At 34.0% G+C, this 205,041-nt stretch overlaps 3 protein-coding genes and 2 long non-coding RNA genes across 6 annotated transcripts; all 5 read left to right on the top strand.

Moving 5' to 3' along the window:
• Positions 1–20,748: 20,748 nt before the first annotated feature.
• LOC100367458 (transient receptor potential cation channel subfamily M member 3) lies at positions 20,749–92,849 on the top strand. The gene is made up of 23 exons (XM_085506884.1): positions 20,749–20,940; positions 50,103–50,182; positions 57,845–58,013; positions 58,401–58,614; positions 72,106–72,230; positions 72,647–72,818; positions 72,977–73,151; positions 73,496–73,619; positions 75,285–75,458; positions 76,148–76,282; positions 76,758–76,805; positions 79,139–79,279; positions 80,991–81,256; positions 82,312–82,540; positions 83,792–83,947; positions 85,401–85,571; positions 86,506–86,634; positions 86,855–87,103; positions 87,689–87,863; positions 88,615–88,741; positions 89,742–89,935; positions 90,370–90,502; positions 90,906–92,849. Exons 1-23 carry the CDS (start codon positions 20,938–20,940, stop codon positions 92,269–92,271), a joined length of 4,755 nt encoding a protein of 1,584 aa, XP_085363010.1. The 5' UTR covers positions 20,749–20,937; the 3' UTR covers positions 92,272–92,849.
• LOC146734948 (uncharacterized) lies at positions 40,471–41,336 on the top strand. Its single transcript, XR_014931299.1, has 2 exons — positions 40,471–40,665; positions 41,164–41,336. It is a non-coding gene; the product is annotated as an uncharacterized LOC146734948 (long non-coding RNA).
• A 4,828-nt stretch (positions 92,850–97,677) lies between the features above and the next one.
• LOC100367305 (putative ATP-dependent RNA helicase DDX59) lies at positions 97,678–128,944 on the top strand. Its single transcript, XM_085506838.1, has 13 exons — positions 97,678–97,782; positions 98,648–99,360; positions 99,939–100,014; positions 101,448–101,567; positions 103,407–103,553; positions 120,251–120,333; positions 122,148–122,196; positions 122,920–122,996; positions 123,648–123,776; positions 124,248–124,351; positions 125,126–125,192; positions 125,641–125,838; positions 128,828–128,944. Exons 2-13 carry the CDS (start codon positions 98,734–98,736, stop codon positions 128,942–128,944), a joined length of 1,794 nt encoding a protein of 597 aa, XP_085362964.1. The 5' UTR covers positions 97,678–97,782; positions 98,648–98,733.
• A 23,303-nt stretch (positions 128,945–152,247) lies between these two features.
• Positions 152,248–159,705, top strand: LOC144348046 (uncharacterized). Its single transcript, XR_013419765.2, has 3 exons — positions 152,248–152,501; positions 158,730–158,916; positions 159,475–159,705. It is a non-coding gene; the product is annotated as an uncharacterized LOC144348046 (long non-coding RNA).
• A 3,840-nt stretch (positions 159,706–163,545) lies between these two features.
• Positions 163,546–186,663, top strand: LOC100367160 (semaphorin-2A-like). 2 transcript variants are annotated; one of them, XM_085506883.1, is made up of 17 exons: positions 163,546–163,763; positions 164,322–164,441; positions 165,160–165,455; positions 166,801–166,891; positions 168,461–168,586; positions 173,282–173,370; positions 174,168–174,312; positions 174,439–174,514; positions 176,203–176,350; positions 176,932–177,130; positions 177,563–177,776; positions 178,109–178,168; positions 178,941–178,996; positions 179,274–179,306; positions 181,367–181,540; positions 181,749–181,910; positions 184,404–186,663. In XM_085506883.1, the coding sequence occupies exons 2-17, from the start codon at positions 164,330–164,332 to the stop codon at positions 184,730–184,732; spliced, it is 2,310 nt and encodes a 769-aa protein (XP_085363009.1). In that variant the 5' UTR covers positions 163,546–163,763; positions 164,322–164,329; the 3' UTR covers positions 184,733–186,663. The 2 variants fall into 2 exon arrangements, with proteins under 2 accessions (XP_085363009.1, XP_085363008.1); XM_085506882.1 differs by lacking the exons at positions 163,546–163,763; positions 165,160–165,455 and having other exon boundaries at positions 164,328–164,441.
• The last annotated feature ends 18,378 nt before the right edge of the window (positions 186,664–205,041 follow it).

The raw sequence follows: 205,041 nt of genomic DNA, 5'->3' as shown, positions 1-205,041 counted from the left end.
GACATTCTCTAGACAAAACAAATTCTTCATTACGTATTCCCACTTTTAGCATCACCGACTCCAGCCAGACTACCTATTCTGCAGTTCTAAAAACAGATTTGAACTGCGGGTGGCAGCCAATGATGATCCAATGCAACCCCCTGTAGACATGCGTATTACAAACAACTGAATAAACAAGCCATTGTTAATGACACAGTCCCCGTTGAAGTTACAGAAAATGTTATTCATGCCTAAGAATGAATTTGTAGTGTATGGCGAGAAGTTAAGAGTGAATAATAGAGTGTTCTGAATTCAACAGAAATCAGATTTATTAAATTAACAATCTAATATATGGTTGAAAACTATTCAATTATTGTATCAAAAGTAAAATGTGTGCCAGCGTAACTTACCCATTACACTATTTCTAACAATGTTTATAAACGTGTAACAAAGTGACTAGCATACATTGTATCTTTGAGATTATATTATTTGAAGTGTCAGCTAAGGATTATTCACACAAGTATAGTCATGTTTAATGTACGAGCTATTATACCTCCTAGGCGAAAATCTTGATATTCAAGATTTCATTTGCAACCAGACTCACTAATGTTATATTTAATATTATCTCTCCCTATGACATATAATACATTCTTTCCAACAAATAAACGTAATGCTATAACATTATAAGACTGTCCATTGATGTCTTGCATGTTTTATAGTCAAAAGGGAAGAATGTCAGAAGCAGACGATCTTTGATCAAAAAATAAAACAAATCGTCGTATGCATGTATCCCTACAAGCAAGACGGCTAGATCATTTATTCATTTATGACACATGTGCTAACTATCAATACAAATGGAACATAAATAAATGAGATATAGTAGTGTGACCAAAACAGTAACTACTGCAAGTCGGCCATCTTTGATCCGATTGTGTTACTAATTGCCATTGATATGTATCCTAACATGTAGAATTTGAATGAAAAAAACATGTCAACAATAAATTAACAAAGGACAATATGGCTGCCAGTCGGCCGTTTTGAATGCGATCGTAAAACAAAATTTTTACGAACATGTGTATCAACATGGTATGTACCAAAAGCAAACAATTGATCAATTGTAAAACAAATTGTCATAGACATATATCCTAATATCTATAATGCACGAATGAAATTTGGCCAAGCATGTCTAAGATACAATACTTTCAAATAAACAAAATGGCTGTCGGTCGGCCATCTTGGAGCGAATCGCTAGCAAGTTTTATCTCTGTGTCTAGCTATATTGTTTGCAAACCTGGCCACCACCAATGATTTCAAGTGGTCGACCCCAAATACTCAGACAACGTTTAGCCCACTTCCACCAATTAAATTGGAACCAGAGTCCTGTATGGTATTGCTTAGTTTTCTCACAGGATCTCGTTACTATGCGGCCCACCTGCTGACAAAAAACCTGCTGACAAAAAAAACTGGCACTACATGTATGACAGTTGAGGTTGCACTCTAATTAACCGTAAATCACTCCTTCCGAGACTTATCGTGACCACAGTAAAATACTCATCAACAATTAATGAATATGTTGAATAGACTATCAGTTCGATCCAAAGTACCAATATATAAAGGAACGGTATACTAGTGTGTTGTTGCATTATAATAATTTTCTGTTTGAGATAACTATGCAAACAGGAAATTACGAGATGGTGAGATACAAAAAACTATACACTGGCAAGCAATACAGTAATAAATAAAAATACGATAATACGTTAAGATGTTTAAACAAATTTTGAAGATGAATAGGTTTTGCTACAGTTGCCTACTTTGCGTTTCAGGGGATTTGCCGGTATTCATCATCATGTAGTTTTGTTTACACATATTTTGTCATTCAAGGAGATTTTACTGTGGCACCCAACTTTTATTTTAAGAGTGTGATCAGTCAGACGAATTGTGATGAGTTATAATTACCCATAATTCAATATGTTCAAGTTTAGTAAGATACGTTTCATAGTATTTATAAAATTGTTAATCTTTTATTTAAAAATTCAGATTCATTTTGAGGTTTTCGTAGGTTTTTGAGCAAGTTCTATTTGTGCGATTTAATTAAATGGCCTATATTTTTTTCATTGAACATCTAAGCTTCCTTTGACAGCAAACTGGCAGAAATCTGAAGTAATCTTACATGTTTCATTTACCAGATTTGTTAAGAATACCCACCATGCCGTTTTGTGAAAAGCTAACGTAGAAATATCAAAAGAATTTACAATGATATAAATAACCAAACCTGGACTGAGTAGTATAGTACTTTACCCGATGAGAAATTTCCCTGTCTGAACGACATTATGTTACATTATGTGGGGCGGTGTAAATACACTTTCTGTAACCTGGGTAGTCTTATATAAACAAACAGTCAATGAAAATTAGCGTTGTCAGAGTTTATGTATACCTTGTAAACTAAGCGCAGACCATTCAAGTTTCATTTCCCATGATGCATTAGGGGCAATCCTAGATCCGTGCTTCAATAACGTATCAAATGATTTATGTTTGTTAAAAAGAAACTATTATTCGTGGCCAGTCGAAAAAAACAACAACATTATAAACAACACTGCATCACTTAAGCATGAGGGAAAGAACGATCAAGTATCGGTTAACAAATCAAGATTAATTTTAATACATATTCAACTTGAATTAATGGTGGCTTTATATTTATACAAGCTCAAATAGGTAACAAATACATGAAGATTGCCTCCATCCACAGATATGGGCCCCATTACCCCCTTTGTGGTAGTTTGATATCGGCGTGAAGATGTACAGTCAGGCAGTAACAGGTTATCTCGTTCAGAGACAAACTGTGATTATTACTTGTATAAATAATTGCGATTTCATTAAAAGTTTAATCACCGCTGCGTAACTGGAAAAATGTAATACAAATATTATGATTGTTCAATCCCTACTTGGATGTTGCAATTTAAAATCTTAATCATTCCATATAATTGACAATATGATATATGCCCTGAAGCATATCCATTTGATTGTCAGTGGATGGGTGCATCAGCAATCAGTTATACAAGTTTAATGAGTCATGAACGTATACATAAAGCTGTCAACTGGCTGGTGAGTAGAGACAGTGTGTGCGGTGCAATTGATGTTTTTGTTATTGCATACGCGACAATACGGGTAACGCCAGCGGACGTGTTTGGTGATGAAATGTTTTGTGTGTGTTTGGTAAATATATGATGTACATCCTTTTCTGTTTTTGTTTCTGAACTTAGTTTATAAATATTAAGTACAAGTACATATCTGTATTAAAAAACGTGAAAACGTGACTGATACTGATTATTTTACATTCAGGTAGTTCTAATAATTTTCCTCATAAAAACCTAAACTTTAAGTTTGAAAAAATAGATGCAAAACTAGTGTCCTCTAGCGGTTCTTTAGAGCAATTAATTAGAATAAATATAAAGAGTAATGTGCATTTTATTGGCTGATATAATATTTCCCGTAGTTTTAATTCAAAGGCCACAACACACATTATAGGCAAACTAATTATTACTGTGTATTATTACCGTGCGCTGCCTGTTATTAAAACGCCGCATTACCATACAATAACAGGACAGTGCTTAGGGTACATATCTGATATCAATTCAATATAGTACACACTCACATGACATATTTGACACCAATTCAATATAGTACACACTCACATGACATATTTGACACCAATTCAATATAGTACACACTCACATGACATATTTGACACCAATTCAATATAGTACACACTCACATGACATATTGGACACCAGTTCAATATAGTACACACTCACATGACATATTTGACACCAATTCAATATAGTACACACTCACATGACATATTTGACACCAATTCAATATAGTACACACTCACATGACATATTTGACACCAATTCAATATAGTACACACTCACATGACATATTTGACACCAATGCAATATAGTACACACTCACATGACATAGTTGACACCAATTCAATATAGTACACACTCACATGACATATTTGACACTAGACCAATATATTGTACACTCACATGACATATTTGACACCAATTCAATGTAGTACACACTCACATTACATATTTGACACTAGACCAATATATTGTACACTCACATGACATATTTGACACCAATTCAATGTAGTACACACTCACATGACATATTTGACACCAATTCAATATAGTACACACACACATGACATATTTGACACCAATGCAATATAGTACACACTCACATGACATAGTTGACACCAATTCAATATAGTACACACTCACATGACATATTTGACACTAGACCAATATATTGTACACTCACATGACATATTTGACACCAATTCAATGTAGTACACACTCACATGACATATTTGACACTAGACCAATATATTGTACACTCACATGACATATTTGACACCAATTCAATGTAGTACACACTCACATGACATATTTGACACTAGACCAATATATTGTGGACGCTTGACATAGTTCATACCATTCTAATATATTGTACGCGCACATGACATATTTGACACAATTCAATATATTGTACGCGCATATGACATATTTGACACAATTCAATATAGTGTACGCGCACATGACATATACACATGTCTGAATCCTTCGAGGAGGATGTAACTGGTTAATCTGTTTGTCTACATTGCACTGTTATTTAGTATCACACTTCATGTCTTACGTCTGACTGGCATGACACCGTCTATTATAAATGTATTCGGTCCGACATGCTAACCACGCTCACCTAACTAAATGACCGTGCTCCGTCAGTACGATTACATGTCTCGTATACAGGACTAATCTTCTACCACCATTGTCTTGAATGGTGCTAATGGGTAATCTCGAGTGAGTATAGCCAGCCATAATCTAGTTATGGTATGGTATAATATAATGATATTTTATAAAGCCCGAATATGCCAGACTCTTCTGGGATATAAATTCCGACACGAGCTAAAACTTCGTGTACTGTAAACTATTTCGTACGAAATTCTTCATGGGAAAGGTGATCATGTCGCTATTTCGGGCGTAATGTTCTCTAAAGATCCTAAGACAATTTATGAGAACAAAGATGAAGTTCTCGGACATTTGTGGTATAAAAGGCCAAGTACAATTTATGAGAACCAAAAAATTTGTCTCAAGAAAACGGGCCAAACTCGTAAACAAAGTCCCGCACTCTCTGTTTGATCGGAAAGAACTTAGTGTGTTTTAATTGGTCTCATATAAAACAGAATGTTCACAAAAGCAAAAACAAAATGATCATGCCATCTCAGTCAACGTTGAATATAATATTGTTTCTCAATTTAAAACCTTATAATATATATATATACAGACACTAGATAGAGTACTGTAGATAAGGACAAAAGAATAAGAGGATTATGAGAGTTCAAAAGTGAAATAAATGTTATAATTGGTAGGTATTTGTAAAAGCAAGCAGGGACTTTTTCTCTCGAATCATTGGATATGGGATATTCATCTCCTGTAAAACACATCTACATCACACATGCGGTATCTTTTGCCTGGGAATATGGAGTACGACATCAAAATAACGACAACTTTGAATATACGACAGATTAATATATGCAAATTAAGCTGCGCGTATTCAAAACGACAGTGACGTCATTTGAAACGGAACAATATTTACTTCAATTGATGTACGTATTCGTCTAGCACGGTGTTATGTAGGTATGTTACTAATCATCACGTACAATTCCAAGTATGTAGCCATGCTAAAGATAATTATTAAAGTGGCCGTACTGTGAACCAAAAATGTCATGTTCAAGTCAGATCACTAGTAAAAGAAAACAACGCACAGTGTGTGGTAAAACATTTCGTGAACTGATATGCCTTGTCTGACAGCAAATGCCTGTGCTGCCCGGTTGATTTCAAGCATAATTGGCTTTGTAGGATATTTTAACTCGCGTTATTTTGAGCATTCGTGAGCCACAGTCATAGTCGGCTGTGTTTTGGCAGTTCTACTTTATAATACAATTGTATGTCCTGGTTTAAAACGCCGAATATACTGGCGGTGGAACGCGGACGAGATGGAAAAACATTGTAGTCACGAGCTGGATCAGAATCGTCAATTGGTGGGTACCCTATGGTAGTAATCAAATCACTAATCACAACCGAATCACTGAATCAAGTGTTTTCGATTTAACCGAGACGCCTATTACACTTGATCCGTGTTCCAGGAGTCGCGTCTCACTAATTGTGTGCAGTTGATGGAATGAATAGTTTTTCGGATGCTAGTGAACATGCCACGATCACCGATAACTCACTATAAACTAAGCCTCTCATCTGAATACACATTCCATTAAGCATTACAATCTGACGTGATCTCTTAAATAAACTAATGTGTTGTATTACGTATGTTTACAATTAAAAGGTCTGCCAGACAACTGATGTTCAATTAGAGTCTACGTGAAACCCATCAACCCTTGAACCCTGAACTTCCCATTCAGAAAACAGCCCAAATCTTTAATAATCACAATTACTGGAGTTGGAGTTGAACTTGTAACATTTTATGTGATTATTCCTGATCTCTGCTTGTTTGATCGCAGTTGACTCTCCTGAACTTGTTGAGCTAAAATACATTACATTACATTACATTCATATTTTACCAGTCACCCAACCTCAGTTACCGATCGTTACCGCGCATTAATTAATGTGGCGTTGATGGTAGGGATGGGAAATTACGCTGATGGAATTGTTTTTGTAATAAAATTAAAACCACCGGTTTGCATCACGTAGATCGAAGATATGATAACACACATATGATTTTTATGACATACAGAAGACAAGTACATTTGACACTGGGATCTTACTTACCTAGTAATAACAGTGCAGTTATCAATACCCACTTGTGTATAACCTGCATCGCTTCTAAATTATTGTAAAGCGGGGACAGAATTACCACGTGAAGCTGAACAGGCAGCCGATTGTTCGGAAATAAAATAGGGTGTCTTAAGGGGCTTCAATATTTCCCCTAGCTTGTTTCACATTTATTCTCAAGGATTATATGGATGATACTTTGGGAACAATACAGAGAACACTTTGAGCTACCCTTCTAAACTAAAATATGTTTCTCTTTAACAAATTGCATTATATTGCTACCAATTATAACCACAGTCATTGTTACGCTCAATTTTGTAACATTATTTGGTTGACGCTATAATTTATAGCTTTAACCATCTGTGCGTTCCTTTGAATAGCAGTATTTATCCCAGGTTATAAATTTATAGTATATAACCAACCTAAAATAACTATTCTAAATAAATTTATAAATTTATCATAGACTGTTATTTACCCGGGGTCATTTGTGAGGCATAGATCCACTGGCTTTTCAGAGAAAAATATAAATATAGAATTGAAACTACGTCTATAAATTGATATTACACCAGGCGTTAATGTTAATTCACTCAGGCCATCCTTTTTTCTTGGTGGGGTTCATTGACCCAGAAAATTACCTATGTGTTTGTATTATAATTCTATAATTTTGCCTTAAATGAATCAGAAATATAATTATTTGAGTTTTTTATCAACTCACTCTCTGTAATGCATTAGGCTTCTAACAAACTACCCCAAGACTTCAATATATTACGTCATGTCGCTGTAGGTTGTTAGTTTTTCAAATTGTTGACGCAGCATAATTTATGGTGTGTGTGTGTGTGTTACATATATGATGTAAAAACTTCGCAAGTTCTCGTAGACTTAGCATTTAGTGTATTAATGTAGTTTGTATCTCTTCATCAAAGTAGACGTAGATGTAGAGAAGACAAGCTAAGTGCATTATGTTGGCAGGAGACTGACTGTTACTATGAGAAATAAATCACACTAGATGAGACTAAGCTAGAATAGCGAACCGATTTGAACGTTTTCTAGTCGAACATGATGACTCGGTACTAATTCAAGTTCAATGATAAACCGTAACGAGAAAAATGAAGCAGAAATACCATCTTTAAATATGTGAATATTTAGCGTTCCAAATTATATGCAATTGAAGCCTACTTTCTCAAATATAGAAATTACAATAATATACACGTGAATATAAAGTAGATATATTTGAATTGTACTTATTTGACAACCAATCATATACTGTTAATGTACGTAATATATTAACATATTTACCGTTAAATTTACGAGCAGAATCAAACCACAAAGTGCGATCCTGTCGATATTGATTGTTGAGTCTAATCATATATAAGATGAATGATCCTGCGCGAAAAAGTCTTCCTACTTTTGACGAAGGTTGATGCGTAGGGCAAAGTTCTTGCAAGTGACTTCGACTATAGATTGTCGAAGAACAAGAAGATGTTAACGTTCAGTTTGATAGGTTTGCCCCCTGATAGGTTTGACTTACTTAACATAATCTGATACTGAAATCCAAGTTTATAGATAGGCTGTGGTATAATTAAGCCTAGTGAAAATGCTTGAGATAAATTTGAATTCAAAACATACAGAGATATATGTAAATATATTGGTTGCCTGAATCACAAAACTACCATCTTAGACTTTGATTTGAGGGTGGGGAGGGTAGTGAGATATACTTTAGCGTTGTACGCATTAAAATACTATTTTAAACAATGTTAATACAATAATGCGGTATCTTCTTTTGTGTTGTTGAGTTTGCTCTATGCTTCAAATCCAACCACTTCCGTGAAAATGTTTTTATTCAGTAATCTTGCGTTGATCGATACAGTTTCTCGAGCGTGTGTGGGTTTGGAGTGAACATGCACGTGTATTATCGTGAGAATACTATATATTGCCAACAAAATAACATATAGTAAACTGCTGTAACTGTAACGTATCTTCTCAAATAGGTCAGTAATCCCCTATTATTTTATATATAGTTATTTTATTTTATGTTATCTTATCTTTAAAAAACAACTAAAAGTAAAATAAATATATAAAATAAAATACACGCCGTACAATACATTAGATTTTAATCAGATTGATATAGTTTTTGACACAATGTTTTATTATCACGTGACGAGTTTCAAATAAATTCAAGGAACATTTTTTCTAATTTAACGGATCATGTTTTTCCCCATGAGAATCACATGTATTAACTTCGTAAACTGTGTAAATAATGTTTATCTAAGAAAATAATATTTCACCCCAATTTATTTTACATATGACCTTGCTCAATAATAAGCAAAATCTATTCGCAAAGAGGATCAACTACTTTCATAAAACTGATGAACCTTAACAGATTCCTTGATGGAAAATGAGAATATTTGCTGCTTGTTTGTTCCTAAATAGGCAGCAACGAGCTTTTTTTGGCGTGAACCTCACGTAATGAAAAAACAAACAAAATATCGCTATACATCAAGTTTTGAGAATGCAACTTAGTAATTTAAAATAACTAAGTTAATTTTACATCGTACGCGCAAGAAATGTACACTTGTGATATACCCCGTAGATCTACTATCTGAATTCCCAACGTCGAAGTAACTGCCAATTCTCGCTAGCAAACGGAATAGTAAAATCAAGGTATTGCGAATCAATGTAATTCATATTTTACCTAGTCGGAATTAAATTAATATACCATTTTACGAGAGAATAAAGTTATTAGTTGGTTGTAAATCACTCAGTCACTCGGTGATTATGTACGTGCTATCAATATTAAAGAAATACGTCGGACGTTATGTTTTTCATCCTACGTTTCCGGAGATTAGAGCCATCCAACTAGCACCGGGTATAACATACCTTTATAATTTGTCAATGCCCACATGCATTTCCCTGAATATGTGGAGTTGCACCAGTAAACTCTTTATTGAAAAGAGGGAAACAGAACGACATACAGTACAGGCCGTATATAGTATCACTGTATGCCAACCACTCTGACATATAGTACAGGCCGTATATAGTATCACTGTATGCCAACCACTCTGACATATAGTACAGGCCGTATATAGTATCACTGTATGCCAACCACTCTGACATATAGTACAGGCCGTATATAGTATCACTGTATGCCAACCACACTGACATATAGTACAGACCGTATATAGTATCACTGTATGCCAACCACTCTGACATATAGTACAGACCGTATATAGTATCACTGTATGCCAACCACTCTGACATATAGTACAGGCCGTATATAGTATCACTGTATGCCAACCACTCTGACATATAGTACAGACCGTATATAGTATCACTGTATGCCAACCACTCTGACATATAGTACAGACCGTATATAGTATCACTGTATGCCAACCACTCTGAAACAGCGGTTATAAAAATGAAATGAACAGAACATACTAATATTACTGTTCAAGGGGCTTACATCATTGCATTCAATGTTCGTACAACTCAGAATAAATATAAACTTAAAATATTAATTATACGTCTATAGTAGTGACTTGAATGGAGCGTTTCTAATAAAATTCCAATCAAAAACTGTCAAATTTGTAACCTGTCGAGTGCAATAGTTTATATTCAACATTCTGGTCTTTTACAAATTTAGCGATTTTTTATTATTTTTGTTAATTTTGAGACAAATAGACTTACTCCCTCTTTGCCTACATGTATTGATCAAAATCAATCAACAAATACAGTAAATTTCACGAGGTTATTTTGTGTGAGAACAATAATTTAATTTTGTCGCTTGAAGGGTCCTTTAGGGTATATTCCAAATTTACTCTCCATTATATTTTCAAATAAATTACCTCTTCAGAATCTATCTATACAAATATATACTTATAAGAATACTTAGTCTTTCGAAACAACAAGGCCCATGAAACTTTACTTACTGTGAAATCTGGTCAAACGAAATTATTAGAATTACCAAACTAACAAAATAAAAATAAACTCATTACACATATTTTTTAATATATAATTAAAGCCTAAAACGAAGCGTCCAGGACTAGGACCTTGCTCCGAAATACGAATTATATCTTCTATGATATAGAATAGTGGCTCAAAGTAACACAGTAACTCGTCAATAGAGCATACAGACATTGGAAAACTGTAGATTTCACTGGAACCAAAGATTGCGTTTCCAGAACACTAAACAAAAACAACACTTATTAAATAATAATACTTTAATCGCGTGTGTTTGTCTGCTTCTGTCCTAATGCCAAATATATATGCCAACATATTTTGCGGTGATATAGGGTGCAAAACGGATATATAGATTCTCACAATGAGGTTCTAGTATTTCCGTAGTTACATGCCGTAACATGTTCATGGCATGGCATAATATATCATAGTACCGATAACTACTAATAACTACTAATAACTAATTAGTCTAGGCTAAGTGATTGAATATTTGAAACAATGAACTTCAATTGCAAGCTGGATACAAAATGCGTTTACAGGTATTGCAGGAATAAATACTGACACTTTCAAAAGTGAGCTGGTCACACTCTTCCGGCCATGCCTCATTGTTTCAATTGTTTGATTTCTAAGCGTATTCATAATGCAATTTGAGTTAATGTCCCGATCATCGCAACTGCCGTTACTGTAATACAAGGTAGTTCAATTTAATAGCACGTCGACTATGGCACAATTAAATAACAATAGTTTTGTTTTAACCCTCTTAATTCCGCGAAAAAAAATGAATTAAGCTACAATGACAGTTAGTTAAATTGAATCATTTTTCTCCGCATGCTAAGTAAAGACGGACGGGTACCCGAGATGTAATGAAATATAATATGGAATGCCAGATTGATTGATTGATTGATTGATTGATTGAGTGTTTGGGGGATTGACGTCACTGAGGTGTCAATTGAGCAGGCTGTTAACAGGGCTTGTATATTTCAACTGGAGATATCTGAAGTGAGACATTAAACACAAAATCAATTTATTATTTTCGTCATAATAAAATTATATTTTTAGCAGGGTATTCTCGACAGACGAGATAATTGCATTTGCGATAGTTAGAGCACATCCGAATAACCAGCATATTCTATGGAGTGTGAAATCAGGACAAAAAGAGGTGGTTTTATTCTTTTATTATGTGACGAAATGGGGTAGTTTAAACACAGTACACTGGGTCGTTAATACAGCATCGCTTGCAATGTATTTAGAAGTCCAATATGTATTGGACTAGGTGTGCATCGTGTCAGTTTCATGTTCGACAATGATTAAAACTCCAACGTCAAGTCAAGTCAAGTATTACTGTTTTGAATATCCATACAGTCTGCGCCACAGAACTGTCTATACATATCAATACGTGTTTTGTTTTTTTAAAAAAGGTTTCTAATTGCAAAATTGTATGACATGCATATATATATATCATATTACCAAACACACCGGTATACCCTGAAACCAGGTCACACTCATAATAGAATACCCCGCATGAGAAATAAATATGATTTTTTTAGGAACATGCCCAATTTATTTTTCTAATATTAATATTCATTTCAAACATTGGCAATAAAGCTCACCACTCTCTATATTGACGATAACTGTGGTGTTCGAGACCAATCTACCTAATCGATCCCAAATAAATGATAAGCAAGGGCAAATTGTTATCCAAATTAATAATTATATGCCCATACAGATAAATCACACGTATATTCAATCAAACTACTTGCTGCAACACAATACAACCTGAAATAGTAAACATGCCCTCATTTTAATACAAAACGCCAATGGAAGCTGTTAACTAACACCAAAAAACAAACTAACAAGTAAATTCGGATATGAACACTGAGGGCAGTAGGAATCCCAGAAATCGTCTATTTTGACACAAACAAATCATATATTGTTCGCATATGTTTATTCAGTTAATGTGCAAGTTGAGTTGCCTTGGTTTATTCTCGGTATGCATGCTATCGTCTCCAAATTATTGATATACAATTGCAAAATATCACTTGTGTTGATCAAATCAATCGTTACTCACGAGGAGACCTGGTTACATCATTATGGACTTCACATATCACATTATATATGAAACCGATAACATCAGGTAGCGAATAAATCACGTTTACAGTGTTTTACTTTCTCCCTGTAAAATATAAAACAAGAATGTTTTTGTTGCAAACAGTAATGTTTATAATCAGAATTTATTTCATGAATGGAATAGATATCCAGCATTGTTTTATGCAATGAGCAATTCTTCCATGTAGTAAACATGTGAAATATACATACTACCCATATCCGATGGCCCAAGCGGCCATGGTTTTTTGGTGTCAACGACTTTTCCAAACACGCTAGTTACAATATAGTTGCATGTTATGAATCATCCGTATCAAAAGGCTAACAGGAACGAATTTATGGAAATAATGCTGGGATATGTGTATTTTAATACATATTGATTCGCTGAAAGTTTGTTAAAGATAGATCCCTCATAAATAAAAAAAGATACCGCGAATTTACTCATTTTGTAGTACATTGTTCTTCAGTGCAATATAAGGATAATAAGTTTTAACAATTAACTGGGTCACCAGCCTAATTTTCGTGAAAATGCCGGTTGTATTTATAATTGTTCTTCTGCTAGTATTATAAGGCTTTAATTCAAACTGAAGGCTGAATAAATCAAATATTGTGAATGGTTGGGAACCTTTTGTTGTCCTGAATTACTTCAAAAATGTGGGTTTTAACAAGTGATAACAAATCCATTTTTTCAATGTTCAATGGAACTGTTCAAGTTTCTCAAAAATTAACAAAAAAAAACAAAAAACAAAAACACGTCACTGTAACACAGAAGATGGTAGTGGTGGTTTGGGTCAATATATATGTGTTAAAGGGGAACCGATATTATAAAAAGGGGGCAAGATGGTCACCGTATTAGTGTGCTAATCAGAACCAAGCCGTTCACATCGTGGCGTCATTGTTATACATGTTGATGGTCGAATTTTTAATTACCGTAAACTACTAATGTTTTGCAGCATACTCCAACACTTTATTCTTTCGAACAGACATGAAAACACACAATACGCATGTGCGGAGATTGTTATTGCACCTACCAATAAACATAAGCAGTGTGCGTTCGTATTACAAAATGACATTATTTTGACGAACCTGTCGTAGTTGCAAAAACAATGTTTTTGTTTATAAATCATACTCAAATGTAATCAACAATACACTGAAGTAGTAACAGCAATATTAAAAATTCATGTTCATAATAATAACAACAAAAAACAATTCATATAAAACCCTGACAAAACGCTTCCATGGCATATGAAGGTCACACATTCTGGTACTTTTTATTTGTATGAATTTATTTTATTGATATTTAAGCACAATTACCCAGACTTAACTATTTCTTAGTTAGAATGTCTCAATTATGTTGTTATCGTACAAACGAAAGTACCAGGGTGTGTGACCATTAGGGATCATAAAAGTGGTCTATTGGGGGAGTGGATTGGATCAAGTTACTACCGTGAAATTGTCTAGATTTAAAAAAAAAAATGTTTTTGTGCCGGGCGTCAGTTCTGGACATTGAATGTCACTGTTGTTTTTCCTGACTTATTTTTTGTATGTGCAAATTGCAAGTGCAGACACAGAGTGCATTTTCGCCACAGAAGCCATATTCATGTTTGGGACTAGGTGGCAGGGATATGTGGCCAGCTCGCTATCAAATGGCAATTTATTGTGCTATCCTGGCGTCAACCAGGATCAATCAAACACAAGCACCTGCGGACTTTAACCAAGGTTCCTCAAAAATCGCATTCGTTAATGAATGAATCTCGGTCAGTGGAATTGGTCTTCCCATTGAGTTTGTGGCACACTAACCCAGGGAATGGAGCGACCCTTTTTGGTGTTCAGCCTAAGGTAAGATTTGAACTTGGGTTTTCTAATCATGAATCTGATGCAACAACTACTATGCTACCAGTCACCGGCAGTGTTCAGATTTGTTAGCGACAAAAAATGTATTAAACCGTAAATGAAAGCTTAACTAAAGTTTCGTCTTTGACTAATTCACTTCAAACAATAAAATAAAGCAAGAAATGTGATAATTTGGCTGCTATTTATATTATACTTTGAGCTTATCGACAGGAGTTTTTGATTACTTTTTGTGTGTGGAATATTGATGGTAAAACAAGCGAAAAATTCTTTCGGATATAGAGGGCGCAATTTGTATCTTCTATTGGCTATCAGCTCATTGTCAAAATTATGTGGTTTATACATACGTATATAATTTAAACATTCCCTAGACTCAAAGATTCGGTTCCAGAATCTCGCAGCTGCACGAGATTGAATCAGGCTCGCGTATAGGGAAGAAATATGATACATGTAACTCCATATCGGATTTGTAAAGTATTTAGGGTAGAAAAATTGAACACTAGAGGGCATTTGGGGGGTGAGGCTCGCATCCTCCCCATAGAGCCCCATGTTAATACCAGCTTTTTACCTCCCTTGTTTTCAAGCAAGGCGTTAGTATTTTTTAAAAAAAAGATATGGTTATATTGTTAGACTTTCCATTAATTTTACTGGAAAGATTGTTTTGAAGATTGTTTTTGGATCTTTTACTGTTTTTGACTGCAAGCTGTCTAACTATAGGCACCGTCGTGATATGTAAGTGTATCTGATTTCTACTCATTCATTCTTATTTATCTTTTATTATTTTCCGTTTCACAGTTAAAAAACACAGGCATCTATTTTGTCCACTAAAAAGATTTGATTAAATTTAAATTAGTTTTAGAAAACATTTTAAAGCGGGAGGGTCGTTATCGTGATCGTCACATCGCACCTGTGCAAACATCGATTTGCCCACAATCTAATGCGCTCTTCTAATTTAATCACAAGCACGAGTTCTGCCCATAAAAGTAAACAATCAGAAACAAATCTTCAAAGCTATCTTCTCAGTTAAATTGATAAATAGTCCAATAATATAACCATACAATTTAAAAATTTAAAAACGTGTTGCTTGAAAACAGGAGTTTATAGTTGATGCTAGCACGGGGCTGAATGGAAAAGATGCCCTCTATAGTTCAATTTTCTATCTCACAGTTCTTTGCAAAATCCAATATGAACTTCTCATTTTGGCAGACGGAATACTGAACTCGTCTGTGTGGCACAGCACAGCATTAGCAATTATTTGTGAACTGATCCAACTGTTTCACTTATGTTGAATTAGGGGGGGGGGCATTTGATATCCTGGGGGAGCAAAAAGATTTTGTAGAAAAAAAAAATCTGTGACAATGCTTGAAATAAATCCTACACTATATGCATGTAAAAATGTACTTCCATTATACAATTTAGTTAAAATGGAAAGTAATTCTTCGTCGTTTGGTGTGTCGTTTTTCACGAGTTTGTCAGTACGTAGAGTACGCAGAGAACTTGTGAGTATATCTTTCAAGTTAGTATTTCTACGAAATGCAATAAGGGGAGGATTTGGAAAAATGTTACTGAGTAACTGATCATTCCAAATTAAGTCCCAGTAATAGGGCTCTTTTGAGCTTAGACCCTTGTATATAAGGGTTGAATGTAGTTGTGAATATTGTTTGCCTTTCATTATTAGGCATTGATTCACGTAAATAGATACGATTGTCATGTTCATTAATTAAAGAGTATCTTTTCGATATCATTATCATGCAATTTTTCAATAGATTACGTTTATGTAAGAAATCGTTTAGATTATAACATGTTCGAGCATACCGAATGGTTTCACCTTTAATAAATCATTCGAGTACTGATGTAGGGTGACAAGAACTACGTTTCAAATTTTGAAACGTTTCCGTTTGTTTTGGTGTGCGTGTTCATGTCTAATATATTCAGACCATGGAAGCGTTGTCCATTATATAGGTTATATATATTATATATATATATACTTGTGTCGTGGAGTATTCAAATGTGAGCTGGTATTTGTTGTGAAGCATATCAGCTTCCTGAACAAATTTGTGAAATTCAGGTACGGTACAATGAAGATGTCATTTAAAAACGGTACCAAGTTTTAATATATTGAGCACCAAGTAGTAAAATTCGATTTTCCAGTATGTGGAATGTAATGACAGCAATCTCAGGTGACAATGGTGACCCCATGCTAACTTCACATGTTTGGGTATAATATTCATTATTAAACTCGAATGTGTTTCTTTTCAGAATGTTTTCAAGGAGATTCAAATGACTATATTTGTGATTTTTAACTCGATTGCATTGCATTAGCGGTTGCTTGGATCGCTTCTTCGTGAACAGTATTTATAGTATACATTGATACGACATCCATGGTTACTAGGACGTTATTTTCAGATACTTGTATTTTTTTTCGATTTTGTTAATAAAACGATTGGAATTGAAAAGTGGTCAATCAATTCTGACATTTTCTCTGTCGGACCAGAGCAACCACCGACGGATTATCGGTCTACCGACGAATATACTGCCCTCTGGTTGTGGTGTATGTACTTTAGACAGTAAATACCACCGGGGCGTTCTAACTTTGTACTTAAATGGGTCTGTATATTTATACGTGTCGTAATCGATTAATTCCAGATTGCACATTTCGATAACGAGCTCATGGACCAAATTAGTTGTAACTATAGTATCGTTACCACTAATTTTAGTATAGTATAGTATTTTTGAAAAAAAAATCCATATCAGATACGGGAAAAACTAGGCTTCATTTCAACCTTTCTCGGCCCCCAGGATATGCTATTGTTACTTGGTTGATGAAGGAGGGTTTGTCATTCATGCAAATTTCAGAATACTCAGTGTTCAGAGACCGTGTCTATACTGATAAGCAAAATGCCATAATACCCCGCCGCCCCTCTGAATTCGAAATAGGATTTCTTGTTCGAGGTGACTATTCCTTTATTACCAATCTGATTAAAATCTGATGTAGTGTACGGGCTTTAATTATTTTGGCTATAAACTTATTTTAATTTTATTTTTTATTACTTTTGTTATTAATGCCCTTTTATTTTATTATTTTACTTTGATTTTGTGATTTTTTTTTAATTCTGCCCTACCTACAGATGTAGGTAGGGCGGAATTAAAAAAATCACAAAATCAAAATCAAAGTAAAATAATAAAATAAAATAAAATAAAATAAAATAAAATAAAATAAAATAAAAGGGCATTAATAACAAAAGTAATAAAAATTAAAATTAAAATAAGTTTATAGCCAAAATAATTAAAGCCCGTACACTATATCAGATTTTAATCAGATTGCTTTATTACGTAACTATTGAAAACATTTACTTTGTGTAATTGCGATGTTTTGTTTGGATGGCTTCACAAAGTATTGTATTGTAACATTAGAATGTTTCTATCGGTTTATTGCAATATATCTATGAATCGTTATACGCGCCATCACATAGTCCGAATTATAGAGGTACATATGCTAAAGCGCCAAGACAGTATATACAATCCTTGACTAATCGCGGCCATCGCATAATGATAGAGAATAATTAAGATCAAATATCGCATAACGATCATTTTACACCTTTGAGCGTTTTGAACATCAGTAAAACAAATACAAGCCCATTTACCCGTTCTGTAGATGTCTCTTCTAATTAGATTATTGCAAATTTCATCTGTTATAGGAAGAAGAAGTCCGTCGTCTACAAATGATGTGCACTAAGGTGGGCATATTGATGACCAATCGTGGCCATGTATTTGTTAAAATAATCATTATTATACATACATGTATATCACAGAATATCCCATGGCCAATCGCGGCCATCGCGTAATAATCAATGATACATATACATAACATACATATAACATAACACGCTCTCTACCCGTTTGAGTCTGTGGTCCTTTCAGCATGCTTTCTGCGCCCTCAGCGACGAACCAAGACGCGACCTGGGGACCTTCACTATATGTTCAGACTAAATTTAAATAATCTTTACCGACCTGACTATCTACTTTTTTTGCTCCTATCCTAAACATGGCATGTTTCATGTCCCAGAATTTATTTCGGCTGAGTCCCCAGATCGTTGAACGTCTTTTTTCGAACGCATGTTTGGCCTCCGCGTCGTGTCGAGGTGCGAAAGTTGACAGTTGATCATGCAAAAAGGCACCAGAGGTTATGGAATTGTGAGAATGATCTGTGATGGGGTGACAAGTGGATTTTGCAGGGGAGGTAAACAACAACATTTTGGGTCGGTTGTTTTACAGTTTAATATTACAAAAGAAATATACCCTTTCGTTAGGTGGGCTAGGGGAATTTTACGTTTTTACAGGAAACAAAATGAAAAAAAGGTTTTTACACTTTACAGATAAAACATTTTTATAATATATTTGATAATTTGTCAAAATTGGAAATAGCGTAAGAATTGCAACATTTAATGTGGAAAATACGCTCATAAAAAGGATTTTTGTACAAATTACGGACGAATAAAATAGCTGATTACATTTTACGCCTTGCCCATGTCTATGCATTAGTACGAAAATAAAAACAATTGATTACAGCTTACGAAAATACCCCTTTAGTAAATACACGTATAAATTGGTCACAGTCGCATCATATGGTTGATATGACGTAAGAAATAATAACCAAGCAATGTTGAAATGATCGCAACAGAATATTTATGCATATATGTGTGTTTTGAACACAACGTCATCTACTTGACTGCCCGAATCACTGTGAAGAACACTGATCTAACAAAGAAAACCGAAAAACTTATCAACCGATATTGACTGGACACTGGTAAAATGCTGGACATTGGTATTACTGGATATAATTGCTTTAAACAGACTTGACTGGTATTGACTGGACAGTGGTTAAATTCTGCACACTAGTATTACTGGATATATACTGCTTTACACAGACTTGACCGGTATTTATTGTCGACAGACACAACATACATCTGGTTTAGCTAAAGGATCAGATTCTGACCAAGTTTTCACTAAGCATGTCGTCTCGCTTGTCATCCTGGGACACTTATATGTGCACACAGTCTCTCTATAGACTATGATAGAGGGACTGTGATGTGCATAAGCCCCCGGGAAGCCCTGGCCTTTCAGTTTGGTAGTGGTGTAAGGCCGGGGAATAACCGACCCCATTATAAACCATTTTCAGCTCAAAAACCATACCCCATTATAGACCGAATAGTGAATTTGTATATCCCACCAGAGACCAAATTGTCACTAAATTTATTCAGTTATAGGTTGAATGTACTCATCACCCGGACTCATCAACCTGAATGAATGAATGATCAATCCAACTTCAATGAAGGGAAATAAGAACAAAACGAAAGTACTTACTTTTCAACACACACAATTTATTTGATTCACAAAAAGTTGTTGTTTGACAAAGAGATCAGAGACTGAAATTGCAGGAGAACTAGGAAATCATCAGTAAACTCAAGATGTCAACAACTATTTTGTGGACATTGTTAGTATTTGGGATATTTTTTATTGTTTACTGATTATTTCTTGATTGTTCTGAAAACAGACCCCATCCTAGACGGGCAAACCTGACATTGAACCAAAAGGCAAGTAAATCTATACCCATTCTAGACCAAGCAGCTGACAATTACGACCCCAAAGGCGGCATGTCCCCATAAAGTGATTTGTTTTAAGTGACCCCCCCCCCCCTCCCCGGCAACCCCTCTCCCGGGCACAAGCCCCACTATAATTTTATTTTACACTGTGCCGGGTGTTACCGAAATGACTTACTATCAGCTGTATATTGAGAGAATAAACAACAAATATAACATTATATGTATTTTATTGATATTATTTTATTTCATGAGTCGAGCGCCCGTGACCCTCCAAGGTACATGGGCTACCGCTGTCGCGCATAGTGGCGAAGCTGCGTTGTGTCGTCACTAGGAACAAGACAGGTCAAAAGGTTAGACTACACGTCTAGGGAGTTTTGCTTTTTGACCACCTAGGTTTGTTATTCGTTTCGTCAGCCTCGACTTCATACTCAAGATGGTGGATTTGTGAATGAAGCGAACGTGTGATTTCTATTTGAATCATATCAGTTCACATAAATGATATGTCTACTGGTAAATACGAAAGAAATTCTGTCCATTTATGAAGACAGTCATACAGCCTGAAGCTTCGGTTTACGATCCCGGCTGAGAACATGGTAAGTTGAGTGAGCTACAGAACTGCAGCTACAGTTTCCCAGCCAGCGTTAACGAATGCGAATGGTCATTGACCCTGTACTGATTATTTTATGGAAAGTCTGAAAGAGTTCTTCAGAGTCCATTTATATTTAATCGAAGATAAGGATTAAGTATGGATCTGCATATTTAGCTTTATCCTAGATCTCCCCATCCTGTTAAAAACCATCGACATCGGCACTTACAAATTAAGACAGGAAGTTTAACAGTGGTATAACACAGTCCCCAAGACATAATGCCCCTGTGTATAATACGAACGTAGTTCGTTCGTAGTATTCAGTAAACCTTAACATTATTTGTAATGGAAATTTCCAAACTTCATAGGAAAGTCCTATAAACATTGCAATATAGCAAGGAGCTTTTTATTGATCAAATGATCTAGGTAATGTTATGAAAATGATTTACATTTTGTGCCAATCTCATTCCCCTGGTACAACTTGATTTTGGACTAATTAATTTTTGTCTAGGTACATACTATGTCTGAGTTGTTGTCTGTTTTCATATTTCAACATTGTTGTCACTAATGAAGTTGTAACTTATTTGCACTTAAACCGTTTGCTTCAACCGTCTGTGGAAAGTTGATAGAGTTATTGGAACTTTGATAAGGACTTTCCCAGGGAAGTTGCAAGTTATCATACAATTGTTTGTGCCTGCTGAAAATATCCATGCTCTGTAAAAAGTGCAAGACTGAACATTACGTTAACATGGCTGTTTTAGTGGTAAAACATTGTGACTGTCTGGCATCCCAACACAGTATGCGAATGGTTATTAATTAAGGTTTTCCAAAACACCATATAATCCACAGACGTGGCATGAGGAATGTAATTTTTTCTATAATCCCTACTTCTCTCCACCAATAAATTACATTGATCGTTTCTCAGACACTTGGTATATGTAGTCAGTGCATGTCTTGTCTATTTTAAGTGGAAAAATCTGTTAATTAATGAAACATGGCAGCAGTCTTGATTGTGTGCAACCAGCTATTGTTAGTGATAAGCGTTATGGTGCTGCAGCAGAGAGTGAGGAACATGTAATCATGATACTTTTGACGATTGAGGTTTGAATTAGTCTCAAAATAGATGCTTTGTATGACATGCTCAGAGTTTGTTCACAGGGCCATGTGTGGGAAGCCGACAAAGTCCCGATGAAATGTGCACATGCTTGTCACCAATGAGGAATTACTGCTCGGCAGCAGTACAAGGAAAAGAAATGATGCCTATTCTTATAAAAAGGGGGGTGTAGATGAAAAAAATGTACCACAGTTGTTACATCCCTAGATTTGAGATAATAATTTCACCCATTGAGGTTTTCTTTTAAAAACAAATCAATATATCATCAGTAAATCATTGTTTATTAAATTAATAACGCTGTTAAAAATATTTTACTTGCTATCTGAAATTATCATGGTGTTTTGTAATGTTATCTTCTTTTTGTTGCCAAGTAGCTAAAGTAGTTGGTTATTGGCTGGAAAAAAAACAATTGTGTATTAGCAACCAGTACCATGACTAGAACCATTAGCAAAAAAGCCTATCACCAAATTAATGAAAAGTCAGTCTTGTTCACAAAGTGTCCTGTAAGGCACTGTTGTTATTGCATTACATTATTAATTACTCTCTGGGTTCTAATTCCACTATTTTCGCTAATAAGTAACATTTTCTAAATTAAATCCCTGTGAATATGCAAAATAACAATAGAACAATAAAACAAGTTCACAAAATACTTCCATTTATAGTGATAGTCTGTAATTTCCTCCAGCCAATTGGAACAAAAATAACAAAATTTTTTGAGTAGAAATTGAAAACGTACTCAAATTTTTTTTGTTGGCTCCAAACTTAGTATTCATTTCAAGTAATAATGAAGAATATAGGAAAAAAGTGCAGAAAATTTTGGGCAAGAGAGTCTGGTAGTGAAAAGGTTAAAACCAAGTGAATATGCTCAAAATAGTGAAAATAAATGGTTTCACAGTAGCACAAAATAACCATGCCAACCAATAGCACATACAGTATGTAAGTCATTAGCAGATTTATCATATATACTTTGAAAGTCTTCTTTTTTTTTACCTTTCACAAAATAAAACATGTACCGAATGGTGAATTATCTCCATTTGGTCAAAAAAACAAAAACAAAATTGTAAAAAAATATGTAAAATGTGCAATATTTGCATATTGGTTGAAAACGATAAGTCATTGAATGAAGAATTAAACTCTTAAAAAACCAAAAAAAAAACCCCACTCACTACTCATTCATAATTAGTTGTAAGTGCGCCCTCTTCTGGCAGACATTATCCATTTTTTTTTTTTTTTATAGGTTTCACTAATAACAGTTACTACCTTTCTATGCTAGATATACCCATGTCTTTTGTAAGAAATCTGACTTGTAAGATATACTGACTCGTTTTCAAGGAACTTTAATGGTTTTCAAATTACCAAAAATTTAGAACAATTCATGTTGGGTATTTGTGCAACATTATATAGTGAAAATGTAATGTACCTTAGTTGACATTAAATACTCTCTTGCGAAATTATGCACGAGTAACAAACTACTCTAAAATACTTCGTTTTAGCTGAAATTCATTTTCACTGAAAAGACTTTTTTGGGTGTTTTGTATGGAATTTATTTTCACTGGTGATTCGAATGTAAACATAGGAAAAAAGGTATATTCGCCGGGAATTTATTTTCACTGAATCACTCCTTCCATGAAAATAGTAAAAATAAATTCCAAGCGAAAATTAAGTATTTTACAGTGTATGTATAAAAGGATGTAGTTAACAGGCAATTGAAAAGCACAAACAAATCAAATAAATGAAAAAGACTAAATAAAAAGCAAGGCTATCCAAACTTGATTAAAATGACAGGTGTCTGGCTAAAATGACAGGTGGCTGATTAAAATGACAGGTGTCTGGTTAAAATGACAGGTGTCTGGTTAAAATGACAGGTGTCTGGTTAAAATGACAGGTGTCTGGTTAAAATGACAGGTGGCTAATTAAAATGACAGGTGTCTGGTTAAAATGACAGGTGTCTGGTTAAAATGACAGGTGTCTGGTTAAAATGACAGGTGTCTGGTTAAAATGACAGGTGTCTGGTTAAAATGACAGGTGGCTGGTTAAAATGACAGGTGTCTGGTTAAAATGACAGGTGGCTGATTAAAATGACAGGTGTCTGGCTAAAATGACAGGTGGCTGATTAAAATGACAGGTGTCTGGTTAAAATGACAGGTGTCTGGTTAAAATGACAGGTGGCTGGTTAAAATGACAGGTGTCTGGTTAAAATGACAGGTGGCTGATTAAAATGACAGGTGTCTGGCTAAAATGACAGGTGGCTGATTAAAATGACAGGTGGCTGATTAAAATGACAGGTGGCTGATTAAAATGACAGGTGTCTGGCTAAAATGACAGGTGTCTGGCTAAAATGACAGGTGTCTGGCTAAAATAACAGGTGTCTGGCTAAAATAACAGGTGTCTGGTTAAAATCCTGGTCCAAATTGTTTGAAGTATTTTACTAATGATAATTTCCTGACTCTACAGGATTAATAAACTTCATAAATAAATAATATAGATAAAATAAACTTAAGGCAGTGAATAATAATAATATAAAATATTAAAGCATGTCTAAAGTGAAAATACATGATTAGTTTAAACTTCAAAGTCATGCAGATATTCAACTAAATTTAATTAAATTTGGGAAGAAAATTAAATTATTGATAATTTATTACAATTGAAGAAGATATATCTTTAAGATATAATATATAATGTATATAATATAACTAAAAATTTGTTTTTTCACAAATAATGATGTATTTTCACCTTAGGAACTAGTTTTGCTCAAATATTGAAATTTTCAAGTATATGTGGCATAAAAATTAGTTTGGTGGCCAGACTTGTATATTCAGATTGGAGGGTGTATAATGATTGCAAACAACAATACAACTGAAAATTTGCAGTGTCAGCATTTTCACAGCCAGACATTCTCGTTCAAATTATTCTGCACTCTTTTCTTACATTCTTCAATATTTCTGAAAATGAGTGTTAATTTTGGAGCCAGCAATTTGAGTCAATTTTCAGCTTTTACTCAATAAAATCTGCTATATTTTTTTCCAATCTTCTGAAGCAACGACTATAAACGGGACTATTTTGTGAGTTTGTGATAAAAATAGGGAACTGTTGGTGAAAAGGTTAACATCACATCAATACCATACTAACTGCATCTGTTAGCATTGTTTGTGTGTAAACTAGGAAAACAATAAAGCTAAATGTGTTTGATAAAAATGTTTGAAAACAAGTACAACATGTATGTCAGACTTTGGTCATTATACAAAACTCGAAATAATGCAGTACAAGTTGCGTCCCCAAGGCCAGCCAAGATTGTCTTTAGTTGAGACAAATTTCACTTTAAGGATAAAACATTAATGGTTAATACCAAATTTATCAACTACATTACTTTGCCAGGGTCAGAGCTTGAAGCACATTAGTAAAGGCAGAGTTCTTGATCATTTGCATAGTGACAGGTTCCATCAAGTAAGTTACAAAGAGCAAATAAAACCTGTTTCCATGGAAACAATGACTTCATATTTTCCCATAGTGTAAAGCATTTATCGACCATGTTGTATTCAATATTGGACATATTATAAACAGTAAAATTTACATTCAGAATTTAAAAACTAGCTCAAGTACTTAATTTTTTTCCCAAATATTGAGTCACAGGAAATTTAGCAACACTTCATTGCTTACTCATACATGATACAATGTATGTGCATGGATTAAAAACATCTTTGAACAGTTTCTGTATTTCATCTCAACTTTTACTCAAATTTGAGGTCTAGTGAAAATTATTCACCATAACTACACCATTCTACCCCTAGCAGAACCTACCTCAGTATTCACATTTGAAACATGTAGTGAAATAGCCCCTTCGTAACAGATTTAACAGATTCATGTAACAATGTAAAAGGCTTGAAATAAAAAATGTGTTCTTTAAAACCAATAACCACTTTCTCCCTGCCATTTCACTCTTAAGATATTTAAATGAAATAAAGGATTTGTATTCTGATTTTATGCAACTTGTACTTTAGGCTGCCTGTGTAACATTTTTGTTTTGCTGAGAGCTCTGATTTCATTAAGGAATTCAAAACAAAATGTTGATGTCAAAGATTCCTTGATAGACTTGTGCTATTTGTTGTTCAGTGTTTTAGTGGGAAATGTATTTTCCAATTGCCTTCTTGAGAATACAATATGCGTTTAACCTTTGAGTTGTCATAAAATGTGTAACAAAAAAATAGATACTTACGTGATGTAGGAGCTGAACAAATTTAAGTTAATTCTAAAACTAGATGATTAGAATGCTTTTCTCTAAGGAGACATCAATTCAGACTAGTTGCTTTTTATAAAAAAAAAATTGTTCTTGCAAGAAAGCTGTCTCACAGCATGTATATAACGAAGACAGATCACACTACAGTATTCGCAAAGGAAGATGAAAACATCTTTCCAGATCTTCTTTGGAGGGGGGGGGGGGTCTCACCTGCCCCTTTTTATTTATACCTGCTCCCCCTTCAATTATATAAAAAAGTCCAGTTTACCCTTTGAACTTTGAAACATGTGGGTTGGATAACATATTATTACACAGAGAAGCATCTTTTCTCATTCCATCACCTGTACTGGTACCCTATTGCTTAGCAACCATGTAGCTTCTCCTCATATTGCAAGTCAGATGGTGTGGTACTCCGCTGCTACTGCTATATGTATGCACTATTGGCTGTCTTGTTTATTTTCACTGATTCATTGCTATGGATGGTGTAGATCATGAGAAAAAAGAAGAAAACTGTTCGTCTGATCAGTTTGCCTCAGATCGGCGGATGTCTAGGTTCCCGAGGATACCACAAGGTAAATGTTTCAGATCTGTTGTTCTGTGGGAAATTACGGCCTTTGTGACAGGTGTGCAACAGTGCACTTATTCCTTCACATCAGCTTCATCCACCTGTGTGCAATGCATAGGAATTTTGATAAAATGTAATCATTTGTGATATACATGTATTTGAATAAATAGATTATGGTAGAAAAATATTATAAATATATAAATACTATTTAGCTGAATTGAATAGTAAAAATACTTTTTAATATAATGGAAAAAAAATGAAATTTGATTTTCCAATAATGCTGAATCAATCTGAACAAATATTTGTATTCAAAATTATTATTATAATATTCTGTTAAAGATCGTATAATTATTATTTTTATCTACAATGTATAATATTCTTCATTTGGTTTCAGCATTTTGAGTGATTTGAACATCAATGCATCTTCTGTTTGTAAACATTGTGATCAGTCATAGGGAGAATTTATTCTGAGCTACTTGTCTTTTCTTGATAAGCGTGATATCGTGGCTTTCCAACTGAGTCGGTAGATTGCAGTTGTTACTTCAAGTGAATATTCTTTCAGAGACGTCATGTCTCACATATCTCCAATCATTGTCACTTTGGTTTTGTGTTCAGTGTTTTCTTGCATCATCAAGTTTCAGTCGCTGTTTAGAACTTTTTTTATATAAGCGCTGTTCGAATGAAATTTTTTTTTTTAGCTCGTGTGTCAGTTTAGATATTTGAGCTGAAAGCGGCTGTCCTCGCTGCTACTTCTGTATTTTGCTAATTTAGTGGAAAAGCCGGTTCTAATGATGAGTTACATGTAATAGTTAAAATACAGCTAAAATGAGGATGAGGCAAAAATGCAAGTGATGCATAGACAAGTTTGAGTTTTGCAATAATTTTTTCTGTAAAAGACAGAAGCTTTTACAAAAAATAGCAGTGCTCTCTAAGCCAATATGACGCGCCACTGATGTACGAACATTTACTGTGCTGTAACTAGCTGTGCATTATGTATAATTCACTGGCGCCATTGACACAATAGTAAATCAAAAAAATGGTAAGATTTGAAAATGCAATACATAGTTCATTTCTAGGTTTTCCAATAAGCAAGTATTAAAAGTATTCTTTGTTTTGCAGACATCTATGTTTACATGTGGATAATCTGTTGAACTAAAGAAATTGAACTGTTCCTATCTCATACACATCTGTCTTTAATAATACATGACATGTTTGGCATAAATTAAATTAATTAAAACTAATTAAAATTAAATTAATAAAAATTTATTAAATTTAATTGAACTACAATGTAAGCTAACAATAGATGTACCAGTACTCTCATCGTGTAATTGTATATACATCTATAATGAATATTTGCATGTATACAATAGTATGAACTTAAATACAAATTATAATCATAAAGGTAAATCTGGTTAGTTGATACATCTATACTATATTGCCATAAATTGTAAACTTTAAGTTGTTTTTCTTATGTTGAATCTTGTGCACTCAAGATGAGTGTGTTTTTAATGTCTATCTAATTGTGGTGCTATTATTATTGGTTTGACTTTGTATCATCAAATACTTCATACATACATGTAGTTCCACATCTTACTACATTGCTCATTTAATAATACCGTATACATGTACCAAGCATGTACTGTGTCATGGACCATGGTGTACTGTAGTTCTTCTATGAGTTGGACCATTTAATTTTTTTCCAAAAAAACATTTTCAAAATCAAGGACTTGTGTGTGCATCCCTACCAGTATTTTGGACATGTTTAACCAACCATATTTGGATACATGTACATGATACAAGTCCTTTTGTTTCGCATTCCAATTCGAGAAGGCTGTATGGTGGCCACTATTGGTGCTATTAAAGATAATCATCAAAAACTGTTCTGCTGTTCTGACACTTGTTCTTGGTTGTGTGTAGATTTTGTTCATCTTGGTACATTCATTGGATATTATGGGACCTTTGTTCTTCTGATTATAAAAATTTACGACTGACAGACATTTTATATTAATGAATGCTGTTCCTGCAGAGCCATATTTCTATCACGCCTTGACTGATTACAATCAAACTTTACAACTACATTATACATCATGTCATACATATTAACATATATTCAGAGCTTGAACTTTGGAATTGTGGGGGCAAGCAATCATTTTCAATGAAAAAACTTGATCTCATTGAGCGAATATTTAAGTACTCCAAGGTACATTTTGTACCTGCAGTCAGGTAAGACAATTGACTTCATCACCTACATATACATATATTTTTAGCACTGTGCATTTGTTCATGTACATTTACTTCAACCAACTGTAGCAGTGTGATCATTACCTGTTATTGATTTTACTACTCCACTGTACAAGCCTTATGGGACTACCGATACTGTCACATGTTTATACATGTATCTTTACTAGGAGAATATGCTCCATATACAGTCAGGCAGAAGAATTACATAGGCCTTTTTATGTAGGAAAATACTCTCATCATTTTCACGGATGTGAAATATTCACTAGAAAACAATACATTTTATTTGATTTAATATTTAATAGGTTTTCAGTAGAAAAAAATACATTTTATTTTATTTAATATTCAGTAGGTTTCCAATAAAAAACAATACATATATTTGATTTAATATTTAATAGGTTTCCAATAAAAAACAATACATTTTATTTAATATTCAAATGGTTTTCAATAGAAAACAATACATTTTTCTTAATTTAATATTCAATAGGTTTTCAATAGAAAACATTACATTTATTTAATTTAATATTCAATAGGTTTTCAATAGAAAACAATACATTTTATTTGATTTAATATTCAATAGGTTTTCAGTAGAAAACAATACATTTTATTTTATTTAATATTCAGTAGGTTTCCAATAAAAAACAATACATATATTTGATTTAATATTTAATAGGTTTCCAATAAAAAACAATACATTTTATTTAATATTCAAATGATTTTCAATAGAAAACAATACATTTTTCTTAATTTAATATTCAATAGGTTTTCAATAGAAAACATTACATTTATTTAATTTAATATTCAATAGGTTTTCAATAGAAAACAATACATTTTATTTAATTTAATATTCAATAGGTTTTCAGTAGAAAACAATACATTTTATTTTATTTAATATTCAGTAGGTTTCCAATAAAAACAATACATATATTTGATTTAATATTGAATAGGTTTCCAATAAAAAACAATACATTTTATTTAATATTCAAATGGTTCTCAATAGAAAACAATACATTTTTCTTAATTTAATATTCAATAGGTTTTCAATAGAAAACATTACATTTATTCAATTTAATATTCAATAGGTTTTCAATAGAAAACAATACATTTTATTTAATTTAATATTCAATAGGTTTTCAATAGAAAACAATACATTTTATTTGATTTAATATTCAATAGGTTTTCAGTAGAAAACAATACATTTTATTTTATTTAATATTCAGTAGGTTTCCAATAAAAAACAATACATATATTTGATTTAATATTTAATAGGTTTCCAATAAAAAACAATACATTTTATTTAATATTCAAATGGTTTTCAATAGAAAACAATACATTTTTCTTAATTTAATATTCAATAGGTTTTCAATAGAAAACATTACATTTATTTAATTTAATATTCAATAGGTTTTCAATAGAAAACAATACATTTTATTTGATTTAATATTCAATAGGTTTCCAATAGAAACAATATATTTTATTTGACTTAATGTTCAATAGGTTTTCAATAGAAAACAATACATTTTATTTTATTTAATATTCAATAGGTTTCCAATAGAAATAATACATTTTATTTAATTTAATATTTAATAGGTTTCCAATAGAAACAATATGTTTTATTTAATTTAATATTCAATAGGTTTCCAATAGAAACAATACATTCTATTTAATTTAATATTCAATAGGTTTCCAATACAAACAATACATTTTATTTAATTTAATATTCAATAGGTTTCCAATAGAAACAATACATTTTATTTTATTTAATATTCAATAGGTTTCCAATAGAAACAATGTTTAATTTAATTTAATATTCAATAGGTTTCCAATAGAAACAATACATTTTATTTAATTTAATATTCAATAGGTTTCCAATAGAAACAATACATTTTATTTAATTTAATATTCAATAGGTTTCCAATAGAAACAATACATTTTATTTAATTTAATATTCAATAAGTTTCCAATAGAAACAATACATTTTATTTGATTTAATATTCAATAGGTTTCCAATAGAAACAATATATTTTATTTGACTTAATGTTCAATAGGTATTCAATAGAAAGCAATACATTTTATTTAATTAAATTTAATATTCAATAGGTTTCCAATAGAAACAATACATTTTATTTGACTTAATATTTAATAAGTTTCCAATAGAAACAATATGTTTTATTTAATTTAATATTCACTTGGTTTTCAATAGAAAACAATATATTTTATTTTATTTAATATTCAATAGGTTTCCAATAGAAATAATACATTTTATTTAATTTAATATTCAATAGGTTTCCAATAGAAACAAATACATTTTATTTAATTTAATATTCAATAGGTTTCCAATAGAAACAATACATTCTATTTAATATAATATTCAATAGGTTTCCAATACAAACAATACATTTTATTTAATTTAATATTCAATAGGTTTCCAATAGAAACAATACATTTTATTTTATTTAATATTCAATAGGTTTCCAATAGACACAATGTTTTATTTAATTTAATATTCAATAGGTTTCCAATAGAAACAATACATTTTATTTAATTTAATATTCAATAGGTTTCCAATAGAAACAATACATTTTATTTAATTTAATATTCAATAGGTTTCCAATAGAAACAATACATTTTATTTAATTTAATATTCAATAGGTTTCCAATAGAAACAATACATTTTATTTAATTTAATATTCAATAGGTTTCCAATAGAAACAATATGTTTTATTTAATTTAATATTCAATAGGTTTCCAATAGAAACAATACATTTTATTTAATTTAATATTCAATAGGTTTTCAATAGAAAACATTACATTTTATTTAATTTAATATTCAATAGGTTTTCAATAGAAAACATTACATTTTATTTGACTTTATATTTAATAGGTTTTCAATAGAAAACATTACATTTTATATGACTTAATATTTAATAGGTTTCAATAGAAACAATACATTTTATTTAATTTAATATTCAATAGGTTTTCAATAGAAAACAATACATTTATTTAATTTAATATTTAATAGGTTTTCAATAGAAAACATTACATTTTATATGACTTAATATTTAATAGGTTTTCAATAGAACAATACATTTTTCTTAATTTAATTTAATATTCAATAGGTTTTCAATAGAAAACAATACATTTATTTAATTTAATATTTAATAGGTTTTCAATAGAAAAAATTACATTTTATTTAATTTAATTTAATATTCAGTAGGTTTCCAACAGAAACAATACATTTTACTAGTCCCCGTTCGGACGCAGAGGAAATTGGAATTTTGTATCTTATAGTTGTCCATCATAATACATGTATGCAGTACAAATAATTAGGTTCACTTTACACTTTCCTCATAAACCAGGAGCTTTATTAAAATTAATGGAAAAATAATTTTTGAATGTTGCTTAATACTTATCTATTTTTACAGGTCTTTGACTTGTATCTCAGATGACTACCTACAGAGTCAGTATTTTATAGTGTGTGTGTTGCTATGCATATATTGTATACTCCATTCCCTATTAATGAAGATCCCAAAGGCATACATTCTACTTTTGCTACACCGATTTATAGTGATGCATATTGTAAAACCTGGGTAAAGTTGCAATATTTTTATTCATATTTGGCCGCCAAAGTAAAAGGTATTATGGAAGATTGCAATTTGTTCAGGGTAAGCCAAGTTTCTTGTATCAGTATTGTTGATTGTACTCCTTGTTAAAACATTATGTCTTCACCGGTAGGAATTTGTTTTGGCAAGGACTAGTGGTAAATTAGTGTGATGCCCTTTCAAACACTGTTGAAGATTGGGACGTGCATCCAATTTTATAATAAAGACATTGCACAGGAGATATGTCTGTCTTATCACATGACCAATCCTCATTAATATGCATAACTATAATATCTCAATCACTGTTCTGGTTGTCCAGTACAACCAGTGCAATAATGAAGCCATTAGGCAGGAAATGTGGCTAACATATCATTTGTTTATATTTGGTCATGCCTAATTATAATATTTAGAGAAATATTGCAGATTGGCACATGCAACAGATGCAGTAATAAAAACATTGGACAAGAGAAATGACTCATCACATGCCCATATATGGTCATATAATATAATTATGCATAACTGTAATATCCTAAACACTGTTGCATTTAAGACAATGCAAATTCAGCTATATTGAAAATATTGAACAAAAGGTATGACTAATGTTTCAAATTACCATATATATTTTCCGTTCACTGCGATATCATGCGTAATATGTGAAAGGCGTTGCCCGAATGTCTGTGGCAAAAATTTAAATTTCTTTTTTTATTGTTCAATGTCAATCACATCAGGGGGATTATTTTTTTTGAGATATTCTTACTTCATTATAATTGACCATCATCAAATGTGCATAGCACATTATTAAGTGCGGAAATACCCACAAAATACTTTTGTCTTTGTCAAATCCTATGCGGCGTTTTGACGTTACTCCGGTACTATGACCTTTGTTTGTCCTACCGTATATTAATGTTCAATGATCTATTCTCAGGGGAAAAAAGGTTAAGTAATGAAAGGTTTGTTTCTATGTAACAAAGTCGACACAGCAGAGCTGTTCATATTACTGATTGTCCGTCGTCGTCAACTTTACAATTTCAACTTCTTCTTTGAAACCGCAAGTCAAAATGTTTACAAATTTGATATGCAAGTACCTTGGATGGTTCTTTCTCATATTTGTTCATTTCATGTCAAAATCTCAAATTCTCCATTTTTGGTGAATATTTTTGTCATTTTTGTTAAAAAGTGATATTTTTGACTTCTTGTTAAAAACCACAAGTCTGATTGCTTTGATACATTTTTGTACTATACAAAAATGTACATATTGTTCATTTTAATTAAAATGTGCATTGCTTACAGCGGAGCTATCTCAGCCGACAGGCTGCTTGTCTTTCTAATAGTACTGGTTTGTGAGTAACTGCTTTAAACTGACAAGAATATCAAGTAAGCAGCACTACTAACTAGTGATTTGTTATCTTATTACATTAAGTATCCAATTTATGCAGAGAGCTGGAGGTAAATAAAAAAGGAAAACATAGATCTGACTTTCTAATCCTGAAATCTGAAAGAAATGCTTTCAGGCAGTTTCCACAGACTGTATTAAACAATTTTCTTTTCTGTTCCTGAGGCAATTACGATATTGATTCCTGTAGATGTATACTTATTACTAGCGGATAGAACACATCCTAGATTCACTCTTCGGGTCTCATCTATGCGCCGTGCTGTGTAACATACTGTTAAATATTACCAATGTAGTCAGGGTTGTTGACTGATTTAATTATTCATGCCAAGTACACTGGTATTTTTATTTTTACTTTTGTTATTTCATTTTGAATTGTTTCACTCTTTAACTTGCAATTATTGACGCATGAAAAGCTGTGGTTGTTGCGTAGCAGGCTTTTTGATTTTGCATAATTAAACTAAGTATTGTACATGTGTAATGTTACATGCATGAAACCCATATCGAGCATGTGGTGCTTTTATTTCAAACTAAACGGACAGAATTAATCATTTAATAGTAAATGGAAGATCAACGTTTTTCAATGAAAGATGATTTCATATTCAGTGTATCATATTTGCTACCATGCTGGGTGCTTATGCATCAGGTACATTGTATCATCTGTTGTGCTGGCAAATTCTTTCCAAAAATAGAATATGGTAACACCAATTTTTTCAGATTTGTTTCGAAATTGGCTGACTCGTTCTCTAAAAATACTTGTTTTTGTTCATTATTAGTCCCCGTTCGGACGGAGTCCGAAAACGGGGACTTATGTTTTGCCCTGTGTGCGTCCGTCCGTGCGTCCGTGATCACCTGTATCTCGAACATGCATGGACCGATTATGTTCAAACTTCACTCATACATCACACATTATATGGGACATATGCACATGCATTTTTTTCATGATCCGATTAACGATAGCCGAATAGCGGCCATTTTAAGGCCGAAAATGCATCAAAATGGCACATTTTCACCATTCCGGACCCGGATCTCAGTTATGCATGGACGGATTTCGTTCAAATTTGGTACATACATTAAACATAATAGGACCTTGATGCACGTCATTTTTTTTTTCGGATCAAGTTCGAAATGGCCGACTGGCGGCCATTTTGTTTTAAAGAATTCAGTTCTGGATCCGTATCAGAGACATGTCTGGATTGATCAAGTTCAAACTTCACACACACAAGGTACATCATGTCACAAATATTTATGTGCATTTGTTTCATGATCCCATTAACGATAGCCAAATGGCGGCCGCTTTAAGGCCGAAAATGCATTGAAATCGCACATTTTCACCATTCCGGACCCAGATCTCAGTTATGCATGGACGGATTTCATTCAAATTTGGTACATACATTAAACATAATAGGACCTTGATGCACGTCATTTTTTTTTTCAGATCAAGTTCGAAATGGCCGACTGGCGGCCATTTTGTTTTAAAGAATTCAGTTCTGGATCCGTATCCGAGACATGTCTGGATTGATCAAGTTCAAACTTCACACACACAAGGTACATCATGTCACAAATATGTTATGTGCATTTGTTTCATGATCCCATTAACGATAGCCAAATGGCGGCCGCTTTAAGGCCGAAAATGCATTGAAATCGCACATTTTCACCATTCCGAACCCGGATCTCAGTTATGCATGGACGGATTTTGTTCAAATTCGGTACTTACATTAAACATAATAGGACCTTGATGCACGTCATTTTTTTTTTCGGATCGAGTTCGAAATGGCCGACTGGCGGCCATTTTCTTAAAGAATTCAGTTCTGGATCCGTATCCAAGACATGTCTGGATTGATCAAGTTCAAACTTCACACACACATGGTGCATCATGTCACAAATAGATATGTGCATTTGTTTCATGATCCGCTTAGCAATAGCTGAATGATGGCCATTTTAAGGCCGAAAATGCATTAAAATCACGTATTTTCACAATTCCAGAACCGGATCTCAGTCATGCATGCATGGATTTTGTTCAGATTTAGTACAATGTGTTGTACATATGCAGGTGCATTTCGGTCATGATCTGCTTTGAATGTATATGTCACTCAAATATGAACGGAACGGGGACGTGTCATTGACAATGACTTGTTGTTTATAACTTGAAAATACATTGACTACCGGGGTAAGTTTATTCAGGTTTGTCACAGAGGCAGTATATTATTTCACAAAGATGCACGTTGATTTTTGACGAGATTCTATGCAATATGGCTGACCAGCAGCAATTTTGTTTGATGACAATCATTTTTGTCTTTTTTTTTACACAATACATGTATCTCAATTTCACACTGTCCAATTATGTCTAAACTTGGTTCACAGACAAGTGTGTTCTTAGTTATATATTTTTTATATTTATTTTCGCAACCAAGGCGATTACATCGCCACTAGTGCAACCACGTTTTGCCATTCTTGTCCATCTGCAGCAAGGGAGCAGATGTTACCAGTAAATTCAGCTGACCTCTTATCCCTCTCAACTGCTTCCTTCCATCTTGTCGGGTGCCTTTCTCTCTTCCACCGGCTGACTACGTCCTCTGAATTCCAATCCATCAGGGCCCTAGGTTGTCTCTCTGGCCCCATACAACATACATGTTCGAACCATCGGAGTCGCCTTTGCCGCAACCGTAGGGAGACTGGTGGATGTTGAGTTCTCTCCCTTATGGCTGAATTCCGTACTCGATGGAACCATCATACTCCCAGGATCTTTCTGAGGCACTGATTGTCAAAGGCATCCTGCTTGTGTTCTTGCGTGAGGGTGGTAGCCCACATCTCTGCTCCGTACAGTAGTGTGGTGATTATCACAGCATTGCATATGCAAAGTTTAGCCTTCAGGCTGGTTTTACTTCTCCACACTTTACTCGGCTGTGCATAGGTTGCTGATGCTCTATCCTTCCTCACCTGGATCTCTGTGTCCAGTTTATTGGTCATTGTGGCATAAGAACCCAGTTATATAATAGTTAGTTATATAAATAATAGTTAATTTGTTCCACATATTCAAAGAAAATCTGTAATTTTCATCTTTTATTTTTTGCGCATTTTGGCTTATACAGCTGTTTATCAAATTCAATTAGGCCCATATCGGTTCACAGACAATTGTGTTCCAGCACATAAACAAAAGTTGAATATGTCACAATCCAATCCAAGATGATCGCCTGTCGGCCATATTGTTCGTCTTTTTTTTGTACATTTCTGCTTATATCTCAAATTCAAGCTGTCCAATTCTACAAAGTAGCACATTTAACTAAAACTGATTTGTGTTGTGATCCAATCCAAGATAACAAAAAAGCAACCTTTTGCTTTTACATTTTGCCAATATACACATTAAAACAGGCTGTGACATTCTCATAAATTATAGAATGTTTCTATAGTCAAAATAAGTAATAATGTAATATACAACAAATGTGATTTTTAGATTGCACATGTACATGTATGTACTTCTATTCGAAATGTGTTTCTAATAGAGCAAATATCGTACATGTGATACAAAATTGACAATACCGGGTACCTTTAGTTGTGAAGATTGTTTGCCATGTGAAATTCAGGTACAATGTCTTTTTGGCTCGCATGTTATTTAGCTAATCTGTAATTTTGCTTAATTCAGAATGCCGTTAATTTAAATTGTTGGCACGTACGTTAGCTAATTAAAGATTCTGTAATTCATGCATTTATTTAAATTCACTAAAATGGCATGTAACATCTCGTACAATAACTTGGTCTATTAAACATGATTGTGGTAATTAACAAGTACATGTATAGTAACCATGTGATCTAAACATCCATTTACTTCTCATACATGATGGTATATATAAGCAAATTTTGATGGTTGGATTCAAATTAAACAATTTCCGAAAATAATTTTACAGGAAAGGCTGGTAGCGAAGTCTTTGTTCTACCATTTAGTGTATCTCTGCCTTCATACTGTTGTACTTGACAATGTGTAGCTGAAGCCAAGAGTATGGTAATCAAGGTCTTGTTATGAATGCCAATTCTTAGCAGTGGAGCTATGTCAAAGAATGTTCTACATTGCTAAGACGTTGCTAAGACGTGCACTACTGTACCATGTGTTTATATGGGCTCTGCATGGGCTGCTGTGAAACGCCGATAGAAAAGCTGATGAAAACATCTAAAGTCAAGGAAACATTTATATTCAAAATCAACTTTGAGACAATCCTGAGTAACTAAATTTATTTATGTTGCACTTGTAGTGGTAATCCTATTACACTCAGGAGAGTCACAACAACTAGTCTAAAGTACAATCTTTTGAGTGTTTTTATCGGCTGTGGTTGCCTGGCGTTGAAAATGCCAGGATGTTTGCTCTCAAAAATAAGTTTCATTGAGTATGAACACTGTTGATGTTGAGAACAAAATGCTCTCGTTTTCTTTAAAAAAAAATGTAACTGTCCCTGGGTATAGTAGGCGTACTGAATTACAAATCTGAGTCATTAAATGAGCTTTATTTTGATGATGTTGATAGCCATGATAATAAATATGTAACCTCACAACAGATGTAATTGAAGTCTGATACAGGTACAGTGTTCTCCCCAGGCACATTTGGCTCTGAGATTTATTGTGATAACATCTTTAAAAAGCACACTTCAAATTACATTGTAGGTGTATTTTAACACATTGTCTGTACTCACCGTTTTTTCCCCAGCAAGGCAATGTTAATGTAAAATTCATGAATTAAATGGAATTTTTTTCAGATTTTCTTCAATTTTCTTCAACTTTCCCTGAGAAACAGGCATGTATATCTTATAAAGGTTGACATTTATTCAACATGTTCAAACAAGAATGGCTGTCCATAGGCCATTTCTTAGTCTTGCAATAGATAAAATGCACTTTTACATTGCACATCTATATTTGAAAGAACATTGCATTATAGGATTGGATTCTATATCATTTTGTTTCACAATCTGGCAAGATGGCTTCCCAGAGGCCATTTTAGAGCCTTGCATGCAGGACTTGGAATCCATTTGTTCTTGAGCATCTAGAACATTGTAATTTTACAAGTATTGTGTACATCACTTTGTTTTCAAAATTAAGAGCCTTGTAGTAAATGGGATATATCTACTTGGAAAAATATGTGTACATGTACATTTTGTATACGTTAGATTCTCTAGCAGTTGTTGAAGATTCATCTTCGTTTGTTTTTAAAATTTGTATTTTCATTATGGTAGCATTTGTCTGAAGATAAATATCAGTTTTGGACTCACAGCATATAATTGTTTGAATTAGAGATCCCATGACTACACAAAAAGAAGTTGTTATTTCTTGTTCTTGTATTGATGCTTTCAGTTAATTAAATACAAGAAATTTCCCCAAAACGTTTTCTACTAAAAGGAGTCTGCAACCTTGTTTTAAATCTACCTGAGATGTAGTTACTTTTTGGCATGCGATTATAAACTTGGAACAAACTCACTGAAGAACGATCTTACAATGCTGATAATTTATTTTATCGCCTAATATAGAGGTGCAGTATGCCTCAAGGAATGTATCACTGGCTCCATACATTGAAATGTACGAGTATGTTACAGTGAGCCATAAACAAGTTTCTTGTCTGGAATGATTTAGATAGAGAGTGGAAAGTTAATGTTTTCCTGAGATACTTAGCGTCTAGAGATTTGGCTACACAGAACGTTTGTGCATATGTTAATAATTGCTACAATTAAATTGTCCGATGAATTACACATTTTGAATATACATGTAATTATAATTGTACACATGTAGAATTGTTTATAATTTTCCCATATTATATAAAGTGCATGAACATACAAGTTTTATCCCAGAAATCATTAAAGATGTGCCTGCATAATTTGTTGTGAAATTCTGTAGGAAATGCTTACCACAACCAAACCTGTTTGAGTGACCCCTTCTGTATAAAGACCACCTGCCTGCAGTGACCACTTTTTGGCAGTCCCAACATATGAGAAGCACCCTGTGTATAAAGACCACCTGCCTGCAGTGACCACTTTTTGGCAATCTCAACATATGAGAAGCACCCTGTGTATAAAGACCACTTGTCTTTATGTGACAACCCTTTCAGTAATATTTCTGTAGATTCGCTTTTGTTTATAATAATATGAAAATAATAATTGACATTCTGATTGTAAAGCAATTTTTAATTTTTTTGATCAACTCAAATAGAAGTGTTTTTTATTGCAACAATACAACTACATTTGTATGTCCTTATTATCGCGAAATGCCTAAAATACATGTATCTAGAAATCACTTACAGTACCACTTGTATCAATCTGATTAAAATCTGATGTAGTGTACGGGCTTTAATTATTTTGGCTATAGACTTATTTTAATTATATTTTTATTTTGATTTTGTGATTTTTTTAATTCCGCCCTACCTACATCTGAGCCGATGCCTATGTAACGAGATTTCAACGAGACCCACTATCGACGATTTTAGTCAACGAATCACATACCTCCTTCTATAGCGCACATGATGACGTCACCGGGCGGAGTCGGGTGGAAAACACACTCAAATAAAATGGCGGATTATACCGACGTTAGCGACCGAGAATAACACGGCTTTTCGGTAAGTTTATCATTGTCAAATGCAACAAAAGTCATTTTTATGTTAATATTGTGGCTCGAATGGTTCGACTTTAGATCGTTATTTTGCATAGTTATTCTGGGAGTGACGATTTTGTTTCCGCCGTTTCGACCGAACACCAGTGTCTTTTTCCAGTCGCCTGCCCTGGAGACGGGTGATGTTTTGTTGAAGATCGGGCCAACATCGTCTACGGTATTGAAACCGTAGCCGTAAATATTCATCAAATTGTATCATCATTTTGTACATTATACAATAACTCTTTATTAAAGTAATTGAGCTGATTTGGACTGGAATAAAATATTTTTTATTGGAACACATCGCAATTGATCAGGAAATATTTTTTTGCTCCAATTTTCTGCGTCGATGCCGTGAGCGAGCCGGTGACCGTTATACAATTTAAAATCAGTTTGCATTGTTTACTATAGTTGTTTACAGTGTTCTAATCATTACGATTTACTTATTTTTTTGCTTCCATTCTAGATAATTATGCTTAGTGATGTAAAATTGAAGCGATGACTGAATGAATGAACCTTGGCTGGCGAAGATGTATCTGGAAGTGTACACATTTGTTGGAAGTGAAAAAAATATTCAATGTAATGACAAAAATTGTAAAATGCTGTGGAATTTCTTTTGCAAATAAAATATACTAGCAATTTTCTATTAATGGTTTATTCAAGTGGGCAAAATATAATGTACAGAAAGATTGCCCGTAGAGTATCGCTACACTGAAAAGTAAGCAACCGACAGCCTGTATAAAAGGGGGGCTGTGATTGGCTGTTACTTATGCGAGATTTGAACGGGACTTACATAGGCGTCGGATCAGATGTAGGTAGGGCAGAATTAAAAAAAAATCACAAAATCAAAATCAAAGTAAAATAATAAAATAAAAGGGCATTAATAACAAAAGTAATAAAAAATAAAATTAAAATAAGTTTATAGCTACAATAATTAAAGCCCGTACACTACATCAGATTTTAATCAGATTGCACTTGTATAATAGAGACCTGTGTATTCTGTTCACATTAAACCACCTGCTATTTCTTGAATCCTAGACAACACTCAAACTATTCTACAATCATACAAATGTGCCTGTGAATAACCCTTAGGTCTGTTGCTTTGCAGTCCCTTTGCGGTATCAAAGTACACTAGAAACAACTCCTCTAGGAACTCTAATGATTCCCGATATATCATCACTATTTTGGAGTGTAAAATTACCATTACCATACACTCCTGTTCACTAGTGCCCTTACATTCATTCCAATATTTTCAGTGATTTCATTGCAGTTATAGTTGATGTCTGGGGTCACAAACCTCAGAAAGTATGGTGAAATTCTTGAATTTTGTTTGAAGAGCCAGTGTGCTTATAAAACCTCATTACCTTACTGTGGATGCTATCCTTGATCATATCCTTCGGTCCCTGTTGCCTGCTCCAAAGCTTGACTTGAGATAACTGTGTGTTGATCAGTCAGATTACCATTAGGTAACTTTTACTTGGATCCCACATGTGCAGTGTTTGTAGAAAGGGGAATACTCATAAATCATTAAGTTCAAAATTGTCTCTTAACTCAATACTAACAAGTGATTGCGAAACCTGTGAATTCACTCTCTGAATCTTTTTTTCACACCTTCCAAAACAATAATTCATCACGTATAATTAAAGTTTCTTCACTACTGACTATTCTTCATTCAAGACTGTAGGAAATAGGAGAGCTTTTATTCTATGATGTATTTATGCTTTATCCTTGGATTTATCTCAGACACATTCCTATAATAGAATGTGGGATACCCAGAGACTGGACTCTAATCACGACTACACAGTCAATTCACCCAACATCATAAAAGCTACGATGGTCAATTATAGAATGCTCCAGGGTGTTCATTTGTAAACCAAATGGCGTACCATTATAATGTCTATGTGTCATGTGCATTCAGTCGGGGTTACCATAGTATGTGGTTGTTTGCCAGAGGCTCTGTTCCCTCATTATCATTCACTATTTAATTGGATCATTGTCGTAAACAATTGAAAACTAAGAGGAGCATGTAGTAACAGCTAGTTTGCATTCAGGAAATTGAAAATTTGTTAAAAATGTTCTGGAGCAGGTTTGTTTTGTTGTTTGAATGAAAAGGCACGTGAAATGAATTCAATCGTAGATCATTTTGATGGAAGAGATTTTATGTTATAGCTAATGCTTTTACATAAATTACAGAGGTGTTTTGATGGTTAAAATAAGTAATCCAACATACAACAAAAGTGTTTTTTTTGGTTGAGAAGCGCTGTTTATGTGTTTGTGGTAGGGGAACAAAGTATCACAATTCCATTACATCTTAAGAACATTTAATATTGCCAGTGGAAATAAATCCAGAGCTTGATCTTCACACAGACACCAAAGGCAATTACCTTGATGTCAAATAACTTTGCCTTGGTGCCCTAAGATAATTTTTATATTACATGTATTTCTATACATTTGTATACATGTACTAAGACCATTTTTGAAATGAGGGTCCTTTCAATTCTGAAACTTAATCTCTATGTACAGTTGTATGTAAAACAAAAATGATATTTTAATTATAATTTAACATATTAATATATAAGATTCAACAATGTTTTAAAAATATTATATTTTTTTCTCATGTACATTTTATTTTATGTCCAAATTATACATGTATATATTCTGGCATAATTATTTGAATTTGGTTACTCATGAAAACTTATAAAACTTATAAAAATATTATACTGTTTATACATGTAGGTGAACTTATTTCTGTGAGTGTTGTGGGTCCTGACAGTATACCAAATGAAGTGATACAATAATGCACATATTTTCACAGAACTCAAACAGAATCACATGTGCGCTATTAAAAGTATTCTATCTCGGGCAATTTGTGAATTGTGACCGGAAATGTAACCATATTGGTGCATGTACATGCACATTATAGCGGAAGCATGATAAATATAAAAAATAACTTATCTATTTAATTAAAATACCATATATCCATTATACCATATGTCTTTGAAAAGTGAGGGTTAGTTAAATTTTTCAAAACATTATTTACAATTATTAATTTTCCTTTCAATATAGGATCACACCTACAGACTGTCAAAAAGTGAATGTTTTGAGTTTGAATTTCCTTTTTTATATGTAGCACATGCAATGTTGAAAAGCTGATCTTTCAGAGTGAAATGTGGCGTTGAAATACCCTTTATATACCGGTAATACTTTATCAAAATTGTCCATCAACTATGTATATCACATTATTAAGTGTGAAAATACCCCAAAATTACTCTTGTATTTGTTAATTCCCATGCTATGTTTTGACGCTACTATGGCGTTATGATCTTTTTTTGTCCTGTTTTTATGCTTATTTTCATTTATAATGCAGGATCTGTAAATTGAAAATTGTATCTTGTTCTTTACTGTATGACATAATGCATTGAATCTGTTGAAAAGAGTGATTTCTTGTTTTTGGAACTGTAGGGTTCACGAAAGTAAAGCTGAAAATGCTGCTGTAGTCACAAAATACACCTGCTAAAATGAAATAGCTTGTTTCTTATGCATGCTTATTGGGTAAATATAATAGAAGGTATATAAAAACTAGTGCTTTTGGGCTTTGATCAAAATGTTATTATAACTCTCAGATAATCACCAATGTATTCATCCTGAATTCTGGATTCTCAATGTGCAAGGTTGTACTAGTTGCACTATGTTTTATCTCTCATGCACAGACTATTTGAAGTACTTGTACTAGTACTAGTAATTCAAATCACATTGAATGAGTTTCTGCAGACAGACTTGAATTAAACTTCATATTCTTGAGGACTCTTACAAATACTTGATGACAGAAAAATACAACATATTATAAAAAAGCTTGTGGCTTTCCATGACATCTACTACATCACATGACATTTTTGTTATTGTCATCACTGACGCTGATATCACCCCACCTCAGGCACCCTACATGCTTTCCAATGAATCATCATTTGTGATTGAAATCCACAGTAATGAGTTGAAGAAATTGTGCTGGCTTTATATTTCACGTTAATACACACTGGCGTTGATGTTGTTCTTATGCTGACTTGTGACCTTTACTATATTACATTTGATTCTTTTGTGTTATATGCACGTTCTTGTATATTAATGTTGCACATAGAGTATATTGTTGACAGTACGGCAAGTCTACATTTTCCTAATATTATGTAACCTATATTTGCATCATAGGTCATAAGTCATTTAAGGTTAAAGGTCAAAAGTCAAACCGAAACTTATGGCAATAAATCATCAAGCAATCACAGCCGAGCGAATGAGCATGGAACCCAGTTGAGATAATGGCTTATGGCAACATACTAGTACTTGTCATAGAACAGTTTGTTTTCCTGCGTTTACTCCAATAGGTTTCTTGATCACATGTCTTGTCATAGAACAGTTTGTTTTCCTGCGTTTACTCCAATAGGTTTCTTGATCACATGTCTTGCCATAGAACAGTTTGTTTTCCTGCGTTTACTCCAATAGGTTTCTTGATCACATGTCTTGCCATAGAACAGTTTGTTTTCCTGCGTTTACTCCAATAGGTTTCTTGATCACATGTCTTGTCATAGAACAGTTTGTTTTCCTGCGTTTACTCCAATAGGTTTCTTGATCACATGTCTTGTCATAGAACAGTTTGTTTTCCTGCGTTTACTCCAATAGGTTTCTTGATCACATGTCTTGTCATAGAACAGTTTGTTTTCCTGCGTTTACTCCAATAGGTTTCTTGATCACATGTCTTGTCATAGAACAGTTTGTTTTCCTGCGTTTACTCCAATAGGTTTCTTGATCACATGTCTTGTCATAGAACAGTTTGTTTTCCTGCGTTTACTCCAATAGGTTTCTTGATCACATGTCTTGTCATAGAACAGTTTGTTTTCCTGTGTTTACTCCAATAGGTTTCTTGATCACATGTCTTGTCATAGAACAGTTTGTTTTCCTGCGTTTACTCCAATAGGTTTCTTGATCACATGTCTTGTCATAGAACAGTTTGTTTTCCTGCGTTTACTCCAATAGGTTTCTTGATCACATCTTGTCATAGAACAGTTTGTTTTCCTGCGTTTACTCCAATAGGTTTCTTGATCACATGTCTTGTCATAGAACAGTTTGTTTTCCTGCGTTTACTCCAATAGGTTTCTTGATCACATGTCTTGTCATAGAACAGTTTGTTTTCCTGCGTTTACTCCAATAGGTTTCTTGATCACATGTCTTGTCATAGAACAGTTTGTTTTCCTGCGTTTACTCCAATAGGTTTCTTGATCACATGTCTTGTCATAGAACAGTTTGTTTTCCTGCGTTTACTCCAATAGGTTTCTTGATCACATGTCTTGTCATAGAACAGTTTGTTTTCCTGCGTTTACTCCAATAGGTTTCTTGATCACATGTCTTGTCATAGAACAGTTTGTTTTCCTGCGTTTACTCCAATAGGTTTCTTGATCACATCTTGTCATAGAACAGTTTGTTTTCCTGCGTTTACTCCAATAGGTTTCTTGATCACATGTCTTGTCATAGAACAGTTTGTTTTCCTGCGTTTACTCCAATAGGTTTCTTGATCACATGTCTTGTCATAGAACAGTTTGTTTTCCTGCGTTTACTCCAATAGGTTTCTTGATCACATGTCTTGTCATAGAACAGTTTGTTTTCCTGTGTTTACTCCAATAGGTTTCTTGATCACATGTCTTGAAGTTTACAAAGGATTCATTGTTCAAATCAAATCAAGTGTTTTACTTGTCACTGATGAAAAACATTTCCTGTTTTTTTCTCCCATGAGCTTCCCAATTATATAATGTCCTACTGGAACACCCGGCATAATGTCAACACTCCACTAATCAAATCTATTCTTTGTGGACCATAACTGAAAAAAATTACATACCAGTTAAACCATGGTCACATGATAGTTATGGCATGTAAACCATGAGTGCGAAGTGTGATTTGATTATATGAACCATCATTTAATTCATTTTTACCATAGGCTGTCCCGAATTGGGGAGGTTTCAGCCAATCAGTTTGTTGTTGCACGTAGCTTAATTTGTATTCAATTTGCTGCATATTTAGAGTTGTTGATACTTGGATATATACCACCCCATTACCAGATTATCATATACAATCCCACAATATTTTCTCTTAGGTTGACGTCAGTAGACACGAGTGATTACCGCCAGAGTTTTATATCAATCAAAGCCACAGGTGAAGATTAATGCTACTGATATCAACCTAAGAGAAAATATTGTAGGATTATATATTTATCCCATGCTTATATCCACCAGTGTTCTCCCCAGGCCTCTGAAGCGACACGGTACCGTGACGCTTGGACACTCGGTCGTGATGCTTGCCCTTTGTCCGTGACGCTTGGTCACTCAGCCGTGATGCTTATGTCTCGTCTTGCACGTATTTAAAACAATAACATGTATTGATCGATTTAGGTAATCCCGTTTTTGTTAGCCATACAAAGACAGTGATAAAAACGGAAGTCTGCAATATGTTGCGAAGTCTTTCAAAGGTGCAGAGCCTCCAAATCAAAAAAAAAATTAACTAGAGTAGCAATAATTTGCCCATTGCACGCAACGGCAACAATGTGACAAAACAAGTCACGGCGTACGTCGGGAAGATCAACCCCGATTTGCTGCACTCTGATTTGTTATCACTCAATCGCTGGTGACATTATTTACTCCAAAATTAAAAAAAGAACAAGTGAAATTAAGTCGCATTGGAAAGAAAAGTATGAATATTTCAACAGCAGACGAGACGGGATGAGACAAAACAAACTCTGACCTCTGGAAATACCCCATTCATAGGGTACCTTAGTAATAATAACAACCTTTATTGATATCGTATCCCTTCTGGGATCTAGATTAGAATACAATAAGGATATAAGGAACAATAAAATACATAAGTAATAATAATAATAAAAAAGAAATAAATAGTAATACTGTGAAAATATTATTATATAAATATTTTTTTGGTGTTATTTTGAGGCAGCTGGTAAATTGCTTTTTCATGAAATTCTCTCTTTTATTGAAACAGTCGCTGATAAACTTGGCAATTGCTTGGACGGTTTCAGAATTTTTGTTATTGAGAAGTGCTTTCAGATTACCGGATAAGTTTACGTTTTCAAACAAAGCATCTCTTTCAAATTTGTACTGGTTACAATTGAAGAGGAAGTGTTCTTCATCTTCAATTTCATTGGAGTCACAGACAGGGCATGTTCTATTTAAGACATCTATGTTGTGATATCGCCCAACTTCAATCTGAAGTATGTGGGCACTTATCCTCAGTTTAGTCATAGATGATCTGTGGATGGGGTTTTTAATAATTTCAAGGTATTTTTCAAGTGCAAAATCAGTTTTCAGCTGTCTGTAGGTACGAAGTTTATTTTTGTGATTAGTGCCTTTATTGTCATTATGCATTGTTTCTGTGCAGTGTTTCTCAAACATATTTTTTAGTTTTTTTGTAGCTAATGGGATAATACTGGTTTTTTCGCAAACATCACTAATTTCCAAAAGGTTCAGTAATTTTTTTATGCCTGTGGTCCAATTACTGACATTTTCTTTGTCCAAATTGGTGCCAAGTTTGTAGGCCTCAGAGATCAGAGTGGTTTCATCCATATGTTTTATTTTCAGCCAGTAGTTAATCATACGTTTGATGCTTGAGATGATAAGTGGATATCTTTCTTAGTACAGAAAAACGCCGCCCTAAGGCGACATAATGCACGTTGCAACATTGTGACCGATGCATGCTGGTGTATCAGGGGTTCTGATCGAGGTAGCAAAGATGGCGGCGCAGAATGCATGATTTTCCGCGATGTTTAAAAACAACATCTCGTTGGCAATTTAGATGTAATGCTTATGATAATCATCAATGAATCGTTTTAATAAACAATTTGTGTATTTCACACCAAAAAGTCAGATACCGATGATCGCAATAGCAGCGGTGAATACCCATCCAACGCAATGCCGTCAGCTGACAATGTTACGGTGATCGTAGCGTTGTACTCACAAGGTATATTGCAATGAAAAATCGCCGAACTGCCATTGTAGAATTTTTTTTTAATTATTGATTTATTAATTTCAACATATTTCGATATCTTGCCGACTTTATATATTTAACCAAAAAATGTTTTCCCCGACGTTTATATGAACCGACAGTGACATGGGCACTAAAACTTATACACAATGATGAACCAGTTACATCCATGGATAACAGTATATTCACTGACTGGCTATAACACAAGTTTTTCAATTTTTTTTCCTTTTTATGATGTTCCATTTCAAACTTTATTTGACTTGATACAAAAACAAAAAATACAATGCAGTAAAATGATATAAAATTTATCAGATATAAAAATATCTTGTCTTTAATTAATTGTAGATTGACAATATTTGTTGGGATAAACTGATTATTATGCAAATAAAAATTATGCAAATTAGATGCATTGTTATGCAAATTGGCCGTGATGCTTGATATGAAGTCTGGGGAGAACACTGTCCACATTCCAAAAAAATGCAATGGTGAAGTGTTGAAAGTACATCGAATACAAATATATACATGTATCATTGCACATGCCTGGTACACTGTATGCTAATTTTGTTGACGTCTCGTGTTCTACTTCATGTGAACATATGTGTATGCTATGTGGTGATTCATGATATTTGCTTCATTTCACTAGAATTTATTTTAAATTTCATCCGATTTCTTTGGTAATAATTCTGAAAATACAAACATGAGCTTGCAAAAATAAATTGTTGTTATCCAAAGTTATTTACACCGTATATAAATCTGGAAGCATTGGCAGTGTATGCAATGAAAAAAATGTTTGGTAGTGGGAAGGGGGGGGGGTATGTGATGGCTAACAATATGATATGTATTTTTGGTCTGTCGTCACACTTTGGAGATATTTACGTTATGCATGCAATAACACAGAAATTATATTTGAAAATTGTACAATAATAATTCAAGCAACTGAAAAATGTTTTTGCAATAACAAACATCACAAACAAAAATGTTGGAGGCCATAATTTTCTTTGTTTTCACTTATTTTATTTATATATTATAATATAAACTTCCTTTTACTAAATTGCAAATTTTTTTGTTAATGGTATTTTTATGCGAATGACATGCATGGGGATGATTCGTTGCATCACGTATAAAAAATCTGTACATCATGAATATTGTAATTTAGTACAGAGTTATGATCACATCTGTCTGTCTCTTAGAAAAATAATATTGACAACAACAAAAATATCAAGATATTTTCTTTTAATTTCTGGTTTCCAAAATATGGTTGGAAAAATTGCTAATGCTTTGTTTTGCCTCAGATTCAGAATTTCTACGATACAATGTAGAAGTTCAAAACAGTTTTATTATTTTCAGATTTTATTTGTGTGTTTATTTTTGTAGGCCCAGAAAGCCTGGATAGAGAAAACCTTCAGTAAAAAGGAATGTGTGAAATTCATCGGGGGAGTTCGAGAACCAAGGAGGTTTGTATGCATATATATACACTGTATGATCATCTAGGATACATAATTGTGCGATTCATGTCAATTTCCTTTGGTGTGTGTGCGATTTTCACAAACTCCTTTCTGGATAGTAATTGTCAGGATTCACAAATCCCATAGTACATGTACATTGTATATGCAAATACATTGTGATTTTTGTGCAATTTCGTCTATAAATGCTGAATTTCCAATTATTATTTCTAATAACCGTCTTTGTTGTATAATCTACAAATTAAAAATGACATAGGAATTTCCCAACAGTGAGATACTTAACACTATCGGAAAGGAAGAAATAGAAGCGATTGCATTTATTGTATTAAAATGCTGTTTTTCCACGATAGAATCACTCTAAGTTTGTAATTGACATAAGCGCTTCAAATAGAAAAAATATGGTATATTCATACATGTATACGCCACATCTTTTAATGATGGATTTTCATAGTTGTTGCAGGTTGAAAATTCTTATAGCCTTAACATAGTCTTCTCTTTTGTATCAATTCATACCCACTCTACTTAATACAGTGTCATGTGACACCCATTATTCAAGGATTACTTATTCTAGATTTGTAAACGTTCTCCATTTCTGTCTGACGAGACAAACCATTTGAATGATCCCTTTTTTTCATCAAAATTTTGGTTCAGAATTTTATACATTTTAAATTTTTTCTATACCATATTTGTTCTATTAGAATCGCATATAGAAATTAAATGTATTTATTTTATGCTGGGTATGTCATTCAAATATTACTTATACATAAAATAGGTGGTTCGTTTCATCCTACAGTGAAGTATAGCTTGATATTTGACGATTCCTCAAATACGGGAAATATTTTTACTCTGTGATTTTAACTATTTGTTGTCACTATGCATGTTAAAAACTCTTTCAAGAAGTGTTTCAGTGTTGTGCTTACAGTTTATAACAAGTTATTGACAACTATATGTTTTTTTGTGCTTGGCATGCTTTAGCTGACCTTCTATGGTTGAATGAAAACAAGCAGTCTAACAGAAAGCACAGTAGTTTGTGGAGGTTGAAAACAGCACAAACTGCCACACCACATTTAGAACGTTATTTTATATGATGGGGTTATAATTGAAATTGATTCAATTTAATTGCTTGAGTGAGAATGGTTAAAAGTTACACTCAGATCATTCTTTCATTCCATTCATTGGGGTCATTGGACTAGTATGTAAAGTACAATGTATTTTGGCTTTTTATTTAGTTTTAAAAGGGTTGCAAGGCTCGTGAATTCACAAGGATTCCCTGCTATTTCTAATTACTCTCTCACTATTTCAGAACACTAGCAATTCCAATATTTCCAGCAATTTGTGCATTTTCATACCATTAAACATATACATGTACATGTGGTCTCAATAAACAAATGAAGCTTCTAGGAATGATGTCCAGACTTTTTAGTCCTCGTGCGGATACAGTCTGAAAATGGGGTTGACCTCTGTGCGTTTGTGCTAGTGTGCATCCTCGCATTCAGATCTATATCTTAGACATGCCTGGACCAATTACATTCAAACTTCATTCATACATACATAATATTATACATATGCACATCAATTTGTTTCATGATCTGATGCAAGATGGCACGGTAATTTTTGTGATGAAAAATCATCGAAATCTGGAATTCTGGAACCAGATCTTAGCCGTTTGACAGATAAATTTTGTTCAAACTTGGTACATACATTTGTACATTGAACATTATGGGACTTTAATACTTGTCACTTTGTTTTTAAGATTGGATTTAAAATAGCCAACTGGCGGCCATTTTGTTTTAATGAATGCCATATCTCTGACATGTTTAAATTTTTTATATACATTATACATGTACATCATGTCATAGATAAAGAGATGTATTCATTTTTGTTTAGAGTAATCATCATGATCAAGCATCAGCTTATGGATCCATCTGACATGTTTATGTTCCAACTATAAACAAAACTATATATCTTAAATTTGATAACTAACGGGGACTGTGCCATGCGTGGCTTAAAGCAAGCGATTTGCTTGCTCAAAATTCCACCCAGGGAAGCTAAAAAAAATCTTCCCAAAAAATGTAAATTTACAAATGTAAAATAATTTCTCACATAACACATTTAAATCACTTCCATGTTTTTAGGAGAGCTATTTCTTGACTGATCTCAAAATACAACTCTATGATGTGGTCTGCAAATTCTGCAAAAGACTAGATGTACTTGAAAAAATTCAGTAGTTCGTGTCTAGACAACACTAATAGATCATATCATGCTGAAGTGTTCTCATCAGCGAAATTGGGATGGAACCTATTTCTGTGAAATCATCATCGTAGATCAGAATCATGTGCGGCTCTCTTTCACTACCGGTACTCATAATAACTGTGTTTAGTTTTAAACTGACGACTATAAATCCAAGATTAATGTTTGGTATTGTTCCAGGTTATCACCAGCATTCATTGTCATTTGAATCTGCATAATTTCTTTGTTATGGTTTTCCTCCTCACTCTTAGCGTCTATTCTTGGGAGCGAACATCAGGACATTTTCACTGCCTAGCAACCACAACCATTGAAAGCAACTCCCAAAAAACTGTGCTTTAATTGGGCTAGTTGTTGAGACTCTCCTGAACAGTGTAACAATATTACCTCTACATGTGCAATATTTATAAATTTAGTTGTTAAGGACTGCCACATAGTTGAGTTTATTCTGTTATCTCTGCTTTAGCTGTTTTCATCGGCTCTTTAACCGGCGTTCCACATAAGCTTGCTCGGAGTCATATAAATAAAGTACAGTGGTGCATGTCTTTATTTAGAACTTTCTGTGACGTAGTTCTACCCTCTATGAAGAGTATTAATTAACAAATATAATTTCATGTAGTCTGTTGCTTTGAGCTCAGTTTGTCTAATATTGTAAATTCATTAATTATTTGCTGGTTTTTATTTTAGCCCATAAGTAAACTTTGCTAAATTAATTTCACATGAGCATGTAAAATAACAATAGAACTCATTGTTTCCCTGCCAAGTTTGTAAAACCCAGTGAAATTGCTCAAAGCATCAAAATACTGTAAAATGACCAATTTTCACTGGTTTAAATTTCACTGATTTACCATTTCAGGCATATTCAGTGGGTTTTAAATTCACGGTTTTGTCATTTAGATAATGTGTTCTATGCTAAATTTTACATATTCACTGTGTTTTAATTTAGCGCATTTTTCCAGTCAGCGAAATAAGCTAAATTAAAACACAGTGAATAATTACCCCCTTTACAGTAGTGAAATTAAATGCCAGTAAAAATAAATGTTTCTACATCAACTCTCATACCATCTACAAATTACAACATACATATCTTTTTTCTTGTTTTTCTTTTTATTATTTGCCAAAAATTCACAAAAGAATTTGGATAAAAAAAAATATGGTGTACAAATGGCCAAATTCTACTCTTTGAATGCGCGGTACTGTCAGAACATTGCACTGAAATTGGTCTGGCTATGTACAAACACTTTAAGCTAGTGGAATACATTTCTGCTTCATTCTAGTGTACGCAGTAAGGGAAAATCTGAGTCATGGGCTAATTTTTTTTTTTTTTTTATTAGTATTGCTGTGTAGCAGAGCGTATAATCTTCTGACATGGATCCTTTATATGCACACACAGTTGCATGCATACTAAATAATATTTTTTTCTGTTGATTATTTTGTCTCTTCGAAGCTGCTACGTGTACTTATACACTGATAGCTATTTTTCTGAAAATGTTCACGTTACCGTTGCCATGGTATTGTTAACTGTGAAGTCAAAAATGATATTGGATGAGGTTACAGACACGTATATTTCTGAGAGTATTGTATATTCCCTAGGTTGATTTGAAGCACAAGTACACAATAAATTTATCTATATTTGGGTTTGATTTGTCTGTGAACACCATCTGCACATCCCTGATTGCAGTGGATACCCTTACAGGAATTGGCTTTGATGACTTTATATTCCAATTTGGTGACCGATTTTGATTTCTTTTGGGTAACAAACACGGAAATTGCATCTGAATTATAAATATCTGTTGCACATGTTCCCACTGTTAAGTTGACTTCAAAGTGATAGCTGTATTATCTGATATATATGTATATTGTTTGTAACATTTGATGTATGAAGATCAGACATCAACAAGTCCATTGAATCATACACTACATATCTCTAATGTGGCCTACCTAATAATTAAAAATTTGATCGTGAATGGCATTAATGTGGATTCTAATTCATGGCTCTTTTTACTACATACATGTAAGTTTAGGCTTAAAATAAGTTTAATGCCAAAATTTATAAAATTATATAAAATAGGCTTAACATTATACTGAAGGGCACCAAGTCAACTGCCTTTGATATTCCTGTGAAGTTCAAGCACTATAAAATTGTACAGTACTACTTGTATATACATGTATGTATGTGTAATGACCAAACGTATCTGTATTGTTTATCATTATACATATACATACATTTGTACATGTAGATGTGCATTCTTTTCTATACATGTACAATGTAAACCAAAAATTGCATGGATTGGATGCTGGGTCATTAAAATATGTATTTTGTCCATAGACTTGCATGTTATTTACAAATTAAAACACATGGGCTTCTAATAGAATGAATACAGTCTCTAGTGGGTAGCTAAATAGTATGATACAGTGCCATAGACTAGTACTTGCATACATTGTACATTCACTTTTCACATAGACTATGTATTTTACATGCATTGCATGGAACCCATGTCAAACACAACACTTTTTACTGAGCACTGTCTGTTGTATTAGTAGCAGGGTATCTGAACTAATAAATCACTAACATCGTGCTTCTCAGCTTGTGAAATAATTCCTTTTCATTACAACTGTAACCATCTCCTAGGGATTAGATTGATACTTTGCACATTAAATGTGATTTAACTTTAGAGCACGAGTACCTCACACATTTTTAAAGTAATTTGTGTTCTGCTTTAACTTAAAAAAAAGCATAGATAATATATATACTTGTAGTTACATGTATATGCTGTAAGCAACTATTAAAGTTGAAAAGTTGCTGCTTTCTCTTTTCATTAGTCTTGTGAAATTCTTAACTGTGTATAGTCTACTTCACTTGATCTTTGACTTATTCCTTCTTGGATTTAACTGGTTGTCACACACTGGAGTAGATTTCTTAGAAAACTATGTTTTGATTGATTTTTGATAAATTCTATAGAATTGTATAAAAAGACAAGATTCACAAAATATATGAATACAGATACCAAAGCAAACTCAGACAGATGTCAGGTGAATTGCCTTCTTTGTTGCTAATAAATTATTCATGACAAATGATTTGTAATGATACTGATAAATTATTCATGAGAAATGATTTGTAATGATACTGATAAATTATTCATGAGAAATGATTTGTAATGATACTGATAAATTATTCATGAGAAATGATTTGTAATGAAACTGATAAATTATTCATGAGAAATGAGTTGTGATAATGCTGATAAATTATTCATGGGCAATGAGTTATGATAATTCTGATAAATTAATCATGAAAAATGAGTTATGATAATGCTGATAAATTACTCATGACAAATGATTTGTAATGTTACTGATAAATTATTCATGAGAAATGAGTTATGATAATGCTGATAAATTAATCATGAAAAATGAGTTATGATAATGCTGATAAATTACTCATGACAAATGATTTGTAATGTTACTGATAAATTATTCATGAGAAATGAGTTATGATAATTCTGATAAATTAATCATGAGAAATGAGTTATGATAATGCTGATAAATTACTCATGACAAATGATTTGTAATGATACTGATAAATTATTCATGAGAAATGAGTTATGATAATGCTGATAAATTACTCATGAGAAATGAATTATGATAATGTTGATAGATTATTCACGAGAAATGAGTTATGATAATGCTGATGAAATATTCATGAGAAATGTGTTATGGTAATACTGATAAATTACTCATGAAAAATGAATTATGATAATGTTGATAAATTATTCATGAGAAATGAGTTGTGATAATGCTGATAAATTACTCATGAGAAATGAATTATGATAATGTTGATAAATTATTCATGAGAAATGAGTTGTGATAATGCTGATAAATTATTCATGAGAAATGAGTTATGATAATGTTGATAAATTACTCATGAGAAATGAATTATGATAATGTTGATAAATTACTCATGAGAAATGAATTATGATAATGTTGATAAATTATTCATGAGAAATGAGTTATGATAATGTTGATAAATTACTCATGAGAAATGAGTTGTGATAATGTTGATAAATTATTCATGAGAAATGAGTTATGATAATGTTGATAAATTACTCATGAGAAATGAATTATGATAATGTTGATAAATTATTCACGAGAAATGAGTTATGATAATGCTGATAAATTATTCATGAGAAATGAGTTATGATAATGTTGATAAATTATTCATGAGAAATGAGTTATGATAATGTTGATAAATTATTCATGAGAAATGAGTTGTGATAATGCTGATAAATTATTCCTGAGAAATAAGTTATGATAATGTTGATAAATTATTCATGAGAAATGAGTTGTGATAATGCTGATAAATTACTCATGAGAAATGAATTATGATAATGTTGATAAATTATTCACGAGAAATGAGTTATGATAATGCTGATAAATTATTCATGAGAAATGAGTTATGATAATGTTGATAAATTATTCATGAGAAATGAATTATGATAATGTTGATAAATTATTCACGAGAAATGAGTTATGATAATACTGATAAATTATTCACGAGAAATGAGTTATGATAATGTTGATAAATTATTCATGAGAAATGAGTTATGATAATGTTGATAAATTATTCATGAGAAATGAGTTGTGATAATGTTGATAAATTATTCATGAGAAATGAGTTGTGATAATGCTGATAAATTATTCATGAGAAATGAGTTATGATAATGTTGATAAATTATTCATGAGAAATGAGTTATGATAATGTTGATAAATTATTCATGAGAAATGAGTTGTGATAATGTTGATAAATTATTCATTAGAAATGAATTATGATAATGTTGATAAATTATTCATGAGAAATGAGTTGTGATAATGCTGATAAATTATTCATGAGAAATGAGTTATGATAATGTTGATAAATTATTCATGAGAAATGAGTTATGATAATGTTGATAAATTATTCATGAGAAATGAGTTGTGATAATGCTGATAAATTATTTCCGAGAAATAAGTTATGATAATGTTGATAAATTATTCATGAGAAATGAGTTGTGATAATGCTGATAAATTACTCATGACAAATGAATTATGATAATGTTGATAAATTATTCATGAGAAATGAGTTGTGATAATGCTGATAAATTATTCATGAGAAATGAGTTATGATAATGTTGATAAATTATTCATGAGAAATGAGTTATGATAATGCTGATGAATTATTCATGAGAAATGAGTTGTGATAATGCTGATAAATTACTCATGAGAAATGAATTATGATAATGTTGATAAATTATTCATGAGAAATGAGTTATGATAATACTGATAAATTATTCATGAGAAATGAGTTATGATAATGTTGATAAATTATTCATGAGAAATGAGTTATGATAATACTGCGTACTGTTTTTTTTCCAGATGTGGATGTGGCAAGCTGTTTGCGAGTCATGCTCATCTGACACAAACGACACACCTCAAGTCATCAGCTACTGAAAAGTGGTCTCCAGAGAAACACACTGTAGTGTCACCAACTGATTCATATGGCTTACTTGAATTCAAAGGATCTGGACAAGCCAATAAGGCACAGGTAACAGCGAAGTTGTGTTCAAGATTATTGATGTCATATTGATACATTTTCTTTTGTTTACACTGGACGCAAAAGTGTTACCGATACAGTGCGTAACAAAAACATTCATCAAAATTAAACATTTCAGCCATTTCAGAGCCAGGTCTCAGCCATTATTTTTTTTGTATAAACTGAATATTGACCGAAAATTCACCATATTAATCATTTTTACCACAGTGCATATACCGGGTAAACCTGGAAGTGCTAACATTGAAAATTGTATCTTCACTGAATGATACATTGTACGTGTACCAGTAAAAACAATCGTGGCATTATGTATTATGTTTTTATTTGTATATATACACTGCATTGCGATGAAATATTTTGATATCATGTTCCATTTCTTAGTATATACGACTGTCACATGACACACCACCAGAATCTATGTTGGAACTACTTCGTGAAGAATGGAAATTGGAACTACCCAAGTTAGTAATATCAATCCATGGTGGAATTCAAGACTTTGACCTTCAACCAAAGTTGAAAAGAGTTTTCAGCAAGGGATTACAGAAAGCTGCCAAAACCACAGGTGCCTGGGTGCTTACTGGAGGAACTAACACTGGTAAGTTGTTGATTGAATGAAAATCACATAAGATGCAAATGACAAAAGCTTAATAGCTACACATACATGTAATAAAAAATTTAAAATATGTGTCAAAAACAGATAACAAAGATCAAATAAAATTTGTGGGTGCCGAGCTTGTTTCCATGGAAACAATGACTTTGTTAAACCCTATTTCGGTGGCCATTTTGGATTTGAAAATGGCATTATACAATACATTTCTAGTTCATTCAAGTCAAAACCTAGTTCAGGCTCTTAAAGTTTCTCTTCTATAAAACAAATTAATCACAAAGAATAATTCATCAAAGTTGCTTGAAATTTCAGTTCCAAAAGTGTATTAGCTGCAACTTTCCTTATTACTGAATTTCACTTATTCAAGATATTGGTTCAATAATTAGTGTTCTTATGCACAAACAACCCATATTTATTACTGGCAATGTTTTATAAGATAAGGGTGTGACTGGTGTGATGATGATAAAAAAACAAACTTTTCTAAAAATAGTAAATGCAAAGTGAAAGAGTGTAACCACGAGCATATATTACCGGTACAATGTATGTGTTTTTGATTCGGACACCCAATGGGAGTCGTTGCAGTTAGTACACCTGTATGTGTGTACATGTTTGTGTTCGTCTGTTCTACTGATATCTCAAGAACTATATGCTGGTTTTTGATGAAACTTGGTGCATAGATACTTTGGGCTAATGCGCAGACCTGATTAGTTTTGGGTAAAATCCATGCATATTAATTACCTAATTTACATAAAGATTGGTCGATTTTCTGCTTTAATTTCTACTGATATCTGAAGTACTATTCATCACATGTTTTCAGTTGTATTTTTAAATGCTGTATTTGCTGTAACAGAGGCACATGTGTACCTTCATGCCTCCAATACCTTCAGCTCACGGGAGTTCTTTCTAAGCTTTGTTGATTTCAATAGGGCAATAACAGTCCCACTGTGTATTGTGTTCATGCATTGTTTATGGTGTTCTTAATAATCAACAAATTCTCTGAAGGAATCATCTATACCCCAGCTTGATGACAGTGTCTCATTCAAAAAAACAGATATTCATGATTTGAGTCACAGCATCACAATATGTTCTTCACAGTTCCTCAGACATTCCTGGGTTATTTTTATTGAGAACGTTCTTGCAAAATTATTTCTAATCAGAAACCGGAAATGAAAAACAAATATTAGGTCACCAGACAATTGTTTGCCATGCAAGAATTTGAAATGTCATTACACTGGTTTCTATGGTGGCATGGATGAAAAATAATTGTAGCCATTTTGAATTGGTATTTACGTGTTTCATTTCTTAGATGCTTGTTGAGTGGTGGTACGAATATTTATATTTCAAATCGTGGGGCACTGTTAATTGGTATTTAGGCGTTTCATTTCTTAGATGCTTGGTGAGTTGTGGTACGAATATGTATATTTCAAATCGTAGGGCACTGTTAATTGGTATTTAGGTGTTTCATTTCTTAGATGCTTGTTGAGTGGTGGTACGAATATGTATATTTCAAATCGTAGGGCACTGTTAATTGGTATTGAGGTGTTTCATTTCTTAGATGCTTGTTGAGTGGTGGTACAAATATGTATATTTCAAATTGAAGGGCACTGTTAATTGGTATTTAGGTGTTTCATTTCTTGGATGCTTGTTGAGTGGTGGTACGAATATTTATATTTCAAATCGTGGGGCACTGTTAATTGGTATTTAGGTGTTTCATTTCTTAGATGCTTGGTGAGTGGTGGTACGAATATGTATATTTCAAATCGTAGGGCACTTTTAATTGGTATTTAGGTGTTTCATTTCTTAGATGCTTGTTGAGTGGTGGTAGGAATATGTATATTTCAAATCGTAGGGCACTTTTAATTGGTATTTAGGTGTTTCATTTCTTAGATGCTTGGTGAGTGGTGGTACGAATATGTATATTTCAAATCGTAGGGCACTGTTAATTGGTATTTAGGTGTTTCATTTCTTAGATGCTTGGTGAGTGGTGGTACGAATATGTATATTTCAAATCGTAGGGCACTTTTAATTGGTATTTAGGTGTTTCATTTCTTAGATGCTTGTTGAGTGGTGGTACGAATATGTATATTTCAAATCGTAGGGCACTGTTAATTGGTATTGAGGTGTTTCATTTCTTAGATCCTTGTTGAGTGGTGGTACAAATATGTATATTTCAAATTGAAGGGCACTGTTAATTGGTATTTAGGTGTTTCATTTCTTGGATGCTTGTTGAGTTGTGGTATGAATATGTATATTTCAAATTGAAGGGCACTGTTAATTGGTATTGAGGTGTTTCATTTCTTGGATGCTTGTTGAGTGGTGGTACAAATATGTATAATTCAAATTGAAGGGCACTGTTAATTGGTATTTAGGTGTTTCATTTCTTAGATGCTTGAGTGGTGGTACGAATATGTATATTTCAAATCGTAGGGCACTGTTAATTGGTATTGAGGTGTTTCATTTCTTAGATGCTTGTTGAGTGGTGGTAGGAATATGTATATATCAAATCGAAGGGCACTGTTAATTGGTATTTAGGCGTTTCATTTCTTAGATGCTTGTTGAGTGGTGGTAGGAATATGTATATATCAAATCGAAGGGCACTGTTAATTGGTATTTAGGTGTTTCATTTCTTAGATGCTTGTTGAGTTGTGGTACAAATATGTATATTTCAAATTGAAGGGCCTGTTAATTGGTATTTAGGTGTTTCATTTCTTGGATGCTTGTTGAGTTGTGGTACGAATATGTATATTTCAAATTGAAGGGCACTGTTAATTGGTATTTAGGTGTTTCATTTCTTAGATGCTTGTTGAGTTGTGGTACAAATATGTATATTTCAAATTGAAGGGCACTGTTAATTGGTATTTAGGTGTTTCATTTCTTAGATGCTTGTTGAGTGGTGGTAGGAATATGTATATATCAAATCGAAGGGCACTGTTAATTGGTATTTAGGTGTTTCATTTCTTAGATGCTTGTTGAGTTGTGGTACAAATATGTATATTTCAAATTGAAGGGCCTGTTAATTGGTATTTAGGTGTTTCATTTCTTGGATGCTTGTTGAGTTGTGGTACGAATATGTATATTTCAAATTGAAGGGCACTGTTAATTGGTATTTAGGTGTTTCATTTCTTAGATGCTTGTTGAGTTGTGGTACGAATATGTATATATCAAATCGAAGGATGCTGTTGCATTTCACAATGACTTCATTTCATTCAATGACTTTCTGCATTTGCAATAAACATTAAAATCATTGATATTCTAAGGCTGAGAAATAAAACTCCAAAACCTCATAGATTGAAAGTATGAAACAAATGTCTTTGTTGAGGTTTATTAAAGAAAGCGTTATTTGATCTCCAACTACACATTTAAATCTGCCAGTGATTATACATGTAACAGTGAAAATATGGGTCTCAATGTGACACTAATAGAAATGGGAGTTTCCAGTGTGATAATAATTTTTTAAGCTCCGCTGTCGACTTTATCGAAGGGAGCTTATCATATGAGTGATTATCCGTCGACGTCTGTCGTCCGTGTCAATATTTTACTTTTTTGACTTCTTCTTAAAAACTACAAGCATGAATGCTTTGATACTTGGTGTATATGTACCTTTGGTAGGCCTCTCTTAGATTTGTTCATTTCATGATGGTATTTTTTAATTCTCTAATTATAGTGAATATTTTTGGTAAAAAGTAATATTTTTGATTTCTTGTTAAATATCGCAAGTCCAATTGCTTTGATATTACATACATGTATATAGGTACTACATGTGGACCTCTCTCAGATTTTTTCATTTTGTGATGATATCTTTAATTATCTAATTTTGATGAACTATTTTTGTCATTTTTGGTGAAAAGTGATATTTTTAAATTCTTGTTGAAAACAGCAAGTTCGATTGCTTTGATACTATACACATTGTTCATTTTCTAATGATATCTTTAGTTCCGACTGGCAAGTTCTCTCTCATAATGCACAGGAGCCTGTTATTCAAACATGTATTTAAGCTCAAACTGCCTTGAAGATCAATAAAGAGTACACTGATGCAAAATTTTATAACCTAGTTTTAGGTGTACTGTTAAATCCCTTCTAAACATTTGTAATTATTCATGATATAATTCTCATGATAATCTCATCATCTTTTACTTGTTTGTAGTTCGTAATTCTACGGCAGATTTAATAAGTATCTAATGTCATCTACTTATTACAAAACTTCTTAGTCTGTAAACCTAAGCGTAATCCTGAGTGGCAGGAGCAGATCCAGATGATATCGAAACACAAGTATTGCCACTGACGAATAAAATGAATAAAACGTTCATTCCCTGGTCTGTGATTACCTTTTGGATTTAGATTAAACCTTTACGACATACTTAAATCTTCATTACTATTAAAGTCTTTAGAGGTTTATAACTGTGGACCCTTAAGGGTCTATGGTATGGGTTTGTTCATTTATTTGCATTTGTATTAAGTACAAACACACAAAACAGATTAATTATTAAGAGTTGGCATATCCTCCATTAAAATGTATGTGGTATGTTTTAGTGTTACATTATTCATGTACATGTTGTCTATGTTTAAAGTTCATATTTACAATCTGTTATTGCATCTATTAATAATTATAAAATTGTTATTGCATTCTTAGAAATATAATTTTTTCCATCGGTAAATAGCAAAATGACAGGCTGATTGGTGATCTGCTCTACTCAAAAAAAATTTTTTTTTCGGGTGTTGCTACAGTGTATGCTGATGGTAGGACAGAATTTGTTATTTTTCCAAATTTGTCCACCTAACTAGAGTACAGGTGTGACCAGCCCATCAAGTTTGAACAGACACACAGACACGAAACATGTATAGTGTTTATTAACATGACTGTTTAACCAATGACGTCAAGTGTAAACAATGATTTTGGCTAGCACGTGTCAATCAAGTAAAAGCACTGGCATCAACTCAAAAAATATTCACTTCAGGCACACACTCAAGAAAATTGAGTGTGATATGTCCAAGATTTGTAGGAGAAGATACATTTTGTGCTAAGCTACGACCAAATATATAGTTGTCGACCATTGTCATGGCAACAGTAGGACAAAACTGTTTCTTCTAATTTATCAACATTTCCAGAGTGCCGGTGTGACCTGCCTGTCAAATTTGACCAATATTCGCCTGAAAGGCTTGGACCCCTAATAAATAATTATGACTTTAATACATGGGTCTTGATGATACGTCATGTTTGTAATACTTTCATAATTATGAGTTATAGCATTGGGATACTGAAAATAAAAAAAAAATTGAAGTCACCAGACAATTTTTTAGAATACAAGAATGTCAAATGTCATGGAAATTGGACAAAATTGACATTTTGTGCAAATTTTTCCATGATAGGAATTTTTCTCTAAAATTATCTTCAAATTTTATTTTGCAACAGCAACTAAAAATTACGCAAAAACTTTACAAAATCCTATTTTTCTCTCCAGTAAGATAGTCAAATAGTGTAAACCTGGCAAACTAATCATTTCATAAATAATGCTACATATCATGTTCCCTTATTGGCGTAAATCAGATAAATTTGTGAAGAAGGTACTCTGATAGAGGTAATATGTGACACAGGAATGTGTCTACCTGGTAACTCATCTGTAATCTTCGCTTGTCTTTCATTTATTAAAATACAATTCATGGCATTTTCTGGTCATTACTAACTTGTCATGAGTAGCCAGTGCAGTGAAGAGATGTCATAATTTTTGTTTTCTCATCATAATTTGTATAGACACACCAATAAACTACAAAACTGAACCGACAATGTCCTCTCAAATTTCCAAAATCAGGCGAGCCTTGTATATTTGTGGTGTACATGTATGTGTATTTTTGTTTATTTGATTTTCTGTTGACAATATCTATGCATGTACACAATTTATATTTATATTGTAATTTTAGCATGAATTAAATCACTGTTGTAATATTCATAGTCACATGTATCCACTTTTTATGTAGTGGCCTACAAATGTAAAATTCAATGAACATGACTTGACCGGAACTCGATGGGCAGTGTATAGAACAGCTAGATTTAGGGTCTATTATATTGACTGGAATTTGTGACTTGTTTTTCCCTACTTTGAGAGAATAGGTGAATTTCTGTTACAGTTTAATTAGTTCTATGTAAACCCAAACAACTCGTTGCAATGTTTTTTGTAAGATCCTGATCTAACCTTGTTGATCTCAATTATTTTTTTCTCTACATCAGAATGATGCATATAAACTGATGTTCGGTGTCAGTTCAATGTTTGAAATTATCATTACTAGTAAATCATTCTATTTTAGTGTGACTTTTATAATGTCTATGTCAATCAGCAAGTCATTAATAGATGACAACCTATTGTTTTTTTATTAGATTTTATGTTTTGTAGTTTTTTTAAGCAATTCTTTTTCAGCAGTAAAATTTTACTCCAGATGTGAGTATTTTTCTATAATTTATTTGTTGATTTTGGAACTAATGATTATAATTTCCCCTTGCCTACACATTCTCATCAAAATTTGTTTAAAAAATATAGGAAAAATGGCGTGTTTTGTAAAAGGTGACAGCCTAATAATTCTTATTTTCAATTTTCCGTCTTTGCCGTCTCTAACATTTTCTCAGAAATTCTGCAGCAGATATCGATGAAATTTGCCAGGTTGATGAACATGTCTCTGCCGAATATGCACTTAATATGAATACATCAGTGGAAAATGTAGAGGGGTGTCAGGGCTACATTTTGATTGGAATTATAGTGGGGATAATGAAACAAACCCAGGTTTTGGTAATGTACAGAGACCTGAATATGGTACATGAAGGTTTACTCAGATTTATGAGTGCAGTTTCTTGAGCATGTATGAGACATAGTTTGGTTGCACTTTGTGTACTCTGAGATTTTGGACCTGGGTCAATGACAGTTTTCAGTTATCACTTTATGATGAGTTGTACCCACATAGAGTACATATTAATTCAATTGTTTGCAGATGTTCCATGTATTATTTTAACATGAGTATTTTATATTTAATTAACAGGGACTGTGACATTCATGTCTTGTTTCTTATGTTCTTCAATATTTCTGGAAATGAGCCAACAGACAAAATTTAAGTAAATTTTCAGTTTTTTACTCAAAAACTTGGCTATTTTTGTCTCCAATCTTCTGAAGGAAAGTGCAGACTATAAATGGGACTATGTTGTGAATTTGTGATGTGAAGGGGGATCTGGTAGTGAAAAGGTTAACAAGCAGTTCCATTATCATACATCTTCTACGGATTGTGATTGGTCAGGTTGTTTTTTAATTAATAGTCTCTCATACATGTACTTTTATTTGATATTGTTTCAAAAGTTGTAACATAAACAATGTCTCGTAAATGCACTGCTATCGTCAATATGTTGGTGTTGATGCATATTATTTGTACGCACACATAATTTACAGTAAATGTAGTTCCGATCTGCTTTTTTTTTGTTTTTTGGGTAGCATATTCTGATGATGAAAATAGAAAATATAATACAAGAATTTACTACTTTTGATCGTTTTTCATCATATATCAGCATGGGTTAGCAAAACACAAGAGATGTCAGTCCCACGACAAATTCAGCTGTAACAATTTAAAATTCGTGTTGCTAAAGGGAATAGTGAATTATTGATGTTTCTCTGTCAACTGCAGTGTGGTAAAAAACAACATGGCTTGTGGGTTAGTTTGCCAAGAGTGTTTGTAATTGAATATGCACACGTATTTTAAAACGTTAGTCCATGTACCATTTCACTTAATCAAATCTGTCTATTAAGGCAATTTTTTTGAAATCATGCTATATTCTTTAATTTTGCCATTCGCTCGTATGTAATTTTCACAATTCTGTACTGCAACGTTTTATGTATAGGTACATGTACCAAAAAGTAACATATGCATGTGGTTATTTTATTTTCACAAATCACCTTCTTATCAATTCAGTTTCCATGAATGTGAATTTCATTATCATAGATTTTATTTGTTTTAACATAAATCACTGCCTTGGAACCAATCATTGTGTAAAATGTTGATATTAACAACGATTTTTCAGTCATCAGAACCGTCAGGTTGCTATGGTGATTGCTAACTTTCCAGAGCCATCAGGTCGCTGTGATTATTTTAAGGCAACAGACAAACTGAAAAATAGAAACACCTTGTGTGAATAAACTGACAGTCAATGATAGAAATTTGAAACAAAAAAATTTCAACAAAAAAAGAAGGTAGCGTTCTGGAAAGTTAGCAATCACCAGGAATGAATATTAAAATCAATTCTCTGGATGTATGCGTGTAACCAAGGACAAGTTTTAAATCTCTCCTGTAGCATACATAGTAGTGTCTTTTCCAAGTGGGCACAGCTAAAAAGCCTGAAATAACTCACTTCAATAGCTTACAGTAACAACTTAGTACAGTTTTCAAGAGGCCTATTTGCTGAAACTTACTTTTTCCTTTAGTTTGTATTTTGTCATTATTACCTGCAATTACAGACTTTACAGAAAATGTACGGGTAGCATTTCTGTCTTATAAAGAAATAATTGATTGAACGTGACTTAAAATACAATCACTTAGACTAACTCTCATGGAATTTATTCATGCGTGCCCCACCCCCTTTAGGCAATCAAATTGTGGTGCCGCAAAAATAGACAGCAGCGAAATGTTATCTTTAGCTTTTTCCTCACTTATCCCTCTCTAATAATCCGCTTTTCTGAAATCACTGGCCTGTTGAATTTTATATTTATCATAATTGCAATCTTTGTGGCAGTGGAAAATATGCAATCACATCGCAAATGTATTACATATTTATGCAAATGTCACTTTAATTTGTTTTATTTTGATAATTTGTGGTAATTTGAAAGAAATGTTTGTATTTTCTAAAAGTACCATCTATGATTTTATGTTGCTTTTATGTAACATATTCAGCATACATGTATGTATTGATTGGTAACTCATACAACTCAATCTTGATGGTTGCTACATGTATCGGTATCTGTCTGTAATATTCACTCTCACTACATGTACTCAAATGCGCGTAATATGTGTTGAAATTGAGGTAGTGCAAATCGATTAGAAGATGTTCCATGATAGATACACACACACACACAGGAAAGTAGAAAAAGCTTTCAACGTCTCTGGTTTTATCATAATGGTTAAATTGGTTGCAGCTTGCTTGCCTTGCATCCGGGTGAACACTTATTCCATCCCTGTGTGAAATTTACAATCTGCATATGAATACAGCTGTAGCAATTTACATTCTGCATATGAATACAGCTGTAGCTGTTTACATTCTGCATATGAATACAGCTGTAGCAATTTACAATCTGCATATGAATACAACTGTAACAATTTACATTCTGCATATGAATACAGCTGTAGCAATTTACAATCTGCATATGAATACAGCTGTAGAAATTTACAATCTGCATATGAATACAGCTGTAGCAATTTACAATCTGCATATGAATACAACTGTAACAATTTACAATCTGCATATGAATACAACTGTAGCTGTTTACATTCTGCATATGAATACAGCTGTAGCAATTTACAATCTGCATATGAATACAGCTGTAGAAATTTACAATCTGCATATGAATACAACTGTAACAATTTACAATCTGCATATGAATACAACTGTAGCAATTTACACTCTGCATATGAATACAGCTGTAACAATTTACAATCTGCATATGAATACAGCTGTAGCAATTTACAATCTGCATATGAATACAACTGTAACAATTTACAATCTGCATATGAATACAGCTGTAGCAATTTACAATCTGCATATGAATACAGCTGTAGCAATTTACAATCTGCATATGAATACAACTGTAACAATTTACAATCTGCATATGAATACAGCTGTAGCAATTTACAATCTGTATATGAATACAGCTGTATCAATTTACAATCTGCATATGAATACAACTGTAACAATTTACAATCTGCATATGAATACAGCTGTAACAATTTACAATCTGCATATGAATACAGCTGTAGCAATTTACAATCTGCATATGAATACAACTGTAACAATTTACATTCTGCATATGAATACAGCTGTAGCAATTTACAATCTGCATATGAATACAACTGTAACAATTTACAATCTGCATATGAATACAGCTGTAGCAATTTACAATCTGCATATGAATACAGCTGTAACAATTTACAATCTGCATATGAATACAGACAATTTACAATCTGCATATGAATACAGCTGTAGCAATTTACAATCTGCATATGAATACAACTGTAACAATTTACACTCTGCATATGAATACATCTGTAACAATTTACAATCTGCATATGAATACAACTGTAACAATTTACAATCTGCATATGAATACAACTGTAACAATTTACATTCTGCATATGAATACAGCTGTAGAAATTTACAATCTGCATATGAATACAACTGTAGCAATTTACAATCTGCATATGAATACATCTGTAGCAATTTACAATCTGCATATGAATACATCTGTAGCAATTTACAATCTGCATATGAATACAACTGTAACAATTTACATTCTGCATATGAATACAGCTGTAGCAATTTACAATCTGCATATGAATACAGCTGTAGAAATTTACATTCTGCATATGAATACAGCTGTAGCAATTTACCATCTGCATATGAATACAGCTGTAGAAATTTACAATCTGCATATGAATACAGCTGTAGCAATTTACAATCTGCATATGAATACAGCTGTAGCAATTACAATCTGCATATGAATACAGCTGTAGTAATTACACTCTGCATATGAATACAGCTGTAGAAATTTACATTCTGCATATGAATACAGCTGTAGCAATTTACAATCTGCATATGAATACAGCTGTAGAAATTTACAATCTGCATATGAATACAGCTGTAGCAATTTACAATCTGCATATGAATACAGCTGTAGCAATTACAATCTGCATATGAATACAGCTGTAGTAATTACACTCTGCATATGAATACAGCTGTAGCAATTTACAATCTGCATATGAATACAACTGTAACAATTACAATCTGCATATGAATACAGCTGTAGTAATTACACTCTGCATATGAATACAGCTGTAGAAATTTACATTCTGCATATGAATTGGAACTATTTTCAAAAGGATATAAACCTGCTATTTGGTGTTTTGGGTTATCTGATATCAGCTTCTAATTAAGCTGTGCATATTAATTAACTACTTTACATAATTATCTGTTTTCAGTTTGTTTATTCTGTATCATAACAACAGTTTGCTTTAATTTATTGAAACTTGGTACGGTACATATAATCATCTGCAGGTTAAATACATGTAGCTAATTTGCATGCTAACTGTTACCAGATTTTTTTTCCTATCATACCAGGAAAAGAAAATATTCACAATCAAGAAACATCCCTGGACCAGAAAAATGTATTCCGTTGATTTCCATAGTTAGCAATTAATTAACAAGTGGAATCACATTCTAGTAGTACATGTTTATTTTTGTTAAAGGTGACAACAGTGAAATGGTATTCAAAGGATTAAACCAAGCTTATTTTTGACATAAACTTCTGCCTGAAAATCCTACTGACTGCCTTACAATTTGTGTTTGCCTACTGCCTATACATGTACAAGGTTTTGTGCATCATTATAGAATTACCGGTAGTTTGATTTCCTTTTCTCCACAAATGTGTTTACATTACTGATTATAACTGGCGACAAGTTCTTCTCATTGTTTAATAGTGTCTGGTGGTACGATAAAAGCTTTTAGTGGAACGAATAGAGGAAATGCACATTAACGTTTTGCAATCCATAAACTTGATTTCCTTGTGTATATAGTTGACTTTAATTCTGGTTGGTCATACGGGGCTGCAATGATATTTGTTATTATACACAGGGATACAGAAATTTGTCAGCAATGGGTTGTTCCAACCCATATTCCGGCCTGGTAATTAACAAGATTTGGGATCGCTGTTGTGTGTCACCGACCAATCACAGTTGTTTTAATTATCTCTCATCAAACAGTCAACACGTACTTGTCAAGTCGAGATTCTCAATCATCGTTGTTTTCAGTCCATAATTAACAAATCAAAGACCGTAAATTGAATTTTTATTTGTATCATGGATGGATTCATAGGATTAGAGTTCGCAATTTGTGCGATATGCAATAAAGACCTTACTTGAAGTCAGCTAGTTGTGTGATGACCATAAATTTGCAAAATAAACATCTTTAGAAACGAGAAGAAAGGCTAGGGAGGGCTCACACAACAACAAATGTCTTTATATTAATAGCGACCAATTTTTAGAGATCCAGTCGCGCATTGCAGGCAAGCTAGTAAATTATATCGGTAACAATTGGTCATACATGTAGCTAAGGATGTACATGTAGTAGAGTTTTCCAAGAAGTAAAATTATTAATTATATTCTCAGAAGAGTCAACCTATATATATTTCATGAAAACCAAGACTGTACACTAAATAAAAATCAAATGTTATATCAGGTGCAACCCATGGTTAGTCATGTGATTGTTAAGTAAATAAAACCATTATTGAGACTTTGAATCAGTATTTTGATGAAATTAAAAGAGCTATTAAAAATGTGTTCATCAATTGCAGAATAAAATACTAGAAAAATATAGGTCAAAATGATTTTGTATAATTTTTCTGGTTTGCTTTACTGGTATATGTTTGTGTATTACTAGACTGTGGTGCCTGTTTTTACATTCAGGCTGTAAAATCTGTGAATCTGAGAATGTGTATACATGTATTTATAAAGGAAACCTGAAGACATATTGTTCATTTATACTGCGTCTACTGTCACTGAAAATAAGTGAAATCCGATGAGTGCCACAGAGTAGTACTATTTTGCTGATGGAAGACAAACCATTGTAGTTGTGGTAATATCCAACACTGAGAAACCTGTAAACGTTGTATTTCATGATTTTTTGTTGTAGATAATATAGATCTATAATTTCCGCCTGTTAGCAGTGTAGCTGGTGATTCCAATGGTCAGCCATTTGAACCAAATTAAACCAAATTATAGGCTTTGATTTATGAGCTTAGAATAACACAATTATATTGTACAAACCTGATTAACGTAATCTCTGTTTGAGTGTGGTTCAGTGTTCAACATTAGCTTTGGTTTCTGTATATAGTAAAACCCACTATATTACTATATAATCGACTCTCCTAAACATGCAGTATGGTATATGCAATTTAACTTTTTTTTAAAGAAGAAAATCTTAAGTATGTGCATAACTCTTCCCTCTACCAAATGGTTTGACCCATGTTTCTAATAACAGACTAGATTGTACCATTTCTAAATAGGGAAGCAAGTGCAACTGTGAAGATGGTTATTATTACTTGTAAATGTGCGCTCTCAAAAACCACCAAAATATCAAATATGAGTTTTCTGATTTCTCCTACTCAATAATTCATTGCACGTTTTATGGTATAACCCATCTGTATTGAATAATTTTTATTAAGTTATTAATTTTTTTTTAACACATAGGTGTCACTGTTCATGTCGGGGACTCGCTCAACAATCGATCTGTAAGAATGCGTGGAAGAACCGTCACCATAGGAATCGCTCCATGGGGAGTACTTTTAAATAGAGATAACCTTCTAGGAAGAGATGTAAGTACACTCTCCATTATAACAAATAAGGATGTTTTTTATAATTAGACACAGTATGGTTGATTTAAATGAAAGCAAAATTGCCCTTGGTTATGAATGAATTGAGGCGTTTCTGATGATCACTGATTGAATCTGTCATGTGTGTTGAACAAATGGAGTGTAATATATTTAAAGATAAAGGGATGTAGAAAGATGTATTTTTTCTTCATGTGTGAATTCTGTGTTGTTGGTCTTCCGTCACACCTGTTGGAGTTTTTGCTTGAATTGATCGATAACAGCCAAGGACTCCTGATATACATGCATTTGTCTATACAGTACATTAGTGCCCTAGAGCTGCTTCAGAATTTTGAATCAACTGATCATGTGACAATGCATCATGGGAGAAAAATTAAGTTTTTCTATCTTTTTTTTTGCAGGCTGTAAAACCTTACTACACAGTACCATGTCCAACATCTAAGGGAGCAATATTGAATAGTAGTCACACTCACTTTCTACTGGTAGATAACGGTACTGCTGGATGTTATGGGGCTGAAATCAAGCTTCGTAGACACTTAGAAAAATACATATCAAAACAAAGAATTAGTTCTCGTGAGTACAGATTTCTACTTTAAAATTTTGGTCTATAGAAATAAATATTATGATCACTCATATATTCTTGAATAACAGCTGCAAAATAGTTGTCAAGTTGGTGAAAAAATATTGACAATTGGATTGTTTAAATTGTATAACCTAAAATTTTGTTATAGGTAGTCGTCGTTGTGTGCCTGTTGTATGCGTGGTAGTGGAAGGTGGTCCAAACACAATTCGTTCAATACTTACCATGGTAACTGATATGCCACCAATACCCATTGTTGTTTGTGATGGTAGTGGTAGAGCTGCAGACCTCATTGCTTTTGTACATAAATATGCAGGGGATGATGGGTAAGTGAAGAGGAATGAGTTTATGTTAAAAAAAAACAAAAAAACAAAGTTTGGTAGAGCTTGAAAACCCAATGCCTTGTACATAAATATGCATGGAAGATGGGTTGGGTGAACAAGATGAGTTTAGTTGTAAAATAAAAGGACGCTATGTTCTTGCAGATCAATGATCTAATTTGAATATTAATGAGTCAACATTTTAGCAACTGAATTTGTAAAATAGGAATGGTTTGGGGAAACAGCCATTGAACGCCAACAATATTAAAAATCTGTGAATGAAAATATATTCAACATATATACTATTTTAAATGATATTACCATCATTTTTTGTACATTTCTGTATCTAGAACAATGTTGGAAACTTTAAGAGATCAACTGTTAGTAACAATTCAGCAGACTTTTAGTTTTACTCGGGACCAAGCAGAGAAATTATTTGTGGAATTAATGCTATGCATAAGAAGAAGAGATCTGGTAAGTCTGTTGATTCAAGTTTTTTCCCAATAACTGAGTACTCTTCCTCCATTTTTCCTGGAAACTTAAGTTTTTGTAAATTGTTAGCAACTTTTCTCTCATGCTATAGTATTGTTCTTACACCAGCTCTAGTGGAATGACCTATTTCACTGGGTGGGTGTAAGGTTTTGCTTTGAATGAGTTGTTCGTGTGGGAAAAATCAAATGGTAAATTAGTTTTCCATTTTGGAATATTTCAAATTTGTTTTCTTAAAGCTTTACCGGTAGTTAGGCATTATATAGAACAATTGTTATTGTAAATATTTTACTCTGAAAATATTGGCATGTTTCTTTTTTTTTGGTTAATTCATAAGAATGTGGTATATACAGTCAAACCTGTGTATAGCGACCACCCAAGAGACGATCTTTATTTAGAGGTTTGATTATTATTTTTTATTTGTCCAGAAAATAATAAGATAGTATGGTTGCAACAATAACACATTTATTTTAATTGATAAAAATCAAATTTGTTTGACTCAAGAAAGCTACTTTAATAGTATTTTTGCCTCTAAACAAAGGCAAATCTTCAAAAGTATTTGCTGAATGAGTAGTCACATAGGACAGATGGTCTTTTTATACAGGCTGCTCATATGTGTTATGCCTTGGGACTGCATAACATTTTTCACTATAGGCAGGTGGTTTTTGTATACATGGTCACACACAGGTTTGAAATAAGTATTAAATTCACAAACTATTTTGGATTTATCTGTTGAAATTAGTAACCTTGATTCATTGGATGATTTGAATAATAATAAACAAACCAGCAAGAAATCTGATTTACCATTAGAAACTGTAGCTAGTGATTGTGGCTATTAGAAAATGCCAGTGTGCAATACTAAAGAACTGCTCTGAGCTCTAAATCCATCGCTAGAGACAAAGTAGAGCTATTTATGAAAATAATTGGCTGCATGCACCTGACTGTCTGTCTCTTCTTGTAGTAACATATTGTTTTAATGGAAGCTTATGTGGTAACATAAAACCCTGGTTTATGTCTTGTTTTGTATTACATTTGTAGAATTGAATGCGGTTATGTAAAAACTCTAGTCTACTTGAGAAGTGAGATTATGAAACCTTTGATGGTCTGAATTCATATGTTTTGACGTAGCTCTAATATTATTGAGATTTTTTGAGATTTTGAGGGGGAAGGGGTTGTCATCACTGTTTTCATTCCCTCAACTCTCTGTGATTGCATGCTTGTTGATATTGAATGTGATGTACATTTATTGGAAGCAAACCTAACATGGTCTTTTATATTGTGTAAACTCTTATTACAGGGTTCCAGTCTGTAAAGGTTAATCTTTTCACCGCCAGTTCCCTCTTTTCATCACAATTTTACAAAATAGTTTCGTTTATAGTCTGCACTTTTCTGTTAAAAGATTGGAACAAAAATAATAAAATCTTTTGAGTAAGAACTGAAGATTGACTCAAATTTTGTCTGCTTTGTCCAAAATTAGAGTTCATTTCCAAAAATATTGAAAAATACACAAGTATAAGAGAAATGTGCAGGCAATTTCTTTTGAAAATGTTAATGCGTTCCTTGCGTTTAATATCATTTGATTTACTAGATTACCACATTCTATAAATTACTGCATTCCATGATCTTTCAAATCATTGTTCCATTTGATAGATTACTGTTTTTCGCATGGATGATGATGAGTCTGAAGACATCGATCTGTCAATCTTGACTGCCTTGTTGAAATCTCAGAATGCATCTCCTTTGGACCAGCTGTCGTTGTCGTTAGCCTGGGACAGAGAAGACATTGCCAAAAAACAAGTGTTCGTCTATGGTGTAGAATGGCCTGTAAGACATTGTATATAATTATGTATGACATTATACAATACCGTATTTGCTCTTTACATCATTGTTATATTGGACCTATACTTAATTACATTATCCAAAAATTAATATTTTTGTGTAATATTTTGCCAGACTTCAATGTGTTTTTTTCAGGATGTAGGATCACACAAAAGAAATGAAAATATATGTTTCTAAATGTATATTTATATATATTTAGTATATTTATTGTAAAAGTTAAAAAAAAATTTCCAAAAAAAAATATATATAATATAATAGTGTTACTTGGATAGTTATACAACTAACCTGTGTGTGTGTGTGAGGGGGGGGGGGGGTCATAGAACCCCTGCCCATCTATTAATCTTATGTTTGACGCAATAATAAACTTATGTCAGATGTGATTTTGACGATATATATTCATAAATTACTGTAAAATCTTTAACCATTTCTACACACTTAGAAAAAAATCCAGCGTTTTTCAGTACACTTATACTGCTCATTTGAGAACTGATATTTTGCCTTGAATATCTTTTGACAGGAAATTGATTTCAAATCACCATATTTAGATGGTTATCTCACTTTAATATGCTATTATAGTAATTACAATGATAAGCCTGTAGGCCTGTAACTGGGATATACATTTCAAGTTATGTCTACCCTATTATTGAAATCAAATGAAATATTTGTCCTTGCAGGAAGGAGCCTTGGAGCAAGTGATGATGGATGCTCTTACCTACGATCGAGTGGAATTTGTTAAATTATTAATGGATAATGGAGTTAATATTCAGAAATTCCTGACATTTTCCAGATTAGAGGACCTTTATAATATCGTGAGTGTGTATTGAGACATTTTCTTCCCCCTTGATATTAAAAATTGATTAATGAAATACTGATTACAGTTGTAACTCAATATCTACATGTACATATGTGTGGATAACGTTCCAACTATTTAAGGAGCTTTAATTTTGCTGTTATTTTTTATCTCTTCAATATACAAAATTACTTACTGTATTAAGACAGTATTAAAATATTGAGTAACACTTTTCAATAAAATTGTGCTTTTGTGTGTTTTAATATGTTTTTATATATCATGGTAGCATTTATCATTTTGATGATATGGACGTATTGAATTGTTTTCTGCAAACTGTAAACAGTTTAATTTTTGTTGCTTGTGATTTGATAATTTTATATTATTTGTGAATATTATTATTGCCTTCTCTGCCACTAGAGGGTGCTGTTTTATACAAATAGATCATGGATACAAGTCTGCAAGAGTTATGCTCTTGATTTATTTTTCAATTGCAGGTTGATTTACATAGCACTTTGCATTATCTTGCTAGGGACATAAAAAAGGTAAGGCGTTTACAGCGTTGTTTGAAATTCAACTTGTGTACACCATTTAATTTCAACTGCCTGGAATGTTCATTATTTGATGATTTAATGTTGTTTATGTGGTCAAAGGTCAGTGTAACTCTTGTGTCTTTAAAACTCCAGTGATATGTTAATTGCTACACTCACATTTCCGCTGTTGTCTCTTGTGAGATTAAAGCGGTTTACGTTCTATGTTAAAAAGACAATTTGGATAATGTGGAGTGTTTTGAGTATATTTAAATTATTTTTTTCCTATGTTGCATCTTGATAAACACATTATATGATGTAATCCAAAACAGGGTATTATGTTTTGGGTTCTGTACATTTATTTAACATCATTTCTTAACACGCCAAGGGTCGATTTGGTTCAAAGTTGGACAATGACAAGTCATTAATTGGTTTTCCCTTTTTTGTTTTCATTGCTTGAACATGCCATTAACTATTTCTCAGGCAATTCTTGACCTTTAGTCCCTGTTTAGACAAGGTCATTCCAGTACTGGATTTGGATTGTGTGTAAATACATTGTACATAATGCATGTCATTTTGGTTTTTAGATCATTAAAAAGTGGCAAACTGGAGGCCATTTTGTTTTAATAAACACTATTTCATAGAGAGCCATATCTCCGACATGACTTGACAGTTTATGTTCAAACTTCACACAATGCTTCATACATCAAGTGACACGTATGCATATGTATTTATGCAAAATCGTGGCAATTATTGTGTCTGTGTGTCTGTCCGTTCCATTAATATCTTAAGAACCATATGTTGGTTTTTGATGAAACTTGATGCACAGATGCTTTGGGATAATGCACAGATTTGATTAGGTTTTGGTTAAAATCCTTGCATATTAATTACCTAATTTGCATGATAATTAGCTAATTTTTAGCTGTTGATCCTTGACTGTTCAAATGATATCTAAAGAACCACTTATTGGATTTTGATGAAACTTGATACAAAGATGCTCTAGGACAATGCACATATTGCACAATGCCTGATTAATTTTGGATTAAAATCTGTCAATATTAATTATCTAATTTGCATAATTAGCCAATTTTCGGCTTTCACTCTAATATCTCAAGTACTAATTATTAGTCTCCGTTCGGAGCCGTTTCTCAGAGATGACTAGGCCAATTTGGATCAAAGTTGGTATGATGATCATACATATTGGGTTATAGTTGCATGTCATATTTTTTCTGTGATTCAAACTAATATGGCTGACTGGTGTTTTTCATGATACCCATGCCTACTTTCCCATGAATACAATGAACATTTCTGTTTAAATTTTGTACGAAGACAGTATACCAATAGATACATCAACATGAACATTATTTTTGTAATTTGATTCAATATGACTTCCCAATGTCCAATTCTCGTGTAAAAGCACTAAATCATAACTTTTTACAAATCCATCTCCTATTAATGGTTTCAATCTAATCTCAATGACTTCATCAGCATCAAATTGATATGTCAGATCACAAAATTTTGGACGGGGACTGTGTCATTAACAATGACTTGTTTCATTTCAATGAAACTTGGTACATAGATGCTCTAAGCCAATGCACAGACCTGCTCAGTTTTGGGTTTAAATCAGTTCATATTAATTACATAATTTGCGTAATAATTCATAATTTTTTGGTTCTAATCACATTTCACTGAAACTTGGTTCATAGATGGTCTGTGGCATTGTGCAGACCTTATTAGATTTTCATTAAAATCTGTGCATGTCAAGTACCAATATCTCAAATACTTTATATCATCTTATTTCAATGAATTTTGGTACATATATACTCAAAGACAATGCAATTATCTAATTAGTTTTGGATTTATTACCTAATTTGCATAATCATTTTCTTTCCAGCTTTCCACCAATTTTTTTTTTAGGATTAATCATCACATTATAATGAAACTTGGTACATATGCACCATGGACCAATACACATACCTAAATCTATGCATAATAATTCATTTGTTGAAAAACATGCATATTGATTACCCAATTATTATTAGCCAAATTTAAATTGAACTTGTGGTAGAGGTGCTCTGGAATAAATTAGACTGAAAACCACAGTTGTAAAATCAATGTATTTTCTGTAAGTATTATGAACTTTAATAATGTGGATCATATTGTGCATCTCAAATAGCAGACAAATTTTAGTTGCCAAGCTTTTTGTTTGAAAGACTAATCTTAAATTTTGAAATTAATTTTAATGTGTCTCCAATACTCCCAGCACATCGAACTTCTTTCTAAGATTTCTTTGATTTTACTGGTTGGCCACATCCATTCTAATAACTATCTGTTTTGTTTTTCTGTAGAATAATCACAATAGCCAGCGATATACTTTGATTGATATCGGCATGGTGATGGAACAGCTTATGGGTGGTGCTTATCGATCTTTGTATACTAGAAAGAAGTTTAAAATGGTTTATCAGAATACAATACGAACACCACTCAGGGTAAGCATTTTATCACAAACATTGTAGGGAATTTCATGAAGAGTAAATTTCATGTCATCATAATTTTTGTTCCATACAGACAGTATCTGATATTGCTTTTATGTTAAGATTTGTCAATTCTTATCAACATTTCATGTGGGGAGGAACAGACTCTACCTAATGATTTTGTTGCTGGTGCCAAAAGTTGACAGTGGTGCTCAAAGGGTTACCGGAGATAATTCAGCTTTGTACATTGATCTGAGAAACATAAAAACTACAAATTATCTTAATTCAGCATGAAAATGATAACACCACTTTGGCTAAATTCACTAAAATTTTGAATTCTTTCTTTTATTTTATTTTTTGAAAAAGTCCCTCATTTTCTTTTCATAACCTACCTGTAGTTTAGTTCTTATTTTTTTTTTGTTTCCTTAGAAGATACCAAGATCAAATTTTGCTAATCTTAAGGTTTGTGTTAAGAATGTTGTGTCTTGATGTGTACATTTCAGCTCCTGAGTTTAAATAGAATAACCCAGTCTTGAATCACAGTTTGCCTAATATGTTGTTTTTATATATATGCACCAATTTTAACCAATCGTGAACAACTTTATTACTAAATATAAGGGATTGACCATTGAAATCTATGGGGGATTGATTAAAAAAAAAATCTGCACAAAAAATAGAAAAAATCAATACTTTGAAAGATCTTTAGTGGCCTGAAACTAAGTGAGAGAAAAAATATTTAGCAAAATTTTTCTACTTTCTTCCCCTTCCAGATTTTCTAATGGTCAACCCCAAAGTGCACTTTTAATCTTTAGTTTAGACTGAGAGACAGGTATTGCATGAAAGGCCATTGATGATTGGCTTATTCACAAAGCATGGCTATTAGTAGAGGTGAATCATCGAATCAGTGAGCATCTTGTAGAACTGATTCAATGATGTATGTACCGGTAGGACAGTTTGATATTGAATGCAGGTATACTGCTTAAACACTATAATAAATATCAGTTTCCATTGCCTACAGGTCTTGGCTGAAATTTATGAAAAAATGTTCAAAATTATTTGGTGAAAGATCTTCACTATAATCACCAAGAATAAAAAGATTCAAATTTAGCAACACAAATTTTTACTTCTGTTCTTATTTCAAAATGTATCGATCATATGCAAGAACAAATCTGATATTACTACATCGGTTAAAAGTAGCATACCTCCTTGGTAGAAGCAAGCAATGAGGTGGTATGTCCTGATTTGTACACCTCAATATATGTATAATATGAGGTCATTTTAAAGGATAACGAAAAATATGTACGAAGACAGTACAGCGGGAGTATGGACCGATGCGTAGCAGAGATCGATCCAACAGTGTACTGTCTGTCAGTGAGTGCATAGTTTGCGGTATCCTCGTAATAACCTTATTATTATACATCTTTTCCTCCCAATGATACATCATGAGAACGCTGAAATCCAAAAACTTTAGAACAGAATCAGCGACTTTCTTTGTATGGAGTCCGGTCAAACCTCGGTGGCAGCCATGTTTGTTTTTATTATTAGAGATTGCTTACGCGCGTAATCATTCCATATTTGGAATTCGTATTTCCTAATATGGTAGGATGCAAATACCGAGTGCAATACCGCAAAATTACGGTACGCTATAACTTATAGTGTTACAGTGACAAATGTATAATGATACTTTATATATACTCCAATTTTATTCTTATGTTTTTTTAAACAGAAAACTGTATCAGGCATCTCTATGGCTGACATGGACGATTCAACAGTAAATCGAAAAACCGAAACTTTCACCTATCCCTTCCATGAGCTGATGGTCTGGGCGGTGCTCATGAAAAGACATAAAATGGCGTTATTCATGTGGCAGCAAGGTGAAGAAGCATTAGCCAAAGCGCTTGCAGCAAGTAAACTGTACAAAGCAATGGCACGTGATGCAGAACAAATCGATATAGAATCAGACACTGCACAGGAGCTAAGAGGATACTCCAGGTATGCAAAGACGTGTTATGATAATAACAATGCACAGATCTGATAATTTCAACTTTATTGACCTTTGATCCTTCCTGTACTGTAAATAAATCATGATTGTTGGCATCACCTTAGGAAAGTTGAAAAGACTTTGTTTCATTTTAAATACAATATCTGTAAGTGATCTACTTTCATTCCATTACTCAGACTCGTTTACACAGTGTTAGTGTCGGAATTTTATTTATGTAGTTTTTTTTTTTGAATTGTCAAATTTACAGGCCTCTTTATATATAATTGAACATCAGATAAACACTTATCAGATTTTAATGAATTTTTAGGTGTACATGGTTAAACCTCAGACTTTATTGTTTATTTATTTAAATTCTTGCATTTCAAATACCTAATTTTAAGCTTTTCTGCAGATATCACAAAAGTCACATAATCCAATGATGCGTACATTCATGTATAGGTGCTCTGGGATAATCCACAGACCTTATTTTTTTCTTAGCCACAATCTGTGCAGATTAATTACTTGTGCATATTAATTACCGACTTCACATAATTAATGCATAATTTTTAGCTATTCAACAGATATCAGTCTCAAGAACCACTCAACTTGGTACTAATGAGTGCTCTTGAAGGGTAAATTGGGGTTGAAATTAGTATTTATTGATCACCTAATTTGCATAAAAATTTTAAAAAACCTTATATATAAAATCTATATAAAATCCAATTTATTCCTTCTACTATCATTTGAGTTTTCTGTAATCATTATCAACTGGCTTACTGTAACCATCTGAGAGCCTAGCTTTAACATTTATACAAGCTTCTATTGTAATTTTAAATTTGTAATTAATTTTAAATATTTCCTATCCCTATTTGATTTGATTCCTCAGCACACAGAATTTCTTTCTAAGCCTTCGTGGATACCAAACTAATTCTTGGTTTGTATTGGTAAAGCCATTAGTTTAAAATTATGCAATTAATCGTGGGCGACTAGGAAAGGGTTTGCTGAAGCCCACAAAATACAAATTCACTAGTCCCAATTATTTATTTTTTTCATCTTTCTTGATCAGTGAGTTCCAAACGCTGTCGTTGGAATTATTAGATCAATGTTACCATGTTGATACGATACAGACACAGCAATTACTGACTTATGAGTTGAAGAATTGGAGTTTGTTGACTTGTCTCAGTTTAGCCGTCTCTGCCAATCACAAAGAATTCATAGCACATCCATGTTGCCAAGCTCTGCTCAATGACATGTGGATGGGTGGACTGCAAATGAGAAAAAACACTTTCATTAAGGTAGGAGAGCTGTGACTATGCATGTCATGTACATGTAGTTTTATATTCTCGTTAATTATTTTTTTCTGCCAAGGACAATTTTTTGGTAATTATTTTTTTTGACCATTCTGTGTTTTATGGAGTAGCTTGGAAATTTGGAACAAAATAAATCGGATTCAGTTTTTTTTTTTCAGCATTTGAAATAATTAAACTTACTGTACATCACCAACATTGAACACTTTCAAATTACTGGCATCCAATTCAAACCTTTGCCTTTGTTGACATCGGAAAATCCGGTTTTGTTGCTGAGTGCAAACATTCTAACAGATTGCATCTCATGAACGCTTAGGCTGGCAGTTATCTCTCACTAAATGATACCTACTAGCAGGAACAGACTCACCACAATCCTATGCACTCAGGCACTAATACAGCAGTGCAGGATATTATTGAGCTTTTTTACACATCAGTTGATGCGATCCCATACTGCCTTTACAAATGCTGTTGCTGTATTCCTGTGGTATCCTAGTATATATAGGTCTGCTATGCAGAGAGTGAGAACTGTTAACAATATTGGCTGCCACTGCCTGTTCATGTACACTTTGCTTTTCAGAGCAAAAATTATTTGATTGAAACTGGTATATTATATATCTTTATCTAATCCAGTATTTTTATGATGGCTTGTTCTGTGGTTCTTCTATTTGTCACCTAAACTAAAAGAAAATAATGTCAAAGTATATTTAACATGTTTCTTTCAAAGTGTTTGATACTTTTGATACTACCGGGGTATATAATGTTTCTCAGAACACAAATAAGTTAGTCTATAATGATCTAGCATACAAACCCTGGAGTTGTCAGAGTGGGCGGTATTTCCATATGCTTGCCAGCTACCTACTAAAATACTGCCATAGGTTCTGCTATAGCAAAATGAGGTGGATGCCTTAATACAGGAATATGCATGTGTACATCAGCTACATGTATAACTTTGATTTTCTATATGCAAGAATTAACCAAGTTGTGCCAAAATAATCAATTACTAGTAAGTGTAAATCATGTTGGTTATCATTATTTGTGTTTGGTTTAAAACAGTGCATGTCAATTTGCTGTGTATTCACCTCATTTTGTACTAGCATGAAGATGACTGGGCAGCCAGCATGCGAATAGTAAATATTCCCAATTCTGACATTGTGGATCCAGAGCCATGTTGACTTCTATTTAGATGCTTTTCTAATAGAGCAAATACGGTTAAAATAATACTTTCTTTTGTCTATCTAGGTAATACTTGGAATACTGTTACCCCCATCCATACTAGCATTAGAGTTTAAGAGTAAAGAAGAGTTACAGTTGATGCCACAGACGATAGAGGAACATTATCAGGATTTGCAAGAAACAGCCGACAAAACATCTCTACATGATGCAATGGAGATGGATGTAAGTAAACATATTACCGGTATTGTAGTTTTGACAGTGAACATTTTTTACATCCTATAAACCATTTCAATATGATATAATTCTCGAACATTTGTCTCGTACAAAAATAAAGCGGTTTACAGTATGTGGTGAATTAACATCTTGACAGAAAATTAGAAATTGAAGACATTTGTCTGAGCATGAGCATGTAGTGAGTTCCACTGCACCCCACAATAATCTGCAACTGATTTCAGAGAGTTGGTTTAATACCGGTTTACACCGCAATCAAGTGGACTACAGCATTTATATATTTTTTTTTTTTTTATTACAAAGCAAAAGGCCATTGGCTCAAAGAGCAAATACAGTTTCACTTAACAATTGTAACAATAGAGAAAACAAAAATCATTTAAGTTCTGCTTTTCATGGCGAAATAAACATAACTCGCTAACTGATTTAAAATTACATCGTTTCTTGAACTCATGAGCGAGATAAATTTGTTGTAAGTGGGGTTGGTGCGGAACCATACAGGCAAAAATTCTGCTCTAATACGTTGATAACCATGGCAAATAACTATAAAATGATATTCGTCTTCAACATAAAGTTGTTTTCGTTCTACACAGTATTCACACAATCTATTATCGAGGGGGACATTTTCATGTCTTCCCTTTTCGATATGTAAATTGTGAGAAGAACAACGTAACCTTGACAATGCAGCTCTGAATTTGAAAACATGGATGCAAGACAAATATTTTTCAATTGTAGTCAGCAGATATACATTGTATGCATTTTAAGTAAATTTTGGTCTTAAAAATTGTGTGTCCTGAGATTACCCATGTTGATGTCCTGCATGCATTGCATGTGATTACATATACATCATACATGTACAAAGTGCTTTTAAATATCAGGATGTATATGTGATGCACACATTAGACATCACCTAGGCAGCTGAAAGATTCATTTTTTTTGCAGATTATTTCTAGCTTTTTGCATGCTAGTGTAGGTCATATTTGGTTTGAGTTATTACTTTGGTGTCACAACAGTTGTCTCTTTCTATTAAAAAATCAAAAAAAAATTCTCAAAATGCAGCTCATGTCTTTTTGGCGCCATCATTTTTGTGAAACTTTTTGCAAATTTTTCTGTTATTTTTCAATAATCTTTCGTTAATTTTAGACAAAATTTCACACTGGCTTAGTCAAAATTTTTGTGGTCAAAAATTTTAAATTCTGCAAGCTTATGTTGTGAAGGGTAACAAAAGTTGATTTTGAAGTTCAACAGGTCAGAGTTCAAAAGGTCAATAGATTTCTATTTTAACATCTTAATGATGTCACCCAATGGTTCATGGAAAATCATGTTAACTAACAAAGAGATAAAGGAGAATGTATTCACAACAGATTGGATCACTTACATAATCTGTGATGAAACAGTTCTAGTTCAGTTATAGACTATTGACTTAATATGTGTTACATGTGTTTAGGAACAAACTGGTATGATGGCCAGTGGTATTGTGAATGCAGGACAGAAAGCAGCCATGATATTGGGTGTACAAGATGATGCTGCAGATAATGGCAAAAAAAGCAAACTCAGACTAGGAAAGAAGATTTATGAATTTTACAATGCACCTGTCACTAAATTCTGGGCGCATACTGTAAGTATTTTTAGTCCTTGTTCATGTTTATCGCAGACATACATGGGTCAATCACATTCAAACTTCACGTATATGTCATACATCTTCGGCTACATGTGTATGTTCATTTGTTTCATATTCTGGTTCAAGATGGTCGAATGGCGGCCATTTTTAGTCCCTGTTTGGACGTAGTTCAAAAAACGGGGAATTATGGATTGTCCTCTGTGCGTCCATGAACCTATTACATTCAAACTTCACACATACATCATACATAATATTATAGATATGCACATCAATTTGTTTCCTGATCTGATTCAAGATGGCCGAATGGCGACCATTTTTGTACTGAAAAATCATCAAAATCAAGCATTTCTCGACTGTTTAGATGGATTTTGTTCAAACTTGGTACATACATTGGACATACATTAGCACTTGATGCAGATCAGATTCAAAATGGTCGACTGGTGGCCATTTTATGTGGTTCTAAAGCCATGTTTCTGACTGATTATGTTCAAATGTCATATATTCACTATATAATGGCCATTTTAATGTTAAAATTAATCAAAACTAAGCATTTCTGCAATTCTGGGTTGGATCTTGGTGATACATAGACAGATTCTTGTTATGTTCACTGAACTTTATGGGACCTTAATGTACATCACTTTGTTTGTCAGATCAGACTAAAAATGGCTGACTATTGGTCTTTTTGTTTTAGTGAATACAGTTTTGGAACCCTAGCTCTTAGGCTATCTTTGACTTCTCTGTTCGAGCCTTATTTATTTCTTAATCTTGAGAACTCACAGTGACTATGTAATGCAATTACTTATTATTTGTTATGCTGCTATATAGACAGGTATTCTGTTACTTCATATTCTGGCAGTATGTCCTTGAATCTATACCAGTTCTTGCATATTAAGTACATCATTTGCATATCTGTGGTTTGTTTGGTTCCCAGATGGCTTATATACTATACCTGGCCATCTTTAACTATGTGGTCCTGGTTAGAATGGAGTCAACACCACGGTGGCAGGAGTGCTACATTATCATTTACATCATAACACTAGCAATAGAGAAGACAAGGGAGGTGAGTCTGCTGTAATAGTAATTACTCGCTCAGCTAAATGTTCTTACTATTTGATCGAATTTTCAGTTTCCAGCAATTGCAAGTTTATTCATTGTTTGATTGATGATTGTGTGATACACTTCTCTTTCTACTGTCATAACAGCGACTGCTACTTCAACAAAGTGATGAGTCACATATTACCATGATATGATTTTCAGGAAATTCAAATTTTTTTTTTCAGTTATTTCAATCAGAAACCGGTAACTTAAGTACAAAAGTGAAGATTTTTTATAGCGATTACTGGAACATCATAGACACGATGGCAATTTTGCTGTTCATTGTTGGTATTTTTCTACGCTTCAACCCCCCAACCATGGCAACTGGTAGAGTAATCTACTGTATAGATATTATATTTTGGTATATAAGATTACTTGATATCATGAGTGTTAATAAATACCTCGGTCCCTACGTGACCATGATCCCAAAAATGGTAAGTTATATATAGCGTTTCTTATGATTATGACAATCAGCAGTCAAACCTGTCTAAACTGAAAACTGTTTGTTTTTACAGACGTGTTCTGTTTTGGTCTTTTGCTCAGTAAAACTGCTCTAAACTGAATACCACAGGGACTGACAATGTTGTTTGGTTTCACACAGTTCTTCTGTTTATATATAATAGGTCTTTTTTAAATGAAACCTGTCTAAACTAAATACCAAATCCACATTAATTTGTATTGCTGTAAAATGACTAATTTTTGCTGGGTTTAAATTTCACTGATTTACTATTTCGGGCATATTCAGTGGGTTTTAAATTCACAGTTTTATCATTTAGATAATGTGTTCTATGCTAAATTTTACATATTAATTTAGTGCATTTTCCAGTCAGCGAAATAAGCAAAATTAAAACCCAGTGAATAATTAACCCTTTAACAGTATGTTGTTTGTTCCTAGGCTACTAGGTACCCACATACCTTTGATTTTGACATCTGCTTTGACAGATCACTAATGCATTACATCATGATTAATTATCACCACCATCATTTTATTTTCATAAAAACTTTCTTCGTTATCACAGGTTGTAGATATGATATATATTTTATTGATATTGACTGTTATATTGATGAGTTTTGGCGTTGCTAAGCAAGCTATACTGAAACCTGATGAAGACCCTCATTGGTTGCTAGCGAGGGAAATATTTTTTCAGCCATACTTTATGCTGTACGGCGAAGTGTTCGCTCCTGAAATTGATCGTAAGTATATCCAGCGGATGTTTATCAAGTATTTTGTTTGAAATTCTATCAAATGTTGCTTTACCATAAATAAATATTGTAAAAAGATAAAGCCAAAACAACGATTTCAATATTTTTGCATAGATTGGCAGAGAGGGGAGAACACCTGAATGGACACCCCCAAATAAAGAAATGCACTTGAGAGTTACATTAAAGCCAGACTCACCAATAGTGTGAGTTGTTCATCGTCTATGTGTGCTCTACCATATTTAAATTAGATTTAAACATAGATTAATGGTAATCTATTTCTATAATAGCTAAAAATGAAAGAGTTTTATTAGAAATGAAATACATCATTGCCCCGCAACAATTGTTGGTTTTTGTCACATGGTCTCAACATACACAATTCACTCTATAAGACTGTCTTATTGCAAAAATAATAGTAAACATCAAAGTGGATTTGTCATTGCACTTTGTCAATTTCAATATGGGTCCCATGCAAAACATATGACAAATAAAATACTTTCAACGCATGATGTACGTCATCTATGACACTTACTCAAATACCTGAATATTGACACATCATTACATATGTATTAATATCATTCATTCTTCAATTAATGCACATATTTAAAAATGTATTCATGCTGATTGCTCAAATTAACTTTATTACCATAGTTACATTTGCACAATGCAATCTAGATTTTTAATATTTAATTGGAAATGTACATATATTATTTCTGATTCGTTTTCTGCTGATTTTTCCTGACAGCACCATGCGGTGATGATCCAGATCTTCCTGCCTGTATGACCGGACACTGGATTACACCAATCATCATGACACTGTTTTTACTGGTTGCAAATATATTAATTATAAATTTGATTATTGCTACATTTAAGTGAGTATCATGTTCTGATTCACTTTTTACAGAAGGGTACAAATCAGTAGACAAAAAAACCAATTGCACCATGCCCTGATATAGACAATTATCTGTTTACTATGTTATGCATAAAATTGAACATGAAAAACAAAGGTAGGATTGTAATGATCTCAAACTATTGCATGGAAATCAACAAGTGTGAATTAGGGATATTTCCATGCTTATTAATGTCTGATACACATTTGATGATAAGTGAGGGTATTTTAACGCAATTTTCTCTTCTCAAAAATTGACATTTCAACATTGAGTTATAAAAAAAGGATTCAAAATCAAATCTTTTGATTTTTGTGGCAGATGTTTAGTGTTCGCTGACCGTGCAATACGTGAGATCTTGTAGGGAACAGAAAATCTCCAATCGTTTCTATAATTTCATTGTCGATAAAATGCTCAGGTAATGACAATACCTGAATTAATCTCTTTTTACATATTTTGAGCTCTTTGAGATTTGAGTCATCATGTATTCAAGTGTAAAAACTGTTTAATTACGTACTGTTTACAGTATGTCAGCTAAATTTAGGATATCTAATTTTAATCATCACTATCAAATCATAAATCATCACTAGCAAATCATCACTAGCAAATCATATTGATTGCACCAACAACAATTAACTGACAACGTTGACCTTGGTGTTTTAATGAAAAGTTATCAGTAAATTGTATTCTCAATATCTTGAAAACCTGAGTAGTGTTGTACATTTAGTGAGATGTTACTAAAAAATAGAACTGATGTAACTAAAGGACATTGATCAGTAAATGAAACAGTTTAAATAAGAACGTGCTCAGTTGATAACGTCAATTTCAACCATGACTGCATTTATTTCACTGTGGCTTTTTGGTGATTAGTATCACAAGTTTTCGTTTTCTTTATTTGATTGTTCAAATCAAACGCCAACTTGAATAATTAGGTTATTATACATCACTAAACTATATGTATTTATTGTATATTCTTTTGTTTCAGTAACACATTTGCCGCAATCAATGCAATGTCTAGAATTATATGGAAGTTTCAGAGATATCGTCTAGTAATGGAATATGAACAAACCGCAGTGCTTGCACCACCATTAATGATCATCAGTCACATTTACACATTCTTTAGATTTTTATTTCGCCGTTGTCGGAAATTCCGCCCAACTACGCTGGATCGGGGTCTCAGTAAGTTAACTGCCAGTTATTATTTTTCAGAAAAATAATTTAGTTTAATTGATTAACTTTTTTTTTTTATTTTTTTTTTTTAAAATTGTTAAAAATTTTGTTTTAATTTAGATTTATTGAGATTGTTGCGATGTTCTTTTTACTATTTTGACAAGTGGGTGGATCATTGTCTTCTCATTAAACAGTGCATTGGGCTTGATTCATTACTATGCATAGCAACACGTTTGGGACTAATATCATGGTGATTTGCACAGAATTTAAACACTTTTGTATGGGTGTGATGATCACAACCATTTGGTAATTTGTTATCAAAAATACTTTGATATAATAGTTTGAGACAAGTTGTTGTATTTGATGAGCACTCAAATAGAAGTGCACATAATCAACGCGTACAGTCAAAAAAGTCACTGTGATTTCTCTGTTTTTCTTTGCAGAGCTTTTTTTAACTGAGGAGGATGTTGAGAAAGTGTTTGATTTTGAAGAGGAATGTATGGAGTATTATTTTCGGACGAAACAAGAGAAGATGCGATGCAGTGATGAGATCAGGATTGCGGAAACGCATGAATGGTAAGAGTGCATCAACTCCTATGTTGTTATGGAAATGCACGAATGGTAAGAGTGCATCAACTCCTATGTTGTCATGGAAATGCACGAATGGTAAGAGTGCATCAACTCCTATGTTGTCATGGCAATGCACGAATGGTAAGAGTGCATCAACTCATATGTTGTCATTTGGCAGATCTTTATAGTTCCATAAATATGCTTTCTCATACTTCAGTTGCACTTCTTGAGGCAATAGTCACAACTTTTGAACAATTGCTTCAAGCTGCCTGTGACACTTTAGGTAGTGTGTGATCATGGATGCAAAATTGAAAATGATGTAGACAAGCAGTTATTTTGCATGGTTAGTAAGTTGATGATCTATTTGAAAAATTAAATGAAACAGTTTTCTCTTTACTTTCTTCTTCAGTACTGATGCGATGTCCTTGAAGCTTGATGAGGTCAATGAAAAGAACAATAGGACAAAATTGACCATGCATATTGTGGATCAGAGGTTGACACGATTGGAACAAATTGCTATGCAAACCATAACGTCTGTGCATTCCATGGAAAAAATACTGACATCGCAATTGTGTGACATGGTGCTCTCTCCTCGCAGTGCTGCAGTTGAGGTGGCTGAGGCGGTGACGCCAAGAAAAAAAGAAGTCCTTCAATCGCATAGCGAAGAAGTCTGTAAATCAGCGAAGGATCGAGAATCAATTTCGCCGATTTCTTTATCTGTTGATAGTAGCCCTCAGCAGTTGTCAAAGATCAGCAGCAAAGAAAGTGAGGATCCAATGAAAAAGTTAATTGCTCAGGCCAGTGATGAAACGACCACAAAGGAGAAAGAAAGCACTCACAGCGAAGAGGATGCAAAGATGTCTTTCAAGAGTAAACTAGAGAGACAGCACCATGTGTATGGTACAAAGGACCAATCAGATGTAACTTCACCTTCACCAGAGAAGGAAAAACCAAAGAAAGTACTAAAAAAGAAACGAAAGAGTACATTTGAACGGTGGGCATCAATGCAGGGATCGGCCCAATCAGCAGATGAGCAGTCCGACGAGGAGTTCAAGCCACCTATAAGACAGATTTCGCAGTTTGGAAAGCAAGTTCACAGTGCGAAAGGGCTTCCCGTGTTACAGATGCCATTACCTAGTGAAGCCACGTGTGCATTCAATAGATTCGGCCCTGATATGCGAATGTCTTCACTTCTGCATGGCGGTGCTGGGAATGTTAACTTGTTACCTATGCATAACGATAGTCGCCGTAGTTCGGACAGTGCTATGTCTGCCTTCAGCTTTTCCAGCTTTACTCCTGATGATCCCTTGTCCAGAATACAGATACCAAAACCCAAACCATACACTAGCGTACCTACGTATTCAAGTATTACTGATACAATTGACACAAGCGTGTTCAACAACTCAATTCCTGTCAGTCCGCTAACCAACCATGATTACCATACCATTACCAATGTAATAGACACAACTACAGCGGCAGGTCCGCCAAGTCCCCCGACAACCCCGTTGTACAGAAATGCCAACCCTGATTATGACATAAACAGATACAGCTCACGCGCTATGATGCCTCAGTTTTCCAGTGATCCCTCGGTCAGTCTTAAGCTAGCTGAGCAAAGAGATTACGAACTGATGGAAGACGAGGTGCACTGTAAAATCCATAGCACCGTCGGTAAAACTTCCATGATGAATCGTGATAATTCAGCAGAAAAAGTAGAGTTTAGAATTGGAGGAAAGAAGATTGCGAGCTTGCAAATGAGCGACAGCGATGAACTCTAAATGACCCAAATAGTTATAGCATTTATATGTGTTCACAATAAAAGTCAAGATAAAATAAAATCACACATTTAAAACGCTAGTTCATAATTTGAAAAGCATTGCGAGGGCACAAAATTAAACTTCCTGTCTCAAGGACTTCTGAATATAGAAGGGTATGTCGGTGCAATTAATACTATTTGTACATCACTTTCTATGGGAACATGAGTGCAATAATTAAAAGTTGTACATTGTTTTCTATGGGAATTTGAGAGCAATAAAAAGTTGAACATCATTTTCTATTACAATTTGATTACAGGGTTGTGCATTACAGGGTTTTGTACATCATTCATATCATGGTACTTATACGCAAATGGCCCTGCCCTAGTTCAAACTCACAACTTCCAACTCAAAGGCCAACATCTTGTCCATTTCTATGCTGGCATTCAATGTCAGTGGCTGGTTTTTGAACCTTGTCAAAATGTAGTCATAAATATTCATAAAACGGATTATGCAAAGTAGCGTTGTCCATCTCATATATTTTTAATGTTTATATGTTATGTGAATAATAGAAACTAATGCTGAAACATTTGTATATATTATTCCACTGTGGTGTCTATTCTATGGGGTTTTTAGTCCCCGTTCGGATGTAGTCCGAAAACGGGGACTTAAGTTTTGCCCTTTGTGCGTGCGTGCGTGTGTGCGTGCGTGCGTGCGTCCGTGATCACCTGTATCTCGAACATGCATGGACCGATTAAGTTCAAACTTCACTCATACATCACACATTATATGGGACATATGCACATGCATTTTTTTCATGATCCGATTAACGATAGCCGAATAGCGGCCATTTTAAGGCTGAAAATGCATCAAAATCGCATATTTTCACCATTCCAGACCTGGATCTCAGTTATGCATGGACGGATTTTGTTCAAATTTGGTACATACATTAAACATAATAGGACCTTGATGCACGTCATTGTTTTTTTGGATCGGGTTTGAAATGGCCGACTGGCGGCCATTTTGTTTTAAAGAATTCAGTTCTGGATTCGTATCCGAGACATGTCTGGATTGATCAAGTTCAAACTTCACACACACAAGGTACATCATGTCAAAAATATGTATGTGCATTTGTTTCATGATCTCATTAACGATAGCCAAAGGTCGGCCGCTTTAAGGCCGAAAATGCATTGAAATCGCACATTTTCACCATTCCGGACCCAGATCGCAGTTATGCATGGACAGATTTCGTTCAAATTTGGTACATACATTAAACATAATAGGACCTTGATGCACGTCATTTTTTTTTTCGGATCAAGTTCGAAATGGCCGACTGGTGGCTATTTTGTTTTAAAGAATTCAGTTCTCGATCCGTATCCGAGACATGTCTGGATTGATCAAGTTCAAACTTCACACACACAAGGTACATCATGTCACAAATATGTATGTGCATTTGTTTCATGATCTCATTAACGATAGCCAAATGGAGCGCTTTAAGTCCAAAAATGCATTGAAATCGCACATTTTCACCATTCCGACCCGGATCTCAGTTATGCATGGACAGATTTTGTTCAAATTTGGTTCATACATTAAACATAATAGGACCTTGATGCACGTCTTTTTTTTTTCGGATCAAGTTCGAAATGGCCGACTGGCGGACATTTTGTTAAAGAATTCAGTTCTGGATCCGTATCCAAGACATGTCTGGATTGATCAAACTTCACACACACATGGTACATCATGCCACAAATATATATGTGCATTTGTTTCATGATCCGCTTAACAATAGCTGAATGATGGCCATTTTAAGGCCGAAAATGCATCAAAATCACGTATTTTCACAATTCTAGAACCGGATCTCAGTCATGCATGGATAGATTTTGTTCAGATTTAGTACAATGTGTTGTACATATACAGGTGCATTTCGGTCATGATCTGCTTTGAATGTATATGTCACTCAAATATGAACGGAACGGGGACGTGTCATTGACAATGACTTGTCTATCATAGAACACTTGGCTTTTACATGTAAATTACAATTTGATTCGCTTTGGTGCTAAGTATTTGTGATTTTCCCTTGTCTACAATTGTGTACAATTACAGTAATATATTTTTTAAACTGCAGTGTAAATCCTTTTAAAGTAACACAATACAAGGAAGGGCATAAAGCTGTGGTCGTTTTATATTAAAATCTAAATGGATGTTAGAGTTCAGATTGAACAATCCAGAAATTGTATTGTGACATCATTATTAGTTCTAATTAATATTAATAAGATCAATATTATCCAAACAGTTGCTATGTCACTGTGGGTGTAGATAATTACGTCATGTCACAAAATGTGTAATCCTTTGTGTTTGCAGAGGGATTACACCAGTTCCATTCATGTTAGTCAGGACCCAATTGGCATGTTCCAAAATCACGCGCCCTCATTCGTCATATGCATATGACGATAATATAATAATTTACTTTTTTGAAATCATATCTATTTGCTGTTATGGTATTTATTAGGAGTTTTCAGGCACATGAACAGCAACAAAAAAAATGTGATGAACAGTTATTTTTTTACATCAATCTAGCATTGCAAGAAGAAACTGATTGCAGCATCACATAAATATGCGTCACCAACAGTGTTCTGTTTATTTTTCATTACTCCAGTGTCCGACAGTATCATACTGGTGTAAACCTGTATATGTTCCCTTAAATTCACTACTGAGGTTGTGATTTGGGTTTGTGTCAAGCATTCACGTAGCAAATCCCTGCATGTGCCGAGTTTCAATTCTGATTTTCTATTGGGTTTGAGAAAAGACAGTAAAATATGTCACCATGCACAAATGTTTGATTTTCGTAACCATAGCAACAGATGATAACTGGGTTCCAAAATTGACAAAATGTTTGCTAATGCTGAATTTATGACAAACATTTTCTCAAAAAAATAATATATATTCTTATATTGACTCAGATTACTAGGTTATATGAGCACATTGTGAATGCTTTCATTTATGCGTAGGAATCAACTTGGTCACAGTCTAACTTCAGGATTGTATGACATTCAAGTGTCACTGACATTCCATGTAGTAGGACCGCATATAAATTTGTACTCCTACAAAATTTCATAATTTTCACATTTTTTTACATTCTGTTTTACCATATATTTTAATAATTTGTATTTTTGTTCAAATTCAATTGTACACTGCTACAAGTTGTTTAAATATGTCATAAGCAAAGATTAATTAGAATTTCCGGAAATCACAGAATTTTATTCTCTCTAAAAAAATTTTGATTTGATCAGCTTGATTTTCCCTAACTTGCAAAATTCAGTATTTTGATGTATGCACGACCCCCTCTAGAGGCAAAATGTTGGATCTTGTTTTTATATCAAGTCTTGTTTGCTTCTTGCAAAAATGGTCTTCATTGCTGTGGGCACAGATTCTCATTTTGATAGCATTCCACCACTAGAGGGGGTAGTACATACCTTGTATTCTTGAAAATTCTTTTGTAATATGTAGAAACATTTTATATTTAACTGATCAGGGATATTAATGGCCCCATGATGACATCACTGGTCACATGGTATTGATGTTACTTTTGCATATTTGATATTTTCTTTGCAACAGTTGCACTTCTCGTGCACAAATTTACCTCAAATTGTCAAGTTTAATGTAAAACTGTACAGATTCCCACAGTACTATCATATTTGTACATAATGCTGGTGAAGTCAGGGTTGCAATAATTTTACATATTTTTGTCTTAGAACAATTACAATGCAATGCTTTAAGAAATCCAACATGTTTATCCTTTTTGTTCAAGACTTTTTTTTTTCTGTCTAGCTGTCTAGCTAAACAATGCATACCTCTATTTATCTCCTAATAAGTTAAATGAATTCATGTTTCCTATGTGTCGGCACGGACTACTGTCAAATCTGTATTAAAAACCGTGGCTTCTATTAAAATGATACATTGCAAGATAGGAGATGCTGCTTCTATTGGAGCATATGTGAAATGGTGCATTTTTTGTTTTCAATTCAAAATAAAAAGGGTGCAACTTCTATTAGTGATACGTTTTCTAAGATTTTACGGTAATAGAATAGTTTCCATCTTGAAGTGAAGTTAAAAAAACAAACTTTTTTTGTATTCTCGACTTTGGCGAAAAACACTATCGATGGATAATGAACATATTTTTTTTAACTTGTTTGGAATAATTGTGTAATTTGATTTGCAAAGATCAACTAAATCAAAATTCAGTATGTTTTATTGTACTCGTGTGTGTATTATACTTGTACAGATTTATAGATAGCGCCACCAGTGTGTAGATATTGATATGGAATATACAACAGGTGACTGAGATCTTGGCCAAAGTTTTTCTGTTTATCCTCTTCTTACCTTGTGCTAAAGAAAAATGTTTTTGGAATTATAGATTTGTTTTTTGCATGTTTTTTTTTTAAATAAAAGCTAGATTGTATGTTTAGTAAGCGATTATTGAATGTTAAGTCTCTGTAAAATGAAGTGTAATTTAAGTGTATTATTATTGTAGATATGAATATATTCTTTACCAATGTAATAATATTCTATTCAACCACTGGCCCATATATGTATGTATCATAACCATCTATGGTTAGTGAACTTTGAAGTGGCGAGTCAATGTCGAACACAAGCAACTTGATGCAAATATTTTTTTTTTCTTCAATAAAGCCTGTATTTTTAAGTACACGATGTAAATGATAGATTTGAAGTAGGATTTGTTTGTGTATTTTATGGAGGATTAAACATAATTTATACTTTAGTGCTTATTTTGTGTCTTGTGCTTCATTTAGTAAGGAGTAAACCATTATAAACTCAGGGGTAGTTTTAGTTGGGGGAAGCAGAAATTGTTGAAGAAAAACGATCCTACAAATAAAATGACAAATAAATTTGATAGAGAACAGCAAAAGAAATATTCAGCAACGTCACTCTGATAAACAAAATCTAATTAAAAACTCAATGAAGAGAAAAATAATTAGCTCATCTTTTCCCTTACCCGGAGTTTCTAATGGTCAACCCCTAAAACAAGGAACTAGTATATTCTTAAGCAGTTTCACTACAATTAAAATATGTTTCAATGCACGGCTAAATGTATAAATTTCTCTCGTTGAAAATAAACTTTTGCAAAAAATGACATGCTTGTATTTCAAGCTGTTTTTGATACCGGAATACTCGTTGGTATGATTAGCAGTTTGCACCACCAGGATTGCCCTTATAATTGCTCAAAATGTTCAGAGAAATCATTGTTACTATGTGCATGGAAGTACGTCCATGCTATGTGCGATAACAAATTGATCGCACGACATTCGTTTATGATGGTGAAAAGCGCCATCTACGAGTTTATTGACGGTTGCATTTGTTTACATTTGACGGTTTGCATTTGATGGCGCTGTTGATAAAAATAACAGCTGATTTGCGGACAATAATTGCGCTGATGCCTCATGAAGGTAAAACGTTGTTCCGTGTTTAGATATTTGACGGTAAAGTGTCAATAGTGTACAACCCAACATGTGTAAGGTGGGTATGTTAGTTTTGGGGCTAACTTGACATAGAAAGTTGATTCGTTTTCCGACAAATTGATAATTAAAATTGGTGCACAACCACATCATCATGGTTTCAGGTTTGGCCATAGCCCCTATATAGGCTGTTTGGCGTTTGTTGTGTTCGCTCATGGACTTGATGAAGCAAATTTGAGAAATTTGCGTGTCACAGAGACTTCAAGATGTGTACGTGTGTAAAGAGAATAGTGGATTCTTTCAATTACTAGTACTAGTACTTGCCGCCCTTGCGAACTGCAGCTATTGCCGCCCGCCACTGCACCGGCCCGTGGCATAAAATGTGCAAGTACCATATTATACCGATTACGTGATGTGATTGGTCAATTCGTGGTCACTTTAGTCTACATTGCCATACCAAAACGAGGAAAACCAGTCAACAGTTTATAAACTGTTGCCCGAATCACGTCATTTGAAGACAGTTTGCAAAACAGCGTGATAAGCACTCTACTGCACATGTGTGCATTTGTAAACAATATATGCATATGTTCAACTCGATAGCAGACGACAACATCGAGGAGGAATTGTCACATTTTAAAATTAATTGTTTTCTTGGCAAACCATACACATAATCTAGGATGCCATGCAGCGCTTTATTGAACAGATTTGCTGCAAATGGAACTACAGTGAATGAAGTTACCAACAACACAGGAAGTTTGTATGCGTTTTAAAATGCCTATCGACTGGCTCTTTTCAAACAAGCTTTTGTTTTTGTCTCTGTGAAAAGATGTTGTATTGTTACTGATCGAACTATGACCTGATCGCATGAATATGTAGATAGTGATTTCATCAAATTATTAATAATGCAACTCTTCTGTGTTTTACAGATTTGTTACCTTGCCATAATAATGGGGATATAGATTTGTATATACAGGTACATTCATGTAGTTTCATTGCACTGTAAAAGATCAAGATGTTTGTACCACGGTCAGTGGGACATAAAAACAAACAATCGAAAAAACAGAAACCAACTTCGTTAAAAAGTTCAGTATCCATGAGCCCTCACGTAGGTACAGATTCTCCGGCACTACCCAAGGTTGAAATCAAAGATGATAAACACGAGAGGAAAGATATAAAAACTCTGATGCCGAAAGAATTGCGTGATCCATTGGACACTGATCAAGTGTTAGAAAATTCGAACGTTGTCTCTGATGATGTTGGGAGCAAAGATGACGTAATTTCTTATCGCAAAGACCAGCGATGGCCGATGCCGGGAGAGCCAGTCTGCGTTATGTGTGGACGGTATGCTGAATACATCTGTGATCAAACTGACACAGATGTGTGTAGTTTAGAATGCAAGGGAAAACACTTGGCTGATGTAGGCATGCCAATATTACCAATAGATAATGATAATAAATGCAAGGATGTGACGCAGACATCTAATAGTGATACCCATCCACCATCATTCTCGTTACACTCTACGATTGCACAAGATACGTTGTCGTCTGTTGTTACTGAACACACTTTAATCTACAGTTATAAGGAACATGATGAAATAAAGAGACTAAGTAATGAACAGGTGGATGAACTGAAAGTACAGGTAAATGAAAACTGAAGAATGCTCTGTGTTCTTGTATTTATGATCTTGTATTTTGTGTTTCCTGTTGTTGAGTCATTTTGTGTTGGTTGGTGTTTGGTCAAGGGATTCTGAAGATTTATTTCAGAGCTGAACAGAATCATTGATAGAATTATAACGTTCTCATGTTGGATTAGCCATGAATATTATTCAATTCCATCGAAAGGTTGTGAATCGCTATTGGGATGTTCTTTTGTGTTGCTCTCGTGAAGCTAGTTGCTGATTGACTAATGCACAAATCATTTAAAAACAAATTTCATCAGATTCACTGTTGTGTGTTTCGTTGGATGGTTTTCAACTGCGTTTTGATGTTGTTTGAAAATTTAGAAATTAAATGTGAACCACATCCATAAATAAGTGTGATGCTGTTTAAATTTAGATCTAGTATTTGTTTTTATTTTTTTGAGATTTTTTTTGAGATTTGTTGTGCCAGACTGTTCCTGCCTTTGAATATGTCACTGTTGTCTCTCCTGATTTTGTTTTGTATTCGGTAGATTCCAAATCATCACTAAAATAAAATGCGTTTATCTTTTTGTTCACAGTTAGGAATCAGTATTCGTGGAATTGAAGTTCCCAGACCTATTCTAGAATTCAGACATTTATCGCTTCCTGAAAAGCGTGAGTATTTTGTAGTAATCTACAAGTACTTCCTTGAATAATTTCCTTCTTCCTGCTGTTGTCAAGTTACCGGTATGTATCTTTGTGCAACGAGTTCCATCTATTTGGGCTGACAAAATACCTAATGACAACAATATGTTAGAGCAAATGAGTAGTCAGTTTTACCGCTTTATACTTGGTGTCACTGACACCAACTATTGGTGTAAGAGCAGAGTTAGGAAGATTTCCAATTAGAATAAATATAACTCTAGCAAAAATTAAATATTGGTATAGACTTAGCATGTTTGCTGAGAATAATATTCTGAAATGTGCATTAAATGAAAACAAAGCAATTAAATCAAAGTGGATAAAACATATTGAAAATATTATTGGTCATGAGGAACTGGAGGAAGCAAAAGAACAGCACAATGTAGATAATATTTGCCAGTTATCAAACATCATGAAAGTGAAATTAAGAGACCAATACAGTCTTGGAAGGAGCAGCTAAACTTGTCCACTAGTAGTAGAGACAAAAATGAAAGCATTAAACTTAGGACATATAAACAATTTAAAATAAACTATGAACTTGAAAATTATTTAAATGAAATAAATAACTTTAGCTTTCATAGAATGTTATCAAAATTCAGGCTTATAGATCACATTTTGGAAATTGAACTGGGGAGAAGGAGAAAACCAAAACTACCAGCAGCAGAAAGAGTCTGTATTAAAAAAATGTGATCAAGGCGATATTGAGGATGAAAAACATTTTCTTTTGAGCTGCTCACATTTTGAAAATCCTCCTGAAAAACTGCGAAATTACCTCAAGTGAAAAGAACAAAGACATAATATTCTTAAAAATTATGGAAAATAACATTGCTCTGTCTCTATATCTTAAAAATACCATGTACAAATCACCGCCTGTGTAAACCCCTGGGTAGGGAGAACCTTTACCTTTACTTTATTTACTGTATTTTTATTACTTTCTGATTTTTTGTAGTTATTAGAACTTTTAAATTTGTAGTTATTTTTAGTTGCTTTATTTTATACTATTTTTTACTATTTTTGTAGTTATTTTTATTTGTTTTATTTTACACTATTTTTACTTTACTGTATCCACAGCAGATTACAGTTGCGTAATAAACTATTATTATTATTATTACCGGTATAATCAGAAATTGATGAAAACCTATAGGGATTGATTGCTTGATGCGATCTCTCTAGTTCAAAATTATCCTTAAAAATAAAGAAACTTAAATATAAATGTTCGAATAAAACCAGTAATTGAATTTTGGGTCTCAGTTGTTCAAAAGAATGGGTGCGGCTTCTAATACAGATTTTACGATACTAAGAAAAGTCTGCACATGGCAATGTTTTCTGAACAACATCATGGCAAGGCTGATGTGTTTCTAATCTTGAGATTGAGATTGTCTAGTTCTATTATTGTTCATTTACAGTGTCATCCAACTTACATTCTGCGGGCTACGAGTCGCCTACTGCGGTGCAGATGCAAGTCTTACCCGTGTTCTTATGCCAACGTGATACCATGGTGTGTGCTCAAACTAGCTCTGGCAAGAGTGAGTAACCTTTGTTATTACATAATTACACAAATTTACAGGAACCGAAATGAAAGAATAGTCCACAAAATGACAAAACCACATGGCATGTTTGATACAAGTTCCATGTGCACATATACAATGTCAAATATAACATTTATTTACATAGAATATAAGGGTGTGTTGCATCATCTTTGTTGCTTAAAAATAATATTTCATGGGTAAATAAATATTTGGCCAACACATTTTGTCAGATGACATATGCCAGCCAATCAGTGGACATACAAAATATTAATATGTAACAAGGATTCATTATGTAAGGCTATGCAACTTGTGATATGTGATGAAAATCTCATGTGAAGCAACATGATTCATTTCATGACCATCGACAAGTAGCAGAACACAGTAGACACTGGGAAAGGTTTGATTCCTTAAATAAAATGAGCAGGATTTCTTGAAACTATGCAAAATGCATGTATTGTGTGTTTTGCAAATTAGCAAAGATAATTTTTTTCAGACTGTGGTTCCTCAGTGTCTAAATTTGAGTGATCATATATATATATATATATATTTCATATTCAAACTAAGTTAGGCAAAAATATACTCTGAACATGGTTCCATGTATTATGATCAAAAGCAATCAAACACCGGGCTATCACACAAAGCTTGGGTTTGAAAAGAAAGAAAATAGAAATGAGAATCACAGGTGTCAATGCAGACTTTAACTGAAACCGAATGGACACTAGATTTCATAGTGACTTACAAATTACAATTTTTAGCTATTATTGTAAAATACTTTATTTTCACTTGTAATTAATTTTCGCAGACGGAATGATTCAGTGAAAATAAAATCCAGCGAACATACCCTTTTTCCTATATTTTACATTCAACTTTCAACCGAAATCAGTGAAAATAAATTCAATACAAAACAAAACACCCAAAAAGTCTTTTCAGCAAAAATTGATTCCAGCTAAAATGAAGTATTTTACTGTATACAGGTTTGAGTATTAGAACATTTGGGAATATAATTACTGTGATTTGCAAATGTTTTTTGACGAAGCGCTCGATGCTCTTAATGTTTCAAGAAATCCAATTTTGGTGGAGGCAATTTACCATGGCTGTTTTGTTGAGCCTGCCCTCCTGGATATGTTTCAGACAAGAAGATTATTCTTGGCTCTGAATACTGCAATAGTGTACACGTATGGTGATCTATAATATGAAGCAATTGTATTGGTTTCTATGCATGTGCATTTATTATAGAGGATTATTTTGAGAACATAAAATCACTGACTTAGTACCAAGCATAGAATATATACTTATGTGTATTATAACAAATATATATAGAAGAAGCTTTTATTAAAATACGACATTCTTTTTTTTGTTTCAAAAGAAATAGATTCTTGAAATACACAAATGCAGTACATGTTTTGAATGAAAAAAATAAGTTGGTATACAGTTTGTGACACGAAACATTCTTGTAAATAAACAATAACATTATAATATGCAAATAATATTCAAATTAATGTATTGTGTAGAACACTGGTAGAATGCTTACAGCCTATAAGTTTTCCGTGAAACTAAATGTTTTTTTCTACGTATCTCAGAATCAGGTCGTTTTGGTCCTGATTATTTCAAGGCAACAGACAAACTAAAGATAGGCAATAGCTTGCCTGAATGAACTGACAGTCAATAATTAACATTTCACAATATAAACTACTGATTTAGTTTCTATTGAGAACATGCATCTAATAATGCAGATATAGCATTCATTATTAGTTTCACCAGTGTATGTCAGATTGCACATTGTTTCTTTCATGAATCTATTTTCACAATAACTACCGTAATATGAATTCTTTACAGCATTGGCATTTCTGTTGCCTATCATTATCCATATACAAAATCACATGACCTGCAATCCAGCTTGTCATGTGCCAATAGCACTGATATTGGCACCAACCAGAGAGCTTTGTATGCAGATAGAAGATCAAGCTAAAGAGCTTATGCAAGGTATGTAACTACACATTTTGATAAAACATCTGTTATGCTATGTACATAATTTGTCTGCACCTTATTGACTTTCATATACTGTTATCAGCCAGTAGGCAACCCGGCACATAAACAAATAGTGATCATAATAATGTAAACAATGTGGTGTTTTTGTTTACATTATAAAAAGTGCATTTTCTCTGTTAGTTCTCGTGGTAGCAAAATAAAAATGACATTGTTTGAAAGTAGAGATTATGGGCTACTTGTATCGTTGGTTATGTAAGATTGTAGAATTGAATATATGAATGAGCACCATTCTCCCATCTGGGAAGTAAAATGCCGCAAGCCTGGCAAACAACTACTGAGAATGAAGGAGGCCAGCAAGTGATTAGATTGCAGAGTGAATGGCAAGTGAAAAGCTTTTCCTAAGCCCAGTGAGTTAGTAGATTGCTGTGAGCCAGGCAAGTGAGTGGAATGAAGGAGGCCGGCAAGTGATTAGATTTCCACAAGCCTGACCAAGTAGAATGTATTGCATGGGGCCAGCAGGGGAGTAAATTTCCACAACTCTAGCAAAGGAGTAGATTGCCTCAAGACTGGCAACCAAGTCGAATTCAGTGAAACTTGAGGCTAGCAAGCAAATATAGTCACTACACACTAGCTAGTCTATACAATCATTGTATTGCCTTAGTACAAGTATATAATTTACAGTAGTTTTGTAATAGCCTCATAATATATTGCAGGTGTTATTAATACACATATATATCACATAGTAACAATAACACAAAGCGTATTACACCTGCTGGGCAGCTTGATTCGTTCTTACATGCAATTTCAAATTGTGACTTCAACTAGTCACATTTAGAAATAAAAAAAATAACTCATTTTATAGTGTCTATTATTTGAAATATGATCTGAATGTTCTCGCTAGATAATTTCATGCATTTTGAATTGGATTTGAAGATTTTACCATTTCTATTTCTTCCAACCTTACAGTGGTAATGAGATGCAGCTACTGCTTATTGATTTACTGTTAAGATGCATTAAAACTGCTGATAAAACTGACTCACAATTTAATTAAAATAATACCAGTATGTATAACTATAAATACATTGATGGTTTCAAATATTAATTATTTGTAAAAAAAATAGAATGTGTATGCTTTCAGTACCTCTCTCAGTACTTACTAGGGACTGTAAACAGGAGTAGCTCAATTAATAATGCCAGGCCTTACAGGTCTACCATTGCAGATGAGTTCGATGCATGGCATACAACACAGTGAAGACAAGCAGCATGTATCGATCAAATGATTTAATATTGACTACAAGTTCAGTTCAATTACACCTCATGCTTCACCTCTACAGGGTACTAGCCTTCGTACAGGGCTTGCACATTACACTGCATTAGTTTTCATACACAAATCTGTTAACACTAAAATGTGCTACTGTAATATACTTAATTTTAGCTGGAATTAATTTATTCTCACTTATTCATTTATTTTTGAGAAGTTGAATGTATAATAAAAAAAAATGTATTTGCTGGATTTTATTTTTGCTGAATTTATTTTGAGGCGAAAATAAAAGTATTTTGCAGTATATACACTAGAGGGTGCTATATAACTGACACAAGTTTCAACACTAGAGGGTGCTGTAGCACAATAAGTCACCCTGCTACAGTATATTTTACACAAGTATAAAAAGAATCACATGTAAAGGAAATATTTAACTGTGCTACTCTGCTAATAATTAACACATGTACGCCACATGAACTGTCACTAGAGGGCAAACTCACATGGAGTCATGAACTTGACTGATTAAGTTATCAAGGCGACCGGCACAAGAACGCAATGTATATGTAACCAAAGCAACAGAGTTGCAAACAAACCCTACTACAGACAGTACACCAAACGATGCCAATTCTAAATGTGCAGATTGGCAATGCTGAGTCAAGTCAATTCCAACTTACACCTCCATCTAAACAGGTGATCTGGGAACTGATTGTCCTTGGCCGATCACAGCTATAGAGCACTGATGTACATCTGGTTAACATATTACTTCAATCACATCATGAATTTGTTTGTTTATCTATGTGTCTTGATGGGTCATTGACTGTTTTATCAAGAAACAACAACTTAAATATTTCAACCGGGTAACAAACTCTGATAACACATTACTAAGAGAAGCCTAATTAGTAAATAAGAATGTAAAAAGTAAATGGTTTACAAGTGTAGAAACCCTCATGCAAGATATAGAGGTTGTCACCATTGTAAACTCAAGTGAAAAATAATTAAGAAAAATTTAGACTTTATTCATAAAAAAATAAACAAATCATTTGAGAACCAATGGATCTTAGACATGCATAATGATAATAGAAAACAAACCTTTGCTAAAAACAAACTAAGAACATACAGACTTTTCAAACAAGATTTAAAAATTGAAAATTACCTAATTAATATGCAGAACCATGGTCTTAGAAGGTTAATTGCAAAATTCAGGACAAGCAACCATGACCTTAAAATTGAGAAAGGCAGACATAATAATGTGCCGCTGGATAAAAGAACATGTGATATGTGCAGCCAAAATATAGTTGAGGATGAGCAACATTTTGTAATGAAATGTCCAGCTTACAGTCACCATAGGGACAAATTATTCCTGACTGCACAAAATAAAATTCCAAATTTTGATAAAGAAAATAGTCAGAATAAATTCATTTTGATTATGGCAAACCATACTCTAGCACCAGCCTTAGCTGTCTTCTTAAAAAACAGCTATGGAACAAAACAGCAACAACTATCAGTGTATTAGGCCACATTTTGTGTTCATTCCATATTCTGTATTCACCATTGGCTGCAAATTGTCTTTATTGTTTTTGACTTGTTTTATTTTTTTTTAGAAAAGTTTTTATTTTTTGTTTTCTTTTTTAGATTGTACCGTAAAATCTGTATTAGAAGCTGCATCCCTAATAGAAGTCGCACCCATTCTTTTTGAATAATTGAGAATCTAAAATTCACCATTTCTCATATGTGTAGATGCTCTAATAGAAGCCGCATCCCCTCTGTTGCATTGTACCATTTTAATAGAAGCCGCGGCTTCTAATACAGATTTTACAGTAGTTTTTTTTTTAATTTCTTTCTGTAAGACCCTTTTTATCCTTTCCTAAGGATTTTATGCGTCTAATAAAAAATATAATATATTACCACAGCTCAGGTCAAAAATATTATTTATTTTCCTATGATTTTCATTAATTCAAGACTCTGCTCTGTTGAAACAGTGGGGTCCATGAGGTTGCTTGTTGAGAAAATAGTGTCAAATAATATCTCTAAGTTGACAATAGCAGCTGCCTTTATAGATAAGTGAAAACTCATTTTGTCATCAAAAATCTCACTAAAAATAATGTCAATTGTTTAATACTTTTTTAAACATGAATAAGGATATTATAATACTGTAGAATACTTTATTTTCGCTTAGAATTTATTTTCGCTATTTTCGCTGAAGTGATGATTCCGTGAAAATAAAATCCAGCGAATATACTTTTTTTCCTATATTTCACATTCAATTAATCAAAAATCAGTGAAAATAAATTCCATAAAGAACGCCCAAAAAGCTTTTTCAGCGAAAATTAATTCCAACGAAAATAAAGTATTCCACAGTACATTAAATATCATTTTTTCACCAAATGTGATCTACCAAAATGTTGAGATATATTCTTGCCATAGGAAACAATTATGGATAAATGCTCTAAAACACTTAATTGTGTAGATCGATTTTCTCTGAACTGAGTTCAGTAAACCCACATTATTATTTTCATTTTCTTCATCCTTGTAACATAATATGAAATGAAATTAGTTTTACTATTGTTCTATCTTAAGTTGAAGCAACACTTACAGCATACAACATATACAAGTGTTCCGGTACTTTGAGAGGTGGAGGAATTTTGTACAGTACTATGGAACAATTTAAAATTTTTAGTTCCTGTTCGGATACAGTTCGAAAATACATCAATGTGCACATCAATTTCTTTCACAATCTGATGGCCGAATGGTAGCCATTTTTGTGCGAAAATCATCTGAGTCAAGCATTTGTGGCATTCTGGAACCGGATCTCGAATGTTTACAGATAGATTTTATTGAAACATACATTGGACATTATAGTACCTTGATGCATGTTATTTTGTTTTTCAGATGGGATTTAATATATTCGACATTATTATACATCTTGCCATAGATATACAGATGTATCAGATTCAAAATGGCCGAATAGTGTCCATTTTTGTGCTAACAAATCATCCATAAATAAATCATTTCTGACATTCCAGAACCGGTTCTCGGTCTTTTATGGATGGATTTTGTTAAAACTTTGTACACACATTAGACATTATGGGTCGCTGATGAACTTCCTTTTTCATTGTTTTAATGAATGCGGTTCTGACATGCTTTGACTGATTTTATATATTCAGTAAATCATAATCAAGCATCAGCTTCTGGATCCATATCTCTGACATATTTATGTTCCAATTGTATATTACTATTAACAAAACTATACATCTTAAATTTGATAATAAGGACTGTGCCATGCATGGCTTGTCTTTAGGGTAGCGGGAGGGAGGGGGGGGGGGTTAGCTTTGGTTTTCAAATTTAGCTGGACCATAGTACTAGTGGTAATGTCATTATTAAACTACCTCCATTGTTTTTCCAGACACCTTTTCTGTGTCCTTTCTGTATTATGTCACCTAGCCCCCTTGGTTGCAGTCAGAGATTTCAATCATATACCGTTACAGTTTATATGTTTGAAGCCATTGACAGTAACAACGTGTTTGTCTAGGTCACTTATAGGTCCATCATGCATTGCAGCCATTATTGCTTTCTCCTAGAGTGGATGCCATCGCTTGCTTGCACTGTTGCATCCTGGCTTATCGTAATAATGACAACTTGATACATCATTAATTCCAAATCCATACACGTCAACTTTGTCACATAAACCCAGCATCATAAGCAATCCTGTAGATGTATAAAAAACAAAACAAATATTTAAATATTATAAGGTTAAATATAGTGCAAGCAGCGATTAATGAGCCCTCTTTTTAATTGTTTTTCTTGGTAATTCAAACTGCTATATCTGTGTAAATTATGACTAAAAGCAGACACACATGTAATAATATAATAATAATAAGGGTAATACTACAAAGTTTTTAAATAAATAATAAACTCAATTAACCTGTGAATCCTGATGATGGTACAATCTTTCTGATTGGTTTTCCTTTATTGAAGTACATAATATCGTCCCATATGTCCCAGAGAGATGTTGGATTAATAACATAGAAATCCTGTGATGGCTGAACCATTCTCCATCTTATGTACTTGGCTAACAGTTCTTTAACTGATTCTCGTTGGTACCACTAATCAAAAATCAAAGAAAGCTTACAAAGAACTCCCATGTGCTGAGAATATTGGGGACAAATTGAAAATTAATTCAAAATTACTTGTACTTGAGATGATGGAGAAGCTGAAAACTAATTATGCAAATCAGGTAACTAATACATGTATGAACAGATTTTGTTATAAAACTAATGAGGTCTGCACAATGTAACAGACCATCTATGTACCAAGTTTCATTAAAAATGTGATTAGAACCAAAAAAATTATGAATTATTATGCTAATTAGGGAATTAATATTAACAGATTTTAACCCAAAACTAAGCAGTTTTGTACATTGTCCTAGAGCATCTATGTACCACGTTTCATTGAAATAGAATAATTTGTACTTTAGATATCACTGTAAAAGCTTAAATGTAACTAATTATGCAAATTAGATAATTAAGATGCACAAATATTACCTCAAAACGAATCAAGTCTCTTCATTATCCCTGAATATATATGAACTAAAAGTTTAATTGAAATGTAGTGTTTACTATTTGAAATATCAAAAGCTGAAAATTAATTAATTATGCAAATTAAGTAATTATTATTTACTGATATTAACCTAAAAACTATCAGGTCTGTGCAGTGTCTATGTACCAAGTTTCATTGAAATGTGATGATTAGTACTTTAGATATTACTGGGTAAGCCAAAAATTGACTAATCATTATGCAAATTAGGTAATTAATATGCACATATTTTTACCCCAAACTAATCAAATCCGTGCAGTAGTTACAAGCATCTATGTACCAAGTTTCATCTAAACCTAATGAGTGGCTCTTTAGATATCACTTGAACAGTCATGGAACAGCTACAAATTAGCTAATTATCATGGAAATTTGGTAATTAATATGCATATGTTTTTACCAAAACCTGATCAAATCTAAGCATTGGCCCAGAGCATCTATGCATAAAGTTTCATCGAAAACCAATGTATCATTCTTGAGATATCAGTAGAACAGACAGACACACACACATACACATCCCCACACAAACACACATACAGACACACTAACTGCAAAGACTCCCATTGTGTGCTTCGCACACAGGAACAAAGACCAAATAAATATGTAATGTTATAAATTATATGGCCTAGCTTATCATGTGCCCAGTGTGCTATTCACAAACATAGCCTCTATGTCATTAACACTATTCACCTTATACAAATTACCATTATATGGTCCACTTTTCCATGTGATCAGTGTGGTGTTCACAAACATGGCCTCTATGTCATTAACACTATTCACCTTATACAAATTACCATTATATGGTCCACTTTTCCATGTGACCAGTGTGGTGTTCACAAACATAGCCTCTATGTCATTAACACTATTCACCTTATACAAATTACCATTATATGGTCCACTTTTCCATGTGACCAGTGTGGTGTTCACAAACATGGCCTCTATGTCATTAACACTATTCACCTTATACAAATTACCATTATATGGTCCACTTTTCCATGTGACCAGTGTGGTGTTCACAAACATAGCCTCTATGTCATTAACATTATTCACCTTATACAAATTACCATAATATGGTCCACTTTTCCATGTGATCAGTGTGGTGTTCACAAACATAGCCTCTATGTCATTAACATTATTCACCTTATACAAATTACCATTATATGGTTCACTTTTCCATGTGACCAGTGTGGTGTTCACAAACATAGCCTCTATGTCATTAACACTATTCACCTTATACAAATTACCATTATATGGTTCACTTTTCCATGTGACCAGTGTGGTGTTCACAAACATAGCCTCTATGTCATTAACACTATTCACCTTATACAAATTACCATTATATGGTTCACTTTTCCATGTGACCAGTGTGGTGTTCACAAACATAGCCTCTATGTCATTAACACTATTCACCTTATACAAATTACCATTATATGGTCCACTTTTCCATGTGATCAGTGTGGTGTTCACAAACATGGCCTCTATGTCATTAACACTACTCACCTTATACAAATTACCATTATATGGTCCACTTTTCCATGTGATCAGTGTGGTGTTCACAAACATAGCCTCTATGTCATTAACACTACTCACCTTATACAAATTACCATTATATGGTTCACTTTTCCATGTGACCAGTGTGGTGTTCACAAACATAGCCTCTATGTCATTAACACTATTCACCTTATACAAATTACCATTATATGGTCCACTTTTCCATGTGATCAGTGTGGTGTTCACAAACATGGCCTCTATGTCATTAACACTATTCACCTTATACAAATTACCATTATATGGTCCACTTTTCCATGTGACCAGTGTGGTGTTCACAAACATAGCCTCTATGTCATTAACATTATTCACCTTATACAAATTACCATTATATGGTCCACTTTTCCATGTGATCAGTGTGGTGTTCACAAACATAGCCTCTATGTCATTAACACTACTCACCTTATACAAATTACCATTATATGGTCCACTTTTCCATGTGATCAGTGTGGTGTTCACAAACATAGCCTCTATGTCATTAACACTATTCACCTTATACAAATTACCATTATATGGTCCACTTTCCCATGTGACCAGTGTGGTGTTCACAAACATGGCCTCTGTGTCATTAACACTATTCACCTTATACAAATTACCATTATATGGTCCACTTTTCCATGTGATCAGTGTGGTGTTCACAAACATGGCCTCTATGTCATTAACACTATTCACCTTATACAAATTACCATTATATGGTCCACTTTCCCATGTGATCAGTGTGGTGTTCACAAGCATAGCCTCTATGTCATTAACACTATTCACCTTATACAAATTACTATTATATGGTCCACTTTTCCATGTTACCAGTGTGGTGTTCACAAACATGGCCTCTATGTCATTAACACTATTCACCTTATACAAATTGCCATTATATGGTTCACTTTTCCATGTGACCAGTGTGGTGTTCACAAACTTAGCCTCTATGTCATTAACACTACTCACCTTATACAAATTACCATTATATGGTTCACTTTTCCATGTGACCAGTGTGGTGTTCACAAACATGGCCTCTGTGTCATTAACACTACTCACCTTATACAAATTACCATTATATGGTTCACTTTTCCATGTGACCAGTGTGGTTTTCACAAACATGGCCTCTATGTCATTAACACTATTCACCTTATACAAATTACCATTATATGGTCCACTTTTCCATGTGACCAGTGTGGTGTTCACAAACATGGCCTCTATGTCATTAACACTATTCACCTTATACAAATTACCATTATATGGTTCACTTTTCCATGTGACCAGTGTGGTGTTCACAAACTTAGCCTCTATGTCATTAACACTACTCACCTTATACAAATTACCATTATATGGTTCACTTTTCCATGTGACCAGTGTGGTGTTCACAAACATGGCCTCTGTGTCATTAACACTACTCACCTTATACAAATTACCATTATATGGTTCACTTTTCCATGTGACCAGTGTGGTTTTCACAAACATGGCCTCTATGTCATTAACACTATTCACCTTATACAAATTACCATTATATGGTCCACTTTTCCATGTGACCAGTGTGGTGTTCACAAACATGGCCTCTATGTCATTAACACTATTCACCTTATACAAATTACCATTATATGGTTCACTTTTCCATGTGACCAGTGTGGTGTTCACAAACTTAGCCTCTATGTCATTAACACTACTCACCTTATACAAATTACCATTATATGGTTCACTTTTCCATGTGACCAGTGTGGTGTTTACAAACATAGCCTCTATGTCATTAACACTATTCACCTTATACAAATTACCATTATATGGTCCACTTTTCCATGTGACCAGTGTGGTGTTCACAAACATGGCCTCTATGTCATTAACACTATTCACCTTATACAAATTACCATTATATGGTCCACTTTCCCATGTGATTAGTGTGGTGTTCACAAGCATAGCCTCTATGTCATTAACACTATTCACCTTATACAAATTACTATTATATGGTCCACTTTTTCATGTGACCAGTGTGGTGTTCACAAACATGGCCTGTGTCATTAACACTACTCACCTTATACAAATTACCATTATATGGTCCACTTTTCCATGTGACCAGTGTGGTGTTCACAAACTTAGCCTCTATGTCATTAACACTACTCACCTTATACAAATTACCATTATATGGTTCACTTTTCCATGTGACCAGTGTGGTGTTTACAAACATAGCCTCTATGTCATTAACACTATTCACCTTATACAAATTACCATTATATGGTCCACTTTTCCATGTGACCAGTGTGGTGTTCACAAACATGGCCTCTATGTCATTAACACTATTCACCTTATACAAATTACCATTATATGGTTCACTTTTCCATGTGACCAGTGTGGTTTTCACAAACATGGCCTCTATGTCATTAACACTACTCACCTTATACAAATTACCATTATATGGTTCACTTTTCCATGTGACCAGTGTGGTGTTTACAAACATAGCCTCTATGTCATTAACACTATTCACCTTATACAAATTACCATTATATGGTTCACTTTTCCATGTGACCAGTGTGGTGTTCACAAACATAGCCTCTATGTCATTAACACTATTCACCTTATACAAATTACCATTATATGGTCCACTTTTCCATGTGACCAGTGTGGTGTTCACAAACATAGCCTCTATGTCATTAACACTATTCACCTTATACAAATTACCATTATATGGTCCACTTTCCCATGTGATTAGTGTGGTGTTCACAAGCATAGCCTCTATGTCATTAACACTATTCACCTTATACAAATTACTATTATATGGTCCACTTTTCCATGTGACCAGTGTGGTGTTCACAAACATGGCCTCTGTGTCATTAACACTATTCACCTTATACAAATTACCATTATATGGTCCACTTTTCCATGTGATCAGTGTGGTGTTCACAAACATGGCCTCTATGTCATTAAACACTACTCACCTTATACAAATTACCATTATATGGTCCACTTTCCCATGTGACCAGTGTGGTGTTCACAAACATGGCCTCTGTGTCATTAACACTATTCACCTTATACAAATTACCATTATATGGTCCACTTTCCCATGTGACCAGTGTGGTGTTCACAAACATGGCCTCTATGTCATTAACACTACTCACCTTATACAAATTACCATTATATGGTCCACTTTTCCATGTGACCAGTGTGGTGTTCACAAACATGGCCTCTGTGTCATTAATAAATGTACTGTCATTGAAGCATTTGCTATTTAGAAGACGAATTGTGGTTTTCCTACCAACTGATTTCTCATATCCCACTGTTGGGGCATCGTTTAGTCGCAAAACTGCCTCATGAGAATCTGAATATTAAAAAAAAAGATTCAAGATTTAAACCATAGAATGCCAAAATTAGTTTTGTTATCTTTCATATGTTGTGTTTTTCTTCAAAAAAATGTTGATTATAACCTTTAGCCAATGAGCATTGTGTTCATTTGTTTGAAAAGTTTAGAACAATACACAAAAGCAAAACTTGTGTCTAGTTTGGTCTAAATTTAATATAGACATTAAAAAAATATACTAAAATATCATGGTGCAAAATATAACATTTAATAGAATGTGCTTCATACGGCTTCATAACGGGAAATTAAAATTAAAAAAAAAGCATGGTTTTTACCTATTTCATCACCAAATCCTGTTTCATTCATATAAAACGAACTTAATACAACTGCACATCGACTGTACTTATATTTCTCATAAATATTTCTTCCTGGAAAATATTTTGATATCCCCATCTCCTTGAAGGGCGTTGTGTCATATGCCATCATACTCGGTAGGTTTTTTTTTACTTGACATAAAGCAGCCTGTTGTGTCAGTTTTCCATGAAATTTCCTTTTCTGATACACCACCCCCTCAGGGTTATATTTATCCACAGATTGGTTCTTGAATTGTTTGTCATAACTTTGCAGAATTTTCTTCAAATTAGGCTCGTCTTCTTCGGGCAGAATACTTTTTGTTTCCATCGCTGTTAAGATCTTGTTAGAAGATTGCATTCGGTTAATTTGGGCCGGCATTTCCATGTGTACTAAATCCTGATCGTAACCAGAGTTGTTATGTATACACTTGTGTCGTAACACTTAACAGTGAAATTTCTGCTGAGCAGTACAGGGTTTCCAACTTCTGAAGTATCCATGTCTGTCTCTGCACTTAGTCGTCTACCTTCAAAAAACCTTCCTAAGTTCTGATGTAACCAAGATTTGAGGTTGTCACTGTTGATATATAATTTTCCAGGAGTCCATGTGGACAACTTTTGAACTTCAGATCTCTCTAAAAGCAGCAGTATTACTTTTAAGCTGCATGCAGAGAGTACAATCAGAAAAAAAAAACAATTTTTTATATTCATCTTGGGTATATTACCTCTTCTCTTAACACAATATACCCATGGGAATTTATAGAGGTGCAGACCTTTTATACATTTTGTAACTATAACTCATCAACTTTATTTATTCAGTATGCAGCGCCGTCTTCAATATCACTCCCATATATTTATATATACCGATAAATTTCCAGTTCCTTAGACATTTCTGAAGCAGGAGTGAGAAAAACAGAGAGCAGTACATTATAATGTGATTACATTGACTGAAAATTATCCAAACAATATTTGTGGTGTTGGAACAAAGGAGAGGTGTTCGATTCACTCTAACAGTGAAGTTGTAAAGGGCTTAAAGCACGACTCCACAATCCCAGGGATTGCACCAGTGCACATGTCATGTGAAATGCAATTTGCATGGTCCACCCAGTTGTTTACTTGGTACACAGCTGTTATCATTTCAACCGAAGGTGTTAATTTCGTAAGCTAAAATAATCACAAAAGAATTATTATGTGAAAACACTGGAAATCACACACATAGACACACACATGCACATGGAGCGGGTCGCCAATGAAAAACATGTAAAAGTTAACACTTGAATGGATCAAAAAGTCAGCTCTTGAAAGTAACACTCACACAGTAAATGTAAATAAATACTCACTCAAAATACAAGCATCTTTACATGTCTGATTCACCATACCGCCTGATACGAAGGTCGATCCTCACACTCACTCAAAATACAAGCATCTTTACATATCTGATTCACCATACCGCCTGATACGAAGGTCGATCCTCACACTCACTCAAAATACAAGCATCTTTACATATCTGATTCACCATACCGCCTGATACGAAGGTCGATCCTCACACTCACTCAAAATACAAGCATCTTTACATGTCTGATTCACCATACCGCCTGATATGAAGGTCGATCCTCACACTCACTCAAAATACAAGCATTTTTACATGTCTGATTCACCATACCGCCTGATACGAAGGTCGATCCTCACACTCACTCAAAATACAAGCATCTTTACATATCTGATTCACCATACCGCCTGATACGAAGGTCGATCCTCACACTCACTCAAAATACAAGCATCTTTACATGTCTGATTCACCATACCGCCTGATACGAAGGTCGATCCTCACACTCACTCAAAATACAAGCATCTTTACATATCTGATTCACCATACCGCCTGATACGAAGGTCGATCCTCACACTCACTCAAAATACAAGCATCTTTACATGTCTGATTCACCATACCGCCTGATACGAAGGTCGATCCTCACACTCACTCAAAATACAAGCATCTTTACATGTCTGATTCACCATACCGCCTGATACGAAGGTCGATCCTCACACTCACTCAAAATACAAGCATCTTTACATGTCTGATTCACCATACCGCCTGATACGAAGGTCGATCCTCACACTCACTCAAAATATAAGCATCTTTACATGTCTGATTCACCATACCGCCTGATACGAAGGTCGATCCTCACACTCACTCAAAATACAAGCATCTTTACATGTCTGATTCACCATACCGCCTGATACGAAGGTCGATCCTCACTGCTGGTCTTCAAACTCCTAAAGGTAATATCGACTTAGATGAATATTCATGAGCACAGAATAAATACAGAATAATACCTGCCATGAATAAATTAGCATAATTTCATAAACAATCATAAAGTACTTGTACGTCTTCTGGAATTACGTCAACATTTGGGAACCTCAAGCACTGAAGGTGCGTTACCTTAGCAACCTTTTTCATTCGTGCTCTTCGTATAAGCAAGACTGACGAATGTTGACAAAAGTCTTGAATAAATGTGTTAATGCGGCATATCGTGGTAGTGCATTACAAAAGATTGGGGTGCTGGTGCTCAAAATGTGATATATATAGAGGGGGATTGCAAGTCAGCTTACCAGCTTGTTTTCAATACGTGTGACGACTGGTGATGGCCTATGATGTCCACGCACTGTGGCCATTCTTTTATTTATTCAATAACACACTGACATTCAAATTTGGGCCACTAACTTGATGCCCATCAGTATACAAGTTACTTATTATTTGTTTCAAAAATCACAAATACCATGAACATAACGAGTTAACTGAAAGTAAATGTGTTTGTTAAAAAAAACATGTCAAAACAAGATTATATGGGCAAGGTCAGACTTGTAAAACGTATATGACCTCTTAACTCTGTGTTTATAAATGATCATGTCTCATGTAAAATGCAGACGACAATTTAGCTCACCCGTTTTCTGGTTCTGAACTTTTCCTCTGGAGTGCAATACAGACAAAGAATGCTCATTAATTATACCTACCATTGTGGAATAAACAGGAACGTTTGGCTATATTATATGTTTGAAATTACCGGTATAATTCTTCAAGTGTAAACTTTGAAATTGTTGATAAATACATGCATAAAATACAAGCATATATCGATTTTTATGAATCAAAATTTTCATTTGCACTCTTTTTCGAGGGGGGTGCTCGGGTAAGCGCCCACCCCCACAAAATCGTGATTTTCTGAGTTGAGGCCCCTGGGCGATAACTCAGTCAAGTACGGTAACTATAATACAGAAAATGACATGCATATGCCATGAATTAACATATTAAGAGAAAGAAATGTATTACCCATGCACTACCTAAAACTATAAAACTGTTAACACAAATAGAGATTTACCTGTGGTGATGGTGTCCAGTGCTATACATGTTCATGTAGGTGGTTTCACAGCTTGTTTTTTTTAGTATGCCTGTGTGTTAACTAAACCATGAATCCTGTATACAGGGCGTGACCTTCCTCTGTCAATAGCTGTATTGTAGTAGTATTTGTGAACCCGAACTTTTAGTGGCTGGTTTTTGTTATTTTTAACTTGCCTATTATTCGTGAGTTCATGAGTTCAAATTGCTCCTTCATGAATATCTCATGAGCATTGATATGTATAGAGACACCTGAGTGGTTAGCATGTGTGTGTTATATCGCCTTTCAGAATAGTGGCAATTTTACAGTTGCTAGCAAGCACTAGGGGTCCTAAAACAAACTCTGCTATTAAACAACATTATTGCCTCACCAATTAATGCAATTAAACTATTTTGTAGTTCTGTTATGCCTATTCTACTATACGACTCGGAAATTTGGGCAGCTTTTAATTTTAAGCCTAATATGACTCCTGAATTATTTATTCAGTAATTATTCAGTGATAGCTCAAAAATTGAATCAATCCACATCAAATTCTACAAACAACTACTTGGTGTTCACAAAAGGGCAAGTAATATTGCTGTTAGAGCAGAGCTTGGTAGTTATCCCCTAATGACTGAAATTTGTACCCAAATGTACAAGTTTTGGTTAAAAGTAAAAAATAAAGAATGCAGTAATATAGTGCACTGTGCTTATCAGTCAGAGTGTACAATCAATAGTAATTAAACTACTTGAAGTAACTTGATTAAATGACACTGATGCTAAAATTTTTAGAAACAATCTTAAAAGAATTTACTATGAATAAATTTGGTTGCCAACTCTATCCAAAAAGGAACATAATAAACTACGTATTTACAATAAATACAAATCAGATTATGAATTTGAACCATATCTGAATGAAATTAATAATTTAAATCACAGAGTAAGTGTAACCAAATTTAGAATTTCAGCACATAAATTACCAATTGAAAAATTAAGATACCAAAAAATACCCTCAGAGCAAAGATTTTGCACACTGTGTTCTGATCAGTCTGTTGGTGATGAAATGCATGCTCTTTTTGACTGCAAACTGGATGAAATTGTAAAGGCACGTAGCTACTTTTGCAATACTCTATCATTATACAATGATAATATTTTAAAATTACCAACAGAAGATATGTTTGTGCATATTATGGGAATAAAAGATATCAATAATCTAGGAAAGTTTATTAACATAATTTTACAATGTAATACCCAATAGTTGTTAGTGTTATCTGTTTTAACATTTTATTTTATTTTTTTTATCGGTATTTCTTGTTATTGGGTTTTTTTGTGTGTATGATTATTGACCATGGTTAATGTATTTCCAATTCATTAATTTGAGTCAAATAAAATACACTATACTCTACTATACTATACTATCAGGGAGGTTCTGGGTTCAATTCTTGAATCCAAATGTTACTCAGCAGTATATGAAACATAATACAGTCTAACCTGCCTTTCAAACATGCAGTATTAAGTTTTGTGAGATTGGTTTGCAACTTGCAATAAATGACCCCCCCCCCTCCGACTCCCATTGTCAAGAGAGATAGCAGTGACTCCAATGGAAATGTTTTCTGGTGTAAAAGTAACCTTTCCTGGTTGACAACACTGGGATGGCACATTAATTTGCCATCTTACTATTGTGATAAAAGACGGCACACAAAATTTGTCCTACAAATTGTTTTTTGGAATCAAGATTGATATATAGGCAAATGTTTTTGTTTAATTTGTTTTCCAAAATTGATGAGGACATGCACATTTTAATGTTATATGATTGTCAAAAAATATTGAAACATAAGCTGTTCCATTTTAGATTACAGCAGTAAAGTTTTATGTTAAATGACAGCAAGTGTTGTTATATACAGAAATAGTTAGATGGTAATCACAGTCCTTAATAGGTATCTGAATATACTAATTTTATTAAACTTTTGTTGCATCTTGATAATGCAGATGAAGGATGATTGCAAGAAATGCCTGGTTATATTTAATAAGTGAATTTAAAATAGTGAAAAAATAAAATGTACTTTTACATTGACTTGACCAGATAAAGGTTAAACATGGTCACATGTTCTAGGTGAGAGCCTTATGTACAGTTCTGATTACATGTATCCTCTAGGGGGGGGGGTGTCACACAACATAGTTGCTAATAGTATGTAATTTGTATCTGCTCTAAATCTTTCCTATGGTAAGATATCTGTCAGCCTGGCACAATGCTAACACTAGAATCCTATTATTGTTTTACTCACTAACAGGTATTCCTAGAATGAAGACTTCTTTACTAGTAGGAGGTCTACCCATGCCTACACAGTTGTACAGACTAAGCAAGGGAGTTCAGGTACTTAAAAATTTACATGTAGTTAGGGGGTATGATGTGACAAACTTAGGGTCTTGGAAAGGAGTTTACATTCTATTTATGGTTATTTCTGTACCAGATCTTGAAATTTATTTTTTGAACTATTTACTTCTATTGAATAAGCACTCATAATAATAATGTTAAGGTTATCGCGAGGACTACGGAAAGGTATGCATGAATACTGTACATTGGCTATCAGGTTTGTAGTAGACGTCTATGAGACAGTGTACTGTATGAGCATGTACTTCGCAGTATCCTCGTAATAGACATATTATTATACATCTTCCTGATCCAACCATTTAGTGGAGGATGTCTAGAACTGAGTAAGTTAGTGAAAATTATTGGAACTTTCTGGCTATGAACTTTGTTTTCAAAAATTTCTCAAATCTTGGAAATAGTTCCAAAATTACGGCATCGTGTAAATTATGACGATAGGGTAACATCAGGTGGAAGGTGGAAGAATTCTAGTTCACCCACCCTGTGTTTAGGTCACTTAAATTTTGCTGCTTGTGTATTTTAATTTATCACTGTATATTATTTTTTCCTTAATATATTTCAATGATATGATACACAATTAATGCAACTGTTGGTTTTTATTATGCTTCTTGTGAAAGGTGCACTTCAGATAAAGCAAGTAAATAACTATGCTCCCTTAAAAACTTTGTTGCATGTCTTTTCAAGTTTGATTAGCTTAACTAATAAATGATTTTGAAACTTACAGCATTCTTGAGTACTGATCTGATCTGACATGACATATTGCACTATTTTACCTCCTCTGTCGACTTTATTGAGCAGAGCTTATCCCTGTATATGAGTGATTATCCGCATCATCCGTGTCAACTTTTTACTTTTTCGACCTCTTCTTGAAAACTACAATTTTTATTGCTTTGATACTTGGTGTATTTGTACCCTGGGCAGACCTCTCTTAGATTTGTTTATTTCGTGATGATATCTTTAATTCTGTAATTTTGATGAATTTTTTTGTAATTTTTAAAAAAAAGTGATATTTTCAACTTCTTGTTGAAAATCACAAGTTTGATCATTTGGATATTATACACATACTAGTAGGTAATACAGGTGGACCTCACTCAGATTTGTTCATTTTGTGATGACATCTTAAAAGTGAAATGTGCATTGCTAACAGCGGTGCTGCTGAGCTGAGAGGCAGCTTGTTGAAGTTATTTATTGTCTTCACTACAATAAATCCTGTTGTGCATTGCTGAACAAATTCTGGTTCATGTTCTTGATTAATACAATTAATCTAGGACGTATGTTAAAGCATGTGTTCGAATTTCATGTAAATAAGCAATGTATTTTACAAGCGTTGTATACGTTGCTATATCGAACAGGACGCGGCACGACGACTGCCACCCTTTAAGTTCATTCAGATGCAGTGGTAACAAATATGAAAGGAAGGGGCCTGAGGGCTGTGCAAGAATATTTTGTTATATAGGCCATCTTTGATCAATGATCTCTGAGCGGAGAATTATACTGTCTGTGATTTAGTAAATTGATGTCACCCTAAAATGCTGAAATTTCAAAAACAATCAAATCCACAGAACTGCTAGGGGATGATTAGATAGTTGCATGAAAATTCTGATGCGGATATCTTGTCAATACCAAAGTCATTCTGTTTATAACAGTACACATATTACTTGACGTGTCAAATGCTTCCAACAATATTTTGCTAAAAATAAACTTTAACCTGAAGATTGAATTGGCAACTGAGCTATTTATATATGCATACTGGTACCATTTAAAATAATAAAAGTGCTTCAATGTATTTATCTTTATAGCTAATTGTTGCTACACCTGGAAGACTTAAAGATATACTTGACAGAGGAGGTAATATTGTATAGTTTTTTATAATTTAAAATTAAGGCTTGATTGTATTGTTGTGAACAGCAGTGTTAAAACAACACATGTTGTGTTTGATGTTTTGGTTCATTGAATTTCATTCATTAATGAATGATTTTTTGGAACGTTTTAACCTTTTCACTACCAGACCTTCTCATCCAGTTGTTTTTGCAATTTTTTATTCTTCAATATTTCTTGAAAGGAACCCTACTTTTGGAGCCAACAGATAAAATTTGAGTGAATGATGCTATTCTAAACTGGTACATGTACTAACTAGTGCCATGTACATGTCCTGAGTAGGGATATTCATAAGCTGGTACTAACTGGTACCATTCTAAGCTTGTCTCTCTGCTAAAAGATGTCATTCTGAACTGGTACTTGCACTGTACACTGGTACCACCTCAATTTGCACCAATGCAAATAAACAGTACAGTAAACTGGTACAAATACAAACTGGCTCTACTATAAATTTCTACATACACTGAAATATGGAAGAAAGTTACATACATGTATTTAGTCACTCAAGATCCTGTGTGAGTGGTGTTATTTTCTGGCTTCTCCTATGCTGTTTGTACTTTATCCCTTCATTGTACTAGGAACATTTTTGTTTTTGCAAGGCCCATGAGTCATGAAATATGTATAATATTTACTGTTTTTACAATAACCAATAACAAATTAAGAAAATACTGTTTCTTGTGTCTTTACTGGCAGGAGTCATTTTGGAGTCTCTTCAAGTGGTCATCATTGATGAAATGGATTCTATGTTACACATGGGTTTTCAAGAACAGGTCAGTCGCAATGCAGATCTCTCACAGTGAAACTCTTCTACACCCCCATTAAAATGGTATAGCCTCTTTTGTTAATGCATCAGATAGATATGCTGCAATATTGTAACAGAGGAAGAACTTCCATCACCATCAAATAACTTGAATGCATTGTTGCATAAACTAATTATTTAATCATAATCATTCAAAGAATTCATGTGAAAAGTAACAGTTGTAAATAGTTTGTCTGTTTTTTTACTCTAACTCTAAACTTTGAGGATTGCACAAAATATTTCCAAATCATACCATCAGAGGGCAAATTTTAAATCAGTAGGATCAATTTCTATCAAGTTCTTGTGGGTGGATTATGTGAGACAGGGATGTGTCCACGGTTGAAATTAGTTGTAGCTTGAATACCATAAATAGAATCTTTGTTTCTAGGCCCTTTAAATAGAGTATATGCAGTTAAACATATAATTTATTTTTAATGGCAGAAATACTATATTTGCTTTCTTAGATGTCCATCCCCAATAGAAGCCATATAAATCCAAAATAACATTATTTATATTGAATCATCAAAATATTATTTTGATCATAAGAACATCTCTATAATCATATATATGTGCTAATAATAAAGCAAATACAGTAATTATTCTCATAACCTGTTATTTATAGGTACTGGACATTTTAAAGCATGCACCAGATGATGTACAGACCATGATGTGTTCGGCCACAATTCCTTCAGCTATTGAGAAAATGGCATCTTCTTTGTTGTCAAATCCTGTGTATGTCTCCTTAGGAAAGGTGGGTGCCTTTTCAATAATATTGTCTATGGATTGGTGAGCTGCCCTCTCAGTCATAACATATCCTAACATTTAACAAATACTATTTCTGAATTCACCAAAGTTGCAATGCAAACTTTTAAAAACAAAATTATTCACAGTGGAGACTCTAGGGGGTGTAGTGCTGACTCTCGTCAAGAATGAATGGGGTTGAGCACTAGAAAATCCATGATGGGAGAAAATAGAAAAAATGCACCAATTGCCTTGTACATTTTTTTCTTTCACTTAGTTTTGAGCTAAATATTTTTAGGTTGTTTTATAAATATATTTTTTTTTCGTTCATTTTCAATGTTGTCATTTTTTTTCTGTGTAGAGTTTACAAATCCACCACTATCATCAACCCAAGTTCTGATGGTAAAATGCTGCTATTCTTATCTTATTGGTTTGGTGTACATTTGAGATTTAAAAAAAACATTTGTTCAATTACTTTCAGCCTAGTATGCCAAATGAAGCAGTGAGACAAATTATACTCTGGGTGGAAGAACCATCCAAGAAGAAAAAATTGTACAGTATTTTACAAGATCCAAAATATTTCAAGTGAGTATCTGTGGGTTGAAAGGTCACATTTAATATGGTTAAAGACTTTCTTTAAATCTTTTATTTGCCACTTATTTCACAAATCAAAATTGTTTGTGAAACTCTTAAGTTTGATAAATGCAACATTTAGTAGCAGAGTATATTTCATTGGAATCTTTAAGATGAGTTGATGAATGTGGTGACATTTTGTTCCCTACAAATTCTGTAAAGTACATATTATTGTATTATAATAATTGATTACTTACTTACTTACTCTTCACTCCTGGTGGAGCATAAGGCGCTGACAAATCTCCTCCAGCCATTACGGTCCTGGGCAAGCCATCCTGTTTCATTCCAGGTCTTCCCTGCTGCCTTCATCTCCTCTTCCACAGTCCTTCTCCAGGTGCCCAGAGGCCTGCCTCACTTTCCTTTCCTAGGTGGTACCCATCTCAATCCAGTGTGAGGGTGTCTGGTTCTGCCCATTCTTAGCACATGCCCCAGCCATGATAATTGATAGTAGCAAAAATTACTGTTACAGTATTAATTTTCGCTGCCAATAATTTAATGATTTTGTGGCTTTTGTGAAGACAAAAAATTGAAATTGAAAATAATTAGTTGACACTCCATCTTGTAGAACTCCCCACCCACCCCTCCAAATTATCATTTCATCGAAATTTCACTGATTGTGAAATTAATGTAGTTTACAGTATTCTAGTCTATAGGGAGTTACAAATTGTGGCGTTTTTTTTTGGAGGGGGGGGGCATTATTTTAACAAAATCCATTGATTATTGCAGACCGCCTATGGTAGTATTTGTTGAAAGTAGAGTTGGAGCTGACTTTTTAGCAGAAGCCATTCATAAGGTGAGGTAAAAATCGTTACTATGGCTACATATTTGTTTTTTAAACCTAGCCATCTCTAGCTAACTGGTTGACAATACATCTTTGTTACAAACAATGTTGCTTCCACGTTTGTTAATGAACTACTGGCTTCTTGAGAGCAACATTGAGTGCAGTATACCTGTATTTATCAGCCAATTACCTGATGATATTGCTACATATTTAAAACCTACATATGTACTGTTTTAGTAACGATTACAAAACAATCATGAATGATGCAATAAAGATCACATTGAATGTGACTCATGATAAAATTGTCAACAAACATTCTTTTTTTTAGAAATACTGAGTGAGTCTGTGAAAGCAAGGCTTACATGTACATGTATAGTGTCCTTGCATATTAGTAGGACATGTGTTAAACAGAGTAATTATCCTCTTGAACATATTATAGTGTTGAACTTCTTTGTTTTAGATGTGTGGTGTGAACTGTTCAGCTCTACACGGCGAAAAGCAGCAGAGTGATCGGACGTTTATTTTACAACAGTTTCTAGATGGTAACATACAAGTGTTAGTATGTACTGGTTTAGTTGGTAGAGGTATTGACTTCCCCAAAGTGAAGTTGGTCATTAACTTTGACATGCCAAGTAGAATTGAACAGTATGTACACCAGGTATGTGTGATCTTTGATATTGATTGAGGGTGGGTTTTCTGGTATTATAGTGTCACATTTCAAAAGTAAAATGATAGGGGGCCGTAGTGTTTTATAAAGCATTTAAAAAAAAAGTGAAATCAACCCCACAACTCCAACTCCCAATTCTGAATACAAGTGCAATTGTGTCTAAACTATTACTTGTTCAAATTACAAATTTGGCCATGCTGAAGAACAAATTCCCGAAAGTGTGGGGTACTAGTACTTTTGCAATGGTTGTTTATTATGTAAATTATGTAGCGCATTGTTAGGGAGTTTCCAAATTTATCAATGATTACCAAAATTGCAACATAAACATACATTTCCAGAAATATGTGCCATTATGATAATGAAATATTTGCTTTTCAACTCTTATCCACACATGACCCTGGCTTATGTGGTGCTTTACTGTCACTTTGAATATGAATAATCAAAAATATGCTTGTAATGTACTTTGCCACTGTCATCTGCCCACAACCCTGGTCTATGTGGTGCTTTACTGTCACTTTGAATATGAATAATCAAAAATATGCTTGTAATGTACTTTTCTACTGTCATCTGCACACAACCCGGGCCTATGTGGTGCTTTACTGTCACTTTAAATATGAATAATCAAAAATATGCTTGTATTGTACTTTTCCACTGTCATCTGCCCACAACCCTGGTCTATGTGGTGCTTTACTGTCACTTTGAATATGAATAATCAAAAATATGCTTGTATTGTACTTTGCCACTGTCATCTGCACACAACCCTGGTCTATGTGGTGCTTTACTGTCACTTTGAATATGAATAATCAAAAATATGCTTGTAATGTACTTTTCCACTGTCATCTGCACTCAACCCTGGTCTATGTGGTGCTTTACTGTCACTTTAAATATGAATAATCAAAAATATGCTTGTAATGTACTTTTCCACTGTCATCTGCACACAACCCTGGTCTATGTGGTGCTTTACTGTTACTTTGAATATGAATAATCAAAAATATGCTTGTAATGTATTTTGCCACTGTCATCTGCACACGATCCTGGCCTATGTGGTGCTTTACTGTCACTTTGAATATGAATAATCAAAAATATGCTTGTAATGTACTTTGCCACTGTCATCTGCACATGATCCTGGCCTATGTGGTGCTTTACTGTCACTTTGAATATGAATAATCAAAAATATGCTTGTAATGTACTTTGCCACTGTCATCTGCACACAACCCGGGCCTATGTGGTGCTTTACTGTCACTTTAAATATGAATAATCAAAAATATGCTTGTATTGTACTTTTCCACTGTCATCTGCCCACAACCCTGGTCTATGTGGTGCTTTACTGTAACTTTGAATATGAATAATCAAAAATATGCTTGTATTGTACTTTGCCACTGTCATCTGCCCACAATCCTGGCCTATGTGGTGCTTTACTGTCACTTTGAATATGAATAATCAAAAATATGCTTGTAATGTACTTTGCCACTGTCATCTGCACACAACCCTGGTCTATGTGGTGCTTTACTGTCACTTTGAATATGAATAATCAAAAATATGCTTGTAATGTACTTTGCCACTGTCATCTGCACATGATTCTGGCCTATGTGGTGCTTTACTGTCACTTTGAATATGAATAATCAAAAATATGCTTGTAATGTACTTTGCCACTGTCATCTGCCCACAACCCTGGTCTATGTGGTGCTTTACTGTCACTTTGAATATGAATAATCAAAAATATGCTTGTAATGTACTTTGCTACTGTCATCTGCACACAACCCGGGCCTATGTGGTGCTTTACTGTCACTTTAAATATGAATAATCAAAAATATGCTTGTATTGTACTTTTCCACTGTCATCTGCCCACAACCCTGATCTATGTGGTGCTTTACTGTCACTTTGAATATGAATAATCAAAAATATGCTTGTAATTTACTTTGTCACTGTCATCTGCACACAACCCTGGTCTATGTGGTGCTTTACTGTCACTTTGAATATGAATAATCAAAAAATATGCTTGTAATGTACTTTGCCACTGTCATCTGCCCACAACCATGGTCTATGTGGTGCTTTACTGTCACTTTGAATATGAATAATCAAAAATATGCTTGTAATTCACTTTGCCACTGTCATATACACATGACCCGGGCCTATGTGGTGCTTTACTGTCACTTTGAATATGAATAATCAAAAATATGCTTGTATTGTACTTTGCCACTGTCATCTGCACATGACCCTGGTCTATGTGGTGATTTACTGTCACTTTGAATATGAATAATCAAAAATATGCTTGTAATGTACTTTTCCACTGTCATCTGCACACAACCCTGGCCTATGTGGTGCTTTACTGTCACTTTGAATATGAATAATCAAAAATATGCTTGTAATGTACTTTGCCACTGTCATCTGCCCACAACCATGGTCTATGTGGTGCTTTACTGTCACTTTGAATATGAATAATCAAAAATATGCTTGTATTGTACTTTGCCACTGTCATCTGCACATGACCCTGGTCTATGTGGTGCTTTACTGTCACTTTGAATATGAATAATCAAAAATATGCTTGTATTGTACTTTGCCACTGTCATCTGCACACAACCCTGGCGTATGTGGTGCTTTATTGTCACTTTGAATATGAATAATCAAAAATATGCTTGTAATGTACTTTGTCACTGTCATCTGCCCACAACCCTGGCCTATGTGGTGCTTTACTGTCACTTTGAATATAAATAATCAAAAAATATGCTTGTAATATACTTTGCCACTGCTATCTATACTTGACCCTGGCCTATGTGGTGCTTCAATTATCTCTGGATGGAGTAGGAGTGTGGATCATCAAATATAGGCTGTATCGCTATTTACACATGACCCTGGCCTACATGGTGTTTTAATTGTCACTGTAAATGATGTAAATAGAGTCTAGGAATATTTTGAGTAGCAGGTACTTAGAATCTTACAAATATATTGTGTTTGAAGTTTTTTTTCTTCTTCACATTAGGTTGGTAGAGCCAGTAGACTTGGTGAGAGAGGGACTACAATCACTTTCATCAATAATGGCTGCAAATATATCCTTTTATTATTAGTAACAAGCCGCAGTATACATATACAGCAATGAAAGATATAATATCATGTTAAAGACAGCAGTCAACCACAATAAATCAGTGACCATTGGTTTCAAGTTGGCATGGACAACATGTTGACATATTCCTTAACTTATTCACACATATGTTTGCTGATTTGGTGAAGATGCTTGAGTCTCAGCAAGTACCATTGCCAGCACAGCTACTAAATTCACCACATCTTCTGCAGCAGAGAGATAAACGTAAATCACAGCATCAAAAAAAATATACTGTTTATAAAAAACATACAAAACCAAGAGATGATTATAGTGACTCCGATTCTGACTGATCAAGTTTCTACACATTATTATATTTATATTTAACCACAAAAATGAATAAATATCTTTTTCATAAGATACATAATGGCTGACTGAACATGATTATTTTACATTTTGATTCCCACGAATAGCGTGCCTGCTTGACCTGTTATTTGGGATGTGTGCACACCAGCCCAGTTACATGCCTGTTTGCTTTTTCAAGTCTTGCCCTTGAACACATGGAATGGAATCCATACATGTACATCAGAATACAAAAAAAAAGGAATTAATTTTGCAACATTGTAAGGAGTGAATTTTACTGTCACTTTGAATATGAATAATCAAAAATATGCTTGTAATGTACTTTGCCACTGTCATCTGCCCACAACCCTGGTCTATGTGGTGCTTTACTGTCACTTTGAATATGAATAATCAAAAATATGCTTGTAATGTACTTTGCTACTGTCATCTGCACACAACCCGGGCCTATGTGGTGCTTTACTGTCACTTTAAATATGAATAATCAAAAATATGCTTGTATTGTACTTTTCCACTGTCATCTGCCCACAACCCTGATCTATGTGGTGCTTTACTGTCACTTTGAATATGAATAATCAAAAATATGCTTGTAATTTACTTTGTCACTGTCATCTGCACACAACCCTGGTCTATGTGGTGCTTTACTGTCACTTTGAATATGAATAATCAAAAAATATGCTTGTAATGTACTTTGCCACTGTCATCTGCCCACAACCATGGTCTATGTGGTGCTTTACTGTCACTTTGAATATGAATAATCAAAAATATGCTTGTAATTCACTTTGCCACTGTCATATACACATGACCCGGGCCTATGTGGTGCTTTACTGTCACTTTGAATATGAATAATCAAAAATATGCTTGTATTGTACTTTGCCACTGTCATCTGCACATGACCCTGGTCTATGTGGTGATTTACTGTCACTTTGAATATGAATAATCAAAAATATGCTTGTAATGTACTTTTCCACTGTCATCTGCACACAACCCTGGCCTATGTGGTGCTTTACTGTCACTTTGAATATGAATAATCAAAAATATGCTTGTAATGTACTTTGCCACTGTCATCTGCCCACAACCATGGTCTATGTGGTGCTTTACTGTCACTTTGAATATGAATAATCAAAAATATGCTTGTATTGTACTTTGCCACTGTCATCTGCACATGACCCTGGTCTATGTGGTGCTTTACTGTCACTTTGAATATGAATAATCAAAAATATGCTTGTATTGTACTTTGCCACTGTCATCTGCACACAACCCTGGCGTATGTGGTGCTTTATTGTCACTTTGAATATGAATAATCAAAAATATGCTTGTAATGTACTTTGTCACTGTCATCTGCCCACAACCCTGGCCTATGTGGTGCTTTACTGTCACTTTGAATATAAATAATCAAAAAATATGCTTGTAATATACTTTGCCACTGCTATCTATACTTGACCCTGGCCTATGTGGTGCTTCAATTATCTCTGGATGGAGTAGGAGTGTGGATCATCAAATATAGGCTGTATCGCTATTTACACATGACCCTGGCCTACATGGTGTTTTAATTGTCACTGTAAATGATGTAAATAGAGTCTAGGAATATTTTGAGTAGCAGGTACTTAGAATCTTACAAATATATTGTGTTTGAAGTTTTTTTTCTTCTTCACATTAGGTTGGTAGAGCCAGTAGACTTGGTGAGAGAGGGACTACAATCACTTTCATCAATAATGGCTGCAAATATATCCTTTTATTATTAGTAACAAGCCGCAGTATACATATACAGCAATGAAAGATATAATATCATGTTAAAGACAGCAGTCAACCACAATAAATCAGTGACCATTGGTTTCAAGTTGGCATGGACAACATGTTGACATATTCCTTAACTTATTCACACATATGTTTGCTGATTTGGTGAAGATGCTTGAGTCTCAGCAAGTACCATTGCCAGCACAGCTACTAAATTCACCACATCTTCTGCAGCAGAGAGATAAACGTAAATCACAGCATCAAAAAAAATATACTGTTTATAAAAAACATACAAAACCAAGAGATGATTATAGTGACTCCGATTCTGACTGATCAAGTTTCTACACATTATTATATTTATATTTAACCACAAAAATGAATAAATATCTTTTTCATAAGATACATAATGGCTGACTGAACATGATTATTTTACATTTTGATTCCCACGAATAGCGTGCCTGCTTGACCTGTTATTTGGGATGTGTGCACACCAGCCCAGTTACATGCCTGTTTGCTTTTTCAAGTCTTGCCCTTGAACACATGGAATGGAATCCATACATGTACATCAGAATACAAAAAAAAAGGAATTAATTTTGCAACATTGTAAGGAGTGAATTTCCAAGCTCTTTGTCCTATAAATGAGTAGAACAAAGATTGTTACAAGTGTGTATAACAAGACCTACTCAGTTTGGACCATTAGTGCTGTGTAATGACATCCCAATAAAAACAAATGAAAGGGGCTTATGAATGAAAATATGGTTGGTATATGACCCATTGATTAAATCTTTCACACTTTGTCTTTTATTGTGTTCATTGTAGACTACAAACATTATGTTATTATACTGTATTTCATGATGGAATAAATTTGTCTATATGCAAATTTATAAATGTATACATTTCAAATAGCATTGAAAAATAAAACGTTACCAATCACATGCCTCAGGTGGATGAATTCCACAGTGGACAATTTATTTTTAACCTCTTCTTTGACACTAGTGCACGTCCCGGAACATAGATAAAATTTGGAAGTTGATATTCTGTGCCAAGTATAGTGGTATAATTGTACTTGCATTCTTTTCTAGCATTTTAAACACATTAAATGGGTCCCATCTGTTGCTAATGTGGCAGTATCTCTGCCAATGATTGAAGGGACTCTGCAAGGACAAATGAGTGATATACAAATACATTACAAAATGGTATCTAGACAATAAATAATTAACTTGGATTTGAATGCATTGGGGGATTTTTCTGGATAAATGTTTTATGAATATTTATAAATGCCAGTGAAACAAGCTCATGTCTACATAAAAACCCTGTGTTTCGGGCCCAATTGTTTTATTAAATAAAAGTTCAATCTTGTACAAAAGTTGTTACGGTTTAAGAATGTATTCATCATGAATTTAAACTATTTATGGTATGAATAATTAATCGTCTATAAATTTTACTTGCATTTAAAATCTACACTTGAAAAGAACATGATTTACTTGGTTACAAATATTGCTAAACAGTCTTGAAACAAGGTTCATGATTGATTTTGCAATGGTTAGTATCATTCATATTTATTCCTTGTACAGTATTTTACTAGTTCAGTTATACTTACTATCCAATTTTGAATTAAACCCAATGATCTAACTGCCCAATACCGCTATTAGTACTTAGTACCTGTGATGTGGGCTGCAGATAGTATGAACTCGCATGTGGTGGTTATACCTCAGTGCAGATCAACTCCAACTATAACACTGGTCATGGAAGCCTCATAAGTTGAATGGTGACCTGATCTCATGGACTGTCGTGATAGGGGCGAGTTTCCCCCCACAAAAAGCAAAGTCCCATATAAACGTACTGAATATGTTGACCTTTGAGAGGATGCACATACACTTTCTGGATGAGGAAAGGAACCAGAAAGTTGTATGTAAGTTGCAACTATCCAAATGCTATGGCTTACGTCACAGAGCAGGGTGGAACAAAATGCCTCATGCTAATCTAGCTGAAGAATGAGATGGTGCTCTGGTACAAATGAAGAGGTAGAAGAACTGGAAGTCACGAGGTGAGGAACAGTATAGCAAATGCAATATCCAGGAGACAGATTACCTGTTTGCTCGTTGGTGAATGACGTTGATCGATTTGTTCGCCTCAGCTAGAAACTTTAAGCTTAAGCTCAAGAGGTATGTATTGTGCTTTCTGGATCCCTGCACATATGCAACAGACAGGCTGACAATACCCACTGTTGAATCAAAACATACAGAGCTAGCCTGAAGTTTGTGTTTTAATTAGCGTTGACCTTGGGAACAGCCCACAAAATGTTCTGTTTTCACTCTAAACATTAACTGACTTAGATTCCCTAGGGGGACACCAGATTGGAGCATTATTTTTGTCCTAGACACCAAATGTCTTCACTAGCCATTATTTATTCGACTTAGTATAATTGGCCTGCTTTGTTTAGAAAAGTAAAGTCTAATAGGGGATTCCGAGTCAAAGTACAGTCGCCCAAAATCAAGCGAGTCAGTTTTATTTTACTGCATTGGAGGTCAATCTTTGAAAAAAAACTATAATAATTCTGAGTTATAATTCGAATTCTATTTCACAAATGTTATAATCATAGTAAGATGTTCTTCAAGAACACTATGTCAATGTACGATTTTCTGTGATGCCAATGATGTGCCAGCGAATCAATGCAACTATATGCATCACAGCATATTATTTTGCATCATTTTGCTTATTGGCTTAGATCTTACACTGCCTGGGCCCATAATATATTTCTGATTTTCTTTCTCTTCCTCTTTTTTTGCAGTTTTTTTCGAGAGCTAGTTTGAGAGAACCAATGAATGGAATCTTTTCATACTTTATGCTAAATGGAACAAATGTGAAATGATGCACCCGACTTTCGAAATCGATCAACTGGTTTGGTAGTCAATTTGAATAAACCCAGAAATGCTATTTTACCATATTTTTATAGTTATAGTTTGGCCACCATTTTTTGAATTACTCTCAACAGGAGGTATTTCTAAACTAATTTATATGATATTTTGTCTGTTGTACATAATGCCAAACCTGTTCATGCACAAAATAATATAATTTTGGTCACTCGTGTGCTGTGGCTGTCATTTGCAAATCGCAGGCCATGATGCTCATGATGTATTTTATTTTTTTCTACTTGTAAGATCATCTTTCTCAATGAGAAGTAGGAACTGCATGAGATTGTAAACAATGTCTATAAACAGAACACAATGCTTCCAACATCTTGCAAGAAGAAAAGCACGATTTGCATTTTCTATTTTCCAAGACCTTCAAAATCATTCTTTTGTGGAGCTAATGATGGTGATGATTTAAATGACAATTCAGGAGTGGAATTGAGGTAGGTGATGATGAACACGCTGACATGTAAGTTCATAATGAAGAGAAAAAAAGTGAAAAGATAGTTCTTGGAATTGTTTGAAAAGGCTTACTGACAATCAAAATGTACATGAAAGTGTGTGATTGTTATTCTCTGTACAAGATTTTCATAGGAAATCATTCAAAAAGCAAATATTTTTAACAAAGTAACATCTGTTGTTTTGAAACGACAGCCTAATGATGTATGGTAAATCAGTATAATGCAGATCTACTCGGTTGCTGAGATGCAAATATGTATATCCAGTTTGTTGGGTGCCTTGAAGAAGCATAGCGCAGTGCTGATAAAGAGTATATAACGTTATTTTTGTCAACAGTAGAGCTGAAACCGGAAAAAGAATTTAAATCAAATTGGTGTGTCGTGGCAGGCTACACACATTTTTGCTTGTATATTGCAAAAGTATGTTGACTAGATCAACAAGTGCTTTTCTAATGTAGTGATAGATAACGTTTGTATGGTGTGAAAATAACAAATGAGTTACAAGTATAGTGGAATAATTTAAAGCCCAGAACTATTGTGTGCAGAACTATTTGGTACCTGACGTTTCCCGATGTGCGTAGATTCGTTTCAATTTGCGTCAACAATTTTGCAATCGCTTTTCACAACTTTGTAATCAGTTTGTCTTCAATTTTTCGGTTCACTTTTGTGATAATCTGCTTATATATAGGGATGTTCTATTCATTTAATTAATGTTTTCGAAATTTAGCTGCAGGTTGCCATAACACGCTGTTTTCTAACATTTTACAATCAGCTCATGTGAACAACTGCTAATATAGGCTGCTTTCAACTGGCTTTTATTAAATTTGTCGAATTTAAACCTGCGAGGTTCTATATGTCAACAACTTAGGTCATATATACAATACATTTACCAACCTTGCAATCACTTTGCACACTTTTGCAAGTACTAACCATGCCCAATTGGGTTTTACTTCAGACATTGGTCGATCACCTAATCACACACGTACAGGTACATTTGCAATTGACTCGAATTAGCGGCTATTTCAAGTTTGGAAATGTTTTAAAATTGATATCGTTTGCACAAATAATTTCTTGAATTGACCTATGACCTCTATGTGCTTTGTGTAACATTGCGCGAAGTGAAAGGCCATTTACGAAATATTTATTCACATTTTCGAACTTTTAACTATGGCACATGCTAATATAATATTACAGGTAACAATCCCAAATGAATCTACCAACTTTGCAATCGCTTTGCACAACTTTGCAAGCAGTTTGTCATTGAATTTTCAGTTTGATATTGGATAATCTACTTATATATTGGACATTTTCTGGATAGTAACTTAAGTTTTCTAAATTTAACTGCAGAGTTGTCATGCCAACATTTGAATCGCTTTTACCAACTTTGGACACCCTTTCGAACATTTTACGGTCTGCTCATATGAACATCTGATAATATAGGCTGCTGGCAACTGGCTTTTATTAAAATGTTCGACTTTTAAACTGCGTGGTTCTATATCCAAACAACAACATCTATCAACTTTGGAATCATTTTGCACAACTTTGCAATCACTTTCCACAACTTTGCACAGTGCGTTAACAACTTAAATCTCAGTACGTGCCGCCGGCATCAACAATGTGTTCTTGAAAATTATTAGGAATTTGAAAACTTTCCTTTAATATAAAAAAATTACAAAAATACTACGATTCTCTACGATAAGTGATTGACATCACAGTAAAAACGAATGCTGAGACGTTGCCTCATAACTTTACCATGTGTGATGAATCAAAATGAAAATTCCAACACCATGTTTACTCAGGTAATCTCTTATGCAACTACTAACCACGACCGATTGGGCTTTACTTTAGACATTGGTCTATCAACTAACCACACAGCTGGCTGATTTATTTGAAATTCAGTCTAATTGGCGGCTATTTCATGGTTGGGAATGTTTTAACGCTGGTGTCGCTTGCACAGGAAACGTCTAGAATTGACCTATGACCTCTACATGCTCCGAGTAACACTACGTTAATTTAAATCCAATTTGCGAAATATTTATTCACATTTTCGAACTTTTAACTATGGGACATGTTAATATCATATCACCGGTAACAATCCCAAATGAATCTACCAACTTTGCAATCGATTTTCACAACTTTGTAAGCAGTTTGTCGTCGATTTTTCGGTTCGCTGTTGTGATAATCTGCTATTATAGGGGGGATTTTCGAGATCTTTACTTAATGTTTTCGACATTTAACTACGGGGTTGTCATGACACTGACATAGGTTAAACATACAAGCTACTCCGCCAACATTTTAATCGCTTTTACCAACTTTGCACGCTCTTTCGAACATTTTACGGTCTGCTCATGTGAACATCTGATAATATAGGCCGCTTTCAACTGGCTTTTATTAAATTTATCGACTTTTAAACTGCGTGGTTCTATATGCCAACAACTTAGGTCATATGTACAAATACATCTATCAACCTTGCAATCACTTTCCACAACTTTGCAATCACTTTCCACAACTTTGCACAGTGCGTTAACAACTTAAATCTCAGTACGTGCCGCCGGCATCAACAATGTGTTTTTGAAAATTATCAGGAATTTGAAAACTTTCCTTTAATATAAAAAAATTACAAAAATTCTACGATTCTCTACGATAAGTGATTGACATCACAGTAAAAACGAATGCTGAGACGTTGCAAGACATCTTGCAAGAAGAAAAGCACGATTTGCATTTTCTATTTTCCAAGACCTTCAAAATCATTCTTTTGTGGAGCTAATGATGGTGATGATTTAAATGACAATTCAGGAGTGGAATTGAGGTAGGTGATGATGAACACGCTGACATGTAAGTTCATAATGAAGAGAAAAAAAGTGAAAAGATAGTTCTTGGAATTGTTTGAAAAGGCTTACTGACAATCAAAATGTACATGAAAGTGTGTGATTGTTATTCTCTGTACAAGATTTTCATAGGAAATCATTCAAAAAGCAAATATTTTTAACAAAGTAACATCTGTTGTTTTGAAACGACAGCCTAATGATGTATGGTAAATCAGTATAATGCAGATCTACTCGGTTGCTGAGATGCAAATATGTATATCCAGTTTGTTGGGTGCCTTGAAGAAGCATAGCGCAGTGCTGATAAAGAGTATATAACGTTATTTTTGTCAACAGTAGAGCTGAAACCGGAAAAAGAATTTAAATCAAATTGGTGTGTCGTGGCAGGCTACACACATTTTTGCTTGTATATTGCAAAAGTATGTTGACTAGATCAACAAGTGCTTTTCTAATGTAGTGATAGATAACGTTTGTATGGTGTGAAAATAACAAATGAGTTACAAGTATAGTGGAATAATTTAAAGCCCAGAACTATTGTGTGCAGAACTATTTGGTACCTGACGTTTCCCGATGTGCGTAGATTCGTTTCAATTTGCGTCAACAATTTTGCAATCGCTTTTCACAACTTTGTAATCAGTTTGTCTTCAATTTTTCGGTTCACTTTTGTGATAATCTGCTTATATATAGGGATGTTCTATTCATTTAATTAATGTTTTCGAAATTTAGCTGCAGGTTGCCATAACACGCTGTTTTCTAACATTTTACAATCAGCTCATGTGAACAACTGCTAATATAGGCTGCTTTCAACTGGCTTTTATTAAATTTGTCGAATTTAAACCTGCGAGGTTCTATATGTCAACAACTTAGGTCATATATACAATACATTTACCAACCTTGCAATCACTTTGCACACTTTTGCAAGTACTAACCATGCCCAATTGGGTTTTACTTCAGACATTGGTCGATCACCTAATCACACACGTACAGGTACATTTGCAATTGACTCGAATTAGCGGCTATTTCAAGTTTGGAAATGTTTTAAAATTGATATCGTTTGCACAAATAATTTCTTGAATTGACCTATGACCTCTATGTGCTTTGTGTAACATTGCGCGAAGTGAAAGGCCATTTACGAAATATTTATTCACATTTTCGAACTTTTAACTATGGCACATGCTAATATAATATTACAGGTAACAATCCCAAATGAATCTACCAACTTTGCAATCGCTTTGCACAACTTTGCAAGCAGTTTGTCATTGAATTTTCAGTTTGATATTGGATAATCTACTTATATATTGGACATTTTCTGGATAGTAACTTAAGTTTTCTAAATTTAACTGCAGAGTTGTCATGCCAACATTTGAATCACTTTTACCAACTTTGGACACCCTTTCGAACATTTTACGGTCTGCTCATATGAACATCTGATAATATAGGCTGCTGGCAACTGGCTTTTATTAAAATGTTCGACTTTTAAACTGCGTGGTTCTATATCCAAACAACAACATCTATCAACTTTGGAATCATTTTGCACAACTTTGCAATCACTTTCCACAACTTTGCACAGTGCGTTAACAACTTAAATCTCAGTACGTGTCGCCGGCATCAACAATGTGTTCTTGAAAATTATCAGGAATTTGAAAACTTTCCTTTAATTTAACAAAAAATACAAAAAATCCACGATTCTCTACGATAAATGATTGACATCACAGTAAACATGAATGCCGGGACGTTGCCTCATAACTTTACCATGTGTGATGAAGCAAAATAAAAATTCCAACACCTTTTTTACTTGGGTAGTCTCCCATGCAACTACTAACCACGAGCGATTGTGCTTTATTTTAGACATTGGTCTATCAACTAACTACACAGCTGCCTGATTGATTTGAAATTCACTCTATTTATCGGCTATTTCATGTTTGGGAATGTTTTAAGGTTGGTATCCCTTGCACAGGAAACTTCTAGAATTGACCTATGACCTCTACATGCTCCGAGTAACACTACGCTAATTCATATTCAATTTGCGAAATATTTATTCACATTTTCGAACTTTTAACTATGGGACATGTTAATATCATATCACAGGTAACTATCTCAAATGAATCTACCAACTTTGCAATCGATTTTCACAACTTTGTAAACAGTTTATCGTCGATTTTTCTGTTCGCTGTTGTGATAATCTGCTATTATATTGGGGGAATTTCCGGACGTTTACTTAATGTGTTCGCTATTTAATTGCGGGATTGTCATGACAATGACATAGGTTAAACATACAAGCTACTCCGCCAACATTTGAATCGCTTTTACCAACTTTGGACACCCTTTCGAGCATTTTACGGTCAGCTCATGTGAACATCTGATAATATAGGCTGCTTTCAACTGGCTTTTATTAAATTTATCGACTTTTAAAGTGCGTGGTTCTATATGCCAACAAATACATCTATCAACCTTGCAATCACTTTCCACAACTTTGCAATCACTTTCCACAACTTTGCACAGTGCGTTAACAACTTAAATCTCAGTACGTGCCGCCGGCATCAACAATGTGTTCTTGAAAATTATTAGGAATTTGAAAACTTTCCTTTAATATAAAAAAATTACAAAAATACTACGATTCTCTACGATAAGTGATTGACATCACAGTAAAAACGAATGCTGAGACGTTGCCTCATAACTTTACCATGTGCGATGAATCAAAATGAAAATTCCAACACCATGTTTACTCAGGTAATCTCTTATGCAACTACTAACCACGACCGATTGGGCTTTACTTTAGACATTGGTCTATCAACTAACCACACAGCTGGCTGATTTATTTGAAATTCAGTCTAATTGGCGGCTATTTCATGGTTGGGAATGTTTTAACGCTGGTGTCGCTTGCACAGGAAACGTCTAGAATTGACCTATGACCTCTACATGCTCCGAGTAACACTACGTTAATTTAAATCCAATTTGCGAAATATTTATTCACATTTTCGAACTTTTAACTATGGGACATGTTAATATCATATCACCGGTAACAATCCCAAATGAATCTACCAACTTTGCAATCGATTTTCACAACTTTGTAAGCAGTTTGTCGTCGATTTTTCGGTTCGCTGTTGTGATAATCTGCTATTATAGGGGGGATTTTCGAGATCTTTACTTAATGTTTTCGACATTTAACTACGGGGTTGTCATGACACTGACATAGGTTAAACATACAAGCTACTCCGCCAACATTTTAATCGCTTTTACCAACTTTGCACGCTCTTTCGAACATTTTACGGTCTGCTCATGTGAACATCTGATAATATAGGCCGCTTTCAACTGGCTTTTATTAAATTTATCGACTTTTAAACTGCGTGGTTCTATATGCCAACAACTTAGGTCATATGTACAAATACATCTATCAACCTTGCAATCACTTTCCACAACTTTGCAATCACTTTCCACAACTTTGCACAGTGCGTTAACAACTTAAATCTCAGTACGTGCCGCCGGCATCAACAATGTGTTTTTGAAAATTATCAGGAATTTGAAAACTTTCCTTTAATATAAAAAAATTACAAAAATTCTACGATTCTCTACGATAAGTGATTGACATCACAGTAAAAACGAATGCTGAGACGTTGCAAGACATCTTGCAAGAAGAAAAGCACGATTTGCATTTTCTATTTTCCAAGACCTTCAAAATCATTCTTTTGTGGAGCTAATGATGGTGATGATTTAAATGACAATTCAGGAGTGGAATTGAGGTAGGTGATGATGAACACGCTGACATGTAAGTTCATAATGAAGAGAAAAAAAGTGAAAAGATAGTTCTTGGAATTGTTTGAAAAGGCTTACTGACAATCAAAATGTACATGAAAGTGTGTGATTGTTATTCTCTGTACAAGATTTTCATAGGAAATCATTCAAAAAGCAAATATTTTTAACAAAGTAACATCTGTTGTTTTGAAACGACAGCCTAATGATGTATGGTAAATCAGTATAATGCAGATCTACTCGGTTGCTGAGATGCAAATATGTATATCCAGTTTGTTGGGTGCCTTGAAGAAGCATAGCGCAGTGCTGATAAAGAGTATATAACGTTATTTTTGTCAACAGTAGAGCTGAAACCGGAAAAAGAATTTAAATCAAATTGGTGTGTCGTGGCAGGCTACACACATTTTTGCTTGTATATTGCAAAAGTATGTTGACTAGATCAACAAGTGCTTTTCTAATGTAGTGATAGATAACGTTTGTATGGTGTGAAAATAACAAATGAGTTACAAGTATAGTGGAATAATTTAAAGCCCAGAACTATTGTGTGCAGAACTATTTGGTACCTGACGTTTCCCGATGTGCGTAGATTCGTTTCAATTTGCGTCAACAATTTTGCAATCGCTTTTCACAACTTTGTAATCAGTTTGTCTTCAATTTTTCGGTTCACTTTTGTGATAATCTGCTTATATATAGGGATGTTCTATTCATTTAATTAATGTTTTCGAAATTTAGCTGCAGGTTGCCATAACACGCTGTTTTCTAACATTTTACAATCAGCTCATGTGAACAACTGCTAATATAGGCTGCTTTCAACTGGCTTTTATTAAATTTGTCGAATTTAAACCTGCGAGGTTCTATATGTCAACAACTTAGGTCATATATACAATACATTTACCAACCTTGCAATCACTTTGCACACTTTTGCAAGTACTAACCATGCCCAATTGGGTTTTACTTCAGACATTGGTCGATCACCTAATCACACACGTACAGGTACATTTGCAATTGACTCGAATTAGCGGCTATTTCAAGTTTGGAAATGTTTTAAAATTGATATCGTTTGCACAAATAATTTCTTGAATTGACCTATGACCTCTATGTGCTTTGTGTAACATTGCGCGAAGTGAAAGGCCATTTACGAAATATTTATTCACATTTTCGAACTTTTAACTATGGCACATGCTAATATAATATTACAGGTAACAATCCCAAATGAATCTACCAACTTTGCAATCGCTTTGCACAACTTTGCAAGCAGTTTGTCATTGAATTTTCAGTTTGATATTGGATAATCTACTTATATATTGGACATTTTCTGGATAGTAACTTAAGTTTTCTAAATTTAACTGCAGAGTTGTCATGCCAACATTTGAATCGCTTTTACCAACTTTGGACACCCTTTCGAACATTTTACGGTCTGCTCATATGAACATCTGATAATATAGGCTGCTGGCAACTGGCTTTTATTAAAATGTTCGACTTTTAAACTGCGTGGTTCTATATCCAAACAACAACATCTATCAACTTTGGAATCATTTTGCACAACTTTGCAATCACTTTCCACAACTTTGCACAGTGCGTTAACAACTTAAATCTCAGTACGTGTCGCCGGCATCAACAATGTGTTCTTGAAAATTATCAGGAATTTGAAAACTTTCCTTTAATTTAACAAAAAATACAAAAAATCCACGATTCTCTACGATAAATGATTGACATCACAGTAAACATGAATGCCGGGACGTTGCCTCATAACTTTACCATGTGTGATGAAGCAAAATAAAAATTCCAACACCTTTTTTACTTGGGTAGTCTCCCATGCAACTACTAACCACGAGCGATTGTGCTTTATTTTAGACATTGGTCTATCAACTAACTACACAGCTGCCTGATTGATTTGAAATTCACTCTATTTATCGGCTATTTCATGTTTGGGAATGTTTTAAGGTTGGTATCCCTTGCACAGGAAACTTCTAGAATTGACCTATGACCTCTACATGCTCCGAGTAACACTACGCTAATTCATATTCAATTTGCGAAATATTTATTCACATTTTCGAACTTTTAACTATGGGACATGTTAATATCATATCACAGGTAACTATCTCAAATGAATCTACCAACTTTGCAATCGATTTTCACAACTTTGTAAACAGTTTATCGTCGATTTTTCTGTTCGCTGTTGTGATAATCTGCTATTATATTGGGGGAATTTCCGGACGTTTACTTAATGTGTTCGCTATTTAATTGCGGGATTGTCATGACAATGACATAGGTTAAACATACAAGCTACTCCGCCAACATTTGAATCGCTTTTACCAACTTTGGACACCCTTTCGAGCATTTTACGGTCAGCTCATGTGAACATCTGATAATATAGGCTGCTTTCAACTGGCTTTTATTAAATTTATCGACTTTTAAAGTGCGTGGTTCTATATGCCAACAAATACATCTATCAACCTTGCAATCACTTTCCACAACTTTGCAATCACTTTCCACAACTTTGCACAGTGCGTTAACAACTTAAATCTCAGTACGTGCCGCCGGCATCAACAATGTGTTCTTGAAAATTATTAGGAATTTGAAAACTTTCCTTTAATATAAAAAAATTACAAAAATACTACGATTCTCTACGATAAGTGATTGACATCACAGTAAAAACGAATGCTGAGACGTTGCCTCATAACTTTACCATGTGTGATGAATCAAAATGAAAATTCCAACACCATGTTTACTCAGGTAATCTCTTATGCAACTACTAACCACGACCGATTGGGCTTTACTTTAGACATTGGTCTATCAACTAACCACACAGCTGGCTGATTTATTTGAAATTCAGTCTAATTGGCGGCTATTTCATGGTTGGGAATGTTTTAACGCTGGTGTCGCTTGCACAGGAAACGTCTAGAATTGACCTATGACCTCTACATGCTCCGAGTAACACTACGTTAATTTAAATCCAATTTGCGAAATATTTATTCACATTTTCGAACTTTTAACTATGGGACATGTTAATATCATATCACCGGTAACAATCCCAAATGAATCTACCAACTTTGCAATCGATTTTCACAACTTTGTAAGCAGTTTGTCGTCGATTTTTCGGTTCGCTGTTGTGATAATCTGCTATTATAGGGGGGATTTTCGAGATCTTTACTTAATGTTTTCGACATTTAACTACGGGGTTGTCATGACACTGACATAGGTTAAACATACAAGCTACTCCGCCAACATTTTAATCGCTTTTACCAACTTTGCACGCTCTTTCGAACATTTTACGGTCTGCTCATGTGAACATCTGATAATATAGGCCGCTTTCAACTGGCTTTTATTAAATTTATCGACTTTTAAACTGCGTGGTTCTATATGCCAACAACTTAGGTCATATGTACAAATACATCTATCAACCTTGCAATCACTTTCCACAACTTTGCAATCACTTTCCACAACTTTGCACAGTGCGTTAACAACTTAAATCTCAGTACGTGCCGCCGGCATCAACAATGTGTTTTTGAAAATTATCAGGAATTTGAAAACTTTCCTTTAATATAAAAAAATTACAAAAATTCTACGATTCTCTACGATAAGTGATTGACATCACAGTAAAAACGAATGCTGAGACGTTGCCTCATAACTTTACCATGTGTGATGAATCAAAATGAAAATTCCAACACCATGTTTACTCAGGTAGTCTCTTATGCAACTACTAACCACGACCGATTGGGCTTTACTTTAGACATTGGTCTATCAACTAACCACACAGCTGGCTGATTTATTTGAAATTCAGTCTAATTGGCGGCTATTTCATGTTTGGGAATGTCTTAAGGCTGGTGTCGCTTGCATATGAAACTTCTAGAATTGATCTATGACCTCTACATGCTCCGAGTAACACTACGTTAATTTAAATCCAATTTGCGAAATATTTATTCACATTTTCGAACTTTTAACTATGGGACATGTTAATATCATATCACCGGTAACAATCCCAAATGAATCTACCAACTTTCCAATCGATTTTCACAACTTTGTAAGCAGTTTGTCGTCGATTTTTCGTTTCGCTGTTGTGATAATCTGCTATTATAGGGGGGATTTTCGAGATCTTTACTTAATGTTTTCGACATTTAACTGCGGGGTTGTCATGACACTGACATAGGTTAAACATACAAGCTACTCCGCCAACATTTTAATCGCTTTTACCAACTTTGCACGCTCTTTCGAATATTTTACGGTCTGCTCGTGTGAACATCTGATAATATAAGCCGCTTTCAACTGGCTTTTATTAAATTTAACGACTTTTAAACTGCGTGGTTCTATATGCCAACAACTTAGGTCATATGTACAAATACATCTATCAACTTTGGAATCACTGTGCACAACTTTGCAATCATTTTCCACAACTTTGCACAGTGCGTTAACAACTTAAACCTCAGTACATGTCGCCGGCATCAACAACATGTTCTTGAAAATTATCAGGAATTTGAAAACTTTCCTTTAATTTAACAAAAATTACAAAAATTCCACGATTGTCTACGATAAATGATTGACATCACAGTAAAAACGAATGCCGGAACGTTGCCTCATAACTTTACCATGTGTGATGAAGCAAAATAAAAATTCTAACACCTTCTTCACTTAGGTAGTCTCCCATGCAACTACTAACCACGAGCGATTGTGCTTTATTTTAGACATTGGTCTATCAACTAACCACACAGCTGCCTGATTTATTAGAAATTCACTCTAATTGTCGGCTATTTCATGTTTGGGAATGTTTTAAGGTTGGTATCGCTTGCACAGAAAACTTCTAGAATTGACCTATGACCTCTACATGCTCCGAGTAACACTACGCTAATTCATATTCAATTTGCGAAATATTTATTCACATTTTCGAACTTTTAACTATGGGACATGTTAATATCATATCACAGGTAACTATCTCAAATGAATCTACCAACTTTCCAATCGATTTTCACAACTTTGTAAGCAGTTTGTCGTCGATTTTTCGGTTCGCTGTTGTGATAATCTGCTATTATAGGGGGGATTTTCGAGATCTTTACTTAATGTTTTCGACATTTAACTACGGGGTTGTCATGACACTGACATAGGTTAAACATACAAGTTACTATCATGATTTATATTTCAGTCAGTTTGACAGTGGTTGTCATGACATATACTGATAAAGGTTAATGACAAGACCAGATGGCGAGCTGGTCGAAATCAACCAAAAACATCTTATGACTCTGCAGTTTTTAAGATACAAGACAGTAGCTGTAATTCTAAACCAATGTTGTTTGCGAGTTTAAAAAAGGTAGTATCTTGGTGGAATGTTAGTGCGAGATTATTACCCCATCAATATTAGTTAGCGTTGACAATGTATAGAAATGTTTTCTCTAGACAGCTTGACGAGTAATTAATTGATTATGATGTGTAAAACTTTCATGTGATTGGTTGTTTGTTGGAAGGCAAGGCCTTGGAGTCTCTTATACTGATTGTAATTGGTTAAGGGGTGACAAGAAATAAAGATGGATTTAATGCTGTCTCGGGTGAAAACCAGGGACTTGGCAGAGAATCGTTTTGGGAACATGAACGAAGCTTGTGTGTGTCTTTTGTCAGCCTAGCGTGGAAACGACCGAATCCCGGTTACCTAAGTGAAAGGTTTTTAACCATCAAAAATACCTATCACATTACTCCGCCAACATTTTAATCGCTTTTACCAACTTTGCACGCTCTTTCGAACATTTTACGGTCTGCTCATGTGAACATCTCATAGTATAGGCCGCTTTCAACTGGCTTTTATTAAATTTATCGACTTTTAAACTGCGTGGTTCTATATGCCAACAACTTAGGTCATATGTAAAAATACATCTATCAACCTTGCAATCACTTTCCACAACTTTGCAATCACTTTCCACAACTTTGCACAGTGCGTTAACAACTTAAATCTCAGTACGTGCCGCCGGCATCAACAATGTGTTCTTGAAAATTATCAGGAATTTGAAAACTTTCCTTTAATATAAAAAAATTACAAAAATTCTACGATTCTCTACGATAAGTGATTGACATCATAGTAAAAACGAATGCTGAGACGTTGCCTCATAACTTTACCATGTGTGATGAATCAAAATGAAAATTCCAACACCATGTTTACTCAGGTAGTCTCTTATGCAACTACTAACCACGACCGATTGGGCTTTACTTTAGACATTGGTCTATCAACTAACCACACAGCTGGCTGATTTATTAGAAATTCAGTCTAATTGTCGGCTATTTCATGTTTGGGAATGTTTTAAGGTTGGTATCGCTTGCACAGGAAACTTCTAGAGTTGACCTATGACCTCTACATGCTCCGAATAACACTACGCTAATTCATATTCAATTTGCGAAATATTTATTCACATTTTCGAACTTTTAACTATGGGACATGTTAATATCATATCACAGGTAACTATCTCAAATGAATCTACCAACTTTGCAATCGATTTTCACAACTTTGTAAACAGTTTATCGTCGATTTTTCTGTTCGCTGTTGTGATAATCTGCTATTATATTGGGGGAATTTCCGGACGTTTACTTAATGTTTTCGCTATTTAACTGCGGGGTTGTCATGACAATGACATAGGTTAAATATACAAGCTACTCCGCCAACATTTGAATCGCTTTTACCAACTTTGGACACCCTTTCGAGCATTTTACGGTCAGCTCATGTGAACATCTGATAATATAGGCTGCTTTCAACCGGCTTTTATTAAATTTGGCGACTTTTAAACTGTGTGGTTCTATATGCCAACAACTTAGGTCATATATTTCTTTTTTTATTACTTAGTTATAAAGTATACAGTACATCTATGTTTAAAAATACATCACAAATTTAGCATAAAGGTCAATATAGTGATACGAGTAATAAAGATAGATACTTACGAATATATATGTATATAGGTTTGATGAACATAATTCATTGCAAACAATCTAGATACAATAGCGGCCAGAAATAAACTGATCTCCATCGCAAAATTACCAGGGCACCCCTGGCTCTAAACATTTGTGTGTACCCAAGTATCCGTCAAATAAGATGAACGGGGTGGAGTAACCAATAGTTTTCACGTAACCAATGTTGTGTTAATGTGTCTATTGCCTCCGTTGGGGGCACCGAAAACGAGAATTAAATCTAGCATATTCGCAATTATATGAACAGGCGAACATTTCAACCGTAAAAGAATCCATTGGCGTTTAAAGCGTTACATAGATCCTCATTAATTGATCACTCATTCGAGTCGATAACTTTATTTGTATAATCTCTTTTTGCATTAGCCTCCCTCGGCATCCTGTTCATTTCGAAGAAAATTGCAAAACTAGTGTCAAAAATAGCGGTATCTTGCAAATCTGGATTCATACTCCCAATGTGTACAATGAACACGACATTCTGATTGTCTGTGAAACACTTAACAATGTCACCCGACAACAGGTATGTAATGCCGCTTAGAACTCTGCAACTTCTTCCAAGTTGAACTGCGATCTTTCTAACCTGAGTCCCACATACTATGGTTGACATAAACACCTATACTCGAAAACATAATTCCCGAATGCGACGCTTGAGGCGTCCGAATATAACAACCTTGTTGCGTGTGGTGTGTGCCACAAAAGCACGCCTAGCAAGCTACATGCATTTTATGGATAGTATGAATAGAAGCATAAATCATTTTTATCACTCACAAACATTGATAATTTTATTGCTGTAGTTAGTGTTTTTTGATGTATTGTGTCCACACTCACGATTCTGAATTTTTATGTGTAACATTATATTGTTTCTGTAGACCGCGACGACTGATTTTTGTGCTTCTATGGATCTCTCGACATGGGCAACTGACTTTTAGATTTCATTTATTACTATTCCGACATTTTCGTGGTCGCATTTTGTATATATTATTAATACTCTGACATGTAAATAAGTAAGTAAACGGGTAAAATCAGTGAAAGGGACCTAGGGATACTTTGTACCCCATTGTATAAATCAAAATACAATGTATGTAAATACAATAACAACAAACCTGCATGGAGAGGTTCACAAGCCCTAATATTACTAAACCGCCAGTTGTGAACTTTGAAACTCATTTATTAAATTAGGAATAATTAAAATATAGACATCATTACTGAGAATGAGTTATACATTTGTTACATACTATAATTTATCATCTATATTGAAAAATTGTTCTGGGGATTATTAATCTCTATAAACAATATTCAACTCTCAAATCATTACTTTTAGTATATGTCTATTTTCGCTGCCCTAGTATCGTTTATGATTACATTTGGGAAGTTACTAAAGAACCTTTTGAGAAGACTTATTTATTAGACTTATTTCGGAAGCCTAGGCGTAGTTTACATGCCGAGTTGTCGTCATTTGTGTAGTTGAGTTGATGTTCATTGATATTGTCAATCGTTGTTTCATACTGTTACATTCCACGTACGGTATGTAATCAATTGAACTGAGTTTAGATTCACATACAATTGTACCGACAATTTGAGGGTACGATAGATGCGTGTAGTCTCACCGCAAGTTGGCGCACTATATTGTAATATCATTGCCTTTTGAGGTCGTCCGACATGATTGATTGATTGCGAAGGAGATTTACTACGACAATATAATGATAATAACGGTAATAAATACCAGCATGTTAAACAGGGCGACCATATAGTCACGCACTTCGTTGCAACATGTCCGTGTGGTTGAAACTAGGTCTTAGCACGCGGGACAACAATCAAAACAAAGAATAAAACAGGGAAGTGGTCCTAAGGATGGTATTTCTAGATTAACACCGGTTGTTACGACACATAAAACATTAATTTGCAACTCTGATGAAAGGACCAGTTACTGCGGAAGTTACTCATTACGAACGCCACTCAGTTTGAATTCAGCCTCTCAAATTGTAGTAATACTCCTCTACAATGTCAATCAATCATGGCAGACTACTTCAAACATGTCCAAAGAGAAACAAGACAACAGTATCAAAATTCTAGAAAAATAACTCAGATTAATCATAGATTCTAATAACGAAGAGATAAGTAATATTTTATAAAGATTGGATAGAATTCATAAATATATTGACATATCAACTAGTAGCTTCGCGGTCAATGGCTTTCATGCCTAATGGTGGCACAATTCCAAACGACGTGATTACGCACGAATTGGTGACGTCACAAAACACTTGCCCTTCAATCGGGGTCGTTTGTTCGGTATACACATATTACAATAAATATACTATAAATAGACATTACCAATAAGGTGGAACAAAATATCTCGTTTCATATCTTCAGTCGAAGCTTTTCCTGTCTTCATAGACTTAATTACTAGCTTTTTTTCATTTTTAAGGGTAAGACCATCTAGTTAAATGTTATTCCCTATATTTTGTTTATTAAGTTGGCTGACGGTATCATTTATTTTGCTATAAGATTTATGCGGGTTACGTTTTTTGGAGTATTTTTTAATACATGAATTGGAAATCATGTCAGCATTGTTTCTGATTTTGAAATTATCATTTGTATAATTTGATGGAATTGGAACATGCTTGTTATTACTGTGATAAACAGTATTAATGAGATTTCCTGATCGTTAATTAAAATTATGTTACCGACGACGAGAACAAAGTTCTTTCCTTCACTAGAATTTGGAATAAATCAACGTTCTTATTTTTATACATTTGAGAGTTTTCCTGGGGGGTACATATGTACCTGACGTATAGATCGTTTTCTGATGTTAGTAATAATTTATTTTAAGCGAAATCATAATAAATTAAACTTGTGAGCGAGCAATTTGTTAAAACAGTTACCATAAAGACCCAAAATAAGGTATTAGGTGTTACGATGGTGTGACCTACATAACGAAAACAGGTCATGAAACAGATGAATCACCGTGGTATAGTCTAGGGAATAGTTGATTGGCGTTCGAATTCAGCTAATATCTGTTTGAAAGTTTTACCCAAGGATACCAGGTAATTTATCACATTATCCTAACAACGGAAATTAATTAAACGAGAGTTTTGTACACCAAAATAAGTCTAAAATATTTGTTGAAATATTTATTCTCTCAGGTTAACAACATGTAATGTTGAGAATTGAATAAAGAAAGTTAGTGGGTATGTCATAGCCTAGTGGAACTATCTGCTGTTTAGTGATCTTAAGGTCTTGTGTTCGAAGGCCATCTGTGTCTCCCACAAATACTAACACATAATAAATCGAAGAAACACAACATATTATCTGTTTGGATGACAACCCATATGGTTCACTTGACATGTATACTAGCTATAGAAGTTAAATAAGTGCGCGTGTTGCGCTTGTGGGGGAACATCGTTGACGTCATATCATTTGCTTCGAGCTCGTTTTAAGCACTTCTATTCTGTGTTATGTCTGCATATATTGCATGTTTTACAAGTAAAGTCGGTAAATTTTATTTAAAGTTACAAGTAGATATGTGATCATATCGGTTTTGTGAAAAGACACGTGTAATTTGAAATTCAAATTCATTATAGCTGCCATGTTCATTCAGTAACCCTGGTAAATCGCGTTACAACACCCAAAACAATCACAGTGTTATTAATTTGTGAATTGATACTTTAATTGTTCGGCAATATTTTTTTATATTTGGAATAAGTGCCGGGAAAGTGTTCATTTCAGTCGTTCATTTTGCATTTGGTTTTGCCGCGGTGTTGTGTATGAAACAAGATGGCTGGTTGGTGTCGCAAAAGAAAATATTCTGCGAAAAATTGGAACGGCTGAAACTTACAAGGGGGAATTAATTGTAGCTTTTAGATAACCAAACCGATTTTATGTTGTCATATGACCCACTCTGACCATATTAAATAACAGTATGTCACGTTCTCGGTACGTGTGCTCGGCAGAATTTTTGTTTTTAATATGGCGACACCCAACATTGTCGCCGTTATGCTAAGAGTATCCGATTGTATTGACTCTCGTGTATGCACATTTCTGTTTAATCTATCTTATAGTTAGTACTTTTTGGGAGGGGCTTAGATATTCCAAAAAATGACAAATATTATTTCCATCGCTGTTTTTCATTAGTTTATTCCCAGTTAAAAACTCAGTCTCGTTTGTGGCCAGGTGTCAACTTGAATACTGAAATCCTTCTTCCATTATGTCATCCCAATCAATATCACTGTCGCTGAAATCGAAGAAATCTTCGTGTTTTCCTTACATTTTGTTAGAATAATATGCCAGGAAGTTGACAGCAGTGAAACATGAAAATACGCCTGCGCAGAAATGAATCACGTGGTATATTGGGTGAAAATGATGTCATTCTATATGCGTGACAGTGTGGGGATTACCGATAAGCTAATTCTACGAAATTGAACCACGCATTGTGACAATAGAACCTGGCGCGTTTCCGAATAGGGTGTGGAGGAACTGTGCAAAATATATTGGTCAATCAGTGGCGTAATACATTGTCAACTTTGTTAATTATTAACATCGCAACAGTTATGCCTGGTTGCTGTTTTAACTGCTGATTTTTTTTGTCAAATTGAACACAGCTATGGTGACCGACCTCCGAGCATATCCAGCCAGAACCCAGGTGAGTACACCCCTTCACTTTGTCGCTGTGTGCGTGTCAATGAGTGAATGGCCTGGGCCAGAGTCCCTCTATCTCCGCTCTGATTTCATGAACACTATCAGTATCTTAACATAACACACTTTGAACTTTCCAAAATGAAAAATGCCGTTCTTTTTAATAGTTTCACATAGACTAACAGGGACAGATACACTGTGTATGTTCACATTGCAGACACATAAATATCACAAATTGAAACTGCGTGTTCGCGATTTCAAATGATGTCATAACATATTTAAACAATGAACTGAGTCACTAGTAACAAATGTTTACCTTGTTTAAAAGTCAATCACTACTAAACGTAATAGCCAATCAATCAGTGGCGTAGTACATTGTGACCTTTGTTAATTATTAACACAGCAACAGTTATTAATACGTCTGTTGCTGTTACTGATTATTTGTCCAAATCGAACAAAACTCTGATCAATGCTATTGAATCGACCTCTTTGCGTTTCTCCGGTTTGATTTCATGAACGCTTTCAGTAACCTAAAATACTACACTTTGAACTTTTCAAAATAAAACATTTACTGTTGTTTTAAGGTAGCGGGACTATTATTTGCATACTTGTTTTCATCTTCAAATTGTGACCAAATGACTACAAATAGACCCAGGAAAGTATATATTTTTGGAATCACCAGACTTCAAGCTTTTCAAAGGTGTGTTTGCCATGCCCGTATCTGCATTCTACGATGCGTTACTTAATCAAAAGTGAAAAATTACTTTTTCTGTAAAAAAATAATTACGCATTTATGCTGGTGATAAGAAGTTTTTTTTCCAATTTTCCTAGTTGTTCAATAGTCTGGTAAATTGAATGTGTCTGGTCAGTTTTATTCAAGCAACGTGTTTTGAAAAGTAGTGTCCTGAATTTGAATTAATGTTTTAGCCGCATTGCCCCCAACTCAAACCAGAACACATTGGTAAATAATCCATGAAATAGTTTGTCTGGACACATTCAAGTTTCTCTCATTGTCACCTTAAAGCTGTGAAAATTTGGTGTTAATCCGACTACAATAAGTATACGTTATTTTTTGTTAAAGACCTTGTATTTTGAAAAACATAAACTCCTAGAAAACGTCCATGAAGTCACAGCAAAGATTTTCAAGCTTGTTTATCTGCACAAGCGATTTGGTTTCCCATCAAGGTCTGTTTTAACATGTGCAGGGGCATCCAAATGTGTAAGGCTATTGGAAACCAAAAAATAAAGGAATGGGATAACTATAATTCGATAAAATCGGCAGATGAAAACACAAAATCAATGATTTTTTTTCAGTGGCTGTGTGACCTTGTGTCTGACACATTCATATGCAAATGACTAATCTGTGAAATAAACAGAGGCGGAGACAAACCACTCAAATGTTTGGAAACACTAATTGTGTGTCAGATAGCTACTGATAATACATCCTAACATTGCTTTGTCTTGAGTTAATCTTTGAAACTTATAGGCACACAGATTAAACCTGTGTTGTTGATTTTGGAAAACACTACTGAAGCTGCCTTGCTTCCCTTCAGAAAATCTACATTTTAACCAACTTACATGACATTCTAGGTTACGTTGACTTTATCAGATGAAAGTTTATAGTGCATTTCATCAATTAATAAATAAATGTGAAAATCGTAATTTTCGACACAAATAATAGTCTCGCTACCTTAATAGTTTCACAACAAATAACGGACGAAACATTAAGTATGTTCACATTTCGAAGACACAAACATTACATATTGGAACGAAATAGATAATTGTTCCACAGGGACTATACTGACAAAATGTGAAATTAAAGTCAAAATTTAAAACGTCTCTTAGCTTTAAAATAATAGTTGGATAGTTGCTATGTATATCTATGGAGATAGTGGAATTTCTACTGACCTCGCTTTGTGTTTGACGGCGCTCGACTTATGAAAAGGCTACATACTTTTTTAGTGCATATCTGGGTTATGTATCTGGTCGACGATTTTGGGGGGGATTATCCATATTTTTATCATACACTTTATTTTACTATATAAAAATAATATAGATAAAATAAAATAATATTCACGACGTACAATACATCAGACTTGAATTAGATTGCAACTGTTTATATTCAATTAGGTATTCAGATGCACTATGATTTACAGGAAATTTAAACAATAAATTACACTAATAACAAATACGTTAATTTTGTCATGTTATATGCAATATGAAAGCTTATTTTGCCAGCTTTTCAACAGTATAATGCATTTTTGTGGTATCGAAAACGGGTTGAAAATGTCAGTTTTTGGTTAAATTGTGTTTAAGACTAACGCACAGTTAGTCCCTCTAACATAGTGTCCGTCTTTCTTTTTATCGGACCATTCTCCTTTTAACTCCGCGTGGCATTGTTGTACATAATAAATAACTCTCGGGATATAAAATAGCTGATGTGTTGAGGAGTTAAAGGAAAACCATGGCACATGTGTTTGTTTTTAATAATTTAACCCTAATTTATAAGGTGTTCTACTCACAATAGAATTTTGAAATTTTTACTCAAGAACATGGACATATAAAAACTTCAAGAAGTGTAATTCCACCTCTAAATGCATTTTCCCCGGAACGCCAACTTAAATAAAGTTGGGGGTTACCAACCTATTTTTCAAGATTTTTCAGAATGAGTTTGTCTTTCATATTGTTTAATAGGTTTTCCAATACTTATGTTAATGATGATATTATACATCACTTCGTAATAAGAACGATTGTGTGCTTTTCATTTTGTACGTGGTCCATTGCAGTTTTCACAGCACACGCATAGGTTTCTGTCACAATTACGAGCTAATGACGTAACTCGGTCATACAAAAAGTGATTGGTGGTTAGAACAATCCATTTCGAAATTTTAATTGTATTATTAATATTAAATTCATTACTAAATCGACAAAATGCCAACTTAAGTGTTTCTTGACTTTAATTTGATGACAAATACGCAATAGTACATAATAGTACAAAGGAAACTTTGATCTCGAGGCCGACCAGTTGTTTGTAATATATCCCAATTTTATTAAGTTTAAGAAATTACACATTAAACATAGACAAAGACATAGCAAATATATCAATACATTAATGTAAAATGAAAGACCCGTTAGCAGGTGTATTTTCTGCAGCAGAATAATGGGTCATATGCAACTTAAAGAAACTTAAAGAAATGTCTTGGGAGAAATGACTCTTCACTTTAGTATGGGTACGCCAATAAAATGAAATTATCATAATACCAAATCAGCGTAATAACACATCCTGAGCTCCTAAGTCAACGAAACATGCGACAATACCCGTATTTCTGTTGCATTGAATGAAAGGTTACAATCCTTTATGAAGGATGCATTCAGATAGTAGAGCTTGTTGTGTAAGGTGATGTCCAACGCTGGAATTTGGCTTTGAATTAATGGTCTTTCTCAAATTTAAATGAACAAAGAAAAAGTGTCAGTATCTGTTTAAAAAGAAAACTTGGCATTGGGAAATAAGCTTTGTGTGAGCTTCTTGCACATTTACAGATATTTCCCCTAATTTGTTTAATGTAATAATTTGTCCCACTGTGGGTACATGGTCTACATGAAGGTACCAATACAAGGCTTATACAGCTGTTCACTGGCTTGTTCACTTGGTGTACCAGTCAGGTATGACGGCAGACATATCATGGATGGTTGTGCTATTGTTGACATCGAATGTGCACTGGCCAGATGCGGTACATGTGATGGCAATTGGGCACTTGTTGTGGTAACTGCGATGACTGGCATGTGGTTGTTGGTTGTGGAACACTAGATGGCAGATGAACTCTGTTTGGCTGGTAACTGTAATAGCAAGTAATCAGAGTAAAAATATTTTCATTTTGTTTATTTTTACATATTGGTATATTATGTTATACGCACTAAAATAATAAATAAAAATATGCGGTCACCGTACTCAATTCATAGATAATTGATCTATAAAATACAGTGAAAATATCAAGTTTCCTATGGCAAGGATATATCTCAAAATTTGGCTCGGTGACGTGTAGTGGAAAGGGTTATATAGTGTCTTACATCTCACTTAAATAAGTCGAACTGTAACTAACTATTGAGTTGTATATCTCACAAAATGACAAGTGAAAGTCATTTAAGTATGTACAACGAGTACACATATATTGTGATGTGTAATATAGAACACAGAACAACATATGTATCTTGTAACATTTTAAATATACGGACTTTATGTCACAAAACTGGAGAATGATTTTGTTCATCAATTGGTTAGTAAATCAAACTATTTCAAAACAAATAAGGTAAATGTCATGAATTTGTTTTTGCGTATCTGTTAACTGACTTAATTAGCTGATTGTTAGCGAATTGCTGTGTTATGTCTGTCATCGTGTAGGCCTATTTGAAGTTTTGGACGGAACTTGGCTCAGTGATTTGGAACTAATTACCAGATAACCGCCGCTATTCAGACTACTCATTCTGACAGTTTATATTCATAGTTATTAATGTAGTGAACGATTAATCAAAAGATGTGACGTATTCAGTACTTAGTGTGATTGGCTTTATGATTGAAAGTTACGCCCTAGAGTCTTTTTTCTGTTTTGTAATTGGTTAGAGTTTTGAAAATGAATAAAGAGAGTTTAAGTTGGTCTTGGGGAGCACAGCACGATAGACGCAGTAGAGAGAGTGCAGTCTTGGAGAGACTTGGGGCGAGCCTTGACGCAGTCTAAGAGAGTCTTGGGTCAGCCTTGCGATAGTCTTGGGGATTTTCCCCCAGGGCGCTGTGTCTTATAGAGTGCTCGATTGACCGACTAAGACGAGAGCTGAAACGTATTTCGTTGTGTGTGTCTTATTTGACTGTAAAGCGTAAGTGACTTTCCCGATCCCATACCTCAAGGGGACGAGATAGAGAGACGAGACGAGATTCCCCCTTGGCAAGTGTGGAGAACCCCGAGAGTAGAAGATTTTCCCCCTGATATAAACATGACACTAAGTATTGCACACAGTGACAGTAGTCTAAGACAGCGCATGTAACATTTGCAGGAGCATATGTGGGGTAACATTTAAACAACAAAAGAACATCAACAAGTTTTAAGTTAGAGGTCAGACAAAACAGTTCAAATTTAAAGGTGTGATAGCGAATACGGGTCACTGCTGTTTAGCAGCATGTTTATCAGACAAGATATGCAATCATCACAATGTTCATTGTTTCGAAACAAATATGTTTAAATATGAATACGAATACTTCAGGATTAAGACCGTAATATTAACAGGCATGTGCGTTTACGTGAGTGAGTGAGTGGCAACGAGTTGCATGCAAGGTGTTATAGAATTATTTTTTGTTCATTGTGAGCTGAGCTGAGTAATAGTGATATTGTGTGTTTCTTTAGCGTACATGAAGTCAGTCTTTTATGTGTTACTGACTGCAGTATAATAGTTTGCTATGAGCTAAGTTGTGTTGTGCATTCATTTGCACATTATACACTATTGGGATTTTGCACGTTTTTCGTTACTGAGATTCCGTTGTCAGTCTATTGCTTCCTATGTTGTCCTGTATCTATTTCATGTCACCATTGTAACCCATCAAGGCATTCTAGAACGCCGACTTGTGACTTGATGAGTAGCTCCTGAGGATACACATGTTATTGTATACTCTCGTCCGTTCCAGAGCAAGCTGAAGGAGGAAACATGTTCGACGCATAAATATGTTTAATGAACATTGTAACGTTCGGCCTTCCATATTAGGCTCACCCGAATTTTTAGCATGACCATGTGCCAGTACAGTATATTTTACCAAGCGTACTCACCTGTACACACTACTTTCCACAATATATGACCCATGTATTTCACCCTTTTACTAAAAAAAGTATTTTTACATACATCTGTGCACAAGATTCGCGCTCGAGTGATGACGTCATTATATTTCTGTCGGGTATATGCATGTACATTTTCTTAAATGTTGTTTTTTCTAAAAGTGTGAGAAAATAAACGTATATTATAAATGCACGAGACAAATGGCTGACAAAAACTATGGCATTTACAGTTGTAAATGCGATTAATGACTTATACCATGAAGGGAACAATAACATTGAAAGATTCAACAATTAGTTGCATTGTCATTGCTGAACGTGGACGTGCATTTACATAAATACAAAATATGTATTGTATTCTTTGTAGTTTGTTTGTGAATAATTTGTGGGCATGAACTTGCTAATACTCATTTATTTCATAGGTGTTACAAGCTCTACCTGATGTGGTAGATTGTGTGGGTTTGAACGCCTTACTTGGCCACCGTTTTCAGAAATTGAGGAAGAAGACTGTAATCTCCTTGTCAACTCCAGACATTGCACTGCTACTAAAGCTGCTCACTCCTAGCCAAGCTGCGGGATCTGATATACAATAGCGACAAAAAAAATTACGTATGTACAATTCCGGTTTACAAAATGTCCGAATTCGAAGTTTGGTTAACTGTTGATATGTTGCTCGTAACTCAAAACTCAAAAGTTAACTGATAATTGAACATCGACTTACTATTTGGGCAAGTTTTCACAAACGTGGGCGTGGTTAAAACTCGAACAATTCAGCATTTCTGTATGAATGGTATTATGGTACTGCAATACATAGTGTTGTATGAATAGTAACAATAATGTACAACTTTATAATATAAAGTACGATTCATGCGTAAATTATCATTTAGGTAGTTATAAGCTGACACATGTGTGGAGTAACCTGCCTAAATATGGTCTCATAACATTGGTGGATATTAAAACGAATTTGTATGTAAAGTCTAGGCTAACTACGTTACACCCGAACTGAACTGTATGCACGTACATTAAGAAATTATTGTCAACATTATTACTTGTGATTCATTATAGGAATGTATCAAACGTATCCCTTTTTCCATTTTGGTGGCATATATATAGTCACTTTTTATATTATTCATATTTTTGTCTTTATTTAATTTTTTTACAATCAAGGAAGATTTATGGATTTTACAAATCCAGTCGGTTCAGTTGTACTGTTTGTTTTTCTGTTTGTCTGTCTACAAGCAAGTTATTTACCAGAAGATCAAGTGCCTAAATCACATGCAACAATATGTAAGTGTAGTTTCCCTCAGTTTTCAGCCTGACCTCTCTATTTGAAAAATAAGCATGTCTGATTGATGGTGTTGTTTTGTTGTAAATACAGGCATAGTGCTGCAAATGAAATAGCAGTTTTGTGTATCACTGTGTGTGTCAGCAATATATAACAACAAGTATTACCATGATTTCATGATGTTGTGATGGAAATCAAATAAACGAATGGCCGCAAGATGGACCTCAGGGGCATTAATTTCAAGTGCGAATGTTTGTTTTGCTGTAATAAATATAACAAAACATGTGCATCGTTTTCAACATTTGGAATTCGACACTTTGCCCTAATCTCAACATTATTAATGCATTATGGGTACTATAGAATAAACGAATGACCACCATATGTCATGGATTACATACGCTTACTAGTAGTAGGATATTTTCAACACCACCAACATTTTAGAGTTTTTACCTAACATATAAATAAAATTTCCCCAAAGGCCTTTTATGCTTGTTGCAATTTCCTTTGCAAATTGAAACCAATTGCGCTAACTTGTTGACTGTATTACTTCAGTTGAATTTAGCTGGGAATTGTGGTTTTTTAAGGATGTTTCTTTTAATAATATTAGTCATTGTTTGTCAATAAAAATTCTAATAAAAAAGATCCTAGGTTTCATCTAATTCTTCGATGAACTGAGACACAGAAAAACGCTCACTGGTCTGCTTGTTCTTTTTTCATCAGATTCTAATGTAGTTCACATTGGAAATATCACTTTATCAAAAATATTAGATAATCGGTATCTTTATGTTGGTTCTGTGAATCGCTTCTTTTTACGGGACATGGAAAGTGACTTTGAACTAAAGGCAGATATCCCATGGCAACCAGATGATTCAGATCGTGACTTTTGTAAACGGATGCATGTGGACACAAAATGTCATAATTTTATTAAAGTTATTGAAAAGAATGATGAAAATGACAGATTGTTAGTCTGTGGTACAAATGCCTATGTACCACGCTGTCGATACTATGATGATTATGTGAGTATTTATAAAGTGTCTTCTTTTAGTCTTTATATTATTATGTATCAAAATGATTGTTAAAGTAAAACAGGAGAGAGGAAGGAAAGAGTCAATATCATAAGCTATAGATTTTATTTTTGTGGGTTTTTTTAGCCCAGACAGTTTTGCCTAGAAACTGTTAAAATGTTTAAGCTCACTCAACAACAACTACTCAAAATTATTAGTCTGATTGTCTGTCGTCGTCCGTGCCAACTTATTAATTTTTCGACTTCTTCTCTCTCTTAGATTTGTTCATTTCCTGGTGATATTCTTTAATTTTGATACTATCAACACGATTGCTTTAACAATTGATGTGTCCATTATTTGTTTGTGAACAATTCGATTGGAAAGTTTAGTTGATATGTTCTCAACAACCAGAACAATGAACAATGAACAGACACGCTCAGTTTGCGTTGAAATCTATGCATAAGAATTACCTAATTAGCATAATAATTACCTAATCTCAAAGGTCAATTATTGCATTTCAATAAGAGTTTGTATATCAGTGCTTAGGAACAATACATATTCAGTTTTGAATTGAAATTCAAGGATACTAACTGCCTCTATGCATATGCATAATCATCACATTTCATTTAAATTTGATTCATCGATACTTATAATCCACAGTCATTATTGATTAACTGTTTAAGAACATGTATATTGATTATTCAATTATTATAAGCCAATTTAGTATATTTAGTATATGCTCTGTAATAAATTAAAATGAAAATCACAGATGTAAGTATTATAAATTTCATTAACGTGAATCACATCTCTTACATCTCACTTAAATAAGTCGAACTGTAACTAACTATTGAGTTGTATATCTCACAAAATGACAAGTGAAAGTCATTTAAGTATGTACAACGAGTACACATATATTGTGATGTGTAATATAGAACACAGAACAACATATGTATCTTGTAACATTTTAAATATACGGACTTTATGTCACAAAACTGGAGAATGATTTTGTTCATCAATTGGTTAGTAAATCAAACTATTTCAAAACAAATAAGGTAAATGTCATGAATTTGTTTTTGCGTATCTGTTAACTGACTTAATTAGCTGATTGTTAGCGAATTGCTGTGTTATGTCTGTCATCGTGTAGGCCTATTTGAAGTTTTGGACGGAACTTGGCTCAGTGATTTGGAACTAATTACCAGATAACCGCCGCTATTCAGACTACTCATTCTGACAGTTTATATTCATAGTTATTAATGTAGTGAACGATTAATCAAAAGATGTGACGTATTCAGTACTTAGTGTGATTGGCTTTATGATTGAAAGTTACGCCCTAGAGTCTTTTTTCTGTTTTGTAATTGGTTAGAGTTTTGAAAATGAATAAAGAGAGTTTAAGTTGGTCTTGGGGAGCACAGCACGATAGACGCAGTAGAGAGAGTGCAGTCTTGGAGAGACTTGGGGCGAGCCTTGACGCAGTCTAAGAGAGTCTTGGGTCAGCCTTGCGATAGTCTTGGGGATTTTCCCCCAGGGCGCTGTGTCTTATAGAGTGCTCGATTGACCGACTAAGACGAGAGCTGAAACGTATTTCGTTGTGTGTGTCTTATTTGACTGTAAAGCGTAAGTGACTTTCCCGATCCCATACCTCAAGGGGACGAGATAGAGAGACGAGACGAGATTCCCCCTTGGCAAGTGTGGAGAACCCCGAGAGTAGAAGATTTTCCCCCTGATATAAACATGACACTAAGTATTGCACACAGTGACAGTAGTCTAAGACAGCGCATGTAACATTTGCAGGAGCATATGTGGGGTAACATTTAAACAACAAAAGAACATCAACAAGTTTTAAGTTAGAGGTCAGACAAAACAGTTCAAATTTAAAGGTGTGATAGCGAATACGGGTCACTGCTGTTTAGCAGCATGTTTATCAGACAAGATATGCAATCATCACAATGTTCATTGTTTCGAAACAAATATGTTTAAATATGAATACGAATACTTCAGGATTAAGACCGTAATATTAACAGGCATGTGCGTTTACGTGAGTGAGTGAGTGGCAACGAGTTGCATGCAAGGTGTTATAGAATTATTTTTTGTTCATTGTGAGCTGAGCTGAGTAATAGTGATATTGTGTGTTTCTTTAGCGTACATGAAGTCAGTCTTTTATGTGTTACTGACTGCAGTATAATAGTTTGCTATGAGCTAAGTTGTGTTGTGCATTCATTTGCACATTATACACTATTGGGATTTTGCACGTTTTTCGTTACTGAGATTCCGTTGTCAGTCTATTGCTTCCTATGTTGTCCTGTATCTATTTCATGTCACCATTGTAACCCATCAAGGCATTCTAGAACGCCGACTTGTGACTTGATGAGTAGCTCCTGAGGATACACATGTTATTGTATACTCTCGTCCGTTCCAGAGCAAGCTGAAGGAGGAAACATGTTCGACGCATAAATATGTTTAATGAACATTGTAACGTTCGGCCTTCCATATTAGGCTCACCCGAATTTTTAGCATGACCATGTGCCAGTACAGTATATTTTACCAAGCGTACTCACCTGTACACACTACTTTCCACAATATATGACCCATGTATTTCACCCTTTTACTAAAAAAAGTATTTTTACATACATCTGTGCACAAGATTCGCGCTCGAGTGATGACGTCATTATATTTCTGTCGGGTATATGCATGTACATTTTCTTAAATGTTGTTTTTTCTAAAAGTGTGAGAAAATAAACGTATATTATAAATGCACGAGACAAATGGCTGACAAAAACTATGGCATTTACAGTTGTAAATGCGATTAATGACTTATACCATGAAGGGAACAATAACATTGAAAGATTCAACAATTAGTTGCATTGTCATTGCTGAACGTGGACGTGCATTTACATAAATACAAAATATGTATTGTATTCTTTGTAGTTTGTTTGTGAATAATTTGTGGGCATGAACTTGCTAATACTCATTTATTTCATTGGTGTTACAAGCTCTTCCTGATGTGGTAGATTGTGTGGGTTTGAACGCCTTACTTGGCCACCGTTTTCAGAAATTGAGGAAGAAGACTGTAATCTCCTTGTCAACTCCAGACATTGCACTGCTACTAAAGCTGCTCACTCCTAGCCAAGCTGCGGGATCTGATATACAATAGCGACAAAAAAAATTACGTATGTACAATTCCGGTTTACAAAATGTCCGAATTCGAAGTTTGGTTAACTGTTGATATGTTGCTCGTAACTCAAAACTCAAAAGTTAACTGATAATTGAACATCGACTTACTATTTGGGCAAGTTTTCACAAACGTGGGCGTGGTTAAAACTCGAACAATTCAGCATTTCTGTATGAATGGTATTATGGTACTGCAATACATAGTGTTGTATGAATAGTAACAATAATGTACAACTTTATAATATAAAGTACGATTCATGCGTAAATTATCATTTAGGTAGTTATAAGCTGACACATGTGTGGAGTAACCTGCCTAAATATGGTCTCATAACATTGGTGGATATTAAAACGAATTTGTATGTAAAGTCTAGGCTAACTACGTTACACCCGAACTGAACTGTATGCACGTACATTAAGAAATTATTGTCAACATTATTACTTGTGATTCATTATAGGAATGTATCAAACGTATCCCTTTTTCCATTTTGGTGGCATATATATAGTCACTTTTTATATTATTCATATTTTTGTCTTTATTTAATTTTTTTACAATCAAGGAAGATTTATGGATTTTACAAATCCAGTCGGTTCAGTTGTACTGTTTGTTTTTCTGTTTGTCTGTCTACAAGCAAGTTATTTACCAGAAGATCAAGTGCCTAAATCACATGCAACAATATGTAAGTGTAGTTTCCCTCAGTTTTCAGCCTGACCTCTCTATTTGAAAAATAAGCATGTCTGATTGATGGTGTTGTTTTGTTGTAAATACAGGCATAGTGCTGCAAATGAAATAGCAGTTTTGTGTATCACTGTGTGTGTCAGCAATATATAACAACAAGTATTACCATGATTTCATGATGTTGTGATGGAAATCAAATAAACGAATGGCCGCAAGATGGACCTCAGGGGCATTAATTTCAAGTGCGAATGTTTGTTTTGCTGTAATAAATATAACAAAACATGTGCATCGTTTTCAACATTTGGAATTCGACACTTTGCCCTAATCTCAACATTATTAATGCATTATGGGTACTATAGAATAAACGAATGACCACCATATGTCATGGATTACATACGCTTACTAGTAGTAGGATATTTTCAACACCACCAACATTTTAGAGTTTTTACCTAACATATAAATAAAATTTCCCCAAAGGCCTTTTATGCTTGTTGCAATTTCCTTTGCAAATTGAAACCAATTGCGCTAACTTGTTGACTGTATTACTTCAGTTGAATTTAGCTGGGAATTGTGGTTTTTTAAGGATGTTTCTTTTAATAATATTAGTCATTGTTTGTCAATAAAAATTCTAATAAAAAAGATCCTAGGTTTCATCTAATTCTTCGATGAACTGAGACACAGAAAAACGCTCACTGGTCTGCTTGTTCTTTTTTCATCAGATTCTAATGTAGTTCACATTGGAAATATCACTTTATCAAAAATATTAGATAATCGGTATCTTTATGTTGGTTCTGTGAATCGCTTCTTTTTACGGGACATGGAAAGTGACTTTGAACTAAAGGCAGATATCCCATGGCAACCAGATGATTCAGATCGTGACTTTTGTAAACGGATGCATGTGGACACAAAATGTCATAATTTTATTAAAGTTATTGAAAAGAATGATGAAAATGACAGATTGTTAGTCTGTGGTACAAATGCCTATGTACCACGCTGTCGATACTATGATGATTATGTGAGTATTTATAAAGTGTCTTCTTTTAGTCTTTATATTATTATGTATCAAAATGATTGTTAAAGTAAAACAGGAGAGAGGAAGGAAAGAGTCAATATCATAAGCTATAGATTTTATTTTTGTGGGTTTTTTTAGCCCAGACAGTTTTGCCTAGAAACTGTTAAAATGTTTAAGCTCACTCAACAACAACTACTCAAAATTATTAGTCTGATTGTCTGTCGTCGTCCGTGCCAACTTATTAATTTTTCGACTTCTTCTCTCTCTTAGATTTGTTCATTTCCTGGTGATATTCTTTAATTTTGATACTATCAACACGATTGCTTTAACAATTGATGTGTCCATTATTTGTTTGTGAACAATTCGATTGGAAAGTTTAGTTGATATGTTCTCAACAACCAGAACAATGAACAATGAACAGACACGCTCAGTTTGCGTTGAAATCTATGCATAAGAATTACCTAATTAGCATAATAATTACCTAATCTCAAAGGTCAATTATTGCATTTCAATAAGAGTTTGTATATCAGTGCTTAGGAACAATACATATTCAGTTTTGAATTGAAATTCAAGGATACTAACTGCCTCTATGCATATGCATAATCATCACATTTCATTTAAATTTGATTCATCGATACTTATAATCCACAGTCATTATTGATTAACTGTTTAAGAACATGTATATTGATTATTCAATTATTATAAGCCAATTTAGTATATTTAGTATATGCTCTGTAATAAATTAAAATGAAAATCACAGATGTAAGTATTATAAATTTCATTAACGTGAATCACATTGTTTTGACGTTGCGCATCTCAAATAACAAACACTGGTTGTCATGCTTCTTGCTTGACGTCTTTACATCGGGCTTGGCATTCGATATGTGAAATACTGACCGGGATTTAATATACGGCTAACATCTTGCTTGACGCCCATTTTTTAATAAACAACTGACAAACATAGTGAAATAAACAACAATTGTGAGAGCAATTTCGATTTGAATGTCCCGGCAAATTGAAAAACAAAAAGGGAGATAATGGTTCATTCTTTCAGAATGTTGCTGATGCTCATATACTTGTTAACGTCCCAAATTATAATTATATTATATTTTTTTGTAAAAAAGTAAAAATATGTTCTACTGTTGACGATGCAAACCGTCTCTGGACATGACTGTCTGGGTAAGAAAAATAAGATGTGCACACAAACTATACCTTAATTGACACGGAATTGTTTCGCTGTCCGTTACCATGGTTGCATAGATCAGTAGAACAGTCAAGAGCTCTTAATATTTATTGGTGCAAAAATTTCTCATTTATACCCACATCATACCTTATTGATTATTAATAGACAATTCAAAATACTGAAGAGTTTAAAGAGACTACAGGATTATACAAATCACCGTTTTCTCCAGGTTCACTCAACACTGCAATATTTGCATGTAAGTATATTCCTAGCTAATTGTCGGATATATCTTGATGTGCCCTTTATATTAAGCAATTCACAATGCACCAATCAAATTTATGTGTTTCATTTCCAACATTAGTAATGATTCAGTATCAGAATTTCATGAGCTAATTAATATTAAGTTTTGTCATTATAGTAGTTACGATTTAACTACTCTAATTTTTAACTTTTATTTGTAATATTTCAAGGTAAAATTAATCTGACCTCTGTCCCGGCAGCCATTTTTTTCAAAGCATGTTGCCTGTTGCTTACGATAAAATTGAAAACAAAAATGTCTTCTTTGTTTACGCAAATCACATTTATAGTGAGAAATAATGATACCTTGGATCACTGACATAACATGTGTATTTAATTATATGAACAAGTAATTAAGCCAAAAACCACAACGAGGCTTACTACACTGTGTAGATTAAATACAATTTAGCTTGAGCATCCCTGGCAGCGATGTGAACACGTTTTTCGTAAATCAACAAATTTTACACAATCTTAAACTGTAAGGTTTACCTTACCTGTTTATTCAATACTGTATTCCCTTTCTATTATTTTGATGTACGACTTATTCTGGTTTGTTTGGTATAACAGAATGTCAATCGGAGGACATTAGAATAAAAACATGTTAGGCCAGTGTCCAGTCTTATTGAAATTCTATGTAGGTATAAGTTCCATGCTTTTAATAATTTTATTTTAATTACATTTTTTTCTATTGTTATTTTTGTATATTTATGCCTCGTCATCCTCGTGAAATCCAACATTGAAGAGCGTCAACATTGTTATTTTAACTCCTACAGAAATATGCACTATGTCGCTTTTGTTGATGTTGGGCCGTGACAAGTTGTGTCATATTTACACCATACTTGTGATATGTTTTTTTTACCAAATGTTCTAGTTAGTCCTGGCATTATACACATTCAGACAGTTTTATGTAACTGTTAGTATTTAATTCACATGCATAAATGTAGCCATCATATTTAATTGTTGTCTACTTAAACTTCGTACAATTCGAATACCATGAATGAAACACAGAGCTCCCAATCTGTCAATCCTCGCCGTGTCCGGGCCGGGTGAGTTTTCCCGTGTTGGGTCAAATTAAGCCGCAGGCTCCACTCCTGGTGGTAAAATGGAACGTTTGAGGAATTTTGGAAAAGGTAAATTCTATGGGATTTCCCGAAGGTGTCTGGTAACGCAATGAGGAAGTGAATTGTTTGATTTAATTGCGTCAAAACACGGCATAATATTTTTGAAATGTAAATTATTATAAGATAAACTGAATATGGAATGAAGTGTTTACTGCCTTTCACATCTGTTACTGTCAAAACACAGTTTACGCATGGTTACCATAGTCTACTCATTTGCACATATTCACGGCGGTCAACAGCCACGCTGTATTACCGGTATTGGGAAAAAACAATGTTCAAAGACCAGGTTAAATGACTAAACAGTCAAATGTGGAGCATTTTTGTTAGAATTGGCTCTTAGCCCGAATGGGAACTTTAAAATTGATAGCACGGTAGTACTTAAGCAGTCACTTTTTTTCTCACCACAGATGGCAGCCTTTATGCAGGAACGGCGTCAGATGCAATGAAATCTGTGATTGCCCGTAGTATTGAGAATGATGACTCGCTTAACACAGATCTTAAAACACTGGATCATGACTCAAGATGGTTAAATGGTAAGTAGAAACAGTTTTAGGTTCAAGGATAGTAGCAACAACAAGTTACTGATACGTTTCTGTTTTAGCTTCCATAGAATTAGAAACAATATGACACTTTTCTGTTTTAGGTTCCAGTAAATAAGCAACATGTTACTGATACTTTTCTGTTTTACGTTCCAGTAAATTAGTAACATGTTACTGATACTTTTCTGCTTTACGTTCCAGTAAATTAGTAACATGTTACTGATACTTTTCTGTTTTAGGTTCCAGTAAATTAGCAACATGTTACTGATACTTTTCTGTTTTAGGTTCCAGTAAATTAACAACATTAACAGGAGTGCAATAATGTAGACAGGGTGACGAAGTGATGAAGGCACTTGACCCCCTTTGAAAGTTCGATGAGACGAGAAATAAAGTTCTACCAGGAACAATAACTCTGCAGGCAAAATTCAAATGGCCTAACAGACTCAAAAGGTTGCGCTTTGTGCAAGTTTGTTGGTTGATAAATGTAAGTAACATTTCTCGGATGCGAGCTAATTTGTCCATGGGAAGCCGTGCTTGCATGCAGTGTTGCATGTCCAACTCGATTCCTAAATACTCGATCGTGCAGCTAGGGCATACTGTTTCGTGAGGTGCTAGTGGTACGCCTAGACGTTTTAAAAAATCAAAGTCAAGAGTGCCATGGTTCTTTCTGCGTCGGCATTTGGCAAGTCAACGGTGAGGAAGTCGTCCAGCAAATGGAAAATAGTCTTGATGCCATAGTTGTTTCTGTGATCCAACAAATCGCAGATGACAAGTGATCAAAAATCTTAGGACTTGAACGACAACCAAAGGCCAGACGCACAAAGAAATAGTATGATTGCTGCCAATAAATTCCATATAAACGCCACAAGATCGGAATGAGTTTAAATGCGTTTATAATGTCTGTTTTGCATAACATGGCTCCAACACCATCTTTATTGATCGCTGCAATAGCGTCGTCTACTTTCACATATGTGAGTGAAAAGTCCTCCTTGTTAATGAGTCCATTAATACTTGGTATGTCTGAATCACGAGGAGAAGACAGGTCGACGATAAGCCGCTTTTTGTAGAATATTTCTTTTCCATTACCCCAATAGGGCTACATCGATAGTGTGTAAAGGGGGGAGTCGGGAAAGGACCCATTAAATAGCCTTTGTCGACCTCTGTTTATACGAGTTCTGAAATAATGTCTGGTTGATTGCGAGCAGATGAAAGATTACGACACACCAGAGAGGTAGTAGGCGGATTACGTACGCCTGTATCAAACCCTTCAGTCAGGCCATTAATCAAGTAGGATACGAAGATAGAGTCGGGGTGGTTCAAAAGTTCATGTTGGAGCCTTGAAATGTTCACTGGGGTAGACACCCCTGAATGTAGTCAAACTTGCTTCAGGTTGTCTTTCTTTTGGCACTGGATAGCACAGTGGTCGTTGGCATGGCAAGACAAGCACAAATGAGCAAAGATGCAGTTTAGTTTGCTACATCCCTTCGACGAATTAAAATTATTACACAGTTCCTTTCCCTGGAAGGTCACACGTCGTCGACCCATTCTGTCGAGTGTATTGTTATTGCCAGCGGCCAGTGGGGTGTTCTGCTTAGACACTCTCCTTGACGCATCAGGGCAAGAAATTGCAGAATGACCAACACCCCCACAAGTAGAACAGGAAATAGCGCGACATCAGGCAAAAATAGGGCAGTAAAGTTGGCTGTCATGACGCGACCAGTCCACTTTCAGGTTATGGTTCAACAATAGAGTCGCGGCTCTCCCAGAGAATTCACGTTGATACTGGTAGAAAGTCGCACCACGAACTCATTTCGACGATGTCGCGTTCATAAGCATCAAGTTCCTGCCGGCGTGTGGGATAGGCTTCACACATCACGTTTTTGTAGATGGCAAAGGCCAAAATAAATTTGGAAATGGACATAGAACGCGAAAGTCTGTTATCCGTAGGGGCACGCAATGTGAAAACCTCAACTCCGACGAAAACGTGACGATGAGTCGCACTTTGATTAAAGTCGGAGATAAGTAGGCAGGCTGAATTAATGTCCTTACCTGCCAATATATCCCGCCGAATCGACGATGAAACGAGCTCTACAAGTTACTGATACTTTTCTGTTTTAGATTTCAGTAAATTAGTAACATGTTACTGATACTTTTCTGTTTTAGGTTCCAGTAAATTAGCAACATGTTACTGATACTTTTCTGTTTTAGGTTTCAGTAAATTAGCAACATGTTACTGATACTTTTCTGTTTTAGGTTTCAGTAAATTAGCAACATGTTACTGATACTTTTCTGTTTTAGGTTACAGTAAATTAGCAACATGTTACTGATACTTTTCTGTTTTAGGTTTCAGTAAATAAGCAACATGTTACTGATACTTTTCTGTTTTAGGTTCCAGTAAATTAGCAACATGTTACTGATACTTTTCTGTTTTAGGTTCCAGTAAATTAACAACATGTTACTGATACTTTTCTGTTTTAGGTTCCAGTAAATTAACAACATGTTACTGATACTTTTCTGTTTTAGGTTCCAGTAAATTAACAACATGTTACTGATACTTTTCTGTTTTAGGTTCCAGTAAATTAACAACATGTTACTGATACTTTTCTGTTTTAGGTTCCAGTAAATTAGCAACATGTTACTGATACTTTTCTGTTTTAGGTTCCAGTAAATTAGTAACATGTTACTGATACTTTTCTGTTTTAGGTTCCAGTAAATTAACATGTTTCTGATACTTTTCTGTTTTAGGTTCCAGTAAATTAACAACATGTTACTGATACTTTTCTGTTTTAGGTTCCAGTAAATTAACAACATGTTACTGATACTTTTCTGTTTTAGGTTCCAGTAAATTAACAACATGTTACTGATACTTTTCTGTTTTAGGTTCCAGTAAATTAACAACATGTTACTGATACTTTTCTGTTTTAGGTTCCAGTAAATTAACAACATGTTACTGATACTTTTCTGTTTTAGGTTCCAGTAAATTAGCAACATGTTACTGATACTTTTCTGTTTTAGGTTCCAGTAAATTAGTAACATGTTACTGATACTTTTCTGTTTTAGGTTCCAGTAAATTAACATGTTTCTGATACTTTTCTGTTTTAGGTTCCAGTAAATTAACAACATGTTACTGATACTTTTCTGTTTTAGGTTCCAGTAAATTAACAACATGTTACTGATACTTTTCTGTTTTAGGTTCCAGTAAATTAACAACATGTTACTGATACTTTTCTGTTTTAGGTTCCAGTAAATTAACAACATGTTACTGATACTTTTCTGTTTTAGGTTCCAGTAAATTAACAACATGTTACTGATACTTTTCTGTTTTAGGTTCCAGTAAATTAGCAACATGTTACTGATACTTTTCTGTTTTAGGTTCCAGTAAATTAGCAACATGTTACTGATACTTTTCTGTTTTAGGTTCCAGTAAATTAGTAACATGTTACTGATACTTTTCTGTTTTAGGTTCCAGTAAATTAACAACATGTTTCTGATACTTTTCTGTTTTAGGTTCCAGTAAATTAACAACATGTTACTGATACTTTTCTGTTTTAGGTTCCAGTAAATTAGCAACATGTTACTGATACTTTTCTGTTTTAGGTTCCAGTAAATTAGTAACATGTTACTGATACTTTTCTGTTTTAGGTTCCAGTAAATTAACAACATGTTACTGATACTTTTCTGTTTTAGGTTCCAGTAAATTAACAACATGTTACTGATACTTTTCTGTTTTAGGTTCCAGTAAATTAGCAACATGTTACTGATACTTTTCTGTTTAGGTTCCAGTAAATTAGTAACATGTTACTGATACTTTTCTGTTTTAGGTTCCAGTAAATTAACAACATGTTACTGATACTTTTCTGTTTTACGTTCCAGTGATTATAGTAGTACCAATAAGACATTCTCCAAATATCAGTAGTCTAGAAAAAATATACTGACAAAATCGATGGAAGCGGAGCATCACAAACCCCCCACAAGGGAGTCAGACCAGGAGAACGTGAAGGGTAAGCATCTGCTGCCGGCATGCCACACCCGCCGTGATGTTCCAAAGTCATGTCAGGGAAAAATGTCAAATCCAGTTTACTGGACAAACAACCCCACCAAGTCACAAGGACAAACACGACCACATACATCAATCAAAATACAAATCTGCAATCATGTTACAGACAGAATACCCATAGAAAGCCACTAAATCATGATGGTGACCAAAAAACAGAAACAACATGTTGGTGATACATTTTTATTTTATGTTCCAGAAAATTGAAAATAACATGTTGCTGATACTTATCTCTTTAGGTTCCGGAAAATTAGAAACAACATGTTGGTGATACTTTGCTGTTCTAGAAAATGAATATGAAATAAAAAGAATGAATACAATCTCATACCACCAGACAAAGTTGTAATTAAAATTATTTCATTTTCACGATTTGAACCTTTAATGGCATTCCTGATTAAAAAGCTGTGTACAGGAGAATTTGTTTGCATTGAAATACAAATTTCTTAATGATTATTTATTTTATTTTATTTTATTTTATTTTATTTTATTTTATTTTATTTTATTTTATTTTATTTTATTTTATTTTAGATTGTACTATATCGTCTTCACTATTAAATATTTGCTATTCTTATGTTTGTAACATTATCTGTTTAGTACGATATAAGTCAATATGTTCATGCCCTACATACGTACAGATCCTGATTTTATCTCTTCATTTGATATTGGTGAGGAAGTTTTGTTTTTTCTTCGGGAAATTGCTATGGAATACAGCAACTATGGAAAGGTTTGTATACAAGCATTGAGTATTGAAGCAAATTTGTCCAAACCAAAATGTGCCTCAGCGTTTAATTCTCTTTTATAACAACATCATTTTTATTTGTGTATTGCAATTTGTTAAATCTGTACATAGCGAAAGATGATAGTTACACATAATATAAAACAAATTGCATCTAAATTAATCTGAACTTATTATATATTTATGGGGGAAAACAAAAGTACAAAGCTTGGCGTAACAACATTATTGTTTTGACAGATTTGCTAACTTATTACAATGCTACATTAGAACGATGCTTGATGTGTGCATGAAGTTCTCACTATACCGACCAATGCTAGGTATTATCATGAGATTAATGCAATTTACACAATACAAACAATAACATATTAGTGTCGCCAATAATGGACAGTCATGGCAGTGTAGGGTCAATCTGTAATTATGTGAACTCACCATCAACTAATTGAATCAACCGATGCATGTAAGCCGGATTAGTAGCATGCAAGAATTCAAATCTTTGTCTTTAAACGATCAAAAAGCGAGCAGGAAGTTGGGTAATGAGTACTGTAGTATATAGTCCACAATCTTGGTACAAGAATTACCTATTATTACAAAATATTATTGTCACCGTAAATTTAGTAAAATCTATAACGGGCAGTTACATGAAGTATCTTATAAGGAATGACCTGAGTCCCTTGTAATATGTCTAGGGGGTTTCACTCTGGATACTGAGAGAATCAGAGGTGTAATATAAATTGAAGATTTGAAGAAAAGTCATTCTTCATTATTTGTTGTTTTTTTTCACATAGGTTGTTTACTCAAGAGTTGCAAAAGTCTGTAAAAAGGACAAGGGTGGTAGTAATCATGTCTTGGAAAATATCTGGACAACATTCCTTAAAGCACGAATTATTTGTGCTTTTCCGGGTAAATTCCCATTTGATTTTAACAATATTCGTAAGTATAAATGTTTGTTCTATAACAGTGTAATTTCATTAAGATTTTACTGTGATTACAAATTTACACTTTAATTCCTAGAGATTGGTTACCTACCCATTAAATAATTCTTGTTTACTTCATCAGAGGACACTTTTAAAATTTCATATGAAGAAAATGGTAAGACTACAACTATATTTTATGCAGTGTTTACAACACCAGAGTAAGTAAACTCACTCATAAGTACTACATGTACTAGTATTGTTACTCTTATTGTTTGGTTTTTGAAAGCTATGTGCAAAGACTGGTATTGTTTCTCATATTGTTTTGCCTTTAAGAGCTACATGTACTAGTATTGTTTCTCTTGTTGATAAGCATTTAAGAGCGAAATGCACTAGTATCGTTTATCATATTGATAAGCCTCTGAAAGCTACATGTACTAGTATTATTTCTCTTATTGTTTAGCTTTTTAGAGCTAAGTGTACTAGTATTTTTCACATATTGTTTAGCGCTTAAGAGCTACATGAACTAGTATTATTTCTCCTATTGTTTTTTTTTTCTTTAAGAACTACATGTACTAGTATTATTTTTCCTATTGTTTTGCCTTTAAGAGCTACAAGTACTAGTATTATTTTTCATATTGTTTAGTCTTTGAGAGCTACATGCACGTGTATTGTTTCTCCTATTATTTATTATTTTGCCTGCCCAAGAATGGTGGTCATGATCATAATATTATGATCATGACCAACAGCCGAGGACAGACAGCAAATCGTGATATTGCCCGAATGACCATGTGTTATTTATTTTATCACATCAAACATACACCCATCCTGCACAATTAAATCTACTATACATCACTCATACCCACTCTCCCACGGAATAACAACACTTATATGTATGTAATATTTGTTTTTATGTATTATAACAAGTTTCACATTACCAAATAGCATACATACATTGTTTGCTGGAAAAACCGCGAAATACACGGTAAATGTTATTTCAGCCATGGATACTCTTTTTAGTAACCGTGTTTAGGCAGTATGAATCACTCAATTTATTGTGTATAACATTTTTAAAATGAATTGAGAAATCTCTAACGCAAGTTATTTGACCACTGCCAGATAAAAATGTCGTGCCGTGGAAATGAAAAACGTACCACAACGTCCACTCACAATCATTCAGGTTATAATTTAGAGCGTTTTCGGTGAACATAGAGATAATCATAGTGTAGAACGCGCCATATAGATCCCAGCTGCGATGTTTCAATAGCTGCCGTATATTTTTGCTTCATATACATAATACCTTAAACATCAAAACGGATTATCTTACTTAATATTTATTCTGGCAAGTTAGCTGTCTATTTAGGATGGCTAAAGTTCCTCAAAATCCTTGAAAGCAACCCCGAAAGCAACAGCGTCTGGGCAGCACCATTGCAGCAAACGACAATTTGTTATGCGCAGTGTCGCTGTGCAGTAGTTTCAGTAATGTCATCCATGTGATATACCCATGTAATATCAACTTGTCGGGCAATATACCGTGTAATATCCATTTTTATTTAATGTAATGTGACCGAGTCTCAACCAATCACAGTACGCGTAACAACAGTGAGATGTGATAATATTGTTTCTTCTATTGTTTAGCCGTTAAAAGCTACAAGCTTCTACTATTGTGTACCCTATTCTTCAGGCTTTGAAAGCCATATGTGTTAGTATTGTTTATCCTATTGTTTAGCATTTGAAAGTTACTTGTTCTAGTATTGTTTACCCCTTTGTTTAACCTTTGAAAGCTCCATGTGCTAATATTGTTTCTCCCAATGTTAAATGTCGCATTGTACATGCACATGTGTATGTCTATCCAATTACATGTATATTTTGTTTAGATTACTAAATTCGTATAATTTATTATTTACAGAAATGCAATCCCGGGATCTGCTATATGTGCCTATAATCTGACTGACGTCAATGCTGTTTTCAATAGTGGATGTTTGGAAAAAGAATCTGCAAAACATGCATGGTTTCCTGCAGAGGAAGATATGATTCCTGACCCAAGACCAGGAACGGTAAGTGAGACACATATTACTATGATATGAATGGATATATTCATTGACTCGTATTCCAACAAATATTTAAACAAGTTGTAAATTTTGACGTATTTTAAAGAGAATCTGTAAAACATAATGTAAATCACATTGAAAAGGATTATATGCATTGCTCACTTGCTATATGCCATTCTACTAATGCCTAGCTACAATGCTAGGAATATCTCATTATACATAGCCATTGACTGTAGATTTGTTTTAGTGATGAGCAAAGTGTTTAACATATATTATTTTATTACTCAAACAATGTGCATACATGTAGGTCTGAATAGTTATTGAGATTTTACTATCATTGTAACTACACTTTCTCGTCCAAATTTTTCACTATATCTGGAAATGAACCTAATTTTGGAGCCAGTAGACAAAATTTGGGTAAATTTTCAGCTTTTTCTCAAACAATTTTGCTATTTTTGTTCCAATCTTTTGAAAGAAAGCACAGACTATAATCAGGAGTATTTTGTGAATTTTGATGAAACTCGTGATCAAAAGGACAATGTGGCCAGCTATATTCACTTAATTTACTTGTGTATATTTTATTACAGTGCGTTGACGACTCAACTAGTCACAGCTACAATGATCTACTATTTTTCAAGTCACACACATTGATGTCAGATACTCTCAAACCAAGTAGTGGCTATCCTTTGTTTACTGTCACACGTCAAGATTATACACTCACTCAGATTGTTGTTGATAGAGTCCAAACTGGAAGTGGTACATACGATGTGATGTTTATTGGAACTGGTAAGGGCTGTCATTCATAGTCTGATATTAATTGTCAGCTTAGATTGCATCAATATGTGAATTTAATTTTAGGTATTTTTTTATGTTGTAAAATTTGCATATTGATTACTGTTGTGCATAAATTAAATTATTTCCACACATAATTAATGCAATACTATTACATGTATGATATAGTATTACTACACTGGATTCATAATCACTTTTATACAAATTTAGTATAGGATGTCATCCTAAATTAATAATTAACTATGGTATATTTTTTTCTGCTAAATTATAATGATGTCATACTATACTTCTTCTGATGTGATTTCTATAATTTCATTTTTCACCAAAAGGATATCATTCCTCATTGGTTCATGATTCATAATGTAATTAACTTGATTTGCATTTTTAATTAAATTTAGTGAATTTCTTGTGATGTTATTTTATTAGATCATGGACATGTTTTGAAAGTTGTGTTGTTTGTAGAAAATGGACAGCAGAAGAGCAATCTTATTGATGTAATGTATGTAGGGGATCCCTCCGATTCCAACCCAATTGTCAGTCTGCAACTTATTGTACTTGGAGATACCAAGTCAATCTTAGTTGGAACACCTACATCTCTAGTCAATCTTGACATTCAACGATGTAAAAACCTTTCATCATGGTAAGCTCAAATTTATTGACACTAACAACATCCAAAATGTTTTCTGGAAATAAATCCTTATTCTTAAAACGCTTTACATTATATTACTTTTATGATTGATGTATCAATTTAATTTTCATCTTGGCAAAATTAATTCTTCTAAAATTGTCTGCAAAATATTTAAATATTATAAGTTGGTCTTATTGATTTAGCTTGCATTTTAAATGATTTTGGACTGTTATCTGTTTGGACATGGTAACGATGGCTCAACTAAGATGCGGAATTGTACCATTGCAGATTCAAATACAGTACTATAATAATATTGTAGTAACACCTACCTTGTTTTGTTACAGCGCCTGTCTTCAGGATCCCTACTGTGGTCTCTTGGGTTCTCAGTGTGTGGTGTTTACAGAGTAAGTTTGTTGATACGTAGACCTAGGTTGATTCATTTACTTGTCATTTATTGTAAGTTTGTTGATACGTAGACCTAGGTTGATTCATTTATTTGTCATTTATTGTAAGTTTGTTGATACGTAGACCTAGGTTGATTCATTTACTTGTCATTTATTGCAAGTTTGTTGATACGTAGACCTAGGTTGATTCATTTACTTGTCATTTATTGTAAGTTTGTTGATACGTAGACCTAGGTTGATTCATTTACTTGTCATTTATTGTAAGTTTGTTGATACGTAGACCTAGGTTGATTCATTTACTTGTCATTTATTGTAAGTTTGTTGATACGTAGACCTAGGTTGATTCATTTACTTGTCATTTATTGTAAGTTTGTTGATACGTAGACCTAGATTGATTCATTTACTTGTCATTTATTGTAAGTTTGTTGATACGTAGACCTAGATTGATTCATTTACTTGTCATTTATTGTAAGTTTGTTGATACGTAGACCTAGGTTGATTCATTTACTTGTCATTTATTGTAAGTTTGTTGATACGTAGACCTAGGTTGATTCATTTACTTGTCATTTATTGTAAGTTTGTTGATACGTAGACCTAGGTTGATTCATTTACTTGTCATTTATTGTAAGTTTGTTGATACGTAGACCTAGATTGATTCATTTACTTGTCATTTATTGTAAGTTTGTTGATACGTAGACCTAGGTTGATTCATTTACTTGTCATTTATTTCTCCATCATTGTACTATCTAGCTTTTGTTTCAATTTTTTTCAGAAATGAAATTGGAATAGTTCAAAACGTGACAAATGTGATGGAATGTCCAGTTGAACGTGAGTTAACATCTTTACTTATTTCTGATATTTGACATTACAGTGTTTTAAATATTACCTCACAAGTACTACATACAGGATATATAACATTGACACCGTCTTCCAAATACTCTGTGATTTGAGAAAATGACAAGTGATTTGATTCTGTTCTACGACACTACTAGCTGTATTAATAATTGCATTCCTTGTTGAGGTCATAGATCATTTCGTTTTTCATCATTAATTTTGTTTTCTTGTGGAATGTTTGTAATTGTGTCCACACCAAACCATACCATAGCGGACAGCTGTCAGTGCGTGGAACCTACTACTGGTTAGTCTGCATTTATTGTTATAATTATTTATTATTTGATATTGCACCATATACGTTTTTATGCTACTCTTGATCACAATGTTAAGACGTGACTGGCTCTGTTCCATCTGGTAGCAATGCTAAAACCAGATCAGCTCATCTCCCCTGGGAGCATTGGTTAAACCTTTTTTTGGCTCTGTTCCTTAGTCACAATTCTAAGTCAGTATGGGTCAGCTCCACCTGGTAGTGTCACATTGTTATATGCTGTTGAATTAAATATTGAAATAGGTTAGAATTGTTGTAGTATATTAACACGTGGTTTCCTATTATAAGAAAACCTGATTAGCAGCCTAACCACGCTTGTATTTTAATGTATTCTGCCGAGTGGTATAGTGCCATGCTGTGGTGAAACAATCCCACATGGACATATTAAATTACGTTGATGATAACTTTTGTTATTGGGCTGATCTGTGTATTGTGTGTGAATTGCATGTTCAAATTCAATTAATTTGGATGAACATTCATCTCCAATAGGAGCACATTTGAACAATAATTGTTGTATACTAAATCATTAAAATATCTATTTTGACTATGTAAACATCTATGCTATTTGTCACAAGGCGGAGTCAAGTGTGGCTACCAAACAAGACTGCCCTTGTGTTGTGGGTTCTTTCCCCCGCTGCTACTTTTAGCATTAATTGTGACTTGTATATTTGTATAAAAGCAACAAGCAATAACTGGTGACCCTAGTGTAGTCAGTGTGAACATACAACAGACGCAATAATATACTAGCACTTAACGGTTTATTAGGTATAACTGGAACAGATTAAAGGTCAATATTAATTAAGTCACACCACACAAGGTTCAATTCCCAGCAGGAATACAAGTCGGACTATAACCCTGTGCGTGTTAACCAATTCTCAACGAGTTAGAGCCCGTACAGTAACATGGAGCTTACATCCAAGTGTAAACAATGTACGAGTGAATCGTTTAAACTGACGCCGTTCCAATCATTAAATATTGCCAAATTCCCAGCGTCTGACCAGCCTAATTGGGCAAAACACGTCAATAGAATGACGACAAAGCAGTACAAAATTACATCAGTTATATAATAATTTGATGAATTAAATAAATGAAGCGCTCAAAATATGCATGAAATATGTAACCCTAACGTAGTGTTACTGACCAGTATCATACGACGAATGTTAATGTCTTGTAAGCAAAACTTGCAGTTGAACTTAAATAATTAATTAAACGTGTTCAACCACGTGTTATTTACGCGAAGACGTACCGCTGGCTTCCTCGGGGATACACAGTAAGTTCCGTCGATGTGTTGTCTCAATCTTCGCCACTTTGCAGCCAGCAATGGTTAAAGTCAGTTCGCCGTAATGTCAGTTCTACGATAGGTCCGTTGAGACTTGTAACTTCTCTGCATTAGTTGTGTACGAGCTTCAGACAATGATGTCCAACGTGGTTACGCAACATGGAATCGCCCGAGCATGCCAAGAAGGCGTAGTTTTATAGGTATCAATGTCCAGGTGCACTTACTCGGTATTCAAATTCTTGACAAGACGATCTGTTCTCTGGACCATACCATTTCAACAAGGGGTGTATGACCCATCATTTAAATAGACACTTAAATTACACAAGTATAAAATGTATCTAGGCATCCGTACAGCATTTCTAGTTACCTCGTGACACTATTAATGGAGAAAATATGAAATTCATTATCAAGTTCAATTATTTCAATTATCTCTTACAATTCGTGTTGTACAACAGAATATACCGAGATCCTAAGGATTGATTGAGAGTGGCTGTAGAAGCTAAAAGCATACAAACTACTTTAAATAGGAGAATTAAACTTCTCCTGGATTTATTTTCACTTGATTATTGCTTTTGCATTTTTTCAGTTTTCTAAAAGTAAATGTCTTGCACATATTGCACTGTAATTTGTACAAATTGTTTTGAGATTTTAGCAATGCACATAAATAATCATAAATAATTAACAAGTAAAGATCAGTGTGTCAAGTGAATGCTTATTTGTGTCCACTATCTCTCTTCTATCTCCGATATCCATGTAGGCCGTCAAACAACTCAGGTAACAACGCCAACTAAAGCACGAGCATATGACACATCCCTTAAATCACCATTGTATACTAATCACAACATACCTGCTCAATCAGAATATCCCATAGAGATTACATCACAAGATCCAGTAACAACGGAAACAAGCAACGTCATTGGTCCGCCAATTGGTAAAGTTTCAACCACTTATATCTGTGTTGTTGCATGTATAATGTAGGCTTAGCCAATTCATTTTAAATTTGTTTGTACGAGTAAATATCATTATACAAATTCCAAGACAAATATACAGAGCAAGGTTTCATTAGATTCACCGTGTTTCTTCGCATACACAGAAAGATGGATTTATCTAAGCTTTGTTTCGTCTCAATTTCATGACAGAACCACCCGAACATAAAACAATTTTCGGAGTAAAAAATGACTATAGTGTTGAATGCATTGCAATTACTGGTTGGGTTGTTGTAGCTGCTGTTATTGTTATATTTATTATTGGTTATTTCTATGTGACAAAGAATAGAAAGATTGAACGACAAACTGAAGGAGGTAGGTTTTACTTTATCAATCATATCAAATGTCATTTTTTTAGCGGAATATAAAATCCCAAAACTCCAGTTTTTACTTTTTGAATCAAACAAACGTTGTGTTAAATGTATAAGGTTCAGAAAACATCAAACTTTAAATCGCAAGTATGATTGTTTTGATATCATACATAAATGTACTTCAAGCTGGCCTCTATTGTCCATTTCGTGATTATATCTGCAATTCTCTAATTGAAATGTGCATTGCTAACACTGAGAGGATGCTTGTTTTTAAAGGAATACTTCAGAGAACATGTAGATTACATTTCAATCATATAATTTTGGCTTGCATACTGTTTCTAGCCATTTGAGTCCAGTATAAATACCTAAATATTTTACATCCTATGAAAACATCTAATTTTACTTTTGTCTATGTGAGGGTTTGCTTTTTGTTTGTTGTTGTTTTTTTATGCATATATATACTTATAGTCAATCATCGAAAATAGTGTAATTTTGTGTTTGAAACCAAACAAACCCCAAACCCACACCCCATACATCCTTGAATTAAAGTGGGCCACTCCCTGAGGCACAGTGTCTCCATTGTAGTTACATAGAACAGAGCCAAAGGATACAAGTGCCACTCGCATTTTATAACGCTATTTTTAATTGATTGTTTCTATTTCCGGACAAACAACCGCAACGGGAAGTTCACTGTGTGTGAGTGGATTCATCCGCCAACTGATGGAAATGTAGTACTAATATATATGAACCGTTTCAACTGATGCAAGTTGTGGTTTTATTTGTTTAAATAAGATTACAAATATTTTATTTTCAAAGATTAATAATATTTGTTAACTGTTCTGTAAAAAAAATATTCTGGTGATTCTGCCTTGAGTTTGACCCCAATTTGGACCAATATATTATATCAGAGGTACATTCCAAGTCCCGTTCCATACGTAAAGGTGTCCGTGACACTGCAATAACGCCACGTCCATTCAATCATTCTGTCTTTTTCAATATTTGTGTGCAAAGTGATAACAAAAAAAAGAAAGTTTTATATTCGTCAGGTAACCAAAGAAAATAGAAAAAAAATGTGAACTTGATGGACCAATCGGAATCGTTGAATCATTATTAGCTACTTGTGGCTTGGTGCGTCATGACACTTGAGACGGCTTCGTCGAAGGGCTGTCAATAACGAGAACGTCGTCAAACACGAAAACACAAGTCAAATATGCTCTATGTGATACTAAGTTCGTTATTTTTCAAAAATAATAACGGGTTGTATTGTTGTATGTGTCCGGTAATGTAGTAGTTGTATTGTTATTAGTAAAACATACGGCGTACAGTACAGCAACGTCGGTAGTAGATATGTTGCGATGTGTTCCTCAAACTGGTCAAATGAGTCTGTTAATAAATTAACAATAATTACAATAATGTGACACTTTCTGTACATGTATACATACAATTATTGTATTAATTAATACATTATGATACAACTATACTTAATATACTGCTAGTATGTCACATTGGCATGTCTTTTGCTTTGAGCCACAAGTCATAATATTGTACGTCCGAACTTGCCTGAAGATCACAGTTAATTTTTGATTGTATCTAATTTATTCTAATGATGAGTTTGTATACTGACTGACAAAATCGCTATACAAAAAAACAGACTAGTGTGCATATCTAGACTAATCCTAATAGAATGCTTTACATTGAATATTTGTATTGTGATAATACTCATTCATATTCAATCATGAATGGAGAATACAGTTATATTACGCAAAAGTGTTGGCAAGCCATACAACTGCAAATAAAAATCTGCAGGCAATATAACTTGAAGGTTACACTACGCAATGTTTTGTTCATATCTGATATATCATGTTAGAAGGATGAAAAAAATAAATATATGGGAAAACTTCTAAATTTATATTTTATGCTTATTTAAAAAAATAGATTGAACATGAGACCCACATATTTCACATACTTTTGAATAATACTAAAACTATTAATTATAGACATATTTTGGTAGATATGTACTAAACTGTGTGCGCATATAAAATAACTAACGAGTAACATACTACTACCACAGCATTAGGTTATTTATTTGCATAATGTTCCACAATTTCAAAATGGCTGAATTTGATGCAGTGCATGGCACATTATAGTATAAAAATCAAGGGGGTAACGGGCACAAAAGTACCTTTGATTTGATTTGCCTGGAATATTTTGTTGTTTCTTTTAATCCAATCTGCACTTATTTCATGACTTAATTATTTTGGTGTTTCATCATATCAAGGATATGAACATCTTTGTTAAATACCATTAGATAAGTCAGATTGACATGTCAGGATATGATATCTACTAACAACATACATAGCTGCTATATCTTGCACATGTTAATTCATGAGGTCTTTCAATACATAACTTGGGCTTTTAAAGGTTTCGCTCCACACAAAATTTCCAAGTAAAAAATACGCAATATAAACAATATAAATTTTCTGTTACCATCGTGTAGGCATGAAGTCCTCAGTACCAGCAACCACCACTTCCATGGTTCAAACCACACCAGTCATTCCCAAAACCACCAATTCTCAAAACACTCAGGAAGAGACGCCATTGAGGCGAGAGAAACCACCAGAATCTGAGAAACCCAAGAATTATGCTGCTTCTATCAATGACAGACGGGCAGTTAATGATCAGAGAGCGTCCTCGCTGTCACAGAACAGGCGATCACAACCACATGACAGTTTTAAAGATGTTAGTGGGGAACTAGAAAATATTCACAGTAATAGCAGTCATATACAGTATGGACCAACAAGTGGTGGTGAAGTAGCACACGTCTGAGATCAGAAATAAACACAATGCAGGTTGTAATGGGGTATACAGTAGTGTGTAATCTAATTTGAAAAAACTATCCATATTAAAGTAGGTGAGTTGAAACATGAAATGAATGACAAATATATAAACATAATTTTTAATAAAGGTACCTCAAGTTGTGGTACGCCGTAAATGTGATATTTTGTCATTATGTTATGCAGTCCCGTATTTATGTTATGTAGTGTTATGTTATGCATCCTTTGTGTTATGTAGTCCAGTCGTTATGTTATGTACTTCTTTCATTATGTTATGCGGTCCCGTATTTATGTTTTGTAGTGTTATGTTATGCATCCTTTGTGTTATGTAGTCCAATCGTTATGCTATGTACTTCTTTCATTATGTTATGCAGTCCCGTATTTATGTTATGTAGTGTTATGTTATGCATCCTTTGTGTTATGTAGTCCAGTTGTTACGTTATGTACTTCTTTCATTATGTTATGCAGTCCCGTATTTATGTTATGTAGTGTTATGTTATGCATCCTTTGTGTTATGTAGTCCGGTTGTTACGTTATGTACTTCTTTCATTATGTTATGCGGTCTGTTATGTATTGCCATCTTAGTGTTATGCAGTCCTGTATCTATGTACACTTATCAAATTGAATGCAAAAATAGTATGTTAATTGTACACATGCTCTGTACAGAAAAATAAACTTTTTTTGAAATGTGTAAATGACATGTATACAAAATCCATACAACAGCAGTACATTATTTATATATACACTTTATACAAATCCAATAATGTATATTCGTTGTATACTAGAAATGTACAGCTTTTCCTCAAATGATTACTAGTCCAAATATTGTATATTTTACATATACATAGAATGAACATTATCATGACAACAAACAAAAACAAATTAGGTTGAATCATGTCAGAATAAAATATAATATATGTATAAATATTTGACTTGGCATTTTAAGAAACGTTAGTACTATTTAGGTAATTATAGAATGTACAAACAATGGACTTAGAAGCTGTGTGATAAAAAATAAACTTAATCAGGCACAATAATACGATATAGTTATACATAAACTTTACAAAAATATCAACTTCAATATTTAATTATATTGACATAAGAGTATACAAACGTTTTCAATAGATTAATTACAAGAATGCTAAATTATATATAATAGTAAAATTATATTGTTACTATAAAGTACTGCATGAATTTAGTTTTTATAGAAGGAGTGTAACACATTTCGCATCAGAGTAGTTTAGAGTTTGCCTAATTTGCATATATGCATATTTAATGCGTTGATTCTGACATGAATTTGTTAGTTTGTCAGTAAATTTGTTGCGGCACCATCTTAGAAATAGCTTTCCGTGATAATTAATTTTTCTTATCCTATTGTTATATGCAACCCTACATCCCTCCCGTTCTTCTCCAGACTTAACAAGCAGCTCATATTGCCTAAGATTGTAGTTGAGGAATGTATTGTAATTTAATACTTTAATTGTAATTTTATATTGTTTTATTGAATACTTAGTACTACTTTATCTAATTGGTTTCACGAGTTCGGGGGGGGGTTAATCCTGTTTTATTAGCTCCGCTGTCGACTTTGCTTTGCTACTTGGTGTGTACATAACTTGGGTATACCTCACTCAGATTTGTTCATTTCATGATGATATCTTTAATTCTCAAATTTAGATGAATATTTTTGTATTTTTCGGTAAAAGTGATATTTTCGACAAAGCTGATTGATATTATACATACAAGTACCTCAGGTGAACCTCATACAGATTTGTTCATTTTCTAATAATATCTTCAATTCTTTAATTGAAATGTGCATTGCTATTAACAGCAGAGCTATTTCAGTCGAGAGGCTGCTTGTGTGTGTGAGTTTTGTCCATGGTGTGCCCTTGTTTTGCTAAAGAATAAATAACGCTATATACTGTACATTTGGTTTGTGTCATAAATTAAAAAATATTCTGTTTTGGATCATAACATGAATTGCCAGTTTTTATGAACTTTTTAGTCCTCGTCAAACGTAGTTCGAAACGGGGACTTATGTTTTGGGTTCCGTTCGTCCGTCCGTACATCCATCGTCATTTCTCAGAGACGCCTGAACAGATTTTCTTCAAAGAAGGTACAAGGACATGTCATAATTAGATACGTGTGCACAACGATTTATTTTTGATGTGGTTGACCTTTGACCATTTTTGTCCCCAAAACACCAAAAATCAACATTTTGTCATGTCATCAACCGTTTTTTGATGGATTTCATTCAAAATTGGCATTGACATTAGTCATGGTAAATTACTGGTGCGTGCCATTTTTTTATGATTCGATTTAAAATGATGGAAGGAAAAGGTATAATAAGGGGAAAATATCTGTCGTCATTGTTGTCACCTGCGTCATCGTTGTTGTTAATAACTATTAATGTGAGCACAATAACTTTACTAATTCTATTACAAATTTTATCAAACTTGGTCATCTGATTCATCAGTACAAAATCTTCCATTAGTACGAACAAAATATGTCCTGTGTGAAAATATAGTAGAAAGTAGTGGTAAAAATCCTATAACAAAAAATTAATGACTGATTACTGCTGATACACATACAAAGGTAACTGACCCCAGTGGGAATATGCAATGATGTATGTGTTCAATGAAGTAAATCATTTACCTTGTAATCAATATCATTGGTAATGTATCTCCCAAATCCCGTGGGATTATTAGTGTGGTTTTCACAGGGTTCGTTACACTGTCTAATAAACGTTTGCAAAGATACCAATGTCAGACAATTAATACAGGCACTCCTATGAATAACCTTTTGGGTGCCAATCTTTTGATCTAGATCTGAAGCTGATAGAAAATTATGTCTGTTTAGTCTAAAGTTATCAAAACAAAAATAATGCACTCTCTATCTGTTCAAGTTTACTTTCTATGCTCACAATTTTTGAGCATGTGATTTTTTTTTATGTGTGCACCCTGGTTGAATGCAGGTTGACATACATTTGTGATTCAAGGCTGAATTCATAGAAACCATATCTCCTCTGTAAATATTTTTGCTATACCTGAATACATTATTTTTCCGTAAAAAGTAAAATGTCAGACCTGTTGATTTCTTTTAGTAGAGAGAAACATGAAAATATAGTCTGCTCTTGATTTGCGCCCTGAATTAACCGTTCTTTCATTCAGAGAGTTATTCAATATGAGCCATAACTTATACCCCCTCGCACCTCTTGCATGCAGATATGCTGGCCCCAATATGTGCCTGAATTATACACCTCGCACAGAAATATGATAATTGTATGTCCCTAATATGTGTAGTTACTCTGCGCCCAATATGAATTATATGCCACTCCCCAAACAGATGTTCTGATCCCAGTATGTGATGTGAATTATACCTCCTCAGAGACTATGAATAATAACACCATTTTAAAGAGATATTTAGTAGGACTTTTGGTAGACTGCTTTCTCACTGCTGTTTCAATCCTAAAACTTGTTTGTATTCAAAATTAATTCGTACTTCAATAATCTATGATAAAGGAAATAATATTAAATAACAAATGGCAAGGTCACCAGAGTTCAACTATGTTGTTTTTTATAAGTGTTCTGCTTATTTTACAAAGATGATTGTACGGATTTGGGTTCAAATTTGCACAAAGGCAAGATATAATGGGCTAAATGTTCTTTTCAGTTATTTTTTGTTCTCATCAACATTTAGCCGAATGGCGGCTATTTTCGTCAAAAACGAAAAAATAACAAAATTCAAACATGTAATCAACCGTTTCTTGGACATGCCTTGACCAATTTCAGTCAAATTTGGCTTTGACATCAGTCATGGTGGCTTACTGATACTATTCATTTTTTCATGATTCGATTCAAAATGTCGGACTTGGAGATAAAGGTTTTGCTCCAGCCATTCTACTAGAACGCGCTGTTCCACTAGAGAGCGTTCTATTAGAGGACGATACGCGCGCGTAAGTAGGTCGGAAACTAGGTCATTCAATTTGCGCGTCCTCAACGCGGACGCCCACTATTGGACCCGGCTACACATGCGCAACCACAGCATGATTTTGAATTTGAAAGAGACGATAGCAGACATGATGGCAGAACAGGCGAATGATATCATTGCCAGAGTGAAAAGTGAGTTCTAAAATATATTATTGGCTTACTAAAAAGATCGGCCATCTGCGTTTATTATGCATAACAGCATACAGTACGTATGATTTTGTTGTAAATATTACACGTGGCATCACGTGTCATATTCCCTGGAGTGCGATTTGCCTGTAGGTAAATTATGTACTATCCAGGAAAAAAATAAATTAAATAATACCACAGCGGCTACGAAATAACTGCATTCTATTAGAGAGCGCTGCGCTCTCTGTTCTACCACAGCACGCTTCATTATAACAACGTGTTTGAAGTACATTTATAGCACTATTTGTAATTCAAACAATATTTACTAGTCTACTTTATTAAAATACGTACTTTCCATGAAGAAATTATACGAAATTATATCACGGCGGCTACGAAATAACTGCATTCTATTAGAGAGCGCTGCGCTCTGTGTTCTACCACAGCACGCTTCATTATAACAACGTGTTTAAAGTACAGTCATAGCACTATTTGTAATTCAAACAATATTTACTAGTCTACTTTATTAAAATACGTACTTTCCATGCAGAAATTATACGAAATTATATCACGGCGGCTACGAAATAACTTCATTCTATTAGAGAGCGCTGCGCTCCCTGTTCTACCACAGCACGCTTCATTATAACAACGTGTTTGAAGTACATTTATAGCACTATTTGTAATTCAAACAATATTTACTAGTCTACTTTATTGAATTACGTACTTTCCATGCAGAAATTATACGAAATTATATCACGGCGGCTACGAAATAATTGCATTCTATTAGAGAGCGCTGCGCTCCCTGTTCTACCACAGCACGCTTCATTATAACAACGTCGTTTGAAGTACAGTTATAGCACTATTTGTAATTCAAACAATATTTACTAGTCTACTTTATTAAATTAGGTACTTTCCATACAGAAATTATATCACGGCGGCTGCGAAATAACTGCATTCTATTAGAGAGCGCTGCGCTCTCTGTTCTACCACAGCACGCTTCATTATAACAACGTCGTTTGAAGCACAGTTATAGCACTATTTGTAATTCAAACAATATTTACTAGTCTACTTTATTAAATTACGTACTTTCCATGTAGAAATTATATCACGGCGGCTACGAAATAACTGCATTCTATTAGAGAGCGCTGCGCTCTCTGTTCTACCACAGCACGCTTCATTATAACAACGTGTTTGAAGCACAGTTATAGCACTTTTTGTAATTCAAACAATATTTACTAGTCTACTTTATTAAATTACGTACTTTCCATGCAGAAATTATATCACAGCGGCTACGAAATAACTGCATTCTATTAGAGAGCGCTGCGCTCTCTGTTCTACCACAGCACGCTTCATTATAACAACGTGTTTGAAGCACAGTTATAGCAGTATTTGTAATTCAAACAATATTTACTAGTCTACTTTATTAAATTACGTACTTTCCATGTAGAAATTATACGAAATTATATCACGGCGGCTACGAAATAACTTCATTCTATTAGAGAGCGCTGCGCTCTGTGTTCTACCACAGCACGCTTCATTATAACAACGTGTTTTGAAGTACATTCATAGCACTATTTGTAATTCAAACAATATTTACTAGTCTACTTTATTAAATTACGTACTTTCCATGCAGAAATTATACGAAATTATATCACGGCGGCTACGAAATAATTGCATTCTATTAGAGAGCGCTGCGCTCCCTGTTCTACCACAGCACGCTTCATTATAACAACGTGTTTTGAAGTACATTCATAGCACTATTTGTAATTCAAACAATATTTACTAGTCTACTTTATTAAATTACGTACTTTCCATGCAGAAATTATATCACAGCGGCTACGAAATAACTGCATTCTATTAGAGAGCGCTGCGCTCTCTGTTCTACCACAGCACGCTTCATTATAGCAACGTGTTTGAAGCACAGTTATAGCAGTATTTGTAATTCAAACAATATTTACTAGTCTACTTTATTAAAATACGTACTTTCCATGTAGAAATTATACGAAATTATATCACGGCGGCTACGAAATAACTTCATTCTATTAGAGAGCGCTGCGCTCTGTGTTCTACCACAGCACGCTTCATTATAACAACGTGTTTTGAAGTACATTCATAGCACTATTTGTAATTCAAACAATATTTACTAGTCTACTTTATTAAAATACGTACTTTCCATGTAGAAATTATACGAAATTATATCACGGCGGCTACGAAATAACTGCATTCTATTAGAGAGCGCTGCGCTCTCTGTTCTACCACAGCACGCTTCATTATAACAACGTCGTTTGAAGTACATTTATAGCACTATTTGTAATTCAAACAATATTTACTAGTCTACTTTATTAAATTAGGTACTTTCCATGCAGAAATTATATCACGGCGGCTGCGAAATAACTGCATTCTATTAGAGAGCGCTGCGCTCTCTGTTCTACCACAGCACGCTTCATTATAACAACGTCGTTTGAAGCACAGTTATAGCACTATTTGTAATTCAAACAATATTTACTAGTCTACTTTATTAAATTACGTACTTTCCATGTAGCAATTATATCACGGCGGCTACGAAATAACTGCATTCTATTAGAGAGCGCTGCGCTCTCTGTTCTACCACAGCACGCTTCATTATAACAACGTGTTTGAAGCACAGTTATAGCACTTTTTTGTAATTCAAACAATATTTACTAGTCTACTTTATTAAATTACGTACTTTCCATGCAGAAATTATATCACAGCGGCTACGAAATAACTGCATTCTATTAGAGAGCGCTGCGCTCTCTGTTCTACCACAGCACGCTTCATTATAACAACGTGTTTGAAGCACAGTTATAGCAGTATTTGTAATTCAAACAATATTTACTAGTCTACTTTATTAAATTACGTACTTTCCATGTAGAAATTATGCGAAATTATATCACGGCGGCTACGAAATAACTTCATTCTATTAGAGAGCGCTGCGCTCTCTGTTCTACCACAGCACGCTTCATTATAACAACGTCGTTTGAAGCACAGTTATAGCACTATTTGTAATTCAAACAATATTTACTAGTCTACTTTATTAAATTACGTACTTTCCATGCAGAAATTATACGAAATTATATCACGGCGGCTACGAAATAATTGCATTCTATTAGAGAGCGCTGCGCTCCCTGTTCTACCACAGCACGCTTCATTATAACAACGTGTTTTGAAGTACATTCATAGCACTATTTGTAATTCAAACAATATTTACTAGTCTACTTTATTAAATTACGTAATTTCCATGCAGAAATTATATCACAGCGGCTACGAAATAACTGCATTCTATTAGAGAGCGCTGCGCTCTCTGTTCTACCACAGCACGCTTCATTATAGCAACGTGTTTGAAGCACAGTTATAGCAGTATTTGTAATTCAAACAATATTTACTAGTCTACTTTATTAAAATACGTACTTTCCATGTAGAAATTATACGAAATTATATCACGGCGGCTACGAAATAACTTCATTCTATTAGAGAGCGCTGCGCTCTGTGTTCTACCACAGCACGCTTCATTATAACAACGTGTTTTGAAGTACATTCATAGCACTATTTGTAATTCAAACAATATTTACTAGTCTACTTTATTAAAATACGTACTTTCCATGTAGAAATTATACGAAATTATATCACGGCGGTTACGAAATAACTGCATTCTATTAGAGAGCGCTGCGCTCTCTGTTCTACCACAGCACGCTTCATTATAACAACGTCGTTTGAAGTACATTTATAGCACTATTTGTAATTCAAACAATATTTACTAGTCTACTTTATTAAATTAGGTACTTTCCATGCAGAAATTATATCACGGCGGCTGCGAAATAACTGCATTCTATTAGAGAGCGCTGCGCTCTCTGTTCTACCACAGCACGCTTCATTATAACAACGTGTTTGAAGCACAGTTATAGCACTTTTTGTAATTCAAACAATATTTACTAGTCTACTTTATTAAATTACGTACTTTCCATGCAGAAATTATATCACAGCGGCTACGAAATAACTGCATTCTATTAGAGAGCGCTGCGCTCCCTGTTCTACCACAGCACGCTTCATTATAACAACGTCGTTTGAAGTACAATTATAGCACTATTTGTAATTCAAACAATATTTACTAGTCTACTTTATTAAATTAGGTACTTTCCATGCAGAAATTATATCACGGCGGCTGCGAAATAACTGCATTCTATTAGAGAGCGCTGCGCTCTCTGTTCTACCACAGCACGCTTCATTATAACAACGTCGTTTGAAGCACAGTTATAGCACTATTTGTAATTCAAACAATATTTACTAGTCTACTTTATTAAATTACGTACTTTCCATGTAGAAATTATATCACGGCGGCTACGAAATAACTGCATTCTATTAGAGAGCGCTGCGCTCTCTGTTCTACCACAGCACGCTTCATTATAACAACGTGTTTGAAGCACAGTTATAGCACTTTTTGTAATTCAAACAATATTTACTAGTCTACTTTATTAAATTACGTACTTTCCATGCAGAAATTATATCACAGCGGCTACGAAATAACTGCATTCTATTAGAGAGCGCTGCGCTCTCTGTTCTACCACAGCACGCTTCATTATAACAACGTGTTTGAAGCACAGTTATAGCAGTATTTGTAATTCAAACAATATTTACTAGTCTACTTTATTAAATTACGTACTTTCCATGTAGAAATTATACGAAATTATATCACGGCGGCTACGAAATAACTTCATTCTATTAGAGAGCGCTGCGCTCTCTGTTCTACCACAGCACGCTTCATTATAACAACGTCGTTTGAAGCACAGTTATAGCACTATTTGTAATTCAAACAATATTTACTAGTCTACTTTATTAAATTACGTACTTTCCATGTAGAAATTATATCACGGCGGCTACGAAATAACTGCATTCTATTAGAGAGCGCTGCGCTCTCTGTTCTACCACAGCACGCTTCATTATAACAACGTCGTTTGAAGCACAGTTATAGCACTATTTGTAATTCAAACAATATTTACTAGTCTACTTTATTAAATTACGTACTTTTCATGTAGAAATTATATCACAGCGGCTACGAAATAACTGCATTCTATTAGAGAGCGCTGCGCTCTCTGTTCTACCACAGCACGCTTCATTATAACAACGTGTTTGAAGCACAGTTATAGCACTTTTTGTAATTCAAACAATATTTACTTGTCTACTTTATTAAATTACGTACTTTCCATGCAGAAATTATATCACAGCGGCTACGAAATAACTGCATTCTATTAGAGAGCGCTGCGCTCTCTGTTCTACCACAGCACGCTTCGTTATAACAACGTGTTTGAAGCACAGTTATAGCAGTATTTGTAATTCAAACAATATTTACTAGTCTACTTTATTAAATTACGTACTTTCCATCTAGAAATTATACGAAATTATATCACGGCGGCTACGAAATAACTTCATTCTATTAGAGAGCGCTGCGCTCTGTGTTCTACCACAGCACGCTTCATTATAACAACGTGTTTTGAAGTACATTCATAGCACTATTTGTAATTCAAACAATATTTACTAGTCTACTTTATTAAATTACGTACTTTCCATGCAGAAATTATACGAAATTATATCACGGCGGCTACGAAATAATTGCATTCTATTAGAGAGCGCTGCGCTCCCTGTTCTACCACAGCACGCTTCATTATAACAACGTGTTTTGAAGTACATTCATAGCACTATTTGTAATTCAAACAATATTTACTAGTCTACTTTATTAAATTACGTACTTTCCATGCAGAAATTATATCACAGCGGCTACGAAATAACTGCATTCTATTAGAGAGCGCTGCGCTCTCTGTTCTACCACAGCACGCTTCATTATAGCAACGTGTTTGAAGCACAGTTATAGCAGTATTTGTAATTCAAACAATATTTACTAGTCTACTTTATTAAAATACGTACTTTCCATGTAGAAATTATACGAAATTATATCACGGCGGCTACGAAATAACTTCATTCTATTAGAGAGCGCTGCGCTCTGTGTTCTACCACAGCACGCTTCATTATAACAACGTGTTTTGAAGTACATTCATAGCACTATTTGTAATTCAAACAATATTTACTAGTCTACTTTATTAAATTACGTACTTTCCATGTAGAAATTATACGAAATTATATCACGGCGGCTACGAAATAACTTCATTCTATTAGAGAGCGCTGCGCTCTCTGTTCTACCACAGCACGCTTCATTATAACAACGTGTTTTGAAGTACATTCATAGCACTATTTGTAATTCAAACAATATTTACTAGTCTTCTTTATTAAATTACGTACTTTCCATGCAGAAATTATACGAAATTATATCACGGCGGCTACGAAATAATTGCATTCTATTAGAGAGCGCTGCGCTCCCTGTTCTACCACAGCACGCTTCATTATAACAACGTGTTTCGAAGTACATTCATAGCACTATTTGTAATTCAAACAATATTTACTAGTCTACTTTATTAAATTACGTACTTTCCATGCAGAAATTATATCACAGCGGCTACGAAATAACTGCATTCTATTAGAGAGCGCTGCGCTCTCTGTTCTACCACAGCACGCTTCATTATAGCAACGTGTTTGAAGCACAGTTATAGCAGTATTTGTAATTCAAACAATATTTACTAGTCTACTTTATTAAAATACGTACTTTCCATGTAGAAATTATACGAAATTATATCACGGCGGCTACGAAATAACTTCATTCTATTAGAGAGCGCTGCGCTCTGTGTTCTACCACAGCACGCTTCATTATAACAACGTGTTTTGAAGTACATTCATAGCACTATTTGTAATTCAAACAATATTTACTAGTCTACTTTATTAAAATACGTACTTTCCATGTAGAAATTATACGAAATTATATCACGGCGGCTACGAAATAACTGCATTCTATTAGAGAGCGCTGCGCTCTCTGTTCTACCACAGCACGCTTCATTATAGCAACGTGTTTGAAGCACAGTTATAGCAGTATTTGTAATTCAAACAATATTTACTAGTCTACTTTATTAAAATACGTACTTTCCATGTAGAAATTATACGAAATTATATCACGGCGGCTACGAAATAACTTCATTCTATTAGAGAGCGCTGCGCTCTGTGTTCTACCACAGCACGCTTCATTATAACAACGTGTTTTGAAGTACATTCATAGCACTATTTGTAATTCAAACAATATTTACTAGTCTACTTTATTAAAATACGTACTTTCCATGTAGAAATTATACGAAATTATATCACGGCGGCTACGAAATAACTGCATTCTATTAGAGAGCGCTGCGCTCTCTGTTCTACCACAGCACGCTTCATTATAACAACGTCGTTTGAAGTACATTTATAGCACTATTTGTAATTCAAACAATATTTACTAGTCTACTTTATTAAATTAGGTACTTTCCATGCAGAAATTATATCACGGCGGCTGCGAAATAACTGCATTCTATTAGAGAGCGCTGCGCTCTCTGTTCTACCACAGCACGCTTCATTATAACAACGTCGTTTGAAGCACAGTTATAGCACTATTTGTAATTCAAACAATATTTACTAGTCTACTTTATTAAATTACGTACTTTCCATGTAGCAATTATATCACGGCGGCTACGAAATAACTGCATTCTATTAGAGAGCGCTGCGCTCTCTGTTCTACCACAGCACGCTTCATTATAACAACGTGTTTGAAGCACAGTTATAGCACTTTTTTGTAATTCAAACAATATTTACTAGTCTACTTTATTAAATTACGTACTTTCCATGCAGAAATTATATCACAGCGGCTACGAAATAACTGCATTCTATTAGAGAGCGCTGCGCTCTCTGTTCTACCACAGCACGCTTCATTATAACAACGTGTTTGAAGCACAGTTATAGCAGTATTTGTAATTCAAACAATATTTACTAGTCTACTTTATTAAATTACGTACTTTCCATGTAGAAATTATGCGAAATTATATCACGGCGGCTACGAAATAACTTCATTCTATTAGAGAGCGCTGCGCTCTCTGTTCTACCACAGCACGCTTCATTATAACAACGTCGTTTGAAGCACAGTTATAGCACTATTTGTAATTCAAACAATATTTACTAGTCTACTTTATTAAATTACGTACTTTCCATGCAGAAATTATACGAAATTATATCACGGCGGCTACGAAATAATTGCATTCTATTAGAGAGCGCTGCGCTCCCTGTTCTACCACAGCACGCTTCATTATAACAACGTGTTTTGAAGTACATTCATAGCACTATTTGTAATTCAAACAATATTTACTAGTCTACTTTATTAAATTACGTAATTTCCATGCAGAAATTATATCACAGCGGCTACGAAATAACTGCATTCTATTAGAGAGCGCTGCGCTCTCTGTTCTACCACAGCACGCTTCATTATAGCAACGTGTTTGAAGCACAGTTATAGCAGTATTTGTAATTCAAACAATATTTACTAGTCTACTTTATTAAAATACGTACTTTCCATGTAGAAATTATACGAAATTATATCACGGCGGCTACGAAATAACTTCATTCTATTAGAGAGCGCTGCGCTCTGTGTTCTACCACAGCACGCTTCATTATAACAACGTGTTTTGAAGTACATTCATAGCACTATTTGTAATTCAAACAATATTTACTAGTCTACTTTATTAAAATACGTACTTTCCATGTAGAAATTATACGAAATTATATCACGGCGGTTACGAAATAACTGCATTCTATTAGAGAGCGCTGCGCTCTCTGTTCTACCACAGCACGCTTCATTATAACAACGTCGTTTGAAGTACATTTATAGCACTATTTGTAATTCAAACAATATTTACTAGTCTACTTTATTAAATTAGGTACTTTCCATGCAGAAATTATATCACGGCGGCTGCGAAATAACTGCATTCTATTAGAGAGCGCTGCGCTCTCTGTTCTACCACAGCACGCTTCATTATAACAACGTGTTTGAAGCACAGTTATAGCACTTTTTGTAATTCAAACAATATTTACTAGTCTACTTTATTAAATTACGTACTTTCCATGCAGAAATTATATCACAGCGGCTACGAAATAACTGCATTCTATTAGAGAGCGCTGCGCTCCCTGTTCTACCACAGCACGCTTCATTATAACAACGTCGTTTGAAGTACAATTATAGCACTATTTGTAATTCAAACAATATTTACTAGTCTACTTTATTAAATTAGGTACTTTCCATGCAGAAATTATATCACGGCGGCTGCGAAATAACTGCATTCTATTAGAGAGCGCTGCGCTCTCTGTTCTACCACAGCACGCTTCATTATAACAACGTCGTTTGAAGCACAGTTATAGCACTATTTGTAATTCAAACAATATTTACTAGTCTACTTTATTAAATTACGTACTTTCCATGTAGAAATTATATCACGGCGGCTACGAAATAACTGCATTCTATTAGAGAGCGCTGCGCTCTCTGTTCTACCACAGCACGCTTCATTATAACAACGTGTTTGAAGCACAGTTATAGCACTTTTTGTAATTCAAACAATATTTACTAGTCTACTTTATTAAATTACGTACTTTCCATGCAGAAATTATATCACAGCGGCTACGAAATAACTGCATTCTATTAGAGAGCGCTGCGCTCTCTGTTCTACCACAGCACGCTTCATTATAACAACGTGTTTGAAGCACAGTTATAGCAGTATTTGTAATTCAAACAATATTTACTAGTCTACTTTATTAAATTACGTACTTTCCATGTAGAAATTATACGAAATTATATCACGGCGGCTACGAAATAACTTCATTCTATTAGAGAGCGCTGCGCTCTCTGTTCTACCACAGCACGCTTCATTATAACAACGTCGTTTGAAGCACAGTTATAGCACTATTTGTAATTCAAACAATATTTACTAGTCTACTTTATTAAATTACGTACTTTCCATGTAGAAATTATATCACGGCGGCTACGAAATAACTGCATTCTATTAGAGAGCGCTGCGCTCTCTGTTCTACCACAGCACGCTTCATTATAACAACGTCGTTTGAAGCACAGTTATAGCAGTATTTGTAATTCAAACAATATTTACTAGTCTACTTTATTAAATTACGTACTTTCCATCTAGAAATTATACGAAATTATATCACGGCGGCTACGAAATAACTTCATTCTATTAGAGAGCGCTGCGCTCTGTGTTCTACCACAGCACGCTTCATTATAACAACGTGTTTTGAAGTACATTCATAGCACTATTTGTAATTCAAACAATATTTACTAGTCTACTTTATTAAATTACGTACTTTCCATGCAGAAATTATACGAAATTATATCACGGCGGCTACGAAATAATTGCATTCTATTAGAGAGCGCTGCGCTCCCTGTTCTACCACAGCACGCTTCATTATAACAACGTGTTTTGAAGTACATTCATAGCACTATTTGTAATTCAAACAATATTTACTAGTCTACTTTATTAAATTACGTACTTTCCATGCAGAAATTATATCACAGCGGCTACGAAATAACTGCATTCTATTAGAGAGCGCTGCGCTCTCTGTTCTACCACAGCACGCTTCATTATAGCAACGTGTTTGAAGCACAGTTATAGCAGTATTTGTAATTCAAACAATATTTACTAGTCTACTTTATTAAAATACGTACTTTCCATGTAGAAATTATACGAAATTATATCACGGCGGCTACGAAATAACTTCATTCTATTAGAGAGCGCTGCGCTCTGTGTTCTACCACAGCACGCTTCATTATAACAACGTGTTTTGAAGTACATTCATAGCACTATTTGTAATTCAAACAATATTTACTAGTCTACTTTATTAAATTACGTACTTTCCATGTAGAAATTATACGAAATTATATCACGGCGGCTACGAAATAACTTCATTCTATTAGAGAGCGCTGCGCTCTGTGTTCTACCACAGCACGCTTCATTATAACAACGTGTTTTGAAGTACATTCATAGCACTATTTGTAATTCAAACAATATTTACTAGTCTTCTTTATTAAATTACGTACTTTCCATGCAGAAATTATACGAAATTATATCACGGCGGCTACGAAATAATTGCATTCTATTAGAGAGCGCTGCGCTCCCTGTTCTACCACAGCACGCTTCATTATAACAACGTGTTTCGAAGTACATTCATAGCACTATTTGTAATTCAAACAATATTTACTAGTCTACTTTATTAAATTACGTACTTTCCATGCAGAAATTATATCACAGCGGCTACGAAATAACTGCATTCTATTAGAGAGCGCTGCGCTCTCTGTTCTACCACAGCACGCTTCATTATAGCAACGTGTTTGAAGCACAGTTATAGCAGTATTTGTAATTCAAACAATATTTACTAGTCTACTTTATTAAAATACGTACTTTCCATGTAGAAATTATACGAAATTATATCACGGCGGCTACGAAATAACTTCATTCTATTAGAGAGCGCTGCGCTCTGTGTTCTACCACAGCACGCTTCATTATAACAACGTGTTTTGAAGTACATTCATAGCACTATTTGTAATTCAAACAATATTTACTAGTCTACTTTATTAAAATACGTACTTTCCATGTAGAAATTATACGAAATTATATCACGGCGGCTACGAAATAACTGCATTCTATTAGAGAGCGCTGCGCTCTCTGTTCTACCACAGCACGCTTCATTATAACAACGTCGTTTGAAGTACATTTATAGCACTATTTGTAATTCAAACAATATTTACTAGTCTACTTTATTAAATTACGTACTTTCCATGCAGAAATTATACGAAATTATATCACAGCGGCTACGAAATAACTTCATTCTATTAGAGAGCGCTGCGCTCCCTGTTCTACCACAGCACGCTTCATTATAACAACGTCGTTTGAAGCACAGTTATTGCACTATTTGTAATACAAACAATATTAACTAGACTAATTTATTAAATTACGTACTTTCCATGCAGAAATTATACGAAATTATATCACGGCGGCTACGAAATAACTGCATTCTATTAGAGAGCGCTGCGCTCTCTGTTCTACCACAGCACGCTTCATTATAACAACGTGTTTGAAGTACAGTCATAGCACTATTTGTAATTCAAACAATATTTACTAGTCTACTTTATTAAATTACGTACTTTCCATGCAGAAATTATACGAAATTATATCACGGCGGCTACGAAATAACTTCATTCTATTAGAGAGCGCTGCGCTCTGTGTTCTACCACAGCACGCTTCATTATAACAACGTGTTTTGAAGTACATTCATAGCACTATTTGTAATTCAAACAATATTTACTAGTCTACTTTATTAAATTACGTACTTTCCATGCAGAAATTATACGAAATTATATCACAGCGGCTACGAAATAACTTCATTCTATTAGAGAGCGCTGCGCTCTCTGTTCTACCACAGCACGCTTCATTATAACAACGTCGTTTGAAGTACAGTTATAGCACTATTTGTAATTCAAACAATATTTACTAGTCTACTTTATTAAATTAGGTACTTTCCATGCAGAAATTATATCACGGCGGCTGCGAAATAACTGCATTCTATTAGAGAGTGCTGCGCTCTCTGTTCTACCACAGCACGCTTCATTATAACAACGTGTTTGAAGCACAGTTATAGCACTTTTTGTAATTCAAACAATATTTACTAGTCTACTTTATTAAAATACGTACTTTCCATGTAGAAATTATACGAAATTATATCACGGCGGCTACGAAATAACTTCATTCTATTAGAGAGCGCTGCGCTCTGTGTTCTACCACAGCACGCTTCATTATAACAACGTGTTTTGAAGTACATTCATAGCACTATTTGTAATTCAAACAATATTTACTAGTCTACTTTATTAAATTACGTACTTTCCATGCAGAAATTATACGAAATTATATCACGGCGGCTACGAAATAATTGCATTCTATTAGAGAGCGCTGCGCTCCCTGTTTTACCACAGCACGCTTCATAATAACAACGTCGTTTGAAGTACAGTTATAGCACTATTTGTAATTCAAGATATATTTACTAGTCTACTTTATTAAATTACGTACTTTCCATGCAGAAATTATACGAAATTATATCACGGCGGCTACGAAATAATTGCATTCTATTAGAGAGCGCTGCGCTCCCTGTTCTACCACAGCACGCTTCATTATAACAACGTCGTTTGAAGTACAGTTATAGCACTATTTGTAATTCAAACAATATTTACTAGTCTACTTTATTAAATTACGTACTTTCCATGCAGAAATTATATCACGGCGGCTACAAAATAATTGCATTCTATTAGAGAGCGCTGCCCTCCCTGTAGTACAATAATTGTATTCTTATCAAGTATCTCATTTTAAAAACTTTCACAAACTCTCGCCAATGAGTCGTATCTACTCAACTTTCACCGTCACCTTCCCAATCACCTTAATAAATGACATTTCAGAATAAAATGCTTGATTCTTGATGCGTTCCCAGATAATGAATTCCCGAGTATTGTAACCGGAGAGAATGACTTGTCTTATAGAATTTTGAAATGCAGTGATGAGGGAAATTGCCATTGTTCCCGATATCATTGTGCTTTATGTGATACAAAAGGCAAAAATACATGATCATGAAGCACATACGTGCAGTGCACTGGAAATCGAGAGTGAGTTTTCTCGGTAAGTATACACTAAGATTTCGTGAGCAAGAGACCACGTTACACCGCATCAGATGGTGTTTTATTCTTACTATGTAAACTAGATATTTGAAACAAAGAACGGAGAGAATGGAATATATGTTTGGTTCTCGCAATCTCGAGATCATTGTATATATTTACACCTTTGGTGTATATTAGTTCAAATTACATTATTAAATATTGCTCACCATATTTTACTCATTACTTATACAGCTTCAGCAACAAAGCCGCATTGTTTGATTCTGTTGGTTATATCAAATTTCTAATTCAATTTAGTTCTATACATACTTTGGTATGTTATCCGCCCTCTCGTTTCGTCGTGAAAACCAAACAATGTCAATAAATTCAGATAATTGCCAAGATTGCAAATCATTGCAGGTAATTGTATAACTGGTTTTGGTCAAATATCATTAGTTTCTCAGCGTAGTTGTCGTAGTCAACTTAGATTCTGAGTCTGTCATGGATATGACGAATTAGGTCAATTGTATTGAATTAATCTACCATCGCATTGGTTTATTACGGGCAATCATACAGGTATTCATTACACATCCACTTATTGTCAACTCAGAAGCACCACATATAATTATACTACAATTTTGTTAACCTATTTGCAGGATTACACAGTGTTATGTGTAAATGTGACAGCGCGATTATTAAAACGCCACGACACTGGCACTGCCCATTTTGTTTGACTATTTGGTCAAAGGCCTACATATTGGAGCGGCATCTTAAAACATGCGACAACAGCATGGACAACATTGAAGTGGCCGTATTATTATCAAGAAAGAAGACTGAGAATGGTAACATATATGTTGTTTTTACGTATTCACGTTTAATGTTCTCTTCAGAATAGTACAATACCAAAATAGAAAGCTATAATACACCGTAATTAGAAAGATAATTATGTGTTGTTATATTGTATTTTACAGAAGATAAAAAGCAACAACATTCGCAACCACTGCCAATGCCACCACCAATCGATCATGAAGATCCTGGCGATGATTCTGAAAGAGATGAATCTCCATCACCCTCATTCAATCTGCCTTTAGTAAACCATTTATCATGTAGTACATCAACACGCATTCCACTATTCAAACGTGGGGTAGACAGAGTATCATGTTCTGAATGTGGCGAACGTATGTTGAAAAAAAAATCTTAAACGCCACGAAGAAAACATACATGGCAATAGTTTTAAGTCTTTGCCAGTTCTTAAATCATATTCTGTGAATCGAGAAAACTCCTTATTTGCAGTGGAAGCTGGTCCGAGAAATGCCTTACCAATTCATGCTGAGAAAGAACTTCTTTGTACAAATCCAAAAGTATTTTGCGAGAGTAGCACATGTATACAAGCTGCAACAATCGCAACACGTAGCAGACTTCCAAGTTTCGAATGTGAACATTTATTATCAGTTAACAGAGCAATTCGATTCATAGAACAACCATTCCTTCTCCCCGTGAAACTTGATGAATTATGTAATACGTATCATCCATTTTCTGATAGCAGTAGAGATGCAGCTCTAACATTGAACAGTCGAAGCATAGCCAATGGGTCAGTGCCTGTGTATCCATTATTTGAATCGGCTAGTACAGATCGGCAATTGCGTTTTTCCATTCATACAGGCGAGACTCACTAATACAGTATACTTGGGCGAGTTATTGTTTCGTATGATACTGATAAAAACACATGGCATTGTCGATGCTGCAAGAAGAGGGGTTGCGGTCACAAAGCTCTTGCTCGTTGGTATTGCTACCAAGTATTCCCGGGTAAAATACACCACGGCGCCTCAGAAGACCAATATGAAACTGATGACATTGATGATGGCAACACGCTGATTATTCCTGGCGCTATAAAACAATTACATTCATATCCACCGGTTATTGACATTTCGGAGAGAATGGTTGAATACTGGTTGAGGCATAAAAAAATTCCACCTGATATTTCTTTGTCTATGTCAGAGAATTTTAACCATACTCGTCTCATGCCTGTGGAAAAGAGGTGCAAAGTATGTAAATCGCAACCGCTTTTGGATTCACCCTTGCTTATATCATCGAATGCAAATATAGTTGCAATGAATGGACTAATAAAAGGTATGTAACTGTTTCCTCTATTATTTATACTGTCATATAAAAACTATATATATTCACATACTTTTCAATCCTATGAAATTATGCAAAATACGTAATGACTAATATTGTTGTGTTATTTTTTAATTGTTTGCACATTTTTTGGCCAACGGCAACCATTACCCCAATAAGACGATCGTTATACAACTATTACATTTTGTATTTTTTAGGCGTGGAAACTTATTGTCGAAAGTGCAGTCTTTGTGACCTGGTGTACAGATATCAGGAACATTGTGATCAATTACACAATTATGATGACAAATGGATATTTTCTGTGCGATTATTAGTTTTTCTAAGAAAATCTCTCGCAGTAAGTTTTGCTAAATCATTTTCTGTGTGAAAAAAATGATAACGTATGCTGAGAACGTGTTTGAGAAAATAAGTCAATATAATTATGATTAATACGAATAC

This window comes from Saccoglossus kowalevskii, chromosome 13 (assembly GCF_978046115.1).
Source record: "Saccoglossus kowalevskii chromosome 13, keSacKowa6.1, whole genome shotgun sequence".
NCBI classification, from domain to species: Eukaryota; Metazoa; Hemichordata; class Enteropneusta; family Harrimaniidae; genus Saccoglossus; species Saccoglossus kowalevskii.
The sequence above is the reverse complement of the archived record's forward strand: the minus strand, read 5'-3'. Positions and strand labels throughout refer to the sequence as shown.

Coding starts and splice junctions, on each gene's coding strand:
- LOC100367458 (XM_085506884.1), top strand. Junction 82,541..83,791: donor GAAAAAACACTTTCATTAAG/GTAGGAGAGCTG, acceptor TTGTCTATCTAG/GTAATACTTGGAATACTGTT. Junction 86,635..86,854: donor CAATAGAGAAGACAAGGGAG/GTGAGTCTGCTG, acceptor TTTTTTTTTCAG/TTATTTCAATCAGAAACCGG.
- LOC100367160 (XM_085506883.1), top strand. CDS start 164,330: ATGGATTTTACAAATCCAGTCGGTTCAGTTGTACTGTTTGTTTTTCTG. Junction 166,892..168,460: donor CAACACTGCAATATTTGCAT/GTAAGTATATTC, acceptor TTCTCACCACAG/ATGGCAGCCTTTATGCAGGA. Junction 178,997..179,273: donor GATGGAATGTCCAGTTGAAC/GTGAGTTAACAT, acceptor ACCATACCATAG/CGGACAGCTGTCAGTGCGTG.
- LOC100367305 (XM_085506838.1), top strand. CDS start 98,734: ATGTTTGTACCACGGTCAGTGGGACATAAAAACAAACAATCGAAAAAA. Junction 120,334..122,147: donor GACTAAGCAAGGGAGTTCAG/GTACTTAAAAAT, acceptor TTATCTTTATAG/CTAATTGTTGCTACACCTGG. Junction 122,997..123,647: donor ACATGGGTTTTCAAGAACAG/GTCAGTCGCAAT, acceptor TGTTATTTATAG/GTACTGGACATTTTAAAGCA.